The sequence below is a fragment of the Lontra canadensis genome, unplaced genomic scaffold, assembly GCF_010015895.1.
Source record: "Lontra canadensis isolate GAN:19392208 unplaced genomic scaffold, GSC_riverotter_1.0 scaffold232, whole genome shotgun sequence".
In the NCBI taxonomy this organism is placed as follows: Eukaryota; Metazoa; Chordata; class Mammalia; order Carnivora; family Mustelidae; genus Lontra; species Lontra canadensis.
Window position 1 is genome coordinate 348741 of NW_022631226.1, and position 205534 is coordinate 554274.

The 205534-nt window shown below is 47.7% G+C and overlaps 5 protein-coding genes across 8 annotated transcripts; 1 reads left to right on the forward strand and 4 right to left on the reverse strand.

Moving 5' to 3' along the window:
• Positions 1–2178: 2178 nt before the first annotated feature.
• TMEM214 (transmembrane protein 214) lies at positions 2179–10542 on the reverse strand. The gene is made up of 17 exons (XM_032849532.1): positions 10338–10542; positions 9063–9262; positions 8352–8502; positions 7920–8054; positions 7582–7664; positions 7020–7125; positions 6827–6908; positions 6429–6530; positions 5909–6050; positions 5431–5522; positions 5112–5160; positions 4804–4917; positions 4536–4653; positions 3913–4009; positions 3554–3722; positions 3270–3415; positions 2179–3088 (listed from the first exon to the last, which is right to left on the reverse strand). Exons 1-17 carry the CDS (start codon positions 10480–10482, stop codon positions 2962–2964), a joined length of 2058 nt encoding a protein of 685 aa, XP_032705423.1. The 5' UTR covers positions 10483–10542; the 3' UTR covers positions 2179–2961.
• Positions 10543–14791: 4249 nt separating this feature from the next.
• On the reverse strand, positions 14792–66842 carry MAPRE3 (microtubule associated protein RP/EB family member 3). 3 transcript variants are annotated; one of them, XM_032849530.1, is made up of 7 exons: positions 66681–66842; positions 19294–19421; positions 18524–18669; positions 17704–17905; positions 16254–16408; positions 15975–16127; positions 14792–15711 (listed from the first exon to the last, which is right to left on the reverse strand). In XM_032849530.1, exons 2-7 carry the CDS (start codon positions 19412–19414, stop codon positions 15643–15645), a joined length of 846 nt encoding a protein of 281 aa, XP_032705421.1. In that variant the 5' UTR covers positions 19415–19421; positions 66681–66842; the 3' UTR covers positions 14792–15642. The 3 variants fall into 3 exon arrangements, with proteins under 3 accessions (XP_032705421.1, XP_032705420.1, XP_032705422.1); XM_032849529.1 differs by lacking the exon at positions 66681–66842 and adding an exon at positions 26184–26412; XM_032849531.1 differs by lacking the exon at positions 66681–66842 and having other exon boundaries at positions 17749–17905.
• Positions 66843–84749: 17907 nt separating this feature from the next.
• Positions 84750–177753, reverse strand: DPYSL5 (dihydropyrimidinase like 5). 2 transcript variants are annotated; one of them, XM_032849558.1, is made up of 13 exons: positions 177548–177753; positions 136536–136800; positions 110187–110345; positions 107933–108112; positions 107048–107116; positions 105535–105579; positions 103722–103797; positions 102616–102772; positions 97888–98029; positions 96140–96282; positions 94024–94231; positions 88856–89024; positions 84750–87081 (listed from the first exon to the last, which is right to left on the reverse strand). In XM_032849558.1, exons 2-13 carry the CDS (start codon positions 136794–136796, stop codon positions 86996–86998), a joined length of 1695 nt encoding a protein of 564 aa, XP_032705449.1. In that variant the 5' UTR covers positions 136797–136800; positions 177548–177753; the 3' UTR covers positions 84750–86995. The 2 variants fall into 2 exon arrangements, with proteins under 2 accessions (XP_032705449.1, XP_032705448.1); XM_032849557.1 differs by lacking the exon at positions 177548–177753 and adding an exon at positions 143815–143832.
• A 17016-nt stretch (positions 177754–194769) lies between these two features.
• LOC116862335 (NEDD4 family-interacting protein 2-like) lies at positions 194770–203931 on the reverse strand. Its single transcript, XM_032849582.1, is given in 3 exon segments — positions 194770–195677; positions 195680–195801; positions 203921–203931. Coding segments are annotated over 3 exon segments (966 nt in total). The 3' UTR covers positions 194770–194844.
• An 89-nt stretch (positions 203932–204020) lies between these two features.
• Positions 204021–205524, forward strand: LOC116862336 (glucokinase regulatory protein-like; the record flags this gene model as incomplete). Its single annotated transcript, XM_032849583.1, has 4 exons — positions 204021–204299; positions 204537–204634; positions 204969–205045; positions 205428–205524. Coding segments are annotated over exons 1-4 (292 nt in total), but the record flags the coding sequence as incomplete, so codon positions are not given.
• Between the last annotated feature and the right edge of the window lie 10 nt (positions 205525–205534).

Consider the following 205534-nt stretch of genomic DNA (forward strand, 5'->3'; position numbering starts at 1 on the left):
GAGCTCCCCCAACGCTGTCCCCAGATTCCTTCTTATACTTCAAGTTTGGGGCACTGAAACTGCCTAGAAAAATGGAATACCACATAGGGAAAAGCGAGCCTTCATCCCCTCAAGCCCTTAAGGGAGAAGAGTATGTAGAAAAGGACAGATCAGTCTAAGTGCTCACTTAAACACAATGTCCTTTAGGAGAGAGAAGACTAAAATGCTCAGAGGCCAGACTACCACTGAAATTTCTGTGTGTCAACTGGGTCCTTCTGGAATAGGGCAGGGCAGGCATGCCCGTCTCTGTGGGAAACCCTCCACCGCAAGGGTGATGGCATTTGAGAATGGACAGGCAATGCTGCAGCGGAGTCTAGCCATGCTATCTGTTCCTAGTGAGCAGACCACCCACCAGGCTGGAGCTGGTTCAAACCCAGAAACTCGGTTCAAACCCAGAAACATGCTTTAAGACTTTTGGAAAGAAGTGTTTCAAATGAGTCATGTGCTATAATTTGGAGGCCCACACAAGAGTTGGTCATAACGCAAGTTGGTAAGAGATAACCATATTCAAACTGCCCCTTTTCCTGGCATGTTATCTGTGGAACTCCAGCTGTGTGAAAAGTAAAGTTATAGTGTCGAGATGTGACCCTCCAAGGTGTCAGGTTGCTTCTGTTCCTCCAAGAACACCAACCGTCATGGTGTGAGAGCCCACCTGTAGGCACGGGTCTACTCTCCTAGTCCACACTGGCTTTACTTAGATTCCTGTGCTTTGACGGGTCTGCAAAATGTGAAACGTCTGGGGGTCTGGTTTAGCTATAATGGGCAGCAGGTGCAAGGTTGGAACTACTTCTCTGACCCAGGTAAGAATTCTGGACAATTCCAGTATCAGGTCCAACAACTGTGTTTACCAAATAAAGTCAACTAAGGTGTTGGTGTCCCCCACAAGAGGCTGTGGAGACCCAGGCTAACCTATGTTGATTAACAGTAGCATCCCAGGATTCTAGGTCAGAAACTGAATGAACCCACCCAAGTCAACCCAGCACGCACAGCGGAAGCCAGTGCACACTGTAGGCAATGTTCTTGGAACTGCTGGATCGTAGCAGTCCGGCGGCCTTGGTGATTCAATGTCATGAGGATAGGGTCATCATTTTACCCGTCCTGTGCTGTTGTCAACCCAGGTTCACACCAGCCCTTTCTTCGGTTTGCCTTGAATACAGGCCAGCTACAAGGATTCACTGTTCTTAAGAACTGACTCAGTTTGCTTCTGATCGGGGAGGAAGAAGTGAGGTCTTGGGACCCTTGGACAGTCCTGCCTAGCGGTCCTAGACCTCAGTTGCTAGGTGGGATTTTTCTTTTTCTTCTGGGAAAAGCGGTCATGGTTACCTGCCACTAGGGGAGCAGCGCTCTTGCCCAATGTGGGCTGCTTAACTCTCAAGAAGTAACATCGTTCTGTCCTAACAAAGAAAGGGAACACAGATGTGAGACTCTACTTTGTGTCAGGATTTTTCTACGCTTACTACTTTATCATCTTGCCTTTTGGAAGTCAAGGCGGGGTTTCAGTGACAAGTGAACGGGAAAGCGGGAGCTGGCCATCACTGCGCTGTCCTCGCAGTCTCCTGGTGGACGCAGGAACCAGCCCGTGGGAGCTGGAGTGGGCAGTACGCTCTGATACTGTTTAGATCTGAAACATTCAAGGAAGGAAACTTGAGGTGAGAGCTGACAGACTCTTTAGCTGACTCGAGTCTCAAGTCAAACACAAAAAGGGATTTTGGTGAGAGACCCTTGATTCATGTGTCTCTTGGAGTCCTAAATCCTTCACTCATTGCCTTTATAAAAACCAGTAAGTTAAGGTCCTGGCAAGGAAGAGGACGCCGCTGATCACAGACCAAGAATTCCCTGGGAGATTCCCCTGCTTTTCCCAGCTTAAAACACTCAAGCTATCAAGGCAAATCTTGGGACACCAATCACAGTGACAAGTGAGACAAGATGATTAGAGGAGCAAAAGGAGTGTCTGGAATCCTCAAAAGGCCAAAGTTTAGAATGCTGGGTGAGAGCTTTCCCCGTCAGAAGGTTGACTGCAGCCACTGGCGACAAGCCCCAGAAGGCGGGCGGCCACAGGAGACGAGCGTGGGCCCAGTATGTTGTTGTCCTGTTCACAACTACGGGAATTCCTATATGAGGATGCAGAAAGGAAAGCTAGAAATCAAATCTGTGTCCTTTATTCCACCTAGGAGCGTACTGAGGAGCCGTATGCTGAACCCTGTCTCAACAGGCTGCTGGAAGGTTCACTGGGCCCGAGGCACACAACTACTTGGGCTTTGCTCTCCAGACAGATGGTAGGGGTGGGCAACGGGGAACAGCTGAACCCTGAGGCAGAGTCCCCTAACCCTGAAGGGGGGTGGAGAGGAAAGAAATAGGACCACGACAGAGGGGGCAGTGAGAGGCCTTTCCGCCCAGCCCTCATATCCAGTGACAGGCATGACCGAGCTGTGGGCCGAGGTGAAGCTGCTGTTGCCCACTGTGGTGCGACATTCTTCCAGAGGCCTCTTTCCTTGTCCCACTGTGGCTAAAGTCTGGGAGCAGGAATCCTTCATCAGAAGAACGCAGCTGTCACTCAGTGGAATCCCACCGTTCTGGAGATGAGCTGTCTGGGGCTTTGGGAATATGATGGAAGGAAGTGGAGAGCAGGAGAAGAGAGGGGGCGACAGAGGTTAGGAGCCCAAGGACGGAGGCCAGGAGCTACATGCAAGAGGGCCAGACAAGTGTTCAGTGGGATCGGGGGGAAGAGTCTGGGAGATCTCTGGGCTCAGTCCCCACTGAAGACAGAGGAACCGGTGCAGAGGCCACCAGCCACTCCCTAGGAGACAGAACTCAGGCACCAAGTGAAAAAGACTCCTATGCAGAACTGCCACCCTCTCCTCTCCCTGCCAGCAGTTTCAGACGGCCTGTCCCAGACAGTGCTGGGGGCCAAGGAGGCAGGGCCTATTGCTGGGAGATCATGGCAAGTGCCCAGTCCAAGAAAGCCACGGTGATGTCCTGTAGGCGGAGCCAGACCCAGAGGGCAGCCTCACTGAGCTGTGTCTTCACGCAATTCCAGGTCACTTCACCTCTGGGAGGAAAGCAGAATATGTGTGGGTGTGGGGAAGCAGGGCTGTGTCGAATCACAGGGCTGCACCTGTGTCCCAGAGTGGCCAAGGGATGTGCAAGGGGCAGGGCAGGGTAAGGTGAGAGACGGAGCAGAGAGCCTCATCCCTGGGGAGAGGGCGTGGGGCTCTGGATGATGGTCTCACCTGCACGCCTCATGGCAGTGCTCCTGGGCCCGGGCCAGAGCCTCCAACAGTATGAGCCACCATGGCAGCAGCACATTCTGGTAAAGAAGCAGGAGCAGCTCCCTCAGAGACTGGAGCAGCTGGATAAGGGGATTGGGGAGCTGGATCTGTAATTGGGAGCACAGTGGAGGGGTCAGAGCACTGGGAGAATGTATCCTGGCCCTGAGGACCCACTCCATGTGGGGACGCACCTTCCGACCTCTGGGAAGACCAACATTTCCCTGACCTCCCTGTCTCTGGCTTACCCTCTGGGAGAGGCTGGTGAGGCTGTCACCAAACCAGGCAAGGTAGGAGGCACAATGGGCAGAAAGAAAGCTGACTGTGGCCTTGGTGTGGGTCCAGGCCAGCTGCAAACCGGGCCTCACCATGGTCAGAAGGTGGGAGCCCCAAGCCGGCAATGTCTCCTCTAGCCAGCTGTAGAAGATGGGGGGGGAAGGAGAAAGCAAGGCTGAGTTTGCTTAGATGACTCGGCTCCCCAAGAAGAGCTGCAGGGGGGAGGGAGGCCTTGGGAAGGGAAAACCGTAATTATTTCCCACTGATGTTGTCACCACCCTAAACACCAGGCCCTGTCCCTCCCACCCTTCTCCCCTCCCCAGGAGCTCACCTGTAGCCCTGCAGGCTGTAGGAGTAGACCCTGGCACACACTTGCTGGCCAGCAGGCAAGAAGCCAGATGATCGAAGCAACCGACCAGAAAGGGAGGCTGAGTAAAGGGGGCTTCTGGTGAGCTGGGGGTGAGGGGGGCAGGGCGTGGGGAGATAGACCCTGCAAGGCCCCAGGGCAGGCCCAGTGAGAGAAGGAGCAGAACTCAAGTGCTCCCAGGGCTGCAGAGCTGGCTCGGGGCTGCTTGGGAGGGAGGCAGGTCTGGAGCGCTGAGCCCATTTCTCCTGATGGGCCTGGTAAACAGGAGGGAGGCAGCCAGGGAGTGGCAGGAGGCCTTGGGTAGGAGGGTCTGCCCATCTACTTACCAGCCGTGATCCTAAGCTAACTGCTAAATCTGACCCTCAATTTCCTCAGGGGTTAAAACGGAGACAGCATTTACTCAAACGAGAACATGAAGACACAGACATTTCTACCCAGCAAAGCAACAGCACAAGCTGAAGGTGTGGACAGAAAAGCCTGTCTTCTGTACTATCAGGGCAAAGCTACATGCTAGGGCCAGTGGGTGCCTTGCCTGGCTCTGGGCCTCACCCTCATGCTCTCTCCCTTGCCTGCCAATTCTTGCTTACCCTGGAAAGAGCTGTGTGACCGGAAGTCATGGCACAGGAAACCTATGACAAAGATCAGCACCAACAGGAGGAGCCGTGTCCAAGGCAGCCGGTAGCCCCGTGCCTGCTGCAAGAGGCCCTATGAGAGTGGGGGTGGGGAGCAGTGGTCAGAGGGCGGGGATCTGGCCCCCATATGATCCTGGAGGCAGGGCGGGCTCCCAAGGCGGGTGGGGGACGCTGAGACAGAGGCATTGGCCTGTGTGAGGCCGGGGAGGGCTGGGGCCAGCACCTTGCAGGCCGCGTCACAGGTGGCGGCCTCCTGACTGTTGCCACTGCCCTTCCTTAGCAGCTCCTGGTTCGTAAGCTTGAAGGACTGAATGGTTTCCTGCAAAGACCTCTGCGTCTGTAGGATAAGAAAGTCTGTGCTGAGAGGGTAACATTTGGTCTGTAAGGGGACTCTGAGCGTCCACCCTGGACCTCTGTCCATGCCAAATGCACAAATACAGTGTCTTCTCAGCAAAGGAAGGGCAGTGGTCGAGGGGTACGAACCCAGAACCCAGAAGAGGCTCAGCCTGCCATGTCCTCCCAGCTCCTCACCTTTTTGGGAATCCGCTCCCACGACCTGAGCAGGTGCTCCAACAGCAGGCTATAGGGAAAGCACAACCCCTTCCAGTCAGGGGGCCCACTCGGCCCCTCCCATCCTCCGGTCCCCCAACAGGCCCTAGCTCCTTCACTTCCCTCCCACAGCGAGCAGCTTCCTAGAGGCCACCCCAGCCACGTTCCCAATTTGAGAGGCACAAACCCGAGGGACAGCGACCAATGTTCCCCTTGTGCTTTTAGGCCAGGGACAAGCTGGGAAGCACGGATTAAGGCTTCTCTATGGATCAGAGGTGGGCAGCCCCCCAACCCCACCTGCCTGGACTGTGACAAGTGCTTGGGGTACAGCTGCCTCCAGACACTGGCGCTGAGGGGGTCCACAGTCAGGCACTCGGTCAGGCTGCTCAGGAGCTGCACAGGGGACAGGAGAGACTGCTGGGGCCCGGGGCTGCTGGAGGAGGAGAGCGCCACCCATGCAACACGCCCATCCTAAAGGATGGGGAAATCCTGCCAAGACCCCAGAAATCTCTGAGAGGCCGCAAGGGGGAGGCTGCAGCTCCCAAGCTGGAGCCTGAGCTCGAAGGTCACCCGTTGAACAAGAGGCAGGATATCACAGACCAGCCACACCTGCACGTTGAGTCCTTTCAGTTGGGTCCTTGTGAGGGTGGCACACGAGGGAGAGGGGCGGGTGGCTGTCGGGAGTGAACTAAGGGGAGGCCCAGGAAAGAGGTTCTGCGAAGGCAAGGCCCCTGTCAGCCCGTACGGACCTCTGCAGCGGCCTCCTGTCATTTCCTCACCTCTTTCTTCATCTCAGGAGGGCAGCTAGGGGTGGCTCTGGACAGGAAGGAGGGGAAGTACGTATGCAGGGTGGATTCCGGCTTCGCCCCACATGCCAGCACCTTCAGTCGGGGGTAGAGCTGACAGAGCTGCTCCTGCAGGCTGGGGTGGGGGTGGGGAGGAGAGCCAGGCACAGGCTCTAAACGGAGCTACGTGATGTGTCCCGCTGCCTGCCCAAATCTCTGCCCTGCCCGTGGGAGGGGAGTCGCTAAGGGCCTTATAATGGCTCAGAGTCTTTTTAGACTCAGCGACTCCTTGGAACATCTGTTGGAAGTCATGGATCTTCCCCCCAGGAAAATGCCCATATGCCAATCACACTTGAGGGTCCATATAATTTTAGGAGGTTCACCGATCCCTCAAACTTGCAGGTTGAGAATCTCCAATTTAGGGTAGTTGGAGAAGAAGGGACAGGAAATATCCTGCCTGCTCCCGACCTGCTGCTAGAGCCCTCACAGCAGGTATGCCCCAGGGCAGTCCTACCTGGGCGTCAAGGAGTTGTTGGGCATGTAGGCAAAGTCCAGAAGTGGGAAGAAGTCCTTGGGGCCAATCATGCCGAAGCCCTTGGTGAGGTTGGGGTGCATCCTATCGGGGAAAGGAAGAAACAGACTTGCTGGAGACTACCAGGCAGGCTGTGATCCCAGCAGAGACCAACATCTAGGAAAATGGGCATGAAATCAGCCCTACCCCCATCCCTTAGTGGTTTCCTCCCTTTCCTTCCACAATATCATGTTCTGATTGGGAGGCGCTGGTCCTGGCTTTCCTCACATCTATGGACACCAGGATCGCAGCACCCCATTTTGCTCCAACGGTTACTCTGGTCACCATGGGCCTTCCTGGCGGACGTCAACCCCCTTCTCCACAACCTGCCGATTACTCACAGGAGCAGCCGATCCAGGTATGCGATGGCGAAGGGAGACAGAGACTTGATGCCCAGCACAGGCAGCATGATCCCTAGCCACACTGAGGAGACAAAGGTCAGGGAGGAAGCCTCATGCCTGGGCCCACTGGGGATGTTAAAGAGGACCTTCCTGCCTCCAAGACCATCCCCCTTTCTCCCCACTTCTTTGTTACCTTTCAGTCCTTCCGGGAGGTTGGTAAAACCTGCCTGACCCATGGCCCACATGATGGTCAGACACTTCGCAGGTCGGCTCTGGTGAGACCTTAGCAGTTCCAGGAACTGAGGAGACCAGTGGGAAAGGCAGGCTGCAATAGGGCAAAGCAACAGGAGCACCCCCAAAGCCAGGCAGGAAGAGATGTCGAAAGGGAGAGAAGAGACAGGCCACGGGGCATCGCCCCGCTAGAGTAGTACAGGGTGGCGATTCCAAGCGTGCACTCTGGCACCAGGCTGTGGCCTTTACTTATACTTGCCACTTACTAGTTCGCTAACTAAGGAAGTCACGGAACCCCACTGTGGCTCAATTTTCTCATCTATAAGATAGGAGCAACAGTGGTACCTATGTCATGTGAATATAAAGCTGCCCCAGACCATGTACAAGCAGAGTTAGCCACCATTACCAGTCTCACAGCATCTTCCACGATCCCTTAGTTAGCCCAACACTATAGATTCGCCCAACCTCCCCAGTCCTAGCCCCTTTGGTGTCCCCACCCTCCCCACCCCCTGCCCTGAGCTCACCTTGCCCAGGTTCATGGTGGCAATCTTGGGCCTGTCTTGCAGAATGGCCTGGATACATATGCGGTAACCATGTAGTGACTCCCCTGGAGAGACAGCTGTTCTCAGACCTACGTACATTACTTGGTATCTCAAACCCAAGATCTCCTTTCGAGCAGCTGTGAACCCAGGACCCAGGGCCAGCAACTCCTAACTTCTTTCTCTCTTTTCAAAAGAGTATTGAGATTAGCACATTTCTTTGCTGGAAATAGAACCACCCAGCCAATCTGGAAGTAGGAAAAAGGGAGTTGTAAGTTCCTCATATGGGACAGGGCTATCCCTCAAGGGGGCTCCCCTCTCACCTGGTGTCTTATCCAGCTCCTGCAGCATCGTGAACAGACAGTGGTCAAAAAAGAGCTCCAGAGACCCTGCTGCCTTGGCCAGTAATCCTCGGATGACCCCACGCAGCTCGCGGCTTACCAGGCTGTAGGGGTAATCTGGGGCCAAAAGGCCTCCACGTGAGTGCTAGGACCAGAAGCCTCTGCCCGATGAGGGCTCTGCTGCACTCCGAGAACAGTGAGTGCGCGCAGAGGTCCCTGCACTAGGCTGGCATCCTCCCTATTCCCATGAGGCCCACTTTTATAGCCATGATGACCTGCGAACAGCTTGAATCATGCACATAAATGAGGACCAAGTGGGGGGCGCTGGGCTCTGTTACTGATTAATGGGCTTACACACAGCTCTTTCAGGATTTTCTTGAACTTGTCTCATTTTAGGGAGTTGGAAGAACTAACCGTGAGTATGCTGGCTTAGTGTGGGTTCACTTAGAGGTGCTTGGAGCTTGTAGTTGAGATAGCTGGCCAGGTCCTTCAACCACACGGATGGGTTCCCACAGAACACGCTCTGGCTCTTGTCCAGTTCCTTCTGCAGAGCTGCTATGTCCAGCTGCCAGGGATAGAGGCCGCCCCCCGGTGGTAAGTTAGGAGAGAGTAGAGGGAAACAGGGCAGAGGTGGGAAAATGGTTGAATTAGGTGAAGGTAGAAGAACAAGGGATTTCTACTTTTAAATGTTAAGTATATGGAATGCCACAGTATCGCTACATCCAGATACTGAGAAAACATAGCACAGCTGGAATTACCGATCTCAAGGCCCAATTCTCTTAAGCCCTTCACATGTTTGAGGGGACCAGATGAAAAATGAAAGATCGCTGCTTCCACCGGGCAAGGAACCACAGCTGTTTCTCGACCCCCTCCCCGGTATCCCTGAGTCTTCAAGGCTCTCCTGGCACTAACCTAGGTTTCCCTATAAACTTATTTCCTTATCTATCTTAAATGCAAACATTCTATCCCTTGGGGTTTCTGCCCATTCCTGAACGCCTCCTCCCAATCAATAGCTTCCCAAATTCCACAGGTCCCTCAGCGGCCTTCCTCCCCATGCTGGTCCTTTCATCTTTTCTATACCTCATGTCCCTGTTGTCGCCCCACTTCAAGTCTAGGTACACTCACAGCTTTCAGTGCCTCTTCCAGGCTGCGGAAGCGACTCTGCTTCTGGTTTTGGTTGGTGAGGGTTGCCACCTTCTTAGTCTGCTTCTTGTTCCCTGGTTTCTTAGGCTCCACAGCAGGGGGTGGAACTTGCTCCTTATTCTGCCGTTTGAGGATTCTCTCAAAGCCCCGCTCGTAAAGGGTGCTTGTCGTCTGGATTGGAGCTGGGGTAATGACAGGCAGACAAAAGGTCATGAGGGCCTCACAGGAACAGCAGTTCCTTCCCGCACATTGTCACCCAATTCATCTTCAGCGAGGAACCTGCCTCAACCCCCCCCCCTTTTTTTTTTAACAGATTTTACTTATTTGACAGAGACAGACACACACACACACACACACACACACAGAGGACACAAGCAGGGGGAGTGGGAGAGGGAGAAGCAGGCTTCCTGCTGAACAGGGGCTCGATCTCAGGACTCTGGGATCATGACCTGAGCTGAAGGCAGATGCTTAATGACAGTCACCCAAACACCCATCAAAACCCCTTCTTGCTGTCATGCTTAAGGAGCAGGCTGAGGAGCCCTCTTGCTTCTTTCAGTCATGGCAGCTCTTGAGTTTACAGGCTCTTTCACAGACGTGAGGTATTTCTTTATTAGATAAACCAGAGTACGTGGGAACTAGTGGAGGAGTTGGATACAGACGGCTGGCTTCCTCCGTTAGTGGCTACCAGTCCGGGAGGTCAGGCTTTTCCATCTGGGTTCCAATGTGACAACTGTCTAAGCAACAAGTGGCAAGCCTGCGCCACTCCTCCAGGATACTTGGGGAAACAGGCACCACTGACAATGCTCAGTGGCTGTCCAGAATGAGGCCGCCCGACGGTCAGCCTCCACCCCGCGACACTGCTGGTTACTCAAAGAGACGGCACGGCACCATGTACAACGAAGATGCCTGTCCCCAGCTCTCAGCCGCCTGCCCAGGGAGCCAAGGCTAGGGCCGGGAACAGCTGGTAGAGTGTGTGTGCAGACCGCAGTCCTGGTCCCCTCTGACATGTGATCCCGGGGACGGCATCTAACTCCACTGGGCCTCAGTTTACTCATCTGCGAGGCGAAGACAGCTCCCTCTCAGCGCTGTCTACCTCCTGTGAGGCTCAACAGGCAACGCGCGGTAGCTGACCGGGGAGTCCCGATTGGTAGGAGAGCCCAGGGGCTCGGGTGGCCGCTCGCTACCTCGCCGAAGGGACAGGCCCGGGGCCGAGTGGCGGCGCGGGCGGGCGGCCGGCCGGGTGGGTTGGGTACTCACGGGTCAGGTCGTATTTCCACACACCGTTCGCCTCCCCGAGAGCCCGGCGGTCCCCTCCGCCGCTTCTACCACTGCCGCCGGCCCCGGGCCGCCGCCCCTTCTTCACCACCTCCCAGCGCCCCCCACCAGCCGCCTTGGCTGCCATGGCTCCGACCCTCCCGCCACTGCCACCTCCCTGGGCTTTCCCGTCCGGCGCGGAGGCTCCGCGCTCTGCCACGTCTCCTCGTAGGCCCTCGCGGCGCGCGGCGCCGACCGCAAGGCAGTCTGGGACTTGTAGTCTTGCGTTTTCGGCAGGTTATCCCTAGCGAGGGATTGGGCAGGGGCTCGGGTCTCCTTCCTAGCAAAAGGCATCCAGGCAAAGATGTTGAGATGAGAGTCTATTGCATTCAGAAACTCTTTCTTGAGCACCTACTGTGTGAAGGCCACTGCACTGGGTGACTCGAAAATTTAACGTTTTGGGTTTCCTTTCTAGTGGTGCTCAAAAGATGGGATGGAAAGTTCCCCTTCCCTCTGGGGAGAGTTTGAAGATTAAATGCTTTCGTCCTTCTAGGAAAGCGCTAGCTTCTTTGTTGCTAGTGGTTAAACTTCGAGTTATTGGGCTATAAAAATCTAGTGTGGAAGAACAAGGAAGAGGACGGAACTTGAGGGAGGGGGCAGTGTTTGGAGGGCAGGAAATGAGGAGAGTGGAGACCACTTCTGGTAGGAGAAAAAAATCTGGGGTTCTGGGACAGCCAGGGCTGTTTCCCCTTCCAAGTAATGGGAAAGACTGGCTCCGATTTCCACCGCAAGAGGCAGTCCCAAGTCCCAAATGTGGCAGGGAATAATCAAGGGCCCCTGACCTGAGGAACTAGTCTGTCAGGTTAGTGCTGACATCCACTATCCCTGGAGGGCCTTCCGCCATGCTTGTAGTGCCCAGTGGGACCTCAACATTTAGAGCATTCCAGCAGAGGAGGATGAGGGGAGGAGAAATGAACGTAGTTTATTACAATTAAGGAAATGTGTTGGGGTGCTTGGGTGGTGCAGTGGGTTAAAGCCTCTGCCTTCAGCTTTGGTCAGGGTCCGGGGATCCTGGGATTGAGCCCCCACATCGGGCTCTCTGCTCGGTGGGGAGCCTGTCTCCCCACCCCCTCCGCCTCCCCGCCTTCCTCTCTGCCTATTTGTGATCTCTGTCAAATGGATAAATAGAATCTTAAAAAAAAAAAAAAGGAAATGTGTTATTTCATGTACACTCCTACATCTGAGAATGAGATTCCTATCTACCATACTGAGGTGCAAACCAGGCAAGCCCTTACAGTTAGAGCGAATAGAGTCCAAATTACTGCGGACCAACAGCTTGAGGACTGAGGAGTTCCTCAGGAAAGAGATTAGAGAAAACTTCCTAAAAGAGGTGGCCTTTGAAATGCGGAATGGGAGAATTTTTTCTGGTTGGGGGATCAGGACAGGTAAAGAAAAATTGGCCAGTTGTATGGATTTATTGATTTAAGCGAAGGCCTAGAGGTAGGACAAGACAGGGCAAACCTGGGAAGTAGTTCAGCACTGTGATGCTTGATGGGATTTGGGAGGTGAAGAAGGTTGGAAAGGGTGTGGTCTGCTGAATGTGGACTGCCTGACCAGTGAAAAAAGTGGCGTGAGCCACTGTTTCGGAAAGGTGAATGGAGATATGTGAAGGATGGGGTATGGGTGGGCGGGGGAAAGTCAGGAGATGGGAGGTGACCGGCTCTGGCTGCCTCCTGCCTGTCCTCCAGCACCTTCTGCTCTCAGGTTGCTCTGAGACAGAGCGCTTTTGCCAAGGACCATAATTAAACAGATCATGATTCAGTTCATTTTTCAGATCATTGGTTTAGCTCTTCTCAGAGTCTAGCACCAATATCCCCTTTGCTCAACCCTTCTGTGTCACGTGTATGGTCACAGAGGAGACGCTGTTTTCTGAAAAGAAAGAGAACGAGCTTTCTATGGAGGTAAAGAAGGGGTCTGCTCCATGGTGGGGATATATAAAAGGGTGGGAGGGCCTTTCTTTGCTGGTTTTCCTTGGACTGGTCTGGCCGGTAATTGGTTGTACCTTGGCATCTAGGGGATAGGAGTCACTCATTTTTTCTGTAGCATTTCCTAAGAACCTTCTCTACCTAGACACCTGGCACTGTGCTGGGTAGAGCTGGAGGATTCATCTCACTTGCTTGGGAGCAACTCGAAGCCTGTGTGAGAGGCAAATGTGTAAACAGAATATTATAGTTCGTCATCTTCAGTGTTCTGTGAGAAAGACACACTTAGTATGAGGGTACTGGGAAGAAGTGGTGGCAGCAGTGGCTTTGTATCCCTGAACTCTGGATGTTTAAGAGCAGCCTCAGATGCCAGCCATGGACGTGGGCTGGAGCAGGTGCCCACCCACATGGGGTTTGAGGGAAGAATCAAAAGATGTGGGGTCAAGGAGGACAGTTGGGTGGCTAGTGTGGGGGCGAGAAGAAGGGTGAGCCCGCTGAAGCTGAGTTTGACCTACTGCGTTAGCTTTCTATTGCTGCTGTAACAAACTGCCATAAGCCTAGTGGATTAAAACAACACACATTTATTATCTTATAGTTCTATATATCTTACAGTTCTAGAAGAGTCTGTCAGGGTCTCACCGTGCTACAATACCATGTCTGCAGGGTCCTTTCTGGGGACTCCACGGGAGTATCTGTTTTCTTGCCTTTCCCCGCCTCTAGAAGCTGCCTGCGTTTCTTTGCTCAGGCCCCTTCTGTCTTCAAAGCCAGTGACAGCAGACTGAGTTCTGTTCACATGGCATCACTCCAACCTCCTCTTCTGCCCCCCTTCCACTTGTATGGACCCTGTGATTTCACTGAGGCCATCTGGATAACCCACCATCCTCTCCTTATTTTAAGGTCAACTGATTAGCGATTTAATTCCACTTGGAATCTTAATTCCCCTTTGCTATGTAACCTAACACATTCCCAGCTCAGGGAATTATGACATGGATACCTCTGGGGGGAGGCATTATTCCGCCTCCCATACCCACTTAGATGGCAGCGTGAGGTCTTGGCCTGAAGATGAACTTTGGGTAACATAGAACAACTACTTTATTTTCTTATAGTTTCTACATGGAATAATGGAGGGAAAGCCCTTTAAAATTAGGCAAGGGAGGGGCTTAGGTGGCTCAGTTGGTGAAGCGTCTGACTGTTGGTTTCAGCTCAGGGCATGAGCTCAGGGTCTTGGGATGGACCCCTGCATCAGGCTCTGCACTCAGTGAGGAGTCTGCTTGGGATTCTCTGCCCCTCCTCTCTCTCTCTCTTAAATAAATGGATAAATCTTAAAAAAAAAAATTGGGCAAGGGAGTTAAAAGCAGGCAAGGAATTACTGGGGGAGAAAACCAGAATAGGGCCAGAAGAATCTATGTTGGGGTGGGAGCCAAAAGGAGGAGGTGAAGTGAATGAGGGATAAACAGTATGAATTACTTCCTTAAGACTTCTGTCTGGAGTTATCAGAGAAATGGCGGTGATCTGGAGGAGGCGCATGGAGCAGGGGCACGGAAGAAACATGGCCCCAATTTGATCATGTTCAGGATGGTGAAGAGACACCTACCAGGACTACCAGCCCATTGCTAGAGAACATTCTGGAGGTCCCACCTCTGTGGTCTTTGGGGATGAGTGCCTAATCATGAGTTGGGAGGTCTGAATTCTAAGCCAGATTTTTACCACCTTGAGCAAGTCATGTCACATGCAGGGCTTGGTCCCTTCATCAGTAAGTGCAGGGTCTGATAGAGAGGATGGCTTTGTTTGAGCGGGTCTGACTCACACATTTGTTACAGTACCCTTGGTCCCTGTTGGGTTTCCAGGACATTCTTAACTATGGGCCTTTGCTGGGGCATGCCCCAGGAGGGGTAGGGCTGTGCAGACGATGTGAAAGCCTTGCTGACTCCGGGTTCCCATTAGGGCCTGTTCTACAGAAGGGACCGCTCAGTCTTTGCTGTCCTTTGGGGCTTCAGCACTCACAGCTGCTTGCTCTTTGTAACTCACTCCACTCTCTCCTTGTCCCCAGCTGGATCGCCGTTGGGAGGGATGTGAGCTTTGACAACGGGTGGGGGACATCATGTGGCCTGACTGGCCGAAAGGAGACTGAAACAAAGCACCTCTTGGCCAGGCCACCCTGTTACTCCCTCCACCCCCCAGCCACCTGACTGGGCTGCCGCCCATTGTCACAGCCACGGCCCCACACTTTGTTCCTCCACGGCGACTGGGGGTCGCGGACTCCACGTCTTCCTCCCCTTACAGCCTCCGGACCAGAGCTGAGAGATGGGGACGGGGTTAGAGTTGGGCTTTGAGGCCACGTGCCCATGGCAGTTTCTAGGCCTGACAGAGGGTGGCAGCCGCGCTGTGCTCCAACCCCCGCTGGAGAGGGGAATGCTTGGGAAGAGAGAAGCATTGAGACCCAGACCGTGGCCCCGGTGAGGGAGATAGGGCATGGACTTTTACCACACAATTTTATTTAAATAAAAGTGAACACATATGCAGGCTGGGTGGCCCGAGGGGATCGGGGTTGGGGAGGAGGGCAGATGGGAGGCGGACGTACAGGAGGGTCCAAGCAGAGTCTGTGTGGTATGAACCAAGCTGCGGGAGGAGTGGCTGGGGGCCGGGGGCAGAGGGTGTGGGAGCCTGGTGCCAGGAGGTCATTTTCATCCCTCACATGCTCCCCTCCCTCTCCCTGACGACCGAGGCCTAAGGCACCCCCTCCCCTTAGTCCCCCTTATCCCTCTCCTGACATCAGCCTTCCCCTCAACTACTGGGAAGTCAAAAGACAAAATAAATAAGAATGGGGGAGTCCTGACACGGCTCCCAGCACCAGGGAAGGGAAGCCAAGCCAGGCACACTGCCCCGGAGCCCCGTGCTGTCAGCCCTGGGAAAAGAACAGGTAAAGTGCAAGGAAAATCCAGTAAGTAAAAATATACCAATGACTTTGTCAAATATACAGCTGCTGGCTGTCAGGGGAGCAGGCGGCTGGCTGGGGCGGGGGGCAGCGGTAGCCTCCCCACCCCGGGAAGTGTTGGCCGACACAGCGTAGAGACAACGGAAATAAATAGGGATATGGAGGAGTGGACAGAGGCCTCGCCTGCTGGGCCGGTGCCGGCAGGACGGGGCCTCTGCCTGCTCACCTGCCCCTTCCCCGAGAGCCCCCGCTCCTTGCCTGACTCCCCAGTGCTGCGGCACTGACATGAAGCACCCGGGGCCGACAGGCTGTAAAGAAAGGATTATAATGTGGGGGGGACCGGGAGGGGAGGCACGGGAAGCCGTGCAGTCAGCTAGGGCTGGAGCCGCCCTCAGTACTCGTCCTGGTCTTCCTGTTGGTGTTCCTCAATCTCATCGTCCTCAGGGGGTGCAAATCCTTCCTGGAGGGTGAGAGAGGAGAGGGAAGTGGTGAGCCAGCCAGGCCAGGCAGAGGGGAGATGGCTGCCTGACGCTCGGGAGCAGGGGCCGAGTTCTAGTCCCCCTTTCCAGCTGATCATTATGTGGCCTTAGGCTCTGACGTCAGCTGGCTCTCCTCACTGTGTTCCCTCAGGCCCCTCGGGTGCCACCCCTTGTGGTTGTCACGGGACAGGATGCGGCCAGGCCCAGTGGGCCTGGGACGGGAGCGGGTGCAGGCAGAGCTCACCTCAGTGGCATAGAGAATGCCAATGATGCCCGAGATAACAGGGCTGTTCTCACTTTCATGCTCCTGGCAGATGAGCTCGATGTCTCGAAGTTTGCTGAAGTAGAAGTCACGCTCCTTCTCCAGCCCATCAACGGTCAGCTTCAAGTCCAATAACTGCTCAGGGACAAGGGGGTGTTCAGGCCAGAGATCACTGCCTCAGACTCCCCTTTCTGTCATGATGCCCAAGGGCCTGGCTTTTTGTTGAGGGCTCGCTCAGCTGCCCTTGCCCACCCTCCTCACCTGCTGGTTGAGTTCAAGAATCTGGGCATCGGTCTCATGGCCGCCGTTCCGGGCTGATGGGGGATTCTTCCGGAGGATGCAGGGTGGGGCCACATTGCTCAGCCGACCAGAGGTCTGCATATTTTTGGGGCCTGTGGGGGACGTCCTCTGGGGAACTGCCCAGGGGAGAGAAGTCGGATGGGGTCACGTGAGCCCACAGCTCACGGGGCATGAGACGGCCTGGTGTGAAGGCTGCAGGGCAGGCCCATGCGAAAGGCAGGCACTCTTGCCCTCCCCTCTTCTCCCACTCAGGAGGGCCATCTACATCTAGGCCTCAAGCCATGGCCACAAGGACACCACAGCAGCTGGGCAGCTCTTTGGCAAGCCTGGGAGAGCAGGGGCTTCAGGGAAGTAAAGAAGGTATGAGGTGTGGGGAGGGAGGAGAGCTGGCCTGAGGGAGAGGTGAGGGTAACTGGGAAGGCGAATCTGGGAAGTGGGGCTGGGAGGGTTGGACCTCTTGTCCTGTCAGCCAGAGTCTGAGGAAGAGCCGCTAGGGCAGGGTCTCAGATCTGGCACTTGCTGGGTTTTCCTACCAGAAGCCCTGCCCTCCCTGTGGGTGACCTTGGAGTCTCAGGGCCCCAGGCCCTCCCAGGCTCCCTGCCTCAGGATGGGCTCTGTGCTTGTGCTGGGCCTGATTCAGGGCCCCCAGCTCCTCCCCCGCAGGCCGGGCATGCTGCAGCCACTTGTCTTCTAGCTATGGCAGCTCCCTAGTCAGAGCTGGCTGCTTCTAATGCAAAGCAAGCAGGTGAACGGGGGCAGGCCCAGGCGGGGCAGCAGCGCAAACGGAGGAGCTGCTCTGCTATGACGGGTTCAGATGCTGGGGCTGCTCCTGTCTCTTCCTCTCCCCAGCCCTCTTGTCCCCCAAAGGCCCTATCGCTTCTCTCCCTTCTCTTCTAGAACCCAGACAAAGCTTCCTTTCAAAAGACTCCTCTTTTGAGGACCTCAGGCTATGGACCTTCAGAGTCAGGGAAGACATGATCCCAGTGGGGGAAGCTCGGCAAACTCCTGTCCCTGGGCGTCCAGTGGGCAGGGGGCAAGAAAGGTGTGTGCTGCTGGCACCAGGCCCTTGGCCTGGAAGGACCTGGACAGATGAACCGTGCCATGTGGCGCCCCGTCATCTCGAGGCCAACAGCTTAGCTCACGATACCAGAGCAAGTGCCCTGGGCCTCCCACTGCCACTGCTCCCATGGCTGGTGCCGGTGGCTCTCCGTCTGTAGCCATCTTTGCGGCCCTGTCCTCCCTACTGTGACTCCCCCTGGTCTAGCGGGCAGCAGGCGGCGTCATCTGAACTCCGTGATAACAGTCTCCTCTAGGCTGGCAGGGCCGGGCCGGTGGCCCAGGGGGCGCTCCTGGCTGTGGAGCCCCGCCGGCCCGGCCCCCCACACTCCCTCCCCCAGCTCGGGCACGTTACCTGCTGTGCCAATGAGTTTCTTGGATTTGTTGAAGATCTGATCACCTGGGTTAGGAGGTGGCGCTACGTCCTGGCCCTGCCGCGCCAGCAGAGGGTTGTAATCCTTTCCATCATAGTTTGCGTCAAAGAATTTCTTAAACCACTGAATAAACTCAAAATTATCTTGGAATTTTCCTTTCACTAATTTCTCTACGGGAATTATCTGAAATAGACCACACAAGCAGAGAACTTTAGCCACCTGCTGCCGTAGGGCTGCCTTCCTCGGTGAGAGGGCCACTGCTCTCAGGAAAGCCAGCCCCTGGGCTGCAGCGTCCTCCTTCTCCACAGGGTCTCCCTCCCGTGGCACGGAGCAGCCGGGCAGGCTGTGGCCCTGGGCCAGGATCCAGAGCCAGCCCTCTCCTCCAGGCCCTGGGGGTCACCGTGTAAGGAGGTGTCCCTCGGTGCTGCCGCGTGCATGGGGGGTGGGGTCTGTTGGAACCCGGGGCTGCGGGCCACTGAGGCAGGAGAGTGAGCCCAGAGACTTTTCTTAGGCCCTACAGAGAAGGAACGTCATAGAAGCCGTTAGACTGAGCCTCAGTTGCTGAGGTGGATGGGATCCAGAGAAAAGGAAGGGGCAGGCATGTTGTCAGGATGGGGTGTCAAGTGTGGGGTTTCCCACCATGCCTTGAGCTGGGGGAACATTCCCTCTGGAAAGGAGGGGTGTGGAGAGAGGCGTGAGAGCTGGAATGACCCCAGCAGCCCCCGCCGCCCCGGCTGGCAGGCCGTCTTCTTCCCCAGGGTCACACAGCTCCTCAGGGCCCCCCGGAGCGCAGGCACCTACTTTGTCAACACCCATCTTCTTGAAAGCTGCTTGCAGCACCTTGAAGTTGTGGATGTATTCATGCTCTAGTTTGGCCTGGAACTTCACCTTCCTCAAGTGCACACAGCCGGGGAAGAGCATGTCCATGAACTGGCAGTAGGCTGCCCCTGCGGAGACACACAGCTGCCTGAGGGCGTCTGGCCACAACCCTGCCGGGGCTCCTCGCTTCCCCTTGCCCAGGCCCTGTGCTGGCCCTCTGCGCCAAATGACCCAGTGTCTTCTCTCTCCTTGACCTGGCCAGAGTCCCCCCAGCTTTCCAGGAATGAGAGCAATTACTCTGGACTGACATGGCCACGTACGAGCATCGCACCAAACATTGTACTCCATGAGTACAGAACTCCATCCTGCCAGCGGCTCTAGTTTGACAGGGCATGTGATCTCCATTTTACAGACGGGAAAACTGAGACCCAGTGATTTGCTTGGGCTTGCACTGCGAGAAGAGCTGAGATTTGGGCCCCGAGTGGCTAGTCTGGACCTCATGCTATTACCCTCTGGCTTTACTGCCTGTCCTAGCTCTTGATACCCCACTGGCCCGCCTGTCCTGGAGCCCTTCCTTGAGCCTCTCCTGCTCTTTACTTCTGATGTTCCGTGAGACCCTCACTTCCTTCACCTCCAAACACTGACTAGTTCAGGGCTCTGCAGCTCTCCTCCATCCTGATTACAAACTATGCTATCTGCTGTCGCCCTTCTGCCTCCCACCTTCCCTCCCCTTCCCACTCCCAGGCTCCTACCTGAACAGAGCTGTTCTATCTTGGTATAATTGAGGTGCAGGGAGTCATTGACCCATGCAAGCATATCATGGCGACTCAGATTTTCACTGGTCACGGATGTGGAGTACACATTGACGGCCATACCCCAGCTGCAAAGAAAGAAGACAGGCAAGGTCAGCACCCGGGGTGCTCGAGCTGTTCTTTAACTGTAAGGAGAGAAAGAGCCAGGTAATCCCTGGGAAAGTGAAAAGCATCTTCCGCTAGCCCAGCCTTGCAGTTTTCCCTCCTGGAAAACTCTGCAGGCATCTCACTCTTCAGCCATTTCCCGAGTGTCTACTACGTGCCAGACGTGTGCTAAGGAATGGGTGATGCGGTAAGAAGTGATCTCTGCCTTCAAGCAGTTTACAGACAGGCACATCCTTCCAGCAGGGAGTGACGGGGCAGAAAAAGCAGCACGCACAAAGTTTAGAGGCGGCACAAAGGTTGGAGTGATCTCTTCTGCCTGACAAGGTCAGCAAAGGCTTCAGGGCAGAGACGCTGGAGTTTGAGAGAACTAGGAATTTTCCAAACATACGAGGGATGGGGTAGAAGGTACCGTGGGCCCAAGAGCTAGCAAGAACAAAGGCATGGCCTATTCTGGGACTCGGAGTTGTCCAGTAGGCCTGGGGAGCAGGGGTTTGTGCTGGGGTGTGGTCCAGTGGGGTTGGCAGGGACAGACTGCAAAGGGCTTTGTTTTCCACGAGGAGTCTGGACTTTCTGTTCAGACAACCGGAAGCCATTAGAGAATTTTAAACAGGCAGTAACCTGACCGGATTTGTGTTTTAGAAAGCTGACTAACCCTCTGGCTCTCCTTGACTTCAAATCCCATCCTTCCGTGGCAGATAGCTTGCTGGCTGATCCGCACACACCTACGTTCTACACCATAGGCACCTACAATCTAGAACCTCCCCTCAATACAGGCTTCTGCTCTTGTATTCATTATCCCAGCGAATGTCACCACTAGTCACTCAGTCACTCAGTCACGCACGTTAGAAACCTGGCGGTTGTCCTCCACAGCCCTACTCCCCCTCACCCTCATACCCAGTCATTCATCAGGTCGGGCAGCTCTGCGGCCTCAGGGTGCCCCCTGCTCTTCCCACCTCTCCTGCTGCCTTGGGGGTTATGCAGGCGTGCTCTCTGGCCAAGGCCAGCAGTAGCCTCCTCAAGGCCACCCGGCCTCCAGCCTCTCTCCCAGCATGTCCCCGATGCTCCTGCAATCAGAATCTGTGTAAAAGCAGCCTGAACCACACCACTATCCACCACACTCATGAACGAGACACCCATTGGCTGAATTTGCCTTGCAGACTTGAGCCGCTCAGTACTCGCAGTGTGGTAAACATTTCTGAATCAGTGCCCAATAGCTTAACGTTGGGACATCTCACATAAACGACCTGCAGAGAAGCCAGGTTTCTGGCTGCTTTTGGGCAACCCTGGTATTTGTTCCTGCACAGCCACCAATGGTGGGAGCTGAGCAGAGGCGCCCCCTTCTGGCCAGTGGCTGTGAGCTCCTCCTTGCCCTCCCCTGCCCCCCAGCCGCACTCGCGGCGGCCGAGGGAGGCCAGGGTCAGCTGCTGTTTATCCCTGACTCACACTGTTAAGAGGGAAATGTATCTTGTAACTAGGTCTTTATCAGAAGTGGAGAAACAGAAAACAGACGAAAGCACGGCGTATTCTGAGAATCGTGAGTGCTTATTTCCGGAATGAAGAATATTTCTCTAGATTCAACACACAAACTGTCTCCGTGAAGGAAAACTATGCCCAGACCACTCCCCGGTCCCCTGGAGGCACCTGCCCTTATCATGGGACTCTCCCCACCACTAATCAGACTCCTAAATGGGCCCCACCTCTCCAGCCTCTCTCTCACTTGGGAGCCACCAGCAGCTGCCTACTTACCCTGTGTGGAATGCTGCCCCCACTCCAAAGTCCACTCATTCTCTACTCCCATGGTTCTCAAACTGTGGTCTGTGGAGCAGCTTGCTAGAAATTCCAATTCTTAAGTCCCACCCCAGACCTACTGAGACAGAATCCGCACCTGACCAAGAGGCCTGGAGAGTCTGGGGGTGCAAACTGGAGAAGCCGCTGTAGAGAGGAGCTTCCGGCCGCACGAACTAGGCTGCGCTCCCTTGGGGCCCCCCGCCCCATAGGTACACCACAGAGCCTTGTTAGATGCACACTTAACTTCAGGGACGTTTTGGAGAAAAATCAGGAGAGAAACCCTCTAGTTCTGTCCTTCATTGCCCCGGGGAAGGGAAGCCAGGCAGGCCAAAAAACCAACAGAAACACAAATTATTTCCTTGGGAGCTTCCAAGGGCTCAGAAGCCGGGAATTCCAGAGATTTCTGAGGGTTTTCGGATGGTACTTGCGTCTCCTATTACACAGGGTTTTGAGCCCAGTGCCCTGTATTCTGACCCTTGTTCTAACCACAGGACTTGTTTAAATCCCTGCCCCCTTGTCCGTAAGAGCCTTGAAACCAGGACTGGGGTTTCCAGGTCCATCACAGGCAAGGTATTCAGCAAATGTGTTGAGTGATTGAGTGATGCCTCCCCATGGCCTCTCTTCTTTCTGACCATCTTTTCATTGCTTCTGGCCTGGCCCCCCTTCCCCCACTCATCTTGAGGCTGGGATGTTGGCGTCATGTCCTCCAGGACACTGTCTCTGAACCTTGCTCATGACGACATGCCCTGCTCCTCTCTGTTCCTACAGGACCCCTGAGCATGCTGTCACAGCATGTCCGTTCTCTTGAAATCACTTGTATGTCTGTCCCTTCCACCTGAATGTAAGCTCTTCAATGGCCCGGCCATGTTCCATTCACCTGTGGGTTCCAGACCAGTTCCCCATGGACAGTAACTGCAGAGACTGGATTTAGGAGAGTGCTTCTGCGTTTCTAGGAAACTCACCTGGAGTGACCTCAGAAAGCTAGCCGGCATGGATGGACACCAAACTTGACTGGGTAGGGTCGAGGGAAGGGCATTTTATTTTGATGAGTATTTAGTTAGGGACTGTGAGAAATAGGAAAGATTTGCCCCCATCCTTTGCGAGTATATAGTCTTACCGGGGAGACAAACACAAAGGAGAAGAGTACAACCAAATGCCCCCTAAGTGTGGTGAAGCAGTAGGTGTGACAGGGGTCAGAAAGGAAAGCATGTAGAGTGCGAGAGAAATGGGCTTGAATGGCCCCCCCAGGAGTGGTCAGCCCCGCCAGGTCTCCAGGGAACTTGCAGAGCCCTGCCGAGCTGAGGGCAGAGGGCACAAGCTATTCTGGATACTGGCCTTCCATGAGCTCGGGATTATTTCTCCCCAAGGCCCCTGGGGCAGGGTGATTCAGGGGACGGGGGTGGGGATAGGTGGGAGCTATGGTTCTGCACGCTGCTAGGCCTCCCAGGGAATGGGCTGGTCAGGTCTGGTCCTGGGAGGTAAAGGGGAGGGGGTCTTAGGTTGGCCCTGGGAGTTCCTGAGCCACTTTAGGGATTTTTTTTTTCTGTTTAGCATATATGAGTTTCAAGGGCTGATTACTCAATAAAAGCAGAGGCATTGGTCTAGGTCAAAATTAGTTCTCCAGGTTTTGACTGAAATCATTTGAGCTTCAAGGGTCTTCTAGCCTGAGGGCAGCCTTCTTGGGGTTCGATGGGACAGGACAGGGGATGGTCCACACTGTTTACTAGAAGAGCATATCAGATTTTCCTGCAGAAATTTCCTAGTAGGCCAGAGTAAAGCCCCAGTGCATATGTGTGTGTATAACTATATACGTATTATATACAACTATATTATATATGTTATGGATATAACTATATATAATGTACTGCATATCCAATTTTTCAGTATGTATTTATATATAATACATAACATATGCAGTGTATTACACACAGTTGACCCTTGAACAATACAGGGGTTAAGGGAACTGATGCCCTGCACAGCTGCAAATGTGTGTATAAGTTTTGACTGCCTCAAAAATTTAACTAACAGTCTACTGTTGACCAAAAACCTTATTGATGACATAAACAGTTGACCAACATATATGTTATATGGATTATATACTGTATTCTTAGAATAAAGTGAGCTAGACAAAAGAAAATGTTATTAAGAAAGTCACAAGGAGGGGCGCCTGGGTGGCTCAGTGGGTTAAAGCCTCTGCCTTCGGCTCAGGTCATGATCTCAGGGTCCTGGGATCGAGCCCCACATCAGGCTCTCTGCTCAGTGGGGAGCCTGCTTCCTCCTGTCTCTCTGTCTACTTGTGGTCTCTGTCTGTCAAATAAATAAATAAAAATCTTAAAAAAAAAAAAGAAAGTCACAAGGAAGAGAAAATATATTTATAATCCCGTACTATATTTCTGGAAAAATATAAGTGGACCTGTGCAGTTCAAACTGTGTTGTTCAAGAGTCAACTATATATAGTCACACACACACACACACACACACACACACACACACACAATGCAGGTGATTCTGGTGCTCAGCCAAGTGCTAGGACACTGCCCTCATTGGACACAGGGGCGTACCTTGGACTGACCGGCCTGTACCGCAGAGGCAAAGGCTGGGATGTGGCCATTTACTGCTACCTCCCTGGGGGGAAAGTGTTAGCCATCTTCCTCCTTCGTACATAGGAGACAGTCCCTGTTCTCCTTCCAGAATACAAGTAAAGACCTTGCTATCAGAGTTCCTAGAGTCACTAAGAGCTACACAGGAACTTGAAAAATGCCAAAGTCTTCTGGGCCAGAAATTCCCAATTCTGTCTGTGCCTCAGGATGGGAGAGCATTTTCCACACATTCGATCAGTCTGAATCTAGTATCCTCAAGGTGGCAACAGGGCGTGTAAGAAGGAAGTTGGGGGGAAAAAAAATGTCTGCTTTCAGGGCCAACAATCCTGTTGTTGCTTCCTCTGGGGCTTTTGGGAAAGTGGTTAGGGGTGTGGTGGGAGGCTGATACTAGGAACAGAGCCATTACCTCCACTCAGGACTGGCTATTCTCTACCCTGGTCAGGGTAGAGGACTCACCTGAGGCATCCAGGGGTCACACTTGCTAGAGGGTCACAAAGAAGCAGCTTCCTAGTTCCCTTACCTCTCATCCTGATAGGGAGGGCAGGATTTCATTCTCCTTTCCTAGATTTGACCCTGTAAATACAACTAAATTATGGCCAGCAGGTGGCACCCAGGTCCTGAGCAAAGCTGCCTCTAAACATTCCCCCATCAGTCCTCTGCCTAGCTGGATTTAGAAAAAGAGAGCCCCTAACTTTGATCTGGTCCCCCAAAGAGGAAAGCCTGGCTCTGTCAAAGACTCGTGGTATCAGGGCATGGGGGTGGTCAGATGGAGTGCTTAGTTCTGACCTGGATGTCCTCCAAGAACTGGACCAGCTGGAGTGGCCTGGAACATTGCATCTAAGATTCTGGACTAAACTACAACAACCTCCCTATGCCTCAACGCCACACGTTAAACTCATCAATTGGTCCCACTTCTGATGACTTTTTGTATTGGGTGTTAACTCAGACCTAGACTCAAACCAGACCAGCTTCTGGAGGCAAAGATATATAAGGCATTTACCCAAGCATCTGGCTCTGTGCAGTCTAATTGCCTCCACTTACAGTAGAGAAACGGTCTGAGAAAACTCTCTAAGTTAACACAACCGTTACCAAGTTGCTTTCCTTCTTCTGAGAGAATGGTAGTCAACCACACCAGGTGTCAAACTCTGTTCCAAAAGCTACCATAGTAGCTTGTCCCTTTGTTTCTACCATCATCTCTGGCACATGGTGACTGTCAAGGGAAATAGCCCGACTGGGTTGTGGCATGTCACCCACCGAGTTAGCTGGAAACCCCATTCCAGGATTGGACTGAGAGCGTGGCCTTGGGAAAAGCCTGCTCTTCAGGACCTTGACTCTGGCTACCAGGGCTGCAGTCATGGGAAAGACAAGTTGAGGAGGTTTAATCTGGTGATTTTGCTAAATCATTTCCTATGCTAGGACCATAAGGTTCAGGGTGCATTTACTGGTGATGGGAAAAGCGGTTACAGCTCTCACCGGGAGACGTGGCACTACTGACCATTCTGTGGCCTAAGGCCTTGGAAAGGGCCAAGTCTAAATCTCATTCTCCCATGGTCAGAGGAGTTTCTAGAAACCATCCAATTCCTTCCCAGATACCTAGGATGACATTAGCTCTAGGTACTTATATTCCTAAATCATCAATAAGTCTGTAGAACTCTGAAAGCAAACATTCCAATATTTAATAATGATATCACAAGCCTAAATCTGATTCTGGTTTTTTGTTGTCAAGTACTTCAGTGGGAATCCATCTTCCACAAATGCATCAAGATAATTCAGGAGTCCCCAGTTCTTTGGTCCCTAGGAGAGCCCACTGCAATTCCCAAGACTTTACCCTCTGTCTAGCATAGCTGTGGAAGACCAGGTCTTTTCAGTTCTGCAGTGGGTACTGGGCAGGCCTTCAGCAGCCTCTAAAAATGTGCTACTTTAAGAATACTGATCTCCAGGCAGAACACTTGGATTCAAATCCTGGCTCTAACATTTCCTAGCAGTTTGGCTTTGGGCCTCAGTTTCCTCATGTATAAAATGGGACAGTTTCCACTTCTCAGAGGCTTACCAAGCACTGAGCAGAGCCTAGCACATAGTACATTTTCAGTGAGTGTCACCAGCGTCACTGGAACAGTGAGAATCCAAGGGCCCTTGTGTGAGAAGGCAGCTGCCCAGCACATATCCAGCTTCAGGTCGCTGAGCCCAAAGAAGGGCAGTTCAGGAGGGAGACACTACAGAACTCTGCTCTTTCTGCCTGGGGACAGCCATCTGGGCTTCCCGAAGCTGGGCCTCTGATCTCAGTCCCTCCCCAACTCCAGATTTCCCAACTGTTTGGCTTCGTAGATGCCATCCTACCGGCCAGGAGAACTGGAACAGGCGCTGTGGGATCAGAGGACGACTGAGGAGTCTGCCAAAATGTTTCCCGCTCCTGACGTAGGGCTATGCCCATTGTCACTGGGCCAACCCTTCCTGCCCAGGCCCAGGGGGGCTGAAGTCACTGTTTGGAAAATCTGCAGAATTGCTACCCCTGGTGCCCTTGGGTCACACATCCAGGTTATTCTGGGGTTGCATGGAGGCAGTATGCATAGGCAGGCACGAAGGGGTCTGAGGGGCTAGAGGGGTCCTGCCGGCGGGTCACAAAGCCCTGGCAGGCCCAGCCAATCACCTTCTTCTCACGGCAGGGCAGGGACCTGACTCACAGGGAGGCTCAGCCTCTCAAAGCTGAATTAGTCCAAGGTGGTAGGCGTGGGGTGGGCAGGTGGGATAGTTCCAGGTCCGGTGGGGAACCAGTACAAGCCCACTCCAGCAGATCCAGGCCAGGGATGTGGATGGTGTTGGTTCAGGTAGGGACTGGAGCTTCTCCAGGGTTCTGTTCTCAAAACACTCTTAGTTCACGTGGCTATCCTCGAAGGTCCTGAATCCCGCTGAAGTCCCAGTTACCAGGGTCCTGGATCTGCCCTGCTGAACAGTGATCTCAACTCAAGAGGCATCCCTGGGCCAGGCTGAGTAATGCTGCCGTATGGCCTGTAGCAGCTGGTCAGCCCCTTTCTGCCTGGCCTGGGAGGGGTGGGCTGCTGGCCCCTGGGCGTTTAGCCTGAGGACAGACCGGGAGCAGGGCTGCAGTGGCTGCTGGGACATGCTGAGGAGAGAACGTTTGTTTCTGAGGCCCCAGTGTGAGTGTTTCCTTCATGATCCTTCACGCTTCAAGAGCGGGTCTGTGTCTCCGGAGGCACATAAAAGCCATGTCACTTTATCTTCCTTTAGGACGTTGTTTCTTTAGACTGTGTGGCTTGCCGTTGTCACTGGGGCACGTGACATGTTCTCCCTCCCTCCAGAACAAGTGGATCTGACCAGCTGTTAAGCCTACCGCGCTTTGATCCCAAGTCAGCCCTCCTCCGCTCTCACTGCTCCTCCGGTCCCATAGCCAGTCCCTCTCAGAATTCCCCAGCTTTATTTCCTTGCCTTTCTGACAGACTGTTTATTTAATTCTCTAGCCTTGCCACCAGAAGGCATACCCTGGTGATGTCTAGAACAAACTCAACAAGTTTCAGTGGTTGCGTTTCTGTCTTCTCATGCAGACTGTCATTCTTCAGGTCCCTGAGACTCCAGCTGCCTGCCTGGACGGAGACAGTGGGCCTCCCTCAGGAGGGATATGCGCTGGAGCGGTACAGGAAGGCCTGCTTACTTTCCAGTAGCTTCTCCCCTGGTCTACCATGGTTCCTGAAATTCCCACCACAAATGACACACTTATGGTTTATAGACTTCATCTCCAAAAGGCCTTAGTAATTATCTCAATTTTGAATATGAGGAAATGAAGGCTCCGGGTTCAAGTGACTTGCTGAAGTTCAAGATCAAGCACTGGCAAGGCTAGAGCATGAACCACCGGAACCCTATGCGCTCACTACAGCCCTGCACTGTGGCCGGAAAAGCGATTTGATTTTGCACAGCGCCAGTGTGTGATGACTTGCTCTGATTTAGGGCCTTGAGCAACAGAAGAAGGAAAAAGAAATTTCAAAGGCTTTCTTCATTGGGTTTCTTTTTCCAAGCCACGGCGACATTGTCTTGATCTCAATCACCAAGTATATACTGACCACTAAAATAAGGTGCTAACTCTTTTTGAGGCACCATGAAGACACGGGATCATTTTAAGACATGGATCTTGTCCTGAAGAAGCCTTTGTTTGACTGAAAAAGTAAGAGTAACTCATAAATCGGTAAAGGGATCCCACAAACCAGAACATAAGAAGTGCTCAATAGTGGAAGTGTATTTGGCATTTTAAGTGCTCCAAGACAGTGCAAAGGATGGGTGTGGGCTCAGTTAGATGATTTCTGGGAGAAGGTGGCCCCTAACTTGGCCCTTTAAAGATGACAGGGTATCAGAAAGCAGGGAAGAGAACATTGGCAATTAGAGACACGGGGAAGAAGTTTGTTGTGACTTTTATTTTTTAAAATGAGCCAAAGACCAGTGCTTGAATCTTAGAGGAATCTTAGGAGATGTGATCAAGAGAGGAGATAGGAGAGGTAGGGGAGCGTCAGGAGGCAAGGGAGGGACAGGTTTCAAGCAGGAGGTTATCTGCCCTGTTTAATGAAGTTACCAGACCTCTGATGGAGAAATGGCCATTAGATTGTGCAAGAAGGGATGATGAAAGTCTGAGTCATCTTGCTGGAGGCTGGAGACAGAAGCTAGACCCGAAGACAGTTACGGAGTCCCAGATCATTGGCCCGGGCGGATGCTGAGCAGGGCGACCAGGGGTTTATCATCCAGGGCATTTCTGTCTGCTGCCATGGTAGATGGAGTAGCAAGCTGCTTGCCTGCAAGGTGGGGACACCGCTCTGCTCTTAGTAAAAGCTGGAAGCAGTATACAAGATTTAACATAGGCCTGTGCTCTTCGTCTTGGACATCCCACCCTTCCTCCTCTAGAACCTGTATCCTGTTCTTAAGTTCTAGATCTTATCTGTCCAAGGAGACTCACAAATGCAACCTTGTGGTCTTCCTAAAGCTTCTTACAACACTGTGTCATGAATGAAAGAATGGGAAATTTTTAAAATATAATAAAGTCTTAACTAAGCTGGACGTTTGAAAAATATTTTAAGAATTCATTTGCCGCTGTGTTTCACTGTTCCCTTTTGATCTCCAGTTTCGTTGCACATCTTGTTGAAAAGTACTCTATTAAGGCAGGGTGGAGTGCACAAAATTTATTATTATTATTTTAAAGATTTTATTTACTTATTTGACAGATCACAAATAGGCAGAGAGGCAGGTGGGGGGATGGGGGAAGCAGGCTCCCTGCTGAGCAGAGAGACTGATGTGGGGCTTCATCCCAGGATGCTGGGATCATGACCTGAGTTGAAGGCAGAGGCTTAACCCACTGAGCCACCCAGGTGCCCTGGACAAAATTTATTATTAAGGACTTTCCAGGGCCTCTGATTCAGTCCCTTGCATGTCACCATTTAGAGAGCATGTGTTCTAGGCACTGAGCCAGGTTCAGGGCCTATAGGAAGGAATGGGACCCAGCTGGGGCCCTCAAGGCATTCACCAACCAGGGTCGGAGCTAGGCCAGTGAACAAATAACCAAATGCTCCACATTATGCTACAACCCCATAGGCAGGAAGGCATGCTGTTGGAGCAACCCTGCTTCCTGGGCCAGGGACGGCTTTGTAGAGGAAGCATAGTTTGATGTGGGTCTTGAAGGAGAAGGTTTGATGAAACAGAGTGTTAAGAGGAGAGAAGAATGGACTGGAAAGAGGGGGAGGATTACAAATAGTTCACCCCAGAATGCATGCTGGGAGCAGGAGATGAGGTTAAAAAGGTAGACAGAAGCCACACACCAGGGGCTCTGTAAAGAGGTTTTTAGGTATTTTCAGGTATTTCATCCTGGGGGAAACTCATCAAGGTTTTTTTTTTTCCCCTCCTGGATATATTATATTTACAACAATACAAAAATATTTGTAACAATGCTAGAGTTAAAAAAACCAGCATTGTTTCCAAATCAAAATTACAGCAAATGAAGTTACAGTGACTAGAAGTTGCATTAAATTTATAATTCTTGAGGCTTTATTTTATATTATCTTTTCTAGTAAACATTGAAGAGATTCCCAAGTGCTGCTTTGCAGAAATCAGTGCCCTCCAAATTTTTGAAAACTCTTTATTTTGAAATAATTTTAGACGCAGAATTGCAAAATAGGACAAAGAATTCCCATGTATCCTCATCCAGCTCCCCCAATAACGTCTTACATAACAGTTGCGAAGGCCAGGAAGTTGACATTGGTACATTATTAACTAAGCTACAGACATTATTTGGATTTAATCAGTTTTTACATGCACTTCTTTTTTTGGTGTACAGTCTATGAAAATTTTTTTTAAGATTTATTTATTTGACAGAGAGAGAGATCACAAGTAGGCAGAGAGTGGGAGAAGCAGGCTTGCCACGGAGCAGAGAGCCGGATGCGGGGCTCAATCTCAGGACCCCGAGATCATGACCTGAGCTGAAGGCAGAGGCTTAACCCACTGAGCCACCCAGGCGCCCCAGTCTATGAAATTCTATCACATGTGTAGATTCATATAATTACCACCCTACTAGGATGCAGAGTTGTTCTATAATCTCAAGGAAACTCCCTGTGTGGCCCCTCTATAGCCATACATTGTCCCCAACTCTAACCTGCATAATTTTATAATTTTAAGAATGCCATAGAAATGGAATTATATAGTAACCCTTTGAGATTAGCTTTTCTCCCTCTCAGCATAACGCTTTTGGGTTCTATCCAAGTTGTTGCACAGACAATCCTTTTTTGGTGCTGAGTAGTATTCCCATAACAATGGTTCACATATGGATATACCAAGGCTTGCCCATTCACCCACTAAAGGATATCTGGATGTTAACGGTTTTTAGTGATTACAAAAAAATCCTATGAGACCTTTCCTCAGTCTTTCTCTTGCTTTGTCCATGAAGGTCTGGCTCTGGGACAGATCTCTCCATGTTTTTCTGTCCTCTGGAACTACAGAGCTGGTTGGGGTTTGTAGTTGGGAGGCCGGGGCATTAGATTCGAGGGAGAGGCTGAGACAGGCCCACAAGCGACTCTTGGGGGACTGTTCCCCAAGCTAAGCGGCAGTTCAATCTAACCCTAAGACTGCCCCCATAGGCTGGATTCTTCCTTCTTACATGACTCACTCTATAACCCAAATTTGTGAACTTATCTTCTTATGGCACAATTTTATCAAGGATAATTTAGAATTATAGCGGTCAATTTGGGGAGCATGCAATATGATCAAAATTGAGAAGGATAAAAAGGGGACCAAGTTTCAAACATTCAATTGTTTGCAGGATTATTGATTGGGGCTGAATCCATTAAGGTTCAGAATGACCTGTCTAAATTCTACTCAAACTTGCACAATATCGGAGCGCTTGGGTGGCTCAGTTGTTGGGTATCTGCCTTCGGCTAGGGTCGTGATCCCAGGGTCCAGGGACTGAGCCCGGCGTTGGGCTCGCTGCTCAGCAGGGGGGCTGCTTCTCCATCTCCCACTCCCCTGCTTGTATTCCCTCTCTTGATGTGTCTCTCTCTGTAAAATAAATGAATAAAATCTTAAAAAAAAAAAAGGCTTGCGCAATACCCTCTTAAAACTAAAGAAGGACTGAAATAGTCAAAAGGATAATAGAGAAAGGACTTGTAATACCTTGAACAGTCCTTGTAACACCTCTACCCTTCAGTCAAGAAACCCAGTGGGTAGGGATACGGATTTACTCAGGACCTTGGGGGCCATAAACAGAATAGTCATTCCCTGACCAGAACTAAATACTCTTCTAAAAGTTTTTTTCTTATTTTTTAAAAGGATTTTATTTTTTGGGGGCACCTGGGTGGCTCAGTTGTTAACTGTCTGCCTTCAGCTCAGGTCATGATCCCAGGGTCCTGGGATTGAGCCCTGCATCAGGCTCCCTGCTCAGCAGGAAGCCTGCTTTTTCCTCTCACACTCCCCCTGCTTGTATTTCCTCTCTCAGTCTTTTTCTGTCAAATAAATAAATAAAATCTTTCAAATAAATAAATACATAAAATCTTAAAAAAAAAGATTTTATGTATTTATTTTAGAGAGAGAGAGACAGCACAGGAAGGAGGGGCAGAGAGACAGAATCTCAAGCAGGCTCCATGCTGAATGCAGAGCCTGATGTGGGGCTCAATCCCAGTATCCTGAGATCATGACCTGGGCTGAAACCAAGAGTTGGATGCTTAACTGACTGTGACATCTTGGCATCCCTCTATTTTATTTTTTTAAGATTTCATTTATTTATTTGAGAGAGAGAGTGAGTGGTGGTGGTGGGGAGCAGGGGGAAGAGAGACGAGCAGACTCCATGCTGAGTGCAGAGCCTGATGCAGGTCTTAATCCCAAGACACTGAGATCATGACCTGAGCCGAAATCAAGAGTGGGATGCTTACCGACTGAGCCACCCAGGTGTCCCCAGAACCAAATACTCTTTTATCTCAAGTGCCTCCCAAGGTTGCATATTTTACAGTTGCAGGTATATGTTCTGCTTTTTTTAGTGTTCCTTTAGGTCTAAAGAGTCAACATTTGTTTGCCTTCTTCTGGGAAAATCAACAATATGCCTGAACTGTTATGCCCTAAAGGTTTCCTGAGGCCTCACCTACTTTTCACAAGACCTCAACTACAACCTCAAGGACTCACTCCTGGTACCTTATGCCTTGTGCCTTATGCCTCACTCTTCTTGTGGATAACCTTGCGTTGTGCTCTAAAGAGAGGTAAACTCTAAGACTAATTCCAGTGATCTACAGTTTTCTTTCAGAAAGGGCACAATATTTCCAAAGAGAAGTTAGAATGTGGTCAAAGTAAAGTTCATTGCTCAGGACGTGATTTATCCCAAGGAGGTAAATCCTATCCTTTGGACAGACTGTAGGCCATTCACAACTTTCCAACATTTCTAAATCATCACACTTATAAGTTAATTAAGTCCTCAGTAGGCAGACCTCTTCCTCAGGAATCTAAACATGAAGAGGCCTTTTGTGAATTAGCTCTTCAACATCTTCCCACTCTGGGCTTACCTAATTACCTAATTACCCATCATAAACCTCTCTACCTATCTGTACATGTGAGGTCTGGACAAACCTTTGGTGTTATGACTCAACCTCATGGGAATCATCAGACATCAACAGTCTACGGCAGTGTGTCTCCTCTTGCTGCAAAGCCTATTCACCTAGCTAGGCTAGTGGAGGCTTCTGCACACTCGGTTCTAGGGTCTCCTTTCCATCTGACGGTCCGTCATATGGTATACATTATTTGTAGCTCACTGAAAAAACACAACATTTCTCAGTACGTAGGCTTAGCACCAGTGAAATCCTATTACTTTCTCCCTCACATATTTTTCTATTCCTTGCACTAATACTTTGAATCCTGCTATCCTACCTCTAGATATGTTTTCAATGAGGTGATTTTTGGCCCAATGGTTTCTGTTCTAGAAAAAAGAGATTGTTAGATAATTCAAGAAGGAGAAAAACCGGGCCTTGATTTCAGAACCAAAACCCTAGCCACTCAAGGGCCCTTAGGGTTGCTTCCTTTTCTCCTCAAACCTTTTTAGTTCATGCTTTACAAGAGGCCTAGAAAGTAGGGCAAATTGTACTGAAGGCGGAACGGATGGACTGCTGCCAGCCAGCTGTAGGAAACGAGAGAGGGAGGCCAAGGACGACCCCCCCAGTTTCTTGCCACAGCACAGGAAGGATGGAGAAAAGCACAGGAGGAGCAGGTCTGAGGATGGGGTGAAGGGGCTCACTTATATCATATGTAGACACTGCAAAGAATATGAAGAACACGTAAGGGTATTAGGAAACGTCATATTTAATGTAATAGTCCATGTTTAAGTAAATCAATCTTCCGTAGTTGGACATTTTTGATATTGAGAGAGTGCCAGAATTAATATCTTTGAACATTCAGATTTTGTCTAAATGTAGTATAACCCTGTGGGGAGGGAATTACTATGTCAAAGGGCATGGAGTATTTTAAAGCCTAACAGCTTTCCAAAAAGATGGTGCCTTTTATTTTTCTTCCAGAAGGTTAAGAGCTCATTTCAACACACTCTCACCAACATGGCATGTTAGTATGTTAAAAAAATGTGTTGATTCAATAAAAAACATTTTTGGGGGCACCTGGGTGGCTCAGTCCTTAAGTGTCTGCCTTCGGCTCAGGTTATGATCCCAGGTCCTGGAGTCGAGCCCCACATCAGGCTCCTTGCTCAGTGGGAAGCCTGCTTCTCTCTCTCCCGCTCCCCCTGCTTGTGTTCCCTCTCTTGCTGTGTCTCTCTCTGTCAAATAAATAAATAAAATCTTTAAAAAAAAGTCTTAAAATAAAAATAAAATCTTAAAAAATATATATATTAAAAAAACCTTTTTTGTTCTTTTAAAAAACATTGCTTTGATTACTGGTGAAGGAGAACATTATTTCCACATTTATTGCCCATATAATTGTATTTGTCTGTGAACTGTTTGGGCTGTAGAGTTTGAAGAACCCGCAAGTCATCCATGTGGTCTAACAAATGTCTAGAAATTCTGGTTGTAAATTCTCACTACTGACACGTTTACTGAAGATCTAGGGTCCTGGGATGGATTTGTACTGGCCCCAGACACAGTTACTTTTTTAGTAAATGCCTGATATTCCATGTAATTTATTCTGAACATGAGATGCTAGAAAATGTCCTCATATGAAGGTTTTGAAAATTCACTTAAGGAAATCATAAAACGAAAAAAATACTGTTGCTATATTGCACTTACGCTAAAGTGTATTTTGATTTGGAAAAAATGGAAGTTTGGTAACAATGGAGAAAATGCACATCACCAACGAACCAAGAGAAGGTTAGACATGACCCAAGATATGTATCCCTCATATTTTTGCCTAGTGTTTTGGGGAAAGGGGTTAAGAAAGGGAAAATGACTTAGGGTTACCCAAGATTCTGCCGAAAGTAGGAGAAATAGAGAATTAAGTACACATTTTCATCGCACCTCCAAAACACATAGCCTTATGGTGTATTTCCTAAGAAATACATTGACGTGTTTGGCCATGTGGTCAGACACCATGGCACACACACAAAGACTCCAAAGAACCCAGCTCCAGTCCTCCCTCTCATGATCTTCTGGGCTCTGGGCAAAGGCAGTGTCTCTAGGCCTTGGTTTCTTCTTGTGAAACAGAAATGCCTCTTGGACATCACTCACTACGTGTATGGCTCGTGGGCACCCAAAACACAGAGGTTCTGAACAGACAATTCATGGAAGAAGTACAAATGGCTACCACGTATGAAATGGGAAAAACGTTGAACTTCATGAACGCCTTAAGTAGCTATGCTGCTGAATTGTCATGAAGGTTAAAGCTAACCTCACTGGGGCACTCACACAGAACGTCTGTAGTGACAGCCATCGGTGAGAGTTTGGTAATGCAGTTCTGATTTTTCAGCCTTTGACACCGAGCCAGTGACAATGTAATTCGGTAGGGAGAGGAGACTGGAGACTATTACACCATTAAATACAGTGAGCTGTGAGTGGGATCGATGTTGTGAGCATCTTATGAGGCAGCATTCCAGAGCTGGGAAAAGTGAGGGGCCTGGGTGGAGGGGCCTGAGCCGGGCCTTTGGCAGCAGTGACTGGCCAGGGTATCATGATCCTGGCTTTAGCTGGGTTTGTAATAGGCGCCTCATTAAATTTTAGTTTCTCTTCTGTTCTGTTCCCTCCAGGTGGTGATAATTGACAGCAGCTCCAAACTGTGCCCTATAAGCAAAGCTCAGAGAGAACTTCGTTTCCTTCAGCTAGAGCTGCTCACATTTTAGGTGTCACCTCTCCGGAGGTTAGGGTGAGGTCCTCACGGGACTAGCAAAATAGAATCCTTATCATTTCCTTCCTGGAACCAGAATTCTGGAATTTTCTTTTTCTTATTTTAGAGGGGTGATGAGGTAGTGCTGAGAGTTGGCCTATGTTCCTGCACTAAGCACAAGGCTTGCTTGGATTCATCACTCACTCATTTGTCCACACGTGAATTATGCCTACAGACAGGAATACTGAAATACCTACTCTGTACAGAGAGGTGACTGGGCCAGAGGAATTCTTCTCTCATCCGAAGATGGCTCCTTGTTAGTGAGTAGGACTGTACCTAGTGGCCAACTGCTCACTAGTTAATCACCATTTCAAAGGGTAGTGATGTCTAGGGATAATTTACTACTCTGACCACCACCCCGCACCCCCGCCAGGAAACTGTGACATGTCCCAAAAGCAGCTTGTTATGATGAAAACAGCCCCTGAATCTACAGATACTGTTTTCTCGGCCTTCGCTCTGTTACAGATTATGAAGGAGGCCGTTGAGGCTACCCTACTTGAGGTACATCAGGTAAAAGTGATGTGTGAGGAGATGGGAGGGCTGTTTCAAAAGAGGCCAGACACCAGGTGTACCTCAATTCCAAATAAGCCAGGATGGTGCTGAATCAGGACTAAGATGGGAACAGAGGATGACTTCATGGTGGCAGAGTGAGGTACATGCTCGCTAGAGACCTCACGAGTCCATGCAACGCTTGTCAAGATGAGGACCCGTACCGGCTGCCTGGGGGCACAGGATGCCCCACCAACCCACACGTCCAGGCAGCAATGGAGAAGGGTGGAGGGCTGGCTCAAACTCTCGGGGTCCCCTCTTGGGGTCCCCAGGGGCTGCTGGGCACTTCAGATGCTGGTCAGATAAATTCACGGTTAAAATAGTCATAGGATAAAAGCTTAGTGATGAACAAACAAAAACCGGTTGTTGAGAGTCCAGGGAAATGCGCTCCTTTAAGACATGGGTCGTGAGAGCGTCATTTAGCAGTCTTCCCGGAGGGCGATATACACTTTGTATATTCTTTGACCTTATTTCTACTTCTAGGAATTTTGTACTAAAGCAGTAATTAGGAGTATGTGTAAAACTTTAGTATAAGCATATTTATAGTAATGAAAAACCGGGAACAACTGGAATGCTCAGCAATAAGGAACAGTTCGATAAATCACAGGACATCTAAACTACGCTGCTGCTTAAGAGAGCGCCACTGCGGAGGACTACGTAATGACGTAATGACGCCGGCTCCGCGGGCCCACTCAGCTCCCAGGACCCTCACGCTTCTCCCTTGCTGGTCTCCACCAGAGGGGTCAGAAAAATGAAGTACTTGCTTCCTGCTTCCCTTACAGCTCAGGGCCACCTCGAGACACGAGGTAACACCCAACTGGCTAAAGGGCTGGAGTGTCCTTGATGACATCCTGGAGCTGTTCTACCAGCCTGTACCTCCTACTTTCAGACTCCCGTCCTGTGAGAAAAATACCCCTATTATAGGTTTAAACCACTGTGTTTGGATTGGAGTTTGCTGTTGACTAACACTGCTAGTTGTCCTTCAACTAATTAGTTGTAATCAAAACACAATCCCAACTGATAAAGACATGGAAAGACATTTATAATATATTAAGTGAAGGGAAGGTACTACGTAGCAGAGATACACCAGTAGGCACAGAAGAATAATGTGAGGATATATGTTCTAAAATAATAATAGTGGTTCTACCTAACAGTAGGGCCAGAGGGGATCTTCTTCAGGTTTGTCTGGACTTTACAATGAACATGTATAACTTCTGTGACAAGAAAAAACTCTATTTTTAAAAACCAGGGGAGAGAAGTATGGAAGAAAGCTGTGGTCAGGCAGCAAGAAGTTCTTGACAACAGTCACCAAAAGAACAATTTAAAGGCTTCTGTGGCTCTTTGTCTGGGTGGTTCAGACTTCTTTGAAGTGGTTCAAGCCCTTCCTTGCTGGTTGAACTGGTTTTAAAAGGTCCTCTCTAGTTCCTAACCAGGCCAGCTGAGGTCTGGCCCCAGCAGGGGGGCTCAGGCTCCAGGATGGCCAGGAGGCCACAAAGGGCTCCAAGCTCTCCCCAGCTCCTCTCTCTTCTCCACTGTGGGCCTTGCTTCCCATCTCTTCCCCTCCGTCGCTCATTCTGTGCTTTCTCGTAAGCTTCTTGGTGATATCAGATGAGATAACCGATCTGAAAACTTCACCCAGCACAAACTGTAACGAAGGGTAAGGTATTTCCTTTGTACTTCGTATTTATACTTTGCTCTTCCTCCCTCTTTTCCCTCCTATTTAAAATCTTTCACTCTTCTCTTTCCTCTTCTTCCCTCCTTCCCCATTCCTCCTCCTGCCTCCTTTGGCCATGGCATACCAGGGGCCTGACAGGCCCCTGGAACTGTGCTTCGGTCACATTCCACATGCCCCTGCCCTGCACTGGTCTGTTCATGGGCCTCGCTCTTGACCAGCAGTGAGCTCCCTGAGCAGCCACCGTGCCTTTTGACCTTCAAGAACCTTTCATAACACCTGACACACAGTACACTCCTGGCGAATGTTTGCCTGACACTGCGAAGTACATGTTTGGATTGTTTCGTTATTTGGATAAAGCACAATACTGACAGAGACACACACACTTATGTGTAAAATCAGCCATCCATGTAAATGAGTGGAAATGAGTTATTTGCATCCTAAAAATTAAGATCTTGTGGCACCATTGTTTTCATGAATTAATAACTGAGTATTGGCAGAAAGATTAGTAGGTTGGAAAAACAATTTTTTTTTTTTTTTCCCCAGAGAGGGAGAGAGGTGTGGAGAGAGGCAAAGGGAGAGAGAGACTCTTGAGCAGGCTCCACGCCCAGAGCAGAGCCTGATGCAGGGCTGGATCTCATGACCCTGAGATCATGACCTGAGCCATAATCAAGAGTCAGATGCTTAAATGACTGAGCCACCCAGGCAGCCCTGAAAAATAATTTTTTTCTTCCAAACTGCAGTTTAAAAATATTGGGGAATGGGAGCATTAATAATGATAATGTGGAAACAAATGTTTTAATAGTAAAATATTAGAACTAAATTATATTTTAAATATGTATTATCCACGAAGATGCTTTTTAAAAAATGTCTGCAAGGATCTGTGAAATGCTGCACTGGAAGTGCATGATGTTGGAATCTAATCCTGCCTCTCCTGCTTTGGCCAAGGTGTCAAATCATTGATTTCTCTCCTCCATCTCGTTCCCTTCCATTCTCACTGACCTCATCCTGGTCCAGATTGTTGTCTTTCTGTGACCAAACAGTATTCCTCCTCTTAGTCTCCTTTCAACTTTGTTACCTTTCACTGTAAGATAACTTTCCAAAAACACTGCTTTAATCCAACCCCCGCCCCCCTGACAAAGTTCCAGTGGCCCTTTATGTCTATGCAGATCCTAGAGGATAAAAACCAAATGTCTTGGCCTGGTATTCACAATTTCACCATACCATCCCCATTCTTTTCTTCAACTTCTCCATCCTTTAAGCCCTCAGCTTCAGATTGTTGTTCTCCTTCTTCCTGTCTTCCTAATATTGACTCCCTCCCTGCCCTGACTTGTTCCTGAATGCCCTCCTCCTTATAAGGTGGAACTCCTACCTCACCATTTCCAGGAGGACTGGCTGATGGAGTCAGGATCCCAAACTGCCATGGCAGGCCATGGCAAGAGGCTAAACCACTCAGGAGAAATACATATGAGGTTCTGCACCTGGATCTTAAAAACCCCATGGAAGGAAGAGATGTGGCAGAAGACATAACGGTTTGCAATGGAGTATGCAAAGTACAGAAGGCTTTTAGACAGATAGGAGCTTGACAGGAGTTATCTTTGTGATGGGGCTGACAGAGGCTGGAGAAGGGGCTATCACTGACTGAGCCGCTGGCATGCACCTGTCCCTCCTGTACATTTTATTGATCTCATCTGCTCTTCACAATTTGGGAAGGTCTCATTAGCCCCATTTTACTGGCTTTATGTCTACTTCTTTGCAGATTACCATTAAAGCAACTCCTGATTCAATGTCTTCCCATTGCCCCTCATTAAACTTCCTGTGACTGGCACCTGCCTGCCTTTACAGCCTCACTTCCTATCACCTCTCCCCCTTCCCACCCCATGTTCCAGCTATAAGACATGGTACCAGCAAAGTTAAATTTGGGAGCTTTTTGTACATCCTTTTCTTCTTTGGAAATGACTGCACTTCCTCACCACTGATCCTCACCTGGAAAATACCCACCTAAACTCAAGATTCATCCCAAGTGTCACCTCACCTGGAAAGTTTTCCCTGATTCCTACCTCCTCCTACTAGTCTGGATTAGGTTGGCTTTCTAGTTATTTCTGTAGTACTGTGTGGGCATTCATCTAATGCAGACAGTACTTACCATATTTGTTTCTTCTACTTCTCTACGAGCTTCTTGAGGGCTGGCATTAAGTCTTTGCATCCTTAACGTCCAGTATGGTGCCCAGCACATACTACGTTCTCAGATATTAGAAGAGAACTGGGGCTCAGAGGGTTTGAGTAACTTGCCCAAAGTAATATAGCCAGTTAGAACTGGTTTAAATCCAGGTAACTGATTATATAGTCCCTCTAGGATAGGGAAGGTGATACTATTTCCCCTTGGAGTACTGAGTTCAGTTCATGGGTAGCATACCTTTAGAATAACAAAGTGACCATGACCATGATAGTGAATGTAGCAAATATACTCCTACTAGGTCCTGTGAGGTCTGTGGGAGGAACTGGGGGTTTAGCTTAGAGATGGAAGAAAAACTCAGTGTGACCTGAGAACTATCTTTAATTACATGAAGGGCTATGAATGGAAGGGTAAGGATTAGACTTCTCCTCTGTGGTCACAAGGGGTAAAACTGTGATCCAAATGTTGAAGGTATAGAAAGATTTTGATCCACTGAAGAAAAACTTCCCCAGCAGGGCTAAAGGCAACAAGCCTAACCCAGGAAGAGGTGAGGTCCCATCATAGCAAGTTTTTAAACTGGGTGACACCCCCTGGAGATGTTCTAGTAGCGTCAAGAACCAGCCTAAAGGCTGAACTAGGTCAGCTTTTATTTTCAGGTGACCTCTTCAGATCTTTTCCAATAGATGCTGATTCTATTACTCTGTTTTCTTTGCCCTCCCTTGCCCTTGGCAATCCCTTATTCCTCTATATTTAGTGAATTTTATGAGTTTACATAGTTCATTTGGTGATTAAGTGTGTATGTAGCCTGCTGCACAATACTTAAATTATGAATCATTTATATTGTCATTTAATTCCCCCCCAGCATATTCTCAAACAGATACATGCCTTGAAGTCAGGGATCACATATCATGTGTTACAGATCTTTGGTCCCACATATCTACACTTGTTCAAAATAGAATAAAAACGTTTTAAATGCTCACTTTGCAACTTGACTTTAATTTGTCTCTTAACAGGCTTATCTTTTACCTCCTGAAAATTCCATGGAAAGTAAGAATTAATTCTTCATTAGATACTTTGCCTCCCAGTATTTTCCTATTCCTTTTAAGAGCTTAAAAAGGAAACACTGGAGGGGGAAGTCTCTGCTAGTTAAGGAAACTCCTGTCTTTTAATATCTCATCTGTTTCCTATGGCTGCCCAAGGACCCTAGAGGCAGGATCTCTTCCTTTTGAACCCACCAGGTTCCAAGAGGACCAAACACAGAAGGAATAAAGGTGAGAAGCAGGCATGATTGGGCCAAGCAAGCTCAAGATCCAACATCTGTCACATATCAGTGGTCCCCAAACAGGGAAGGCCCAGCAGTGTCTCCAGGGGAGCCTTTCTAAAACACACACACACACACACACACGCACACACACACCTCTAAAAAAAGATACAGGTATGTGGGAAAGCTCCCCAAGTGGTTTTGATTGCTCTCCAATCTGTTTGAGAAACACCTTTTTTTCTCGTAACCCTATCATTAAGGAAGAGCTTTCCCTTCCTACCCCATTAATTTTTTCATTTATCTTTTTAGATCAGTATAAACTCAGATTATTTTATTCAATGGGTTATAATACATTACTATCATTTTTTTGATGTTCACGTTGTTCTGGTATTGGCCACTGGGAGCCCCTTCCCATGTCTCTTTGACACATTCTCATCATTCTTAAAGTTCCTTACTTTCTGGTGGAGTAAGTTGTTCCAGACTCAACTTGAACTTTCCCTGCCTCCATCTGAAAGAAGCCAATTTCTCTAAGGATTCCTGGTCCTTTCAGGGAAGAGTGAAAACTGCTTTGGAAGACTTAAGCATCATATTAATATTTATGATGAAGGAAGACCAAAACAAGTCAGGAAAGGACAAAAAACAGCCCCCTCTGTGACTATGACTAATAGGCAGGGGTCAGCAATTATGAGTCAGAGCCCCTTTTTCTTTGTAAGGAAAGTTTCACTGGAACACAGCCAGTGCATTCGCCTATTATTATCTATGGCTGTTTTCATATTACAACAGCAGAGTTGAGTAATTCTGACTGAGATGTATGGCTTGTGAAATATAAAATATTTGCTATTTCGCCCTTATAGCAAATGTCTGCTGATCCTTGCTAACAAGTATTTACCAGAAGAATAGTGTGACTTGGAGATATTATGTAAAGAGATTAATATCTCTCCTCATGTCTCTCTAGATGTCACTAGTCAGTACATTTATCAATGCAAAAATAAAATACAAAGTTGGAAAAACCGTCATTTGGTATGCCGTAGAATCTGGAAGGCAATTATAAACATCAGGGTTGGCTATCATGGGATCTAGAAAAAATGATGGCTGGAAAGTGAAACTGTGTTAGTGCAATATTAACACTGTCCAGTGAAGTGGCACTCTGTTTACATGGCATTGGTATTCTGGTCACTAGGACAGTGTTGGTTCTAGTGGGGAGGGGAGAATTAATCAAGCTTGATGATAGTATGGATGATACATCATTTCTTAACATTTTCCAATTCTACTTGTTCTGATTTTGTGTTCACAAAGCAAGCTCTGATTACCTTTCTGATTGTCATGTCACCATGACAGGAAACAAGTATATTCCTTCCTATATTAAATTTACTTTCTGGTACAAATGTGCCTGAGCAAGTAAGTTTTTTTTGAATTTTATTTTATTTATTTTATTTTTTTTCAGGGCTTAGTGATCTTAAAGAGAACTGATCACTAAAGATCTAAAGACCTGAGAGGGGTGCCTGGCTGGCTCAGTTGGTGGAGAGTGTGACTCTTGATGTTGGGGTTGTAAGTTTGAGCCCCATGGTGGGTGTAGAGATAATTTTAAAATAAAATCTTTTTAAAAATACCTGAAAGGCTAGATCCTGAACTGTGTCAATTCCCTTAGAACATGACACACAATAAAACAGTCAAACAGCCAGATCATTATTATATTTCTTTGAAAGTGGGCAGATGCAAAAGTATGCTGAAATGTTGGACAGCTCCCACCCACAAAGATTAGGGCTCTAGCCAAATTCTGGGGGTATCCTTGGAGTGTTCTAGAGTTAATGTTCCCAATAAGTCTCTGTCTTTTGGGAGAAGCCCACCTCCTACTTGGAAGAGCATGGTTCTCAAGATGTCCATTATAGTCCTGGCCTTCCTGCAGACATGAACTTTCAAACCTGACCAGTGGCCAGGACCAAGCTGGACCTAGAGTAGTCGGATAAAGGACAGGAACTGCCCTGTCTCCTAAATCCAGCAGAGTTGGTAAGGTGGAGAAGAAAACAGAGGGCTCACCAGCTGGTCCTCAGCTTGGCCATCTCACTAGTCAGGGACTCATACCTGCATGGACTGAGCGATTACAGCAGAATGTATTAACGGGAACTTGGGGGCAGAGGCAGTGTCTCATATTTGTATTTTTAATTTAAAAGCAGGGGCCAAAATAGCTGCTTAATGTTTGTTGAATGACCTGTCTTCTCTTCTCCTCAAACAACCCATCCCCAACTCATAGAATAGGTAGTATTTTTTAAAAAATTATCTGAGAACATTACTCAATGAGAATGAGTACAACATGACTTTTAAATAACATTTTTTTAATAAAAAAGGAGTTGCTATAGCTTTTAGATATAAATATAATAAATACAAACACATCTCATTTATTCTTCTCCCTTAATTATAGGAGGAATAAGTTTCTGATTTCCCAAACTATTGAGATTAGACCATTACTCATATCCACTTTCTCATAGGAAGTTGGCACAAAGAAAGGATGTGTGTGGGATGGGGGTGGTAGTGAAGGACAGGGAATCAATTCTCAGAAGTGTGGCCTAAGAAGGTAAAGGTTAAAGTCCAGCGTGATTTAGGAGAGTGACTTGTTTCAATGAGGGAAGGAGGGGAGGAATGCCCACTAATTTTAGTGGAATGGAGAAAATGCAGACACTTGTTACCCATTTACATTTGGCCTAATTTAGAGTCTGAGAGTCTGATCTAGAAATGTAAGACAACCTAGAAGTTGTTAGGGCCTCCCAGAGAGATGGTTTAGGCAATCTCCTGATTGCAGGATTTTGGAGGGACAGAGGTATAAAGGAGATACTAAGGACAATGTGTAAAAAAAAAAAAAACCAAAACCCGTTTCTTTTACTTCTGTAGGCTTTACAGAGAGAATGGGGAGTTTTATTCTGATTTGAAAAACAGTAGGTTCACTTTCGAACAAGCAGACATGGATCATAACTATGGAGTAGTGACTTTTAATAAAGTGGATTACAGTGTCCCCCAGACCTTTTATAGCCAATTACTACCTCCAAAGTCCTCTTCTCCCTACCACCACCGTCAAGCTCTTTATATTTATAATGATCAAGGCTATAAGCAGTATGCTCAACCACCACTACCACTTCCTTTTTGCTCTTGTCCTTCTACTAGGACTAGACATGCCAACTGATGGATAGGCTGAGCCAGGTCGATCAACTAAGCCTCCCCAGACTCTGTTTTAGATCTCTGAAATTCAGTGAGCATGCACTGTACACCCACCGAGTGCCAGGGATAGTGCTGGGCACTGGTGATACGCAGATGAACAAGATGAGTCCCCTGCTATCAGGGAGTTCACAGCTGAAACGTGGAGAGACACACACACAATGATAACCTCATATGCAAGAGCTATAACATCAAGCAATTCTTCCCTGTTAATTATTTGAACAATTACTCTCTTAGTAATTACTTCAGTTGTTATTGAATTGAAAAATTACAGAAGTGGTATTCAAATTCCAATAACACATGGATGGGTATAAAATTAAAAAGTAGAGTCTCCTAGTATCAAGTATGTGTACTCTTCAGACCTTTTAATATACATAGTCAAACTATATACACACATTTATTCCATTATCTAAAGAAAAATACTATAAAATATTGTGATTTTTTTCTAAAAATACCATGGTTAACTTTCCTTTTTTTTTTTTTTAAAGATTTTATTTATTTATTTGACAGAGACCACAAGTAGGCAGAGAGGCAGGTAGAGAGAGCGGGGCGGGGGAAGCAGGCTCCCCACTGAGCAGAGAGCCCGATGCAGGGCTCGATCCCAAGACCCTGAGATCATGACCTGACCTGAAGGTCACTGAGCCACCCAGGCGCCCCCATGGTTATCTTTCTATGACATGTATAGTGATTCACCTCATTCTCCTTGATGGTTGCATATTCTTTTGTATTCAGGAACAGTTAATTTCTTTTAAAAAGTTAGGAAAAGTTTTGGACGAAAAGTGATTTGTACTCTGGGCCTTGATGGAGGAGTTGGAGTTCATTTAGTAGTAAGCAAAGCCCAGAGATAATGCCTGTAACAGATGAAAGGTGGTTCAGGGAGTGTGGACAGCCTGAGCACGTGAGAGAGGTGTGGAAATATACAGTCTCTTTGGGGGCTGCCAGTGGCCTGGTGAGAACCTGCTGTCTCTCGGACTTTGGTGTGTATCAGAATAACCTTGGGAATTTCTTAGAACTACAGCTGCCCCATCCCCTACCTTGAGATTCTGATTCAGCAGGTTGAGTTTTTGCTCTTACTTACTACACTCGACAGCCTCTCCTTCTATGAGTGTGTATTCATCTCATCCTTCATAAGGCAAGGAAGGCAATGGAGGCCCAGAAAGTCCCCACGGTAGCAGAGTAGAAGATCCTGACATCCTTACATTGTTCTCTCATTTAGCCATCTCATTCTTAGTTTTGTGGCATCCCCTCTTACACCAACTCTTTACTTTGTAGTTTTATATCCTCTTTCATTTGAGGAGTTCAAAGTATCCCCAATGCTAACCTCATGGTCGGACAATGGGAATTGGTAATAACCTCATTTTATAGAAGGATAAACAGAGACACTGGGGGGCTCCTACCATGTTGAGTCAAAACTGAAGCTGGGAACAGAATTCAAGCCTGCCTCTCATTCTGTTCATGGTATTATTGTCCTTTCCCTTGAATTATGCACACTCTGGATCACTTTTCTCATTAATTGAGGCAAAGTATGAAAAGCAGCCTGCACAGCATCCAGCTCACAGCAGAGAAAAGTCCTTCCTCTCCTTGACCACAACTGAGCAGGGGCTGCCCAGGGGCTCTGGAGCTTAGTGGATGTTCCTTGATGTGCTGCAAAACAGTCATCAGAAATTCCACATGGGCTTTTCTTCTAAGGGTGTCAAGAAAAGCTTTAGAATGCCATCAGACAACGAAAAAGACAAAGAGAGTTGCATCTCAAGGCTTCACTTCTGTGTCAATTTGGGAGACAAGGATGCTGTAATTACAGAGCTGTTTATAAAAAAAGAAAAGAAAAGATACGGAGGTGAAGCTGTCTGCTTGGCACACAGCAAGAATGAATCATAAACCTGGGACTTCACAGCAGGTGGTGGTGCTGAGCTAGGACGCAACTCTTCCCTAGGCCCAAGGAGACAGAAAAAGAAGAGCAGGGTTATTCTTCTGCTAAGGAGTGACAGGGTCACTTTGGCTTTGAATGAAGCCCTGAAAACCAAGTTCGACCCCACCCTCCCCTCAAGAAGGAAAACTCCCTAGAGCAGAGGTTCTCAAATTTTATGGTGCATGAGAATCATCTGACTGGTCTATTACTGATGCAGATTCCCAAGCCCATCTCCTGAGAGAAATAGATGGGGGCTGGGTCTCAGAAGTCTGCATTTTTCACAGGCTTTCCTTATGAGTCAGTGGCAGGACGACACTAGAGACCACTGGGCTCTAGAGAGCACATGCAAGATTTTTCCATTTACCAGCCCTGCTTCTGTCACCGTGAACCATCAGTGGCCTGACCAGCATTAAGCTGAGTCATGGGAAAGCATGAATTTTTACACTGCATTTTCCCCTCATCCCCAAAAGCTTCAGTCTTCTTTCTGGTTGGATTCTAGAATGTTGTGATGGAGTAAAGCAACTTCGGAAACAAATACAAAGAAATGTGCTGACTTCCTATATGGATGCTGAAAAAAATTTCAGTGAAGGGTCACAGCTCTTACTGTCCACTTAGCTAATTGGTCTCTTCTGCCAACATTTAAAAAGAAGCTAAGTGTACACAGTGTTCTTTCTCGAAGATCACATATGCAAATTTAAATAAAAGAGCTAGAGACTTGCGACAGATATTACCTCATAGCATCCCAGAACGCTGAGACACTGGAAGTTCTTGTATTAAAGAACCGTCCAGAAGGAGCCTCCCTTTCCATCAAGTCAGGATGCTGGTCCTGTGAAACACACTGGTGCCCCATCGCGTGGCTGCTCAGACCAGTGGGCCAAGAGACACACCATGTAACAATGGCCTTGGTCATTAGAACCCAGACTCCAGGGGCACCTGGGTGGCTCAGTCGGTTGAGTGTCTGCCTTTGGCTCAGGTCATGATCCTGGAATCCCAGGATTGAGCCCTGCATCTGGCTCCCTGCTGAGCAGGGAGTCTGCTTCTCCCTCTCCCCTGCTCCCTCTCTCTCTCTCTCTCTCTCTTAAATAATTAAATAAAATCTTACAACAAAACAAAAAAATAGAACCCAGCCTCCAGCTTCCCACAAGATGGGAGTAGGGCTGACTACAGAGAGATGCCCCAGGATGATGGATTCTTTTTGTCCCCTACCTCGAGCTTTATATTCTAAACTGGAGCAAGCATCCAACAGGCTGCTGCTTTTTAAAGTGAAATTCATTAATTGGAGTCTCAGACCTCTGTGTTATAAAAAGAGGAGCTGAAGCAGACTTAAGCCGTTAATTATCTGGCAAGGTTCCGAGGCATTCACCATAACTTCTCATTGTGTTTTGCAAGCATGCAGGACACCTCCGTCTACTGTCTTGTCCTAGAAATGAGTTTGAGTGATTACGAACACACACATTTCTGTCTTAAGAGACTCTTCCCTGGTCGCTTTGTTGGTTGTCAAATTTCTTTTAAAAATTCTCCAACTTTATATTCAATCATGAAAAACTTTCAAAACAGTCACAAGTGTTTTCTAGTAGATAATTTTAAAGCTGAGAATTAATTCTCTTCCCCAGTCCCGGCTATTTCTTTGAAGTTGGCATGCCTTTCATCTGTAAATATGAAAATAAACATTAATAATTAATGCCTTCTCACCCTTTCCAAGTAGGAAGTTTTATTTACTTCTGAGGAAGAAAATATTCTTTCTCAGAGCTGGAGAGAGAGGCAGAAGCAGAATGAAACTCTGCTTTTGACGGTCTCGATGTAGATTCAAATCACCTCAAGTCATTCCATCTGCCTTTGAGAGTATTATGGATGGCTCTCTACTGAATTCTTGCCTCTAGATGGAAACGTGTTCCAAACGGTGGCTTTTCAGCTTCTCACTCTCCCTTCTGACCAGCAAGCACCCTGCATGAAAGGCTTCCATTATTTACAATGGACCCACATATTTCTCTCGTGCCCTGTAACTCCCATTACAACAACCTTGCCCCATTACTTCTAATGCCGGTACTATGTACACTTCTTGTGACTCAACTTTTGACTCATCTTCAGGGTGGTGTGTCTCCACAGGCACGAGTTTTATGTCTGATGGCTGCATGCAATGCCCTACAGACTCATTCAGCTTAGTCTACCTAAGAAGTCCCAAAGGTGAGTGTGTAGGAGCCCACCCCTCAAGACACTCATCATCACCTTGAAAATTTAGAGGGAGAACTTCACATTGCCTGGCTCACATCCTTGCCCCTTCTTTTTACCACACCTGACCTCAGTCCTTCTACAATTTCTACCTAGAAGAACCTCTGGGGGTAATGCATTCCCTGTTGTCTACCTCTGCCCAAAGAAGTTTTCCTTTGATACTTTCTCATCTGAAAGATGTCTATGTCCTAATCCCTGGAACCCGGGAAGAGGTTACCTAAATGGCAAAAGGGCTTTGCAGATGTAATTAAGTTAAGGGTTTTGTGTCGGGAAAATTATTTTGGATTATAGGTGGGCCTAATATAATCACAAGGGTCTTTGTAAGAGGTGAGTACAGAAGGGAAGAGAGAAGATGTGATGATGGCAGCGGAGGTCAGAGGGATGCAGGGCCACAAGCTGAGGAATGCAGGCAGCTTCTAGAAGCTGGAAAAGACAAGGAAATGAATTTTCTCCTAGAGCCTTGCCAGCACCTTGATTTTAGCCCACTACAGTAGTTTCCTGTGGCTGCTGTAACAAGTTACCACAAACTGAGTGGCCTAACACAACAGAAATATATTCTCTCACTGTTCTGGAGACCGGAAGTCCAAAAGCAAGGTGTCAGAAAGGCTGTACTCCTTCCGAAGGCTCTTGGGGGAAATCTGGTTTTGCCTCCTATAGTTTCTCCAGGCACTCCTTGGCTTGTGACCACATCACTGCCATCTCTGCCTCTGGTCCCACCATTTCCTCCTCTCTCTCTCAAAACTTCTCCTGCCTCCCTCTTAGAAGGATACATGTGACTGCATTTGGGGCCCACCCAGATAACCCAGGATAAGCTCCTCCTCTCCAGATCTTTAATCACACCTTTTGTCATAGAAGGTAATATCCATTCTTTCATCATATAAGGTGACATTCACAGGTTCGGGGGAGTGGGACTTTTGGGGAGCTACCATTCAGCCCACTCTGCACTGACATTGATTCTGGACTCTGACCTCCAGAACCGTACAAAAGACCAGAGTTTTTCTAAGACACTAAGTGGTGGAAATTTGTTGCAGCTGCCCTAGGAACCTGCCCCACAGGCCGATCCTACCTGCTCTCACCCGCACTCTCAGCTCTGAGTCCCTCTTTGCTCTCACTCATGGAGGTTGCTCTGGATTATGTTGATCGCTCGGTGGTCTTGGCACTGATCTGGGCCAAGCTTCAGGTAGTGGAGTGGGTCTCCAGGGCCTACTTCTGCCAGTTCCCTCTCTGAGAATGGCTTCACCTGCTCAGATCCACACTGTCAGAACTCTCCCTGGCTGTGTTTGCACATGGAGAAGTGAGATGTATGGAAGAGAATTGAGAATGAGAATATTGTGAAACATGTCATGAACTGGGAGGATGGCCTAGGTGGGATTCCGACTGGGGAAAGGCCAGGATCCCTCCCCAAAGGGAGGAAAAGAGTTTCTATGGCATATGTCTTACCAACCTATCTCAGGGCTGAAGCACAGCTATCTAAATGGTACCGAGCAGCTGATGTCCAGGCTAGGAAAGGAAGAATTCAGGACCTAGGAATGTCCCTTCTACTTCTGTCCAGAAGTTTCAGCAAATGTAGGCAATTCAGCCAGTGATATTGGGCATTTAGTCACCTATAAGTAAGTTGAACTAAGCCAGAGTTTTATTTTGCCCTAAAACAAGTCATTGGCCCTACGTTTCTGTTTCTCCACTAGTGAGAGTGTCTTCCAGGAGAGAGGCAAAACAAAGTCCCCCAACATGTTATTATGTCAGGGTCTTGGAAATTGTGCTACTGGGGATAAAACCAAATGCATGGCTATCTGTAGCAATGGGAAGTGCTTTATATGTGTGTCCTGCACTGGGACTTAAAAATGACTGCTAGAAAAACTGTAAACGGATAGGATTCTAATTTTGTTAAAAATTGGGAGAAAAGGCAATGATATGGTCACTGTAGTAAACAGCCAATGACAGCACCAGGTTTTCTGCAGGGGCGGGGCTGAGGGCTGGTGGGCTGGTGGGAAGGGCACTAGAAGAGGGTCTGGCCTTAAAGCTGCCTTTGCAGCAGAGTAGCACACCTTTGCAATGGGGTTGTAGGTTTCCCTGGGGTGGCTTTGGGAGAGGGGAAGTGCCTTAGCCACCCTGTGATAGCATTACCATCTGAGTGGTAGAATTATAAATGGCTTTCATGTTTCAACTACTCGTTTCTACCTTTTCCAATTTTCTGTATATGAAAAATAGTAAGATCTCATATTTTTTAAAAGAAATAATATGTGTGTAGAAAAAAGTGAGAATATTCAACAAAACAGCAGCAGTAATTCTTTTTGAGGGACAAGGTCATGGAAGACGTCTACTTCCTGCTTAATGTGTTTCTGTGGTGCTTTAATTTTTTTTTTTTTTTTTTTTAAGTAGGCTCCACTCCCGGCGTAAAGCCTAGTGTGGGGCTTGAACTCATGACCCTGAGATCAAGACCTGAGCTGAGATCAAGAGTTGGACGTGCAACCAGCTGAGCCTCCCAGGCACCCCATAACACTTTAATTTTAAAATACTTTTAAAGGCAATTTTGACTTAAACTTGCTATCCATAAAAGGGGATTTTGATGACTACTGTACACTCAAGTTATTAGTTAAACACACATTACTCTTAGAAGTTTCTCTGAAATACGGGCAAGTTAATAGTGATTTTCAAGAATTCTTTTTAATTCACAGGAAAGCTAATGCACGGTTACATGTGAGGATGCACAGATTACTAAGGTGAGAATGAGACGAGAGATCCAAAGTTCCCACGTGTCCTTCAGAGAAATCGCTGGCGATTGGGCAGTCGGCAGGCGGGCAGGCAGTGGTGTAGGACTGCCTGTCGGATCCCCTGGCGCCCTGTGGGGAAGGGACGGGGTGGGGGGGTTGGGGGAGGAGGTTTTTCAGTTGTTTCTCTCAGCTGGTTCCCTGCCTTCAGCAACCCAACCGTGGCTCAGGTACCCGGGAAAGCTTTTGAGAGAAGCTGATAGGCGGCCTCTTTGGAGAGGCAGTTAGAGGAGCTGCCAATTCCAGAAAACCAAGCTGAATACAAGGTACACATTAAGACGTTTCAGCTAACAGTTCTGGGAGCTCTAAAATAATTGGTTATTCCCTGTCCCCGACCCCAAAGAGGTCATCTGCTCCAGGCAGCAAACAACAAAATTTCCACCGAAGAGCTAGCTGCTGGCAGGACTACCTGAGTTCAAAGAATAAGCTTTAAAGCTGAAGGGGCGAATTGGGCCTTCTTAAATACTCCTCACAGGGCCTGTGTTATCACGGGTCTCCCAGTGCCCTCGAGAGTCACAAGTCCTGGGGCACCTGGGTGGCTCATCGGGTTAAGCCTCTGCCTTTGGCTCAGGTCATGATCTCAGGGTCCTGGGATCGAGCCTTGCATCAGGCTCTCTGCTCAGCAGGGAGCCTGCTCCCCCCCCCCACCAACCTCCTGCTCTGCCTACTTGTGATCTCTCTCTCTCTCTCTCTCTGTCAAATAAATAAATCTTAAAAAAAAAAAAATTCACAAGTCCTCTTGAGTTATGACCTTTAGCACATCCCAGAACAGCTCCGGGCAGAGCAGTGCCTGGCTGGGTCTTGCTAATGGAGGCTTCCTGGCCATAGGAAGTTTTCTGGGCTGTGATCAGAGGCTTGTTGCATCAGGGAAGGCACAGTCTATCTGCTATTAGCCTGCCAGCTTCAGAAAGATGCCCCGTGGGGCGCCTGGGTGGCTCAGTGGGTTAAGCCTCTGCCTTCTGCTCAGGTCATGATCTCAGGGTTCTGGGATTGAGTCCCACATCGGGCTCTCTGCTCCGCGGGGAGCCTGCTTCCTCCTCTCTCTCTCTGCCTGCCTCTCTGCCTACTTGTGATCTCTGTCTGTCAAATAAATAAACAAAATCTTTAAAAAAAAAAAAAAAGATGCCCCGCTAAGTAGATTAGTTCTCCGGAAGTGCTGGCGCGCAGGGTGGAGGTGCTGCAGGGAGAAAAAGCTTTCTGAAGTCTACCTTTGGAACTTGGTGGGCTCCTAGGTCAGGGTCCGGTCACCCACACCCCGGAGAGCCAGAAATGTGCCCTTGGGAGAGGCAGCGCTAGACCAGTCAACTTTGTTTTTAGGGAAGCACAAACTATGTGGTGGGCTTTGCTCCCTGAATGTCTCTGTCTCTACCTTACTGGAAAGCTGACTCTGAACAAGTGAGGCCTTACGGAATAGAGCGGTGGCAGTGGTATCTGCATCCTCGTTCCCTCTGACAGGAGCTGGTTTGAGCCCTCTTGGTTCCAGGGCTCCTCCCACCCCAGAGAGGAGCAGAGATCTGCTCTTCCGGTCCTCTTGTCCATTAGGAATGAAGGCGAGGGCTCCTTTGCTCACCACAGTCACTGTCTACTCACTCCTAAGAGCTACCTAGAACTGAGGGCAACAAAACACACCTCAGAAAGCCACTCATTCAGCCATTATTTGTTGAGTCTCAACTCCTTGTGGGTCTGATGTAGATGAGTCAGTGAGTCTTGGTCCTTGACTCATGGAGCTTGTTGTCTAGTGAAAGGGACAGATAGTAACAGAACAACCATACGAGTAACTATACTTACATTAAGTGCTACACAGGAAAAATGCAGAACTAGAGTGTTTTGAAAGCAATGGCTTTCAACCATTTAGTAAAAAATGTATTTTACATTATAATTCAAGCAATATATGTGTACATATAGACATGTTTGATAAAACAAAAATTTCCTTAAACAATTCTTATTCTTATTAGGAACTCTGCACTAGGACATTTTCTGGTCTATTCATTTACAAAATGCTGGTTACAACCGAATAAATTGATCTCGCAACCAATTAAAGTTTGTGATCCACAATTTGAAAAGTCCTGTGAGGGGGCCCCAGCCTGTAGTGGAGCTGGGAATCATGAAACACTTCTCTGAGGGGATGACACTTAGACCCAGACATGCGAGGCTAAGGAGAGTTAGCCCAAAAAGTCCAGGAAAGAATGGTCTGGGGTGGGGGGAGGGAACAGCATATGCAAAGACCCCTCATTTTATACAAAAGGAAATGGAATCAGGGAGAGATATGATTCCTTCGTGGTCACATAACTCCGAGCCCAGGTCTCCCAACTCCAGGTTCAAGGGTCTCTCATATACTACAGCCTATCAGTTGTCCTCTTCCTCCATTTAGTAGTTATGGGCCAAGGACTAATTATTCTCACCTAGACTGCCCAGGAGAAAAGAGAAAAGAGTGACGGCAGGAGGCTGTGTTTACAAAGATTCTATTAAATTCTACATGCAAAACAATGCACGTTAGCTCTACCCCACCTGGCTTGAGGCCTGCACCGCAAGCTGTTTGTTCCTTCCTGGTAGGGACTGGCAGGGAGCCATACTCCTGCTTAGTCCTGGCTTTAGCCAAACAGCATTTACAAAATGGCCAGGCAAAGTTTAGTCTTAGCTGAAGACCCTGGAAAGAGTGCAGAGAACTGGCCCCCACTTTTCCATCTCCCCATGTTGATGCTGGCACCTGACTTTCCGCATGTTTCCACCTTGCTCAGCTCCCTGCTATCGGCCCCTGTGACTGCTGGGAACGGTGAGCTCCGTAAATGGCTCGGTTGAGCAGCCTGGAGGTAATGTGAATCCGGCAAGTGAAATGCAGGCCAAGGCCATGGGTGTCTGTCAGGGTCAGAGTCAAAGTGGGTGACCCAGGAGCCCATGAGAAAAAGAGGGGTCAGGAGGGAAGGGCCTCTTTTAAAATAGGCCAGAAGAGAAACAGGGCTGCTGTTTACAGATGTGGCATTTGTAACCTGCACGAAGCACCCCGGGAGGGGATTTGTGAGGCTGACACGGAAGCCACACTCCGTGGTGGGGTGGGGTGGGTTGGAGACAACATATACACGGAGGACAGCCTCTATGGCCCTGGAGGGCACCTGGTCAGAGGGTCATAAACAGCCAGAACCACAAAACATCACATTGAAAATGCGGCCAAGCCTGGGGAAGGTTGACGTCCTCAGGTATGAAGCACTACTGGTGTGCGGGTGTTTCCAGGCTGATGTGTGGGTGCCGCTCGGCAGAGACGAGCTGTGGCCACAGGAGCTCTTGGCTGACAAGCAGAGACACCTCGCAGTTTGAACACTTATCAAGCCATCAAGCCAGATGCTGGATTCCTCCCGCATCTTCATTTCTCCTTCAGCAATCTCAGAGCCGTCCAGCCACACTCTGGAGGCACAGCTCTACTCCTGAGATTTTAAATTCGTTAAAAAAAATATGTTACTGATGGGGCGCCAGGGCGGCTCAGTCAGCTAAATGTCTGCCTCTTGGTTTCAGCTCAGGTCGTGATCTTAGGTCCTGGGATGGAGCCCTGCATTGGGCTCCCTGCTCAGTGTGGAGTCTGCTTAAGATTCTCTCTCTCCCTCTGCCCCAACCCCTGCTCACTCTCTCGCTCTCTCTCAAATAAATAAATATTTTTCTAAAAATGGTACTGGTAATACATGCCCATGTAAAAACACCACAAACATTACATAAAGCTAAATAATTAAAAGGAAAAGCAGTCTCTTCCAAATTTTAACATTAAAATCTTCTTCTGTCAATACCCTCCTTAATACTCATCCCTCATATTCCAAACCTGCTTTCTGTTCTCACTCGAGCTTGTAATTCCTCTGCGCCCTCCTTCTGCTGACAACCAGCACCTCTCTTAGATTTGTAGCGCCTCCCTCCACCTCTGACCTTAGGACCAGGGGCTTCAATGACATCTTAAATCTGCCCCCTCAGGGGCTCCTGGATGGCTCAGGGGGTTAAGCCTTTGCCTTCGGCTCAGGTCATGATTTCAGGTCCTGGGATCGAGCCCCACATCGGGCTCTCTGCTTGGCAGGTAGCCTGCCTCCCCCCCTCTCTCTGCCTGCTTCTTTGTCTACTTGTGATCTCTCTCTCTCCTTGTCAAATAAATAAATAAAATCTTTAAAAAAAAAATCTGCCTCCTCAGAAACCTTGGCCCAAACATGCCCCCACCCTTGGCTGTTTCCCCAGGCTAGAGGACTTCAGAGAATTAGCCTGTTAGGAGTCCCTGGGTCCAAGTCAGCCCTCGGCTCCGAACAAGACTTTTATTCATTTCTCATACGCCCAGGCTCATTTCTTACAGCAGTTAATTCAGACCTCCAAGACCTCACCCCCTACCTCAGCAAGTGGCCTTGGCTCCATTTCACTGAGGAAAAGGTCTTTTCTTGGCAGGAACGCCAGTCATTTTCCATGGGTTTCGCCCGGCAAGTCATGGGTAGAAAGGGCCATACCCTCTCCTCCTACCAGTCTCAGTAGAAGGGAGCCCTTCCCTCCTCTGCAAAGTTACCCCTTCCTTGGTGACCCACGATCTTTCCCATTTGCTCCCTTTCTCTCTTGCATCCAAATTATTTTCCTCAAATAACTCTTTCTCTCTTCTGCCATTACACACGTTCAGATCTCCTTACTATCAGAAAGCATTCAAGTCGATCCTAAACTCTTACTCTAACTGTAAGTTGGCTGGATCACCGTGGAGAACAATGCACAATGAGCTTACTATAAAAAAAAGAATAACATGGAAGCAACCTAAATATCCACTGACAGATGAATGCATAAAGAAAATGTGGTAATATACAGAATGGACTATCACTCCTTCATAAAAAAAGAAGGAAATCCTGCCGTTTGCAAAACATGGATGGACCTCGAGGGCATGGTGCCAAGTGAAATAAGTCAGACAGAGAAAGACAAAAATTTATACGTGGAATCTACGAACAACAAATCCATGGGTACAGAGACAGACTGATGGGTGCCAGAGATGGGGCATTGGGGCGGAGGTGAAATGAGTGAAGGTCAAAAGGTCAAAAAGTACAAAGAAAGGCAGTCCTGGGGATATAATGTAGAGCATGGTCACGGTAGTTATTTACTGTGTGGTATATTTGGAAGTTGCTAAGAGAGCAAATCTTAAAAAGTTCTCATCACAACAAAAAACAATGTGTGTGGTGATGGATGTTAGCTAGACTTACTGTGGCGATCATTTCACAATACCTACGAATATCGAATCGCTATGTTGTACACCAGAAACCACCACAATGTTATGAGTCAGTTATATCTCAATTAAAAAAAACCTGCAGGAAAAGATTCACAAATGCAGAGAACAACTGGAAGTTGCCAGAGGGAGAGGAGGGAGGGAATGGGCCAAATGGGAAAATCAAAAACAAAAACAAAACGAAACAAAATCCAACATTGTTTGTACCCTTTGCCTCTGTATGCCACTTTAGGGGATATACTCTGAAGAAACAGCCCACAAAAGGAAAACAGTGGCTTGTACAGTGATGTTCAGAGCAGAGATATTTACACTTGTAATTTGCAAAACGTTGGAAATACCCCAATTGCCCAATAATAGATTGATGGTTCAGCATATTTTGGTATCCGTATAACGGAACACCGCAGAAGGAGTGGGACATTTGGTTTTTATTTTTTATTTTATTTTTATTATTTATTTTTTAACTTTAATTCCAGTGTAGTAAACATAACAGTGTTATATTAGTTTTCAGTGTACAATATAGTGAGTGATTCAACATTTCCATATAATTCCTCAGTGCTCACCAGATAAGTGTGCTGGAATGGGATATTTGAAGTGACAAGGACAGGGATTATGTGGACACAGAGAAATCTGCAGATGAAGCACATTTTAATACATAAAAATTATATAAGCAAAAAATATACTTATTAAATTTTTATATACATTTACTTAGTCCTGGGATCGAGCCCCGCATAGAGCTCTCTGCTCAGCTGGGAGCCTGCTTCCTCTTCTCTCTCTCTCTGCCTACTTGTGATCTCTGTCTGTCAAATAAATAAAATAAAATCTTAAAAAAAAAAAAAGAATTGGAATAATAAAATAATTGATCTTGCTGCTACTGGTAACTACTTTTCTGCCTTTTCCTGTTGCAGCTCTCTGGTGACCATCCATTGCCTCTGTTTTCTCTCTTCCCAATTCCCCCCTTCACACTGCCCAACCTGGCTTCCATCTTCAGTGTTTTGCTGGACTCACACCCTCAGCAATCATCATGATTTTCTTCTGGATAGATCCTTGAGTCTAGTTAAGCCAGCAGCACTGAAGCTCTCTTCTTGACATCTTTCTCTTTTCTCTTCCCTTGCGGCTGAACCATCCTAACTTGCCCACACCTCTGCTTTTTTCCTAGTTGTGAATGATTCTTGAAGCCTATTACTTGGAGTGCTAGTCTCCATGCTCTATACGCCAGCCCTCTGGACAGAGCCTTTCAGGAAAGCCATCCCTCCTGTGTTGCTCATTCTCACGTCTGTAGCTCCATCCCAGCCTCACCCTCAGCTTCTGGTTCTATGTGATCGTTCCACGTGGAGGCTTCCTGCTGTCACCTCTAGTTCTCCATGTCTGAAATGAAACTTCTCTCCAAACTGCCTCCCCAACCTCCTAACTTCTGGCTAACGTCACCAGTGTTGTCCCAAACTGTCACAACCTCAGTTTGTTAAGGGTGGCCTGCTTATGGTCCTCATCACACTCACTCCCAGTCATTCCTAGGCAGACTCCATGCTTCTTGGAAAGTGCCCCCTGCTGTCCTGTCTCCTGAAGGCCTACTCACTCCCAGGACAAGTTCAGGCTCTGCTTCCTTTGTGAAGTCTTTTCCAATTACCTCAGTTCACAGTGATTATTTTCCTCTCACACTCCTTGTTGAAGTTAGACTCTCTAATACTAGTGACACACAATGCACTGTTCTTTTCATATCTTTTACCTAAACTCTCTCCCTCCTCTGTCGTCTGGTGGACAGGATCCCACACCATCCTGCTGGGCCAGCCCCAGGACATCTCCCTCTCTGAAGCCCTCCCAGTTCTCACAGGCTCAGGGTCACCCCCCCTTCTGGGCTGCCAACAGCACCCCTTCCCATCGCTGCTGGAGTTCCCAAACCCTTGGACTGTTGTGCCATACCATTTTTGTCCAACCCTCAGCAGAACGTTAGCCAAGTTCCCTAAGTGCCAAGACCACATCTTACACAACAAAGCACCGAGATGTGTTGCTGACATCTGATGTTGTCAATACCCTGGTCATTCCGCACACGCATCTTATCTTCCAAACCAGACTCTAATCTCCTCATGGAGACAGGGGTTAAATCTCATTTCTTTTAAATCCCATGGCGATTAAGAATACAAAACAGAAAGGACCCGAGGAGTACCTGTTGAGGGTATATTTAGAATAAAGCCCTGAGGAGAAAATATGTAAATATATATGACTAACCTATAAGCCTGGAAACTGTACTTTCTGGGGAATACAAGTCTTATCAAGCCTCAGAACACTGCACCTTGCTATTTTGGGGCCGGCATAACACATCTCTGTACTTAGCAGTGGTCCTGTCACTTAAAGGTGTTAATAGGATGCCCAAACTGGACACTTTCAACGGTGAACTCTCCCCATCTAAAAGCAGAATGAATCAGAGACTAAATCAGAGTCCCTGAGAAGTGGCAATAATCCACAGGGAAGGAGCTGGGGGTGGCGGCTGCCAGCCAAGAGTCTGGTGCTGCAGAAAAGTCTGGCTACGCAGTGACTATGACACCAGGGGAGAGAAGGCTTCAGGGAAACACTCCTCACAGGGGAAGAGATATTGAATTTCATCCAGTGGTCCAAGGCCTGCCCCTTTCACATGGCACAACACACGTTAGTCCAACTATGATCTTGCTGACTCAGAGAAGCTAAGATTTCATTTCCTACCAATCAGGAAACCCCATTTAAATGACAAGGTGACCAGGACAACCACACCCTCAATGCCTCTCTGGCAACCACTCTCACCAAGTGGGGAGCGTCTCCAGCTAGCCATCCCCAAAGACTTGTTCACTAATAATCCCAGGAGGCTAGGAAGGCCTCCACCCCAGCCAGGACAAATGTTTGGGTAGTCAGAACCATCTGGAAGAGGAGAGAGATTCTGTTCAAGGAAAATTTATGGCAGCACTGTGTGACAGGCCGAGCTGTGTGAGGGGCCATATGTCCCTCAATGCTAAAACCTGGATCCCTAGTACTCTGAGGTGAGCAGACACCCCTGTTAGTAGAAGACAGGACTCAGTCCTCTGGCCTAGGTCACAGAGGCAGCGTACAGTGCATGTGTGGACGGGAAAGATGAGGTGAGGGGATGGCTACTGGGCCACCTCTCCTTTCACAGCCACAAACTCCAGGGACCTGGTGTAGCGAAGAGGGAACTGCCCAGTCTGTCCCTGCAGAGGGCTTCTACCCATCAGGTGGCTACCGGCGGGCACCCAACCTTCTCTATCCTTGGAGGAAGAAGGACCCCTGAACTGATCGCTGAACAGAATATGGACAAAGGCAAAGGGAGTCCTTCAAAAGCTTGAGCACAGTCCTTCAAAAAGAGTTCAGGGAGGTATACACGCACAAAACACAAGGGCACTGCTCCTCCTAGGAAGTAGGTTTGGACACGTGCCTTTATCTGGGCAAACCTGACCAATCCCTAATTGTTGACCCTTTAGTTGTTTTAACTGTTAGATATTATTAATAATGTTACATTAATAAAAATCCTTTTATTTTCTTTTTTTTTTTAAGATTTAATTAATTAATTTATTTGACAGACAGAGATCACAAGTAGGTAGAGAGGCAGGCAGAGAGAGAGGGAGAAGCAGGCTGCCCACTGAGCAGAGAGCCCTATGTGGGGCTTGATCCCAGGACCCTGGGATCATGACCTGAGCCGAAGGCAGAGCCTTTAATCCACTGAGTTACCCAGGCACCCCTTGTACAGTATTTTCATAAACACACTTGATTTTCTAAATATTCTTAGAACTGTAATTTCTGATTTAAAGATATACATCCTTTTTTTTTAAAGATTTTATTTATTTATTTGACAGAAAGAGAGAGAGATCACAAGTAGGCAGAGAGGCAGGCAGAGAGAGAGGATATATGTCTTTTTAAGGCTTTTGATATACATTGTCAAAATTACTGGTTAGTTTTGAAGCAATGCTTCTTGCTCGGTTATTTTAAACATATCACACAGTGATATGTATCTCCCATATACAGGAAATAGTTTTGGGAAAAAATAATTTTACTTGGAATAAAAACATTTTAATAAGTCAAGGCCTATTTACTTCAGGTAAATGAAGCATCCAGAGCTCAAAACATTAATGTTACGTCATCCCTCTTCAGCAAAGTTGGTAGGACACGATGCTCGTGGGAAAGATACAGGGCTTAGGCTAGTTGGCTGGTCAACTCAACACAGAGGAAAAACCATCTTTGGCAACTGAATGCCTCAACAACCTTTGCCAACTGTCACAAATTTGTACTCTTGACCAAAGGGAAGATTAGGAGATGGAATGTGGATTACTCCGCATAACCCATCCTCACTCCTGGTTAGCAAGCCAAAGCACGTGTCCAAATGATAGGTGTGTCTTTTTTCTATAATAAATAGGACATCTGGCTAGGAAACACAACTGACCAACTTATGGGAAGATTAAAGTTCCATAATACGTAATTATTTTGTCACAGATTATCTACTTCCTAGGAGGAGCAGTTAGTAAATGAGCTGAGTGAAAGATGTGCTCTACTGGCCAGGTCTGATCAAAAACACAGCTAATGCCACAGAGTGTGTCCAGCACTTAGGCTGGAGGTTCTTTAACCTTCAAGCTTTTATTTATTTATTTATTTATTTATTTATTTATTTGACAGAGAGAGAGAGAGAAAGAGAGAGAGAGAGAGCACACAAGCAGGGGGAGCAGCAGGCAGAGGGAGAGGGAGAAGCAGGGTCCTCGCTGAGCAGGGAGCCTGACACGGTGCTCGATCCCAGGACCCTGGGATCATGACTCGAGTAGAAGGCAGATGCTTACCCAACTGAGCCATCCAGCCCCTAAACTTCAAGCCCTACTTGATGTAAAATAAGGGGTGTGGGTTTTTCATAAAGGTCATCTGGTCAGGTGGCATTTCCTAAACAGCTGAAAACTAGATTAGCATTTTGGAATAGTAATGATGTCTTCAACTGGGCAAGAGGAGGGACTGTTCTTGAGAAGGGAAGGAAAACAGGAGGAAGAGGTGGGGAGGTAGCAGGTCAGTGAAGCATCCTGGGCTGCCAGGGAAGCAGCCATTTTGGAGTTTCCTGCCCTCGCTTACTACCGGCTTGGTGCAAACCGGCTTGGCCTGCTGGAGGGAAGCAGTCTAACCCTATCTGCCCCGTGTACTGAAGGCTACAAGTAAAGGCAAAGACTTTTTTGTATCAAAATGTACTCACTGAAAAACAGCCACTGCTAACTCTACTGGTCTACATGAAATGACAAAAACACACATGTTGCTTATAACAATTCACACACAGAAGCACATGAGGTAAAAGTTCTCCTTTGAATCTCCCTTTCCCTCCTCTATACCCAAATTCTACTTCTAAGAGGTAAAACCTACTGTGTTTATCTTTCCAGTCTTTAGATGCCTATACCTGGGTATTTTCTCCCCAAATGAAATTTATACAAATTTAAGTTCATTTGCGTTCTACCTGAATGGGTCGCCCTGGCTCCGTAAATACTGGGTAGTCTCTGCCTTGATCCCTCTGGAAATGTTGCCATCCAAAATGACCTCCCTTTACCTCTCTTTACTAGAAAGGAGGTTTCCCTGCTAAGACAGGAAGTTCCTTTGCCTGGCCTTCTGGATCTTCTGGACAGATGCAGAAGCTGATTCGAGCAAAGTCACGGAGGAGAGCTACAGCTCTAATGGAAGAGAAAGTGAAGGAAGGCCATGGGAGGTTTCATCACAAGGGAGAGCTCAGCAGCTTTTTCATTTCCAATTAGGTTCGCTCCCCAGACTGGCCTCCCCAACTGGAGGTCTCACTGCCCTCAAGACACACACAAACGCACAAAGTCCGTGCTCTCCTAGGCCAGTGCTCCTGTCCTGCTAGTCTTTCAGATAACCAGGTCAGCTGAATATGTGGATACAAAGGGGCATTTCATATACTCCTATTTTGGCAGTTGGAATAACACTGCAAGTGCCAGGTCCTCATGGGACAAATCTCTCTGTGCATGTCAAATATGATGAGAGCGCTGCTGGGAGATGGAGACTATTGAAATGAGGGTCCAAGATAGACTTAAGACATGATAAAAATGTGTATTTTTTTTAAAGATTTTATTTATTTATTTGACAAATCACAAGTAGGCAGAGAGGCAGGCAGAGAGGCAGGGAGGAAGCAGGATCCCTGCCAAGCAGACAGCCTGATGCAGGGCTTGATCCCAGGACACTGGGATCATGACCTGAGCTGAAAGCAGAGGCTTCAACCCACTGAGCCACCCAGGTGTCCCCAAAATGTATATTTTTAAAAATCTTATACCCTAGCAATAGGAAATAGTGATTGTTATGTCTTAGTAAGCAGACAAGTTACATATTATCTTTCATTTAAACCCTCATGACCACCCTACAAAACCTGGTTATCATCCCAGGCCTGCAGGGGAGCAAATGGCCCGCAGACATTCCACAGCCCCCCCAAGGCCACGTGGCAAGGACGGGATAGGACCAACATTTGAACTCAGGTCTGTCTGCTTCCAGAGGCCAGACTGCCTCACTTTCTCTAGGAGAAGGGTTAGAAATCTCACTGGGGCTTCCTGGAACTACAGAAGGTTCCAGTCTGGGAGCTGGAAGATAATCCAGTTTACTGCTCCTCTTGGCTCCTCTCAGCCCCCTGCACCCTGTCTCCTAGAATGCAACGGCCTCACGGATGACAAGTTGAGAGGATGGCAAGCCCCTACCTTCGCGTTTGCTTTATATTAGATGATGCAAAGTTTTGAAAGGAAAACCTTCCTAGTGTCAGCATGTGTGAGGCAAAATTATTATTTTTAAGGTGGCAAGAATAAATATTTAATTAGACAGTGTGACACTAGATTTTACCTAGCTCTGCACCATCTCAGATAATAAAACAAGCCCTTGTCTACAGGACTAATTACAGACTGCTAAATTATTTTTATTAAAACCCTCTGGAATATTAAACATGAGGGATGAGACAATGTAGTATTGTAGACTAGCTCTAGAAATCTGGGTTCTAATTCTGACTCAGCCACTAATAACCACCAACATTCATTTGTATGGTGCACACAGTTTACAAAGTTTTATTCATACACTTTCTACACTAGCTGGGTGACTTTAGGCAAGTCACTTAACTCTTGGTGTCTCACGCTAAAATCTGGCAACGAGAACACTGAGCTATGTCATCTGAAGTCCCCTCTACATCTAACATCGTACAGGGCCTGGACTTACTTTAGTATCTTTACAAATGTATCTGTAAACAAATCAGGGCAGATGCATTCTGCTTGAGAAAAACAATAGTTTCTGTTCATCTTCTGAAAGATGTTACTCAGCCAAATTCATGTTTAGCTCATAAAATATTTGTTGCCAGCTAGTTGGCTCAGCTTCTGGAAGGTACCATAATAAGGCCTTGGGTTGGATTCTGACCTGGGAACTTCCCTCTGTTCAGTAGCCAAGTACTGCGCCTAACGGCAGTCAATCATCTCACACACATAACCCCATAAAGTGGGCTAGCTTGGAGGAAGGACTTGGAGAAAATCCGTCTTCACAATGCAAGCATTCTCAGGATGGTAGGTCACTAATAGCATCATCACATACCCAGAGATATTATAAATATCACCCTTTCTCAGTTTTAAAACACACAAATCTCACCTTCAAGTCTTGCCACTTCCTGGCTATTTTACTGTTCCTGAAATTAGGATGTGACTTAGAATCAACATATATATTTTGATCTGGTTGTAGCAAATTATTTTACTAAAAACTTTTGGTAAATTGCTGGTGTGTCTGAGAATCAAAGGAACATAATGCTATAAAACCACAACAAAAATTACATAGATTTAGGTCTAACTTCATTCAAATTGTTTCCCTCTCCCTGATCTTAACAATTACATTTGGTAACAACTGGGTAGGCAACATGTGAGACACAGATCTGTTTCCCAATAGTAGCCATTTAGAAAGCATTCCATCATTATCTCATAAAACACTGGTACGGGTTTCAAAGGTAAATTAACCCATATAAAAACCACTGTGATGCTCTGAAAATGTTCATCCCAGAACAAACTGGAAAGGGAACATTTTACTCACACCCTCCTCATCTATCTAGCCTTGACACATTTTCTTGCTTCTTAATTCACAACCCTCCACCCCAGTAATATTGCTGATTCCCAAAATACACTCGACCCAGGAGAAACAGCTCTCCAGCACAGCTGTCTGCTCTTGCCCTGCCCGGGTATTTCGGTGAGCTATGCAACACAGAGGACCACACAGAAGGAATGTAACTGTCAGGCCCCACAGCTCCCATCGCCCCACAGGCAGGTGCATCCCGCCAAACCCCAGACTGGCATTCGAAACAGAAGAAACTGCCTTCCTGCATAGGGGCTGTAGGTTTCCTGAACTTCATCTCTATGTTTAAAACTAGGGCGACAGCCGTCTTTGCGACTGTAAACTAATCTGATGGGCATGGGGGTGGGGAGTGGCTCTGAGGAGGCTGCCAATAGGCCATGATTGAGCAAAGTCAAGGAGCAAAATCATTATTTCTCACTGTTTGCAATCCCCAAAACTGCAAAATTAGTGGGTCCTTCACCATGATTTTTAGAAGTAAACTATCTACTCTTTTGGCAGCCTGGAGTAAAAAAATACAAAGCCTCTTGTAGGCTTTAACTGCCTGATATTTACACATATTTGCTAACAGTACACTGGAATCTGGAAGACAGGAAAAAAAAAAAAGAATCAAAGGAAGCTGGCAGTTAGATACATGCATAGTAGTTAGGAGCCCTCGAGTTGAGGCACGTTTATTAAGAGGGCCTCTGGCTGTAGGCACCAACTCTGACTTCAGCTCTATTTCTGCTGGAAAAAGAAAGCAGTTTGGGATCCTCCAAGATCAGGAATGCAGGGTGGGCAGGTGGATTGGTAGCAAACATAACCCAGCGAATTGTCCAGAGATGCTGGAGTCCTATCTGGTGACAGCCCCCACAGACCCACAGCAGCAGGAGGCGGGGTGGGGGTACAGGCCACAGACCTAGATGTAGAGAAATTCTCCTTCTTCTCCACTCTGCACCTTATGTTAAAACTCACTGTCACCCAATTGGTTACACATGGTATTTACAGATATCCGAGAGTAATTCCTGCCACAACCCCTCAACATACAAACAGTAAGCCCTTGCTACGGATGATAGCAGACCTCATATTATACCAGGGCTGTACAGCAAAAACGAAAACAATTAAAAATGAGAAACGCATACTAAAGAGTACTGCAAGGTGCTTATTCACAACAACACACCGGAAGCGCAGGAACTTCAGCTTCCCAGCGCAGCCTTCCCCCTCCCCTCCCGCCACTACCTCTAGTCCCTCTCCGTAGCGCCCGCCAAGGCAATGGCCCAGCCCACTAGAAGGCCACCATGCACTAGCGGGTGTTCACTAAACAGTAGCTAATCATCATGGGGCTGAGTCCTTCTCGGCAAAATCTATTCCGAAAGCCCCACAAGCTCTTAACAGTCAGAACTGTCCAGACCTGCTTCCCCACACCAGCCAGGGCAGGAGTTTGTGGGTAAGAAACCCGAGGCCCCAAGGTTTGGGCAGGCAGAATGTCCCCCCCCCCCCCGCCCAAGTCTCCCCTCGCCCTCTCCCTTGTCACTCTTTTTCTGGCATATCACTGGGGAAAACCAGAGAGGCCGGAGGTGTCAGGCCCAAGAGGAGTAAGGAGAAGCGACAAGGCCGGACCGGAGGCAGTTCGGGGCGATGCCGGGGGCGGGGGGGGGATCAGTCCGGGGTGGCGGCACCTCCAGTGGGAAGGAGCCCCCGAGGTGGGTCCGGAGGGAGGGCAGGGAGGGGGAGTGGCTCGAAGGCCTGACGGCCGCCGCGGGGACCCCGGGAGAGAGGGATGGAGGGAGAGAGGCGGCGGCGGTGAGGTGCGGTTGGGGGGGCGGGGGCGCGGGTGGGGAGGCGAGGGGGGCCGCCCGGTTCCCCTCCCCCCGCCCGGGCCCGGGCCTCCCGCTGACTCAGCCCCCACAGCGTCGGTCGCCTCGGCCCGGACTCACAGTGCGCGAGGCTGCTCCGGCGGAGGCGGCGGGGCGGGGGGGGGGACAGGCGGCGGGGGCGCTGCGGCTGAGGCTGCGGCTCCGGCCGGCGGCTCCGGGGCGAAGGGTCCTAGCAGAGGCCGCCGCGGTCTCCGGCTTCAACGCACAGGGACTGCGGGGGAAGAGAGCACTGCGCAGGCGCGATGCGGCCACCGCTGTCAGTCCGAGCGGGGCGGGGCCAGGGCACCCGCCGTCTCCAAGGCAACTGGGCGGCGAGGGAAGGACAGGTCCAACCTCCACCTTGTGTTAGCGACGCCGGCGGGGGGACAGAAGAGGGGGGCAACGAGAACAGTCTCTTTACATTGCCATAGCAACAAGGAGAAGAAACCGCCTCATAAATTTATGGTGGTACCGAGGGAACGCTCTTACCTCGTCACCATGGCAACTGGGAACAGCCCCTTCCTTTTTCCTTAGCAACAGGGTAACAATTCCTCCACCCTGCCGAACTAATCACAGAAGGAACAACCATTTACACCTGACTCCGTAGTAGCCAAAAGACGGATTCCTGTCTGCCTCACGGCTGCTGCAAAGGAAAAACTGGAGCACATTTCTTCTCTTTCAGCAACACGAGAGCTAAGGCTGAGTATCTCTTCGCGGTTTATGGTTTTTAATCACAGCCCATTACTCTAATCTCCAAATTCCATTTTTTCCTGTGTTAAACATACCTTTTCATCTCCTACCAGCTCTATACCTTTACCCTTAAATTGAGCTAACAAAATCGTCTATACACATATCACTTGAGTTCTTACCAAGCTTATTGTCTCTCATCCAATGCATTTCTTGTTTCTTCATCTTGCCCATTAGCTGGTTGAGATTCTACCTTCTCTTAACTAGTTCCCTCCTCGATATGTTGTTCACTGGTATTCCCAAATCTATACCAAGTCTCTTTTTATGGATCTCCCCAGTTCTTCTAGATCCCTCTTCTCCCTGTCCACACCTACTGTCCTTGTCCTTCAGTGCTCTACCTTTTTACCTTTTGAGGGGTAAAAAGGTAAATAGAAAAAAATTCTTTGAGGGGTAAAAGGTAAATAGAAAAAAATTGTCATTCTTTCTCACTTTCTCTGACTGAGCTGCCTCCGAGTCCCAGTCAGGATTTTCCCTATGATCTTTACACATATTTAATTTTTAATACGACTGCTACTATTATAACTCTCTCACTCCCTTAGTTCTCCATCTAAATGCCAAAATTCTAGCCATCTATTATCTGAGACTCTGGAATTCTGTATTTCCCGAATCCTCGCCTATAGCTAGTCTCTCTTCTACCCTATTCCAAATGCACCCATAGAGTAAATTTCCTCACTGGATACTGACCTCCTCCATGGCTCCTGTCACCCTCTGTAATCAGTGTAAGCTCATCATACCTTACCATTCTATCATCTGCTGACCCAGCTTGGACTAAGCCCTCTAGGTGAACATCACTGGATTCTGCTGGGCTTGTCGGCATACTGGAGATGCTGCATTCTCTTTGAATGACTCAGAAGTAAGAATTCATTCTTTTCCTTGTCTCCCTGTTTAGCTCCCAGATATTCCATACCAGGACTATTGGTGTCAAAGGACTCTGACTGAACCTATTTTCTTGGGGGAGAAGAAGGCAGCCCATCACAAATGGAGTAAGAAAAGAGAGTGCTGAGTCAAGACCCTTTCCAAGGCAGCTCTCAGAAAAGAGAGACTTCCTTATAGGGGATAATTCCCAGGACAAATCAAAGGGTTAGGAGAGTGAAAATCAAGGCTATACTTTTTCCTAGCCACAGAGCTGGAGAACGAAAGCTGTTCCTAACTGTTTCCACAGGGCGTCTGGATGCTATAAAGATAAGGGAAAAATTCAGATTCAGTTTATTTTGCTTCCCCATTCTGAAGTTCCAGCTCAAGTCCATGGTTATAGGTATAGACCTGGGTGGTGTAGACTGCCCTGAGTAATCCTGAGAAGAGATTATGCCCTTTGCTACATATGGGATAGAGGACCACTTTACAAAGAGTCCCAGCATACCCTTCACCTGGATTCTCCACGTTGACATTTTACCATGTGCTGGTTATCTATTGCTACAAAGCAAACCACTCCAACTTAGTGGTTTAAAACAATAACCATTTTGTCCTCTCCATTTCTGTGGGATGGGGATTCAAAGAGCTCAGCTGGGTGATTCTGGCTGAGGGTTTCTCTGCAAGTCCAGTCAGATGGTGGCAGCAGCTTAAACAGCAGGGGGCCAGCAAGACAACCGGCTCTGCTCTGTCCTGCTGTCTCAGAGCTAACTTTCTCGCCACACGGTGGCTTCAGGGCCATCGGACTACTTACATGGCAGTTGAAGTTTTCAAGGATGAGTATAATAGTGAATAAGTGAAATGATGCATTGCTTTTTTTTAAAAGATTTTATTTATTTGATAGAGAAAGACACAGTGAGTGAGGGAACACAAGCAGAGGGAGTGGGAGAGAAGCAGGCTTCCAGTGGAGCAGGGAGCCCGATGCAGGGCTCGATCCCAGAACCCTGGGATCATGACCTGAGCCAAAGGCAAGCCGCTTAACAACTGAGCTTCCCAGGAGCGCCGGTGCATCGCTTTTTATAACCTGGCCGCAGATATCGCTTTTGACATAACCTTTTGTTTGGAAAAAATCACAGAAGGCTACTTAAGATCAAGGAGAGGGAGCACAGACCCCACCTCTCAATGGGAAGAATGTCCAAGTCCTATAGTAAGAGCACGTGGGTGGGAGAGACTGTTGAAGTCATCTTTGGAAAAGACAATCTGCCACACCCTACACTCTGAGGACAACAATGCACATCCCATTCAATACAGAATATACTCATCCCCTCCCCCAAGACCCCAAGTCTTATTCCATGACAGCACCAGCTTGCCGTCCAGGAGCCCATCACCTAAATCAGGTCCCTGTGTGGGTATCGCTCCTCAGGTCCAGTTCCTTGGGCATAGCTCCTTGAGTATCATTCGTCTTGATCTGAAGACCTCGCAAAGTAAGGAAACACACATGTGCCTCATGTACGCCTAGCATACACTCGTGGCCCGGGCCTGGGGTTATTTCTATGGGCATTATCATCTCAAAAAGGAGAAAAGCAGAAGGCAAACACATCGGTTACAGTTCATGGCAATTCTTGAAATTCAGCCAGACAAATGTTGCCAGTTCCTGGTTTAGGGCTCAGACCCACTCCCATTTACTTACATTAGCATCGACATGGATCTTTTACTCCCAGCGCGTTATAATCGTGTCCTATGATGATTTGTTTTGATGTGCAGTTTGTCACAGATTTAGCCAGTGGAAGAAATTCCAAGTTGGCTCTTGTGCCCTTTGGATTTGTTTTCATCATTCTTTGACCATTTCCTTGCTTTGACACAAGATGTTCTAGGCTCATCTTGTACCTTTTCTGCCCCACCCCTGGAAATGGCCATTCACCAGGGAACCATGGGTCCTCCTGACTTTTTGATGTTCCTTTTTCCATTCTCCCTTGCTCCCTAAATCTGCCCTTAGACACTGGGCAGTGATTCCCTGGAATCCCATCTCATTTTTCTCTCTCCTTCCTTTATACATATTCCTGAAGTGGCCTAATTTATTTTTGTGACTTCTGGGGCTGTATCTCCAACCCAGGCAGCTCTCCCAGCTATCAGACCTGTAAATCTAATTGCCTTCTAGATATCTCCATCCCTAGGTTCCATAAGCACCTCAAATTCAGTGGGCTTAAATTAAACTTATTTACCCTTCCCCCACCAAACCCACCCTTCCTATATTTCCTATTATTGTTAATGGCCTCACTAAGAAAAACCCAAGGATGATTTTATCCCACATCTTCTCCCCAACTCCTTATACCGGAATAGTTTTCCAATACTATCAATTCCACGTCTGAATGTCTTTCAGCTATGACCCTTCTTTATCTGCATCACCTTTACCATCTCTTGCCTGAGCAATTGCAGAGTCTCCCCCCTGGTGTCTCTCCTTCCAACTTCTCCTACCTCTGATCCATCCTCAACACCACTGCTGAAGGCTCTTTCTAGAAGAGCAATCTTACCACATGCTTTTTCTGCCTAAATCCCCATGGCTGCCCTTCTCAAACTGGCTGACTTCTCAAACTGGCAACTTCCGGCCATGAGGAATTCATGTAAGGAAATGGAGGGGAGCAACTATAGAATGGCTTACATCTTCCCAGAGTTTAATTTTTATTTGGAGATTCAGTAAAAAAAAAAAAAAAATTAAAAATGTGAAGACAAATAGACATACAATGAATGAGAATACAAGAATCACATGATGTTATTTTATTTTTAAAAGATATTATTTATTTGTTTGCTAGAGAGCACGTGTGTAGGAGTGTGCAAGACATGGGGGTGAGGGCAGAGGGAGAGGGAGAAGCAGAAAGCAGACTCCCCACTGAGCAGGGAGGCGCGCTGTTGCGCTCCATCCCAGGACCCTGGCATCATGACCTAAGATGCACAAGTTCCATCCCACAGCCCTGGGATCATGACCTGGGCGGAAGGCAGATGCTTAACTGACTGAGCCACCCAGGTGCCCCCAAGTATTTGAACTCAAGACACCTCCACCAGCGGCCAATTTAAGAAACACTGGCTAGGATAAAAGGATAAAGTTCATTCTCCTCTACAGGGTGGACAAGCTATATTAGAATCTAGTCTTTACCAGCCTCTTCTACTTCACCTGCCTCTCCTTTTATGCCTCCCAGCCTCATCATCTCTTGCCTATATGTCAGCCGCAAAGACAAAGGCTTGCAGTAAACCGAGCAAGGAGTTGTTCTTTGTGGCCAAGCCTGTGTGATGAGGTTCACCTTGCTTGGAGCCCCTCCTTTCTCTTTATTAGGCAAAGTCTTATTCTCCCAGACCAGCTTCAGCATCAGCCCCTCTGGGACACTGGGACCTCTCCCAGAGAGCTGACCTGTTCTCCTTGGTACCGGGCACATTCTTCATCACGGCCCCGCCTCTCACCTTGTATCTTCACTCCTTGCCCCCCTGACGGTCCTCACACTCAAAGACCACATTTTATTTACCTTTGTGTTCTTAGCAACTAACACAAAACTAAAAACAGCCAAGCAAGCTAAAAACAATCTGACCCTTCTACCCTTCTTCCAGGGTGACTGGGAAGCCAAGTGGTGGCAGGAATCTAAGTAAATGGGTTAACTGGGGCTGGTGGGGGGCTAGATGTCGGTGGGGAACATGCAGGGCTTCTCTGCCTGGTGGTGAGGTGGGGGCAGGGAGTTGTGATGCCGGTAAATGTCAGGAAAACAATATTTGTGATTCGTTTGGAACTGGCTAGAAGTGGAACAGGCTCTCAGATGGGACCGATTCCCACATGTAGGAAACCCTTGACATGCTTTTGAGATTTACAACTGTGTAAAGCAATATGTAAGTTTGCTGAGGGACGAATTCTAATCACATGCCATGAAGCAGTTGAGTCCTTATCTAGAGAGTGACTAAGCCCTCAACCCTGGTGGCGTTGCATAAGCACTGGGGCTGATCCTACCTGGCTGCCTGACGCTGGGCCTTGGTTTTTCTCATCTATTGTTGTGATGGTTCAATGAGATAATGTACGAAAAATGGCTAGCAGTGCGGCACACACAGTAAATACCCAAATAAATGGTAACTATGGGTAATAACCAAACTTCCACAAGGGTCACGAGGTCACCTAATCACCCCCTCAGTTATAGCCTATTAAGTCATATAGAAGCCAATATGCAAATGTAGAATTTGCAAAGGTCTTAAGACAGACCTCCTGCAAACATTAGTGACGTGTTGTAGCCAGAATGAACAGGAACTCTAGACCAGTGGCTTCGATTGCAAGATGTTATCCTGCTTTTTGTGGAAAATGCCCACCATGATCTGGTGGGTAATCAAGGCTGGGATTCATTGGATTAACTTCCTAGAACCTCCCTGATCGCCTCCTGAGGTCAGTATCATTCCCATTTTCACAATAACAGCTGAGGCCCAGAGAGGTTAATGAACTTGCGTCAGATCACACAGCTAGTGAACATCAGAAGCGTGGTTTGAACCTAAAGCCAACACCCAAACCCACACTTCTTTCATTACCCCATTGCTTCTTACACTTTCTGTACTATAATTATTTGTACTATAATTATATGTCTTTTCCCCAAACTAATCTGTAAATCAAGAGCCACACTTGCTTCCTTTTGGTATCTAACACATGCCTGGCACGTATTCCATAAGCATGCATGATGTGGAAGGTGGGAAATGGTAGATAAACCTAAACTAGAGTTGTCAGATGAATAAATAAAATACAAGATGCCTAGTTAAATTTGAATTTCAGTTAAACAACAAATACTTTTTCTAGTATAAGTATGCCACACACACTCCTTGAGACACATCCACATGAAGGAAAACCCAAAAACTATTTGTTATCTGAAATTCAAGTTTAATTGAGCATCCTGTAATTTTATTTGCTGAATCTGGCAACCTTAACCTAAACCCTGAGATTGGCCCCAGGGGTCCTCCTGGCAGAGGGGCCGATAGGGCCTCTCACACTCAAGACTGACCTGATCCACAGCTGCTCTGGGGACTGGGATTGAGGCCATGGTAACCTGCACCGGTCTGCCTCTCCCAGGCCTTACCTGTTCCCTAGGTTTGGTCAGCTTGGCACCTTTAAGAGGAAAAAGCAGCCACTGATGAGCTTAACGCGCCACCTGGAGGCCATTCGGGGTACTACTACCGTGGTCAGGGGTATTGCCGTGGACCCAGGATTTTAGGGAGCTGGTAAAGGCCAAACAAGGCAGAGACAGGGTAGAAGGAGGCCAGTCTAGCCATGCAGAGGGGCAGGTGAAAATATACCTTCCTGGCATTTTCAGTTTACAGCTGCTGCTCTGGCTGCCTAGGAACTGAAGGCCCTTGCCCTCCGAAGGGAGATTCACTTTCCCACCACCCTCTGCCTTTCCAGCTTTTCCTTGCTCCTCCCCAGGCTGCAAGTCACTGGTTTATGAGAAGAATCATAACCTCATTCTAGAGGCTTGGTGCGATGTTTTAAGAGGAGGGTAAGCAGCATGGAGAAACTGCCATGGGAGGACAGTCGAGGAAAGGGAGCTGTTTGCTTAGCCGTGGTTCTCAGCACACCTGAAAACTTTTTTTTTAAGAGTTTGTGATTTTATTTTATTTATTTCTTTATATTTTTAAAGATTTTATTTATTTATTTGACAGAGAGAGGGAAGAGGAGCAGGGGGAGTGGGAGAGGGAGAAGCTGACTCCTTGCTGAGCAGGGAGCCTGATGCGGGGCTCGATCCCACGAGTCTGGGATCATGACCTGAGCCGAAGGCAGATGCTTAATGACTGAGGCAGCTGGGTGCCCCAGCACACCTGAAAACTTGTTGGAAATGCACATTCTCAGGCCCCACACCAGACCTACTGAGTAAGAAACTCTGGGGGGAAGCCTGGCAAGTTGTGTTTAAATAAAGCCTCCAGATGATTCTGGCACAGGCTGATGTTTGAGAATAGTTAGAGGAAAGATGTGTGGGGAGACAGGGGAGAAGCCCACAAAAATGTGCAAATATGAATGAGATGGCTATTTGTTCTGTGTGCCCATAGAGAGAAAAGCTAAGGGAGAGGAGTACAAGTTGCAGAGAGACAGAACTCATTTCTTTTCTTTCTTTCTTTCTTTTTCTCTCTTTTTTTTTTTAAAGATTCTACTTATTTATTTGATAGAGAGAGAGAGAGAATACAAGTAAGGGTAGTGGGAGAGGGAGAAGCAGGCTCCCACTGAGCGGGGAATCCTAACATGGGACTCGATCCCAGAACCCTAGAATCATGACCTAAGCTGAAGGCAGACGCTTAACCCACTGAGCCACCCAGGCACACCGGAACTTGGTTTTACCTAAGGAGGTACTACTGAACAAATAGAACTTCTGGGGTGTGTGATGTGTGCCTGGTAAAGGCACTGCTCTATCACTGGACCTGATGGTCAATCAGGAATGTGGTAGAAATCTCCACAGACTGTAACTTAGAGGTGGGCAATCTCCAAACCGTGAGAATCCACCATGAATTCTTGCATATCCTCTCTTCTTCAGCTCTCTTTTATCAAGAGAGCAAGGCTTTCTGGTTGTTCTGCCATTTGTGACAACGGCTTCCAGCTAAGTATTTACAGCACTCAGTTACCAAAGAGCAAATGTGGGGGCAAACGGCTTTTCTTGTTTCCTATTTGGGATTTTCTCAGGATGGCTCTGTCCGGACCTGTTGTTCTCTAGGCTGTGGCACATCCGTTTTCCGGAGGTTTCTCTCTACCACCATTCCTTACCCTCTTACCTATGCAGATCTGCTATTTCCTCCATCCCATATTTTTCTATTTTTTTGTTACTAGTTTAATATGTTGATGCACTCCATCAGGGACATTCCCAAGACAGATTACAAGTGAAGTCAATCTTTTCAGTCTTGCATGTCTGAGAGTGACTTTTCATTGACACTTGGTTGACAGATTGTTTGGGTATAGAAGTCCAGGTTGGAAATATTTTTCCCTCAGAATGTGGAAAGCATGTGCCATGATCTTCCATCTCCTAATAGTTTCCTTGTTAAGGCACATGACATTCAGTTTCCAATTTGTTGTATGCAACTAGTGTTTCCTTCTCTCGCTAGCTCTCCAGGCATTATTTTCATTGTTTAGATGTGTCACGATGATGTCTCTTCAATCTGGAAACTCATATCTTTCAGAAAACCAGGAAATTTTCTTCTATTATTTCTTCAATAAACTCCCTTTGATTTTTCTGTACTCCTATTTCTGGAACTGGTGTTAGACTGATTGTCTAATCTTCTTGCCTGTCCAGATTTTTTTTTCTGGTTTCTTTTTATAAGTCTGTACTCTCTGGAAGATTCATAGAATTGGATTTTTTTCCAATTCTAAAGAATTCCAAATTCTAAAGAATTCCAAAAATTCTTGGAATTTTTCATTTACCCCTTGATTCATCGCCTTTTCCTCTGAGATCTTTCTCCTTCCTGGGTTTTAAGAAGCCGCCTTCCTTTACTGGCCATAAGGCAATTCCTGGAGAGGGTCTTAGTTTATTCCCAATGGATCAGAGAAAGCCTATATTTTTGACTGTTAAGGAATTGGGATAGGAGCATCACCAATCCGTCACCTGGTGAGGGCTTAACCTCCTTCCTTCCTGCATGCAGAGTCTCAGTAAATGACAAAACCTAATTTTCAATTCTGTATTTTATTTCCTGCGACATTTTAACATCAGTCATGGTGGGATCTGAAACAACATGGCCCTGGATAGTGGTGGCAGGGGGTTGCCGGATGAGGCCCGGGCGTACACATGGTAAGACCCATTGATGGCTTACTCTGTAGGCATCTTTCTTACCTCCCTCTGCTGCCTGGGGCCACTGTGCTTCAGCTCCACTCCTAGGGTGTTTTTAGTTAAAAAACTTTGCCATACAAGGTAAACATCATAAACGAAATTACTTCTCCCCTTTTCTTAAAAATTTCTCACATGATTTTAAAAAAACGATTGAATATCCTCTTTTCACCCTTAGGCTAGACCAGGGTTTCTTAAGTTTGGTGCTAGTGACATTTTGGGTTGGACAATTCTTTATTGTGGGGGGCTGTTCTGTGCACTGTGGGATATTTAGCAATATTCCTGACCTCTACCCACTGGAATCTCTCACCTGCCCAGTTTTGACAAACCCAAAATGGTGTCCAGACATGGCCAGATGTCTCCTGGGGGACTAAATAGCCCCTGGTTGACAACCACTGAGCTGGACTGACTTAATGGGTTACTTCAGCCGAGCTTGGAAGGGAGACCCGCCCCTGCTCAGATCATGTTAAACCATTATACACCCCAACCTACCCAATCTGTTTAACAGCAGAGATGCCCCAAAGTTCATTTTGTCTTGATAGTTCCTGCGATCATGATGCCTGGTGAAGGTGTGATGGCTATGAAAAGGGGAGTTTCAAAAAGAAAGGCCAAATCCTCTCATAGCTCTCCACCCAGGTACCCGGGAGAAATTATAAAACCATATTATGGACATCAAGTAAAAACTATAAAGTGCTCCCAAGGTATAAGCTTAAGCCCTCACAACCTAGATAAGGGACAGGCCCTGACTGTCCAACAGCCCACAGTGGGAAAAATATAACTCTAAAAGCTTGGCCATTGGAAAAGTGAGTGGATAGCCTTTAGCAACCTCATGTGTGGTGCTTTGTCTTAAAATGCTCTTGATAGAGCTTCCAGAACTCTCTTTCTGTGGGGATCTGGAATTCTGCTGTTATACAGCTGAGTCTCTAGGGGTCCGGCCACTGACATCTCCTTTCCTTTGGGGCTCGAAGGGCCAGTGGTCCTCCTGGAAGACGTTGTTCCCCAGCAACTTCTGGTCCCACAGCAGTAAAGGCATCAAAGACTAACAGCGGAAGTCCAGTTCACTGGAAGGGGCTGCCCTACTACCTTGAAACTTGGTGTCTTTTGGAACTGATCAAAAGGAAACAACTCCCCTCAAGGTAAGGGGACTGAAAAGCTTTAGAGGACAGTTTAAAACCAAGAATTCTAGTAAAGCAAGAGGCACTGAGTAGCTGACAAAATTTAAACATGCATCAAGGTAAGCAATTGTTTCCCATTTTGAGGTAATCTTTAATTTACAGGTGGAGATTCTGTTTCCTCCCAAAGGGGCTTGGAGGGTTGTAATTCACATAACGTGTTGTCAAAAAGAAAAATTGTGTTCAGAAATCTCAGGGTCTCAAGAACCATCATTTACTTCTAATAGTAAAAATGTGAAGAATTTGCATTTCCAGGAAAATATTCAGTGCATCTGTATGATTCGAGCCAGAAAGGCAATAGGACAGCGTGCACGTAATTGAGTAAAGCTAAAAACTATGAAAATTAAGATGTTTTTAAACCAAATTTTTAGCATAGTCTTAAGCTCAAAAAGAAAAATTCCTCATAAGAACAGGTCATAGGGCAAAGAAGAAAAGGCAAAGACTTTTCTAGAAAGCTGGTAGCTGACCCAGTGATTTCCACTCCCTTCGTTGGTAAGAGGATCATTTATAACTCTTACTGCTGTTTTAAAATGCAATTTCAAGGGGCGCCTGGGTGGCTCAGTCTTTAAGCGTCTGCCTTCAGCTCAGGTCATGATCCCAGGGTCCTGGGATCAAGCCCTGCATAGAGCCCTGCTGCTCAGCAGGAGGCCTGCTTCTCCCTCTCCTGCTCCCTCTGCTTGTGCTCCCTCTTTCTGTTAAATAAATAAATAAAATCTTTTAAAAAATGTGGTTTCAAATTTGGGAATTCAGGATTAACTGCCTCTCGGATTTAAAAGGCATTTAAAACATACTGTATAATGTTTCAGCTGGGAAATTCAATGAATTCATTTTTAAAAAAAAGTAATATTGCTTCCCCACCCCTTGAGGTGATAACCTACAATGCGAAATCAGGGATTTTGAATATGGCATAACTGATTTCAACATGAATTTGAATTTTTTCTCTAAAATGAAGTAGCTAAAGCATTTTTGTAAATATGATGTGAGACACCCAGTTTTGATAGTAATGAAAGATATTAAGACTGAAATGTGCTACAAGTGGAAAAATGTCTTTTGCCAATTCATTCGCTAAAACTCAGATAATCCAGGGGCGCCTGAGTGGCTCAGTGAGTTAAGCCTCTGCCTTCAGCTCGGGTCATGATCTCAGGGGTCCTGGGATCGAGCCCCACGTTGGGCTTTCTGCTTGGCGGGAAGCCTGCTTCCCCCTCTCTCTGCCTGTCTCTCTGCCTACTTGTGATCTCTCTCTCTCTCTCTCTCTCTGTCAAATAAATAAATAAATAAAAATCTTAAAAAAAAAAACCTCAGATAATCCAAAGTTAAATAAATCCATAGAAAAGCGTCAACTTAACTTCCTGTATAGCATTAAGAGATTAATATATGTTGGGGCGCCTGGATGGCTCAGTCCATTAAGCATCTGACTCCTGGTTTTGGCCCAGGTCATGATCTCAAAGGTCGTGAGTTCAAACCCTGTGTCAGGCTCCCCACTCAGTGGGGAATCTGCTCGATTCTCTCTCTCCTCTCCTTGCCCCTCCCCTCTCTTCTAAAAAAAGAGAAAAGGATAATATGTTTCCTCGACATTAGCTTATTAAATTCATCTGCTTACTGTCTTATAATTTCTCACTGGATTTTGGAAGTTTGAATTCAAGCATTAAGATAATAGATACCTTGTATTTATCCAAAAGTATTTATCCAAAGGCCTCATGAAATTGGGGTTATAGAATGAAAATAAAAATAGGGGCACCTGGGTGGCTCAGTGGGTTAAAGCCTCTGCCTTCAGCTCAGGTCATGATCCCAGAGTCCTGGGATCGAGCCCCACATTGGGCTCTCTGCTCAGCAGGGAGCCTGCTTCCTCCTTTCTCTCTCTGCCTGCCTCTCTGCCTCCTTGTGATCTCTGTCAAATAAATAAATAAAATCTTAAAAAAAATAGTGTGTGTGTGTGTGTGTGTGTGTGTGTGTGCATGCATGCAATTATGTGTGTATAAATGTCTACATTTTGGCACAGGAGTCAAGAGTTCAGATAAAACCTCAAGAGCTTGTGTTTAAGGTGAATATTTCTTGCTAATTGTGTGCCGTTCTAAGACACCAGTGTCATCTGGATCTTCCAGAGTCAAACTAAAGACTTTGCAACTGATACTGAATAAAAAAGAAGTCACAGGGGCACCTGGGTGGCTCAGTGGGTTAAGCCTCTGCCTTCGGCTCAGGTCATGGTCCCAGGGTCCTGGGATCGAGCCCCGCATCGGGCTCCCTGCTTAGTGGGGAGCCTGCTTTCCCCCTCTCTCTGCCTGCCTCTCTGCCTAGTTGTGATCTCTCTCTGTCAAATAAATAAATAAAATATTAAAAAAAAAAAAAGAAGTCACAGCTAGGAGAGTCATTTAGCAAATGCCTACAAAATTTAGTACAATACATAGTGCGCCATATGTATTTAGTTGCTTAAGAAAGTTGCATTTTTAAAAAAAGATATACTTATTTATGTGTGACAGAAAGAGAGTGTGCCCAATCACGGGGAGTGGCAGGGAGAGGCGGAGGGAGAAGCAGGCTCTCTGCTGAGCAGGAAGCTGGATTCGGGACTCAATCCCAGGGCTCTGGGATCATGACCTGAGCCAAAGTCAGATGCTTAACCGGCTGAGCCACCCAGGCACCCCCGAAAGATGCATTTTATAAAAAGAGGAGCTTGGAGGTCCTTTTAAGGGAATAGTGTAAATTTAAAAGGCGAAGCCAAACTTTATGCTTGTGATTGAGGTCAACACCAATAGTAATAAATCATGCTGACAGTACTGCCTTCAATACGATGTGGTAAAAAACAACACAATTTATTTCTGTGGTCTTTCTCCTAAAAACCCTTAATACCAGACTAACCATTTATTTGAGAAAAACAGCAGACCAATTCTAATGGAGGAGCATTCTACAAAACACCTTGACCAATACTCCACAAAACTATCGAGATCATCAAAAACAAGGAAAGCCTGAGAAAGTGTCACAGCCAAAAGGAGCCCAAGGAGATGGGACAGCTAAATGTATTGTGGTGTCCTGGGTGGGGTTTTGAAACAGAATAAGGACAATAGATAAAAACCAAGGAAATCTGAATAAAATATGTTTTTTTTATTTTTAAAGATTTTATTTATTTATTTGAGAGAGAGTGTGTGCACTGGTGGGGAGGGGCAGGAAGAGAGGGAGAAGCAGACTCTACGCTGAGCAGGAAGCCACCTTGGGGCCCGATACTAGGACTCCAGGATCATGACAGAAGTCAACAGCAGATGCCTAGCCAACTGAACCACCCAGGCACCCCTAAATTTATGGGTTTTAGTGAATGAGAATGCATCAATATTGGTTCATTAATTGTAACAAAAGTGCCACGTGAAATGTGAAATGTTGGTAGGGAAAGCTGCGTGGAGGGTATGCAGGAACTCTTTGTACTATCTTTTCGATTTTTCTGCAAATCAAAAACCGCTCTAAAAAAATGAAGTCTATTTTTAAAAGATAGCTCTACAAGGCCAGAATTTGTTAAGTTAAAACGTAAGGAAATCTTAAAATACAAAGGATCTAATGTATTCCAAAAAATGTGAAAGGAGGCAGAATTCATTTGGCTGGAACTTACATGGAAATCTCACACTAATAACTCTGTGGTTGGTGTAGATGGACCGGAGAGAGGTAAAGTGAAAATCTGGAACATCACTTTGGAAATCTGAGCCACGTGAGTGGGGCGAGGAAGTAGGCCCTCCTCCCATCCTCTTAGGAGCCAGGACTTCCAGCCAAAGCCCAGTGAGAACTTAGATTTGGCACAAGGATACAATTGAGAAAAGGAAGATTTAATGAACCCAAACCATAGTATTGACAATTTTGTGTTGAGAGAATCTGTACCTATTAGGTATTTTGCATACTTGTAAAAAAAAAAATGGGGGCCTGTTCAGAGTGAGTACCTCATAACTAAAGTGTGTACCTTAAGATTTAGGACTTCGCGAGATGAACTCTGTTTATGTTTGTCAGTGAAACATCTAATGAACCTCTAAGCTCACATATTTATGGGCTTCATTGATTAGATTGGCAATAATCATTTAGCACTTAGATTCTTTTTTTTTTAAGATCTTATTTATTTATTTGACAGACAGAGATCACAAGTAGGCAGAGAAGCAGGCAGAGAGAGAGAGGAGGAAGCAGGCTCCCTGCCAAGCAGAGAACCCGATGCGGGGCTCGATCCCAGAACCCTGGGATCATGACCTGAGCTGAAGGCAGAGGCTTTAACTCACTGAGCCACCCAGGTAACCCTAGCACTTAGATTCTTAAAAGGAAGTAGAATTTCAAAGGTAGTTAGAAATGTTGTAAAGTGTTCAATTAAGGGGATCAATGGGATCGAAGTCCCTTTTAAAATAAATGGTAGGGGTGCCTGGGTGGTTCAGTCGTTAAGCGTCTTCCTTCAGCTCAGGTCATGATCCCGGGGTCCCGGGATGGAGTGCCATGTTGGGCTCCCTGCTCAATGGGAAGTCTGCTTCCCCCTCTCTCACTCCCCCTGCTGTGTTCCCTCTCTTGCTGTCTCTCTCTGTCATATAAATACATAAAATCTTAAAAAAAAATGGTAGAAGTTGATAGTCTGGCCATTTTTAATGGAACAGAAAATTTATAAGCTAAAGAGTTTAGGGAAGTGCCCCTGACCTTCACCACTGAGATGTATCCACAGCCACTGAGACCTCCTGAAACCTCCCAGAGCTGTGAAGACTCAGGGCTTGTCACAAGATACCCTTGTCCCCACTCACTGCAGAAGAACCCATTTTCCCCACCTCCCATGACGCCCTGCCCCTCATCCTTTAGCCGTGGGAAACTTTTTACCTCCGGGACAGGCATATGAATGGCCAGGCGAATACACAGGCCTGTATGAGGTGGCCGTAGGATTTACTGCCCAAAGCACGACATATGTGAAAGGGGGGGGCATGATTCATAATTATTCTGGAGCAATAGACTTAACCCAGAACTGTCCTGGGACAACCAGGACAAGATCCCTGCAGGTATAAACGTGTGGTTCATAAATAAACCAGGGGAGGAAATGAAGAAATGGGCTTTCATTGTAAGATGGTTATCAAGTCTCAACAGAACGTTAGATCCTTCCATGTTTTAGTGGGGAAGGATTAAAACCCTTTCAAATGTGTTTGAAATGTGTTGTGATAGCAACACTATAAAATCATCTTTTATTAATCTAGTAATATAACGTCTCCCCTCCCTGTGTATCATGAGCTTTGTTCTTTATACCTGGGGTGTCATGAGACTCTCCTGTCTCCACCAACTGCAAGGCAATTCTTAGTGTTAGGTTATACTTTTGCAAAAACGTCCTCCTGGGGGCACCTGGGTGGTTCAGTCCGTTAAATGGTTGCCCTTGGCTCAGGTCATGATCCTGGGGTCCAGGATGGAGCCCTGCATCAGGCTCCCTGCTCAGCAGGGAGTTTGCTTCTCCCTTTCCCTCTGCCCCTCCCCTGTTTGTGCTTGACTCTCTTTCTCCAATAAATCTTAAAAAAAAAAAAAAAAAATTTCCTCCTGTAATTCTGAGTAGAGACTTGAAAGTGAAATTTGCCTAGTGGTTGGTGAGGTTTCCCTGAATGCAGATAATCCTATAAATGGTCTTAATAGGTTGCCTTATTTTAAAGTCTGTGGTCTTTTATTTTCTCACAACTACATACACACAAAGGCCTGCTGTGTCTTTCTGGGTAGCTTTTATTTTTTTCTCTATCAACCACCCCATACGGTACACATGGCCTGGCAAACATATGGCCACGTTATTTCTCATCCAAAGGCTTGAAGCCATGGATTTTTGGCAGTTGATCAAATTCTGGTGTGTTCTCACGTTATGGGAAATCAGGGTAACAGACACTTTGGCCCAGTCCATCCCAGGGACTCGGCATCCTTCGCAAGTCAGGTAATAGTGTTTCCGTCTGGCTCAGAGAGCCCCTGGCCCCCCACCCTGCCCTGGAGCTAGCACATACAGCTCATTTCATGAAAGCCAAGTGCTTTGCCCCAAATGCAGCACCCCAGGTGTTACTTTCAGTCATGGCCTTATTTGCAGTGTTGTTTATTTGGTGAAAGCTGGGAAAATTCCCTTGCCGCCAACGATTTTATACATTTGCCTAAAATTCCCTCATTAGGGTTTTGATCTTTAGGGGCTAAGAAATAAGTACAAGTGACCCTGTAGTACTTGGAAACAACAATTTCACTCTTTGGTGTGGGAGAGTTTGACCCAGTAATCCCTCCCAACGTCGGGCTGAGATCTAGAGAGAAGGCAGTCTTGGTGCAAGTGGAAGGGATTGGAGGGTCCAGTAGACCAATCCAAAATGGGTGTGGGGGGGGTAGTGGTTCTGGAGAACCAGAGAGTAGCCTGAAGGTCCTGCAAAGACACACTGGCCTTGCGACAGCCCTCCATCCTGCGATCTTGTGAGGCCACAGCTCCATCGGCCAAGAGTTCCACTGTGTGAAGAGGGGTCTATGGGTTTCCAAAATGGTAGCCAAGAACAGAAAACAAAGGGTAAGTGGGGAAAGCCCCGTTCCCCCCACCTTTTGTAAGTAATGCTTTCCCCCAGTTACCCCTGTTTCCGTTAACTCAGCAACCTTGTCCTGGTTATCGGACCCTAAACGCCTTGGTTTTGCTCCCACCAGGAGGAGGACAGAGCCCTGAGTGCTGGGCACGGAGGCTCCCACCTCTCAGCTGTTTTTCTCTCAGACTCCGCTCTGACCTCCCTGTGAGAGGCTACCTGCCACCCAGCACGAGTGAAGAACTAAAGCGGAGTTTTCTTAGCAACAGACGCCTCGCCCCTGGGACGGGGGAGGAGGGTCCCCTGCCAGTCTCCCTCTTTGAAGAAACACAACCGAGACCAAGTGAGAAGTAGCTACAGTTTAATACAAACCTGCACCAGAACACAATGTGTCGGGCTGTTTTGTCTTTGCCTCAAACAGGTGGCCAAAGCACAGGACCACGTGTCGTCTTGGGGTTGACACGGTCGTAGCACCATGACATTTACAGAGTGAGAAGTCACTTGGGTGCTGGAGGCCCCGACCCGACCCCAGGCCGTGCCTGCCTCCCGGGCAGCTGGGGTTTGGGTTTTTGCGTGCTTCTGTGGTTTCTGGGTGAGTACTGGCAAAGCCCTCCTCATGGCGTTGGCTTGACAGAGACCTACTGTGGACTCCTAGCACTACACACACGCACACACACGCACACACGGGAGCACAATTTTCTGGTAACTTAATCCCACAAACCTAGAGAGCAGCTAAGGCAAGAACAACAGTATTTATTCAGTAAGTACAAGACCAGGTTGAGAGCTGCATTCAGTGCAACCGAAGACCCTTGGCATTCCAGCCAGGAGCAGTGGGGCCGCGGATGGAGCTCGCTGGAGCTCTGCAAGGGGGCAAGGAGTGGGGCTGCGGAGGGGAGGGGGCGGGGGCTGACCGTTCCTTGAACCTCCTTCTGATTTTCATCTAGAAGCTCCTGGGCAAGGGCAGGGTCTGTGGAAGGATGGGGAGGGGGTATATGTGTGTGTGTGGGGGGGGCGATAAGATGAACTGGAAGGCCCATGGGGGCCGCTCCAAGATGCGGCCTCCCAGAGCCACATCCCATGGACCGTGCATCACTTGGGCGCAGGCACTCAGAGAAGGTAAAGCTTTCTTAGCCCAAGCAAGGATGCTGTGCCCGCTGGCTGCCACCACTGCTCGGCTCTTTGGCATCTGCCCAAGGCCCACGACCCAGCAAAGGGCTGGGATGAAGATGATGATGTACATTGGACCGAGGGGTCAGTGTCACGGCTTCCGAGGCCCAGATCCCTACCTACTGTCCCCGTGGTTGCCACCCGCCCCACGAGTGCCTTTGTTGCCTCTGCTCGGTACCTGGGGTACCGTCTCTGTCCTTTCAGCTCCTAAGTGAGAAAGATGAGCAAGAAGGGAGGATGTGGCGGCAGCTCAAGCCACGTGGCAAGCCCCCAACATTTAACAGGTTCTGGCTCCGACTGAACAGGCGTTAGCAGGTTTATAAGAAAGGTCGATCTACCTGTGCAAAACAGAATTCTGCAGAGCAGAATGCCTACCAATGGAGTAAATCTTCTGGATGGTTCCATTCCCAGGTGGGATCTACAAGAAACACCACCCACTCTTCCTTTCCACAGGTGGGGTAGACAGCCAAGCTCTTAAGGGTCGGCATGGACACTCATGGGGTCAGAAGGCCTGAACTTTCTGGGCCTCGTCTGTGAAATGGGGAGAACAACACATGTTCTGCAGTCGTGTGGGGCACTGGAGAACTCATATACGGAAGTGCTTTGAAAGCATGTGAAGCAGTGAAGACATGGGCAGGGTAAACCACTAGCCCGAGGCCCCAGCGCAAGCCTGGGGTGCGCAAAGCGAATGTGCAACATGAAATCACCTCCCTGACCGGAGGGTGAGGCTTAAGAAGGGCGGGTGGCTGGGATGCCCCCTGCTCACTCGGGGTGGATGGAGATCACCCAGCCTCTAGTGTTTCCTTAGAAACCTCCCCACGCTTCGGAGGCAGGGAGAGCCCAACCAGACGTGGGAGGAGATGGAGGCCACGAGCAGGGGACAGGCAGGTGCGGACCCCAGGAGGCCACAGCACCCGTGTAGCAATGTGGGTTCTTGGCCTGGCCTCCTTCCCTGGCATCTAACCCGCTCACTCCTGAGTCCCGCTCTCCCTCTCTTAGCAGGCATGAGGCCTCTTGCCAATCACACGGGAGGAGCGGCTGGGCCTGGGTCCAGCGGGGGGAGTTTACGGGAAACAGGGTGTTTGGGGGTGTGAGTGCTGGGAGTGGCCGGAGCCAGAGATGGGAAGGCTGACTCTTGCTCCCGGAGATCCCCAGGCCTGGCATACCAGGCGCCGCCTCAGAATGTAGGAAACTACCCCAGGAGGGGAGGGGACAGGAGGAGAGCTGGGACAGGATCGCGGCAGCCTGGAAGATTCCAGGTGGGGGAGAAGAAGGGCCTGTGAGTCCAGCACCCCACCCCGCTCCTGGTCTGTGCCCTAGGCTGTCTGGTCGGCGTCGAGTGCAGCGTCTCTTAGGTCCACATCTACTCCTGTTTCTATGCTATGCTAGTGACACGAAGCACCGTTATTGTTCACAGGGTGCACAAACAAGTCAAACCAAACCACTGCGCAAACCAAACGTGCAAAACAAAATCATGTACACGCGCCTGGCACCAGCCCTGTGCCCCGCCCAGCGAGCCCCTTGGGGCCCGTGCCCCCCCACCCGAGTCTGGGGTGGGAGGAGGAAGAAGCTGACCAAGGGTGCAGTGTCCCTGCCGCACCCACACAGGGGCCAGCGCAGAGTCAGGAGAAACAGGACACCCTGGGCATGGCTGGGAAGCCAACACCTGTCTGACTTGGGAGAAGTGACCACAGGGCCTCCTTAGGGGGAGGGGGTCCTTTTCCTCCAACACACATCTGCTAAAGTGCTCCGGACACCTGGCGGGTGGGCCAGGGGGCGGGGCACTCAAGGCTGGGCTTTCCCAAGGCCAGCAGGTGGAGGCGGGTGTGAGAGGAGGGGCTGGGCTGGGCTCTATGCATTGGGCTCTGTGCATAGTGTGGGTTTGCTGGGCCCCCAAAAGCCTGCCGGGGCCAAGGCAGGAAAGGACTGCAGCGGGAGGAACACATCTCAAAGTGCCTGTTAGGGGTTGGCTCAAAGCACAGTGAATCACGTGTCAGACATGGGGAGGGCCCCCCCGGGTCCCGTGGCCCCCCTCAGGTGGTGCGCCGCCCAGCCCAGCCTCTCCCGCCCCCTGCAGCCGTGGCCGGAGGGTGTGCGGGCTGGTGGCAGCGGTGCGTCCTCACTTGGGGGGCTGGTCAGTGCCTTTACCAAATGCCGCTTGACCTGCCTCCAGGGGGAGCGAGGATCCGAGCCGAAGCTCGCTTTGGAACATGGTCATCGATTTGAGAACCTGTGGGGAAGGACACAGAGGGTGAGCTTGGGGGGGGCTCTCATCTGGGCTGTAAAGGCACAGCCACCATCTAGCGGGGGGAGCTGGTAAGCCCTCCGTGGGTGTGATCTAACTGAACCCTTACAGCTCCATCCCATTTTCCAGATGAGGAAATCGAGGCTCAGGGAAGTCAAGTGGCTTGCCCAGGGTTGCAGTGTGTGTCAGCGGTAGTTCCTGGATTTCAGTCTGGGTCTTTCTGCTTCAGGGCCTCTGTGCTGAACTGCCCTACTATGCTCTAGCCTGGGCACGAGGGCTCTCGTGGTGCACACAGCCCACAGACCACGAATCAGCCCGTCAGCATGTGGACCTTTGCAGACACTCCTCGCTGAGTAAGACGGGGAGAAGGCTGGGCATTCCATTGTTCTGGAAAATCAAAGAACCACACCCCAAAGGCCCAGCATCTTGAAATCCCAAGACTTAGAAAAAGAGGCTTGGTGTCTCAGGGAGGGAGTGGGACATTCTTCAGTCCAGCCCATCCAGAACAGACAAGGTTGGGAGGAAGGAAGGTGGGAGGACGCCTGCTATTTGCTGAATCTGAGAGGAGTGGTGCCCTGAGATGTGCTGGGAACAGAAGCCACTGGCCAGCGGGCCCATAGCTCTGGGCGCCCTGAGGCTTCCCATGGGGCTGGCTGCTGCGGGAAGGGCCGTGCCCAGGCAGCGGTGGGAACCGACGGCTCCCGGGACGGTACTCTACACGGCAGATACGGTGCTGACTCCCAACACACGTCTTGTCACTGGTGCAAGCAGCCGTGGCCCTCAGGGTGGGCAACACGACTGGCTCTGAGGATGGAGAGGACCCCCCTCCCCCAGACTACAAGGTCCTCAGAACAGGAAGCATATGTCCTTTGACCGGAGCTGCCCCCAGCACATGGGGGGCCAGGGGAAGCTCAGCGGGCAGCCCCTCCCCCTCAGTACCCCTTGGCCCCTTCTATTAGGAGAGCCTGTAGATGCTGATAAATGCCACGCCCTGTGTGGAAAGTTCTGGATCTTGCTCCTTTCACTGTTCAGGTCCCAGGGCAGCCCTCACAGAGTGATGCCAGGCCTCCACCTGGTCGGGTTCTGAAGGCCGCTCAGCGTGTTTGAGGAGAGTCCTCCCACCTTCGAGCGGGGCTCCTAGCATCCATCAGAGCTGCCCGCAGGACCAGGCCACATCACAGCCTTGCTCATTCCCCGGTGGGGGACGGGGGGGGCGTGCTACCATCTTTGTGGCAACGACCCCCACCTTTCACTACCGCAGAGCTCCTGGGATAAACAAAGTCCCGGAGCACAGACACACCCAATGTATCATACGTGATATTACATATATTAAAATTGCTGGCAGAAAAGTGGGCAAACATGGGTCTGAGGTGAGGGAGGAAAGGGAATAAGGGAAACACCTCTTTCAGAGGCTGTTGGGGAACAGGGATGGAGATGGAGAGAGTGCAGTGGGGGTGCACAGCCCTCAAGAGGTTTCAAGGGAAAAAAAAACCCATCTGGACTTAGAAGCCATGGGGAAAGCACCCGATCAGCTATGGCCTCTTGGGGTGGCTGGTGCCCAGGGACCGGGAGAACCCTCCCACCCCTCCTAATGTTGGTGTGTCTGTACTGCGGGACGTGGCACTCCTCTCTAGACAAGGGGTGGGGGGAGAAGATGGAGAGGAGAAGCTGCGGAGAGCCCCTGCCTGGGCGGGTCTCTGCTCCCGCTACCCCACTGGGGGGAGACGCAGGTCCCTGGCAGAGCAGCCCCTGCTCTTACCAGAGAGGCTGAAGCTGGACTCATGAAGGTCTCTCATGCCCCCGTGTCGGGTAACAGGCCGGGTGGGAGTGTCTGCGAGGGGCGTTCCCATCTCCTTCTTCCCAGGATGCACGACGACGGCGACATCTCCCAGGTAGGGAGTACGGTCCACTCCCTTAACCTTTAAGGTCTAGTGAAGGATGGAGAAGGAGAGAACGTGGAAAAAGGACACCGTCAGAGCCCGGATGCCAGGGCCACCAGAGCTCCCTCCACAGCTGAGAGGAGGCTGGATGTCGCCACTCTGTTCAGGGTCCAGATGACAGGCTGTGATGAAAACGCCCTACGTCTGGAGCTCAGGGAGTGGAGGATTCTCTTACCTCCTCAACAATGTGTGTGTGTGTGTGTGTGTGTGTGTGTGTGTGAGCACATGCTTGCACACAGGGGCCCCTGTCTGCTCCCTCTCAGTGTTGGTAGGGTAACAGGGTAGCAGGCAGATTTCTGGGGTACCGCCCTTGCCTGGAGCAATGCTATCCCCTCACCCGCTAGACTCTCAAGAGGCCATGCCTTTTACCGTGACCCGACCACTTTGTGGGGAACGAAGCAAAATAAAGCTGATTTGGAGATGAGACACCATCCACCCCGCACCCCCCGCCCCAACGACAATACTGGTCGGTTTCGTGCTCACAAAGGCAGTCACGCTAAGAGCCTACGTTCTGCGTCCAGACAGTACGGGCTCCAATCCCAGTTTTGCTTCGTGGAAACTCTGTGACCTTATGCAAGTTACCTAATTTCTGTATCAGTTTCCTTATTTGTCAAATTAGGATGATGACAGCACCTATTACATATAGAACTGTTATGCGGTCAAACGGATTAATACACACAGAGCTCTCGGAACTGCTCTGGCCCGATGCAAGGGACATAAGGACCAGCAGCCCTAATCGTGGCAGACGTCCTTTCCGTGCGGTTGTTCACGTTAAAAGGTGCTACTAGGAGGACCACCGAGGGAGTTGGACTGTGCACACAGGGTCTGAAGCAACACTATAGATGGTCTACACCCCAGATACCCACCAGGGACACAACCTCCACCTCCTTGCTGCGGGCTGCTTACTGGAAATCTTGTTGAAACATACAGGGGATTTCCCGAAGGAACTTCAGCCTATGTGTGCATTCACCGGGCTTCACTTTGGTATCCTGGCTTTGGAGACCAGGGTGGGGGTGGGGCAGGGGAGGGGGGGAAGGGTGGCAGCTCGGGCTGGCTGAATCCTGAGCCAGCAACCCTGGCAGGCTACTCTCCGGCTTCAGGCAGCCCCCTCGGTGCGGGCTGCACACCCAACCCTCAGCTCTTTAGGGGCATAATTCGGGAAAAGATTTTTTGTTGGTTTTCTTCTTCTGCATGCATGCATTCTTTTACAGAAAGGCTGCGACAACAGGCAACAGAACAGGCTTTCACTTGGGAACCTTACATTGTCATTGTAATAAGTGCTTCAGATAAAGAGACTGGGGGTTGAATTTACATCAGTTCTGGAAGCTGGCGCTTCTCCAAGGCGGCTGGCCTAAGGATTGGAATGCTGTGAACTGGTGTTCATCTTACGTCTTTGTGAGCTTGGCTTTTAGAGGGCCTTACAGTACTTCCTCTGCCCTCTGCTGACCCTATTTCCTGACTAAAATATCCTTTTTGGAAAGACCACAAAACTGTCATCAGATACTCCCCCCCGCCCAAATTGCAACATAATTCATCAACTGTGAAACTTGTCATTAAAGTATTCAGGGGTGCGTGGGTGGCTCAGTCAGTTAAGTGTCCAACTCTTGATTTCAGCTCAGGTCCTGATCTCCGGGGTCATGAGATCGAGCCCCATGTCGGGCTCGTGGCTCAGCACCGAGTCTGCCTGATTCTCTCCCAATCTCTCCCTGACTCCCCCTGCCACTCACACACACTCTCTCTTCCTCAAAAATTCAATCAATCAAACAATCAAGTAGATAATTCAGTGGTGTTTCGGTGGTGTATATTCCCAACACTGGGCCGCCCCCACAACCATCTCATTCCCAAACTTTTTCATCACCCCAAAAGCAATCCCACACCCCCTCCCCACCCCTCAGCCCTGAGTAACCACTGATAAGATTTTCTAGCTACGGATTTCCTTCTTCTGGATATTTCATATAAATGGAATCCTAAAATATGCGGTCTTCTGTGACTCGATCCTTTCACTTAGCATCAGGTGTTTAAGGCTTCGGTATGTAGGGTGGACTATTTGTTAGTACTGTTTCCTGTTCTGGCTCAGGAACACGGATGGATATACCTCATTCTGTTTATCCACTCAACAGCTGATGGACATTTGAGCTGTATCCACTTCTTGGGCTCTACAAATAAAAATTTGTGTAGATATATATTTTTATTTCCCTTGTGGATATACCCAGGAGTAGAACTGCTGGCTTATTTGGTAACTCTAATATCCAACTTTTGGGGAACTGCCAGTCTGTTTCCCAAGTGGCTGTGCCATTTTACATTCCCGCCAGCAAAGGATAAGTGTTCCAATTTCTCCACAGCCTAACCAACATGTTATTTTCCAGTTTCCTTCTTAAAATGACAGCCACCCTTTGTCAGACATTCCGGGGTATGAATGCCTCCCTCTTCCTGCTCTTGCCGGTACACCCTCCAGAGGCTGGCTGAGGCTTCTGCCATTATCCACATCCGAGGAGCAGAAGGGAGATAGGACCATTCACCTCCTGACAGACCCTGAGTTTGCTTTTGGAATGAACACTGTGATAACTGAGGTCACTCTTACTTCATCGAGACTGGGAAGGAATCAGGCAATGGTGGAACCTCGAAGGCCTGCCAGCCAGCAAATCTAGAGGAACGCAGCAGTCACCGACATGCTCTTGGGCCTTCAAGAACCTGGAACTCCCTGTTTGCTGGATCACTTAAAATTCTATCTGGAGGGGTGCCTGGGTGGCTCAGTGGGTTAAGCCCACTGTCTTCGACTCGGGTTATGATCTCAGGGTCCTGGGATCGAGCCCCGCATCGGGCTCTCTGCTCAGCGGGGATCCTGCTTACCGTCCCCCAACTGCCTGCCTCTCCACTTACTTGTGATCTCTCTCTCTGTCAAATAAATAAATAAAATCTTTAAAAAAAAAAAAATTCTATCTGGAAATCAGGGGCACTTGGCTGGCTTGGTCAAAGGAACATTTGACTTTTGATCTAGGGGATGTGAGTTTGAGCCCCACATGGGGTGCAGAGATTACTTAAACAAATAAAACTAAAAAAAAAAAAACAAACCCAGAAAAAAACACACAAAGCTTCTATCTGATAATCAAAGATGGGGAATGGAAACTTGCACTACCCTGCTCTGTCTGGCATTTCCCTTGTCCCCTCACACACACCCCTCCCAGCCCACGAGGGCGGCACCATAGTTTGTGAAAGAAAGCTATAGTTTTTGTGAATGAACTCGTACAGACAGCCTCTACTGAATAACGAAGTCTTGGTGAGGGCCCTGAGAGTTCGGGAAGGCCTACTGGCCTCCCATCCCACCTGGTGGAACCTTCCTTCCGGGGCTGGGGCCTCGAGGGCCAGCCAGAGGAGTGGGTGTCCAGGGAACAGTTGGGAGGGCACAGGCTGCAGCAGCTGCTCCTGGAAGCCTTTGGGTGGTTCCAGGAAGGAATGAGAAGGGGAACAAGGAGGGGAGGCCTGAGGCACCGAGTAAAGAAGCTTGGGTTTTGCATAAAGGACTAGAGAACCAAGAGACGAAGGAAGTTTGGCTGAAGGGGAGAGGTCATATGATCATTTCATGGCAAGTGCGCCAAGCCCCAGGCGGCTCTTCAAAGGCCTGTTCCTGAGACACTGGAGCAGATTTCTAGAATAGTCACATGGCAGCCGAGTCTTTCTCAGTCAGGGTCCTTCATACCTCTGGTCCCTGCTGGAAGCCAGAGCTGATGATGAGTGGAGAGCACGGGGCCTGTGAGTAGGAAGCTAATGCTGGTCTGGGACAGTGACCACAATGTGGGGGGGCCGGGTGGGGGTGGGGAGGTCACCTGGAAGTGTCCAGAAAAGGCGCCCCCACCAGCGGCTACTTAGGGCCTCTGGTTGAAAAACACACAGACCATTTCACTGGGTCTCACCCCTGCACAGACCGGCAGCTGACTGACAAGGCTGAGCTGGGCAGTTTACCAGAAATATGCAGGGAACCACCTTCAGAACACACAGTGAGCACCTGCTGTGTACAGAGGACTGGGATGTACTGGGCAAAAAGAACAGAAGAACAGGAGAAGACGAGTGAGGAAATTAAAAAAAAAAAACAAAAAACGACAAAAACATCACCATCTTTCAAGTGTGCCATGATTCCAACCCCAACATCCCAGAGTCTAGGCAGGAGAGCTGCTGGACCCTCAGTCGTGAGAGAACGCTTGCCCTATCTAGACAGCAGCCTCTGAGGCCACACTAATGCTGCCTTAGGCCACAGGAAGGGGAGAGGAAACTGTTCAGCTGTCACAGTGTCAGAGCTGTTCTTTCCTGATGATCTGCGATCTCCGCCCAGAGGTCAGACCTGCTTCCCAGGACCTGGAGCGGTCAGCAAGAATTTGGGCCAGATTCTCCAGGCCAGCTCTCAAACATAAGGCTGGACAGTCAACCCTTGAGCAATCAGAGCACAGCCAGTCTTCCTTAGGGTGACTCTGTCTCCTCAGAGGACACGGCACCCTGGGAACGAGAAGCCCAAAATTTTGGTGAACAGGGTGCTTATGGACTCCAAGGACTGGGCGGGACCCTTGAGATATGAACTATTCCAGACCTGGCCTGACCATTAGCAGTGTTGGCGGGGTTGGGTGGGGGGGGCAGTCCAAACCACCGGCAAATCCCACCCTCCTTACTACAGTCACAAGGGAGGGGGAGGTTTCAGGGAAAGAGCAACTCCAGTAACCCAGGCCAAGCCAGGAATCCCATCGGAGGATGGGCAAGAATCTTCCAGACGCTAGATGTTGGGGACATCTATGAGCACCTTGTAGTAAGTATTCCCTTAGCTCCAGGGGAATTAGAGACTGTGCTCTTTCCATTGTTCCCAAGTGACCATTCCAGACACTAGGAATCAGTGGGAGAAGAGAGAGAGAACATCTCTGAGATTTAATACAGTCATTACAGAATTCCCCAAAAGGGGGCTACTACCTTGTCCCATACCCTTCTTCTCATTCCCTCATCTTACCTTTTCTCTCTGGACTAGCTTCTTGTAGACAGTGTCCGGGAAGGACCTCAGGGGATAGAACTTGCCAGTGCCCTCCGCACACATGAAGACACCATTCTCGTACACGACTCGGCCCCGGCTGATGGTGACCAGGGGGACGCCATGGCAGCGCATGTTCTCATACAGGTTGAAGTCTCCTCCCTGCACCTGGGTGCTGGCTGAGATGGTCCTGGGGGAGAGGCAGCGGTGGGAGAGAAAGCTCTGAGAAGAGGTAAAGAGGTCTCGGCTCAGTGGGAGGGATGGACGCTCAGTGGGAGGGGGCGATGCTCAGTGGGAAGGAATAACCCCCAAAGCTGGTGGTCGCAGGCTGAATTGTATTACCCCCCAAATTTATACGCCAAAGTCCTCACCCCTAGTCTCTGAATGTGCCTGCATTTACAGACATGGCTCTAAAAGAGCTAATTAAAGTAAAATGAGGTCATACGGGTGGACCCTAAACCAATCTGACTGATGTCTTTATAAGAAGAAATTCAGACAGCAGACACGGACACTCAGAGCAACGACCATATGAAGACAGAAGGGAAAGACAGTCATTTACAACCCAAGGGGAGAGGCCCTAGATGAAAGCAACTCTCCTGAACCCTGCGGACACCTTGATCTTGGACTTCAAGCCTCCAGAACTGTGAGAATATAAATTTTTGGTGTGTGAGCCCTCCCCCCGCCCCGTCTGTGGTAGGGTTAGGGTAGTCCCAGGAAATTAATCAACTGGGCTAAACTCTAGCATTGTTTTGTTTTTGCTTTTAGATTTATCTATTTTTGAGAGAGAAGGAGAACGAGAGTGTGAGCAGGAGGGGCAGGGTGAGAGGGAGAAACTGAAGCAAACTCTGTGCTGAGCACAGAGCCTGACGCGGGGCTCAATCTCACGACCCTGAGATCATGACCTGAGCTGAAACCAAGAGTTTGACACTTAACCGACTGCACCACCCAGGCGCCCCTAAACTCTAGGGATTTTTCTGCCAATAGTGATCAATGACAGCCACACCTCTATAGCAGCAGGGACCTGTCCCCCGGCGTCAGGAGGCAGAACACGGCTTCTCAAATGCTCTTTGGAGAAGAGAATGTAGGTATCCTGGCACCAGGGCGGGTGGTGGTACACAGGGTGGACCTTCTTTTCAATTCGACTTTTTATTTTCAGATTTCCATTCAATGTTTGCCTGTCTTGCTCACTTCTGGCTTGTGCCCTGGCAAAGTGCCTGGCAAAAAGGGGGACTTAAAAATCTGTTGAGTGATTGAATGAAATTTAATATGAAAAAATGGTTTCCATCTCCCCTGCCCGGATCTCTGAGTAAAAACCACGCTCTGTATCCTGCGGCACAGTGACTCCTGACACACTTCGTATAATCACTCGGCTCGTGGTCACTAATGTGTGGCTGTCGAGCACCGTGCTCTCTGGAGTACCCAACACCCTCACAGAGGGAAGCAGGGGGCGGGTGGGAGAGCCCAGAACATCAGGGTATCTGTCCCGTTCAGCTGCTTCTTAGCTCTGTGATGTGGGGAGCTCGCTACTCTCTGGTCTTAGTTTCATCAACAGGAAATGGAAATACATACTCCAGCACAAGTGTTTTTTGGGGATGGATATCAAATGAGCTCATCGACGTGAAGCCGCTTTGGAACGCCGTGAAGAGCTGGGCCCGTGGGGAGGCTCTGTAGCCAGTCTTAAGACTGTCTTGTTCGGGGTGCCTGGGGGGCTCAGTCAGTTAAGCATCTGACTCTTGATTTTGGCTCTGGTCAGGATCTCAGGGTCGTGAGATCTAGCCCTGCGTGGGGCTCTGCGCCGCTTGGTAAGTCTGCTTAAGATCTTCTCTCTCCTTCTCCCTCTGCCCCTCCCTGCTTACTCCCTCCCCCTCTCTCTTTCGGGGGGAAAAAAAAAAAAAAAAAAGATGGTCTTGTTCATTGCCACATTCCTAGTGCCCAGACCATGGCAGGTCTTTAAGTAGTTGTTGAATGGAGTCACACCTCAGGGGCGGACTTCTCTATGTTAGACACGGGCAAAGACGAGAAGCTTGCAGAGTTTGGGAACATAAGTTCCTTCAAACCCCATATCCCTCCAGGGCTGGAAGCTAGCAGGGGGTTTTACTTTGTGGCTTCGGGGTCCCACACCACCACGTCGGCGTCGGCTCCGGGGATGATGCGGCCTTTGCGGGGGTACAGGTTGAGAAGCTTTGCTGCATTGGAACTGGTAACGGCCACAAAACGGTTCTCGTCCATCTTTCCACCAACCTGAAACATTGCAGAAGTGCCAAGTCAACCCAACACTGCGTGTGCCTCAAACCCCTGGTCACCCTTGCCTCTGGCCGGTGGACTTTTAGTGAGTCAGAACCATGGAGCCAAGAAGGACAACGACGTGGGCACCATGGCAGATGAGCCAACCTAGTCGGCTCGGTTCCCTTGCTCACTCCTCACTCCTCCATCCAGCAACAACGGTGAGTGGGCCCTTTGCAAAAGGCTGTCTAACCCAGTGGAAACCGACCTCCTGTTATACAACCAGCTCTACTCATGGGCTCATGACAGAGGGGTCGGTAGCCTCCCTTCCCCCATGAAGGGACATATATTCTGTTCTCTCCAAAAACATCTTCCTGCCTCAGCCACCAGCGAGAGCACCATGGACTCCCTTCAAGGGGGATTCCTTGGCCACTCCTGCGTCCCCCTGTGCTGGTGGTCTCATCTTGAGAAGGTCAAATCTCCTTCGGCTCCTACTTTGCTGTAGCTACTCTGTGATAGGTCAAGACCAAAGATACTTATCCTTCATGGGGAGAACAGGTGGTATTTAAATGAAGTCCTAGTCCCTATCTTTTCTGAAACGTCATTAGGAAAAATACATGAAGAGCCTTAAAAATGTTCATATCCTTTGGGCCAGAAATCTGCTTCTAGGAACCTATCCTAAGGAAATAATTAGAAATGCTGACAATATATATACTTATGAACAAAGAAATTCTCTGCAGCATTCTTTGGGAGTGCAAAGATTTGAAACAGCTCAAAGTTCCAAACCTCAGAGAAGGTGGTATTTCCATTGGAGGAAATGTTATTTAGCTATTCAAAAAGATGTTTTATCATTTATTTATTTTTAAAGATTTTATTTTTTTATTTGACAGAGATCACAAGTAGGCAGAGAGGCAGGCAGGGAAAGAGAGAGAGGGAAACAGGCTCCCCGCTGAGCAGAGAGCCTAATGTGGGGCTCAATCCCAGGACCCTGCAATCATGACCTGAGCTGAAGGCAGAGGCTTAACCCACTGAGCCACCCAGGTGCCCCTCAAAAAGATGTTTTAAAAAGAATTTTTACCAATATAGGCAAACACTCTAGACTGTTACATAAAAAGAAAATGAACCCAGTTATTAAAATAATATGTAGCACACACATAGAACTGGGGAGAAATATATCAAAATATTAATCATTTAATTTCTCAGTATGGAATTATGGGGATTTCCCCCCCTAATACTTCTCTGTATTTTCCAAATTTCTAGAATAGGCTGTACTACCTTTCTATTTGGGGGAGTGGGTGGAGGGTGGGAATACCTTTTTGTTTTTGTTTTTGTTTTTTTAAAGATTTTATTTATTGATTTGACAGAGAGAGATCACAAGTAGGCAGAGAGTCAGGCAGAGAGAGAGAGGGAAGCAGGCTCCCTGCTGAGCAGAGAGCCCGATGCGGGACTCGATCCCAGGACCCTGAGATCATGACCTGAGCCGAAGGCAGCGGCTTAACCCACTGAGCCACCCAGGCGCCCCTTGGTTTTGTTTTTGAATGAAACAGGGAGCCATTAATGCAGCCCTCCATAGAGTGAAAACTCTTGCTAGGACTGGAGCGGAGACGGGTCCCCAGAACATACCACTCCTCTCTCCCAGATGACACTCAGGCGGTCTTGCACGCCACTCACTCCATGCGGGATTTTGGTGAAGTCCTCCTTGCCCATAGCTTTCTGTTTCGTAGTGAAAGGCCGGTGATCTGATGCCACAATATTCAGAGTATCACTGGAGAGAGAGAAAGATGTGACCGCTAAGGGAGGGAGGCGAGGGTCCCAGACGGTGGGGACAGATGCAGGGGAAAAGCTTTCCTTTGGGACCCAGGCCAAGCTGATCTCTGAAGTATGATCTCAAGCAAGTTACTTAATCTGTATGAACCTCAGTTGACTCATCTGCAGAATGGGAATATAGGTAGAGTGTGACACCGACTGTCAGAGTCACAGGAGACACGGAGGAGAGCTTTTGGGACATCATCTTTTAAGAGCGAAGAATGCAGGTGAATAAAGACTGAACTTAGCATTTTGCTCATGTGAGGCCCAGATGCCAGCTTCCTCTCATTGCCTTCCTCAACCCCTACCAGTCCCTGCTGGTGACAAACCTGTGCTGGGCAAAACATTTACAGGTTCAATGCTCAGCTTTGCTAAACAACTTGTAGCCGTTGCCTTTCTTGGATGTGGGGCTCTAATGGCACCGAAGGGGAAAGGAGGGACGAGACAGAAGAGAAGTCTGCCTTCATAAACCAGTCACAATGTACAAGTCAACCCGTTCATCAACCCTGCCCTCCATGAGCGTCAGAGGGTTACTGAGGCTGGCCTCCATGTGAGGCTGTGGGAGGCTACGGTGTGGTGGGGCTCTTCGGGGCTTCTGGGCTCTCTAGGAACTCAGGGCAGAGATTCAGGATGGTGACTCTGCCAAATAAGGGTGGTAGAGCTGGGCCACATTCTGAGATCTCTGCAGCCGAGGGCTCAGAGGTGGTGAGGGGCGGAGGGGGAAGGGTGCCACATTGCCCAGGCTGGGGTTAGCTTCAGGAAGAAACACTGTTGGAGGGCAGGCAGGGTCCGAGTTGGAGGATGAAAGTCGTGAGAGAGGGGGACAACCGCTGGGACCACACAGCAGGAGCCCTGAGAATCTAGTTTATTTGTAGGAGGTGATAAAGCCTTGGGAGTACCTGATGACTACCCGCATCAGAGGGGGACCTGGGAGCAGAAGGCATTCTCTGGCTTGGTGACCAGATCTGTAAGGCCCTCAGATGACTCGGGGTCAGGCAGCACATGGGGCACTGGGCTACACACTGAGCCCTGGCCGGGCTCATCAGTCACAGCTGTTCCCAAATAACTACTGTCCTTGGCCAGATCCCCAGTGAGATGACTTAGCTCTTCCTGAGTCAAAGCTCCTGCTCTGGGCCTCCTCAGAGCCTGCGGGAGGGACTCCCCACACAGTGGATGGTTTGTTCTAGGGCCCTGGGGTTGCCCACATTCCCTGGGCCTGCAGAACCCAACAGGGTTTCACCTTCTCCTCAGGGGCCTTCCAGACACCCAGGCAGGGATCGGATCAGAAGAGGGGACTGTTAGGGTCACCAACAGAGGGTTAGGGACCTCAACTCCCATTCTTTAACCAGGTCTTACTGAGTACCCACTTCAAAAAAAGACTCCTACACAAGTAGGTGCCCCTGGGGCAGGTGTGAATGAATGTGGTCACATTTCAGAAGGGCTTTTTTTTTTTTTTTTTTTAGATTTCTTCTGTATTTATTTGAGAGAGCAGGGGTTGGGGGAGAAGGGCCAGAAGGAGAGGGAGAAACAGGCTCCCCTCCGAGCAGGGAGCCTGAGGACACACGGCTCCATCCCAGGGCCCTGGGATCATGACCTGAGGTGAAGGCAGACTGAGCCACCCAGGCGCCCCCTCCAGAAAGGCTTTTGAGGTCCCCTAAGTGTCCAGGAGATATGACACACCCAACCATAAAGTTTAAAACATGACTGGCTTTGTGAAGTCCTTTAAAATTTCCATAGTCAAATGAAAAAAAAAAACAAAACAAAAACCTTCTGGTCCCTTTAAGAAATTAGATTTTGCACAGAGAACAAACTGGTGGTTTCCAGAAGGGAGGGGGGTGGCCAGAGGGGCACAATGGGTGAAGGGGAGGGGGCGGTACAGGCTTCCAGTTCTGGAATGAGTAAGTCACCGGGATGAAAGGCACAGCACAGGGGGTCTAGCCCATGGCACTGCAACAGTGTTGTAGGGTGACAGATCATAGCTACACCTGTGAGCCCAGCGTAACCCACAGAGCTGTCGACTCGCTGTGACACACCCGAACGTAATGTCACATCCTGTGTCAACTACACTTTAATAAAAAAAGAAAAGAGAAAAGAAATTAGATTTTAAATAAAGGATAAATCCTTCCACCCACAGATTGTGCCTTTTACCCTGACATGTAAGAAATCATATCCTAAAGCAGATTGTGAGGAAGCCACATGGATTCTCTTATAGGAATATGATAATTAGTGTCTACGTTTCCAATCAAGTATTCTGTGCAATGTCAGTTAGCACCAGCAATGCATTCTAAAGGCAAAAAAGTAACCATAAATTCCTGCAAATCACAGAGATGTTAAAACAATGCTCCAAATTCTATAAAATTGCACATTTTTACAATATGCACTGGTTTTAAAAAAGGACTCAAACTACTCTCATAATAGTTCACATGAAATTACAATTCGACTTGAGTGAATTTATTTACATAATTGAAATTAAAAATAGGCTAGACATAAAAACTTAAATTATTCAATTAATAATACTCTTTTACCCCCCAGCCTATTTGAATTTGGGTGCGTGGGGGCAATTACCACCTTTCTGTTCTTTCAGTAAATTGCCTGTGGCAAGCAGAGGTGTTTTGAAAGATTCTTTGACTTTGGAACTGAGCCCGAAGTATTACAGTGGGCCCTTGATACTTGTTTGTTTTTGTTGTGTTGATAATGATGAAAAGGAGGCTGGCTTTTCCCAATGAAAAACTTTTTTTTTTTTTTTTTTTAAACTAGGCTCTACGCCCAGTGTGGAGTCCAATGCGGGGCCTGAACTCATGACTCTGAGATCAAGAGTAGGATGCTTAACAGACAACCACCCAGGCACCCCTGAAAAGCATTTTTAGAAGTATGAGCTAATCTGGCATTTCTCCTCCCATGTGCTCCCTATTTTATCAGGGATGGAAAATAATCACTGTACAGTGCTGAGCATAGATTGCCCCTCCAGGGGCCTCCTTCCCCCTGAGACCTTATCGACTGTACCCCACCCACATCTTTAAGGTGTTATTAACACAGCAGGATGTTGAGTGGGAATTTTCCAATTGTTGGCAACCAGGATGGAAAAGTAAGGAGGTGGATAAAATAAGGGCCCCATTATCTAAAGACAGCCACCTTTAGTCGGGGCTGGCCATGTCCCTCAATCATCCCCACCATCACCCTAGAAGAGAAGAAGCTTATCAAGCCCCGCCCCCACCACCACCAGATGTATAAAACCGGAGGACAACAGGCAGGGAGACTGAGGTATTACAGAATGGAGAGTCTGTCATGTTTCCTCCCTCCTTCTTTTCATGGTTTGAGTGGGCTTTCCTACTCTCTCTCCTAGCAGTCAAAGAGGGCACATCTCAACAGGCTCACCCACGGAGAACAGAGGCGATCGCAGTGGGCCTTTGCCTGGGAGGTGGATTAGTGGACGTGCCTGAGTCTCTGGGTCAGGAAAGCCCATGCGGGGGGACAGCCTTCCCTCCCACCGTGGATAGTGGCAAAGCTGAGAGAGCTTTCGCTGGGCCCCAGACACTGTAAAAGGTGGCCAGGCTTGAGCGGACTTCCAGGGTCCCAGTCTGCAGAGATACCGCTAGCTCTGGAAGCTAGAAAGGTGCAGGAGGAAGAGGTCAGGCTGGACTCCATCTCCCGGAGCAGAGGATTGTTGGAGGGGGGCAGAAGAGAGCCCTCACTGGGCATATGCCCTGCCCAGGGAGGGCCCCAAAGGCCAGTCACTTTCTGCCTGAGAAGCAGGAGTACAGGCTGGTGCTTGGGAACGGAGACGAATTCCCAACCCGAACTGGGCATGCGGAAGGAAGGAGATGGACATTTAAATTAGACTGGATTTCGGTAACTAAAAGGGAGAGGAAGCAACAGACTCTACCCGAGATGTTTCTAAAGGAAAGAAAGAAGCTGCAAAAAGTTTGGGATGAAACAAAAGCTTTTCGTGTTTGTGTCCCTCTGAATTCGGCCTGCTGGTTGAACCTTTGCCTTTAGATTTGGATCACATGGGAAAAGGTGTTAGAAAAAGAGGAGCTGGAGGAAAGGGGATCTGGAAGGGTAGGATGAGGGGAATGAGGGGGAGAGGCCAGAAGGCAGAGGGAGAAGAGGAAAGAAAGAAGGGAGACACGTGGGGGAGAAGAACCACATGCAAAACAATGAGAGGAGGGAGAAGTGAAGAACAAAGAGACAGAAAGGCCCACGTATATTGTAGGTCCTGTCAGAGGACACATCCCACAGCCCTGCCGTGGTCTTCAGTGCAAAAAAGGAATGTCCCTTGAAATTCTGCATCAGCACTGTTCACACTTTTCCATATGCTCCTGCCTCTCACCCTTCAGAAACTCTCACTCCAAATCCAGTGGTCAGAGAAGCCCCAGGGGTTGCCAACTATCTGATGGGCTCCAGAGAAGGTCACCAAAGCCAAGTCATCCCACGGGCACAGTGAAATTAGGTCAGGTTCGGGGCCGCTAGGACATCACCATGAGGATGCCTATTACGAGTTAATGGTGCGCTCTGGGGCCATGAGGTTCTGCTGAAGCGCCTTACTTGGCCAGCAGGCTCATGAGGTAGGTTGAGGTGTTGGTGTCCAGTCTCAGTGGAGGCACCGTGACGTAGGCGGCCGCGTGGGACCAGTCCTGGTGATAGTAGTGTAAGCCGGTCAGCGTGGCGTGCGCCGTGGTGGTCTCGGCCAGCACAACCTTCCCTGCAAGCACAAAGGCCAGACCTTAAAGTAGGAAGCCACTGACCCGAGAGACCAATGGTCTGAATGGCCCTACGTGAAGGAGCTGAAGTCAGAGAGAGGAAGGGACTTGCCCTAGCTCACGAGCACGTTTGAGAGCACAGCTGGGTTTAAGGTCAGAGTGCTACCTCTCACCAGGCTGGCTCCAGGCAAGAAGAATGGAAGGGCGGGGGCCGAGGGGAGGGGGGCAGCAGTGTGCAGAGCTTGGGCTCGGTGCTTGGGCTCGGCTGGACCACAGGTGCTGTGCTGTGGGGCACTGGTGGCAGGACAGAGGGGCAGCCGTGCAGGTGAGACATGCCGGGGCTCCCGCGAGAGCAGAGGCGGGATCCCGGAAGCCTGGTGGCCCTTGTTCTGATTTATATTCTCAGGTCGGTGACCATGCCTTTGTTTCTCCTGTCAGCAGGACCTCACTGGCCCCCTGAGCCTGCCGAGACCACAAGCACATATAGAATCCTCCAGATGCTGCCTGGTGCTCAGCCACAGCAGACACACAGGTGCCCCAGGGCTCGTACACCGGGGCGCCGGGAGGGAAGATGGGCTCAGATGCTGTTATCCCTCCAGGGACTTCCCAAGCATCCCCTGAAAGGTCCATTGGAACTGGTCCAGGATTTTATGTTGGTTACCCAGGCAACTGCTAGTAAAACCCAAGAGGCCAAAAAAGACAGCAATTAATGAGTTGCCTGAAAACTTGGAAAATTTGACCAGACCCAGGGGAGGTGACAGACACTTCTGTAAAGCTGTTACACAGACAAAGGTGCAGAGGAAAACACTGGTTCTAAGGCACTGAACCGACGCCAGAGCGGAGTGCTTCCAAGGGTGCCAGGAGAGAACAGCGCATACACTGGGCTGGCGGCCCTGTAGGGCGGCAATCCCACCACACATGCGCACTGTCCATTCCGGCCCCAGGACTCACCTTGCATCTTAGCAGCTGCGATAACATCACCAGCCGAGATGCTGGACACGTTGACCAGGTAGATCGGGCAGTGAGTCTAGATAAGGAAACCCAGTGGGAAGGAGAGAGCATCAATCCCGTCAACCAGCCAAGCACGAGCACGATCCCCGCCACACGAGCGCTGGCCCCAGAACCTCCCCCTGCACCTCTCAGCCCCACTCTCAGGGTGAGGGTCTTCCACTGGGAACACGGGGCTGGCGGCCAGAGCAGGAGTGTGTGAAGCTGGGAGGAGGCAAGGAGCACCCAGCCCCAGAGCCAGTGGGAATATCGGGGTAAGATGTCAGCTGACAACAAGAGATTTATAACCTAAAACGGATTGTTTTCTATTCGCGAGTGTGATGACCTAAAACAGTCGTGGATTATACTCTGTATCGAAAATGACAAAGCCTGGGTGAGGGCTGCTTTATCAGTAGATGGAAGGCTTTCGGGACAAGAAACAGAATACAGGAGGTTGAGGGCTCAGAGTCTATGTCAGACAGGACTGGCCTTGCAAACAGACACCTGGACTGTAGTCGATGAGCTTCTCCTCCACGGAGCTGGACTACAAAGGTTCACGGCTTTGCTTCTCTGGGCATATGTTTGAGCTAAAAAATAGGAACCCAGCCTTGTGTTGTTCAGATCTCTCCTCACTATGGAGTAAGTTTCCATCAGGAAGTAATTAATATCCTAAGTATCATTATATCAGTAAAACAATGTCCCAGACTTGTAAACTGCTAATGGGAGGCCTTTCCCAAATGTTTTTCTGATTCTCTGAGAGGACAGAGAGCTTAGGAACGGGACTGATTTGTCATGTGCCTGGCACAACTTTACTGTTTAATTCTGAGATCCGCTGGACCTCCAACCTGTGTGTTTTCCCTGGTGTTCCTAAAACCACCCCTCAGGTTTACACCCTTAGAGGCAGTCCACGTCTTTCCAGAGGAGAGGTTCTGGGGCACGAGTGCCCTCTGGAATCAGCGGTGGGCTTTTTAAAACAGATGGCTGGGTATCACCCGCCATTTCTGATTCCATAGTTCTGCATGGGCCCGAGAATCTGCATTTCTAAACTTCTAACACATGCTCGTGCTGCTGGTCCAGGCGTCGCACTTAGAAAATGGCTGCGCTAGAGGTGACGGTTCAGATTTGCTGAGCAGATCGAACTCTTTACTGATCGTGTAGAAGGAGTAAGAACCTTGGTCTAGTGCTCTGCGGTTCACAAAGTGCCTTTCCTTCTCTGCCTCCTTTCAGCCTCACAACCACGCCGTGAGGAGTGCTATTACCACTCCAATTCTAGGTAACAGAAGAGTGGATCAGAGCGGTTGAGTGACTTGCCTATGCTGAGCTTGTATTTGGTCAAGGCCTCACATCCCTTGCTCGGTTCCCATCAGCACACTGCACCTGCACCCCCAGACCCTGAGCAATACCAAGGAAAACTTCTAAGGGGTCCAGAGGCGGAGGTTTAAGCAAACATCTACCGAGTTCCTCTACAGGAAACAGAGTTCAATTGCAGGGAGGCTCTGTGGCCCCTGGACCCACCTGACTCCCGTGGGAGCCATTTCTACTCGAGCAGTGAAGGCAGGCTCAGCAAGCTCGGGGTGGGGACAGAGAGCTGGCAGCAAGGATTCAGCCAGGTCTGTGGGAATACCAACGTTCACCCAGCAGAAGGATCTGGGGTCCTGCGAAGTCAGGCATGAGGTTGGCAGCCAGGGCAGAATGGGACCCTGCCGTGTAGATGGAAGAGTCTGGCTTCTGATCCCGGAGTCAAGAATAGGTTGAGGGGAAGCCGGGGTCTACTTACTCTGTTTGCAATGGTGATGACTCGGTGAGTGGCTTCAGCTTCCAGCTGTTGGAAACCAAGGACAGAAAGAAAACAAGCTTCACCCTCTTTCCCAAGCATGCCCACATATGCTCAACAGCCCACTCTGTAGAGAATGCTGGAATATCCAACACAGAGCTGGAAGGGTCCACTGTAACCCCTAGGGGCTGCCTTCCAGGAACACTAAGCTCCAACCACTCTGCTCCTCAAGAGAATCCGAGCACTTAGGACGCCAGGCATAGCCTCGCTGGATGCTCCTCAGGCCTTAAAGAAAAGGCAACAAAACAAAAGCTAATGGAAACCTGGAGTCCCATCTCTCTGTGTTTTCTGGTGTGGTCTCTCCACAGCCACCTCAGCAGGATTTCTGAACCTCGGCACTGTGGGCATTCTGAGGTAATTCTTTGCAGTGGGGGCTGCTGGGCACCATAGGGTCCTGAAGCAGCCTCTGTCACCTCTACCCATGAGATGACAGCAGCACCACCCCGATGTGGGACAACCAAAAACATCGCTAGACATTGCTGAAGTTCGTCCAGAGAGCAAAATCTCCCTGATGTGGAGCCTTTCACTGCTAGACGACGACGGTGACGACTCATGCTATTAATATCGTCCAGTCAAAGCCTTGCTCTTGCCCTCCTATAACTGGACAAAGCCCAGTCCTGTGCCCACCCGCCTACTCTTGTTCTCACAGGCACGCTCAGGGCCTTGTCTATCTGATGGCAGGGCCCTCGCATCCTGTCTCCGGCTCCTCGTCTCTCATGGACATGCAGCCATCACTCTGCACTGACGGCTTTGAAGAAACGGAAATAGCTTTCTCCTCACAAATGGCGGAGGATGTCTGAATAGGGTCACAGGACAAGAAGGCGTTATTTGTCCAATGTGGTCTCTCCAGAGCAGAATTCTCTAGCAGGGAGGGGGACTACCGGGAGTGTGTGTGGACGCCATGCAACGCTGAGCAAGGATAGAACCACAGGGCAAGGATGGCATGGCCTTTCATCACTGTCACCAGGGGTCACAGGGTAGTAAAGGGCAGAGAGCGGAGACATGGGTGTGCCCCCGGTTTCTGGTGGGAAGGGTCCAAAGGTTTCCTCAGATGCTGAAAGGGGACCTGTTCCGAAAATGCTTACTCACTGACTTACAGTCTGGAATTTCTTCTAACACCTGAAGGCCATTTCACTCTGCCTCCCAGTCCCCCAGACCCCCGTTCAATTCTGGGGAAAGCATTTCCCACTATTCTCACATTGTCTCCCTCGGATCCCTGAAACCAGAATCAAATCATGGGTCTGGTTCCCCCGCAAATTGTCTTTCCCAAGGAGGCTCAAGGCCATGTTAGCTTCAGCAGTGAGGAGGCCGTTCCCTGAAAAGCTTCCAGATGAGAATTTCACCCATGGAGAAAGCGATAATATACAATTTCGATTTACTGATGTCTCTTCTATCCTAAAGATCCTGTGAATCCATAGGAAAGAAGAGAACAAGAGGCAGGGAAAGTTTTCCTCACCTCCTCTGGGCGGCTGATCTCGATTCCTTCTGGGCCAGTGATACCCAAATCTAGCGCTTCCTTGGCACCCTGAATAAAAGACAGAAATTTGAGAGAACCATGCAGATACAAGCAAATCACAAACCCCAGGGACACTAAAATATGCTGGACACAGCCCATCCCCGTAGGCTTGCTACTTTTTTCACTTCTGCAGTATTCTCCCCAAAGAAGGCAAAATCAGCACAGGGCTCCCTTGCAATAGGGCTCTCTTGAGCCTCACTTCATGAGGACTGGACATATTTTTCCCTCTTAAAATTATAGTTCTGTAACTAGCCCAGAGGTTTGGGACATCCAAGACAATTGGTCTGAAAGTCAGAATTGCCCCCACTCAAAGTCTAGTCCAATCTCTAGCTTCCAGAAACACCTAGATGAAGCCTTCCCAGATATCCTATTTAATTTCCAGGAGTGCAAAGGGGCTCATCTGTCAGTGAGGAAATCGCTAATAATATCTCGGCTCCTCTGGCAGGGTTTGGGGGGGTAACAGGAAAGCAGAGCTGACTCTCATTTATTCTGATGTCAAATCTCATTAAAAATATTTCTTAGAGGTGCTCCAAATTCTTTCGCTGTAATGGAATTTAAATATCCTATCATTAGGACTAAGACATCATTATCTAAGACTCAGAAACCATTTTGGACTGTAAAGAGATTTTTGTTTCACAGACAGTAGACAAGTTTGGATTTTCTGGATTTTCATCTGGGGTGTCAACATATCACACTTTCTTTTATAACTTATTTTATCTGAACAAAATCATGGGATGGGTGATGGGGGTGGGTCGGGGATCCCCCTGAGAACTACCTGTACGGGTGCCCCAGCCTCCCCCCCCCCAATATTCTCTATCGCCTTGCCTCGGCCACAAGCTCCCCATTCTCAGCATGGACTCGGGGGATTGCTCCAATGTCCTTGCAAGCGTGCAACACCTGGTACAGCTCACTGTCCCGAAGCATATACAAGTCTTTGTAGGTCATGAACATCTGGAATGAGTTGACACCCTTCTCCCTTACGAGTGTCTCCATTTCTGCTTTCACCTGGAGGACAAAATGCAAAGGCAATGCCATGTGAGTACAGATGTTCGAGAGGCTTGCTGGCGGGTGCCGGCCGAGGATGGAGGGGACGTGAGCCGGTCGGCAGAGTGACCATATGACCACCTGCCATCTTCCAGAATCTCACTTGGAAAACTGTCAAGCGTGACATAAATATAGGCTATATTGTTACCGTCCAGGTGTGTTTCTGCTACCCCAGAGGCTTGTCCTGTGTTTCTGATTCCGAGTCAGCCTTCTCGGTAAAAGCATTAACAGCTTTTACTCCCACGGCTTGTGCCCCCTGCTTCCCTAATGAAAGTGGCATTACAAAGAAGGCACAATAATGCAAAAAATCCTGAGCGCCGGGGCGCCTGGCTGGCTCAGTCAGTGGAGCACGTGACACTTGTTGTTGGGGTTGTGGGTTTGAGCCCCAGGTTGGGCATGGAGATTACCTAAAAATAAAATATAAAATAAAATAAAATAAAATAAAAAATCCTGAGGCCCTGGGGAAAATCCAATTTAGGAATATGAGCAAAGCTATGTGAATAAGGAATTTCATCCCAACATTATTTATATCAGGAGAAAATGGAAGCAACATTGGTCTGACAATAGGAAAATAAATTGAAGTTTATCTCCATGAAGACCATGTAGGCAAATAAAAAATTTTCTCACTTAAATGAAAGAGTTACTATGTCAAAAGCACTTATGAAAAAAAAAGACTGGAAGGAAATAAGCTAAAACAACAGTGGCTGTGTTTGGGGCAGAGCGGGGGTGGGGGGGGCATGACCAGATAATGGACTTCTTTCCTACTTTTAAAATCCACAGTGAGAAAGAAATGATTTGATACTAACAAAAAAGAATTTGAGAAGTGTAGAGGTCCCCACAACCTTCAGGGACCTAGAGATGGCTGGCCTGGCCTCAGTGTGGCTGAGAATTGGAATGGACGCTCTATTCCAGGCCAACTCCCATGGGAGGAGATAGAGAGGCTCAGGGTAGGGTTGTCCATCCAGAAGGCTGTCCAACACAAAACCCCCACTTGCGGTAATGGCTGGCTGACCTTCAGGGTGGCCTGCACGTTTGCCCAAGAGCAGCAGGGAGGGTTCCATGGTGTGAGGCCTGGGGGGCTCCGAGGCCTTTCCTGAGGGCCAGGTTGGAAATAACGGAGGAGACTGGGTGACTCCCATGCTCCCAGCTAATAAAACCCAAGGGCAGAAGTGCAGGAGGCTTTTAATTCCATCTGAGAAGGGAGTCAGGCCCTTTAGGCCAGGCTCCACAGCTGAAGAACTTTGTAAAATGTCTTAATGCTTGTTGTTTTGTTTTGTTTTGCTTTAGAGTAGACTCCACGCCCAATGCTGAGTCTGATCTCACGGCCTTGAGATCAAGAGCTGTGTGCTCCTCCGACGGGGCCAGCCCGGCGCCCCAATGCTTGTTCATTTTCATGACTCCAGGGCACCCACGCGAGTGCTGGCACATGGTGGTTAATACAGAATTGATGAAAGAACCCAGCCTGCTTCCCTCGGGTAATAAGCACAAAAACTCTAGAAACAAGCAAAATCTGAAGGCTTATCTATCTGTTTTTAGGAAAAGCCAGGAGGTGGGAATCCGGGACCTGGGGCAGGGGGAGGATGGGAAAGCCATGAGTGAGGGCCAGCCTCTGAGCTCTCAGAATGGGGGCTGGGCCCCCAGAGGGAAGAAGGGACCCTGTCCATTTGTTCCAGGCAGCACCGAGTCAAGATAGCAACCTCTGTTCTGAGCCCGCAGGGCCCTATTGTCCCTTCCACTGTGAAAACGACACGACCCTTGGAGCCTGACTCTTGCCAGCTCCACTACTCAGGGCTCCCCATACCTCTGCCTTAGGCCCTCTCTGTCTGCTGGAAAACTGGCCCTTTAAATTATGCAGAACAAGCCTTCTCATCCCCTTGTGGAATCATGTGGTTTTTTTCTTTTAGCATTTTGGGGGGCGGGCTAGGATGGCATGGGATGCGGGGGTATCCTTAACCCTAGCCGACTCCAACCAAATGGCCCCTCTGCCTCAAAGAGCATTCATTCCTTTTTGGGGGACTCCAGCCAGCCCCGTTACCTTGGGTGCCCACCAGGTGATCCCCACGTGCAGGGCGTAGTCACAGCAGACCTTGGGGTCGGCCAGACTCCGGCACTTCTCGTATGCCTCCACGAGGGAGGTCTCCTTATCGGGCAGGACGTGGCCAATGACCATGGTGGTGCCTCCAACGAGGGCCGCCTGTGGGGGACAGGAAGAGCAGTCTTGTCACATCCCTTCCCATAGCCGAGTCCCCGATGCAGGCAGACATTGGTAGACATTCGGGCCAACCACAGACCCTATCAAGCCACAGGCTGTGAATCCTCAGTGCAGCAACACACGGGAAGCTGGAAGGAGCTGGGCACGCAGGGGCCAGTGGGTAACTCATCACCACTGCGGATCTAGCGCACGAACCTGCTTCTTCCTCGTCTGGGGTTGTGGCTCGTCGCTTTGGAAAAACCACCTGGTGTTCCCTGAGCCCGAGGCTAACCTCTCCTTTCCAAAGAGCAGAGTCCCTCCACCCCCAGCGATTCTGGCCAACCTGAATCTATAGATGACACAACCAAATGTTTCATGTCATACGTCTATTTATAAGATTTATTTAGTCACCAGACGTATTTAAATCCTACTGAAGGAAAGCTTAATTTGGATATATCATTTTGTTTTATTCTCTCATATTTCACAAAACAATTTTATTTATTTATTTAAAATATTTTTTATTTGATAGAGAGAGTAAGCAGCAGGGAGGGGCAGAGGGAGAAACATACTCCCCCACTAAACAGGAAGCCCCATGTGGGGCTCAATTCCAGGACCCTGGGATCATGACCTGAGCTAAAGGCCAACGCTTAACCGACTGAGCCACCCAGGTGCCCCTTCATAAAACAATTTTATTCAAAGTTTTCATATGCACCTTTCACATGGGGTTTTGTCTTCAGTTTTTCCAAGCACACTGAGTTCATTTCCATTTCTCTTGTTTGAGATAAGGTAGTTTCTAGGTCCCTGTATGATTTATCGATGAAAAATTACTCTATTCACAACCTCCACAAGGTACCACTTAAAGAGAAATCTTCAAAAAGCCTCACTTGTAATAACAATAATAATAATTTTAAAAAGCATACCTCCAGAAATAATTACTAAATCTCTATTAAAGATCCACCTTCACCACATATGCTTTTTTTAAAAACCAGTTTGGTCGGGTGTCCTGCACAAGCTTCCAGAACTAGCACTGACCAAAGGCTGTTCCAGGCTAATGTGTTGTTCCCAAACAGAACTTCATCAAAATAGAATAATTAAGAGAGGGCTCCACCACTCTGTAAGTGCTCTGATAGAAGATGACCCTCTCTTTCCAATGAGTAAAAGTTTGGACAAAACCCATCCTTCTATTTGGGCCCAAATTTGAGGCCCCACTCTCCACCTCCCGGCTGGATAACCTCAGTCACATTACTTAACCTCCCTGAGGTGCTTTACCTATAATAGCTACTATAATAGCTACTTAACCTCTCTGAGCTTTACCTAAACTGGCTTCCTTGACGGGTAGTTGGGAAAGTCAAGGGAAACATCTCGAATAAAATGGACGGAGTGACGTCTGTCCTAATGTGTGCTTAATATCCAGACTTTGACTGTCTATCTCCATTTTCTGTAGGGGAGAAAAACAGGACAATGAAATGGTCTTAATGATTTCATGCTTCTCTAGTCAGTCAAATCCTTGATCACAAATCAGAAACATTGCTGGGGGATGGGGAACTGAAAAAGATAATTAGTTCAGTGGCCAAACAACAATTAAAATGAAAACTCTTGCAACACAGATTTCCCACGCTGACCCTGGCTGGGGCAGGGAGACAATACATGTTTTGAAAAGTCAGGGGTCCCACTTTTTGCACAGCTTAAAGCAACCAATAGAGGGCGGTAGTTTTGCGGTACACAAAGGGGTAAAAGGGATTGGTGAGGGCAGGAAAATGAGAGAAGGGGAAGAGCAGCAGATTGTAGCTTTACTAGCTGGCTTCTATTCGTGATCCGGCTGGGTCTGCCAGGCTGATTCACCCTTACGGCAGCTGGCTGTACTCTCTTCTGCCCTGAAATGCATTTCTTGCCTTTACACGTGGACATGCGGTGTGTCGAATATTGGGATTTCATATACTAAATTATTTTATTTTATACACTTAATTATCTTATTGGTTCTTGGTTCCTTTCCTTTGCACTTCCCCCAGTATGTCTGTGGCCTTGAATAGAAAAAGGGGGACCTGGAAACAGCACAGTCCGATAAGAAAGCCAAGACTCTTCCTAAGATCTGTGGGTCCCACACCAAGAGTAGAAAAGGAGGTTCATGTGCTGAACCTCTAAACAGTCAAAAGTTACAGATCAAGCTGTTACGCGGAATACATTCTATCCTCCTACTACTCTGACAAATATACAGCCAAGAAGGCCAGGTCTGAATTTAGAGCTCTTGGGAGTCCTTGCAACTCTGAGCTACACTGTAGGGGATGCTGGCCTTCAGCCTTTGCACCTGCCTGCAGCTCACACCCGTGACCTTGGGTTCATCCTGCAGCCTGTGGGTCGAAGGTCTGCTCACTCCCTGCAAAATGCTGCCCTTGGACCAGGCGCGCACACACTGGTAGTCTGGCCCCCAGGAGGACAGAGTCAAGCTTGGTCCTGGAAGTGCTCAGAACCATTCGTTAGGGAATCCCAGGGACCCTGAGTCTAGAAGAGGCCAGTGGGCTCTGGGCAGACACGGTCCCTCTTGCCTGAGTCTAAGGACAGTAACTGAAGGGTTCTGGTAGGTGTCTCTGGACGGTGGTGCTGACTTTCCCACTTACTGGCTGGAATCCCGGGCCAGCTGTGTGCCCGTGCTGCACCTCACCTCGTGGGGGCCCAGAGACAATCTGGGGGCAGTGGTGTGAGAGCATCTGCAAACTGGGAAGGGGCACATAAATATCTGGACTAATTATTTCTGCTAAAACCTCCGGTCTAAAAACACGAGTTTAACAGGATCAGCAAATACTCCCCCAGCTGCAGGCTCAGGAGTCCGGCCCAGATGCTGGATGTACCAGGACATACAAGCACTTGTTTCCTCCCAGGCAAGACAGACACAGAGCTGGCTTTGAAAATATGTACAGTTCCAACCCACGGGATGAACGCCCACAAGCTCCGATTCCTGGGAGTGTGGTGTCACAGATGTGACAGACCTTTTTACTGTCATCCCACACAAAACAGCCTTGTAGAAATCAACAGAGAGCACGACTCACTCCCGAGCCTTTCAAAGGGATTATGTTTATGAATATGGGGCTGTGTGACTGCTGAACATTCCTGGTTTGAGGCAAAAAATGGTGTTGGTTAAGCAAGCTGTGGATAATGCTTAATGGAAGTCAACAGAAATGACGTTCATGGAGTCTAAGTCATAACATGGAAAAAGGGTGATACTATAATGAGCGAAAAAGGCAGAATTCAATATGTGTACCCAAGATGCTGAGAAGTATGTTTAAACACACAGGCACCCACACAAGGAAAAACATGGGAGGAAATAGACCAAAACATTAACAAGGACTGTTTTTGAGTGATGAGAGTCTGAGTTACTTATTTTTTCTAGTTTTCTAAAATCTACTTAATAGGTTATATTACGTTAGTTATAATATCTTTTTTTAAACATAAATTTGGGGGAAGCTAAAAATTATTTAAAATTTAGTTAACCATGTGGGGCGCCTGGGTGGTTCACTCGTTTAGGTGTCCGACTCTCGGTTTCAGCTCAGGTCATGATCTGGGGGGCCAGGAATCAAGCCCCATGGGGCTCCCTGCTCAGTGGAGAGTCTGCTTGAGATTCTCTTTCTTCCTCTCCCTCTGCCCTCTCCCAACTCCCCTCCAAGTTCTCTCCCTCTCAAATAAATAAATCCTTAAAAAAATTTAGTTAACTATGCTTCTGTGTTCAAAATACTTTCTTCTAAAATTACAAAACATTTCAAATGTACAGTAAAAGTATAGAAAAATAATACAACACACAGGCATGAGCCTGCTAGTCAAACATAACAGATTTAACACTTTTTGCTGTTTAAAAAAAAAACAAAAAAACATTTAACAAATGGACTATCAGCAATCCAACCAAAGCCCTCCATCCCTCTCTTCTGAGGTTGATATAAATTGCTCCCATCTATGTTTTTATGCTTTAGACTATGTTTGTTTTGTGAATTTAAAAAATTTACACCAATGGCATTGGACTGTCCACACCTTTTTGCAATTTGCTTTTTAAAAACTCAACATCTTTAAGATCTATTTCATTCCCTTCAATGAATGGTATGAATACTCCTCCAGGGCGGTATTCAATTCCGAGTTCACGGACATTTACAACGCTTGAGTATTTCCGCTCACGCGAGAACAGTCCCCACGGTCGCGGCGGACGTTACCCGGAAGTGGCGATGTAGCTTCGCGGCGCACGAGCACCTCCAATTCTATTGGCCTGGTCCAGAGACCAGCCCTCTCACCGCGGTGTCCTGGGGCCTCGTGGCTGACCACAACTGCACATTTACCTACACCAGTCCTTGAGTTTTTACCTAAACTGCTCTCCAGCCAAGCAGCTCTACCGAGTCTGTGACAAATGTTTTTATTGTGAATGTGGGACTTCACATCTCTCACTGTTAAGTTAATATGGATACTGGGACCATTTGTTTAACCGACAGACAGAGCATCATGATACACTTTTGGCAGGAGAGGAAAGATAACTTGAGTACTTCACAGGGTTACCGTGATTTTATTTTTAATTTTTAAAAAATGTTTTAATGATTTTTATTTATTTACTTGAGAGCGAGCGAGCATGAGCACGGGGGAAGGGCAGGGACAGAGGGAGCTGCAGACTCCCCGCTGAGCAAGGAGCCCCACATGGGGCTTGATCCCAGGACCCCGAAATCACGACCTGAGCTCAAGGCAGCCACTTAACCAAGTGAGCCACCCAGGAGCCGCCGTGATTTGTTTTCAACATTTGTGATATTCTGTGGGGTAAATCTGGAATTATTTGATGCTCAGTAATGTCAATTCCATTTGTTTCCTAATAAAACCCAATATACTTAATGGTAATCCATTTTATGACCCACTTTCCAGGCATACACTGGGCTAGAGCTTGTACTGAAACTCGAACTAAACCTGATAGAAATGTCATCTTTATGCTTCAGAAGTTCATCAGATGACTACAGGGCACACAGAGTCTCCATGTGGACCAGATCCATGCTCAGCGAGTTGGAAAGAAATTTCAGAAAAAATACAATTCTTTTGCTGGCATCACAGCGTTGGAGAGAACAGTGTATTGGCCCTTCCTGCCTCTCCCAGGACAAAGCTCTTTGGAGAGTCTCTCTCTTACTGTCTTCTGCATTGCTGCAACTCGAATCATGTTTTTCTGGGATCCCAGTAGCAATGGTTTTTTAATTTTCCAATTCCACACTCCTCCCTGCCCCCACCCCATAATCTTTCCCCCAAAGAAGGGGGTTGTTCCAAGGCTGAACCAATAGGTCAAGGCACAACCTTTGTGCTCTGCTGTTGAGAAGGCACTTGGGGCTAGAGGTAATCTGTGGGGTTTTTCACTGAGGAAGGGTGAAAGGCTTCCAGGAGAGTATCGAACCTTCTATACAGTGCATAGAAAAGGGGGTTTGTTTTCAGGGAGGTGACTGGAATCAGAAAACGAGGATCTGCTACTGCCTAGACCTATAAGATCAAGGGCAACACAGTCTTTGAGGGAATGCTCCAGCACGGAGAGTCAAGTAACAAGTATTTGGATGTGTTTTGTTGACTAGTGAGCACGATGCACACATTTCTACATTTCCTGATGCAGCTGGAAAAGGCAGCATCAGTTCAGCTACATCTGCTTCTCTTGTTATTGCTGAACCAGTTCTTTTTCTTTGCACATTAAAATGATCATCTATCTTTTACTCACAATCTCCCAAAGTACAAGAGAAAAAAAATCACTAGCTCGGTGGTTTCTCTCTTGCTCTGAGTAACTTCCTTCACCATCAGGAATCTGTTGGGGGCTTACAGGCCCCTGGAAGGCCAGCTCTTAAGCACCACGTCTTGGGACTTGAGAAACTCTCCAAAAGAAGGACCTGAGCATTACATCAAGTGAGATGACACATGTACGTATGGTCCTCAGAACGATGGCCGGCACTCAGTCCAAACCTTTCGTGGCCTAAGCAGTCCCACAGTGCCTTGCATGTAGAGAGGCTCTCTGCTTGGTATTTAAATTTTTGCTGTCATCATCTTAAAATTCTTCCTAATGTTAGAACAAGGAGTCCCACATTTTTATTAGCTACACTCGCCTGATGGGGGTTATCTGGCTCTGACGGGTTTACACTAAGCTTCACCACCAACTCAGCCAGCTCCCACTGGGGTCTCAGGACATGGACTCTTGATCTGACAATTCCCTTCCGGGCCACTTGAGGGCTGACCCCTGCTCCAGTCTCTTTGGCAGTGACCCCAACCCCTTTCTATCAAATGCCTCCTTTCTCTGAAAAAAAAAAAAAAAAAAAAAACCAAAAAACAAAAAACAAAAAAAAAACCCAAACCAAAAAAAAGGGCATCAGTCAGGTGCCCTTTTCTGCAGGGCACCTGACTGATGTGTGATTAGTTCCCTGGGACTACCCTTTCTGTCCCTATGGCTACAGACAGCTCTCAAGCCTTTTCTTGACCCGTATTTTATAGCCTGTGGAACTCATCCTGCAGCTGATTGGTTTTCTCTAAATTGTACATTTGCAATTAATTGCACTCCCAAACTCCTTTTACTTTCCACTCCTACCTTCTGTGTCCACAGCCTCTCCCACACCTTCTGGATGGGGGTTGGGGGCGGTTGGTCCCACGTATGACCTTGCAATGTTCTTACTCTAAGTATTACCCTAAAACTCACATTTTATCCTTTGAATTTTCTGCAGAAGAAGCAGGCAACCTTCAATCCACAACATATCTTGGGAAAAGGACATTCTCACCCACACTTACTCTGCCTGCTGTTTACAGGCATTTTAATGTTATATTTAGAGGCAAATAGTATAGTGACAAGAATCGGACTTCAAGGCAGGCAGATCCAGGTTTAAATCCTAGCTCCATCACTTACGTGTAAGAACTTGGGCAAGTTGTTTAATCTCTGAGCTCCTTTTCCTCAACTGTAAAATGAAGATAAAATATACCCATGGGGTTACTCTAATTAGATGAGAAAATGCATAGAAAACCCTTAGCACAGTGTCTGCACATAGTAGGAGCCCAACAGTGTTTATGGCCAGTAAGTAAAATTTGCAGGTAGCATTAATACACACACTATGTGCCCTCTATGACATGTATCAGATGATTCAGAAGGAGCAAGAAGGGTAAGCAAGAAATGTGGTTGGCAAACAGGACAAGAAAAAGGTTCACTAGTAGTAGAGATGACTTCGAAGTACTTTGAGAGTACAAGTCATCAAAAGTAACATTCCTCTTGGGGCACCTGGGTGGCTCAGGCAGTTAAGCAACTGCCTTTGGCTCAGGTCATGATCCCGGGTCCTAGGCAGGCTCCCTGCTCATGGGGGAGTCTGCTTTTCTCCCTCCCTCTGCCCCTTTCCCGGCTCGTGCTCTCTCTCAAATAAATAAAATCAATCTTAAAAAAAAAAAAAAAAAAAAGGAACATTCTTCTTGGTGGCAGCATCAGGTACAAAAGGCCAAAGGAAGGGAAGGATAGCCTGGGGATATACTGGATAGGCAGGCTAAGAGCTGGAAGGTGGGCATAACAGCATGGGCGAAGTTGGGGGCACAGCCAGAGGACAGACGGTAGACCTGTCTGGTTTGGGCCGAGGCAGGTCTAGTTAGGACCAGACTGGATTCCATCAGGTCAGCAAAGTTGAGCACCTTGTGTGCTGCAGAGGCGGTGGTCCTGAGGGCGCTGAGGGAGTGTGGCATTTATGGGAGCACACTTACAGAGAGGACGCTGTCACGCCCCCAGCCCCCAACAGGTCTGTAGTCATAGCGGGCTGCGGGGCAGGGGGAGATGATGAGGGCTGACTGCCGATACTCTGGCTGAGGAGTGCCAGCTGCAGGGTCATGGCCCTGAATTGGGGGCCGGGGATGGAAGGGACAAATGTGAAAGCTGTTTCTTGGAAAAAGGGGCCGCAGCCAAGTTTGATGCTAGAAGGGGTGGTGATGTCAACGATGAGGGAGGTTTCATGCCTGTGCGGCTAAGAAAACAGTATGAGGAGAGGGAAGGGATCTTTTGTTCCTCGTAAGAGAGATCTGATTGAAGGACATCAAAGTGGAGATGAACATCACTGACGAGAACCAACGCCCCCAAACATGTGCTCTGTGCCCCTTTAACTCTCACGATGACCCTCCGAAAGAAGGGACATTACTGTCCCCATTGCTCCGATGAGGAAACTGAGGGTTGATCTTTATATCTATTAGGCTGGGAGGGACCCCTCTTCCCATCCATTCAAGAGGGGTGGGGCATCGAGAAAGGAGGAAATGACCAGAGGGTGCCTGCACCCTTGATCCCAGACCGCTTAGCAAAACAGGAAATGGAGTCAAATTCCGAGGGGCAAGATTTGGAAAAATTAGAGGAGGGTGGCACTGAGCCAACACTCCTAAGGGAGCTGCATGCAGAATCATGCACGAGGGGCCGGGGGAAGCTGGCAGCAAGGGCAGAGCAAGCAGCCCGGGAGAGCTGAGGCAGTGGGGAGCCTGGGGTGGGGGGTCAGGGGGAGGGACGGCCCACAAAAGGGTCCAGGCAGAGAGCCAGCATGGCAATAAAGGGGGAGGCATCTCAGGCTGGCCCAGAGTTTGGCTGGAGCTTAGGGCGACATTTGCATTTTTAGCTTGTTAGCGGTGTGTGAAGGCAGGCTCTCGGGTGGGAGAAGCCGGAACTCTGGAGCCCCGCAGACCTGGATCAGACTTGCTGAGTCCTGTGGTCTCGGGTGAGCGAGCTCCCGCCTAAGAGGATGGGGGTGCCATTCCCAAAAGGCGGGATCCCTGATAGGGGAGCAGGGTTGTGGCGGGCTGTTGTGCTGAGTTTGGGGGAGACGCACAGAGAGGATGAAGACGGAGACAAGACCAGGAAGGACACTGGGAAAGACAGCCAAGAGGAAGGAAGCAGCCCAGGCTGGCCCGAGGTCGCAGAAGCCCAGCAAACCCTCCTACCAAAGCACGAAACTCCCTGGGTCAACAGTTCCAAGAGGGCGCTGGCCTAGAGGTTATGATTCCTCCCACCCCCGGAGGCCTAAGAGCCCCCTCCCCAGCAGTGAACAAACCAGGGCAGTTTTGGGGTCTCAGGGACAGCAAAGAGACACATCTGCTCCCGAAGCCCTGCCGTAAGCCTGTCTGGGGCTCACTCAACAGGTGGACTCAGGGCACACACAGCACCCCCGGAGCAGCCCTGCAGAGAAGGCCAAGAAGGGTCTGAGCCTCCGTGTGTGCGAAGTCTTTGTCCCCCTCCTCCCATCAGCCCGACAGTTCTGCTGGGAGCAAGCGGGGGACGCACAGGTCAGGAGGCTGGCAAGAGCTAGCCTCCTCCTTCCCTTCTGTCTCAAATTCCTAAGTACAAAGAAAGGGGTGCTTGCTGAGTCTCTTGGGGGGCTGATCGCGCAGAGGACCCTAGAGGGAAGGATGGTTCCTGAGCTCTGGGGCCCTCACCCCTGGAGGCGCACCAGGAAGCACAGAGTCACCCCTACGCTAGGGACTCTGGATGAAACGAGACCCAAAGAGAATCTCCTGGAGAGCTGCACCCCGGCCCAGGGACCTGGTCCCTCTCTGCCTCAATGCACAGAGTGCTCTAGGAGTGGGTCAGTCTTCATGACCACCACGTGGGACAGCGGTCTGCCTACCTCAGTGTCTTAGAGCGGGGCCAAGACTGGGGGCTAGATAGATTTACTCCAAATCCCATTCTCTTCTGTTAATGCTAAGAACACATCTGATACCTATGAAATAGTAACTAAGCCCAGAACCTCATTGCCTGAGGTGATCTCGCCCGGCTTCAGGGGCTCCTGCACGGAATACTTAAAATAGACAACTGACGAGGAAGTATATACATCAACCCTAACATTCTCTGGCTTCTGGAACGAGGAATATATGCATAGCAACTGGAGGGAGAACATTAAAGCATGCATGAGACGATGCACATTTTCACGGTTAAGATATTTCCTTTAAATCCTGGAATGAATTGTGTTAATTCCCAGGCCTGGCAGATGGGCGTGCTGCGGGGACAGAGAAGCAGCTCGCTCAGAAGAAAGTGACATCACTCTCACTGAAGCCAGCAGAGGCCGCTGGGGCAGTTCACTCCCCGGCTGAACGCAATGTCATGACGGGGAGTCACATTCGCTGATGGCCTACTACGTACGGGCCGTGTTCTTAACATTTCCTATCTTGTTTGATGCTCTAACTGAGTCTGTAATTGAAAGAAGGATTCAGACAGATATGTGTGTCCCTAGCAGCATTATTCCTAACAGCCAAAAGGTGGAAGCCACCCGGGGGGTCCAGGGATGCACAGATAGGTAAACAAATTGTGGCATATCTGCATGTTATCCAGCCTTAAAAACGAAGGAAATTCTGACCTATGTGACCACGTAGTTGAAACTTGAGAACATTATGCTCAATGAAATAAGCCAGTAACGAATGAACAAATATTGTATGAATCCACATAGATGAGGTTCCTAGGGTGGTCAAATTCACAGTGACAAAAGACGGAGCGGTGATTGCCAGGGGTGGGGGCGGGGAGGGGAATGGGGAAGTCCTATTTAATGGGTACTAAGTTTCAGCTAGTTAAGATGAAAAAATTCTGGAGATGGATTTTTAAAAGATTTTTAAAATTTATTTGAGGGAGAACGAGCAGTGGGAGGGGGAGAGGGAGAAGCAGACTCCTGGCTGAGTGCAGAGCCTGACATGGGGCTCAATCCCAGGATCCCCAAGATCATGACCTGAGCCGAAGACAGACGCCTAACGACTGAGCCACCCAGGCGCCCCTGGAGATGGGATTACTGCAGCGACAACACTGTGTATGTACTTAATGTCATCGACCTATACACTTAAAAATGGCTCAAATGGCAAATGTTATGTTATATTTTAGGCCATTAAAATTGTTTTTTTAAATATGATTCTATAGGGTAGAGGTTACTCTGCTCCTTTTATAGATAAGAAAAGGGACTCAGAAGAAATCGCACAGCCAGACTGAAAAAGGGTCCATCTGCTTCTAGAGCCCCCACATTTCCTTTATAGTATATGCTGCCCTTTCTAGAGCTCAGGGTAGTCCTGGCCTGGCAGAGGCGCTCCCTGTTTCCAAGATTCTACTAGGAAACGATGGAGAAAAGCCCCAGTGAAATCGGACCTAACTGCAGTTTGGAAACAGGGGGGTAGGTATGACTTGAGCTTGAATTACAGGGCTAAATCTGAGAATTGTGCCAACATCCAAAATTATGAAATGAGGAGCTCCAGGCTTCTCTCTAATCCAGAATGATTATCTTTGCTGCCAAGCATCCAATTTAAATTCATTGTGTTTAATACAAAGCCACAGTAGAGAGCAGGCTGTCTCCTGACATGCAGTTACCATGGAGACCGGAGATGATCCTCAAAGGGGGTTATGTGGTGGAGAGAACGTGGCTGCCAGCTTCTAAGAAGCCAAGGGGCCTGGGGAAACCATTCTAAAACAGAGCCGCACAGAGGGGCCCTTTGTCATCGTCCTCCTTAGCAAAGCCCCTTCCAAGCCCAAAGCGGAAAAGTCTACAGGCGAGCAGGGCAGGACCGTCTTTATTAAAAGCCCAGGCTGCCCACAGATGCCAGTGAGGAGGGATTTATCAACCATCCAGAAATAAACCCCGTGTAACCCAAATTGCCCTCCTGTCTACCGCTGTGGGCGAGTCCTCGTGCTCGTCCCAAAGCTAAGTGATTAACAATACACCAAACTGCCAAGGGATGGGGCCCTGGGCTCTCCCTGGATACAAGGCGCCCAGGATGGGCTGGAGTCAAGGCCGGGAGGCAGGCAGACCTGTCCCTGCACTGATTAGCGTGGCAAGTATTTCACTTTTTTCCCCACGTGGAAAGAAAAGATAATAAGAGAACACAAAAACCTGTCTGAGAGGGATGGTTTAAAGATCAAAATAAATGAATAATGTATATACAGGTGCTCTGACCAGTGGGCCTGGACAGCTCCACACACCGCGCTTGTAGGAGGCAGGGGACAGAAACGCATCTGCGGTCCCATGCAGAGCCACTGCGCCGGTAGGAGCTACCTGGGGGACTGGGATCCCAGAGACCGTCAGAGGCTCAGTATGCTCCATTCTGAACCCTGAACTTTCCACGCGGCAGGAAAAACATACTCTTTGATGGGCCACTGAGTCTAGCGCGTAGAGCTTTGGAGCTACCATGCGCTCTCAAACGTGGGTTCTAGAGAATCTTAAGCCTGCCAAGTGACTCGGGGCACCAGCCTGGGACAGATGCCGCAGCCCAAGCCTGGTGGTAACAGGGGATACAAAAAAAAAAAAAAGAAACCTGACAGAGGAGCCAGGAGAGGATGGCAATGGCTCAGCGGTTAGAATTCCAGTCCACAAAACCTTTATCATCCTCTAGGTCCCTCAGCTCGCCCAGGCCACCCTATTCGCCAGGGATAAAGTGTGAGGCAGAAACGGAGCAGGTGGGCTCTTCCCCACGACGTCCTCACAGTTTACTGTAGAGTGAGACACAGACCCCGTGAAGACAGAACAGTCACATCAGTGTGTAGCCTGGCTTTGTGCAGGACAATATCCTCAAGGACCCCCGATCCCCCAACACCTAACAAAGTTTCTTTTAAAACACACACACACACACCTTTTATTTCCCCCCTCCAAATAACTTGAGAAAATTTTATTATTTATTTATTTATTTATTTATTTATTTTTAAAGATTTTATTTATTTATTTGACAGGCAGAGATCACAAGTAGGCAGAGAGGCAGGCAGAGAGAGAGAGGAGGAAGCAGGCTCCCTGCTGAGCAGAGAGCCCAACGCGGGGCTCATTCCCAGGACCCTGGGATCGTGACCTGAGCCGAAGGCAGAGGCCTTAACCCACTGAGCCACCCAGGGGCCCCAACTTGAGAAAATTTTAAAGAAAAGTCTTAACTTTTATCTAGCAGAAAGGGATCATGCTAAGGGCAGAGAATATTTATCAAGGGTTTGGTTCATGCACTCAGTTGACAGTTCCCTTAAGTTTCTGGCTTATAGCCTGCACTACAAAAAGTTTGCTCCCAAAGACGAAATAGCCAAAACAACTTTGAAAAAGACGAACAGGGGCGTCTGGGTGGCTCAGTTGTTAAGCGTCTGCCTTCGGCTCAGGTCATGATCCCAGGGTCCTGGGATTGAGTCCTGCATAAGGCTCCCTGCTCAACAGGAAGCCTGCTTCTCCCTCTCCCACTCCCCCTGCTTGTGTTCCCTCTCTAGCTGTCTCTCTATCTCTCTGTCAAATAAATAAAATCTTAAAAAAAAAAAAAAAAAGAAAGAAAGAAAGAAAAGAAAAGAAAAAGAAGAACAGGGGGGCCTGGGTGGCTCATTTGGTTGAACGTCCAACTCTTGATTTCAGCTCAGGTCCTGATCTCAGGGTTGTGAGATTGAGACCTGCCTCCAGCTCTGTCCTTGTATGGATTTGGCTTGAGATGTTCTCTCTTCTCTCCCTCTGCCCCTCCCCACTGCTCACTGCTTCTCCCTACCTGGGCCAAGTAAATAAATAAAATCTTTTTTAAAAAGGAAGAACAAAGCTGGAGGGCTTATACTACTTTCTTTCAAGTCTTATTGTAAAGCTATGAAAATCAAGACACGGTGGTATTGGTATGAAGACAGACAAATAGATCAAAAGAAAAGCGAGTCCAGAAATAGACCTACGCATAGAAGGTCAACAGCTTTTCTACAAGGGATAATCTTGTCAACAAATGGGGCTGACAACTGGACAGCCATACACAAAAAAACCTGACCCTTAACCCTTACCATACACCATATACAAAAACTAACTTAAAATGGATCACAGACCTGCATGTAAGGGCCAAGATTATAAAACTTGGAAAATATAGGCATAAATCTTAGTGACCTTGGATTTCATAAAAATTTCTTGGTCAGAGGGCAAAAAACAAATTATGAAAGAAAAAAATTAATAAACTGGACTTCGAAATTTTAAACTGTTGCTCTTCAAAAAACACTGTTAAGAAAATGAAGAGGTAAATCACAGACTGGGGGAAAGTATTTGAAAACATTTACACAATAAATGACTTATAACTAGAATATATAAACAACTTATAACTAGAATAAATAACTAGAATATATATAGAATATATAAACAACTTATAACTAGAATGTATAAACCCATTAAAAGGACTAACAACTTGGGGTACAGATGCCTGGCTTGAGTATTAGTCCATGAAACATGAAACTTTTTGTGTGCCTGGGTGGCTCAGTGGGTTAGGCCTCTGCCTTTGGCTCAGGTCAAGATCTCGGGGTCCTGGGATCAAGCCCCGCATTGGGCTCTCCGCTCAGCAGGGAGCCTGCTTCCCCTACCTCTCTGCCTGCCTCTCTGTCTACTTGTGATCTCTCTGTCAAATTAATTAATTAATTAAATTTAAAAAAAAAAAAGAAACATGCAACTCTTTGATCTCAGGGTTGTGAGTTCAAGCCCTGTGCTGGGTGTAGAGATTACTTAAAAAAATCAACTAAAAAAGACTTAACAACTCAATTAAAAAATGGACGAAAGATGTGAACACTTCACCAAAGATATACAGGGTCTACATACATAAAGACATTCAGCGTTAGCCATTAAGGGAAATTCAAATGAAAACCACAATAGAGAGCTTCCAGGTTGGTGAGCACGTGGAGATGTGGGGCAGTGGTGCATCTGGAGAAGGGCACGCAGGTTCCACTTCACCCCCACCTCGCCCTGTGCATCTCTTCCATCTACTTTTTCCTGAATCATATCCTTTTATAGTAAACCAGTGATCTAGTAAAAAAACCCAAAACCAAAAACACACACACAATGAAGTGCCTCTATACACCTGTTAGAATGGCTAAAATTAAAAAGACTGATCCTAACAAGTGATGGCAAAGATGTGGAACCTGGAAGGAACATAAAATATTACAACCACTTTGGAAACCAGCTTGGCAATTTCTTAAAAAGCTCAATACACACCTGCCATGTGACCTAGACATTCCGTTCTTAGGTAATTACCTAAGGGAAATAAACATACGTCTGCACAAAGGATTGTACCCAAATATTCATAGTAGCTTTATTTGCAATAACCAAAAACTTAATAATGCTGAGTGGAAGAAACCAGGCCATAAAAGGAATACATACTAGATTATTCCATTTGTGTAAAAATGTCGGAAAATGCAAGCTAATCTATTGTGACAGAAAACAGATCAGTGGTTATCAGGGGCAGAGAAGGATGATAAGGGACACAAAAAAACTTTTGGGAGTGACAAATATGGTTGTTAATGATGATGGCGTCACAGTGTATACATAGATCAAGATGGATCAAACTTTACACTTTAAGATTTTACTTTATTTTTTAGAAGATTTTATTTAGGGGCACCTGGGTGTTAAGGGGCGGTTAAGCCTCTGCCTTCGGCTTAGGTCATGATCTTAGGGTCCTGGGATCGAGCCCCACATCGGGCTCTCTGCTCAGCAGGGAGCCTGCTTCCCCCTCTCTCTCTCTGCCTGCCTCTCTGTCTACTTGTGATCTCTCTCGGTCAAATGACCTTCTTCATTCCATTTATACTCCTCCCCCAAAACAAAGATCACCAACATATATCTTTTTTAAAAATATTTTATTTATCTATTTGAGAGAGAGAGAGAGAGACAGAGATAGCAAGAGAGAACGCAGGTGGGGAGGGGAAGGAGAAGCAGGCTCCTCGCCAAGCAGGGAGCCCAATGTGGGGCTCGATCCCAGGACCCTGAGATCAAGACCTTAGCCGAAGGCAGACACTTAACTGAGCTACCTAGATGCCCAAGATTTTATTTTTTTAAGTAATCTCTACACCCAACGCGGGCCTCCAACTTACAACCCTGAGATCAAGAATCAGTCGCACACTCCACCACCTGAGCCAGCCAGGCGCCCCTCAAACTACATGCTGTAAATACGCACGATTTACTGTATGTCCACTACACCTACACTCAACCAATTTGTTGAGAAAAAAAATTACATGGATTAAAACAAAAAAAGTGGTTCCTAGATTACCTAATCATGACCTTCTTCATTCCATTCATACTCCTCCCCCAAAACAAAGATCACCGACATATATTGTTTAAACTTTTTTTTTAAGATTTTAGTTATTTATTTGAGAGGGAGACAGAGAGAAAGAACAAGCAGGGCAAGGAAGAAGCAGGCTCCCCACCGAGGAGGGAGCTGGACCAGGGACTTGATCCCGGGACCTTGGGATCACAACCTGAACCAAAGGCAGATGCTTAACTGACTGAGCCACCAAAGGTGCCCCTAATTTTATTTCTAAATATTAATTGAGAATACTGTGAAGAGTTTGAAAGCTATTTATGGATTAGGAGTTGGATTCATTAATCTTTAGTGGTACTTCCAGCTCTAAAATTGTGTGTGTGGTTGAGCACATGAGTGTGAGAATGTGAAAGTGTGTGAATGTGTGTGAGTATGAGAGACAAAAACTCATCAGTGAGCAAGTTCTTACTATAGCTGGCCCACAGGTTTGTCTTTGTGTAGTCACTAATTAAGGATCATTATAGCTCCTAATTTTTAATTAACAAGAAGTATAAAAGGATCCGAAGGAGAAAAAAAAATGTGCTTGGCTGTGCTGATCACTTGAGGGAATCACGAGGCTGAAAGAACCAGGGGGAAAAGATTCGGCATCTACACACATTCCTACCTGTCCAACCGGATGTCATTTTAAGACGTATACCTTACACTCAACACAAGACTATGACAACTTCACATCAGAGGCAACTGAAGCAAGGTTTGAGAAAAGAGATATTCACAATTAAGATTTTTGAGGAATTCCACACAGTTATGTTCAAATATTTCTTGAACTATTAAAAAAAGACCTTTTTTTTAAGAAAAGAAAAAGGCAAAAGAAAAGGAAGAAAGACCCATCATTCATGTACTATATGTATCACTGAAATATACATGTAGTACATGTGTTTTTTCTTCTTTATTTTCTCTTTTTAAACCCTAAAGGATGAGAGTATGAAAGCAGAACTTCTTATACGAGGTATGAAAGGTTTTCAGTATGTCTGGGATCACAGAGGGGGTGTTCCTTTCTATTCTTGAACCAAAGGTTTTAAGAAGAGATAATCTCTGCATAGATGAATTTTTTGCAAACACTCTTCTAGAAATTGATGAGCTACTTGGTCACCATAGGAGATTTTATTCCAATACTAGATGTAAAATTTATAAGAAACAATTGATCTCCTCTTACATTTGTTCTAATAAGGGTCAACCTGGCCTACATTTTGCCTGGCCAATTAATGTAGGTGTAGAGTGAAAGTTGCAAGGTATTGTTAAGGTAACTGATTTGAAGTGGGACATCTTTAAATAGCTCCTGATGCCTGCAGAGTTTATGACTGGCTATTTCTGCTTTTAAGAGAAAGAAAGAGGAGAGAAAATTATCTAGAAATCATCACCATTACTATTAGACTCTGTTTGAAATCTAAAACACATACAGTCAACCTAACAGTAGGAAGAGAATCCAACTTTTTAGTTCCTATTTGATGCCTAACAGTTTAATATGTAGGCTCATGAGGAAATGGCACAAATGTGTTTTCCAGGGCTTGGGAGCACGATCAAGTGATTGATTGATTTAATGGACCCTCATATAAGGCTTGGTAAGCACCAAGTATTATTTTAAGTTCTTTACAAATAGTAACTCGATGAACACACATAAGACACTTTTATAATCTCCATTTCCCAGAGAAGAAATTGAGAGAGAGAGATTAATTTGTCCAAATCACACAGTCAATATGGAGCTAAAATTCAGATTCTATAGTGGTCTCCTCTGGTCTGTGCCCATCACCACCACACTGTGCTGACATCCAACTGTTTCTTGAACATCTACTCTATGTTTCAAGCTATGTGGGTCTGTGGTGGGTCATGAGTTAAATGTAAATTATGGTCTGTGCTCCACAAATACTCTTCAATTTGGCCGAAAGACAAACTATGCAGGAAACAATCTGAAAGCCCCAAGAAGACAAATTATTTCAGCTGGGGAAGAGAAAGCAGGATCCTGGATTTGAATTAGCTGCAGGGAGAACATGGCGTGGGCTCGGTCGGGTAGCCTTGAAGTGTTCCCTTGGATGGTGGGAAGGGACGGCGGCAGGAGCGGGGGACGTTCAAAGGGAGAGAAAACCCCCTTGTGGATGCCTGTGCAAGTGTTGGGAATGAGGACTGGAGGGAGAGGCAAGGTCGGCTGGGGAGCTGTCCAGGGTGATGACCCAGAAATCCCAACTTGACGTCTTAGACAACAGGGAGTTGCGACAGGTTCTCAAGCAGGAAAATGACAGGGGGCGTGGAGAGCTGGTGAAGTGAAGGGTGGCTAAGGTGATTTTGAATTTAAAAATTGTAAATATGGAGCCTTCAAAAGATTTAAGTAGTTGAAGCAAAATTGGTGGATTGGACAGACCAGGGCAAAATGTCTATACGCTGGCCATAGTTTTAGCACGGGATGTCCCTAGCCCAATGGTAGGCACATGACTCCCAGGGAACCACGCCCCGTACAGTCCCCTCCCATGAGTGTGGAAGGGGCCCTGTGAATACAATGGGGCACCATCACCCGTGTGTTATACGATACAGTTGACTTTAAGAAAGGGAGATGATCTCCATGGAGCTGAGGCTCATTAGATGAGCTCTTAAAGGGACAGGGTTCTTTCTTTCTGGCAAAAGAGATTCTAAGTCCAAGGGATTTGAAACAGAAGAGGGGTTCAAAGTGAAAGAGCCTCTGTGGCAGCTTTGACAATGGAGGGGGCACATGGCAAGGAATGGTGACAGCCTCAGGAGCTGAGATGGGACCTCAGCAGATAGCCAGCAGGGACAGGGAGACCTCAGCACTCCAGCGGCCAGCAACTGAATTCTGCCACGAGCACATGAGCTTGGCAGAGGACTGTGAACTCCATGAGAAAGCAGCCCAGCCGACACCTTGACTGTAGACCTTGTGAGACCCAGAGCAGAGAACCCAGTCCCACTGTGCCCGGACTTCTGACCTATAGAACCGGGAACTAGAACGTGGGTATTGTCTTAATTTGTACAGAAGCAGCAGAAGATGAACACAGCCCTGCACAGGTGTTGGGTCCCCCTGGGAGAGGCAGGAGAAGGGACAACCTCCAGGGAAGCCACTCCATGACGAGCCCACGGACATCTTCAGTGGGACTGTGGTGATTCCAAAAGGGGAGAGGAGCCTAGCTGTGCAGATCCCTGCAAGGACCACAGTGCAGGAAGGGTGGCGGGTCTTTGGGAAGGGCAGGCATGGTGTGGCAGCAGCCAGTCCAGGAAAACAAGCTGGGAGGAGGGTAGATTCTGAGAGAAGGTACATCAGAGTGGCCTGCTGGCAAAGCCAGAGATACAGGCAGCATGGGCACTAGATGGACAGTAGAACAATTGCATTGCAAAGCCAAAGTGGATGGATCTCAGAGCCTACAGACAGAGCCACGGGTGGGCCCAGGGAGGATGTGGGTCATCACAGCTGGGGACCTACACAGGTCATAGGCTTACTCTGTGCTGGGCATAGTGAGAAACGTTTTTCATGTATCCTTACTTAATCCCCACAACACCCATTTGTAAATGGCAAAAACTGTCAACATCTAAGAAGGATGTTATTCCTCCTGGGAAAAGCGGTCTCTGCTAACACCACCATTTCAGGGAGGCAAAGAGCTCGCTCTACTGTCTGCCCAGTGCATGTCAGTTCTGGGATGACTTCACCTGGTCCAGGCAAGTGTAGAGCTGTGGTGTCAAGGAGACCGCGCATGCAGCCCACTGAGAGGTCACAGGCTGTCTGAAAGGGGTGACTGTCCTGCTCTGGGTTTTCAGAACCCCTGAGGGGCATGGTGAAAAGACCCTCAGACAGAGAAATCTGCATTCAGGTCCAATGATCACCGGGACCTGGGACAACTTATTCATTTTCCATCAGTGGGAGGGTGGAACTCGATTTCTAAGGTCCCTTCCAGCTTTTTACAGGAATGAAGACACAGGTGAACTTGAGAACATTGGTTAAAAAGCAAGACCGCAGAGGCGTCTGGGTGGCTCAGTCAGTTAAGCATCCAACTCTTGGGTCTTGGCTCAGTTCATGATCTCAGGACCTGATCTCCATGCTGGGCATGGAGGCTACTTAAAATAAATAAATAAATAAATAAGACCATATGAGTCTGAGTCCTGAAAATTTTTGGAGAGCTAAAAGTCTGTAAAGACATTTTGGCCAGAATTAAACAGAAATGTACAGAATACTAGAATCAAAAAAAAAAAAAAAAAAGGAAGTGAGCAGCATTTAAGGGTTAATTCCAAAAGAGTACATTTCAAAGGCAAAGTAGAAAAACAGTCTGCCCAATGGATAAATGGGTTCCTTGGTACGGATGTTGGCAGGCTGGACAGCGAAGGGAATTTATTTATGTCCCAGCCTGTCCTATCTCAGGACTCTGCCAGACAGGACCCAGTCCTCTGCAGTGAGAGAAGGGCAGGGAGGGTCAGGACCCTCCACTGGGGGCGGGATGCGGCAGACTATCCAAACCCATGCCATAGAACAGCCCCTGGGCTTGATCTCATGCTGGCCAAGCACTCTTCTTGGATTTGGCTTCCCTTGTAGGGAGGAATAGAAGTCCTGCTGATGCTGATTTTGAGTTAATGGGCGGCTGTCTCTGTGACAGATGGCCCTGGCACAGAAGAGAGGGAGTCTTTGGGCCCTCAACGAAGAGGGACAGACCCAGCCGGACTTCTGTTTAATGACACCTCTACCATGGCCAACTTCTTACTCCCTGATGATGTCGCTGGCATACAGACAGGAGGGCAGAAAACAGGGCCAGGGAAATCTAGCAAGTACAGGGGCTCTTGGACCCAGGCTGGGATCTGGGAGCCCGTTGATTGGACCCTGGACTGTGAATAGAAGGAGAGAAGCAAATAAATAAGACTGGCAAGGACAAGGCAAAGCAGTCGGAGCTTTCAAATGGGATTCAGATGTCAGCTTGACACATAAGGCGAGGGTCAGGCCTGCAGGAGTCACAGCCAGGACAATGTGCTTTTAGGAGTGAAGAAAGTTCCTTATTAACCCACCTGCCCGGGTTAGAATCAGCAGGGATGCTTTCCAAAAAAAAAAAAAAAAAAAAAAAGACAGGGGGGCAGCTGGGTGGTTCAGTTGGTTGGGCAGCCAGCTCTGCACTTCAGCTCAAGTCAGGATCTCAGGGTCATGGGATTGACCCCCTGTTGGGCTCTGCACTCAGCAGGGAGTCTGCTTGGGTTTCTCTCTCTCCCTCAGCCCCTCCCCCCATTTGAGCCCTCTCTCTCTAAAATAAATAAATCTTAAGAAAAACAATATCGATGGGGGAAGGGGCAGACCTAGAGACACAGATTTCACCATCTGGCATGGGTCCTGGACACTGGTGTCTTAAAAAGAAAATCCCCCAAGTCATTATTATTTTTTTAAGATTTTATTTATTTATTTGACAGACAGAAATCACAAGTAGGCAGAGAGGCAGGCTGAGAGAGAGGGGGAAGCAGGCTCCCTGCTGAGCAGAGAGCCCAGTGCCAAGGCTCGATCCCAGGACCCTGAGATCATGACCTGAGCCGAAGGCAGAGGCTTTAACCCACTGAACCACCCAGGCGCCCCTCCCTGCGTTGTTCTAATGTAGTTTGTTTCCAAGGGTTGAAAACCACTGGCCTAGACAGTGGTTCTTAATATATTTTTGGAGGAACACGAGGCAGAAAAGGCATCTGGGAAGCTTTTCCCAATTGCCCGTGCCTGCCCCCTCTATCAGCATCTTAGTGAAGGGGCTGTACCTACAGGTTAAAAAGCCTGATTCTGATCTTCCACATCGCTGCGGAGTCATTGGTGTGGTGGAGCTCCAGGGCCGGCATTAACATTCTTTATTATGTAACATCAGCTCCACACAAGAGAATAAATGTAATTTATAAGTATCTTAAGCAGAATAATAATAAAAGACCTCATGACCCCACTGAAATCCTGGACCTTTATAGACACAGTTGGTGTTACTTGGCCTCCCTCCTCCTTCCCGCCCCCTGCCTCCCCCCGCGGGAGATAAGCGCCTTCTTCAATGGGGTCTGCGTTATTAACAAGCAGGTGGTCTTGATGCTTTGCTTCCAGGAGACGCAGGTTCTGGGCTGGGGGAGGGCAGGGCCTGCAGGTTGGGAGGGTGTAAGAAGGCGGGGAGGAGGATCAAGGGCCCGGCTGTAAGCACGGGGTGCAGAGCCCGGGGAGCCAGGCAGAGCCTGCCACAGCCTCTGAAAGCAGGCAAGGCGTTTATTAAAGTGCTAGAGAAATCCCTTTAGACCCAGTACAATGGAGACCCAGATGCTCTCGGAAGAGCCAGGCTTTCAGCTGTTTTGTTTTCCCAGCCCCGGCTGCCGCTGCCAAATTGACAGGCACGCAATAGCTCAGGGGGTGCAGGGTTCAAGGCTCCGCAGATCTGTCAGACAAGAACAAAAAGATGCAACTTGATCTCTCTTTCTCTCTAGGCTAATCACTAGGGTGAGCCATTCCTTAGGATTAATATTCTATTATAAACCCAGATGCTTAAAGTGAATCAACTGCTACTTTCCTTCTAATGTATACAAAGTAGGTCAGCGTCGGTCTAGCAGGGAGCACAGCCTCTGAACAAGCGCCATAGGCTGTGTGAATAATTAAATGGACATGGGCCCCTGAAGCGGCACTGCAACAGGAGCACCTTTTCTGTCCCCAGGAGACTGTGGGTGCCCCGAGGAAAGAGGGTGCCCAAGTGCTGGGCTGTGGGAGCACCAGGGGTAGGGGAGATCGGGAGTGGAGGGGTGGGAGTACCATAGCAGGAAACCAGCTCTTGGGAGGCCAGGAGACAGAGGCAGAACTTGGGGCAGGGTCTACAGATGGGATCCAGGGGAAACTGAGTCCAGAGGAAACTGTTGGAGAAACCATGCTCAGTCTGAGGGCTGGGGCACAAGGACATCACGATCCAGTCTTGCTTCGGGGATGGAGAGAACAAAGGATAGGTTTAAGTGACACCGGTGGCCAGGAGCATGGCTTGGGACCCGTGGGCCCTTAAACACTCCACAACTAGAGCCTGACATGCACATGGAAGGGGCTAAAACAGCACAGGGGCTTTTCTGAGTTTTCCGGAGGAGATGCACATGCTGAGGTTTCCATCAGCTATAAAGAGCTAAAGGCTCTCTGGGGAAAAGCTGTCACTGCTGGCTAATGAGGTCCCAACAGATGACGATGAGAAAAAATAAGATGAAGAAGGCCAGTGTGCCCTCTGAGAAGCTGGTAGACAGCATGGTGACAGCATGGCATCTGACCTTGGACTAAAGGTCTCCCGGGCGGGGACAAAGCCACAACTTAGGGTGCCAGGTCTGAGCGCACTACAGAATAGCCCCCAGGTGCCTGAGTGGCTCAGTTGGTTAAGCAACTGCCTTTGGCTCAGGTCATAATTCCCGAGTCCCAGAATCAAGTCCCACATCAGGCTCCAAGTTCCACGGGGAATCTGCTTTTCCCTCCGACCTTCTCCTTGCTCATGCTCTCTCTCAAATAAATAAATAAAATCTTAAAAAAAAAAAGAATAGATCCCAGCAGGGACCTGAGGGGTCATCAGAGTTATATTGCTGGTAAATACCACGGCCTCTCTAACTTTTCTGCTGGGAGTAGACCTTGTGACCAGTTTGGAAAACAATTTGGTGGCATCTCTTAAAGCTGAGCACACGTGTACCCTAGGACCCAGAAATTCCCCTTCCGGAAATCCCCCCACCCCGAAATGGGTGTGTCCATTTGGGGAAAGAAGGACAGGAACATTCACAGCAACGGTGACTAGCAACCCCCAACACCCATTGGTAAGTACCATGTGGGACATCAAACTGCAAAGCACTCAAAGACAGTAAAGTACAACATGAATGAATTGCACAAAATTAACGTTGAGCTAAGGAAGCTAATGCAAAGGCACAAACCACCTAATTTCATTTACATAAAGTAAACAGTCAGAACCCATCTATGTTAAATATATTAAAAACTATTGACTTCTACACTTTAAATGGGTAAATTGTATGGTGTGTGAATTATAGCTCAACGAAGCTGTTTTGGTTTCTGCTTTTTAAACTGTGGTATTACAAGTCAGGGTAGTGGTTATCCTTGGTAGGGTGCAGTGACTGGGAGGGGGCATAAGGAGGGACTTTGGTCTGGCAATGTGCGGCCTCTCGATCTGGGCGCTGGTTACAAAGGTGTGTCCAGCGTGACCATTCCAGATACTCAGAATTTGTGCACGGCTTGGTACTCAGGCTATGCCTCAACAAAAATAGCAATGACAATGGCCACAAACCAAACAGGCCTGGCCTGGCTCCAGGACATTGGGAGGGGGAACTGGATATGCTCATTCCCTCTGGAACCATCCTGCCACTAGCATATCCTGTGAGAGGAGCCTGTAAAAGTTGATGGGGATGGGATGCCCCATTTCATCAGTGAAGCATTACCCACAGGTCCTGGGGAATTCTCAGAAGAGAAAGTAGGAAGGGTTTGCCTATGGCCTCTCTTCTCTGGGCTCCGCCAGAGCAGGTGGATTTGGCCCCACATGCTAGAGTACTAGTCCTGGGAGCATCCTTGTCTCAGAACAGGCTAGGCCATGGCCACTGTGACTCCTCCCAGCCCAGTCTTTCAAGGATCTGGTCTGTTGCTTCTGGGCTGGGAAGGGGGGATGTCTTCAGGGAGACCTAAATGGCTAGCTGCCTGAGATGGGCCAGCCCTAGAACAGTGACCCCAAGGCCAGCATCTGCTTGCCCCAGCCAGGCTCCCTGAGGTTGGGTTTGGAGAGCCTTGTCAGTCACTGGAAACTGAACCCCCAGGAAAATGGATCCTAGCAGGAGATACCTGAGCATGGGAGAAGGGCTCCCTGAGAACTCCAGGTAGAACAGAGGTGGGATATTAGGGTGCAGAGACACTGGGGATTTGAGGCTGTGAGCCAAAGCAGGACAGAGGGCTAACTATAATATAGTTAGTCCCAGGGAGTGTTAGAGGCCAAAGCCTTTGGAAGTCAGACAGCATAAGGGGCTGCCTCCGGGGTCAGGGACTTGTAGTCCTTGAGATTCTGATTTAATTCTGCATTTTGCATTTAACTGACTGAGTGGCTCAGTCAGTTGACTCTCTGACTTCAGCTCGGGTCATGATCTTGGGGTCTGGGCTCGAGCCTCATGTCAGGCTCCCTGCTTGGCAGGGAGTCTGCTTGTCCCTCTCCGTCTGCCTCTTCCCCAGCTTATGCTCTCTCAGTCTTGGACTCTCTCTCAAATAAATAAACTCTTTAAAAAGAAATCTTTGTAGGTGACTCTGATGCATAGCTGGGTACAGAGACCCAAACAGATAAGCATCATTCACTTATTCACTCAACAAACATTTACTGGGTAGCTACTCTGGTTCCTGGTCAGGGCCAGGCTCTGGGAAGGCAGAACAATATGGTCAGGTCTTAAGAAGACCTTAAGAAGTTCAGTGTTCACGGAGAGTCTGGCATGGGACAGATAATCACAACACAGAGGAATGGCAGCGAGAACAAAGGTTATGGGCACAGAATAAGGATAAAAGAACCCACATGTGACTCTTTTCGCAAATTGTCATTTCCTCTTAATTCATTTGTTTCACAGGCCTGAATTTTTGTGTTTTGCATTCAGGAAAGTCCAGCAGCTCAGGCCCAGCTCAATAATTGCAAATATTGGTCCATGACCACTCGAAAAGAGGCCTGCCACCAGGTTTTTTTTTTTTCCAGCTGTTTTTAAAAATAATGAACAAGCTAGGAGAGATAATATAAGATAGCTAGCTACGTCTGTTTCATAATTAACTGCCATTAAAACCATCTAGAAGAGGCATATCTCTTTGTCTCTATCTTTGGGGAATTCATTTAGCTTATCACACCTAAGGGAGTCCATCAGATCCATGCCTCACTCCCGTCACACACATGCACAGTAACAAACACCAGCGAATTCTCTTCTTCTAGGCTGGCATGACATGACACAGAAACGTAAACATAAAATCAGTGTCTGGCCTCAGTTCATAGGTAGTAAGTGATGGGATCAGTAAAACAGACCCGCATTTTTAAGCCCGACTGCTTTTCGGTAGTCATGGAGATCTAGGACATCTAGCCTGGAATTCCCTATGTCAGTTGCCACAGTGGTCCCGGGAGAGCACCCTTCTTTTAGCAACACAGAGGGGGGCCATCCTGTTCACATGGGTCTAGGCTGGAGCAGCCCCACAAACGGAAGAAGCCAAAGGGAAGCAAACAGGAGCATTACCTTGGTCCCATGGTAGAAGTCGTCCACACACGTAGCATTCATGAAGGTCTGATGGAAGTGGGTGCTGGTGTCAATGCCTCCAGGGATCACCAGCTTCCCAGTGGCATCGATCACCTTGGCCCCGCCAGGGATCATGAGCTCACGGCCCACCTGCTGGATGATGCCATTCTCTATGTAGACATCAGCCTCGTGGGTGCAGTCATCGTTCACCACCTTGCCTCCCTTGATGAGAATCCTCACGCTGCCTGAATTGGCAAGCATGTTCCTACGAAAGGTGAGAGGAAGGCACTGGTCAAGGTCAGAGTCCCGTTTCATTGTAACCAAGGTCTCACTTCTTCCTTTCAGAGCCCAAACTCCATGGGCAGAGTAAGTGAGCAGGGAAGGGGAGGAAGTTTCTCCACAGCCTAAGAACATCGGTCCTGCAGTCGACTGGGGTCCCAAGTCTCCCGCTGGGATTTACTGGGAAGCATGACACAGCGGCAGTGAGGAGGAATCTGGGGCCCAAAGAAACATCAATGTAGGTTCAAAAGCATTTCCATATTGTTTTATTCTCGAAACAACCCAAGGAGCTGCATTTTACCAATGAGAAAGCGAAAATTGCTAAGTAAGGAATCAATGGCTTCTAAGCAGCCAAGTCAACCCAGATGCTTTGCATGACCAATGTCCCCATTATACCATATGGTACCAAAGATAGCAGGGGCTCCTGGAGCATGTCTCTGTGAGCCAAATTCTCTAAGCCTTCCCGTTGTTTAATTCATGTCATTCTTCAAACGGATTCTGCTTCAGCTCACCCTCCCATCTTTCCTCAAGGCTACTACCACACCGGACCCCACAGCTGGCTGCACACTTAATTAGCTCATCTGTAGAGCTTTGGAAAAGTACCTAAAGCACCTTCACTCAAGCCCCAATCCCAAGATTCAGCTTTACTTGCTCCAGATTGGGTCCCCCAGAACCACTATTTTTAAAAAAGCTAGAGAACTTTACCATATGCTTAAAGAATGAATGCCAATCTCTTGCAGAAAGGAGAAGGAAACGTTCCCAACTCATTTTGTAAAACCAGTATTACTCTGATACCAAAGCCAGACAAAGACAGTACCCAAAAAAGAAAACTATAGAGTAATATCCCTCATGAATATAGATACAGAAATTCTTAACAACATATTGGCAAGAGGAGTTCAGCAATATGTAAAAAGAATTTTACACCATGCAAATGGAGTTTATTCCAGGCATGCAGTGTCGGTTCAATATTTGAAAATTTAATCAATGTAATCCACCATATTAACAGGCTAAAGAAGAAAAAATCACATAATTGCATCGCTTGATGCAGAAAAAGCATTTGACAAAATCCAAACATCTATTCATGATAAAAGCTCTCAGAAAAGTAGGAATAAAAGTTAACTTCCTCAACTTAATAAGGAACATCCATGATGTTCTTACCTAGTTAGCTAACATCAGACTTAATGCTTAAAGACTGAATGCTTTCCCCTTACAACTGGGAACATGGCAAGGATGTCCATCCACTGTTTTCACTGCTGTTCAACAAAGGGAGTTTTAGCCAGCTATTAAAAAATGAAAGGAGGGTGCCTGGTTGGTTCAGTCTGTTAAGTATCTGCCTTCAGCTCAGGTCATGATCCCAGAGTCCAGGTATCGAGTCCCACATCGGGCTCCCTGCTCAATGGGGAGTCTGTTTCTCCCTCCAACCCTCTTCCCTCTCGTGCTCTCTCTCTCTCTCTCTCAAAGTAAAAAAAAAAAAAAAAGAAATGAAATAAAAGGCATATAGATCAAAAAGGGAAAAAAATAAAACTGTCCCTGTTTGCAGATGACATGATCATCTTTGGAGAAAATTCCAAAGAATCTACCAAAAAAAAAAAAAAAATTCTCTTAGAACAAATAAACGAGTTTGGCCAAAATGCAAGATACAAGACTAACATACAAAAAGTTAGTTTTTCTATATACTAGCAATGAATACATGTGCATGCAAAAAAATTAAAATGCTTCGACATAAATCTAAGAAAACATATACAGGATTTATATGCTAAAAACCACAAAACGCTGATGAAAGAAATCAAAGATCTAAGTGGAAAGACATACCATATTCATAGATTAGAACACCCCACAGAGTAAAGATGTCAATCTTCCCCAAATTGATATATACTGTTTAATGCAAAAATCTTTTGTAGACAGAGGCAAGCTTATTGTCAAAGTTTATGTGAAATGACAAAGCTAAAATAATTTTGACAGAGGCGCTGGGTGGTTCATTGGTTAAGTGTAAGCCTTCAGCTCAAGTCATGATCCTTGGGCCTATGTCTGGCTCCTTGCTCAGTGGGGAATCTGCTTCTCCCTCTCTCTCTGCCTCTCCCTCTGCTGGGTGTCTTTCTCTCTCTCTCAAATAAATAAAAATTAAAAAATAATTTTGACAAAGAAGAATAAAATGGGAGGAATTAGTCTACCTGATTTCAAGACTTATTACATAGCTACAGTAATCAAAGCTGGGTGGTACAGGTGGGGGATAGATACAAAAGCACTGGAACAGAATAAAGATCCAGAAATAGATGGGCAACTGATTTTTGACAGAGGTACAAAAAAATTCAACAGAGGAGAGATAGTCTTTTCAGCAAATGATGTTATCTCACACAAAAATCAACTCAAAATGGATCATCCCCTAAGTGGACCTCTTTGACCACTAACTATTCTCTTCCTCTTGGAGCTGATTCTCCAGGGCCTAATCCAATCATCCCCCTTTCTAAGAAGCCTTCCCCGACTCTCTGCCCCTTCATAGACTTCATGGTCCTGAGTCTCTCTGCACCTGTGTGCTAAGGTTCTCAAGGTCAAAAGCCTTATTAGTGATCATTGTTTCTGCTCCCTCTTCAGCCCCAGCCTCCAGTACAGGATACTTGAAACCAGTGAACAAATGAAAGAATGGCCTCATCTACCTGTTGTACCCCAACACGATTGAAAGGCTTCAAGCAATGAGTAGTAGTAGGCCGTTACGTATTCATTTTCTGGGTATGTCCGGGACAATGCTCAGCTTTCATCCCTTTTCCAGTACCGGAAATTACTGTGGACAGAGCAGAGGACCCAACAGATTTCCTCTTATTCCTGTCATTTCATTTGCCTGCCACCAGGTAAGCTGTGAGGAGGCTGTCTCCCAGGATGAAAAGGCCTTAGAACCTGTTGAAGGAATATCTCTTGTAAGGAGATGGGTCAGCTATCTGGTGATCTTAGCCTGCTCTCCTGGATACACCTGGTTAAGCAATTTTTGTCAAGCTGACCAGGCTGGAATGCATGGGAGTCCCGACACCAAGAAAGTTGGCTGGGGCCATTCAGGGTAGACCCTGAGGCTCTCCTGCTGTTAGGAGAGGCCAGTCCCTTGTGGGGCTGCTGCTGAGGGTGGCGCTGGGGAACAGGACAGGTGGTGGGAGTGAACCCTGTTCCCTTACACAGCAACAGCTGTTTCCCAGGAATACCTGCTCCCCTCCCCATAGGTGTCAGTCCAACCTCTGGGGAGAAGGGGCCCTTCCCCTAGTGAGGAAGGTGGTGAGCAAAGAGGCCGTGGGGAGTCAGGTGACAGAGATGGGAAGATGGGACAGTCGCTGACACAAGCTCATTGTCTGAAGTCAGATGAAGCTGAGTATATTTGATCTTTTGTCCTAAAATCTGAAAACTGGAGTTTTAATTTAATATGCAATTAGGAAATGAATTTCTTCACAGGTGAGGGATACAACCATCCTGGCCAAAGGAAGCCCAGAAAGGCTGACAGATGCAATCTCCCTGTCTCCCATTACACAGCCAAGGCCAAGGGTGACGGTGAAAGGAGACTTCTCAGTTTGCACTATAGGGAAGTGATGGTGGTGGTAGGGGTGGCTGAAAGAAGACACCCCCACGTCCAGCCCCCTGTGCAAATATATAATCCTCACCTTTTAAAACTGCTCTAGGGCAAGAGGAAAAACAGCAGTATTCATGCTGGGAAACCGCTTATTTATGTCAGTGTTGTAAAGGGAATATTGATTTGCTTTAAAGGGCACACCTGAAGGGCAGGGGGAGGGGGGTCCTTGGAAGGGTGATGTGATAATGAATTACTGGGAATTCCCATCTGAGCTTTGCTGCTGGTATCAAACCCCGAGGGTGTCTTCTTCAGTAGAAATGAGAGCAATCGCTCTTAGTAAGCTAACACCCCGTGCCTGGCACACTTCATGTGCGTTCAGCCACATGCCGACTAACCCGGAGAAGTAGGAACCTTAATCTCCTTTTTAAAGAGGTGGAAACAGAAGTTTTGGAAATGAAAAGACCACACAACTCCACAAGAAAGATTCATATTCATGTCTGAGTTAACAGAAAGGTTATCAGAGTTCGTTCTGGGTAGAAGAGTTACAGGGGATTTTTATCTTCTTCATGGTTTTCTGTATTTTCAAATTATAATAGGATAAAATTGGGTCCCCCACCCAAACTATCTTTTTCCTCTTTCTTGCAGAAATCCCTGACAGTTAACCTAGCTCTGAAGAGACTAGATTCCCAGGATAACCTCAGAGGGAACTCCTTCTCATAACTTAGGGGACCCTATTAATGCTAAAAATCAGTGCACACCTACTGTATACTGGGGTCCTCACTAAACCCATCATTTGCCTTATCTTCTTTGATCCTTACAATGCCCTGGGATATGCAGCATGATTGTGCCATTATCGCCCTGGGATGGCTGAGGCTTAGAAAAGTTAAAGGAACCATCCTCAAGGTCACACAGCAAGTTTGCAACAAAGTAGGGACTGAAAGCCAGACGATGCCCAGAGCTGTTGTGAACTGAATGTTTTGTTCTTCCAAAATCACACCAGACAGCCCTTACCTCCAGTGTGGCAGCATTTGGAGGTGAGGCCGCTGAGGAAGTTTCTCAGGTTAAATGAGATCATAGGGTGGGGCCCGGATCCCACAGGATTAGTATCCTTTTAAGAAGAGATGCCATAGGGCTCAGTCCCCCACCCACCACTAGGCCTTTTCATAAGGATTGAAAAAAGGCCAAGTGCAAAAGGAGCCATCTACCAGCCAGGAAGAGAGTTCTCCCAGGAAACGGACCACACTGACACCCTCATGTCAGACCGCCAGCCTCAGAACGGTGAGAAAATACATTGTTTTATCAGCCCCCCAGTCTGTGGTATTTTGTTACAGCAGCCCTAGCAGAAAAGAGCTTACGCTCCTGGCCACGGGCCATATTGCCAACATGGAGGGGCACCGCCTGGTGGAGCCGGTTCTGTGGGTGCTGGGACCTCCAGCCCCACCCTCTGTAAGACGTCTAGCTTCAGAACACGCTAGGGTTACGTGTGAACAAAAATGAACATCTGTGTGCCCTAAAATAGTCTGGAACCTCACTCACTCTCTTCCAGTGTCAAGCACCAGACCCAGCCCTGAGGAAAACACAGGCCTTGCTCTCAAGAGCTTCAGTCTCATGGGTGACAGAGACCCAAACTGTGTTACAAAGTGACTAACGGGTAATGGGACGCTTCTTGCCTAAAAACTAAGTTACCAGGAATTGGTTTAAACCGGGTGTGACTCACGTAGTACCAGACGCCAGAGCTGAGAGTGAGAGGAATGGTTTGGGGACGGTGGGATTATGGTCTTGCTACACCAGTATACCCGCCCCCACGCTTCTCTAGATTTCCAAATTGTCTGGCTGGCCAAAAAGTCTCATCCTGCCCAGTCCCCCTCACCAGTGAGGTTGGCATTCATTACACTTCTCACCTCCCCCAGTAACCTCCTTAGCACACAGTTCTCCAGCTCTCCCTGCTAGTCTTTGCTAAACTAAATGAAGAAAAGATGTTCCTGGCATCTTTTTCTGCAATGAGCCTTCTGTCTGTGTACGTACGTTTGTGAACATAATGCAGTGAGGGGGTGGGTGAGTGGGGAAGACACCTTGGCCCTCCTAGAGAGTCCCTGGGGAGGGAAAAGATTTGAGCACATTGTTGAAATACACGAAGTACATACTCATGAGCTCCTTAAATGCCACTAGCTATGACTGTCTTTCCCTCCATATTCAGAAAACGTTCTTGTCAGATGGTCACCGTTGGTATCCGTTTTACTAATTTATGGTGCTTCAAATCACTCATTTATTCCAAACACAGTTACTGTGTAGACAGAGCCAATATCGGCCCAATGGTTTACTACATAGGCTATGAACTGAACATTTGTATCAGCCCCAAAATTCCTATGTTGAAGCCCCAGTCACAGTGTGATAGTATTTGGAGCTGGGTCTTGGGAGGGAACTAGGTCATGAGGGCAGAGTCCTCATAAGCAGGATTAGCGCCCTTAGAAGAAGTGACAGGTGATCTCTGACACCCCTCACCTCCTTCTCTCCCTCTACTCCGCTCCCCGGCAGCTCCCACCCCCTGTGAGGATACAGAGAGCGGGCAGTCATCTGCAAGCCAGGCAGAGAGTCCTCACCAACAACTGAATTGGCCAGCGCCTTGATCTTGGACTTCTCAGCCTTCAGAGCTGTGAGGAGTAATTTTCTATGGTTTAAGCCACCCAGTCTATGGTATTTTTATTACAGCAGCGCGAGCTGACTAAGATACTACATTAGACAGAAGTGAACATTATAATCAAATCATCATTAAGTAACAACTGTGCCTTAAAATAAATGTCACCTCCTTTAAGGACTTCTGGCTGTATCCCACATCCCCATTTGTCTAATCCAAAACTTTGATCACCCAGCTATTTCGTCTATGCAAATGAAAGAATTCAAACCACATGGCTGTCCTCCCAGGCAGAAATGGAAGCATGCCAGGGAGTTAAATGGTATTAGAAGGAATAAGTCAGAACTATGGAATTATAGAGCTGCAGAGATTCCTCAAGTCTACCCTGACCACTCCTTCAGTCCTTGGTTTCCACCAACAGTGACCTTCAAAAGGAGAGGCAGTCAGGACTGAGAGGATGCAGGTACACTGCAAATGTGCAGATCTTAAGAATTCTACAATTTATGTGGGGAAGCAATGATGCCTTCCACAGCAAGATGGGTATCTTTGATACGCCAAGATTTAGCCAACTGTACGCGGTATATATTCCCCAATTTCCTAATTCTGTGGCACGCAGTCCTTATGTTCCCAAACCCCTGCTGGGTGAAAGCCAAGGTGATGCACGAGCTGGGGGAGCAGCACTGTATGACCGGGGAGTGCAGTGTCTCCCGAGAAAGACTTTTTATGTTTAAAATAGTGACAGTGACTGCTGTTTGCTATCTAATAACCGTCTTGCTGGATAAAGGACGATTTCCCGTACTGCCCACCCTCCTGCTGCTTACCGCAGTGAGCCGTTCCAATGCAAAACTGCACAGGGGGCACCTTGCCGGCTGAATGGTCAAGGTCATGGCAGCTGCTGCTTCTCATTCGTGAAACGCACACAAGCCCAGGCTCTTAGAAGGCACGCAGTGTGGTCCTGCCAAGGAAATGCCAACCCGAACACTGCGTCTTGCATTTGCCTGCTTCTGTCATCACCTTCCCCAGCTCCCCTGTGCCTGCAGTGAGGTGTGAGACACAGAGAGCCGGCAGTCTGGCCCGCACAGCTGCCTCCTGCCAGCAGCTCAACTGGAGGGGGCCAGGGACTCCTGGGCTCCACAAAGACTTGTGGGGCCAGAATGGTGCGAAAGGGATGCTTCCTGCAGAGAGACCTTAAAACAAACTTGATAGGAATCGGGTTTGCAGGGGACGGATTTCCTTTTGAATAGATGCTGGTTTAAGACTCCCATTTCCTCTTCCGGTCCAGCCCACAGAAGGTGTGATTTTACAGACAATGGGTTTGGTCATTGTGATATCAAGGCACACACATGGCAAGCGCACACACCTGCCCTTGGGCACGAAGGATCCACAGCGGATAAGCCAATGCTAATGGCCGATGGGCTGCTAACTGGTAGGGCAGGGGAAGCCAGCTCTGGTCGCTGGGGACACATTGAATGGTGTGGCTTTTCCTTTGCTCCAAGCAGATAAGGTTTGCCAAAGGACCAAAAGGCAATATTGGCAGTGGTTAGTAAAAGAAAACCAAAACACGCAGCTGTTTTTCTTCCTCTGATCAATACATAGGAAAGGGTAACAGAACGGAACTGGGAGAGCCGACCCTAAGGGGGTTGTGGGGGCGGGGGAGATGGGAGTGCTTGTACTTGTACTTGTAGCATCCTCGAGGATTCCCCCGAGATGAAAAATGAGAACAGATGAAAGGTTGGCCAGAACACAAGAGCCAAGAAGGGAAGTTTGAGGTGAGTGGGCAACAGCGAAGGCTTTAATACATATAATTTTTTAATAAAGTGAACTGCCTTTCTAAACAGTAAAACACTAAACAATTCTTAACTAATATTAAAGCAAATGTAATTTCATAATTCTTAATTGGCTTTATCAACTCTTGAGTCGATTTAAAATGGTATTTATAACATCCATGTCGAGTATAAAGCAAAATGACAGACACCTGTGAACTCGCCATCGTCTCTAACCCTGCAGTCCCGCACCTCTTTCCTTCCAGCCCGTCCCCACCTGCAGACACAACCACTGCCTTAGTCAATTTGTATGAACTCATGAAAATAACAATTAGGTGTCAAGTCAAAATAAAAAAGACAAGCTCACAGTCATTTCCGCTGCACGACCTCTAACCACGTCCCATGATCACACTCTACCTGCCTTATGACGGATTTCTTCAGTACCTGGGACCCTGCTTTCCAGGGTAAGCAGGAATCCGGAAACTATTCTATGCCAATGAGGGTGTGAGGGCATTTCACATCCAAATGCCCATGGACCATTCCATGGGAATGGTCCATGGGCACAAACACACAGCCTGTCCAAAACCAGCTGTGCCATCCCTTATCACCCACCCAGAAGTCCGAGACTCTTCCTAGTCTCCTCTCCAACCAGGCCAGCATTGGCATTGAGGGCGGATCTGAATGGTGGGCCTGGTTTGGGTCACCCAGGAGTTTTGTACAAAATGTTTGGAGAGATTCTGGAGGTAGAACCTAGCTGTGGGGAGAGAACTGGGGAAGGTAAAAGGGCAGGTCTGTCTTTCATGTGGGGCTCAGGCGTCTTCTGGAGATCCAGAGGCAGAAAAAAAGCGCCTATCAAGCCAAGGGTCCCACATGAGGGGGCGGACACTCCACGGGCTGGGGTCGATGTTACACCCCCAGGAGATACACTGGACCCTTCGTCCTGCAGCCATAAGCCACAAGAGCCCAATGTGGAGAACAAGGGATTGTTCTTGAAGAAGCATAAAGAAACAAGGACAAAGGAGCTGCTATCAGTAAAGCCTGAGAGGCGGGCGGGCCTGGCTTCTGGGAAGGCTTCTATGGACCCAAGTGGGTCGAGTCCTTAGGCTAAGATGGAGTAAGAAGTCTTAATCCCATGGCTTCACCGGGCCTGGCCTGGCCCAGCCTGGTGGGACTCCACCAACAGGGCACAGAGGGAAGAGTGAAATTCCAAGGGATTAGCCCAAGAGAGTGGTAAGAAATGGAGCTGCAGACCATCTGTTTGAGATTAGCTGTGAGAGAAACCGACCGCTGTGGGAAGGCCAGGCTGACAGTAAGGGCGAGCGTGTGTGGCGTCGGGATCGAAGAGGCCTGCTGCGTGGTGACATGTGTGTGACACTCAGCGCGTCACGGCCCCTGCGTACAGCCTTTGGGTCTGGCCAGAAACCTTGCTCCTTTCAAGTGCTCCCTGGCCCCGGAGGCTTTATGTTTGAGGCTGGGGGAGACTGAGCACCAGCAAACACCAGTAAAGGGGAGTAAATCCCTTTCTGTGAGCCCAGGGCAGGGAGGTGTACACACACTGGAGATGAGAATCCCGGCCTGCAACTGAGGCCTCAGCCAGAAAGCACCAGGCTTTTGTGACTGGCAGTCATCATCACCACCATAACCCTTCCCCAGGCGGACCTTCTGGCGGGTTCCTCAGCCCTGCTGTGCTTTCCCCGCTCTCGCCAGCTGTCTGCAGGCCCCAGAAATAATTCCGTCAGCTCTCTTGGAAGGACAGCAGCTGCAGCTCCAGGACTCCAGCGGCCCAGAGTGGCTGCTTTGTAGAATGCCAGCCAAAGGGCGGAGTGGCCAGCGCCCATTGCCAGCAAGAGGGAGGGGGCAGCCACGCTTCTCGGTCTGAGACCAATCCCCAACCCTGTCCCACCCTGCCCTAATCTCAGGCGGGTGGGGAAAGCCACAAGTAGGGGAACAGAACGCATTTTCCTAACTATGGAAGTGTCTCAGGGGCACTCAGCTGGCTCAGTCGTGGAGCATGTGACTCTTGATCTCAGGGTCATGAGTTTGAGTCCCACAATGGGTATAGAGATCACTTAAAAATAAAATCAAAAGAAAAGTGTCTCAAACCAGGGCTACCCGATAAGGTCGAGATTTGGGATAGAGACTGAATGGAAATACATAAAAATTCTACATTTTCTCTTTTAAACTAAAAATGAGTATGAACTAACGACAGCTACATATAACATCTCACAAAAAACTGAAGCCACAAAATAGTAAATACAGGACAGGTCCACAGAACATTCAAAACCAGGCAAAACTGAACTACAGTATTTAGGAGGTATATAGTCATAGGAAGAAAAAACCCAAGAAAATCAGGAAAGTCAGGGTAGTTGGTTATCTCTGGGAGGCCAAGGCGGGGCTGTGTTTGGGAAGGGACACATGGTGGGAAGCTTCTTGAGAACGGCAAATATTCAAGTCTCTTCCTTGAAAAGGATGGGAGTTACACAGGCGTTTGCTTTAAATTACTCTTTAAATTAGACATACTTTCTGCACTCTTCTGTATGTATCTCATAAAACACTTAAAAATTTTAAAAGAAGAATCGCATGTCAGTACACAGAAATGATATGCTATGTGTTGCTATAATTATGTAAAAATATCGCACACAAAAAACAGACCAGGTGGGAATAAATAATGAGGTCTGTGTTGATTGGGATAATAGGTGATATCCCTCCTCTAATTTTTCAAATTTTCTGTATCATATTATATTGATTTTATAATGTAAAATAACTACAGTAATTTAAAGCCACCCAAATAGCTTTATCCTGTTTGGGAAAAAAAAAATGAAATAAGGTGGAAAACGTTCCATCTTTTCAGGAAAACTTGCTGTCCTCCTCCCATTTCCTGGAAAATTTCCTAAAAGGACTGGGCTTTAGGACAAACCAATTTCCTTCCTTATTTTGACTCAAATAGATTTCAGAAGGACACAGACTTTTTTCCCCTGTGATGTAAGACTCCTTCAAAGAGGTACTAGACACTTCCTCTTGGGCTAAAAATGTGTTTCCACCTCTCCCTCCCAGATGCAGTGTTTTTACCTGCCATTGACTTTATACCCAGAATGCTTCCGCCTGGTCAATGTCATCCCCTTTCCTGTGCCTGCATCTGCCAGCTGCCTTCTTATGAACCTGGCTCACCTCCATCACTAAAGCAAATAGGTATTTTTACTTTAACCCAGAATTCCGGAGCCTGAAGAGCAAGTCTCACCAGTGTTTGCTACAATACATGACTGATGGAATCCAGCTTTGGGGAGCTGGGCACCAAGTAGCGGAGCACTGTGAACTCTGTCACCTCCTACAGGAGACACGTTCTCATGGGCGACACCCCCAGGCACATGTGAGAAGCACGGTGCCCACCGGGAGTGGCAGATCAAGTGGACACTCTCCAGAGACTTGAAGGCAGGCCTGGGGTGAAAATGGGCAACTTCCTCCACCTGGGGAGTGAGGCCACTAGCCTGATTGCGTCTGCATCCCAGCGGCCTATTTTAGAGCAGCAGATGGGGCAGGAAAGGGTGCGAAGGGGTAAGAGGAGGATACGGAGCTGCTGAGGGGAGGAGCAGTGCCCTGAGCACTGAACTTGGCTTTGCCCCTCTAGCCACATGACTGACTGCCCCATGCAGCATGTTCTCAGCTGTCAAGTGGATGTCAACACCATCAACACCACATTGTCATCACTGAGCTCTGTGTGACAGACTCAGATGCAGTTTCAAAGAAAGCTTAGAGCACCCCAGTGAAGTAGTTCGACAGGATAACCCCCATTTTATGGATGAGGAAACTGCGTTGGAATCCATCCATATTAGACTGGGGCTCCTCGGCGGCAGAGCTAGGCTTCATTTTACCCTTGTAAGTCCCTGGCACACAGAGGGGCTCGCTAAATGCTAGCTGAAGGAAGCAAGGACTGGCCGAAGGAGATAGTGGGCTAAGAGTGTTAGAGTGTTAGCCACAGTAATGGGCTGTGAGCAATGGGACGGAAGGCTTCTCCAAAGAGAGTTCCATGCTGGCTGTGAGAGGGTCTGGTGCAAAGCCTAGGGCAGAGGATCAAAGCTGGCATGGTCTGGGTTGAAAAAAAAAAAAAAAAGTGGCAGAATAAGCAGGTACGGGCTGGGAAAGGCCAAGAGGCTAGAATGGACCAAGCAAGCAGCTTGGGGAGCCAGGATATGAGGTCTAGGGGCGTGCAGGGCAAGAGGCCCAGCCCTCTGAATGAGACCCACTGGGCACAGGATGATCTGGAGCACTCAGAGAGGGACCCCGAGGCTGGTCAGGGGATGGGCACATGATCTGGGGGCTGGGCTTCCTGCCTTTTTACTCGCACAGGTTGGGTGAAGGCTGGGAGAACAGCCACAGTGGTAATCCAGGCGGGAGGCTGCAGTGGGTTAAACAGATGGTGCCAACGGAATAGAAGAGGAAGGCAGGGCCGAGAAAGGGCTGAATGCTGGTAGGCTGTCTGGAGGAAGGGGAAAACAGACTGGGAAAGATGGGAAGAATGGAAGCATGGGTGAGCAGAGCAGAGAGTTACAGATGGAGACCAGCTGTCAGGGCATGCCTGGGGTTGACAGAAACCCAGTGATGAAAGCCGATTTCAGCTTCTCTCTCGAGGAACCCTTCGGATCAGTCAGACGACGGCAACTGACCCAGTCACTCACGAAGGGGATGGCAGGACCGGAGAGAGAACACCTACTAAATGGTAGTAAGCGCCAGGGGCCGTGAAGGCTCTTATCACTGTGACATTTAATTGAAACAATCTCACCATTGCCCTTGGGGATGGTGGGCCGTCTCTACTTGACAGACGATGACTGGAGGTCATGACCAGCCAAGGTCACACAGCTTCGTGGGAAGGAACAGCAGCAGCGGTTTATTCTAAACACCAAATAATACAAAGATCAAAAGGTCTGGACTGTGCTGATGGGCTGACATTCTGATTTTGTGTGTTGAACACTTAGGAGACGCCTCAGACAAAACACTACTCGAGCACTATCTATCCTACTTACTAAATCTGTTTCTTATCCATCCTCTTTTCTCCAGACGGACAGCCTCAGTTTGGGCCTTACCATCTATCTGCATTTATCAATCACTCTTGCCTGGAGACTTCTAACTGGTCTCCCAGATTCCACACTGTTAGCACATTGAGTTTGCTAAGATGCCAGTCGGATCACAGAGGCGGGCTTAGCACCCACACTATACTAAGTGCCAGATACTGCACCACACCCTAGGGAGCTCACAGGGTTGGAGTGGAGAGAGGCATAAACCAAAAATCTGTGAGTTAGGAGAAGCCTGTGTCAGTATCAGGAAGGGGGGCAGGGGGCGGCACTTAACACACACCCGGATGGAGGACTGCTTCTCAGAGGAAGTGCCTTTGAGAAGAGCCCTGACTGTTGTTTAGGAGTTTACCTTGCTGGGGAAAGGGAAGTCACACGTGAGCATTCCAGCCAGAAGCAGGAAGCGGAAGCAGGAAGCAGAGTGGTGTGGTCTAGCTGGGGGGCATTCAGGATGGCTGGTGTGTCTGATGAGCTGAAGGGAGCCCAAGCCATTTAAGGCCTGAGGGGATGTGCTCCCAGCGGGGACCAGAAGGATCGCAGGTAGGGCAAGCCAAGAAGTGACATCATTAGATTTGCATTTTACATAAAAATTCAAAGGGTAAAGTACGAGAAGAAAACATAGAAAGATATGTTTATAAATTTGGATGGGTTATGGCTTTTTAAGCATAATCCAAAGCCAGAAACCAGAAAAGATCGGTATGGGTAGGACTACATAACAAAGAAAAACTCTAATATATCCAAAGATGCTGCAAAATACATTTTATAAAGACAAACTGGTTAGGAGATGCTTGCAGCATCCAACCAAGGATGAATATCTATAGTATGTAACAACGTTTATAAATCTTAGGAGAAAGACAAAGACTCCAGAAAAAATAGGCAAAGGATGTAAACAGGCAACCCCGGGGATGGGCGGGACACAAACAGCTAACACACAAATGAAAAGATGTTTGTCTTTATTAATAATCAAAGAAACGCAAATGAAAACAATGAGATTACATGTTTCACCTAGCGTAATGGCACAGAAAAAGAGAAGAACAATGCCCAGAGGGAGAAAAGCAAGCCTCCCATACCCTGTTCCTAGGAGTTCGAACTGATGCAAACTCAGCGGGAGGACATCTACAAATCTACACAAAAACTTAAAATCTGGGTTTTACATCTAAGAATTTCTTCTAGGAAATAATTGGACCATTGCCCAAAAATGTATCATGAGGGTATTTTGTTGCAGTGTTGTTTATAATAGCAAATACTTTGAGAACAAGCTTAAGGTGTGTCAATGCGAGGGCTGTTTAAATAAATAACGGTATATTCACACAATAGAAGGCTATGCAGCTGTTGAAAAAGTGTATCTTTACTTTTTTTTTTTTTCTTAATTTATTTGACAGAGAGAGATCACAAGTGGACAGAGAGGCAGGCAGAGAGAGAGAGAGAAGGGAAGCAGGCTCCCTGCTGAGCAGAGAGCCCGATGTGGGGCTCGATCCCAGGACGCTGAGATCATAACCTAAGCTGAAGGCAGCGGCTTAACCCACTGAGCCACCCAGGCGCCCCTGATCTTTACTTTTTTAAAAGATTTTTTATTTACTCATTTGAGAGAGACAGAGAGAGCACGAACAGTGGGGAGGGGCAGGAGGAGAAGCAGACTCCCTGCTGAGTTGGGACTGGACTTCTGGCTTTGACTCCAGAACCTGGAGATGATGACCTGAACCGACCTGAGCCCATCTGACCTGAGCCTGGGCCTGAGCCCTAGGCAGATGCTTGATCACCCAGAGGCCCCTCACGTAGATCTTTAAGTACTGACATGGGATGTTATCCACCACACAGAACTAAGTGAAGAAAACAGATTATAGAACGGGACTCATGGTATGTGTTGTGTATCTACTTCTGTATACATAAGTGAGATATATATAGCTGAATATATATGAATATGAAGTCTCACTTATATATAAACCTTTCATCTATATATGACAACTCACTTATATATAAAAATGAGCCTTGGCATAAAACACTGGGAAGGTTATTTGCTAAACTGTTAACCACAGTTGTCTCGAAGAATTGTAAATTGCAGCAGGCCTCAATCTCTCTGCAGTGTTCGACTGTAAAAAATATGCATATAATAGACCAGCTGTGGAGTCCACAGTAGCTCTGGTCAGGGGGCGGGAGCACCAGAGTACACAGAGTGGGCTCTGAGGAAGCCCGCCCCAGCGCAGGCAATTCACTAGCAAGTCAACATCACTTGGACATTTATTTAACCAACAATGTGTATATCTAATGGCCTATTAGATCCTTTTCCTTTAACGTCTCACTGGCCCTTCAAAATGATCACATCTAAAACTGAGCGCATTACACTCCGTCTCCACTCAGCTCCTCTTCTAGTGTCCCCCATCTCAGTGGAAGACACACTACCTCCCACGCCAGGACCAAGCATCATTTTCTTTCTTTTCTTTTTTTCCTTTCCTTTTCTTTCCTCCTTCCTTCCTTTTTATTTTTTTTTTAATTTTATTTATTTATTTGAGAGAAAGAGTGGGAGCAAGGGGAGCAGTACAGGGGGAAGGAGAGGGTGGAGGAAAGAATCTCAACCTGACAGGGGGCTCGATCCCACGACCCTGAGATCATGACCCGAGCTGACACCAGGAGTTGGACACTTAACCAACTGAGCCACCCAGGTGCCCTGCAAGGGCATCATTTCCGATGAGGAGCACAAGGGATAGCTCCCCTAGCGATAGGATAGAGCCCCCTTCCTCCTCTTTGTCCCCTGGTGCTCCAGACCAGGCAGCGTCTTCTCAAATGGCTGCATAAAGGGGCAGAACACCTCCTTTACCACGGCCCATCTGGCTGCTGCCTTCCTTGAACGAATGGTTGGAGACATCGAGCAATTGGCTGATTGGGATCAAAAGGCTCTTCCTGGCAGCTGAGTCTGAAAACGTGGAGATAATTCATTCACTTAGACAAAAAGAGGTACTGAGCCCTTCCCTGGAGTGCTCGCTAGGCAGGGAGCACTTGCTGAGTGACTGCCAAGAAAAGGGACGAGGTCAGCATCTCTAGAAACAAGTAAATGGGAGTAAGTGGTTGTCTGCCCACCTAGTTCATCCCGGATGCCGGCATTCCCTTTCCTTCTTGTTCACCTGCTTCTGCTAGGAGAGAGGTGGGGTTGGAACTGACGACAGACACCAATGACTCTGATAAATACAGTTTCTTCCCCTTCTACTTTTCAGAAGAGCTGGCCAGATTCCCTTGGTTTCCAGTCCCTGGCAGCCTCGTCCCCACCCCCAGCCCAGGCCAGGGACTTAACCCCGAAGACAAATCTAAAGACTAGAGTCCAACATGCTGAAGCTGGAGGTTCGGACACCTGGTACTGTGCTCCAGATCTTCCCCGGACTCCACATTGGGAACTGATGCCCTGTGTTTACACCTTGTTTGATCAAGGGCCTACTATCTCACTGCCAGGAGGCTAGCACAAGCTTCCTGGTCGTGGAGGCCTGCCCATCCACATCTGAGGCCTCTCCACCTGCTGGCACATTCTCCTGACAGCAGCTGCCTCCTCTTACCCACACCCCCGTCACTGGATTACTCGGGTATGTAAGTATGTCCAAACCCTTTTGAGCTGTACATGGACAATCCATGCATCTACTGTATGTAAACTGCACCCCAACAAAGCTGACTTAACAACAAACAAAAAGTGGTGTGTGGCGGGCTCAGTCCATAGAGCATGTAACTCTTGATGTGGGGGTAGTGAGTTCAAGCCCCACACTGGGTGTAGGGCTTACTTTAAAAAAAAAAAAAACAACAATAACAAAAAACAAAGCACCTTTTAAAAAGAGGATTGCTAAGGCACCTGGGTGGCTCAATTGGTTACGCATCTGCCTTCCGCTAGAGTCATGATCCCAGGATCTTGGGATCCAGTCCCCCACTTGGCTCTCTGCTCAGCGGGGAGCCTGGTTCTCCCTCTGCCTGCTTGTGCTTGCTCTCTATGTCAAATAAATAAATAAAATCTTAACAACAACAACAAAAAAGAACTGCTAAAGGGAGACCAGAAAAAAACGAGATAGAACTTAGTAGGAATTACATTTAGACTAAGCTTCCTCGCAGTCCAAGCAGAAGAGTAAATGGTTTGGAAAGGAAAACTTCCTATTGCTGGATAAAAGGGAAGCTCTGATTACCCAGGAAAAGCCTTTTGAATTCCAAATAATTCATTACTCCCCTCCAACCAACTGACCATTTAAGAGAAGGCATCAGTCAGAATGTTTTAGAAAAAGCAGGTTTGCTCTCTAAGTAGGTAATTCCAGAAGGAATTTACTAGATTACTTTTTAAGGAGTAAGAAACATGCCAGATATATCTGACTGCAATTTTGCAGAAGGTGCAGAAATATTCTCCACTGACTATTTTTAATATAGAGCAAACAACAATAAAGGGTTGAGGAAATAACACTAAATTTTTACTTAGTGATGATATTTCTACAGGGTGTTAAAGTAATATAGTCCAATTATCAGTTTATATTTGGTGCTCTAACCTGTACTATAAAGAGAATGCAAATATGTCTTGTCCATCCTTTAACTGGTAATGATTAGAAAAGTATCTCAATATTACTCCACTAGGAGCACCTGGCAGGCTCAGTAGGTAGAGCGTGTGACTCTTGATCTTCTCAGGGTTGTCGGTACGAGTCCCACTTTGGGTGTACAGATTATTTAGAAATAAAACCTTGGGGTGCCTGGGTGGTTCAGTGGGTTAAAGCCTCTGCCTTCGGCTCAGGTCATGATCCCAGGGTCCTGGGATCGAGCCCCGCATTGGGCTCTCTGCTCAGCAGGGAGCCTGCTTCTCCCTCTCTCTCTCTGCCTGCCTCTCTGCCTACTTGTGATCTCTGTCAAATAAATAAATAAAATCTCAAAATAAAAATAAAAATAAAACCTTAAAAAAATATTACCCCTCTAGTGGGGCCACCACAACCTCAGCCATCACCTAAGCCAAATTCATGCTCCTTGATTTCTTCTCCCCTCAGCCTCATATTCCAAATTGAGGAAAATGTGTATAGGTGACTTTAAGAGGTATACTACTTGGACATAAATGGCATTGAATCACAAGTTCTCTTTCTATACTTCTGATTACATCAAGGAAAACCTCTCAGTGGGTGGGTGTGCATCTGCTAATACCTAGCACTTGTTAATTTTCTTTTTTTTAACAAGGGAAAGAGCAAGGTCTAGTTTGCTACTGGAATTTAATAACATTGATTGGCTTTCATTGTATTTCTTTTTCTAGCTATTTATTAATGGCAAATATTCCCATTTATGGTATTGATATAATGTTTCTCTTAAATATGTAAGCAAAAAATGTGAGCTATTTGAAGAAAAATATTAAGCATCAGCTTGTAGATGGCATGAAAAATGGAAAGAGGGTATATGTAAACGACTCAGGTGAAGAGACAATGCCCTTGACCAAGGGTCACCAAACTTTTTCTCTAAAAAGGCCAGAGAGTAAAAGTTTTAGGCTTTGTGGGTTACGATCGGGGTTTGCCCACACAGATGCTGGAGCTGAGTTGTCAGATGAGGTGGCCACTAGCTCTGTGTGGCCACTGAGCATGGCCAGTATGACTAAGGAACTGAAATTTTAATTGTCTTTATTTTTTTTTCAAAGATCTTATTTATTTATTTGGCAGATAGAGACACAGGGAGAGAGGGAACACAAGCAGGGGCAGTGAGGGAGAAGCAGGCTTCCCGCTGAGCAGGGAACCAGATGCGGGGCTTGATTTTAGGACCCTGGGATCATGACCTGAGAGGAAGGCAGATGCTTAATGACTGCGCCACCCAGGTGCCCCTAAATGTCTTTATTTTTAAGTTGCTAAGATACTACACAGTGCAGCTCCAGCCAATGATTAAGGAAGTGCATATTCCATTCCAGTCTTAAAAGATAAACATCAATGTAAAGATTAACTCCCGGGGTGCCTGGCTGGCTCCAGTGTGTTGGGCCTCTGCCTTCGGCTCAGGTAATGATCCTGGGCTCCTGGGGTCCTGGTATCGAGCCCTGCATCGGGCTCTCTGCTCAGCAGAGAGCCTGCTTCCCTACCCCCACCTCTGCCTGCCTTTCTCCCTGCTTGTGATCTCTGTCTGTCAAATAAATGGCTAAAATCTTAAAAAAAAAAAAAAAAAAGAAAGAAAGAAAGAAAGAAAGATAACTCCCCCTCAACCTTTTTTTACTTTCTCTGCCTCTACCACTTCATGAGGAATTGTCAATACATTACATTTTCATTCAAGTCATTGTCATTATAATCAGAAATAAAGCATGGATGCCTTCTCTAATCGTAATTATTAAGCAGTGTTTGCAATTTCCTTAAAAAATGCAATAAGAAAAGTAAAACCTCAAGATAAACATGGGGAAAAAGGACATAAAATGTGTTATGATGATATACTTAGAAAACCCAAGAAAATTGGTAAGGTAATAATAATAAGATAAATGTAATAAAATTAGTATTTTTTTTCCTATACTAGCAGTCAGCCAGCTAGAAATAGAAACAGGAAAAAAAAATGTGTTCACAATAGTGAAAAACACTGTGAAACACTTAAGCATAAACAGTAAAACACTAAAGAGGGTTCAGAAAAGGCAAATCTAAATATAAAATATTTTCTCTATTTTGATAGATTTTGTGTAGTGGCTGCTCGGAACTGGGGTTGGGAATGGGAATGACTGCAAATGGGCTTAAGTTTTCTTTTTGGGGTAGTGGAAATTTTCTAAAATTAAATTGCATGATTAAATTGCACAACTCCTTAAATAATGATCAGTGAATTGTATAAAGTGGATGAATTTCATTGTATGTAAATTAAACCTCAATACAGCTTCACAGGGGCGCCTGGGGGGCTCAGTCGGTTTAAGCATCTACCTTCAAGCTCAGGTCATGATTCCAGGGTCCAGGGATCCAGCCTCCCCACTGAGCTTCCACATCAGGTTCCCTGCTTAGTGGGGAGCCTGCTTCTTCCTCTCCTGTGCCCTCTGCTTGTGTTCTCTGTCAAATACGTAAAATCTTAAAAAAATACATAACATCTCTCTCTCTCTCTCTCTCACACACACACACACACACACACACACACACATTCTCACAGTACATAAAATAGGATCTAAACAAAATGAAATAAATATACTCTTTTTTTTTCTTTAAAGATTTTTTTTTTTTAATTTGACAGATCACAAGTAGGCAGAGAGGCAGGCAGAGAGAGACAGGAGGAGGAGGCAGGCTCCCTGCTAAGCAGAGAGCCCGATGCGGCACTCGATCCCAGGACCCTGAGATCACGACCTGAGCCGAAGGCAGAGGCTTTAACCACTGAGCCACCCAGGTGCCCCGAAATAAATATACTCTTAGATGGGAAAAGCTAATATCATAAAACATGAATTTTCCCAAGATTAACATATAAATGTAATACAGATCTTATTAGAGTTCTTAATGTATTTATTTTGAAATGGATAATAATGGAATTGAAGAGAGTCAAGAAAATTATGAAAAGGAATACTGTGGGATAGGGAAAGGACTATCCTAGGAATATTAAAAGATGCTATATGCAATTACTGTAATTAAAACTATGGTGTCAGCATATGATTAGACAAATGAATGAAAGGAGCAGAATAAGATGCTTGGTAGTGATTTCAATTAAATCTAACAAAAGTGATACTTCAATTCAGTGAAGATGAAATAATTTACTTAATAGATGGGGCGGCATTGGTGGCAATTTGTCTGGAAGAAAATTAAGACAGCCCTCTACCTTCCAGCATGTAATCTGTAATCCATCTGGAATTTATTTAAATGTAAAATATAAAGCAATAAAAATATTAGAAGTAAGCCCAGGAAACAACATGCACAATTTAGGAGTGGGGGAGCCCTTTCAACTTGGTCTGGAAACCCAAAAGTCATAAAAGAAGGATCACATTTCTGGCTTTACACACATTAAAAATTTGGTAAAGTAAATCATACCACAGAAATAGAAAAAGTCAACAGAGAAACAATAAATATCCTGAGAAAACATGCAGGGCTTGTGACAGCAATGAATGCTAACAAACTGATAGGAAAAATACAACCAAGAGAAAGATGGGCTCAGAATATCACTAAGTGCTACAGAGAAGAGCACATCAAAATGACTCACAACATAGGAAAAGATGTCCAGCCTTTCCACTGATCAAGAAGATGCAAATGAAAGTCACAACGAGGTGTCCTTCCACATCCATCAGGCTGGTAAGAATTCCAGGGTGACATCTGACCTTGGCAGGACTGGTGGGGGCAGGGGGGAGAAGGGTGTTGCTAATGAAATGCTAATGAAAACATGAATTATCCAAGGCTTTTAGAGAAGAGTCTGAAAAGTTCTCTATTAAAATTTTAAAAAGCTCTCTGACTTGGCCATTCCATTCTCAGGACTCTATCCATCAGAATAGAAGCAAGAGAACATAAGGAGATGGGTAGAGAGAGGTCCATGGCAGCAATGTGGGTAGAACAAGAAGTCGCCAAAAACCTGGAAACAAACTGATTGCCCATCAATGGGGGGAGGGACGGTGAATGGTACTAACTAAAGGAAGACTACTCCTCCACTCACAACATTTCTTCTTCTTCTTTTTTTTTTAAGAAGATTTATTTATTTATTTAGAGAACATGAGTTGGGAGGGGGCACACAGAGGGAGAGGGAGAGAGAGAATCTCAAGCAGACTCCGCACTGACCGTAGAGCTGAACGCGGGTCTCGATCTCATGAGCCTGAGATGATGACCTGAGCTGAAATCAAGAGTCAGATGCTCAACCAACTGAGCCACTCAGGTGCCCCTCCCACTGCACTTTGGAGGCTAACCACCGAGAGTCAGGGCAGACCCCCCCTTACCCCCACCCCCCGCAGCTGAGGGCTCAGTCCCTGCTGAGACTGCTTTCCCCACTGCAGACGCCAGTTGTCTGGACCAGGTTGTCACCTGTACTTCTGACCACCTGACTATAAATTGGGTGTTCCCATCACTCCATCCTCAAGGTTGAAAACCTGCTAGAACAGCTCACAAAGCTCAGAGAAGCACTTCATTTACTATGACTGGAAAAAGTCAGGAACATCCAACCAGAAGAGACGCATGGGGGCCAGGGAAGGATAGAGCACGAGCATCCATGCCCTCCCTAGGGGCACCACCCACCCAGCATCCAATCTGGAAGTTCTCCAAACGCCTCTGTTTGGGTTTTTATGGGGATTCCACTACATAAAGACAGGATTGGTTCATTCATTGGCTATTGGTGATGAACTCAATCTCCAGCTCTTCTCCCCCTCCCAGGAGGAGGGGTAGGGGATGCAGGCTGAAAGTTCCAACCCTCTAATCACCTTGCTGGTTCCCATGGCAACCAGCTCCAATTCTCCATCCCAGTCGCCTCATTAGCATAACTCAGGTTTGGGGAAGGGGGCTTATTATGAATAACAAAAGATGCTCCTTTCACCCTTGTCACTCAGGAAGTTATAAGGGCTTTCTTTAGGAGCTCCAGGGCAGGAACTGGGGATGAAGACTAAATACAGATTTCCTATGATATCATGAGATCACATCATCCATGCCTTAAATATCATGCGACTCTTAAAAAGTCAGGTCAATACCAATTGCCTTAAAGTTTCTTCCATGGGTGGTGCGCCGAGGTAGGCCCAGTGGGTTCAGTGTCCAACTCTTGGTTTTGTCTCTTGGTTTCGACTCTTGGTTTTAGCTTAGCTCTTGATCTCGGGGTCCTAGGACTGAGCCCCGTGTCGGGCTCCACACCCCATGCAGTCTGCCTGTCCCCTCTGCCCCCACCCTGCTTGCGCTCTCTCTCAAATAAATAAATAAATAAATAAAATTGAAACAAAACAAACCCAAAACCCTCTTCCAGGGGTGTGTGGCTGGCTCAGTCAGTAGAGCATGTGACTCTTGATCTTGGGGTTTTAAGTTCAAGCCCACGTTGGGTAGAGATTACTTCAAAATCAAATCTTTAAAAGAAAAAAAAAATCTTCCAAGTTGTAATGATAAGACAAGTCTTAGAGGTAATATAATTTACCAAACTGGAACTCCAATGCATGTACCCATACATCCACATCCACAGACACAGACATAATAGGATCCCATTTTGATAAAATGTACAAGGACAAAAAATATCTTTGTATCTTATTTATATACAGTAATGTGTAGGGAGCAAAATACAGGTGAAATTATCCATTTGTTTATACCGATTACGAGAGGGTGAGAGGTGGCATTTAGTTGAAGAGGGTGGAAAAGAATAAAGAGTCTATTAAAGAAAAAAAAAGAAGAAAGAAAAAAATGTCAACAATTAAGACAGGATGTGTGTGTGTGTGTGTGTGTGTGTGTGTGTGTGTGTGCGTGAGAGAGATGAAGACAGTCCCCAAAACATGAACGGTGGCTGTCTTAAGGTGGTGGGACTTCAGGTGACTCTTACTTTATTTCACTTACATTCAATTATTGTTTAAATTTTTCATGGTGCATATGTATTATTTAGAAAACCAAGGGGAGAAGAAAGCAATAAAACCACCGTCACTGAAGCAGAACCTACCTATCTGACCGTCAAGGCTGGTCAAATGTACGGAGCCCCTGTTCTGTGCTCTGCACTGTACCAGACCCTTCGTGTCTAAGCCTCGCAGCCACACCGCAAGGACTCAGGACAAAGGGGCTCGGCAAGGCTGGGAGGCTTGCCTGGTATCATGTAGATCATCAGCAAGTCTGGAAGGTAAGATCCGCACCCAGATTTAACTCGCAGATGCTCTCTTACCCTCCTCTGCACTGCACTCTCACAGTGTGGGCTCTGCAGGTCACAGGACATCTACTTTGAGTCTGGCCAACGCATATGCCAACCCCCCACCCTCTTGCCCCTCACTGTCCTTGAGGGCAACTGCAACATGGGCACAGCAGAATTTCTGCCTCTGAGAGTCTCAAGTCTAGCTTTGTGTTAGCATTTCAGCCTGGGGCTGCTGGAGGGGTGAGGACTGCGCAATCTAGATATTTCCATGTGAACAGGACTGCGCAATCTAGATATTTCCATGTGAACAGCCGGGTTCCTACTGGGCACAAGGTCCTGTCCATATTCACTACCACTTAAGAGTTAAAAACACAAACAGAGGAGTCCTGAGCTATGTTTTCCAGGCTCTTGAAGTTCTCTTCGCCCACAGGGTTTTTCCGCATGGGCCATACTCAGTACTTTAAATTCTCTTTTTCTTTTTTTTTTTAAAGTAGGCTCACGGCCCACGTGGGGCTTGGATTCGCGACTCTGAGATCACAAGTCTCATGCTCTACTGACTGAGCCAGCCCGGCACCCCCAACCCTAAATTCTTATATGAGGAAATACTCGGGATTACTCCAAGCTCACCATAAACTTAAAAAGAAAAATATAAACCTATTTACACATCTTAGCTGAGAACAGAGGATTCCACAATTGGGAGGAAAGAGCGTATTTTCCGTGCTATGTACTGGCTTATTTGGAGCATGAAAGACATACACAAAAGGTGGTCAAAGAAAGGAGAAACAAGAGACCAGCCTTTTAACCCAACCTTAAGAGGAGAAAAGGCGTTGCATTTATTCACATGATTTTCTTCCTTTACAAACACGCACATTAAGCGTAATATATTTTCAACCTTGTCATTGTATTGTCACTGGTTTTCATTAGGAAAGAAAAATCGCTGAGGGTGGTCTGGAGGCCCAGGGAACTGGTCAGACTGTGTAAACTCAGGCAGATAAAGGCCTCATTTTCCACCCTCTGGGCCCCCTCTTTGTCACTCCCCTGAGCACACAGGGCCCCAGAGGGGAAGAGCCGGTAAGGGACAGAAGTGTGGGGGTAGGGATGTGCTCAGTTGCCCAAACAACCTTCAGTCTGCCCCTCCCCCTGCTGCCCAAGCCTTCCCTGGGACACCGGCCACACACATCCCCTCCAGCTCCTTGGCCCCAACCTCTTCCCCAAATCCTGCGCCAACACCTTGTCAGAAAAGGCCTTTGATGTATCCTAACAGCCAAATCACTCTCTCAGCCCGAGGGTGACTTTAGCTACACTCTGCCACTTCCGAAGACAGTACACAATCTACAAGGCCAGGTCTCCCTCCATCTTTTTCTTCTCACAGTACTTAGCATGGTGCCTGCTGAGCGGCAGAGGCACAGAGAACATTCATCTTCCCCTTTAACCATCTACCCAAATAATCCAACTTTGGGATTTTCATCTGCTCTAGACAGAAAGATCTAGATGAGGTCAGAATTATCTAGGCCTGCTCTTTCAGACCAGGGCCCAAAGAGAGCACATGAGTGAGCCCCAGGGCCCACAGGGCACCTCTTCCCGGAGCGCTTTGGTGGGACTGAACGTTTTAACACTATGTAATTTCCAAAATTCTTTATAACTTCATGTCAACACAAGAAAAGGGTATATTGTGAATTAAGAGTGTAGACACTGCATCCATTTTTCTTCAGATTAAAAAATGAGCAGTCATGAAAGGCCATACATGATTCCATTCATTTGAAACATCTGGAACGAGCAAATCTGTAGAAAGTGGATTAGTGGCTGCCAGGAGCAGGGGGTTGGAGGGAATGGGGAGCGACTGCTAATGGGTAAGGGGTCCTTTCTGGGGCGATGAAAATGTTCTAAGGTTAGAACATGGTGAGAATACAACTCTGTGAATACACTAAAAACCACTGCATTGTATCCTTTCCAGGCGTGAACTTTAAAGTATGTAAATTCTACCTCAATAAAGCTGTCAATAAGGCTTCAAAGATTTCAAACTCGTATCCGGGTGCTGCAGGCTAAGCCCACAGGACAAGCTTTAAGAAGCAGTAGTAGGGGAAAAATGGAAATTCCAGGCTGGTCTGCAAGTCAAGAAACAGGTTCCCAGGAGGGCATCCATCTAGAGTACAGATGTCAAGAAATGTCCCCACGGCTCCTGATCAACAGCTGGAACTGAACCAGCGTCAACCAGGACAAGGAAGTTATCAAGGTTCAGAACCTGATTCTGGAAGCCAATCTGTAGCCTGTGTCAGAGCTGTGGCTTTCCAGAGCTGAGAACCAAAGGGGTGGGATGGGCCAAGGGCAATGCAGGTGGCTGGCTTGGTGTGAACGTAAAGGGACATTCAGGTGACATGTGGGAACCTGCCTTGAGCTCCCTCAGGTTGTTGACAGAATTCATTTCCTTATGGTTGCAGGCTTTCAGCTACAGGCCACTCTAAGCTCCGAGAGGTCACCTAATTTCTTGCCAAGTGGGCTTCCCCAACAGATCCACTTCATCAAGCGAGCAAAGAGAATCTCCAGAGTTAAGTATGCTAGCAAGACTGGTTCTTGTACAGTACATAGTCATGGCAATGACATCATCACCTTTGCCATCTTCTATCGGTTAAAAGCAAGCCGTAGGAAGAGATTACACAGAGGTATGGACACCGGGAGTTGGGGATCCTGGGAAGGGACACACCAAGAGTCTATCTTCACAGTCCTTACAGAGAAAACATCCCCACAAGTAACCAAAACATTAAGCAGAATGGAATGGATTCTACAGGATGATCTGGGGGCTTCTTAATCTGTCATTTGCGACCAAAGAGGGCAAAAATCACCAGATGCTTTCTCTGCACTGAAACAGCTCATTGGAAGTTAAACTGGCCTGAGGTTCCTTCTCTGTGAAATGATGAAATGCTGCCAAAATTTCTTCTCAGCCCCCATGTCCTATGATACCACCTGGCCCCCTGTAGGTGTTCAACAGCACCTGTTCCATAAAGGAAGGGATGAAGGAATGAGCACTCGCACACATGATGGTGGGAGGTTCATGAGGCCCAGTTAGAGCTTCTCATCTTCAACGTCCTAAGATTTACACCACATTTTCCTGAATAAAAATGATGAAAAGGGCAAATAATAGAAATGCTACGTGTTAATTGCAGGATGGGTCCTCCTCACTTCCTGGTCCCAGCACCTCTCTTTTTTGAAAGGGTTACACATTCTGTCTCTTCAGTGGCTCGAAAGCCCTACTCTGCATGCCCATGTCTTATTTTGGGGGGCTCCTCCACATGGGGGCCCATTTGAGAACAGAAGCCATGATCATGAGGCCAAGAACTAAACCTTTTTCACGTTTTCGTGAGTCCCTAACAGGGTGAGCCAGAGCCAGCAAGGGCAGCCAAATTATTATTGTTTGAACAGATAAAAAATAATGACAAATATTTAAGACCATATAAACAGTCCCCTCCTCTAGAGATCAGCACCATCATAGGTTTCTTTGCACGGACAATCTATACATATTTAAGCATCTATGTATTTATTTTGTTTGCACAAAGAGCAGCATGCATTAAATACTGCTCTGCCTGCTTTCTTTCCATCATGATATAAATTGGAGGTTGTTGTATATGAGAACAGAAATATCTGCCTTGTTTTCTTAATGGCTACATAATACTTCTTTGTAAGGATGTATCAGAATGTATTTAACTAGCTAGCCAGTGATGGGAATCGAGGTTCGGTCTAATTTCTCGCTAGTACAAATAATGCCGCAATAATAGTCCTCTGTAGTTCTCATCCTGCACGTATGCTTGTAGATCTTTGGGATAAATTCCTAGAAGTGATTTCGCTGGGTGAAAGGGTATGTGCTGTTTTAATTCTGCTGGATAGTGCCCAACCACAGTCAGCAGGTTTCAGCTGGTAAAACGTCGTGGCACTCCCAGCAGAGACACAGCACGGCTGTCACAGAACATCAAAGCTGTCAGTCAGCATCTAGGCTCCCTGTCCTCACTGTACATTGGGAACAAGACCATTTTGACCAGATTTCCTATGTGGTCTCTTGTACCTCTGCATCCATGATCACATCGTCCAGCCCGTTCATTTGACAATCATAGAGCTTTGAGCACGCTTTTACATATCTCAGAGCACCGAACCCAGCACCTAGAGACTTCCAGTAGCTCTGCTTACTGAGTGCTCACCACGCACCCACCACGCTCCAGACACGTAGGCCCTAGTCCTCCTCACAAACACACGCTCTTTTAAATCACGAGAAAATCGAAGCTTGGGGAGGTTGACTGTGCCTAGGTCTCTCACCCCTAGAAAGCAGCAGAGCCGGGATTCAAACCCACCTCTCTCCCAAGGGCGAGCTCCTTCCGGGAAATCGCTCTGAGCCTCGCGCGAACTCAGGAAATAACGCGAGATCAGAGGACCACACTTCCTCTGGAATAACAGCTCAGCGCAAGTCGAGTCCGGTTGTCCCGGATTAGTAAACCTTTTGCTTGCGGGGCTGCTCCAACATTCATTTCCGGTTCCTGGGTCTTTGTATTCTACTCCCAAACTAGAATTTAACTAAGTACGGAGTGCTCCCTATAACTTTGTGATCCCTCCCCGACTTGGAGACCATGTCCTGTCTTTCACAGTGGCCAACTATGGGTGCTATTTGCTATTAAGAAACAGCACAGTTTTATAGGATTTATTGATAAAAATCGGCTTTACTTGGGGTCCTTTGCCTTCCAAATTAATACTGCAGTCCTGTTTTTTAATGACCGGTCATCTCAGACGATTTTATGCCTACATTTACACAAATTCTTTGATGACTAACTTGCTAAGACTGATGAGAAAGCAATTGGGGAACTTTGTGAAGTTGGTCCTTGAATCAAGGGACTTACATACGTTTATGCATTTGTCTTTAAGGGCAAACTATCAGGTACTATGATTAAAATTGTATTATTAAGGGCGCCTGGGTGGCTCAGTTGGTTGAACGACTGCCTTCGGCTCAGGTCAAGATCCCGGACTTCCAGGATCGAGTCCGGCATCGGGCTCCCAGCTCCTTGGGGAGTCTGCTTCTCCCTCTCACCCTCTCCCTCTTTCATGCTCTCTCTCACTCATTCTCATTCAACTAAATAAAATCTTAAAAAAAATTTTTTAAATTGTATTATTAAAATCACACACCGAAAACTCTTTAAGAGAATTTCAGTTCTCAAAAACATCTCAGCTGGGTGATAAAATCATGTATGTGATTTCACAAAGATGTGAACAGTATTTAAAATAATAGAAAAGAATTGGACATAATCTAAATGTTTATCGATAAGTAAATGGTTAAATACAATAGTGTACCCAGGCGCCGGGTGGCTCAGTTGGTTAAGGGTCTGCCTTTAGCTCGGGTCATGATCCTGGGCTCCTGGGATGAAGTTCCATATCTTGCTTCCTGCTCAGTGGGAAGCATGCATCTCCCTCTACCTCTGCCTGCCACTCCCCCTGCGTGTGCTCTCTCTGTCCATCAAATAAATAAGATCTTAAAAAATTAATAATATTGGACCTTCAAATGGAATGGTAGGCAGCCATTTAAAAGTTTACATTTCTAGGGGTGCCTGGGTGGCTCAGTGGGTTAAGCCTCTGCCTTCGGCTCAGGTCATGATCCCAGGGTGCTGGGATCGAGCCCCAAATCGGGCTCTCTGCTCAGCGGGAAACCTGCTTCCTCCCTTCCTCCTCTCTCTCTGCCTGCCTCTCTGCCTACTTGTGATCTCTGTCAAATAAATAAATAAATAATCTCTTTTAAAAAAAGTTTACATTTCTAAATTAGAAACATAAAAAGGTTCTTTTTTAATGTCAAATGAAGAAACAATATGAAATAGTATCCATGTTGCTGTTACAGCTCGGTAAAAATTATGTGAACATATGGACAAAGGTTTGATGGAACTAGCAATCATTACATTAGCTTTATTAGCAAAATGGTCTATAGGTGATTTATAATTGATTAAATATTGGAATATTATGCATTTTATTTATTTTTAAAGACTTAATTTATTTACTTATTTCTTTAAGAAAGCATGAGCAGTGGGGAGAGGCAGAGTCTGGAGAGGGAGAAGCAGGCTCCCTGCTGAACAGGAAGCCCCACGGGAGGCTTGATCCCAGCACCCTGAGATCATGACCTGAGCCAAAGGGAGAAGCTTAATCAACTGAGCCTCCAGGTGCCCCAGAATATTATACATTTTTAAAGTACAAATTAAATCCTGTACTATATCTAAGAGCTTTTTTTTTTTTAAGATTTTATTTATTTGACAGAGATCACTAGTAGGCAGAGAGGCAGGCAGAGAGAGAAGGAAGCAGGATCCCCGCTGAGCAGAGTCTGATGTGGGGCTCGATCCCAGCACCCTGGGATCATGACCTGAGCCGAAGGCAGAGGCAAAGGACTCAAGAGTCCAAGCAGTAAACCTAGGTTTTAAAGCAATGATAAATCTTGTCACATTCACTTGCTTGTATAAGGACCCATACAAACATGGTGGATCACATGACAGGAAAAAAGTCTTTCTTAGGGACAACTTGGGCTCTGAATGGGTCCCATATGGAAAAACCTGTGGAGTTAGGAATTCATGCCTGCCTTGTCCTGCTGCCTTGATGGTCCAGGCTTCATTATCATCATCCCCATCACGCCTAAACTGTTGCCTGTGATCTACACTGGCCATGTTTAACGCTGCCATCTCTCATGATCTTTGTTGATGAGATGGGTTTGCCTTATCTCCACCATCTGAAGGCTACTGCTCTTTGTGCCTCATCTCTATTGGTTTTCAGTAGTTGCAGAGGCTTGTTTCCATTATAGTCCAGTTGTAAAAATCATGTCCATTTAAAATCTTTTTAGAAACCCGCAAATAAATAAATAAATAAATAAGGATATATGCTATAATTCTAATTCCCCAAATAAGAAATCTGAACTCTGTGATTCCAAGCTGCTGCCTTTTGAGAGATTTTTGTAAGCCACAGAAATGACACAATGCAAAATTGCATGTATTTGACTAGATGTATTTGACTCGATACAAGAAATGCAAAATAGTTAACAAAGAAAAAAAATCACTTGTTAATCTTGTTCAAGGCTGATAGGACATCTCTGGAATGAACTCTGGACCCACGTTGCAATTATAATCTGATTCTCATCTTTTCCTTAAGGAACAGGAGTAAGGAAATTGCTGTAGCAAGACTATGGCTGAACGACAACCATTAGTTTAAAAATGTTCATTCCAGCTACTGTGGAATCAGACACAGCTTCAGTTCTATTTTTTGCTGAAGAATAAGAATTGGAAACCAAACTCTGATCAAGCCACAACATGATGCCAGCCTCTTGGGTTTCTAAAAATGGTTTAATCACAGCAGTGCATCCCTAAGAGTGTCTTAAAAAAAAAAATCTTTTAAAAAAATGTTTTTAAGTCACCATTAATCTTACTTATTTGCACAGTCTACTAAAAAATAACATATGCAGGGCTCCTGGGTGGCTCAGTTGGTTGAGCAACTGCCGTCGGCTCAGTCCCAGGATCGAGTCCCGCATTGGGCTCCCAGCTCCACAGGAAGTCTGCTTCTCCCTCTGACCTTCTCCCCTCTCACGTTCTCTCTCACGCTCTCTCTCTCAAATAAATAAATAAAATCTTAAAAAAAAAAAAAACATATACAAACCCTTGACCCAGTAATTCCACCCCTAAGGATATACCCAACAGAAACACACATATGTTCACAAACAAAACATGTACTAGAATATACACAACAGCACTACTCAGGATAGCCCCAAACTGGAAACGACCCAAACACCCATGAACAACATAAAGGGTAAAGGAACTATGGTACAATGGAACAATACGTAGCAATGAAAATGAGCAGATGAAATCCAACAAACATAACGTTGAGCAAAAGCAGCCACTCATGAAAGACTATCCACTATGATTCCATCTGTGAAAGTTCAAGAACAGGCAAGGCTTATCTACGCTGTAGAAGTCTGGATGGTGATTACTGACACTGGAGGAAGATTAGTGACTGGGAGGGGACTGAAGGGGGTTGCTCTGGGAGGGTGCCTGGCTGGCTCAGTAGGTGGAGCATACGACTCGATCTCCAGGTTGTAGATTTGAACCCCATGTTGGGTACAGAGATTGAAGGGGGGAGGGGGAGGCTTTGGGGTACTGGTAATCTGTTTCTTGTCTGGTGCTGATTACATGGATATGTTTAGTTGCAAAAATTCATTAAGTTACACACGTATGATTTGTATATTTCCTTTATTTCCATTATATTTCACTCAAGAGTTTAAAAATAAAAATATTTAAAAAATACACCCTCACCTATCCCCTCCATCCCCCGCAAAAGTCACCATCTTATGCATATGTATTGCTCACACACTTGGTAATAGGGCAACCTTAGAATAATCCAAGTAACTTCATTAAAGTTGAGTTTCACATGTGTTGGAAACAGAGCTTAAGAAACATTAAATGAAAAAAATCAGAGACTGTGTTTGAATTTTATGACAGAATGAACCTATCAATCTGCAAAGACAGAAATCTGGATGAAGTAGTAAAAATGAGAAAGGAGAGGGCTTCTCCATCAATGGTGGGTCATGCCCTGCAGAGAGACAAAGGCAAGGACAGGACCAGACAAAAGCAGGGAGAATAAAGACCCAAAGCCTGAGAAATTAGAGGGAGCCCATGGTGGATTTGAAATCAACAAAGGGCTGCCTATCAATGGACACGGAGGGGACAGAAAGATGGTGTGGCTGAGTACAGGGCACTGCTGATGTGTGGGAGACACATTCACATCGAGCTAAGGCATCGACAGACTTGAAAAGCTTTGCCGAGCCAATGAGAATGCACAGGTGTTGGGTGTGGGGAGTGACACCCTGCTCAATGCTGAATGCAGATCTCTTCTTTTCCCAAGAGAATCTAGGCATTCATAGAACTTCAACTGCACTTGAGCCAAATAATTTTAAATGTAAATGGGTAGCCAGAGGTCTCAATGACTGAAAAGTCCAGTAAAGTATCCTCAAAATCATCTAGTCATTCTATAAATATTATTGAATGCTTACTGTGAACAGTACTCCATGCTGGAAGCTACATGGACCAAAAAATAGGTCCAAATATTATTTGAAACAACGTGAGAAGAACCATTTTATAATGGAATAGCCCATTAAAAGTTCTTTCATTTACTGGAAACTGTACACCCGCCAGTTAAGGTTCTTAGCTTGGAGTCATGTTCAAAAGCATAGGGGTCCCTGGGTAGCTCAGTCATTAAGCGTCTGCCTTTGGCTCAGGTCATGATCCCAGGGTCCTGGGATCGAGCCCCACATCAGGCTCCCTGCTCAGCAGGAAGCCTGCTTCTCCTTCTCCCATGCCCCCTGCTTGTGTTCCCTCTCTCCCTGTGTCTCTGTCAAATAAATAAAATATTTAAAAAAAAATTTTTTTTTTTAAAGCATAGACTCTGTGATGGTTGTTTTTTATGTCACGTTGGCTCAGCTATAATGCCTGGTTATTCGATCAAACACTCATCTATCGATTTTGTTGGGAACGTTATTTTGTAGATGTGGTTAACATCTGTAATCAGTTGACTTTAAGTAAAGGAGATTTTTCTTACTAATATGGGTGGGTCTCATACAATCAGTTGAGAGGCCTTAAGAGAAAAACTGAGGTTTCGCTGAAGAAGAAATTCTGCCTTGAGACCTCAACATCAGGGGTACCTGGATGGCTCAGTCAGTGAAGAGCCCAACTCTTTTGGTTTCAGCTCAGGTCATGATCTCAGGTCGTGAGATGGAGCCCACATCAGGCTCCGAGCTCAGTGTGGAACCTATTTAGGATTTTCTCTCTCCCTCTGCCCCTCCCCTCCTTCTTAAAAAAAAAAACCTGAACATCAGCTTCTGGCTGAGAGTTTCCAGCTGGCTGGCCTACTGTGTATATAACAGATTTGCCAGACTCCACAATCCCATAGCCCAATCCTTATCGGTTCTGTTTCTCTGAAGGGCCCCGACTTACACACTCTAAGAAGACTCCCTGGGTTTGAAACTTGGCTCTGCCACTTCTCTAGCTGGGTCCTTTCTGCGCCTCTGTTATTTCAACTGTAAACTGGGGATAATAATAGCACTGAACTCATAGGAACTAGAACAACCTCTAACAAGGAGTAAATGGTTTGAAAGTGTTTGTTAAATAAGTGATGCTGTGGTGCCGAGTTTATTTCTTAGCTGAAAAACCTGAGCTATTTTAATTCCCAACAAATTGCCATCAACCTTAGAGTGCTCTTTCCCACACAAAAACCAGAACAATCTCGCGGCAGCAGCACCCAACCAGTTACAGGTGTCTGATTCTTTTAGATGGTGTAGGAGCAGGTGAGATGCCAGGCCAGCCCCACACATGGTGATGATTTGGCAAAGTCAGAATCAGAGCACTTCTGTAACATTCTTAACTGCAAGTTCTCAGCTGCCGACGACAGCTGTGCTTAAAGAGGCTCAGATTCAGCACAGAGCTATTCCTACTATTTGCAAGGGTGGGAGTTCGTAAAGGGGTCTGAATCATTCTTTCGGTTCCCACTGTTGATACCCCTACAGCAGCCTGTCCAGCCCCCTGCAATTAAAGATTAAATGGAGAAAAAAGGTAACAAAAAAAGGGGCACCTGGCTGGCTCAGTCAGTAGAGCATGCGACTCTTAATCTCAGAATTGTGATTTGAGCTTCCGTGTTGGGTACAGAGATTACTTAAAAAAAAAATCAGAAAAAAAAAAAAGATTAAATGGGGAATCAAGATATTGTTTTTGTGGGCATATTCTGGGGGAGATTGTGATGATTGTGATAACAATGTTCACTTGGTAGGTGCTGGGTACTCCCAGTTCTAGGTAAACACTAACTCGTATAATGCTTGTTGTATAGACGAAGATACTGAGTTCCCAAGAGAAAAGTAATTCGCCCAAGGATAGACAGACAAAAAGTGGCAGAGTGGGGATTTGACCCCTGGATTTCTGGCTCAGACCCAGGCTCTTCCTCCTGGGCACATTGCCTCTGAGTCTGGACTACAAGGAGGGGATCCAGGCAGGAACACAGGAGCAAGCACCAAACTAGGCTGATTGATGGGAGGGCATGAGGGGGACACCTGAGTGGCTCAGTCTGACTTCTGTTCAGGTCCCCATCTCAAGGTCCTGGGATCCAGCCTGGCTTTGGGCCTCTAAGCTCAGTGGAGAGTCTGCTCGTCCCTCCCTCCTCCCCACTCCTATGCATGGGAGCGCTCTCTTTCTCTCTCTCTCAAATAAATAAATACAATCTCTTTAAAAAATGGGAGGGCATGAGGGCTCAGGGGATTCTACAGTTAAATTTATTTAAGTTAAACAAGTTTCAAAGACTGAAATAGAAGAAATCGTAAATATCCCTTCATGAATTTCTCTTGTTAAAGTCTATAATGTGGGGTGCCTGGGTGGCTCAGTCGTTAAGTGTCTGCCTTCTGCTCAGGTCATGATCCCAGAGTCCTGGGATCGAGCCCCACATGGGGCTCCCTGGTCTGCGAGAAGCCTGCTTCTCCCTCTCTCACTCCCCCTGCTTATGTTCCCTCTCTCGCTGTCTCTGTCAAATAAATAAACAAAATCATTTAAAAAAAAAGTCTATAATGTGTTTGCTTTATACATAAATACCAAATTACATTAAAGATTCCTATCACAGTATTTGAACCTTTCTTTCATCTTCATATAAAAACTTTAAGGCAGCTGCGCCTGGGTGGTGGCTCTGTCAGTTAAGTGACCAACTATTGGTTTCGGTTCAGGTCATGGTCTGATCTCAGGGTTGTGAGATCCGCCCTGCCTGGGACTCTGGGCTCAGCACAGACTCTGCTTGAGATTCTCTCCCTCTGCTCCTCCCCCCACTTAACCTCAAGCTCTCTCGGATATAAATTAATTCATAAAAAACAAACAAACAGGGGCGCCTGGGTAGCTCAGTGGGTTAAAGCCTCTGCCTTGGGCTCAGGTCATGATCCCAGGGTCCTGGCATCGAGCCCCACATCGGGCTCTCTGCTCAGTGGGGAGCCTGCTTCCTCCTCTCTCTCTGCCTGCCTCTCTGCCTACTTGTGGTCTCGGTCTCTGTCAAATAAGTAAATAAAATCTTAAAAAACAAACAAATACATTTAGGGCAAAGTGATCCTGAAGTTATTTCTCATTTATTCACTAGCAGTGCAAAATCAAACACCTTAGTTGTTATTCTCACTTGATTTCATGTTACGTCGACTTCTTCCTACAGGTTTTCACCCTGCCAGAGATTTTCTGTATTATTGTTTTCCTATAGGATCCTGTGAACTAAGTCTTAGAAGACTTTTCTGAAATTCTTTTCTTATAGTTTAGAAAACAAAAAAGAACAGGATCAGATTCTATCAGAATTTGGTTAATTTTGGGTGACTGGGTGGCTCAGTGGGTTAAACCCTCTGCCTTGGGCTCAGGTCATGATCTCAGGGTCCTGGGATCTAGCCCCACATCGGGCTCTCTGCTCGGCAAGGAGCCTGCTTCCCCCCCGCCCCCACTCTCTGCCTGCTTCTCTACCTACTCGTGATCTCTATCTGACAAATAAATAAATAAATTCTTAAAAAAAATAGAATTTGGTTAATTTTTACAGCAGAAAGATAGAATCAAAGATTTTTAAAATGTAATTTAAAAATTATTTTTAAATGTAATTAAATTTACATTTAAAAATTTAAAAATTACATTTTTTAATTACACCCAAAGTGGGCCTTGAACTCCTCATCTCCAGATCAAGAGTCACAGGCTCTACTGACTGAGCCATCCAGACACCTAGGGTCTTAAATACTTTTTTCTTTTCTTTCTTTCTTTTTTTTTTTTTTTTAAGATTTTATTTATTTATTTGACAGATAGATCACAAGTAGGTAGGCAGAGAGGCAGGCAGAGAGAGAGCAAGGGAAGCAAGCTCCCTGCTGAGCAGAGAGCACGATGTGCTCAATCCCAGGACCCTGGGATCATGACCTGAGCTGAAGGCAGAGGCTTTAACCCACTGAGCCACCCAGGCGCCCCTTAAATACTTTTTCTAATAGTATTTTATTACTACTTCTTACTTTTTTTCTAATAATACTGACTTCTCTGGCTCTGTATAATTATCTAAATCCTGATTTACCCCAGAGAGGTATCCAGTTGTGATGGCCTTTGGCCTACAGCTCTCTGGAGCTACGTAGGATCATGCTAAATCCTGGGTCAGAGTAGCTGTTATGAAGGAGGGAAAATTCCCAGACATCCACGGTAGAAGAACAGAGAGAGGTGGAAATACCACAGATGATGCCTTGCTGTGGAGCTGTTCCCATAGGTGGAAACTCCCAGGGCATTGATCATATTGAAACTATCCTGGCTTACATCTCCATTTTGGAGAGGCTGTGCTGAAAACAGCCAGGTCTTCATGTCCTATGAGCATTGTTTTTAAAAAGATTTTATTTAGGGGCGCCTGGGTGGCTCAGTGGGTTAAAGCCTCTGCCTTCGGCTCAGGTCGTGATCCCAGGGTCCTGGGATCAAGCCCCGCATTGGGCTCTCTGCTCATCAGGGAGCCTGCTTCCTCCTCTCTCTCTGCCTGCCTCTCTGCCTACTTGTGATCTCTGTCAAATAAATAAATAAAATCTTAAAAAAAAAAAAGATTTTATTTATTTGAGAGAGAGAGAGAGAACGCATGCGCAGGCAGGAGATGGAAGAGGGGGAGGAAAAGGGTGAGGGAAAGAATCTCAAGCAGACTTGTGCTAAGCATGGGGCCTGATGCTGGACTTGATCCTATGAAGAACTGGAGAGCACGATCTGAGCAAAAGCAGAAGTCAGATGCTCAACCAACTGAGCCACCCAGGCGCCCCTGTGAACATCTTGTATACTAGATCTTGTATACACCTAGCTGAGGTCTGCAGGGTCAGGGAGATGGGAGTTAACAATGGCGCCCCAGAATTCTGGGGTCACCTGCCTCTCCCTTCTGGGCTGTCTCCCAGACATTTTCAGAGGAGGTAGGAAGGGGATGCTGCTTTCTCTCCATCTTCCCTGTAGGAAAGGGATGATCATACTGGCATTCCACATCTCTGGACTCCCCAGGTCGGAGTCATTTTCCACCAGAAAACATTGGGATGGATGTTCACACCGGGCTCGACAGGATCCCACCCTTAAACAAATCCATAAAATTCATTCAAAAAGAATAAACCAAAAAACATTCCTTTCTGAAACTTTCCCTTGGGTAATGACAGAAAAACATTTTCTACTGGAGTTTTTTCATAAGAAAAAACCCTTCATGTCAGATTTTGGGTTTTCTAATACGGAGATCCCTGGTTTGCATCTAGAGATAGGCCTAGTCTATTAACTTAGCTTCAAACATCCAATGAACAACATTCCAGCTAAGCCTCTCAGACCAGTTTTGTAAATTCTGAGGCACCGCCTCAAAGCAACATCCCTGAAAACCAGCAAGATACAGTCTACTTGCTTTCCTGTGGCCACTCGGTATAGCCCAGATAAGAGGACTTGAGGTTGGCAACTATCAAACGTTCTGGGCAAGAGCCAACAGTGATATCACAGCCTTATGCATCAACCTGGTTAAGAAAGAAAATCCTGGGTTTCAAGGCTAGACAGAGCCAAAGGCTCATCCAGTTAACTTACTGGCAAATATAAGTCACAATGATTAGTCCTGTGTTGCTCTCTTTTATCCACGCTTCCTTCAGTCTTGGAATAAAAACATTCTGCCTTGCCCTCCCTCCTCACCTTTCTGTTAAATGAATGGCAATTTAAAAGTATAAACCTTATGCTGAAGAGTCACCTTTAATATAAGCCAAACAATGATGAAAGAAAACCTTGAAAACCAAATTTTAGTATTAGGCAGTCTTTTCACATGTCAAGATGCTGGAGGCCAGCGTGAAAGATGCTTACAATCCAGCAAGTGCATGGAGAGCTCTGCTGAATCCCTGTTTTGTGCTTCCATTTCTGTTCATCTGCTTTCCCACGGGCAAGCAGCCACCTCCTATCACAGAGCCATCCCCATCTTAGGTCAGCAGACAATATGGGCAAAATCTGCAAAGGATGGACACGCTGGCTTGGGTGTGGTCACTGGCAATGGGAAGCTTTGGTCCCCGGGCTGCGGGCTCTAAAAGCCAGGAGCCGCACCCTTGGCGGGTAATCTCCAAAACCACTTCTCCGGATTTTAGCACACAATCCACACCAACCCTGACTGCTCCCTCTATGAACACACAGCCGCCCTTAAACGCGACCAGCCTCGGCAGACAAAGCCGACTGCTCAGGGAGCCACTCTGCACCGAGGCAACCTCCAGGTCGCCGCCGGGCCACCACGCCGCATCTGGGCTGCTTGATGGTCAACAGCAAGGGGAGGGAGGCGGGCGGCGCCGAGGCCACCAGGCACCAAAGCCCGTGGCCGCGGCTTTCTGCCCGCCCCCCAGTCTGGGGGGACGCGCGACTCACACTACGGAATTAACAGCAGGCCTTGATGCCCCAACGCAGACCCCAAAAGACGATAGCATGCCCTAAGATTTCTACGGAAGCTTTTTCTGCATCAGAAAACTGCACACTTGAGTTCGGGAGGGGGGCGGCCCTAGTTCGGAGTCGGGTGGCTACCAGGGCCGGCTATTGTTCTCCCGGTCTCTCCGGCGGGAGACGTCCCCCATCCCGCCTCCCAGCCAGCATCTGCCACTGGACCAAGCCTTTCAGCTCCGAGAAGAAAGGGGTGTGTGCCTGCGGCGCTGCGGATTATCGCAAAACCTGAAGCGAGTCCCTAAGGGCTGTGTCAGGCCGGGAGACAAAGCTCCTGGTGAGGACAGCGCAGCCCGGTCGCGGATCCGCCTCCCCGGGTCTGTCGCCTGTCCGAGGGCCACGCCCAGCTGGCCACCTGGACCGCCACGCTCCAAGTCAGGAGCCGAGGGTCCTCAGGCCCGAGACCCGCCTCCCAGCCGCCCGCCCCTCCCTTGCCTGGAGACCTCCCTCCCCAGAGAGACTCTCCCCCAACCCGCGCGGGTCTCCTCCTCCCGGGCGTCTACCCTCCTCAAACCCCGGCGGTCTCCACCCTCCAGCATCTCTCCTCCCATCCTCATTCTTCATCAGCCCCAGACTCGCCCCGCCTCGCGCCACCTGAACCGCACTCCTTCCCTCCCTCCTCAGACCCGCCCCCCGCCCCCTCTCTTTCCTCCTCAAACCCTCGTCTCCACTTCCCCCTCCACCCAGACCCCCAGTCCACCTGTCCCCACCTAGCTTCCCCATCTCCCCGTCTTTGCTCAGACAGAGGCCTCGCGTCCGCCTCTCCCCATCCCAGCTTCTCTCTGGCTTGGGCTCTTGCCCCTCCGCAGGCCTGGGGCGTCGGTGTCTGTCGCCCGCCAAGATCTACACTGCGGGGAGAGCTCCCGCACTGGGTTCCAGCGAAGGGACCCAGCTCGGCGCTCGCGCTGGGCCGGGCAGCCACAGGCGGCCTTTGTGGTTCAGGCAGGTGCCTCCGAGGCGGCAGGCGAATCGTCCTTAGGCGACCGCTGCGTTAGCCAGACCAGTGGAACGGGCCGTCGGGTCCGGTCCAGGCTGGGCAAATCCCAACCCGAAGCCGAGACGGACTCAGGGTGTGTGTACTGGTGGGAGTGGGAGGCTAGAGGCAGCGACGATCTAGGGACTCGGGGAGGACGGGCCCTTAGCCAGAGAAGCCCCCGCCCAACCTTCCAGCCATTCACTGCACCTCGACAAGCCAGGTCGGCACACAGTAGGCACTGTGTGCCGAGAGTGAACCCCCTTCGACCAAGCCGTCTCCTCACCCCAGTTCTTTGCAATCCCTCGAGCACACCTGAAACGCCTACTATGAGCAAGGCACTGCACGGCGTTCTGTGGGCGTACAAAGAGCACAGGATTCGGGCCCCAGTTTAGCCCCGATGGCCGCCCCAATCCCAAACCACACCTCCCGCCGCGTCCCCTGAGGCCGGGCCCCTGGGCGCAACCCTATCCCTGCCCTTTTGTGCGCCTCTCAGAGAAACAGAGGCCGTGAGAACGATGTCCCAGCCCGGGGAGAATAAGCCCACCGCCCGCCCCGCCATCACGCACTCCTCCGGGATGCTGCGGCTGCGAGGGTCCGTCGGTCGATCCGTCTCTCCTCGGTCTCGCCGCGGCGCGGGAGCTGCGGGTGCTCGGGGCGGCGGCGGCTGCACGCGCGCTCGCTCAATCGCCGCCTTGGCGCGCGGGGCGCTGGAGTCGGAAGCCGGGAACTGGGGAGGGGAGGTAGGTGGGGGCTGGAGGCGGCCTCGGCCAATCACCGACCCGACGCCTCCTCCCCAGTGCTCCCCACCTCGCCCTAGCAGGTTAGGGGGAGGCGGGGCCAGGCGGCTCCCCGCATCTTCGCCGCCGCGCGCGGCCGCCGCCTTGGGACTACAACTCCCGACAGGCCTTGCTGCAGGGCTGGGGTCCGAGAGGGGAAGGAGAGTGAGGCCAGAGAACCCGCCGACCCCCCTAGCGTCCTTCTCCGCGTTCCTTTGGGTTTCCCTGGTGACTGACGGCACTTCACAAAGCCCCGGCGCTGGGACGCGCGGATGCTTGAGTCCCCTGGGAGGGCTACGGGGCGGGTCCCAAGGACACACCGCCTCCCCTCCCCCTGCAGAACCCCACCCGAGGGGCTGAAACAATGCCCTGGCAGCCTCACCAGGCTGCTCCCGGGCCTGCCCTTTGCCGCTTGGTTCCCTCCGAGACCCAGTACGACGCCTTCGAAGTGGGCGCTCGGCGGGACCGCAGGGTGGAGGGCGGGGTGGTCCTTATAGCAAAATGTTCTGATGTACGCTATATAGTGGACGGCGACTCAGGGCCGACTAAGTTCGCAACTGTCCCTCTGGGTCCCCTCAATGAACCCGGAGTTCATTCTCTGGGCTGCTGTGAGCTAGAGCTTCTCCATCTGGAGCCCTCAGACCCAGCTGCCTGCCCTATTTCTGACACCACCTTTCAGGACATGGCGAAGTCTCTGGAAATGTTTTAGAACTCAATTTACACTCACCTTTTTTTTCTTCACGTTTTAAACACAATTTAAATCAACAAATCTAAAAGAGGAGAGGGAGGATCGTCAGACCTTTGTACCACGTACCTAAAACCCTCTCAACCCTTTACTGTAATATTTTATGTAGTGGTAATAATAGCTCAGATACGGTTAGTAATTTGCCTCTTTTCACTTAATGTCACTTCAAAGGCGTTCCTATTGATTAAAATGCACCATTGAGTCCTCACCTTCAACCCCATCCCAGGGTCCCTCTAGGGAAACTCTTATGGGCTACTGCAGAAACCCCTCTCTGAGAGAAGCGGCCAAGGTGAGGGAGTTCCCAGCTGTCTCCGGGGCACAGCCATGCCCAGAGAGGTAGTTCACACCTCTACACAAGTTATTTTCAACCAAAATGGTGCTTCACTACTCCCCCAGGATGCCCTCCTCCTCCTCTCAGCAAACCAACCTGGGTGGCAGGCCCACAGAACCTGCCAAAGTGAGGTGTCATTGGACCACATTCACTGCCATCCTTTGTGGTGGGCTCAGGGTCCGGACCGGCCAGGCTGGCAGTTGGAGAAGGGTTACTGCTGGATTACCCACACGGAGTCTTCTGCTTCTCCGAGGAGGAAGGTTTACTATTCTGCCCTCTGCCCCACACATCCTGAACTTATGCAGGGAGCCCCTAAATGAGCCTAGGGGCGACACCAAAGCATCCCTGATCCGGGGAGCCCAGGATGCGCCTGTGAAAACTTCGCGGGAGAGTGGCTTGTCCCTCCCACTGCTCCAGCTTGGGGCACTGCCCTAGGGATTCACGAACTGGCCAGGCTCTGTAGGGACCCAGGGATTTAGGCAAAATGGATTGAGCCTCAGGGAGGTGGCCTGAAGCCCCCTACAGGCTGCCAATAGCGGATCCCTGGCTACCACCTTCCTTGGAAGCTGCACTTTCTGCCTAAGGGGGAGAGAGTCCTCTAGTGGAGGAAATGTTTTCTGCAGTATTTAGGGGACCTCAAACTTGGACTCCTCCTTCTTTCCTTTCCTGGGCCTACCTCCCCTGGTAAGAAAAAGAGCAGCCTTGAGGTCATCTGTTTGCCTGGGACATTAATGAAAGTTGCACCCAAACCTGGGGTTTCGAATGTGCCCACTACGTGATTTTAGCTGTATTCATTTATGTTCAATCTAGGTTGTCTTTCCTGGGAAGCAGAAAGGGCATAGGGCAGGGAATCATACATCTCTATGCTGGAATCATTACTCTGTTTTCTGGGTAACTGACGTTGGGAAAGTTACTTATGCCATCTGAGCCTTAGCTCTCTACAGAACACAAGGATCATAATACATTTTTTAAAAAACATTACCTTGTTGATTACATAAGGAAATACCTATAAAGGGCATATAGCACACTGCCGGGCATACAGCACACACTCAACAAATGGAGCTGTGATGGTTCATTTATTCAACAACAAACTTTTACGGAACAGTGTGAGGGATATAAGAATATGACATTGCTGGGACATCTAGGTGGCTCAGTCGGTTAAGTGTCCAGATCTTGATTTTGGCCAGGTCATGATCTCAGGGTCGTGAGACGGAGCCCAACCTTTGGCTCTGTGCAGGGCGTGGAGCCTGCTTCAGATTCTCCCTCTCCCTCTGCTTCCCTCCACTGCCCCCCACCCCTGCTCACACGTACACAAGTTCTCTCTCTTAAAAAAAAAAAAAGACGTTCTCATTATAACAACTACAAAAAGCACTTTGTTGTGACTTTTATTATAAAGCTCATATGACCAGCTTAGATGAAGTAGACAAGAAATTCAGATGAGAGAGAAGTTAGTTCTTAACAGATCCTCGTGGAACAGAGAAGCTTGATTTGGATTTCACCTGGATATTGATTTGCTGGATGATTCTAAGTGGAGCTTTGAGATTCCAGGATGAAGGAGTGAAAGTTTGTGGGTAGGGAAGATGGGAAGTGTTTGGAAGGCAGTAGAGGAACCCATCATGACTTGAAAGTCAAGTCCATGAATGGGGATGGTGAGAAGAGAAAGCAGATAGTATATAGGCTGGTGCTGGGGCCACTCTTTTAAAGCTGAGGGCTACTGGCTTTTATCAGTAAATGTGTTTGGGGTTCCAAATCACCTTAACCACAAGCTTCTGAATAATGGGCAAGTAAAGGAGTATCAAAGGGGGGAAGGGGCGTAGGACTAGTAGGTGTTTTGGGAAGACATTGGATCCTTACACCACATGGCAGATAGCTTTCCTTATTTCGTATAGACAAGGAGGTCCAGACTTAGAGAAGTCAAGTGACTTGCCCAGAAAGTCACCCTGCTACAGTGGCATTACCAGGGCTCCAAACCACATCTGCCTGATGCAGAGCAGAGCCCTTCCTGCCCCAGCATGCCCTACCCTCCAAGTCTTCCAGAAGGCTGAATTTCCAGCACAGGGACTGTGCTGTCCATGAATGACTCACAAGGAGTCATGTTCCTTCCTCTGCAGTTTTACCCTGTTTCTTCAGAGAAAGGATGTTCTCCAGCATTCCCAAGGTGGTTTGTATTAGATTTCTTCCTCGACCTTCTCTTCACCTTCCCCAACCCCCATAAGTCAATGACAACGGTAGCGGTAGCATAGCATGGAGAACACATTGTGAAGTCTGCTTAGCCTTAAAACAATTGTGATGGGGCGCCTGGGTGGCTCAGTGGGTTAAAGCCTCTGCCTTCAGCTCAGGTCATGATCCTAGGGTCCTGGGATCGAGCCCCGCATCGGGCTCTCTGCTCCGCAGGGAGCCTGCTTCCTCCTCTCTCTCTGCCTGTCTCTGCCTACTTGTGATCTCTGTCTGTCAAATAAATAAATAAGATCTTTATTTTATTTTTTTAAAGATTTCATTTATTTATTTGACAGACAGAGATCACAAGTAGGCAGAGAGGCAGGCAGAGAGAGAGAGGGGGAAGCAGGCTCCCTGCGGAGCAGAGAGCCCGATGCGATGCGGGGCTCGATCCCAGCATGACCTGAGCCGAAGGCAGAGGCTTTAACCCACTGAGCCACCCAGGTGCCCAATAAATAAAATCTTAAAAAAAAACAAAAAAACAAAAAAACAAAAAAGAACAATTGTGAGCCAGCAGTCAAACTTCTGTATTAAGGTCAGTGCCCCAGGGCAGGAACCAAAAAGGAGTCAGATAGACAAACGGACATAGAGAGAAAGACAAGAAAGGAGGCCCATAGAAGACCTAAAGGAGTAGTAGAACTAGGCGCTCCCGGCTGGCTTAGTTAGTAGAGCATGCAACACTTGATTTCAGGGTTGTGGGGTTGAGCCCCATGTTGGGCGTAGAGATCACTTAAAAATAAAATCTTAAAAAATAATAATTAAAAAAAATAAAGGCATAGGGACACCTGGGTGGCTCAGTGGGTTAAATAAAGCCTCTGCCTTCAGCTCAGGTCATGATCCCAGGGTCCTGGGATTGAGCCCTGCATCGGGCTCTCTGCCCAGTGGGGAGCCTGCTTCCTCCTCTCTCTCTCTGCCTGCCTCTCTGCCTACTTGTGATCACTCTCTCTGTCAAATAACTAACTAAATAAATCTTTTAAATAAATAAATAAATAAAGGCATAGGGCTAAATAGATACACAAACAGGAGCAGTGGGGAATAAGACTAAGAGAGTGTCACATTCCAGAGCCGTGGCACTGAGACACAGGGGAGGGGACCCCACCCTCAGACTGGGGTGGCTGTGTTTGAGCTGAAAACATCAAAGTAAATTCCAAGGGCTTATCACTGCTCTTGAAATGCTGATGAGCTCTCTAAAAATTTAAATCATTCCTTTTGGTCTAGGAAACTTATTTTTTTCTGCTTTTATTTTTAAATTTCAAAGTTTAATTTTAAAATAAAAGTGTGTCTTGTCTTGGAACTAGAATAGCCACAAGCCAACATAAAGCAAGAATTGCTGGATGACTCCAGCTACCCCAGCCCCATAGCAGAAATCTACAATGTGAAATTTACATTTATTTCACACCCAGAGAAGGAACCTCTGAACTACAAGGTTATACAGAGAAGGATAAGGAGGTTTTGTTTTAAGCCATATTCTCCCTTAACAAATCAACTTCATCTGGGCATTAGCAAGAATAATAGTGACAACATGGAACAACTTAAATATATAGAACCACCTTCAGAGAACAAAACAGTTACTCTAAGAGCCAGATCTTTAAATCATCTTTTTGTTCCCCACCTGTCACACTCCACAGCACAATGCTTTATTAAACCCCTGATGAATGCTGAAGAGCTGAGAATATTGGAAAGAATCCCCACACCCTGCCACCAAGCTGGATTTTCATTTACAAAATGAGTCCAAAGAAATACAACACTGAGGGGTGCCTGGGTAGCTCAGTGGGTTAAAGCCTCTGGCTCAGGTCATGATCCCAGAGTCCTGGGATCTAACACTACATCGGGCTCTCTGCTCAGCAGGGAGCCTGCTTTCCCCCCCTCTCTCTACCTGCCTCTCTGTCTACTTGTGATCTCTGTCTGTCAAATAAATAAAATCTCTTAAAAAAAATAAAAAGAAATACAACACTGAAAATTACCCATCACTGCCTTTACCTGATTTTTTCTCATATTATTTTATGAAGCCAACCCTACAGTTCCGCTAATTTTTTCCTCTTTAGTTGCATTACTCAGAATTTATCTCAATAAGAATCAAAGCAAGTATTTATTGAGTATTTCCTGCATACTTTACGTACATGATTCAATTAATCCCTGCAGCAGATGTGTGAGAAAGTTATCATAATAGTCACTTTATGAAAAAGGGAAACAGGATCTCAAAGGCAAGTAACTTGCCCAAGGTCAAACAGCTCAAGGGGCAGAGCCCAGATCAAAACCCAAGTGTGACTCCAGAATCCGTATTTGTTCATTTAGACCATACTGTCCATTCTTGAACATTATACTATTTACATTTGCCCTTTTCTCAAATCTGTAGTGGTTTTGGGGGATTCGTAGCGTAATTTTCAGAACGGCGGCCATCCCATCCAGCTTGGTGATTGACTTTGAGTAGTTTCCCTTCTTCCCTTCCCAATGAAAACCCCATGTGGGAGTGCTATGAGGGACCCAGAGAGCCATGCGTCAAAGTTACAGAGTCTCAGAGCACTTGGAATTGTCCCAATGCTTGCATATTCTGTTTTGTATTTTCATTTTTTTCTCTTTGCATTTGAGAAATTGCTATTGGTATATTTTCAAGCACACTGATTTTTCCTCAGCTGTGTTAGGTTTGCTGATGAGCCCATCAAAGATATTCTTCACTTCTGTTACACTGTTTGTTCCTAGTACTTCTTTTTGATTCTTAGAGTTTCCATCTTTCTACTTGCAGCCCCCATCTGTTCCCGCAGGTTTACTTTTTCCATTAGAGTCCTAACATCACAATCATTGTTATTTTTAAGTTCCCTATCTCATCATTCCACATGTATGCCATAGCTGATTGCAGTTCTGATGCTTGCTTTGTTTCCTCAGACAATATTCTTCCATGATTTTTTAAAAAGTTTTATTTATTTAAAGTAATCTCTGCACCCATCATGGGGCTTGAACTCATGACCTCAAGATCAAGAGTCACATGCTCCACCAACAGATCCAGCCAGGCATCCTTCTTTTGTGCTTTTTTAACATGCCTTGTAAATTTTGTTGAAAGCCAGACATGATGGATTGGATAAGAGAAACTGAGGCAAACAGGTGTCTAGTATAAGGCTTTGTGTTAATCTGGGCAGCAGCTGGGCTGTATTTAATAATTGGTATGGCTGTGAGTGCCAAAGTCTTATTTCCTCTAATTTCCTTGTTTTTCCTTCCTTTGTTATCTTTGGGTTTCCCTAAGAATTCCTTCTTAAATAGACTCTCTGATTTGCAGCTTTCCCAGTTATAATCTGCTGTTACTATCTTAGAACCTATTGCTGTGGTGGAAAGATGTTGGGAAGGGAAGTGTTCCATAATCTTCTGATTAAATATTTTTTTTAGCAGCCCTGTGTCCCTGGGCTGTGACCTTTAGAAGCATTTCTCAGCCTTTTTTCTCCCTTCTCTTACATCAGACACAGAGGCAAGACAGTGTCAGAACTGGCTAATAGCTCTTTCTTCAGGAAAGAAGAGGCCCCCTGGAGGGCCCTTATTTTGGAGAACCCTCTGGACTTATTTCAAAATGGTTACCATTCCAGAAACATAAGGGGAATCCTCTCTAGTCTTTACCATTGAGAACCTGGTGGGGTTCCTGGAGAGAAAACCCATGAAATGATAAGGGCCCTTCTAAGACTGGGCTCTGCTATAGGCTGAATGTTTGCCCAATTTCATATTATGAAATCCTAATGCCCAATGTGATGGTGTTAGGAGGTGTGGTCTTTGGGAGGTGATTAAGTCATCAGGTCAGAGCCTTCATGAATAAGATTACTACCTTATAAAAGAGGCCCAGGAGAGCGGGACAAAGGCCCTCACTAGACCATGACCATACTGGCACATTGATCTTGGACTTCCCGTTTCCAGAATGGTGAGAAATAGGAACTTTGCAGATTTAGTCAAATTAAGATGAGGCCATTAGGGCAGGCTTTAATCCAATATGACTGGTGTCCTCATATGAAGGGAGAAATTTAGGCACAGATACACAAGGAGAATGCCATGTGACAATGGAGGGTCAGTGATGTCTACAAGCCAATGACCTCCAAGCCTTGCCAGGAGCAAGAAGCAGGAAGAGGCAAGGAAGGATTCTTTGCTAACAGCTTCAGAGAGAACATAGCCCTGCAGACAACTTGATCTGGACCTTTAGCTTCAAAACTGGGAAAATATGGGGTGCCTGTGTGGCTCAGTGGGTTAAAGCCTCTGCCTTTGGCTCAGGTCATGATCCCAGGGTCCTGGGATTGAGCACATCGGGCTCTCTGCTCAGTAGGGAGCTTGCTTCCCTTCCTCTCTCTCTGCCTGCCTCTCTGCCTGCTTGTGATTTCTGTCAAATAAACAAATAAAATCTTAAAAAAAAAAAACTGGGAAAATATCCATTTCCATTGTTTTGTAACACCCATTGAGGTTGTGGTCCTCAACCCTAGGAGACAAATACGGTACTCTTTCTGTGGAAGGCCAGGCTTGCACCTTCCTGGGCTTATCTGATCTCTATTCCTTTTTTTTTTTTTTTTCCCTGATCTCTATTCTGACTGTGCTTTCACCATCTTTAATCATGTTGTAATTCTCTAGAATAAAATGTAATGTGGAGAATTGATGGTAATTGTAAATGATTCCTGTTTACAGACATGTAAATGCATTTTCTCCAGTAAAGATGCAATTAATTTCATTCGGTGAAAGAGACCAGTCTTGCCTCTATGATCAGCAAATTCATCTCAGTATCCTGAGTGTTTGTATATGTGCTTGTTATTTGGATTCTCCTTGTTAATAATTTTTATATCTTACTGGTTCTCTCAGTAATAAATGAATTAAATAAAACTTTTAACATGTCTTTATTTTATATTAGCATGTCATGATTTTACATTTTTTTCCTTCTTTTTTTTACAATTTTATTTATTTATTTATTTATTTATTAAAGATTTTATTTATTTATTTGACAGACAGAGATCACAAGTAGGCAGAGAGGCAGGCAGAGACAGAGGGGAAAGCAAGCTCCCCACTGAGCAGAGAGCCCGATGCGGGGCTCAATGCCAGGACCCTGGGATCATGACCTGAGCTGAAGGCAGAGGCTTTAACCCACTGAGCCACCCAGGCACCCCCAATTTTATTTATTTATTTTACAGAGAGAGAGAGACAGGGAGAGAGGGAACACAAGCAGGGGAGTAGGTGAGGGGGAAGCAGACTTCCCGTTGAGGAGGGAGCCCACTGTGGGGCTGGAGCCCGACGTGGAGCTCGATCCCAGGACGCTGGGATCATGACCTGAGCCGAAGGCAGACCCTTAACAACTGAGCCATCCAGGCTCCCCTACCTTCCTTTCTTTCTTTCTTTCTTTCTTTCTTTCTTTCTTTCTTTCTTTTAAGATTTTATCTATTTATTTGACAGAGATTACACAAGTAGGTAGAGAGGCAGGCAGAGAGCCGGGAGCAGGCTCCCTGCTGAGCAGAGAGCTGGATTCGTGGCTTGATCCCAGGACCCTGAGATTATGACCTGAGCGGAAGGCAGATGCTTAACCCACTAAGCCACCCAGGGGACCCTATTTATTTATTTTTAAGATCTTATTTTTAAGATCTCTACACCCAGCATGGGGCTTGAACTTAAAACCTTAACTTTACTATTCTGAAAAAGATATCACCTACGTACAGAGTGTAAGGGGATAGTATTTTGAAATGTCTACTGATATTTCTTCATTTTCCCTTGCTTCTTTCTCCATTCAGTCAGCTAGGGTATTCATCATTCACTACCTCAGGAGAGGCAGAAAGCAGAGAGAAAAGGGAGTTGATTCCTCTCTTCAGTGTTTCCAAAGCCTAACCCTCAGGGAGAGCTGAAGGAACTCCAGCATAATCCATATATTTGGAAGTTGGAAGAATATAGGAGTCTGAGTTAAGTCTTTTTCTTTTCTTTTCTTTTTTTTTTTTCAGATTTTATTTGTTTATTCGACAGAGAGAGATAGTGAGAGAGCAGGAACACAAGCAGGGGCAGTGGGAGAGGAAGAAGCAGACCTCCCCCGTAGCAGGAGCCCAACCTGGGACTCAATCCCAGGACCCTGGGATCATGACCTGAGCCAAAGGCAGATGCTTAATGACTGAGCCACCCAGGTGCCCCTGAGAAAGGCTTCTGATGCTCTGGAGGTCAGATTAATATTTCCAGACTTGGGCCCAATAGAGTGACAGAGGGCGGGGTGAGGAGGGCTGAACACAGCTGTGTCCATTCCCCTTGCCCCGAGCCAAACTGTGGTGGGTGGGATGACAGACTGCCCAAACGGCAGAGAAATCTAGAGCAGAGAGTGTTTGCTGTTACTCTAGCTAGGGCCCCCCTCCCCCGGAATTTAGATACACCCCACAGGAGAGGGACCACAAATTCTCTGAGATTAATTTACCACTGCTTCTCCCCGCTACCCCACCTCCCGCTGAATGGGCGCTTGTGGTAAGAATCAAGTTCAGCTAGGAAAATCAGGTTCACAGTTTCAGATTCAGCCCCCTTACAAGAGCATCCCACTTCTATTCAAGTATCATCACTTATTTTACCTATTTCCTAATCTGGTGCACATTTGACAATCTTTTTGGCCTCTCAGCATCTGAATTCCCTTTCAGCACAAGGAGAAGCAGAGCCAGCCTCCCTTTATAGAAACCAGAAGTCCCCAACTGGTTCCTGGGCTCCCTTGATGGTGGGGCACAGGCATGGGATCCAGAGTCTGCCCATGGCCCCCATACCCCACGTTTCCAGCTAGAAGCTGGTGGCCTGAAAGCAGAGAAACCCTGGAGGCCCTCTGGTAGAGGCAGCCGGTGCAGCAAGATGGCGCACTGCTAGAGAAACCCACGGCTGGGCTGAGCTTGTGGTGATGACTAGGGCTGGGCACTGGTGGGGTTGGAAGTGCACACCATCGGGGTGGTGAACCCGTTGCACCGGCCCTGCCGGTGGCCCAGGTACCCTCCACTCCCAGCTGCAAAACTAAAGCTATATGATATCCTTCTAATAAATCCTTTTCCCACCTAGATCAGTCAGAAATGCTTTCTGTTGCTTGCAACTGGGGACCCTACCTATAGACCAGACTATTTTCGAACTTCCAGATTGTTTGTGGGTTTTGGTTATTATAAACAGTCCAGAACAAACACATCTAAAGAGCTAACTTGGTATCCTTGTCTAATTATCTCATTAAGGAAAACCAAATGGTAGAATTGTTGGGGGACTCATACTTTTAAGGGTTTTGATACAGAAAATATTAAATAATGTAAGGGAGAGGAGATTCTCCTTTACTCTCTGGGTCTCTGGCTGGGCCCAAGGATTAAACTGATAACCAGACAGATGAACAGGAGAAAAGCACACATATTTGAAGTTTTACATGAACATGGGGGTCTTCACAAGAGAACGAAGACACTAAGATGTGACCAGGGAGAAAGCTCTTATACATTTGAGACAAAGAAACAAGAAATTTGTGAAGTATTGACAAGACAGAGGGGTTGGGGGTAGGGGTAAGAGATGGTGAAGAACCTGGGAAGATAAGGGTTAGTTTAACAAAGTTTGTTTATATACAGCCTTCTAAGCCCTAAATTTTCAGTCTCTGGTGATAAGGATGCCTTCTACCCTCTGGCCAAGGAAGGTCTCTTTCACATTGGATGTTTAGCTGCTTTCAGGAGGGTAAACGAAGGTCAGATTATCCTTCTTGTACCTGCTATTTCTTAAGTACCGTTATTTATTTTTTTTTAAAAGATTTATTTATTTGACAGACAAAGATCACAAGTAGGCAGAGAGGCAGGCGGGTGGGGGGGGGAGCAGGCTCCCTGCTGAGCAGAGAGCCCGATGTGGGGCTCAACCCCAGGACCCTGAGACCATGAGACCATGAGACCATGACCTGAGCTGAAGGCAGCGGCTTAATCCACTGAGCCACCCAGGCGCCCCTCTTAAGTACCTTTAATTCAAAATAATCAATATGTCCAAGTGGCATATTTTGGGGTGATGTATTCTGAAGCCCTCCAATTATATTCTCACCTGCAGTCTGTTTATGAGCCCGTCTCCCTACAGCATGTTTATTACCCCAGAATTCATCTTAATAAGACTCATTTCTCTGTCTCTGTGTGTGCGTGCGCGCGCGCGCACACACGCACGCATGTGGGGCCAGGCCCGCTGGAATGCTATCTCCCTTCCTTCCCTGGGGAGCCCCCAGGCCCTTCCTCCCAGACTTGCAGATCAACAGTTGCATTGTAATTCTTCATTAGGTAGTTTGGAGCTCCTCCCAACTCATATCCACTAGAATAATGTCATTAAACTGAAGCATGAAATGAATGAAAGAAAACCAGTCACGAATAAGCGCCCCGTGTCACTCTCTCACTCAGGGGTGAGTCCTGTCCTGTCCTTATATCCAGGCTAGAGGATCACTGGTTGGCCACAGTTAGCTCGGGTGAGGAGGAGGGAGCCTGGGCAGGGCTGGGCCCCTGAAAGCATCGGGGTGGAGAAATCTCCAGCTCCTCGCATGGGAGGCTGTACTTGCCCCGCCAAACCCCACCCCCAAACTCTTCCCTTTAACCTATATATAAAAGGGAGCCACCAGGTTCAGCCCGCAGCACAGCCATGAGGAGAAAGGGGCTGTTCTCTGCTCCTGTGATTGAGGCTTTGCTGCTTCTCCTGTTGCCAGGGATTGCCTCCCACGTAAGTAGTGTTCATCTCCCCTTGACATTGAAGGTGCTTTCTGTCTTGTGCTCTCCCCTCGCTGATGACTCCTGAGGAGCCACGTCTGCCTTCTGCAGAAAAGGAGTCTCCCAGGCTGAAGCAGGTGGTGTAGGGGGTAAGGGCCATGACTGGGGTATATTTTGGTCTCCTGTAAAGACAGTGGCCCCCACTTCCCGAGGGAGGTCCCAGGAAGTGTGCTAAGTGCTTTATACACATTACCCCATTTAATCCTTTCAATAACTTAATTATATTTTCAGATGAGAGAATTGAAGCTCAGAAGAAGTCAGCTCAGGAAGGGGTTTAAGTTCTATACACTGTCAAATAAATAATAATTTATTCTATACACTGTCAAATAAATAAAATTCTCTGTCAAATAAATAAAATCTTAAAAAAAAAAAGATTTTATTTATTTATTTGACAGACAGAGAGTACAAGTAGGCAGAGAAACAGGCAGAGAGAGAGGAGGAAGCAGGCTTCCTGCTGAGCAGAGAGCCTGATGCCCTGGGATCATGACCTGAGCCGAAGACAGGCTTTAACCCACTGAGCCACCCAGGCACCCTAAATAAATAAAATCGTAAAAAAAAAAAAAGATCTAAGGAAAAAGAAACTAATCTTCTTCTGTAACAATGCATGACCTCGGTACTCCTTACGAGACAAGGAAAAATGGCCCATTAACGGGACAGTAAACTTTTATACAATCTAGATCTCTATCTCAAGAAATGGGGCAAATGGACAGAGATGCTCTATGTTGGGGCTTTCTTGCCTCTAGATCAGGTTCCGGACCTAAGGGCCTGTTGCAGAATGTGTTCAGCCACTTATCAGACCAACAAATCCCCTCCTGATGTATTGGATAATGATTGTCTGAACACTAATGAATCTGAGTTGTCAGAGGAAGCACAGGCCTCTCCGGATGAAGAGGACTTCGATCCTGTCACTTCTCCTTATGAGCCTGAAGGCCCTTCTCTACCCAGCGCAGCTGAGCACATGAGGAGCAGACTCCTTACCTCCCTGGAGCTTCCCCTAAATCAGCGTTATATCCTCCTTGGGAGGTTGCCAACGGAGAAATGGGCACTATACGAGTCCACGTCCCGTTCTCCAGGGCAGACTACAGTCAAAACAACAATTAGGACAATATTCTGAAAACCCTTCTCCATTTATTGAGGGTTTTCAACAAATATCCATTAGGTTTGATTTGATCTGGCCATATATATGTGTATATATAAAATATTATATAAATAATATAAAAATAATAATTCATATATAATAAAATATAAATACATATATATAATATTGCATCTATCTATCTATCTCAATCATACTAACTCGGTGCTGCACCCCTGAGGGGAAAAACAACCACATCTGGCTAGGCGCGCAAGAGTTTGCTGATGACAACAAGGGACAGAGAACATTATCCGGTGGGGGCGCTGCTGTCCCAAACACTGAGTCACATCGGAACTATCAGGAGGCTAATCAGGGAAGAGAGGAACAAGATCGTATGATCACCTGCCTGACAGAAGAAATGAGAAAAGGCTTTACTAAAGGTATACATTTTAACAAAATTCAGGAAGTCACACTAAGAGCTGATAAAAATCCTGCTCTATTTTGGAGTCACTTAGTAGACAAAGCTATCGGCAAGTATGGAAACCTGGACCCAGGGACACCTGAAGGAATAACTATTTTAAACAGGCAGTTTATAAATCTGTCTGTACCGGACATCTACCTAAAATGGCTTTAGGCCCTCAAACACCTACTCAACATCTCTTGGAGGTGGCCACAGGAGTTTTTAGTAATAGGGACATGATATTAAAACAGGAAAAGGACCAGAGGGCTAAATTAGAGGGTGAGACACCAGCTCGAATACTGGCTGCCAGGATTGAGAACGCCCCATGACACCCGGCTAACCCAGAAGGAGGCAGGGGCCGCTTCTGGGTGAAAGGTCGGGTGAGACCCCATGCTTCCGATGCGGCCAGATTGGACATCGTGAGAAAGGGGCAGGCGGGGCTAGGTAGGGAGAGAGAGGTAAGGGGCTCCATGATCAGGTTCATAGAAATCTCCCAAATGCGGAGGTGTAAGGAAACCAGAGACAAGGGAATGCTCCAGAGCAACCTGCCTTAGGTGTCCGAGAGGGAAGTCTTATTTATGACGGTCTCGGGGCACCTGGGTGGCTCAGTGGGTTACGCCTCTGCCTGTGGCTCAGGTCATGATCTCAGGGTCCTAGAATCGAGCCCCGCATGGGGCTCTCTGCTCAGTGGGGAGCCCACTTCCCCCCGCCCCCGCCTGCCTCTCTGCCTACTTGTGATCTCTTTCTCTGTCAAATAAATGAATAAAATCTTTATTTATGACGGTATCCTGCGGTCAAAAGAAAATAACCAGAACCCTAAAAAGAAGTAAGCCATTAAAGACATTATCACTAGCCCTTAATCAATGGTGTTGCCAGGAGAGAAGTCAAAAAGATACAGGTTCCCTGGTTAAGTTTCAATGAAAGACCAACCCAAAAAGCTCTCAGTGGCCCCCCTGTTGGAACCCCTTTCACTCCTGAGAGCTTTTTTCTGTACCCTTGCTTAATAAAAACTCTGTCGCTTTACTCACAAGAATGAATGTCTGTGAGATTTCATTCTTTGACTCTGCGAGACAAGAACCTAGCTCTCCCGCTTCAGTTGGAGCAGTAAATGTCCCAAGAAGGGCTCTCCCCCTGGGCCATGTCCGGCATGTAAAAAAGAAGGACGTTGGAAGAGAGACTGTCCTCGTCTCCAGAGAGAGAGGAGGTCAGACACTCATGTCCTGCCAGAGAGGAAGCGGAACTGGAGGGTCCTCCATGACGGGACCCTGACGCTGGTTGGTCAGGCTCTTTTGATGTCAAGATGATTGAGTTCCGGGTTGCCCTAGAAGTTGCCTGGGAGTTGAGTTTATCAGTTTTCTTATGGAGACAGGTGGCACTTGTTCAGCCCTCTGGCCCTACTTGTCTTTCTTGTTCAGCCATCTGGCCCTACTTGTCTTTCTAGCCATAGAGTTGTCCTATAGAAGGGGAAACTGAAACCTACCATCAGACGGTGACTCTGATTTGTAAATACAAAAGCCAATTGCTTACTCATGGTTTTCTGGCCCTTCTGTCTCGTCCCATTCCATTACTTGAGCAAGGCTTGACCTATAAACTAGGAAGCAGTTTTGCTCTTTTTTTTTTTTTTTTAAAGATTTTATTTATTTATTTGACAGAGGGAGATCACAAGTAGGCAGAGAAGCAGGCAGAGAGAGAGAGGAGGAAGCAGGCTCCCCGCTGAGCAGAGAGCCCAATGCGGGGCTCAATCCCATGACCCTGGGATCATGACCTGAGCCAAAAGCAGAGGCTTTAACCCACTGAGCCACCCAGGCGCCCCAGCAGTTTTGCTCTTACAAAAGAAGAGGATGGTATGTTCTCTTTAACACTTGGAGTACAAAACCCTTACCCTGATACCCGTTTTGATATTTGGAAGGAAGTTAACCCACAGGTCTGGGATTGTGATGTCCCCAGAAGGGCTCTCTCTCTTTTTTTTTTTTTTAGCAAAACAAAACTGCATGTTTTATTTATCAAAGACAATGAAATCAGAAAATACAGAGAAATACAAAAGAAGTTATAAAGCATAATTTATTTTTTCAGAAATGGAAAAATGTCCCTGAATAGTTTTAGATGTATCTTTTAGTAGTAGTCAGTATCTAATTATAAACAAACAACCAATTTTATATGTTCTCTATAGCTATATTAAATGATTTTTAAGTTTAAAACGATGTAATTCCCATCATTTTTAATGTTGGCATTCAAAAACAAAAATAGAACTGAAAAGAAAACAGATGAGACATAAAATGATTTGCAAAATGTAATAGCTTGTGAATGTAGATTCCAGTTGTAGTAATGGTCACATACACGCATACTTTTGCCACACGCACACACACACACCACACTCCCATATTACACAGACACATTTCTGTAACTTGAAAACAGGTTATTTTGCATATCTTAATTCAAGATATGATTTTATGTTAATCCTACAATCATAAAGCAAGAAGCTATTAGTACAAGTTCTGATTTGTTTCATTTAACAAATTAAACATCTAAAGAAAAAATTATTACAATGAAAATGGAAAGATACTTTTATTGGCTTTTTAAAAGACAAATGCCAATGAGAATATCTTATTCAGAAAATTAATTTTCAAAAGTGTCTTAAATGAAATAAATATAGTATCTAACAATCTCTTCCTGCAAGACTCTCTAAGATGGCAATCTTTTTTTTTTTTTAAGATGGCAATCTTAAAAACCAAGCTTCTCGACTGAGAATCCCTAAACCTCGCATGTGCCTTAAAAAGAAAACAACAAAAAGATGTTCTCTTAAAGGACATGTGGAATACCCTTATCTTCTTAAAATCTGTCCTAAAACAAACTATCTTTAACATCCAGATTTTCTCTATATATTAAGTTCACTTAATTTTAAATTAATTGAAAAGATATCCAGACACAGTTTCTAAGAAAACAATGCAGAAAGTAATTTATGCATGGTTATTTACAGAAAGTTTGCTAAATAATAATGTAAATATCATGTTCAAAAATCTGACAAAGCTTTTCTATAATCAGCACTGCAGTTTTCAAAAAACTATATATAACAAAGGGCGTTTCATGTGTAGAGTCACTAGATGAATCTAGGAGCCAGAAACTAAAGCATTTGACATGGTTAATAATTCCATTTTTATTATAATAAATGTCAGGTCAGAAGTCAATGGCATTTACATGCTGGAAGACTGTTTCTCACTCACCCCTTTCAATTATATCAAACACTGATTAACCAAATATGACTGGACTTCACTGCTACAACTTTATAGTTTCTTTCAAGCATACGCAAATCTTTTACATGGGCACATATGCAAATGTGCAAAACAAATGAAATTTAAATATTTAAGAGAATGAACAGAAGTGGCTTTTAAGCATAAACCATCCTGCCATTCAATTTTGAAGATGTATCTTTTCTTCACTAATTCGTCTTCTGCTTTTAGTAGTCTTCTATCCTATTAAAGTTGTACGTTTACAGATGATCTGGAAATTTCACATTGGTTTAAGAAAAGAATGTCCGGTCGATGCAGTCTCTATAATAAGAAGAAATATCTTGTTCTATGAGCAGCTGCCATACTTTCAGACATGTTTCTGACTTTTAGATAATTAACAAATCCTCTGAAGAAAAGCAGCAGGCCGAGTACAAGAAATATCCACCAAAGCCAATACTGTCCATTGAAATATCCAGTAAAATAATCAGAAAACCTAACAATAAGAATCCATTTGATCAACGAAAGTCCAAATCCACAGATGGCACCATACCTTCCAGCTATGGTATTGGTGATACAGAAGGATAAACAAAATCCAAGCCAGTTGAAAATAAATGCCATGAAAAATGCCAGCACGAAAATCCCATCATTACCCACTCTGAGCGGGTCTGCATCTCTAAAGTCATCTCTTGGTGGCCACTCTTCCTCCCGAATTCTCTGGGCTGTGTCTGCTGCTGCGGCCGCCATGGCAACAGCTTTGGCCTTCTCAGCTTCATCGTATGTAGGAAGGGAGGTAGCGACACTGTAGGGAGGTGGCACAGGGTAAAACTCACTGTAAACGTCTGTATCTGAAGTTGTAGGTACTTCCGCAGTAATACCACTGTAAGGGGGAGGAGAAGAGTCCGTTTCAAGTACTGATGCTGAAGGAGCCGTCTGAACGCGCTGCGGCGCTGCGTTTGACGTTGAAGGTTGCTCTTCGGCAGAGGACTCGGAATTATCCTCTTCAGGGTGAAGCACCTGGTAGCGGCCAGTTCCTGGCTGGTGATGATCCATCCTGCCCGGCTCGGGATCCGGCTTCCGAGCGGGCGACTCCTCTGGCTGCTCAACCCCCTCGTCCACCCCCGTCGCCGACGTCGTGGCCGCAGCGCCCCTTCCGCTCTGTTTCTGCCGCCGCGGTTGCCCGGCCGGGCCGCTTCACTTCCTGTCGCTCCCGCCGCAGCCGCGGAAACCTCCGCGTCCGCCACCGCGAGGTGAAGCCCCAGGACCGTCCCCAGAAGGGCTCTTAAAGCACAACCAGTTAAAGTGACCTTAAAAGACCCAGTTGCTATGCCTTATAGAAGACAATATGCCTCAAAGGCTGAGACAAAGGCTGGATTACAACCACTTATTGATACATTTCTCACATACGGTATTTTAAAACAATTTCATTCTCTTTATAACACTCCAATTTTACCAGTAAAAAAGTCAATGGGAGGGCTCAGTTGGTTAAGCGTCTGCCTTTGGCTCGGGTTGTGCGGTCCTGGGATCGAGTCCCACGTCTGGCTCCTTGCTCAGTGGGGAGCCTGCCTCGCCCTCTGCCCTTCTCCCCTGCTCATGATGGTTCTCTGTCTCTGTCTCTTAATCTCTCTCTCTCAAATAAATAAATGATTTCTTTAAAAAAGAAAAGAAAAATCAAATGGAGAATATCGAGTGGTACAAGACCTAAGGGCCATAAATGACGCAGTCATACGTATTCAACCCAGAGTGCCAAACCCATATACTATTCTCACCCTGGTCCCTGGGGATGCCGACTGGTTTACTGTACTTAAAAGACACCTTCTTTTGCACCCCTTTGAATGGGACTCCCTTTCCAGCCTGCTGAATGAGCCTGGACAGTCTTGCCATGGGGATTTAAAGACCCTCCTCACTTATTCTGGGCTGCAGTTAGCAAAGACCTCCGTGATACCACTCTGCCTCAAGGGCCTATAATTCAGTATGTGGGGGATATTTTAATCTGAGGTCCAACAGAGGAAATCTGATAAAAATTCTGTAACCTTAATTTCTTGGCGGACAGAGGGTATCATGTGTCTCCTAAAAAGGTGCAAATATCTGAGCAGAAAGTACGATATTTGGGATATGAACTAATACCATATCACTATAGTCTATCTACTGATAGAAAAAAGGCTCTATTAGATCTTGAGCCCCTAACTACTAAGAAACAACTCTGAACTTTCCTCGGCGTGGCAGGCGTTTGCTGCCTAGGGAATCCCTGGATTGGGGCTCATAGCCAAGCCCTTATATGATTGAATTAAAGGTCTTGATGAAGAGCCTTTACTCTGGACTGAAGCCCAGCAGACAGCCTTCGGAACATTAAAAACTAAGCTCTTATCAGTCCCAGCCTTGGTTCTACCACATTTAGAAAAATGTTTTACTTTATACGTGCAGAGAAATGGGGACAAGCTTTGGGAGTTATCACCCCAAAATAGGAGATGAAACAAGACCAGTGGGCTATTTTTCTAAGTCACTCGACAGTGTAGCACGAGGGTGGCTGGCTCGTCTCTGAGCGGTGGCTGCGACTGCACTCCTGGTAGAGGAAGCCTCAAACCTTAGTATGGGACAGTCCCAAACTGTGATGACCTCACACCAGGTCCACAGTGTTTTAGGAACTAAAGATTAGCAATGAATGACTGGGACAGTCGGGGGTGGGGGTGGTGTGCAACTTACTAAACACCAGGCTGTGCTTTTAAACATACCTGAAGTGGTCCTTAAGACCTGTCAGACTTAGGGGCTCCTGGGTGGCTCAGGGGGTTAAAGTCTCTGCCTTCGGCTTGGGTCATGATCCCAGGGTCCTGGGATCAAGCCCTGCATCAGGCTCTCTGCTCAGCGGGGAGCCTGCTTCCTCCCTCTCTCTCTCTCTCTGCCTGCCTCTCTTCTACTTGTGATCTCTGCCTGTCAAAAAAACAAAACAAAACAAAACAAAACAAAAACAAAAACAAAAAACCTGTCAGACTTAGGGGCTCCTGGGTGGCTCAGTCAGTTAAGCATCTAACTTTGGCTCAGGTCATGGGATCAAGCCCCGCATTAGGCTCTCTGCTCAGTGAGCAGTCTGCTTCTCCTTCTCCCTCTGCTGCTATTCCCCCTGCTTGTTATCTCTCTCTCTCAAATACATAAATAAAATCTTAAAAGAAAAAATAAAAAGAAACTTGTCATTATGTCTAGACCTGACCCTTGTACTTCTATAGAACATAACTGTTCTGGGGTTATTGACCTCATTCATTCTAGCCAATCAGACTTAAAATATTCTCCTATTGATAAAGCAGATGACAGTGTTTAGTGGTGACTGTAGTTTTATGGAAAAGAGGATAAGAAAAGCTGGGTATGCAGTCGTCAGTCTAATTCAGACTATTGAAGCCAAAGCTCTCCCAGCAAATACATCTGCCCCCAAAACAATTCGTAGCAGTAAAGCTTGTGCTTTACCATTGGCAAAGGATCTCAGAATCAGTGTCTATACTGACTATTAAATATGCCTTCCTGGTCCTACAGGTGCACGGGGCAACCTGGAAAGAGAGGGGGCTATTATCAAGTCCTAACTCTCCCATTAAATATGGACCTGAAATAACAGATCTCCTAGAGGCTGTGCATGAACCGAAAGAGGTGGCTGTAATTCATCTCAGGCGACATCAAAAAGGACAGGTCCCTGGAATCAGAAGGGAATAACACAGCAGACGTGCAGCCCGGGAGGCTGCTCAAAGCCTGCTAGTACCGAGTCTCCTACCAGTCCTGCCGCCAACAAATGTGTATCCCCAGTCTATTCAGATCAAGAAACCTGAGTAGCCCAGGAATGGGGATTTTCAAAAAATGCACAGGACTAGTTTATAACTGATGGAGGAAAAGTCCTTATACTCAAAGGCAACCAATGGAAATTAATGCAGGGTATACATCAGACTACTCGTTTGGGTAGAAAGGCCTGGAACAAATGGTTAAAAACACCTTTGATGGGATTCGCTTAATCACTACCATTGAACAGGTTTCTCAATCCTGTGCTATTTGCGTACATCCAAATCCCGATGGAGCTATTGGTGCCTCCCCCCTGTCCCCTGGCTTTTAAAGCCAGTCCAAAGGTGGGGAACATATCCTGGGGAGGACCAGCAATTAGATTTTATGCAGATACCATCATGGAAAGGATATAAATACTTCCTGGTTTAAACAGACACCTTTAGCAGATTGATAGAGGTCTTTCCTTGTAGAACAGAAAAGGCCACTAAGGTATTAAAAATTTTGCTAAAGGAAATTATCTCTAGATTTGGACTCCCTCAGTCCCTACAAAGACAACGGACCATCTTTTATTGCACAAATAACTCAGGAAATAGCTTGGGCCTTAAAGATTAATTACTGGTGGGAGACAAACCATAAGAGACTCTTAACTCTAGGAAATAAATGGAGGATTGCTGGAGAGGAGGGGGATGGGGTGAAGGGGGTTAACCGGGGCATGGGACTTAAGGAGGGCAAGTGATGTAATGAGCACTGGGTGTTACATGCAACTGATGAATCACTAAACTCTACCTCTGAAACTGATAATACACTGTATGTTAATTGATGAAGTTCTAGAACCTAGGTGAGGTTCGGTGGGGTGAGGTCTGGAGCCGATGACCAAGAAAGAATTCTTGAGACATCTTTGGTGCAAAATGGTGGTTTATTAAAGCATGGGGACACAACCCGTGGGCAGAAAGAGCTGCTGCCCCAAGTTGTGAGGGATGGCAGGTTATGTACCCTGCGGTTGGGGGAAGGTGAGGGAAAAGGGGGGTTTCCGTGGAGCTTTCATATGCTAAAGAGGGTCTATAAGGTGCAGGGATACCGGAAGTCTTGTGGCCTGATCAATGTTGTCTTTTGGCAAGCGGTAAACATCAAGATAGTTGGGAGATTCCTGGTGGGATGTCACAATCCTGCTATCAATAGTCTTTGTTAGTGAGATTTAGGTATAGAAGAAACTTAACTTTACTTACATTTCCTCTACCCCAGCCTCCTACAGTTTTGTTTATGGAGGGGAGGGTGACATTAGGGTTTGAGGAACAGAGTTATTTGCTTCTGGAAGTTGTGCTGTTGATAAGGTAACTTCTTTGTAGATCTCTAGGACATTTGTAAACCAAGGGAGACTCCTCTCTTGCAGGATTGTGATCGTTGCAAGTTAACTATTTGTTTCTCGTTTATGGCAGTCAGGGGTGCCTGAGGAATGTCACATATATTACCGAGGGGAGGGGAGCAGGTGGAGAGGGGGTGCAAGGTGCCAGCTTTTGCTTTGTCCTCAGCCAGCCTCCTACTCCCTCATCATTCCCCCCTGAACAATTTTGACCCTTTGTAAGGACCTATTTTATATTTTTATATTTTAGCAAGAGGCTTTCATTGATGTTAAACAGAAACCTTGTTGTTTAACTCTTAAACTGTCCCTGCTCTCCTTCCCCCAGGGGATTCACTTAAAAACAAGTCCCGGAAACCAGTTCCAGGTAACAAAGCCCAGATACAAGGGTGGGTCAGGCTAGGTGCAGACATCAATCAGTGGGGGGTTACATACTGTTTCCCTAGCTACCAAGGAGTATGCCCGCCCCCCACCCCGCCACCCTTTAGGAGCCTTTTTGGTGCCAATCCTAATCAAGGTGTAATAGGCTGGGTCAAATGTCTACTAGGGTAAATTGTAACTCAATTGGTCACCTAGCATCACTGTGAAGTTTCCTGTGTGTGTTACAATCTCATTGGTCACCTGAGCGTGGCCAGGCCTGACCGCATGGCCTTTGCCCTTAAAAGCTACTCTGTGGGGGGCACCTAGGTGGCTCAGTGGGTTAAAGCCTCTGCCTTTGGCTCAGGTCATGATCCCAGAGTCCTGGGATCGAGCCCCACATAGGGCTCTCTGCTCCGCGGAGAGCCTGCTTCCCCCTCTCTCTCTCTGTCTACCTCTGCCTAATTGTGATCTCTGTCTGTCAAATAAATAAATAAAATCTTAAAAAAACAAAAAAGACTCTCTCCCTCTGCCCCATCCCTTCTTAAAGAAAAAAAAAAAAAAAAAAGCTAGTCTGTGAAACAGAGAAGGGCCACCCAAGAGGTGCGTTCCCGATTGTTCGGTTAGATTCTTGATGCTTGGCGCAAAATAAAGCTTTGCTTGACCTTTGCTTTATATCAGTCTCGCTCCTTTAATCACGGACCCATTATTGGGGCATAACAGTCCTTGCTTAGCAACATCAGTATCTCCTAGGATTTACTAGTAATGTAGAATCTCACCCCCAACCAAGACCTACTGAGTCTGAGTCTGAATCTGCATTTAACAAGATTCCAAGCACTGGATTTGGTGACCCCAATTTTCTCTCACCACTGCAGTGTACTGATTCTAACAATTCACTAAGCAGAAACAGGTCCAGCAATGCTAGATGCGGAAGGAGGCACACAAGGAGGGCAGGACACGGACCCTAAGGAGCATACAATTTAGCTCAGTAGTTTTGAAACTTTACCATGCAGAGGATTTCCTTGGGGGAACTTGTTAAAAATACAGGCCTGGGGCTGTCCCCTTCCAAGGCAGATCCAGTAGATCTTACCTGGGCCTGGGACTGTGCATTTCTTTCTTTTTTTTTTTTTTTTTTTTTTTGGTCAGAGAGTGAGCACAGGCAGACAGAGTGGCAGGCGGAGGCAGGCAGAGACAGGGGGAGAAGCAGGCTTCCTGCTGAGCAAGGAGCCCTATGTGGGACTCAATCCCAGGATGCTGGGATCATGACCTGAGCCAAAGGCAGCTGCTTAACCAACTGAGCCACCCAGGCATCCCGGGACTGTGCATTTCTAACAAGCACTCAGGGGGATTCTGATGCTCCTGGGCCTCAGGAAACACTAGAGTAACCCCTCCCCTTTCATCGTGCCCTTTTTCTCCCCCTACCATCAGGCTCCCTTTGTGGCAGGCCAGATGGACTACTGCATGGACAACCCAGCCACCTTCTTGCCAGTCCTGGTTGGTTTCAACCCTGTAAACATGGCCAGGTGAGCCCACTGTAATGAAAGGTGGTGACTGGCCAGGCCCCTGGGGGAGGCTGAGAGGAAACCTGCCAAAATCTACAGTACAGGGGTGCCTGGGTGGCTCAGTTGGTTAAAGCCTCTGCCTTCAGCTCAGGTCATGATCCCAGGGTCCTGGGATTGAGCCCTGCATTGGGCTCTCTGCTCAGCGGGGAGCTTGCTTTCCCCTCTGTCTCTGCCTGCCTCTCAGCCTGCTTATGATCTCTCTCTGTCAAATAAATAAATAAAAATCTTTAAAAAACAAAACAAAACAAACAAACCAAAAACTAAAATTTTCAGTACAGCCACAAAGAGGAGGGCATGGTGGCTGAAACGGTCCAGAGACAAAAGGACGAGACTGATACAAGGCGAAGGTCAAGCAAAGCTTTATTTTGCGCCAAGCATCGAGAATCAAACTGACCGGCCAGGGTCGTCTCTTGCAAAGAGGCGACCCCTCCCAGCCTCAAAGACTAACTTTTATAGAGTAAAGGCCATGTGGTTGAGCCTGGCCACACACAGGTGGCCAATTGAATTACATTCTACCCCATGATAGTCATCTAATTCAGCCTATGACTTTGGCTAGAATTGGCGCCTTTGTCTGGCGCCCAAAAGGTGGGGGCTCACGCTCCCTGGTGGGTAATATGTGCGCTTTCACTGATTGGATGTCTCCACCTGGCCCAACACATCCTTGTATCTGGGCTCTGTTATTTTTGCCCAGCCCGACATGTCCTGGTATCTGTGCTCCGTTAGTGGGGCTATTTGGCTATATTTCACCAGTTCTGTTTCTAAGTGCTTTCCTCTTGGGGGGAAGGAGCAGGTTCAATCTAAGTTTACTGCATAAACAACAAAATGGCTCGCTCTGGCTAAGTAGTCCCTTACAGTGGCTATGGTCTTATTCACCGCATCTCAGAACATTAAAATAAATACGGACTGTCCCTGAGCTTATGAGGTTTTTGTTTTTTGTATTTTGTATTTTGTATTTTTTTATTTTTTATTATTTATTTATTTATTTATTTGACAGAGATAGATCACAAGTAGACAGAGAGGCAGGCAGAGAGAGAGGGAGAAGCAGGCTCCCTGCTGAGCAGAGAGCCTGATGCGGGGCTCGATTCCAGGACCCTGAGATCATGACCCGAGCCGAAGGCAGAGGCTTAACCCTCTGAGCCACCCAGGTGCCCCGAGGTTTTTGTTTTTGGGGGGTTTTTGTTTTGTTTTGTTTCTGGTTTTGTTTCATTTTTTTGGTCCACTGGTTGATGTAGTCTCTTATTTCGGAAAGGATTGAAGGTAGCTTACAAAGGCCACATAAAATACCAGAAAGCAGGCATTCAAAACAGGAAGTGAAGAGACAAGGAAAACAACGGCCAGAAGATAGAATAGGGGCAGGACGATGTGTACCCCAAAGAGAAGCATCTTTTCAAAGGAGCCGTGGGTGCTGAGTGGCCTCTGATGTCCCTTTGCCCAGCTCCCTTATTGTAGCAACCATTCTCCTTTGTCATCCTAGGCTCCCCTTGGGTCCCTCTCTGGCTACTCAAACCCCCACCCTATCCCCCTTTCCTGAGCACTCTGTGCCACCCAATCACCTCTGCCTTATTCTCTATGTAGACGGCAGCTTGGATCCCAGAGGTCAGCGTGTGAAACCGATCGTGCTCAGGTGTGGTTCCTGGGTGTTGAGCGTCAGGAGCGTTAAAGCAAGAAGAAAGTAGACTCATGGGCCCTTGTGCGAGAGCTCGGATGTTGTTGCTTTGGGGTGAGGCCCTGAAATACCGTATTTTTTGAGACCAGCCCTGGAGATGCTGGTGCCCAGCCAGGTGCGGGGAGCTCTGCTGACTTCACCATTGGCGTGGGCCTCTTGATGAAGCTGAAGGCTTCCTGTCACTGGAATGTTCCAGGGAAGGCTTGTCGATTCCTCAAGAGCGGCTCTGCACATGCAGTGGTGGTCCTGGGGGGAGGGGCGGCTGGGTGCTTTCTGAGGTCCTTTTTTCAACTCCAGATTCCAGGCTTGTAGCGTAATTCATGTGAAGATATAAATGAGTCTGAGATACTTTTAACCCTGCTCCTTTTAATGGAGGACTCTCCTTCACCAAAAATGTATGTGCTGCAGTGGATGCTAATTTCAGGCCCAGTCCCACCACCACCCCACCCTGGGCCCTGGGAAAAGAGCTGGCCTGGGTTTCTTAGCACACAAAGTCTCACTTGTTTCCAGAGGACCCTGGGCTCCTCAGGTCCCACTGATCTCTGTGCCCACCTGGGACACCTAATCCCTGAGCCCACCTGGGACACGAAAGCTCACTTAGTTTCAGAGAGTCTTTGGCTTGGGGATGGTCCAGGTTGTGCAGGAAGAACTCCTTCTGCTGGGGCCTGTGTCTCTGGCCTGGCTCCCAGAATCCCCACTTACCTCCTCCTCATCCACTCCGATCCCATCCTGCTCTCACCGCTCTCTTCATGTCCTTGTGTTCTGCTCATTGGAGCAGAATAATATTGGATCTTTGTGTTCTGCTCATTGAAGTCCTTTCTGTCCTCTGTCATGCGTTCTGACAGTACTCACCGCACCTCCAATAGGGACCAGCAGAACTTAGTTTTCAGGGAATTGTGCCTTCCCCTGGGCAGGGGTGGGTACCCATGCTATCTAGAGGGGCCCCTGGGCCCACCCCGGGAGCTGGTGGCTTTTCTCCCATGTGCCTTCTGGAAATCCTGCGGACATTTGAGCGGGCTCATCAGGTGACCTAGAGCCAAAGCCCAAAGATCGCTGCCCTGATGAAGCAAGACAGCACCAGGTGTGTGGAAACATGTTAGGAGTGGGGAGGTGGCGTGGGTGGGATACTGTCCTGAGAACAGCAGAGACTCTACAGGACTCCTTAACACGGTGAGGGGAGCAGGTCTGTGTGGTGGAGGGTGAGGTAACCTTTCTGTTGGTTCACACCTGTGCTTGGCCATGTGCAGCTTTCTCTGATCCCTGATCTTTTCTCACTGCCGTATCTCCTCTTGTGTCCTGACCTCTGGCCCATGCTCAGCCTGGAGAAAAAAGGCCGCCTGTACCTGGTTGGCTGGCAGACCCTGGGCATCATGGCCATCATGGATGGAGTGGAGTGTATCCACACCTTTGGTGCCAGTGGGACCCCAGTCCAGACTTTCTCCCTGGCTCCTCCTGAATGCAAACCGATTTCCTCCCCTCATCCCCAGCCCATGGGGGTTCCTCATTCCATGTCCAGACTGTCCTATTTGAATAGGCATTTCAGTCAAATGCTCCTTGCTTTGAACTCCTACTCAGGCCTTGGTCCCTCAACTCCCAGCCCTGCTTAGCTGTGGCCTCCCATGTGTGTGACACCTCACCCTACACCCCCCTTGGCACTTTCCTCCAAGACCCATGAACATTCCCCCAAGCCTAGAATCAATCTTTCCTATAAAGCCCATCACTCCTTTCTCCCTGTCCTTAAACTTTCCAGACTACCGAGATGTCCGCAGCTTTCTCATTGGTGATCACAGTGATATGTTTAACCAGAGGACTGAGCTCCTCAACCAGGTGGGAGGATGATGGGACATGGGGGAGGTTGTGAAGGTGACTGGTGTGCAGAGAGTGGGAGGTGAGGGGAGGTGGGGACAGGTGGGGGAGTAGAGCAGGGCAGACAGTCCAGGGAAAGGAATACGGGTTAGAGGTCGGGAGGCTTTGGGGTAGCACAGGGAGGGTGGAAGGCTCTGGATTTTCCCTTTAAAGCTGGCTCTAGTCCAGGGCTCTTCCCTTAACTTGCTTTATCATCCTGGGCAAAACACTTGACCTCATTGAACCTCATTTCTTCCATCTGTGTACAAACACACTGTGTGAGAGGTCCTGTGAAGCCCTCTGTGATCTCCAGGTCTGTGTGCGGGAGTTTTTCATGGGCGGGCCCCCATCATCTCGTGCCCGGGGTCCCCAGTTCTCCTTCTCCCAAGAGGACTCCCTGACTTCCATCTTGCCATCCCTCATGGAAATCGACACTGTGGTCTTCATTTTCACCCTGGATGGTGAGAGGGA

Coding starts and splice junctions, on each gene's coding strand:
- TMEM214 (XM_032849532.1), bottom strand. CDS start 10,482: ATGGCAGCCAAGGCGGCTGGTGGGGGGCGCTGGGAGGTGGTGAAGAAG. Junction 7,126..7,581: donor CCACCATGAACCTGGGCAAG/GTGAGCTCAGGG, acceptor TGGTCTCCTCAG/TTCCTGGAACTGCTAAGGTC. Junction 5,161..5,430: donor AAGCACTTGTCACAGTCCAG/GCAGGTGGGGTT, acceptor CTTTCCCTATAG/CCTGCTGTTGGAGCACCTGC.
- MAPRE3 (XM_032849530.1), bottom strand. CDS start 19,414: ATGGCCGTCAATGTGTACTCCACATCCGTGACCAGTGAAAATCTGAGT. Junction 16,409..17,703: donor GAAACTCATTGGCACAGCAG/GTAACGTGCCCG, acceptor TCCCCTGGGCAG/TTCCCCAGAGGACGTCCCCC. Junction 15,712..15,974: donor GCATTCTCTATGCCACTGAG/GTGAGCTCTGCC, acceptor CTCACCCTCCAG/GAAGGATTTGCACCCCCTGA.
- DPYSL5 (XM_032849558.1), bottom strand. CDS start 136,796: ATGCTTGCCAATTCAGGCAGCGTGAGGATTCTCATCAAGGGAGGCAAG. Junction 102,773..103,721: donor CGCAGCTGCTAAGATGCAAG/GTGAGTCCTGGG, acceptor TTGTGCTTGCAG/GGAAGGTTGTGCTGGCCGAG. Junction 94,232..96,139: donor TGGGACCCCGAAGCCACAAA/GTAAAACCCCCT, acceptor CCTCTCCCCCAG/GACCATCTCAGCCAGCACCC.